Source organism: Neoarius graeffei, chromosome 26, assembly GCF_027579695.1.
Source record: "Neoarius graeffei isolate fNeoGra1 chromosome 26, fNeoGra1.pri, whole genome shotgun sequence".
Classification (NCBI taxonomy): Eukaryota; Metazoa; Chordata; class Actinopteri; order Siluriformes; family Ariidae; genus Neoarius; species Neoarius graeffei.
The window spans coordinates 37,041,831-37,330,188 of NC_083594.1; the positions used below are offsets into that span (position 1 = coordinate 37,041,831).

General features: G+C 44.8%; 1 protein-coding gene across 1 annotated transcript; it reads right to left on the bottom strand.

Moving 5' to 3' along the window:
- Window positions 1–20,967: 20,967 nt before the first annotated feature.
- On the bottom strand, window positions 20,968–215,141 carry cntn2 (contactin 2). Its single transcript, XM_060910961.1, has 22 exons — window positions 215,114–215,141; window positions 214,206–214,380; window positions 213,910–214,085; window positions 209,099–209,194; window positions 208,792–209,004; window positions 201,461–201,563; window positions 201,141–201,322; window positions 197,115–197,251; window positions 196,517–196,646; window positions 173,624–173,774; window positions 173,190–173,317; window positions 171,350–171,525; window positions 152,065–152,185; window positions 74,462–74,620; window positions 58,204–58,353; window positions 57,898–57,968; window positions 57,510–57,744; window positions 57,167–57,282; window positions 36,261–36,447; window positions 35,246–35,358; window positions 21,244–21,412; window positions 20,968–21,080 (listed from the first exon to the last, which is right to left on the bottom strand). The coding sequence occupies exons 1-22, from the start codon at window positions 215,139–215,141 to the stop codon at window positions 20,968–20,970; spliced, it is 3,129 nt and encodes a 1,042-aa protein (XP_060766944.1).
- Between the last annotated feature and the right edge of the window lie 73,217 nt (window positions 215,142–288,358).

The following is a 288,358-nucleotide window of genomic DNA, read 5'->3' on the forward strand; positions in this document are numbered from 1 at the left end:
CTCTCTTGGGGTTATAAAATATGACCCTGCATGTGAACTGTACTTACAGTATGTACTGTACACAAATTATTTACTGTAAATGGCCATCAAAGACTTTAGTGGTAGACTTCAATGAATATAGAATATTACATTACATGGTATTTAGCAGATGCTCTTATTTAGAGAGACACATGGTGAAATACCAGACACACTTGCCTTAAATACAATCAGAGAATGTTTATTGAAGAATATTTACAAGTTCTTTTGTTGAAATACTCATTCAACTCACATTGAACAGGATCAAAAAGACATTTACAATATATCATAGTTTAAAAAGCTAACCCAATCTAACCTCAAGTGGCACTAAATGGAAGTTGCCTCCTTTTATCCAGCTGTAACCAGTGTTTTATGTCATGGATGCTTTTTATGTTTTGTAGCTGCAGTGAGCTGATTTCAGCTTAACAAACAAAATCTCTGTGAAACACTACGGCAATAAGAAATAAATGAAACACATGAAGCCCACTGCACATGTAATAACATTTTTTTGGAATTTAAGAGATTCTCTCAAATACAAGATTATATTTTGTCTAGAATGATTTTAGTATTTGGTCCCTGCTTACAAATGGTGTGGCTATCAATGAATAGAATGTAGTATAAATTTGTTTATATTATAAATATATATATATATATATATATATATATATATATATATATATACACCCGAGTCCAAAAAAGTTGGGACAAAGTACAAATTGTAAATAAAAACAGAATGTAATGCTGTGGAAGTTTCAAAATTCCATATTTTATTCAGAACATAGATGACATATCAAATGTTTAAACTGAGAAAATGTATCATTTAAAGAGAAAAATTAGGTGATTTTAAATTTCATGACAACACCACATCTCAAAAAAGTTGGGACAAGGCCATGTTTACCACTGTGAGACATCCCCTTTTCTCTTTACAACAGTCTGTAAACGTCTGGGGACTGAGGAGACAAGTTGCTCAAGTTTAGGGATAGGAATGTTAACCCATTCTTGTCTAATGTAGGATTCTAGTTACTCAACTGTTTTAGGTCTTTTTTTTTTGTCATATCTTCAGTTTTATGATGCGCCAAATGTTTTCTATGGGTGAAAGATCTGGACTGCAGGCTGGCCAGTTCAGTACCCGGACCCTTCTTCTACGCAGCCATGATGCTGTATTTGATGCAGTATGTGGTTTGGCATTGTCATGTTGGAAAATGCAAGGTCTTCCCTGAAAGAGACGTCGTCTGGATGGGAGCATATGTTGCTCTAGAACCTGGATATACCTTTCAGCATTGACGGTGTCTTTCCAGATGTGTAAGCTGCCCATGCCCCACACACACTAATGCAACCCCATACCATCAGAGATGCAGGCTTCTGAACTGAGCGCTGATAACAACTTGGGTCGTCCTTCTCCTCTTTAGTCCGAATGACACGGCGTCCCTGATTTCCATAAAGAACTTCAAATTTTGATTCGTCTGACCACAGAATAGTTTTCCACTTTGCCCCAGTCCATTTTAAATGAGCCTCGGCCCAGAGAAGACGGCTGCGCTTCTGGATCATGTTTAGATACAGCTTCTTTCAACTATTGAGTTTTAGCTGGCAACGGCGGATGGCACAGTGAATTGTGTTCACAGATAATGTTCTCTGGAAATATTCCTGAGCCCATTTTGTGATTTCCAATACAGAAGCATGCCTGTATGTGATGCAGTGCCGTCTAAGGGCCCGAAGATCACGGGCACCCAGTACGGTTTTCCGGCCTTGACCCTTACGCACAGAGATTCTTCCAGATTCTCTGAATCTTTTGATGATATTATGCACTGTAGATATGTTCAAACTCTCTGCAATTTTACACCGTCGAACTCCTTTCTGATATTGCTCCACTATTTGTCTGCGCAGAATTAGGGGGATTGGTGATCCTCTTCCCATCTTTACTTCTGAGAGCCAGTCATACTTTTTATACCCAGTCATGTTAATGACCTATTGCCAATTGACCTAATGAGTTGCAATTTGGTCCTCCAGCTGTTCCTTTTTTGTACCTTTAACTTTTCCAGCCTCTTATTGCCCCGTCCCAACTTTGAGATGTGTTGCTGTCATGAAATTTCAAATGAGCCAATATTTGGCATGAAATTTCAAAAATCTCAATTTCGACATTTGATATGTTGTCTATGTTCTATTGTGAATACAATATCAGTTTGAGATTTGTAAATTATTGCATTCCATTTTTATTTACAATTTGTACTTTGTCCCAACTTTTTTGGAATCGGGATTGTATTTAAAAAAAAATAAAAAATTTAAATCATAGCAAGAATATTTTTGCAGTATTGCATAATGAGCCATTATTCAGAAGGTGAAATATCAGAATAAAACACTTTGACAAAATGTGAATAACTAAAGCTGTAAGCAGAATGAAGAATGCATATCTGTGTTTGATGAAATCCTAAAGCATTACTGATTTTCTGATAATGTTCTTCTGCAATGCATCTATTTAACTGTGGCAAATATTCTTTGAAAACATTGAGTGAAGTAAAGTTTAGAACAAGAGGAAAATTGGAAAAAGGTTTGAGTGAATATGACGATAAAGTAGTCGTGGTAAACCTGACACAGAAGATGAATTTCGTACCATTTTTAAGTTAAATTTTTCACCATGTGTGAGTCGTGACTGCCTTGATCAGCCAAGTTAATTAGTCACTTAACTAACTAATTAGGTTCACAAGTTCAACCTCCCCTGCATGTGGCATGGAATGGGCAACACAGGTACAGTTATGGTCAGAAGTTTACATACAGTAACCTGAATGTCATGGCAATATTTGGGCTTTCAGTAATTTCTTTGAACTCTATGGCAGAATGATTGTACAGCATACATCTTTTTAAAATAAATAAATAAACCCACACTAGAATTTGGTGCACAAGTTAATTTTCTCTGGGTTTTCTGAAATCAACATGTGGTCAAAATTATTCATACACATTATTAATTCAGAGGTGCTAAAACTTCCAAAATGTCTCTTATCTTGCCAAGGCCTCTTAACTTCCTGTTACTGATCATGATTGACTACAGCTGGTAGCTTCTCTGTGCCTTTATATATTTAAAAAAAAATAAAAGTTTGTTTACAGCACTCATTAGATTGACCAACACAGTAAAATGGGAAAGTCCAAGGAGCTTAGTGCAGATCTGCACTGCGCTCCTTGGACTTTTGAGGATCGCAGATATACACAACTCTGGAATATCTCTTGGAGCCATTTCTAAACAACTGCAAATTCCAAGATCAGTTCAAACACTTGTATCAAAAGTTATTGTGAGGTGTAGTCACTTTGCTTCAAGAAAACCCAAATTGTCACCCTCAGCTGAAAGGAAATTGGTTTGGATGGGCAGGAACAACCTAGGAACCACCATAGCACAGCCCTGCCATGCACTGGAAGCTGATGGATCACTGTCTACAGTTCAGATCACCATGGACAAAGAGGCTGCTATCTAAGAAATAACCCCCTGCTCCAAAATTGGCACCTTCAAGCTTAAAGTTTGAAGCTAACTGCACAAAGAAAAAAGCCTTCTGGAAGGTACTGTAGGTAGCTGTATAGTCAGATGAGACAAAGATTGACTTGTTTGGCCACAATGACCACCATGTACAGAGGGACACTACCAGCTGGTAGGGGTGGTAGAATTATCATGCTCTGGGGCTGTTTTGCTGCCAGTGGAACTGGTTCATTGCACGAAGTGGATGGAATAATGGAGGACTAGCTCAAATTATTCAGCATAAACCATCAGAAACTTGAACACGACTTGGGACTTACAACAGGACAATGAACCCAAACACATCAGAGCTGGTCATGGAGGATAAAGCAGGCTAACACCAAGTTTAAAACAAGGTCTGACTTCAACTCTATTGAAAATATATGGACCATGCTTATAAGTAGAGTCCATGCCAAGAAAAAAAAATTAATTGAACTCTACCAATTCTACCATAAAGAGTTGTGAAGTGTCCAACCAGAATTCTGCCATAAGCTTGTTCACAGTAAACAAAAAATAAAAATGTTTGGCCAAGGTGAATCTTGCAAAGAGATATTTTACCCAAATATTAGGTGGGCTGTATGTATATTTGACCCTGTATGTATAATTTTGACCATGTGTTGATTTCAGAAAACCCAAAGAAAATTAAAACTCGTGCACCAAATTCTAGAGTTTTTTTTTTTAAGTAAAAGGATGTCTGCTGTACATTCTGCCACAGAAAAAGAACAGTTCAAAGAAATTACTGAAAGCCCAAATATTGCCATGACATTCATGTCACTAAACTTCTGACCACAAAATGTATAGCAATTCAGCTATACAGGTGACTGAAAAGGCTCAGACAACCCACAAATAAAATGGCAGAACAAAAAACAGATTATCATATCACAGTCATCACACAGGTGAACAAAGGCTGTGTCCCTCAGCAGGGAACCAGGCTGAGGTTGAAAAGTCTGCATAGTAAATCCCTGATGTGGATGGAGTACAGAAGCATGGCAGGTGGGAACTGAAGTTCTTACAAGCTTTATTTTTATTATATAGGTCTAGCTTTTCAGCCAACTCACTCCCACACATGCATTCTGGTTAGGAGAGTCCCTTTTCTCTGCTCTCCCCCTCCTTTTATGATCAGTCCCTAACACACACACGATTGAATGACTTAGCCACTTACCTTCCCCAACCCCCATTCACAAGCTGCTGCTTGGCCACACCCCCACAACCTGCTACTGGAACAAACTCCAACCAACAAGCAAATGTGGAGCACCATGCCACAGATACTCCTCAGAGACCCTCAAAAATGCACCACCTGAAAACTGCCAAAGGCAAACAAAAACTAAATGAACCAGGTAGAAAAGTGATTATATAGAAGTGATGGAGGCATACTTTAAAGCCCTATATAAGCCCAATGCAATCATAAAAAAAAATCCCTACAAAAAGACTTAAAATGGATGCCAAACTTGCAAATACCAGACAGTAAGAACAAGAAAAGACTGATGGACAGGGAAATCCAAACCATCAAAGACAAAGTACCTAAAGAATCAGGTGGTGCAAAAGAGAACCATCAAGAGAATAAATATTGAAACAATGAAAAAGCAGGATGTCAGAAATGGTGAGCTAAGGTGAAGTGAGGACCCAAGAGCAGACTCAAGACAGGCAGTGTACAAAAGGAAACTTCTTTAATGAAGTACAAGGCAGAGGTACAATAGGGCTCAGGCAAAAATCAGTGGTCAAAAAACAGGCCAAAACACAGAAGAGCAGGCAGGCACAGTCAGGGACAAAAACAGGACAGAAAAATCTTCACAAAAACTGAAGAAAACAGGGACAAGGGAAACCCAGGCAGAGGAAGCAAAAAACACAATCCAAAGGAACAGGCAGGTAAAATGGGCAAAAACTGGACAGAAAATTAGACCAAACAACCCCCCCCGGACCAATACCAAAGGGCTGTAGCAAAGCAAGGAAAGTCTGTAAGAGATAGTCTGGCAACTAGAGTACCTCCAAACAGCTCTTAAGAAGGCCCTGGCTGATGGGAGAGGACTGGTAGCAGGTGTGGGAGTGCCGCTTCCGGGAAAATGGCCTACAGCAGGGCAGGACTGAATTCCTGTCCCAGATCCAGCCTGGAGCCTGCATGGAAGTCCCACAAACTCAGGCATGGATGGACTGGACCGGACTGTGACACAGGACAATACAGAAGATCAACCAAATGAGTCCAGAGAAGCAGAGGTTCACCAAAAGCCTGATACAAGAGTAGTAGAAATGATGGAAGACATCCTGAGAAAATGGGAGATTGTTATAGAGACAAATATGGATGAAAGACCAACATTACCAAAAATCAAACATGACAGACAGGCAAAAGCAGCCTTAGAAGTAGCAAATAAGGCTATCAGTAACATCAAGGCCAGAGAGGAACATAAACTTTCTATTACAGAAGTGAATGAGTTGTGTTATGCCACTGCTTCGGCAGTCAGTGACACCTTAGGTATTAAGCTAAGAAAGAAAGGACAAAAGAAGCCAAAAGCATCACAATGGAAAAAATGAATTGAGAAGGACATCCAAAACATACGTAGAGACATTTCAATCCTCTCTGAAATCAGCAAAGAAAACAACATAAAGGAGAAAAAAGAAGAGCCGTCACAAGAAAACACAACATCAAAACCAAAGAGGACATCCCAGCTGTCATAGAAAAACTGAAGCAACAGCTACAAGCTAAGTCACAAAGAATCAGGCAATAAGACAAAAGATGAAAGTTCTACCACCATAACAAGACATACAAAGAAAACACCAAAAAGTTCTACCATGAACTCAGGAAAAAGAACATCATGGTCCACGAAATTCCCAAGAAAGAAATTGTTAAAGACTTCTAGGCTAACATCTGGGAGAAAGAAAAATAGCATAATGAAAGAGCTGAATGGATAAAGCAAATAGATAATGAGAACCAACAAACATCTGAACAAGAATAGCTGGAAATATCCGTGAACGAGACATCAGCCATTCAAAAATCTAGCAACTGGAAGGCCCCCGGGAATGATGGCATCACAAACTTCTGGCTTAAACACCTGCCAGCATTGCAAGAACATCTGACTAATGCCTACAATACTGTATGTGCATCAAAAACTCAGAGCAGTGCCTGAACTGGCTAACAACTGACACCACCTACCTTCTCTCAAAAAAATGAGGAAACTACCAAACCCCAAAACTACTGGCCTATCACGTGTCTCCCTACAATGCACAAGCTTTTGACATCGATACTAATGGCTAGAACCTACAAACACCTGGTTGACAACAATTTGCTACCACCAGAACAAAAAGGCTGCATAAAACAGAGCTATGTATGCAAAGACCAACTGCTCATAAACAAAGCCATAATGGAAGAGGCCAAAGCCAAAAAGAAAAACCTCACAACTGCCTGGGTTGATTATAAGAAAGCATTGGACTCTGTTCCCCACAAATGGATAATAAAATGCCTAGAAATCTATAACATCTCATCAACCATGACAGCATTTATTAGAACAAGTATGAGAAAATCGAAAACAACCCTCAAACTCAACCATGACAAGGCGACAATATCTTCCCATGACACCAACATCAACAATGGTATCTTCCAGGGGGACTCTCTCTCACCTCTCCTCTTTTACATTGCTTTAGCACCTCTATCTTGAACAGGAGCTGGTACGGGTACAAAACAGGCAGCACGATCATCAACTACCTGTTTTACATGGATGACCTGAAAACCTATGCCAAGACTGACGAAGAACAGAAAGACCTACTCACCTTTGTTAAAGGCTTCAGTGATGATATTGGAATGGAGTTTGGACTAGACAAATGTGCCAAAGCCACATTCAAACGAGGCAAGCTAATAAATACTGAAAACATTGAACTCACCCTGGACACCATCGTTCAAGAAATAGAACAAGAAGGCACATAGAAATACCTTGGTGGGAACGAAGTAGATGGGATTCAACATGCAAAGATGAAAGAGAAAATCCAAAAATAATATTACAGAAGAATACGACTGGTGCTCAAGTCTGAACTGAATGCCACCAGTAGAATCAATGCCATCAACACTCTTGCAATCCCAGTCATCATTTATGGTTTCAACATCATAAGCTGGAAAATGGAAGAACTTAAGAAACTAGATGGAAAAACAAGAAAGCTTTTGACTGTGTAGAAAATGCACCATCTGAAAGCCGATGTGGACAGGCTTTATCTTCCAAGAACAGCAGGAGAAAGGGGCCTTACTCAATCTTAATCAAGACCACCTACAAAACAATCACAATTGGTCTCAATTCATACCTCAACAATAAAGATTATCATCTCCTCAAAATAGCCAGAGACCACAAACAAACAAAGAAAACACTGTCAATACCCCATGAAGCTGCAAAATTCATGAGAGAACTCAATACACCAAAGATCAAAACAATCGAAAATGAGCCAACTACCAGCTATGCTTGGAGAACAAAAGTGAAGGCAAAACATCAAGCCTTAGAACAACTTAATAACAAATGGGAAGAAAAGCCTCTACATGGACAGTACCTAAAAAGAACCAAAGATAAAGATGCAGATCAAGTCCAAATCCACAAATGGCTAAGAACAGCTGGCCTTAAATCAGAAACAGGATTCACTATTGCTGCCCAAGATCAATGCATTGAGATGAATTACTATCAAAATAAGATTCTGAAAGATGGCACCAACCCATTATGCAGAATTTGCAATCAACGTCAAGAGACAATAGACCACCTTGTCTCAGGCTGCCTGGAACTTGCCAAAACAGAGTACATACAAAGGCACAATAAGGCAGCAGTGTATCTCCACTGGGCAATTTGCAAGAACTATAACATCAAAGTGCAAGATAAATACTACAAACTGTCAACAGTCACCGAAAATGAAGTAGCTGCTATACTCTGGGACATGCCAATCCAAATTGACAAAGAGATCATGTTGAACAGACCAGATATTGTAATGAAAAACAAGAAGGAGAGAACTTGTCTGCTCATTGACATGTCTATTTCCACAGAAAGAAACAACTCCTTGAAAACAACAGAAAAATTCTCCAAGTATAAAGACCTAGAAATAGAAATAGAGAGAATGTGGGGCATGAGAACCACAACAATACCAGTGGTCATAGGTGCTCCTGGGCTCATCAAGAATGGGATAGAAAAGTACACCTGCAACATCCCTGGGAACATCAGAATAGAAGAACTTCAGAAGATCATCCTCCTTGGAACTGCTCACATACTCAGGAGGACTCTATTCATCAAGTAATCCATCACAACCTTATGATTGCCCCAAGTTCAAGGGATGAACTTGGCTCTATAAGAGAAAAAGAGCTGGACTTCAAGGAAAAAAAAATAATAATAATGCGGCATGGTGGTGTAGTGGTTAGCACTGTCGCCTCACAGCAAGAAGGTTCTGGGTTTGAGCCCAGTGGCTGATGGGGACCTTTCTGTGCAAAGTTTGTATGTTGTCCCCGTGTCTGCACGGGTTTCCTCCAGGTGTGCCGGTTTCCCCCACAGTCCAATTCCAAAGACATGCAGGTTAGGCTAATTAGTGGCTCTAAATTGACCATAGGTGTGAATGTGAGTGTAAATGGTTGTTTGTCTCTATGTGTCAGCCCTGCGATGATCTGGAGACTGGTCCAGGGTGTACCCCACCTCTTGCCCATAGTCAGCTGGGATAGGCTCCAGCTTGCCTGCGACCCTGCACAGGATAAGCGGTTACAGATAATGGATGGACGGATATTAATAATACAACCCCGATTCCAAAAAAGTTGGGACAAAGTACAAATTGTAAATAAAAACGGAATGCAATGATGTGGAAGTTTCAAAATTCCATATTTTATTCAGAATAGAACATAGATGACATATCAAATGTTTAAACTGAGAAAATGTATCATTTAAAGAGAAAAATTAGGTGATTTTAAATTTAATGACAACAACACATCTCCCAAAAGTTGGGACAAGGCCATGTTTACCACTGTGAGACATCCCCTTTTCTCTTTACAACAGTCTGTAATTGTCTGGGGACTGAGGAGACAAGTTGCTCAAGTTTAGGGATAGGAATGTTAACCCATTCTTGTCTAATGTAGGATTCTAGTTGCTCAACTGTCTTAGGTCTTTTTTGTCATATCTTCCGTTTTATGATGCGCCAAATGTTTTCTATGGGTGAAAGATCTGGACTGCAGGCTGGCCAGTTCAGTACCCGGACCCTTCTTCTATGCAGCCATGATGCTGTAATCGATGCAGGATGTGGTTTGGCATTGTCATGTTGGAAAATGCAAGGTCTTCCCTGAAAGAGACGTCGTCTGGATGGGAGCATATGTTGCTCTAGAACCTGGATATACCTTTCAGCATTGATGGTGTCTTTCCAGATGTGTAAGCTGCCCATGCCACACGCACTAATGCAACCCCATACCATCAGAGATGCAGGCTTCTGAACTGAGCGCTGATAACAACTTGGGTCGTCCTTCTCCTCTTTAGTCCGAATGACATGGCGTCCCTGATTTCCATAAAAAACTTCAAATTTTGATTCGTCTGACCACAGAACAGTTTTCCACTTTGCCACAGTCCATTTTAAATGAGCCTTGGCCCAGAGAAGACGTCTGCGCTTCTGGATCATGTTTAGATACAGCTTCTTCTTTGAACTATAGAGTTTTAGCTGGCAACGGCGGATGGCATGGTGAATTGTGTTCACAGATAATGTTCTCTGGAAATATTCCTGAGCCCATTTTGTGATTTCCAATACAGAAGCATGCCTGTATGTGATGCAGTGCCGTCTAAGGGCCCGAAGATCACGGGCACCCAGTATGGTTTTCCAGCCTTGACCCTTACGCACAGAGATTCTTCCAGATTATCTGAATCTTTTGATGATATTATGCACTCTAGATGATGATATGTTCAAACTCTTTGCAATTTTACACTGTCGAACTCCTTTCTGATATTGCTCCACTATTTGTCGGTGCAGAATTAGGGGGATTGGTGATCCTCTTCCCATCGTTACTTCTGAGAGCTGCTGCCACTCCAAGATGTTCTTTTTATACCCAGTCATGTTAATGACCTATTGCCAGTTGACCTAATGAGTTGCAATTTGGTCCTCCAGCTGTTCCTTTTTTGTACCTTTAAGTTTTCCAGCCTCTTATTGCCCCTGTCCCAACTTTTTTGAGATGTGTTGCTGTCATGAAATTTCAAATGAGCCAATATTTGGCATGAAATTTCAAAATGTCTCACTTTCAACATTTGATATGTTGTCTATGTCTATTGTGAATACAGTATCAGTTTTTGAGATTTGTAAATTATTGCATTCCGTTTTTATTGACAATTTGTACTTTGTCCCAACTTTTTTGGAATCGGGGTTGTAATACCAACACCATTATTTATGCAGGGATAGGAACAGTGTCTTCAGAATATTAGGCTTTGCTACTATGTTTCATTGTTAACTGACCCTGTATACGTATATCTATAGCTCATTTCCTTAGTAAATGTAATAATATAGAAAACTTAAAAAAGCAAAGGGTGTCTTGGTTATGTTTTGACTGGAATGAATTGAAAATTAAAGTACTGTATCTTTGATGTGGAAGGTGGTGTAAGTGGTTAGCACGGTCGCCTAACAGCAAGAAGGTTCTGGGTTTGAACCCAGCGGCAAGCGAGGGCCTTTCTGTGTGGAATTTGCATGTTCTCCCCGTTTCTGCATGGGTTTCCTCCGGGTGCTCCGGTTTCCCCCCACAGTTCAAAGACATGCAGGTTAGGTTAATATGGGACGGCCTTGGGCTGAGGTGCCCTTGAGCGAGGCACCTAACTCCCAACTGCTCCCTGGGTGCTGTTAGTGTGGCTGCCCACTGCTCTGGGTATGTGTGTGTGCTCATTGCTCACATGTGTTTGCATGTGTGTGTTCACTGCTTCAGATGGGTTAAATGCAGAGAGAAAATTTCACAAGTGTGTGATGAATAAAGTTGTGCTTGCTTATGCAGATAAGAATCACACACTTGAATAATAGAAATCCTACTCTGGTAACATTATACTGGATGTAGTCCTGATCCAGATATTGATAAATAACAAAAATTAAAATTTTGCCCCTTTGACTGTAAATCTTTCATTACAAGTAGACCATGCATGTACAAATCTATACTGCACATACATAAGAGGAAAAATACTGCCATAAAAATGATCACAATAAGATGATTAACCAGAGTGCACTCTAACCTATTGCATTGTTTAACATCTGCTTTTATGAAATTTTTACTGGATTTCTGGCAAAAAATTAACTTCTGGTTACTGATTATCCTTTTACATAACACTTGATAAAGAAATCATGATAATAATGGCTTTGATAAGTAAATAATACTGATATATGAAGATAACCTCATAAGCCATACCACCTTTATTATCAAGCATTATTTTGTTTAATCACTGTGTCTATGGCAACTGTCATCCTAAAACAGTCTCTCTCTCTCATACTTCTATCTTTGTGGGGACACTCATTGACATAATGCATTCCCTAGCCCCTTACCCTAACCTTCACAACTAAAGGTCTAACCCCAACCCTTACACAAACAAACCAAATTCTAACCTGAAACTTAAAACTAGGGTGGCATGGTCGTGTAGTGGTTAGTGCTGTCGCCTTACAGCAAGAAGGTCCGGGTTCGAGCCCCGTGGCCAACGAGGGCCTTTTTGTGCGGAGTTTGCATGTTCTCCACGTGGGTTTCCTGCGGGTGCTCTGTTTTCCCCCACAGTCCAAAGACATGCAGGTTAGGTTAACTGGTGACTCTAAATTGACCGTAGGTGTGAATGTGAGTGTGAATGGTTGTCTGTGTCTATGTGTCAGCCCTGTGATGACCTGGCGACTTGTCCAGGGTGTACCCTGCTGTGGCAGCGGGGGCGTGGTCAAGCGCTGGTCTGTGACAGGAGGGCGGAGTCAGGGAAGGTAAGTGGCAGAATCACTACACCTGTCATTGATTAATGTGTTTGTGTGTCTTCCCAGTGACCGCGCCCTATTTAAGGAGAGAGAGTGAGAGCAGAGGGAGCTCTCTCCACAACTGGACTACTGATGTGTGTGCGTGTGTCTGAGTGTGTGTGAGAGTATAGAGATAGGCTGAAAAGCTGAATAAAGAGAGTTTTTGAGAACTCAGTTCTGTCCTGCCGTCCTTCTGTGCTCCACCCCCTTACATGAACTGCCACAGTGGTGCCGAAACCCGGGATGAGCACAGAAGAGAACAGCCCCATGGAGTTCTCCACCTTTGCCGACCTGATCCACGCCCTCACCACGGCCCAATGGAGCCAGCACCAGGCGCTGCTCGCCCTCCGAAAGGGGCAAGAACAACGGTTCGAGGCCCTGGTGCTGGCGCAACAGGAAGATCGTCGGGCGTTCCGGCATCTCCTCGCGTCGGCGGGGTCCACCATCTCCACCGCCGCGGGCCCGTCCCCCCTCACCCTCACGAAGATGGGCCCGCAGGACAACCCCGGGGCATTCATCACGCTCTTTGAGCAGGTAGCGGAGACCTCGGGGTGGCCGGTGGAACAGCGCGCGATGCGCCTCCTCCCCCTGCTAACGGGAGAGGCGCAGCTGGCCGTGCTACAGCTCCCCGCCGACCGCTGGCTGGCCTACGTGGACCTTCACCAGGCCGTCCTCCAGCGGGTGGGACGCACCCCAGAGCAACAGCGTCAGTGTTTCCGTGCTCTGCGCTTGGAGGAAGTCGGCCGGCCGTTCGCGTTTGGCCAGCGACTCCGGGACGCCTCCTGGCAGTGGTTGAGGGCCGACAGCTGCGACGCCAAGGGACTCATCGACCAGGTGGTGCTGGAGCAGTTCGTTGCGCGTTTACCAGCAGGAACCGCAGAGTGGGTCCAGTGCCACCGCCCGGCGTCGCTGGATCAGGCAATCGAGCTGGCGGAGGACCATCTGGCGGCTGTCCCGACGGCAGGACAGCAGACGACCTCTTCTCTTCTCTCTCTCTCCCCTCCTCCTGTGTCTCCTACTCACCCTATTCCCCCACCGCGGAGGTGGGGGCCGGTGCCACCTCAGCTGGCCCGCCGCACCCGCAGTGCCCTCCCGTGTCTCCCTTCTGTGTCTGTCTCTCTCCCCCCCCCAGGTGAGTGAGCCCCAGAGCACTAGTGCAGAGAGGAAGCCCGGGCCGGTTTGCTGGCGCTGCGGGGAGCCGGGCCACCTCCAACAGCAGTGCTCGGTAATGGAAGTGGGCGCTGTGGTTCGGATCCCCGACGCGCCAGGAGCTGCCCTCGATCGGGCCTGAGCGTATCGCATACCGGTGAGTATCCAAGGGGATACATATCAGGCGTTGGTGGATTCTGGCTGTAATCAGACCTCAATTCACCAAAGCCTGGTGCAAGGCGAGGCATTGGGGGGAGCACAATTGGTGAAGGTGTTGTGTGTGCACGGGGATGTTCACAACTACCCTTTAGTGTCAGTCCACATTTTTTTCGAGGGGAAAAATTTATAGTGAAGGCGGCGGTTAATCCTCGCCTTACCCACTCTCTAATTTTGGGGACTGATTGGCCGGGATTTCGGGGTTTAATGAGACATTTAGTGAAGAGTGGATCCTGTCATTTAACAGGGGGAGTTCCTGGCGTCGCGTTGGCAGGAGCAGCTGTCACAGAGCCGTCTACGTCATCTCCGCATCAGAGTGAGGAGCCACCGGTCCCTCCTCTCTCTGTTGGGGAATCCCTTGTGGATTTCCCATTAGAGCAGTCACGAGACGAGACTCTGCGGCATGCGTTTGACCAATTGAGAGTAATCGATGGTCAAACGCTCCAGCCGAATGCCACCCCACCCTTCCCCTACTTCGCGATTATGAAGGATAGATTATACCGAGTGACGCAGGACACTCAAACTAAAGAGCGAGTCACGCAGCTTTTAATTCCGAAGAGCCGCTGGGAATTGGTATTCCAGGCGGCTCACTTTAATCCCATGGCTGGACACTTAGAGCAGGATAAAACACTAGCCCGAATAATGGCCCAGTTCTATTGGCCAGGGATTCGCGGCGATGTCCGTAGGTGGTGTACGGCATGCCACAAATGCCAGTTAGTAAATCCAGCGGCCATTCCAAAAGCGCCTTTGTGCCCTCTACCATTAATCAAGACCCCGTTCGAAAGAATTGGAATGGATCTCGTCGGGCCATTAGATCGGTCAACACGAGGGTACCACTTTATATTAGTTCTAGTGGACTACGCAATGCGATACCCGGAAGCAGTGCCTCTTCGCAATATCTCAGCATGCAGTATTGTGGAGGCACTCTTCCGCGTTATCTCCTGAGTTGGAATCCCGAAAGAGATTCTGACTGACCAAGGCACCTCGTTTATGTCATGTACACTGAACGAACTGTATGGGTTGTTGGGTATTAAGCCGATCTGCACCAGCATGTATCACCCACAAACGAATGGTTTAGTTGAATGGTTCAATCACACCCTCAAGAACGTAATTAAAAAATTCATAAGTGAGGACGCACGTAATTGGGATAGATGGCTCGAACCCTTGCTCTTTGCAGTGCGAGAGGTCCCCCAAGCCTCCACGGGGTTCTCCCCATTTGAATTGTTATAAGGGCGTAAGCCACGCGGCATCCTAGATGTGCTGCGGGAAAATTGGGAGGAGGGACCTTCACCAAGTAAAAACGAAATCCAATACGTTATTGACCAGCGCGCAAAACTCCACACACTCACGCACCTAACTCAGGAGAATTTGCGGCAGGCCCAAGAACGACAGACCCGCCTGTACGACAAGGGTACGCGCCTTAGGGAGTTCGCACCGGGAGAGAAAGTACTTGTACTGTTGCCCACATCGAGCTCCAAATTAGTCGCCAAGTGGCAAGGACCCTTTGAGGTCACACGGCGAGTCGGGGACGTTGACTATGAGGTGAGGCGAACGGATAGGGGTGGGGCGCTACAGATTTACCACCTCAACCTGCTCAAACTCTGGAACGAGGAGGTCCCTGTGGTGTTGGTGTCGGTGGTTCCGGAGAAGGTGAAGCTGGGGCCAGAGGTGCAAAAGGGAACATTGGCATCGCGTACCTCTCTGGTCCCCTGTGGAGACCACCTCTCCCCAACCCAGCTCGCGGAGTTTGCCCAGTTGCAGACCGAGTTTTCAGACATGTTCTCGCCCCTGCCCAGCCGCACCAACCTCATAGAGCACCACATTGAGACGCCCCCGGGGGTGGTAGTGCGTAGCCGCCCTTACAGGTCACCTGAGCACAAGAAAAAAGTGGTTCGGGAAGAACTCAAGGCCATGCTCGAAATGGGCATTGTCAAGGAGTCCCACAGTGACTGGAGCAGCCCGGTGGTCTTGGTACCAAAGGCCGACGGGTCGGTCCGGTTCTGTGTCGACTATAGAAAAGTCAACGCAGTGTCTAAATTTGATGCGTACCCAATGCCTCATATTGATGAGTTGCTCGATCGGCTAGGCACGGCTCGTTTTTACTCGACACTGGATTTAACAAAGGTTTATTGGCAGATCCCCTTGACTCCATTATCCCGGGAAAAAACGGCCTTTTCCACATCGTTCGGCTTACACCAATTCGTCACACTTCCTTTTGGGCTGTTTGGGGTGCCCGCTACGTTTCAGCGGCTGATGGACAGGGTCCTCCGCCCCCACGCCACCTATGCGGCCGCATACCTCGACGATATCATTATTTATAGTAATGACTGGCAGCGGCACTTACAACACCTGAGGGCCGTCCTTAAGTCACTGAGGCGAGCAGGTCTCACAGCCAACCCAAAGAAGTGTGCGATTGGGCTACTGGAAGTATGGTATCTGGGCTTCCACTTGGGCAACGGGCAGGTGCGTCCCCAAATTAACAAGACAGCAGCGATTGTGGCCTGCCCGAGGCCCAAGACCAAAAAGGGGGTGAGACAGTTCCTGGGGCTGGCTACTATCGTAGGTTTATACCTAATTATTCGGACGTCACCAGCCCACTGACTGATCTCACTAAAAAGGGGGCACCAGATCCGGTCCAGTGGACGGAGCAATGCCAGTGGGCGTTCTCTAAGGTAAAGGCTGCACTGTGCGGGGGGCCACTATTACACTCCCCTGACTTTTCTCTCCCTTTTATGTTACAGACGGACGCATCGGACAGAGGGCTGGGGGCCGTGTTGTCTCAGGAGGTGGAGGGGGAGGATCGTCCCGTGCTGTACATCAGCAGAAAGCTGTCGGTATGCAAGGGGTGCTACAGCATGATAGAAAAGGAGTGCCTCATGTTCAAGTGGGCGGTCCTCGCCCTCCGCTACTACCTGCTGGGGCGCCCTTTCACCCTCTGTTTGGACCACGCGCCCCTCCAGTGGCTCCACCGCATGAAGGATGCCAACGCGCGGATCACCCGTTGGTATCTGGCACTCCAACCCTTTAATTTCAAGGTGATCCACAGGCCAGGGGTGCAGATGGTTGTGGCGGACTTTCCCGTCAAGGGGGGGGGGGGGGGGGGGGGGGAGTCGGCCGCAGGCCAGACGGCTGCCCGGCCTGAGTCGGGCAGTGGGGGTATGTGGCAGCGGGGGCGTGGTCAAGCGCCAGTCTGTGACAGGAGGGCGGAGTCAGGGAAGGTAAGTGGCAGAATCACTACACCTGTCGTTGATTAATGTGTTTGTGTGTCTTCCCAGTGACCGCGCCCTATTTAAGGAGAGAGAGTGAGAGCAGAGGGAGCTCTCTCCACAACTGGACTACTGATGTGTGTGCGTGTGTCTGAGTGTGTGTGAGTATAGAGATAGGCTGAAAAGCTGAATAAAGAGAGTTTTTGTGAACTCAGTTCTGTCCTGCCGTCCTTCTGTGCTCCACCCCCTTACATGAACTGCCACACCCGTCTTTCGCCTGTAGTCAGCTGGGATAGGCTCCAGCTTGCCTGCGACCCTGTAGAACAGGATAAAGCGGCTAGAGATAATGAGATGAGATGAACCTAAAACTAAGTCTTAAACTTCAAACAGCCTTTTGAAGAAGTGAGGACCAACCAAAACATCCTCACTTCCCAAAATGTCCAAAAGCTGTTGGTTAAAAAAAATGTATTCAGGTCTGCAATATGTAGCAAGTACAAGTGCACACACACACACACACACACACACACACACACACACACACACACACACACACACACATATTTTGGTGCACAATGTAAGAATAAAGTGATGTTGCTGAATTTGTACTGGCTGTTTTTGTACTGTGTGTTTTTGTACTGGCTGTGCTTCATGAAGTGAACACAGACAAAATCTATATAGAATTTTTAGCAAAATACAAAGTAAATTTTCATTTGAAGCCTCATTTAGATACAATACTCTTCCTAACATACAATGGCAACAACTTAATTATTATTTTTTTAACTACATAGTGATTCACACAGTGTCAGAATATCATGATGAAAATATCCCAACACTCATGCCGCTTTTCCACTACAAACGCGGCTGAGTTGGGCTGAGCCGTGCCGTGCTGAGTCGAGCTGAGCGGGGCTGTTGGAGTTGCATTTCGACTACAACCGCGCTGAACCGTGCTGGCTGGAAGTGGGTGGACACATTGGGTGGAGTTAGCGAAAGTGGGTGGACGTCACAGGATGTCGTTAAGCAGCGCAAACAGTGACATCAGTGAGCTTTTAAGCGGTAGTCTCACGACCTGACAACGCGGACAGATACTGGCAAGAGCGTATAGATGAGGCGAGGCGCATAAGGCTTCAGAAATTCTCGTAATTCGTAATTCTTCTCCTTCCGGGTTTGCGGTGTTTACAGATCCCAGCGCGCTCGCGGGGCGTGTGTGGGCATGTGAGGACACTCCTCCTCACCAATCAGTGCACAGGGGAGTGTCTGCTCACGCCCCCAACCTCACTCGGCTCGCTTTGGCTCGCTTCAGCCCCACTCCAAAACGGTGCGAGTTTTAGGGGCTAAGCAGGGCTGAAACGAGCTGAGTCGTGCTGGTTTTTGGTAGTCGAAACGCGAGCCGTGTCGGGCTGAAGTGAGCTGAAGTGAGCTGAAAAAGGGTAGTGGAAAAGGGCCATAAGCCTCATTTAGCAAGATGGATATAAATAGATTTATTTGTAAATGATGTTTAGGAGCATTGAGAGAATGCATTTGGTATTTGAGAAAATCCCCCAATTTCCAAAAACATTTGTATCCTAATTGTACTCCTGAATGTGTGTAAATTTACACATAAGAAGACTAAACCTCAATTGATTGGCTTCAAAACATAAATTGCAATGAGTTACTGAACTTATATATACAGACTATGCTGTTGACATTAAATGGCTTTTCTATTTTAATTACACACAAATGTAATGAATTTTGTGAAATTTGTTTCTTATTAAATGCATCAACTAAAGAAATACATAATGTGAAAAAATAAAGAAAGCAAGCCAAGATAAATCCACCAACGTAGATAAATAAAACTAGTCAGTAAATTAAGAATGCAACTTTAACAAAATGCAGATAATCTGCAGTAATTCGATGTATACGTCTGTTCCATTTTCCATGGTGTCTTCTTTTAATACTATGCAATACTTTATTAGAGCCAGTAATAAGGGTCCAATAGCTGACTGATCTGGTACAGTGTCTTGCAAATGTATTCATCCCCCTTGGTGTTTGTCCTGTTTTGTCACATTACAAGCTGGAATTAAAATGGATATTTTGGGGTTAGTTCCATTTGATTTACACAACATGCCTACTACTTTAAAGGGTTTTTTTTTAATTGTGACACAAACAATAATTAAGAAAACAACACCCCCCCCCCCCCCCCCCCCGAAATCTGGAGTACTCACCCCCCCAAAAAAAAACAAACAAACAATAAATTTAAAATTTAAAAAGTCAATACTTTGTAAAGCCACCTTTTGCTGTAATTATAGCTGCAAGTTTCTTGGGGTACTATCTTAGCATATCTAGCCACTGGGATTTTTGCCCATTCCTCAAGGCAAAACTGCTCCAACTCCTTCAAGTCAGATGGGTTGTGTTGGTGTACAGTAATTTTCAAGTTATGCCCCAGATTCTCAATTGGATTGAGGTCTGGGCTTTGATTAGGCCATTGCAAGACATTTAAATGTTTCCCTTTAAACCACTCCAGTGTAGCTTTAGCAGTATATTTTGGGTCATTGTCGTGTTGGAATTTGAACCTTTGTCCTAATCTCAAACCTCTGGCCAACTCAAACAGGTTTTCCTCCAAAATTACCTTGTATTTAGTGCCATCCATATTTCCTTCAGTCCTGACCAGCTTTCCTGTCCCTGCAGATGAAAAACATCCCCACAGCATGATGCTGCCGCCACCATGCTTCACTGTAAGAATGGTGTTCTCAGGGTGATGGGAAGTGTTGGGTTTGCACCACACATGGCATTTCCCATGATGGCCAAAAAGATCAATTTTAATCTAATCTGACCAGAGAATCTTCTTCCATGTGTTTGGGGAGTCTGCCACATGCTGTTGGGCAAACTCCAAATGTGCTTTCTTATTTTTTTTCCTTTCAACAATGGCTTTTTTCTAGCCATGCTTCCAAAGCCCCGCTCTGTGGAGTGTATGGCTTAAAGCAGTCCTAAGAACAGATACTCCCATCTCCGTTGTGGATCTTTGCAGCTCCTTCAGTGTTATATTTGGTGTCTTTGTTGCATCTCTGATTAATGCCCTCCTTGCCCGGTCTGTGAGTTTTGGTGGGCAGCCTCCTCTTGTCAGGTTTGTAGTGGTGCCATATTCTTTCCATTTTGCTGTAATGGATTTAATGGTGCTCTGTAGGATATTCAAAGTTTGGGATTTTTTTATAACACAACCCTGATCTATACTTCTCCACAACTTTGTCTCTGACCTGTTTGGAGTGCTCCTTGGTTTTTGTATTGCTTGCTTTGTTGCAGGGTCAGGGTCCTTCCAGAACAGGTTGATTTACACAGACATCATGTGGCAGATCATGTGACACTTTGAATGCACACAGGTGGCTCTTAATCAAATAATTATGTGACTTATGAAGTTAATTGTTTGAACCAGCTCTTATTTAGGGGTTTCATATGAAAGGGAATTAATACCTATGCACACTCCAGATATCTGTTTTTTAATCTTAATTATTGTTTGTGTCACAATAAAGAAAAACTATTTGCACTTTTAAAGTGATAGGCATATTGTGTAAATCAAATGGTGCTAACCCCCCAATAATCCACTTTAATTCCAGCTTGTAATGCAACAAAACAGGACAAACACCAAGGATGATTAATACTTTTGCAAGACATTGTATAATGATGACTAAAATTGAAAACCCAGTACCAGATGATATGTCACTGACCAATCCCAAGTAATCAAGAAATGTACAGATGTTTCCCACAAGGCAAGGTTTACAACACAAGTTGTTCTTGTTAAAATATTTTTATACAAAAGAGTAAAACAAATGCAGTTTGTCATATTTATTACTAAAACCCCAGGCAACTTCCCCAACCTCCCTAATCAGAGACCCCACTACCTAAAGTCACACAGCACTTGGGGAGTTATCAGCCAATATCTGTTGGGTTTTACTGGTAAAGGAGCTTTGCACTGGCCGATCACAGCATCAATAATCCAGTCACAACAAGAATCATAGCATGCCAAAGCCAAAATAATGTGCTGAAGGATCTGAGGATTCCCACACTGTTTTTCTGAACCATCATCCCAGTTCCTGAAAAACAAGCAAAAACAAAATTAGGTTCTTATCTCTCTCATTAACAAATTTCTTGAGAAATCCAGAAACTATGATTAAATATTGCATCCTTTTAAAGATTTGCTGCTTAAAACTACTGAGCATTTCCATTCTGTTATTCTGTTAATGATAGTTAACATACCGGAATCTCGAGACACTATGATTTCATGAGCTGCCCCATCACCTCCCTCTCCCCAAGATCGGATTTCCAGGACCATATAGCCATTATCTTTGGGTAGTGGAAGATTGACTGATGTCTTGCCTTTGTTTAAGACCTTTAGAGCTGACTGTCCCTCATGCTTGTATAGGACCTATAAAAAAAGGAGGGGGGTATAAACAGGTTGATTAATTGATATCTTCTCATCCAAGTGTCCTGTACCTTTTAACCAGCTGGTCTAATTGCAACCATTAAACAAAATATGTTAAGATTACAACAAGAGTTTTTTGGGAAAGACAAACTAGAAGTGTTTGTGTATGCTATGTTAAATATTTAAAATCATCACCAGACCAAGGGAGTTTGGGAGCAAGTAATCATTGGTGTTAATGCAAGTTCATTGGGAAAACTACTGCAGTGGTATACCACAGTAAATTAAGTGGAGGCAGACCACTCTCTTGATATTGCAAGTCAAAAGTGATGCAATAAAAGAGAACAAAGGCCCTGTCCACACGGCAACGGATTCAGGTGAATCCGATACAATTGTTTATCGTTTCGGCCTGGCGTCCACACGGCACCGGCGTTTTGGGTGCCCCAAAACGCAATCTTTTGAGAACGGGTTCCAGAGTGGAAAGATCTGGCAACGTTGCCGTTGCGAAGTCGTCTGGATGAGTAGAACGGATTTGTTTACGATGACGTCACAACCACATGACTGTCAGTGCTTCACGCCGGGTAGAAGTGTAACGAACTCGATGCGAGTTGTCAACAAATCCTTTAACTTGGTTCATGAAATGCGCTTACAAAATATTTTCACTGTGAATATTTATTGTGTAATGGTGCAAAGTGAGACAGAGAGAGAGAGAGAGAGAGAATAGCCCTTAGGGCAGAGTCAATCCCGCCAGCAAAAATAGCGAAAAAAAGGAGCGATCTCACCTCTTCAGATGTTGGTTTAAGTCCTACAATACATTCCTCAAAAAGGGCGTAGAAGAACAAATTAATCCATCAACGTGTAGCATTCAATTTATTCCGGACCATTAAAGACGCCGCCTTCCGCGTAGAATCATACGTCATCCTCGCCGCCATATTGGATGGGTCAAAGCGGAGAATAAAGATGCCTCATTCATGTGCTGCGTTTAACTGTACCAACAGGTTTGCCGTCCAAACGAGATCACATGGGATTACCTTTCACAGGTGAGACTGGAAAAATACTTTTCATTGTATTTGGTCATTATAATGTAATTTTACGAACAGATTTTTCTGACTTTGTGGCTAATATGAAGTCTCGTGCATAATGGTTTCTGCACATGCATCCTTACTTCTTCTATTGTTCTGGTGTCTCCGAAGGGACCGTCTTACAGCGCCCCTAGAGGTGTGGCATGTGTATTGCATTGTTTTCAGCAAGCGTTGCGTTGCCATATGGACCTGATATTTTACTGATCGTTGCCCATGTGGACGCGATATTTAAAAAAAAAACATCTCGTTGCCGTTGTCGTGTGGATGTAGCTAAAGAGAAGAGAATGAAGATTGAAACACTATGGAGCATCAGGTGCCAGTAATTAGGGGTGTAAACCACATGCATCGACACATTACAATATGATTTTGATTCTTAAGGCAACGATTCAATATTTGAGGATACCACTGAAGCTACTACAATACAGTGAGATTAGACTTAGTAGCCTCTGATTAATATTTGACCAACTTTGGTCAGAAACAAGGGTAGGCCAACTGTTAATTTGTGGATGAGGATGATGATGTATAGAAGGACTATTCTAAATTAAACATTTTAAAACCATCACCAGGCCAAGAGAGTTTGGGAGCAAGTAAACATTGGTGTTAGTGCAATGTACATAATGTGCATATGAGGAAATCACACTGCTAGCCTATTAAATTACAGGTGCATCTCAAACAATTTGAAAATTGTGAAAAAGTTCATTTTTTTTGTAATTTAATTCAAAAAGACAAGCTTTCATATCTTCTATATTCATTACATGTAATCAAAATATATTTCAAGCCTTTGTTTTAATTTGGATGATTATATCTTATGATTATGCCTCATGAAAATCAGAAATCCAGTATCTCAAATTATTAGAATATTTCCTAAGATCAATCAAAAAAAAAAAAGGATATACAATACAGAAATGTCCAACTTCTGAAAAGTATGTTAATTTATAAACTCAAAACTTGGTTGAGGCTCATTTACTATAAATTACTGCATCAATGCAGCATGGCATGGAGGCAATCAGCCTGTGGTACTGCTGAGGTGTTACTGAAGCCCAGGTTGCTTTGATAGTGTCCTTCAGCTCATCTATATTTTTGGGTTGGGTGTTTTTCATCTTCCTTTTGACAATACCCCATAGGTTCTCCATAGGTTCAGGTCAGGCGAGTTGGCTGGCCAATCAAGAACACTAATATCATGGTCAGCACACCATTTGGTAATCGTTTTGGCACTGTGGGCAGGTGCTAAGTCCTGCTGGAAAAGGAAATTGGCATCTCCATAAAGCTTGTCAGCAGATGGAAGCATGAAGTGCTCTGAAATCCCTTTGTAGATGGTTGTGTTGACTTTGGACTTAATAAAACACAGCGGACCAACACCAGCAGATTACATGGCACCCCAAATCATCACAGACTGTGGAAACTTCACACTGGACTTCAAACACCTTGGATTCTGTGCCTCTCCACTCTTCCTCCAGACTCTAGGACCTTGATTTCCAAATAAAATGCAAAATTTACTTTCATCTTAAAAGAGGACTTTGGACCACTGAACAACAGTCCAGTTTTTTTCTCCTTAGCCCAGGTAAACCAGTTCTGACATTATCTCTGGTTCAGGAGTAACTTAATATTAGGCATACGACAGCTGTAGCCTCTTTGCTGAAGATGTCTGTGCATGGTGGCCCTTAATGCACTGACACCAGCTTCAGTCCACTCCTTGTGAAGCTCTCCCAGGTTACTGAATCAACTTTTCTTGAAATCCTCTCAAAGCTGTGGTCATCCCTATTGCTTGTGCACCTTTTCCAGCCAGCCTTTTCAGCAATGACCTTCTGTGGCTTACCATCCTTGTGGAGGGTGTCAATGATCATCTTCTGGACAACTGTCAAGTCACCAGTCTCCCCCATCATTGTGGTTGCATGTATTGAACTAGACCAAGAGATACATGGTATTTATACTGTTTGAATAGTAATTTACTCAAACTCAAAATTAAATATTTTAATATTTTGAGATTTTTTTTTTTGCACTGTAGGCCATGATTATCAAAATTAAAATAGAAAAATGCTTGAAATACTCTAGTTTACATGTAATGAGTGTAGAATATATTACATTTTCAATTTCTTAAATAATGATGGAAAATATTTAACTTTTTCACAATATTCAAATTTTCTGAGATGCATCTGTATAGACACATCAGTTAAAAAATATAACTGATTTTAACACACCATTTGTCTGTTCTTTTTTGATAATAATCAATTTATAGTCAATTATAATCTTTAATAATTAATGTATGGTTGTTGTCTCAATTCTTTAATCCATGGATCCAAATCACCTAATTGTTCCACCCCTCCTAGTTATAGATTAGATTAGATTAGATTAGATTAGATTAGATTAGATTAGATTCACTTTATTCATCCCAGATCAGGGAAATTCACGTGTTACAGTAGCAAGAAAATGTCAAACAGATAACAAATAAAACTGAAATAAAAATTAGACAAACGAAAGATTAAATACAAAGGGCTATTTGCATTATCTACTGTGAAAAAGTATAGAAAAATTGCCTTATTGAGAGGCTCAGAAAAATTGCACATTACAGGTAGACTCTGTATATATACACACATATATACATAAATAATATATACAGTGGTGCTTGAAAGTTTGTGAACCCTTTAGAATTTTCTATATTTCTGCATAAATATGACCTAAAACATCATCAGATTTTCACACAAGTCCTAAAAGTAGAGAAAGAGAACCCAGTTAAACAAATGAGACAAAAATATTATACTTGGTCATTTATTTATTGAAGAAAATGATCCAATATTACATATCTGTGAGTGGCAAAAGTATGTGAACCTTTGCTTTCAGTATCTGGTGTGACCCCCTTGTGCAGCGATAACTGCAACTAAACGTTTCCGGTAACTGTTGATCAGTCCTGCATACCGGCTTGGAGGAATTTTAGCCCATTCCTCCATACAGAACAGCTTCAACTCTGGGATGTTGGTGGGTTTCCTCACATGAACTACTCACTTCAGGTCCTTCCACAGCATTTCGATTGGATTAAGGTCAGGACTTTGACTTGGCCATTCCAAAACATTAACTTTATTCTTCTTTAACCATTCTTTGGTAGAACGACTTGTGTGCTTAGGGTCGTTGTCTTGCTGCATGACCCACCTTCTCTTGAGATTCAGTTCATGGACAGATGTCCTGACATTTTCCTTTAGAATTTGCTGGTATAATTCAGAATTCATTGTTCCATCAATGATGGCAAGCCGTCCTGGCCCAGATGCAGCAAAACAGGCCCAAACCATGATACTACCACCACCATATTTCACAGATGGGATAAGGTTCTTATGCTGGAATGCAGTGTTTTCCTTTCTCCAAACATAACGCTTCTCATTTAAACCAAAAAGTTTGATTTTGGTCTCATCCGTCCACAAAACATTTGTTCAATAGCCTTCTGGCTTGTCCACATGATCTTTAGCAGACTGTAGACAAGCAGCAATGTTCTTTTTGGAGAGCAGTGGCTTTCTCCTTGCAGCCCTGCCATGCACACCATTGTTGTTCAGTGTTTTCCTGATGGTGGACTCATGAACATTAACATTAGCCAATGTGAGAGAGGCCTTCAGTTGCTTTGAAGTTACCCTGGGGTCCTTTGTGACCTCGCCGACTATTACACGCCTTGCTCTTGGAGTGATCTTTGTTGGTCGCCCACTCCTGGGGAGGGTAACAATGGTCTTGAGTTTCCTCCATTTGTACACAGTCTGTCTGTCTGTGGATTGGTGGAGTCCAAACTCTTTAGAGATGGTTTTGTAACGTTTTCCAGCCTGATGAGCATCAGTAACACTTTTTCTGAGGTCCTCAGAAATCTCCTTTGTTCGTGCCATGATACACTTCCACAAACATGTGTTGTGAAGATCAGATTTTGATAGATCCTTGTTCTTTAAATAAAACAGGGTGCCCACTCACACCTGATTGTCATCCCATTGATTGAAAACACCTGACTCTAATTTCACCTTCAAATTAACTGCTCATCCTAGAGGTTCACATACTTTTGTCACTTACAGATATGTAATATTGGATCATTTTCCTCAACAAATAAATGACCAAGTATAATATTTTTGTCTCATTTGTTTAACTGGGTTCTCTTTATCTACCTTTAGGACTTGTGTGAAAATCCGATGATGTTTTAGGTCATATTTATGCAGAAATATAGAAAATTCTAAAGGGTTCACAAACTTTCAAGCACCACTGTATAGGTATGCATAAAAATAGTTTAAGGCCTATATTATTGCATATAATAATTGCATCGATGAGAGATGGCAGAGGTAGTAGTGGTGAAGTAGTGCAAATATAACGACAAACAGGTTATTGGTGCTATGATACAAGTTGTGGGTGTTATACAGTCTGACAGCAGCAGGTATGAATGACCTGTGGTATCTCTCCTTCTTACACCGTGGGTGTAGCAGTCTACTACTAAAAGAGCTGCTTAAAGCCCCCACAGCCTCATGTAGGGGGTGAGAGGGGTTATCCATGATTGAGGTCAGCTTGGCTAACATCCTCCTCTCACCCACCACCTCAATGGAGTCCAGAGGACAGTCCAAGACTGAGCCAGCCCTTCTGACCAGTTTATTAAGTTTCTTCCTGTCCCTCTCTGAACTTCCACAGCCCCAGCAGACCACAGCATAGAAAATCGCTGATGCTACCAGAGTCATAAAAAGTCCTAAGCAGTGTCCTGCACACACCAAAAGACCTCAGTCTTCTCAAGAGATGGAGACGACTTTGGCCCTTCTTGTACAGGACATCTGTGTTGTTAGTCCAGTCCAGTTTGTTGTTAAGTTGAACACCCAGGTATTTGTACTCCTCCACGATCTCAATGTCCAAACCCTGGATGTTCACTGGTGCAATTTGAGGAACTGTCCTTCTGAAATCGATCACCACCTCCTTTGTCTTGCTGGCGTTGATGCGCAGGTGGTTCAGTTCGCACCAGGCGACAAAGTTGGTGATGACCTCTCTGTACTCCAGATCATCCCCCTCTGACACATGTCCAACAATGGCTGTATCATCTGAGAACTTCTGGAGGTGGCAGCTGTCCATGTTGTAGCTGAAGTCAGATGTGTAAAGTGTAAAGAGGAAAGGAGAGAGCACTGTACCCTGTGGAGCCCCTGTGCTGCAGACTACCACATCAGACACACAGTCACGGAGCCTCACATACTGCGGTCTGTTAATGAGGTAGTCGATGATCCATGCAGCTAGGTGGCAGTCAACACCAGCTCCCTCTAGCTTCCCCTTAAGCAGTGATGGCTGGATTGTGTTGAAAGCACTGGAGAAGTCAAAGAACATGATTCTCACGGTGCTCCCAGTGCCCTCCAGGTGCAAAAGTGACCGGTGTAGCAGGTAAATGACAGCATCATCCACACCAATGCCTGGTCGATATGCGAACTGCAGGGGGTCCATCTCGCTGTTCACCAGGTGTTGGAGGTGGAAGAGAACAATCCTCTCCATGATCTTCATTAGGTGAGATGTTAAAGCTACTGGCCAAAAGTGATTGAGCTCCCTGGGGTGCGCAGTCTTGGGAACTGGAACCACACATGATGATTTCCACAGAAGTGGAACTTTCTCCAGACTGAGGCTCAGGTTGAAAATGTACAGAAGAATCCCACAGAGCTGATCTGCACAGTCCTTAAGCAGTCTGGAGTTGATACCATCAGGGCCAGCAGCTTTCCTTGTCTTGATCCTCCTCAGCTCCTTCAACACCTGATCAGCTGTTATGGAGAGGCAAGGGGTGTAGCCGAGGTGTGAGTCCTGTAGAGTGAGGTCGGGGGTGGAGTGTGTGGATTGGTCTGGCAGGGATCAGAGGGGGGTGATGTGGTGTGATAACCTACTTGCAAGCCCTCTGTTAATAGTCTATTCATTTTTTTTGCCACACAATCTGACACGTATTAATAAGGCAGATGAATGGCTTGAAATGCAGGAAGAGCATTTATTGATAAAACATGGAAGTCAACATGCAAATTGTTATTCATAATCAGAGTCAAGAAACAAGTAGTAGTCAGGCAAGCCATGAACAGGATGTCAGAGGATAAAACAAAGTAAAAAAAAAATACAAATGTGAGTCAGTATCAGGAAAGCAACATCAAGATCAGTCAGCATCTTCATTTTCTGAGGAGGTTGAGAGTGTTTGGCATTGAGAAAGATATTATGATGGCCTTCTATAGGGCTTCCATTGAATCCATCATTAGATACGGCATCATAATATGGTTTGGGAACCTGTCTGTTAAACTGAAAGCTCAATTGCATACCCTTATTAAGAGAGCTGGGAAAATAATGGGCATGCCCCCTCCCACATCATTGCAAGCTTTATTTGATGAAGCAGTAAGGAGACAGGGACTGAAAATCTCAGGGAATGAGGAACATATTTTGCATGGCGAATATGAAATGCTACCCTCAGGAAGGAGATATAGGCTCCCAAACTGTAAAACAAATAGGTTCAAACTCTCAATGGTTCCTTGGTCAATTAAACTACTTAATAGTAGGTTTTAGTGTGGTGTGAGTGATAGTGTGTGTGTGGGGGGGGGATTGATGGGGGGGTAGTATTTTTAGGTTGTGGTGTAATTTTATGCAATAATTTTGTTTTATGTGTAATATTTATTATTATAATGATATCTCTCTGAGCAATGTCTGTGCTAAGTAGCTCAGGGAAATGGTTGTGTGCAATATCTATGGACTGCAATACAAGGGGCTGTCTGTTTGGGTGTGTGTGGAGGCAGATGAAGTAGGCTCTATCTATGTTTGCATGTTACTTGTTTAGTATGCTACATTTATGTTATATGTTTCTGTAAAATCACACTCTCTTGTTTGCCCAAAACAAATTTCTCTTAAGTAGAGATAATAAAGGCTCATCATCATCATCATCATCATGGGCTTGGTAACACAAGACACAATATGTTACATGTACACTTTGCAAAGTTCTGTGTGTTGTCCGAGTCCTTATATGCATGCACTGTGATTGTGCTTTGATCATGAACAGGTGAGCTTGAAAGTGGCATGCACATGAGTAGCAGTTCAAAGCATGCCAAGCATGAATGCACATGGACATGTGCAGACATGACAGACCCCCCCCCCCCCCCCCCCCAGTAGCTAAAAATGTCCTTGGTCATCTGATGCTGGACAAAATCTCCTCAGAAATACACTCTGGCTTGGGAAGTACATGGTACCAGAACATGGTCTTAGGTGGAGGTTTGTGTTCCAGATGGGTTTAGTAAGGGAGCATGGATGCAGGTGGAGGCTTGGCTTGGCACTGGGCCACAGTGGTAGGTGGAGGCTTAGATTCCTGCTAGGGCATGGGTTTAGTCAAGAACGTGGACTCTGGCATGGATTTGGAAAAAGGATTTAGACTCTGGTTTGGACTGGGACATGGACATGGGTGTGAGCATGGTCAGGGGCTCAAGCATAGACTCAGGTTCAGGCCAAGACATGGGCTTGAGCATGGGTATGGACATGAATTCAGGCTTTGACATGGGCTTAAGCATGGACATGGACTCTGGCGTCGACATAGGCATGGACTCAAGCATTGGCATTGACTCAGGCTTAGACTCTAACCTTGGCTTGGACTCAAGCATGGGCTCAGAGATGGGCATAGGTTTTAGCATGGGCATGGGACTGGTATTAGCATAGTCAAGGCTTCATGCTTAGACCTGGGCTCAGAGACAGGCATAGGCTTTGGCATTCTGGCATGAGCACATTCGGCACAGGATGAGACATAGTTGTGAATGTCAATGAGCATGTGGAGCCACTGGTATTTGGCTCTGAGAAGCTGTTATGCACTTTCAATGTCCAAGTGGCCTGTGGATGGTGAGGTGTGAGCTCATGCAATGAGACAGTCCCTGTTGTTGGTACTAGAGCCCTGCACTCCCACAGGAGTCCCACGGGACCCGTGGGACCCGACGCAAAGCAGTGCGGCGCAGGACAAATTTTGAAAGCTCATTGCAGGCGTGGGTGGGAGGGGGAGTGCACAATGCGGGAGTGGGTGGGAGAGGTGATAAGCTGCAGTCCCGCTAACTAAAAACGTGTTTAAAATAAAATTTATAAATTATTAATTTATGTCTATCATATATAATTTGTGCTGGATATTTTATTTGGCATTAATAAAAACATTTTAAGATGCCTAAATTTGCAGATGTGGTCTAATCTCGCGTACGTTTCCGATTCCTTTCCGCTCTTCCATGTTTGAGATCTCCGATCATGGCAGAAGAGCAGAGCTCCTCTAGTGAAGCTCACAGTGCTTCAGAAGTAAGTGCTGCTTTAAAAAGAGGTACATTTACCATTAAAAAGTCAAGAGTCCTGAAATCAGACATTTGGAAGTCGTTCTCACTTGTGGAATTCATTCTCACTCGTGGTTGGTTGTTTGGGAAACATACCCCTGAATGTGAGCTGTAGATATTTATGCTCAAATCCACTCAAAGTAAGGGGCGGGGCACCATCACGTGGTGTCTTTAAATTATATTAATTTCTTATAGGCCTACTTGTATTTCCTAGAATGTAAATGTGAGGAGTGACATATAAGCTATGTGCAATGTACAATATTCTTAATATCCACTGTAGATTTTGGTAGGTGTGTTGGGTATCTCTGTAAAGCCTCAGCTGTGCATGCCGCCTGGCAACGCGCACCCTCGCTACATGCGCTAGGTGAAGGATCAGTCAGTGGAGAGCTCAGCTAAGCTCAGCATGTTTAATTCCCCAAGCCAATGACAAGAACTTTCGTGAGAAATAACACGAACGTCTGCATCATGCGGGATTTGCGGGCGGGAGCGGGACAAAATATAGCAGGCATGGGCGGGAGCGGGACTGAAAATCATAATTCTTTGCGGGAGCCGGCGGGAGCGGGACTGCACAATGCGGGAGCGGGCGGGAGTGGGACTGAAAATTCTGTCCCGCGCAGACCTCTAGTTGGTACGAGCTCTGGAGTGGGAGCTGCCCTGTGGGCCTCTGGTGCTGGCTCTGGAGCGGGGGCCACTCTGTCTGTCACTGTGTTGGCCTCTGGAGCATAGGTCTCCCTGTTCACTGCTGTGTTGGCCTCTGAAGGGAGCTCTGGAGCATAGACCTCCCTATCTGCCTCTGCATCAATTTCTGGAGGGAGCTGTGGAACATAGGCCTCCCCATCTGCCTCTGTGTCGGCCTCTAGGGTATCAGCCCCCCCCAAAAAAAAAATCTCTAGGGTCTCCTCCTTCCCTAGAGCATGGAACAGGGGCATTAGCATAGAGCTGAATGACTTGGAGTCTCCAAAGCATGAATGTTTGACAGTGAGTAAATACTTGGCCCAGTGGCTTGGTTGCTCAGTGAGCCAGTATATCATACACCTTACCCAGAAGCACTTTGCAGGCTTGGGTTCCACCAGGTCCTCATAGAATAGCCTGTATTTGGAGCAAAAATTCATCTGGCAGGTAATCTACTCCATTATAGGGTGCCAGAATGTCCAGTCCTAGCTGCTGAAGAAAACATACCAAGCTAGGTTGAGGAATGGAAACCCTGGGGTGGTGTTGCACAGCATGCCTGCTCTCTTCCACTACATGCATAGTATGAGCGAAATATTCTGTCATGTATTAATGAGGTGGATGAATGGATGTAAATACAGGAAGAGCATTTATTCATAAAAGATGTTGGCAAGCACATTCAACTCTTCATGCAAAACCAGAGTCAAAAAACAAGCAGTAGTCAGACAAGGCATGAACAGGATGTCAGAGGAGAAAACAAAGGCAAAGTCAAAAAATACAAATCTGAGTCAGAACCAGGAAAGCAATATAAAGATCAAAGGCTTGGCAAAGTATGACACAGTGTACTACACATATACTTCACAAAGTTCTGTATGTTGTCCAAGTCCATATATGCATTCGCCATGATTGTGCTTTGATCACGAACAGGTGTATGGTAATTAGTCCTTATGAGATTGAGAGCAGCATGCATGTGAGTAGCAGTTCGAAGTGTGCCAAGCATGAATGCGCATGGACGCATGCAGACTTGACACAATAGGGAAAAAAAAGAATAAGAATAAGAAGAGTAAAGGCTTTATTGGCAAGCCTTTATTGACTTAAGCATACAGTGAAATTCCTCCTCTGCATTTAACCCACTGCAAAAAATTGAAAACTGAGTTAGAGGAGAAAAATTACTTAATAGGAGTGAAATTATCTTGCTGCATGGACAGATATTTTTACTTGAGAAGACATCTTAGAATAAGTTGGTTGCAATCTAGAAATAGGCTTAATAATCTCAGAATTGGTGTATTGTATTCTTCTAATAGAAAGATCATTTCAACTATTTTCAAGATATTTTCACTTGCTAAGATATAATTTTTTTTGCAGTGCCCATCTGGAGCAGTGAACACACACATGCACACACAAATGAGCAAAGAGCACACACACATACCCAGAGCAGTGGGCAGCTATGCTACAGCACCCGGGGAGCAGTTGGGGGTTAAGACACTCAAGTGCCCTTGCTCAAGGGCACTTCAGCTCAACCTCAGGCCATGGCTTCACATGTTAACCTAACTGCATGTCTTTGAACTGTGGGGGAAACCGGAGCACCTAGAGGAAACCCACACAGACACGGGGAGAACATGCAAACTCCACACAGAATAGCCCCCATCAGCTGCTGGGCTCAAACCCAGAACCTTCTTGCTGTGAGGCAACAGTGCTAACCACTACACCACTGTGCCACCCATCAGAATAGATTATTATTAGAATACTAGATTGAACTGAAATGTAACCATTAGGCCAATGTAGCATAATCTAGATTCAAATCATCCAACTCCAAAGTCAAAAATGAACATTACTCCAGGAATAAATAATGGTTTAAATTTAACCTCAGAGGCATGGAAGAGGAAATAAAGATGAAAGTAAGCTGTTGGATGGTTCTTTGTGCTCATCATCATGAATTTATATCAAGGTTTGTCCAACTGATGTAGCTGTTTTTCTTCAGTGAAGGGGTGCTTTGATATTATTTGTTTAAAAACATTTTCCCTTATTATTATTAGAACCCCGATTCCAAAAAAGTTGGGACAAAGTACAAATTGTCAATAAAAACGGAATGCAATAATTTACAAATCTCAAAAACTGATATTGTATTCACAGTAGAACATAGACAACATATCAAATGTCGAAAGTGAGACATTTTGAAATTTCATGCCAAATATTGGCTCATTTGAAATTTCATGATAGCAACACATCTCAAAAAAGTTGGGACAGGGGCAATAAGAGGCTGGAAAAGTTAAAGGTACAAAAAAGGAACAGCTGGAGGACCAAATTGCAACTCATTAGGTCAATTGGCAATAGGTCATTAACATGACTGGGTATAAAAAGAGCATCTTGGAGTGGCAGCGGCTCTCAGAAGTAAAGATGGGAAGAGGATCACCAATCCCCCTAATTCTGCGCCGACAAATAGTGGAGCAATATCAGAAAGGAGTTTGACAGTGTAAAATTGCAAAGAGTTTGAACATATCATCATCTACAGTGCATAATATCATCAAAAGATTCAGAGAATCTGGAAGAATCTCTGTGCGTAAGGGTCAAGGCCGGAAAACCATACTGGGTGCCCGTGATCTTCGGACCCTTAGACGGCACTGCATCACATACAGGCATGCTTCTGTATTGGAAATCACAAGATGGGCTCAGGAATATTTCCAGAGAACATTATCTGTGAACACAATTCACCGTGCCATCCGCCATTGCCAGCTAAAACTCTATAGTTCAAAGAAGAAGCCGTGTCTAAACATGATCCAGAAGCGCAGACGTCTTCTCTGGGCCAAGGCTCATTTAAAATGGACTGTGGCAAAGTGGAAAACTGTTCTGGGGTCAGACGAAATAAAAATTTGAAGTTCTTTATGGAAATCAGGGATGCCGTGTCATTCGGACTAAAGAGGAGAAGGACGACCCAAGTTGTTATCAGCGCTCAGTTCAGAAGCCTGCATCTCTGACGGTGTGGGGTTGCATTAGTGCGTGTGGCATGGGCAGCTTACACATCTGGAAAGACACCATCAATGCTGAAAGGTATATCCAGGTTCTAGAGCAACATATGCTCCCATCCAGATGACCTCTCTTTCAGGGAAGACCTTGCATTTTCCAACATGACAATGCCAAACCACATACTGCATCAATTACAGCATCATGGCTGCGTAGAAGAAGGGTCCAAGTATTGAACTGGCCAGCCTGCAGTCCAGATCTTTCACCCATAGAAAACATTTGGGGAATCATAAAACGGAAGATACGGCAAAAAAGACCTAAGACAGTTGAGCAACTAGAATCCTACATTAGACAAGAATGGGTGAGCATTCCTATCCCTAAACTTGAGCAACTTGTCTCCTCAGTCCCCAGACGTTTACAGACTGTTGTAAAGAGAAAAGGGGATGTCTCACAGTGGTAAACATGGCCTTGTCCCAACTTTTTTGAGATGTGTTGTTGTCATGAAATTTAAAATCACCTAATTTTTCTCTTTAAATGATACATTTTCTCAGTTTAAATATTTGATATGTCATCTATGTTCTATTCTGAATAAAATATGGAATTTTGAAACTTCCACATCATTGCATTCCGTTTTTATTTACAATTTGTACTTTGTCCCAACTTTTTTGGAATCGGGGTTGTATTATTATTATTATTATTATTATTATTATTATTAAAAGACAATGTTAGGGCATTCATTAACTATACTGCACTATAATGGTTTACTTCGGTTTTAATTTAAAACATGTCTGGGAAACCAGTCCATAGATTGCCTACCCCTGTGTTCCACTTACTTTGTAGCCCTGCACTGTAGACTCATTGTCCATAGATTTAACATGATCCCACCTCACAGTTACCCATGAACCCTCTGTCTTCCACGAAACATTCCCTGGTGGACGGTTAGGGGCTGAAAATGAGAAGACATACAAATAAATTAATCAGTCTTATTCTAGTATTGACGTTCTTAATTTACAGAAACTCCATTTTAATTGGTCGGTTTAACAGGTTTATCATTCAATTTTCAGCACCAGAACAGCTAGATGCTTTGATCGATGCCTCACTTGTAAGTTGTTTTGTATAAAATTGTCTGTCAAATGAAAAAATGCAAATTTCTATGAAAAACATGGCTACATTAAAGGGGCATTTAATAAATGGTAGTGGAACCTCCAATTAATGCAAATTTTACCCAGCAATATTTTGGTTTTAATTCAGGTAAATCAGATGACACAGATGCTTTAGGTTCATTTTATCACTTTAAGAAACTGGTAAAAGTATTTGGTTCACTGTTGGGCTTTAGGGACTGAGGCCTATAAGCTCAGCAATGGTTTTACAATATGATGACATCAGTATTGTGATAAAATGTCACAATATACTTTTCTGAGATATCAAGTGTTGCAATATCTTTACCTAACATTTTTTAAAATAGTAATGACAAACTCTGATTTGAAATTTTATACCGAACCTTTAAAACTGCAGAATGCGTGCATTTATTTATTTATTGGTATTAGAATTTATTAAAAGTATTAGTATATTTAAATAATTTTTAAAACATATGTTAAAAACATTGCAGACATAAAATCTTTCATAGTTTTTTAACACTAATCTTTTGCCTTGAACTGCTTCACAAATATATATACTATGATACATATTGTGTATTGTAGTCTGCAAGTATTTTGATATATTTCTATCATATTGCCCACTTCAACTAAGCAATAACATCAGTATGATCAAAAATCCCTGAATCTTCTTCCATTTTCAACCCAGGCAATGTCAGTAAGTCAAAAAAACAAAACAAAAGAAAACTCTTACGGGGTTTCTTGGTGATGACAGTGGTGCGTGGAGAGGGTGGCCCTGTGCCAGCATTGTTATAAGCCAGAACAGTGACATGATAAAATGTATTCGGTCTTAATCCAGTCACCCGTGCAGTATTCTCCAGGCCAGCTGTTCGCACACGGTCTGCTGCAGCTTCCCTTTCATGTTGCCGCCAGTACCGGATCTACAAATAGATGAGACATCAGGAGTGCAGTGCTGATTCAAGAGTATTAAACACAGGAACATGTATGTAGATTTCAGCTCTTACAATACTTCACAAGTACAGTAGTTCAGAATAATTTATGCTGTTTTAGTACAATTAAAAGGAGCTTGTGTGGTCTGTTTGTTTTTATTCTGTCCATTTCTTTTCATTAATAAAGTGCGCTATATAGCATGATTCTATTTTATTTTTTGTCTGTGAAGATTCTCAGTCATCCAGGTCATAGTAAACTGTGGGTGGTAGAAAAGAGCAACTGGACTTGCTTGAAGATTCTTGAAAACGTTTCACCTCTCATCTGAAAGGCTTCTTCAGTTCTGTCTGATTAATAAGGAGTATCAGATATTTATCCTCTCATGGATCAGAATCAGAATTCTGATGACAAGCTCATCTAAGATGTCGTTGAGGCATCAAGTTGGTGTGGGTCACTGGAGGCTGCGTGTGAATGACAAGTCATTAGGGTGATCAGTGGATTGCCCGTTAGGGTGATCGATGGCAAGCTGACTCTGTCTGTCCTCCTGTGAGCCACCGAAAACAGCTGGGTCTTGGCGTGCACCCAGCCATCTGGGAAGTGTGCCCAAGACCACATTGTAGATGGTTGATAAATGGTGTCTTAGACCCCCATCTCTGTTAGTGATGGTCGTTCCAGGTTGACAAAAATGGCTTCTTTAACTCCTCGCTCATATCAACGATCCTCTCTGGCTAAAATGCATACATTACAATCCTGAAATGAGTGTCCTTTGTTGTTAAGATGAATGTAGACAGCAGAGTCCTGGCCTGAGGAGCTGGCTCTCCTGTGTTGAGCCATGTGCCTGTACAGCGGTTGTTTTGTTTCCCCAATGAGTCCGTGCATTCCTCACTGCACTGAATTGCATACACTACGTTGTCCTGTTTGTGTCTGGGTATTCTGTCCTTAGGGTGAACCAGTTTCTGCTTCAGGGTGTTACTGGGTCTGAAATGTACCGGAATGTTGTGTTTGTAGAAGATCCTCCTGAGTTTCTCAGATAGACCAGAAATGTAGGGAATGACGATGTTCTTGCATTTGTTCCTGTTGTCATCCTTGTCCATTATGTTCCTTTTCCTGCTCTTTAGGAAAGACCAGTTGGGAGGTATCGTTCCAATTTTAGTATATGTGCTGCAGTAGCAAGCACGGACCAGTTGGGATACCCGCAGTTCTGAAGTGCTTTCTTGATATGATTCTGCTCCTTCTCTTTTCACTCTATCGTTGTAGGAATGTTCTGAGCCCTGTGTTGCAAGGTACTAATGACCCCCAATTTATGTTCCAGTGCAGGTGGTGAGAGTCGAAAAGTAGGTACTGGTCTGTGTGTGTGGGTTTCCAGTAGACCTCAATACTAAGGCTTCTGTCTTGTCTAATGTGTACATCACAATCCAAGAAGGCTAGATTATTCCCACTGACATCCTCCCAAGTGAAGTTGATGTTGCTATCCGCTGCATTGATGTGTTTCGAGAAAGCTTCCACCTCATGGATTTTGATTTTAACCCAGGTATCATCCACGTATCTAAACCACTGGCTGGGAGCAACTCCTGCAAAAGTGGTCAAAGCTTTATGTTCCACTTCCTCCATGTAGAGATTAGCTACAATAGGGGACACCGGTAAGCCCATGGAGCATCCATGCTTCTGTCTGTAGAAACTTTCATTAAACTGGAAATAAGTGGCAGCCAGGCAGAGGTCTAGCAGGGTGTAAATCTGATCCGTGGTGAGGTTTATTCTATCCAGTAAGGCGCTATCCTGAAGGAGTCATTTTCTAACATTCGACTGCTTCTGTGGTGGGAATGCAGGTGAACAGAGACATGACATCTTAGGAAATCAAGAAAGAACTTCAGAATTGCAGGTATCCCAACTGGTCTTTCCTAAAGAGCAGGAAAAGGAACATAATGGACAAGGATGACAACAGGAACAAATACAAGAACATTGTCATTCCCTACATTTCTGGTCTATCTGAGAAACTCAGGAGGATCTTCTACAAACACAACATTCCGGTACATTTCAGACCCAGTAACACCCTGAAGCAGGAACTGGTTCACCCTTAGGACAGAATACCTAGACACAAACAGGACAACGTAGTGTATGCAATTCAGTGCAGTGAGGAATGCATGGACTCGTATATTGGGGAAACAAAACAACCGCTTTACAGGCGCATGGCTCAACACAGGAAAGCCAGCTCCTCAGGCCAGGACTCTGCTGTCTACATTCATCTTAACAACAAAGGACACTCATTTCGGGATTGTAACGTATGCATTTTAGCCAGAGAGGATCGTTGGTACCCCTCCTAGAACTGCCACCTTATTGTGGTGGAGGGGTTTGTGTGCTTGAATGATCCTAGGAGCTATGTTGTCGGGGGCATTATGCCCCTGTCAGGGTTTCCCAAGGCAGACAGGTCCTAGGTGACAGGCCAGACTAAGAGCAGTTCACCAAAACCCCTATGGAGAAAAATCCGAGGGCCGTGACGTCGCCCGGGATGACGCAGCCGGGGCCCCACCCTGGAGCCAGGCCCGGGGTTGGGGCTCGTATGCGAGCGCTTGGTGGCCGGGCCTTTGCCCATGGGGCCCGGCCGGGCTCAGCCCGAAGAGGTGACGTGGGCCCGACCTCCTGTGGGTTCACCACCCACAGAGGTAGCAGTAGGGGACTGGTGCAATGTGGATTGGGTGGCAGTCGAAGGCAGGGGCCTCGACGACCTGATCCCTGGACACAGCGGCTGGCTGTTGGGACATGGAATGTCATGTCACTGGGGGGGAAAGAGCCTGAGCTTGTGCGGGAGGTTGAGAGGTACTGGCTAGAGATAGTCGGGCTCGCCTCCACGCACAGCTTGGGCTCTGGAACCCAGCTCCTCGAGAGGGGCTGGACTCTCCACTTCTCTGGAGTCGCTCGTGGTGAGCGGCAGCAGGCTGGTGTGGGCTTGCTTATAGCTCCCCAGCTCAGCCGCCATGTGTTGGAGTTTACCCCAGTGAACGAGAGGGTCGCCTCTCTGCACCTTCGGATTGGGGAGAGGGCTCTGGCTGTTGTTTGTGCCTACGGCCCAAATAGCAGTATAGAGTATCCGGCTTTCTTGGAGTCCCTGGGAGAGGTACTGAGGAGTGCTCAGACTGGGGACTCCATTGTGTTACTGGGGGACTTCAATGCTCACGTGGGAGATGACAGTGACACCTGGATGGGCGTGGTTGGGAGGAATGGCCTCCCCGATCTGAACCCGAGTGGTGTTTTGTTATTGGACTTCTGTGCTAGTCATGGTTTGTCCATAACGAACACCATGTTCAAGCATAGGGGTGTCCATAAGTGCACGTGGCACCAGGACACCTTAGGTCGGAGGTCAATGATAGACTTTGTAGTCGTTTCATCTGATCTCTGGCCCTATGTCTTGGACACTCGGGTGAAGAGAGGGGCTGAGCTGTCAACTGATCACCACCTGGTGGTGAGTTGGATCCGCTGGCAGAGGAGGAAGCTGGACAGACCTGGCAGGCCCAAACGTATGGTGAGGGTCTGCTGGGAACGTCTGGCCGAGCACTCTGTTGGGGAGGTCTTTAACTCCCACCTCCAGGAGAGCTTTTCCCAGCTTCCGAGGGAGGCAGGGGACATGGAGTCTGAGTGGACCATGTTCTCTACCTCCATTGTGGACACAGCTGTTCAGAGCTGTGGCCGCAAGGTCTCCGGTGCCTGTCATGGAGGCAATCCCCGAACCCGGTGGTGGACACCGGAAGTAAGGGATGCCGTCAAGCTGAAGAAGGAGTCCTATCAGGCCATGTTAACCTCCAGGACTCCCGAGGCAGCTGACGGGTATCGGCAGCCCAGGCGTGCTGCAGCTCGGGCAGTTGCGGAGGCAAAAACTCGGAACTGGGAGGAGTTCGGGGAGGCCATGGAGAAGGACTATCAGTCGGCCTCGAAGAAATTCTGGCAAACCATCCGGCACCTCAGGAGGGGGAAGCAGTACTCTGCCAACACTGTTTACAGTGCGGGTGGGGAGCTGTTGACCTCTACTGGGGACATTGTCGGGCGGTGGAAGGAATACTTTGAGGATCTCCTCAATCCCACCATCATGTCTTCCACTGAGGAGACTGAGGCTGATGACTCAGAGGTGGACTCGTCCATTACCCAAGCCGAAGTCACTGAGGTGGTTTGCAATCTCCTTGGTGGCAAGGCACCAGGGGTGGATGAGATCTGCCCTGAGTATCTCAAGTCTCTGGATGTTGTGGGGCTGTCTTGGTTGACACGCCTCTGCAACATCGCGTGGCCATCAGGGACAGTGCCTCTGGAGTGGCAGACTGGGGTGGTGGTCCCTCTTTTTAAGAAAGGGGACCGGAGAGTGTGCTCCAATTATAGGGGAATCACACTTCTCAGCCTCCCAGGGAAGGTTTACTCCAGGGTACTGGAGAGGAGAATTCGACCAATAGTTGAACCTCGGATCCAGGAGGAACAATGCGGTTTTCGTCCTGGTCACGGAACACTGGACCAGCTCTATACCCTTCATAGGGTGCTCGAGGGTTCATGGGAGTTTGCCCAACCAGTCCACATGTGCTTTGTGGATCTGGAGAAGGCATTCGACCGTGTCCCCCATAGTATTCTGTGGGGGGTGCTTCGGGAGTATGGGGTTCAGGGCTCTTTGCTAAGGGCTGTCCGGTCCCTGTACGAACGGAGCAGGAGTCTGGTTCGCATTGCCGGCAGTAAGTGAGACCTGTTCCCAGTGCATGTTGGACTCCGGCAGGGCTGCCCTTTGTCACCGGTTCTGTTCATAATTTTTATGGACAGAATTTCTAGGCGCAGCCAGGGGCCAGAAGGAATCCTGTTTGGGAACCACAGGATTTCATCTCTGCTTTTTGCGGATGATGTTGTCCTGTTGGCTTCTTCAAACCAGGACCTTCAGCATGCACTGGGGCGGTTTGCAGTCGAGTGTGAAGCGGCTGGGATGAGAATCAGCACCTCCAAGTCTGAGGCCATGGTTCTCGACCGGAAAAGGGTGGCTTGCCCTCTCCAGGTTGGTGGAGAAGTTCTGCCTCAAGTGGAGGAGTTTAAGTATCTCGGGATCTTTTTTCACGAGTGAGGGAAGGATGGAGCGTGAGATCGACAGGTGGATCGGTGCAGCCTCCGCAGTGATGCGGTCGCTTTACCGGTCCGTCGTGGTGAAGAAGGAGCTGAGCCAAAAGGCGAAGCTCTCAATTTACCGGTCGGTCTACGTTCCGACTCTCACCTATGGTCATGAGCTTTGGGTAATGACCGAAAGGACAAGATCGCGGATACAAGTGGCCGAAATGAGTTTCCTTCGCAGGGTGGCTGGGCGCTCCCTTAGAGATAGGGTGAGAAGCACAGTCACTCGGGAGGAGCTCGGAGTAGAGCCGCTGCTCCTCCACATCGAGAGGAATCAGCTGAGGTGGCTCGGGCATCTTTTTCGGATGCCTTCTGGACGCCTCCCTGGGGAGGTGTTCCAGGCATGTCCCCCCGGGAGGAGGCCCCGGGGAAGACCCAGGACATGCTGGAGGGACTATGTCTCTCGGCTGGCCTGGGAACGCCTCGGTGTTCTTCCCGAGGAGCTGGCCAAGGTGTCTGGGGAAAGGGAAGTTTGGGCTTCCCTGCTTAGACTGCTGTCTCCGTGACCCGGTCCCGGATAAAGCGGAAGAAGACGAGACGAGATGAGACGAGGATCGTTGGTATGAGCGAGGAGTTCAAGAAGCCATTTTTGTCAACCTGGAACAACCATCACTGAACAGAGGTGGGGGTCTAAGACATCATTTATCAACCATCTACAATGCGGTTTTGGGCACACTTCCCAGACGGCTGGGTGCACGCCAAGACCCAGCTGTTTTTGGTGCTCACAGGAGGACAGACAGAGTCAGCTTGCCATTGATCACCCTAACGGGCAATCCATTGATCACGCTAATGACTCGTCGTTCACACCCAGCCTCCAGTGACCCACACCAACATGATGCCTCAACGACACCTTAGACGAGCTTGTCATCAGAATTCTGTTTCTGATCCATGAGAGGATAAATATCTGATACTCCTTATTAGTCAGACAGAACTGAAGAAGCCTTTCGGATGAGAGGTGAAACATTTTCAAGAATCTTCAAGCAAGTCCAGTTGCTCTTTACTACCACCCACAGTTTATTTTATTTTTTCCACAGCTAAAATCTTGTAGTCACTTGTTTTTCAACAGATCATCTCATCTCATCTCATTATCTCTAGCCGCTTTATCCTTCTACAGGGTCGCAGGCAAGCTGGAGCCTATCCCAGCTGACTACGGGCGAAAGGCGGGGTACACCCTGGACAAGTCGCCAGGTCATCACAGGGCTGACACATAGACACAGACAACCATTCACACTCACATTCACACCTACGGTCAATTTAGAGTCACCAGTTAACCTAACCTGCATGTCTTTGGACTGTGGGGGAAACCGGAGCACCCGGAGGAAACCCACGTGGACACGGGGAGAACATGCAAACTCCACACAGAAAGGCCCTCGCCGGCCCCGGGGCTCGAACCCAGGACCTTCTTGCTGTGAGGCGACAGCGCTAACCACTACACCACCGTGCCGCCCTCAACAGACCATAACAAACATTAAAATTTTTAGGCTTTTTTAATAACTTGACAAGAGACTAAACATTATGTGAACACAATGTCCATTAAAAAAAAAATATATATATATATATATATATATATATATATATATATATATATATATATATATATATATATATTGCCCACAACAGCTCATCAAAATCATTTACAATATTATATATTACCCTTTGATCTAGTCTCAATCCAAAACACAGGTCATGTAGGAGTTTCTACCTACAGGGATGGATTAAAGATTATGCATGTGCATTAGTCAGCAATATATGTGCACCACTTGGCATCAGTCATGGAGTGTTTGTTTACTTTACAGCTAGCCGGCTACATGGGCAAAAGCCACACTTAACCAACAGACTAATAGTTCAGGATCCGACCATTTGTGGTAAGCAGCGATGCTTACCTGACCTAATTATCTGTATTCTCGTGATGTTTTGTGTTTTTCATGTGCAAGTGACATCATGCTTGATGTCCCAACCCGGAAGTCTGCCATGTTGGATGATAAAAAACAACCAGGAAGCAGCGCTTTACATGTGAGTTGCTGCAATACTTTGTGATTTTCTTTTGATTTCTTTGCCTTTGAAGAAAGACAATGCCTACTTTGTGTGTGGGATATAATTGCGGCAATATTGCTTGTGGCAGCAGGGGCATGACCAAGCATTGGTTTGTGAATGGAGGGCAGGGTCAGGGAAGGTGAGTGGCAAAGTCAATGCACCTGTTGTCAATTAATGTTATGTGTGTGTGTGTGTTTGCTGTAGTGACAGCGGAGGATAGAAAAAGAGGGAGAGAGCAAAGAGAAGGGAGCTCTCCCAACCAGAACACATGTGTGCACGTATGTGTCTGAATAGTGAGCGAGTGAATGAATGAAGCTGAAAAGCAATAATCTTAAAAATAAAGTGTGTGTGAACATCATCTCCTGCCTGCTGTACTTCAGTACTCCACCCAATTCAGGGCTTAATACAGTGGTGCTGAAACCCGGGATACTGAAGGGAATCACCCATGGAGTCCTCCCCATTCAAGGACCTCATCCATGCCCTCGCTACCGCCCAACAAAACCAGCATCAAGCACTGATCACCCTCTGAAAGGAGCAGGAACAACACTTTGAAGCCTTGATGCTGGCCCAGCAGGAGTATAGCCAAGTGTTCTGGCACCTGCTCATATCGGCAGGGTCCTCGACCGCCATGGCAGCAGACCCTCCCCATGTGACCCTCACAAAGATGGGGCCACATAATGATCTGGAAGCTTTCATTGCTCTCTTCAAGCAAGCAGCTGAAGCGTGGGGGTGGCCGGTTGAGCAGCACATGGCGTGCCTACTTCCATTACTGACTGTCGAGGTGCAGCTTGCCATGCAGCAGGTCCCCGCCAACAGCTGGTTTATATACACAGACCTGAAATGAGTCATCCTGCAGCGTGTCAGCCACTCCCTGGAACAACATCGTCAGTGCTCCTGGATGCTGACATTGGACAAGGTCGGCCAGCCGTTTGCATCCAGCCAACAGCTCCGGGACACCTGCCGGCAGTGGCTAAGGCCAGATGACCACGACACCGAAGGGATCATTGATCTGGTGACACTGGAGCAGTTCATTACGCGTCTTCTGGAAGAAATGGTGGAGTGGGTCCAGTGTCATTGCCTGGCGTTGCTGGATCAAGCCACTGAGTTGGCAGAGGACCATCTAGCAGCGGTTCCAGTGGCAGGCGGACGTGTTGCTTCTTCTCTTTTTCTCTCTCCTTCTCCTCCCCCTCCCTCCCCTTCCTGTCCCCACCCCGTTCCCCCACCATGGAGACGGGGGCCGGCTCCCCCCCAGCCGGCCCACTGCAACCGTGGTGTCCTCCTGTCTTCTCCTTCCACGTCTTTGTCTTCTCCCCCTCAGGTGAGTGATACCCATAACACTGGTGCAGAGGTGAAGTCTGGCCTGGTATGCTGGTGCTGCTGGGAGCCCGGGCATCTCCATGGTCAGTGTTCCGCGATGGAGTTGGGAGCCATGGTCCGGATCCCTGATGTGCCAGAGACCGCCCCCAATCTGGCTGGAGCGTATCATATACTGGTGAGTGTCCAAGGGGATATGTATTACACATTGGTGGATTCCAGCTGTAATCAGACAACAATCCACCAAAGCCTGGTGCAAGGTGAGGCAATGGGGAGAGCACAAGTGGTGAAGATTTTGTGTGTGCAAGGGGATGTTCACAAATATCCACTAGTGTCCATCCACATTCTATTTCAGGGAGAAAAAAACACAGTTTAATGGCGGTGGTTAATCCACATCTTACCCACCCGCTGATTTTGGGAACTGATTGGCCAGGGTTCAGAGGATTAACGGAGCATACAGTAGGGGATGGGTCCTGCAAAAATGCATCATGGGGAGATCTCAGTGTGGTATTGACTGGGGAAGCTGTCACAGAGCCATCTACGTCAGCACCACATCAGGGCACGGCAAGGAGTGAGGAGCAGCTTGCCTCTCCTCCCTCTCTTGAAGATTCCCTAGAGGATTTCCCATTAGAGCAGTCATGAGACGAGACTCTGCATCACACCTTTGACCAAGTGAGAGTAATTGATGGTCAAACTTTCCAGCCAAATGCAGCATCGGCCTTCCCGTATTTCACTATTATTAAGGATAGACTGTATCGAGTGATACAGGACACTCAAACCGGTGAACAATTAACACAATTGTTAATTCCTAAGAGCCATAGGGAACTTGTGTTCCATGCAGCTCACTTTAATCCCATGGCTGGACACTTCAGGCAGGATAAAACACTAGCCCGAATAATGGCCCAGTTCTATTGGCCAGGGATTCGCTGGGACATTCGTTGGTGGTGTGCTGCATGCTGCAAATGCCAATTAGTAAATCCCATGGCCACTCCAAAAGCGCCTTTGCACCCACTCCCCCTAATCGAGACCCCCTTCGAGAGAATTGGTATGGATCTCATTGGGCCATTAGATCGGTCAGCACAAGGATATCACTTTATTTTAGTTCTGGTGGACTATGCAACGTGATATCCGGAAGCAGAGCCTCTCCGTAATATCTCTGCACACAGTATTGCAGAAGTGCTCTTCTGTGTTATCTCCTGGGTCGGGATTCCAAAAGAAATCCTGATGGACCAAGGCACTACATTTATGTCATTCACACTGCGTGAACTGTATGAGTTGATGGGGATCAAATCTATTCGCACCAACGTCTATCACCCACAAACGCATGGTTTAGTAGAGCACTTTAATCAGACACTGAAAAGTTTAATTTGGAAATTTGTAAGTGAAGATGCAAGTAATTGGGATAAATGGCTCAAGCCCGTTATTCGCAGTACAAGAGGTCCTGCAGGCCTCCATGGGATTTTCACAGTTCGAGTTATTATATGGGTGAAAGCCACACGGCATTTTGGACGTGCTGCAGGAAAATTGGGAGGAGGGACCTTCGACTAGTAAGAACAAAATTTAATATGTTCATGCGTGCAAAGCTCCACACCCTCACGTGCTTAACCCAGGAGAATTTATGACAGGCACAAGAATGACAGGGGCACGTGCCTTAGGGAGTTCACTCTGGGAGACAAAGTACTCATGTTACTGCCCACGTTGAGCTCCAAATTAGTTGCCAAGTGGCAAGGGCCTTTCAAGGTCACACAGCGAGTGGGGGACATCAACTATGAGGTGAGGTGAACGGACAGGGGCAGGGCTCTGCAAATATACCACCTCAACCTATTAAAACATTGGAACAAGGGGGTCCCTGCGGTGTTGGCGTCAGTACTTCCAGAGATGGTGGAGCTGGGGCTGGAGATAGAAACAATGAAAGCAACAACTCAACCTGCTCCGGTCCCTTGTGGAGACTACTTCTCACTGGCCTAACTCACAGAGGTTGCCAAGTTGCAAGAGGAGTTTTCTGATATGTTTTGAATGAATGAATGAATGAATGAATGAATGAATGAATGAACCCTTTATTATCACTAGCCACAAGTACCAGTGAAACTGACCATCAACCTGTCCTTACATACACACATACACACAATTGACAGAGGGGAAGTAGACAGGACAGGAAGACAGGGATGAAAAGAAAAAAAAACAGAGTAACATGAGGAGAGGGGAGGAGAAAAAAAGCAACCCCCACACTATGTTTCTGTGAGGAGTACAGTGTGGGAACATTAAAAAAAAACACCTCAGCACATAAGCACAAAAAAACACAAGTACACTTTACAACATGAAGACTCGGGACTTGAGGGGGAGAGGGGGTGGGGGGGGGCGATCAGGGGTGGGGGGTAAGGGGGAGGGGGTGGGAGAAGGGAGGAGGTATACGTAACCCAGCGCAAGCAAGCAGCCGTCCGCTCCTGCAGCCATGATGGCGCTGGTCACGCACCCGCTTGTCACACTGGGGGTAAAAGTGGTGACCGTGGAAAGATGGGGGAGGAATACGAGAGTGTCTCACAGCAGTGACCTTCAGGGGGAGATGTTGTCCCAGCAATGGCCTTGGCCAAGGCCAGTGCTGTCTGAGGGAGCCAAAAGCAGATAAGATTGGGATTATTTGGTCTGGCAAGTAGACGCATTCTTTTACACGACCACTCTGTCTGTCCATTCTGGTCTTTGAATCAATCCATTTCCTTTGCAAAGAAGTTTTCTCCCCTTCCTGGCTGCACCCACCTCATAGAACACCACATTGAAACACCCCCAGGAGTGGTGATGCGTAGCTGCCATTACTGCTTACCCGAACACAAAAAGGTGGTTTGGGATGAACTCAAGGCCATGCTCGACGTGGGCATAATTGAGGAGACACACAGTGACTGGAGCAGCCCAGCGGTCCGGTTCTGTGTGAACTACAGAAAATTTGATGCGTACCCAATGCCTCACATTGATGAGTTGCTCGATCAGTTAGGCATTGCTCACTTTTATTCAACACTGGATTTAACGAAGAGATATTGGCAGATCCTCTTGACTCTATCCTGAGAAAAAAAAATGGCCTTTTCTACACTATTTGGATTACACCAGTCTGTCACATTTCCTTTTGGGTTATTTGGGGCTCCCACTACATTTCATGGACAAGATCCTCCTGCCCCATGCCACCTATGCGGTAGCATACCTCGATGACATTATTGTGTATAGCAATGATTGGCTGCGGCACCTTGAACACCTTCGGGCCATCCTACAGTCACTGAGGTGTGCGGGTCTCACAGCTAACCTGAAAAAGTGTGCAATTGGGTGGAAGTACGGTATCTGGGTTTCCACTTGGGTCATGGGTAGGTGCGTCCCCAAATTGACAAGACTGCAGTGATTGCAGCCTGCCCGAGGCCCAAGACCATAAAGGGTGTGAGACAGTTCCTGGGGCTGGCTAGCTACTATCGTAGGTTCATACCTAATATTTTGGATGTCACCAGCCTGCTGACTGATCTCACTAAAAAGGGAGCACCAGATCCAGTCCAGTGGATGGAGCAGTGCCAACAGGCTTTCACCAAGGTAAAAGCTACACTGTGTGGGGGGCCACTTTTACAATCCCCTGACTTCTCTCTCCCCTTAATTTTGTAGATGGAGGCATCAGACAGAGGGCTGGGGGCTGTTTTGTCCCAGGAGGTGGAGGGCAAGGAAAGTCCCATGCTGTATATCAACCGCAAGCTCTCGATGCGTGAAAGTAAGCACAGCACCATCGAAAAGAAGTGCCTGTACATCAAGTGGACACTCCTCATCCTCCGATACTACCTTTTGGGGTGCCCTCTCAACCTCTGTTCTGACCATGAGCCCCTCCAGTGGCTCCACTGCATGAAAGTATCTCACCCTCCAGCCATTTAAATTTGAAGGGGTCCATATGCCAGGCCACAGATGGTAGTGATTTACTTCCTGTCCTGTCGGGGGGGTCCACTGCAGGCCAGATGGCTCCCCGGCCTGAATCGGGTGGTGGGGGTATGTGGCAGCGGGGTCGTGGCCAAGCGGCAGTCAGGGAAGGTGAGTGGCAAAGTCAATTCACCTATTGACAATTAATGTTGTGTGTGTGTGTGTGTGTGTGTGTTTGTTGCAGTGTCGACAGAGGGTAGAAAAAGAGAGAGAGAGTGAAGAAAAGGGAGCTCTTCCGACAAGAACACGTGTGCGTGTGTCTGAATAGTGAGCGAGTGAGCGAGTGAAAGAATGAAGCTGAAAAGCGATAATCTTAAAAATAAAGTGTGCGAACATCATCTCCCGCCTGTCTTGCTTCAGTACTCCACCCACTTCAGGGCTTACTACAATGCTACTCATGACAAAGAGGAACAGTTCTTCAGAGTTTCCAAAATAATTAAAAACAGCAACAAAACAGATGAAGAACTGTCCAGAGAATGCCATGCGCTGTGGTTCAAAAACATACATTGTAAGGACTTAACTGAGGAAAAAAGCTACAGTGGTGCTTGAAAGTTTGTGAACCCTTTAGAATTTTCTATATTTCTGCATAAATAGGACCTAAAACATCATCAGATTTTCACACAAGTCCTAAAAGTAGATAAAGAGAACCCAGTTAAACAAATGAGACAAAAATATTATACTTGGTTATTTATTTATTGAGGAAAATGATCCAATATTACATATCTGTGAGTGGCAAAAGTATGTGAACCTCTAGGATTAGCAGTTAATTTGAAGGTGAAATTTGAGTCAGGTGTTTTCAATCAATGGGGTGGAAATCAGGTGTGAGTGGGCACCCTGTTTTATTTAAAGAACAGGGCTCTATCAAAGTCTGATCTTCACAACACGTTTGTGGAAGTGTATCATGGCACGAACAAAGGAGATTTCTGAAGACCTCAGAGAAAAGCATTGTTGATGCTCATCAGGCTGGAAAGGGTTACAAAACCATCTCTAAAGAGTTTGGACTTCACCAATCCACAGACAGACAGATTGTGTACAAATGGAGGAAATTCAATACCACTGTTACCCTCCTCAGGAGTGGTTAACTAACAAAGATCACTCCAAGAGCAAGGCATATAATAGTCAGAAAGGCCACAAAGGACCCCAGGGTAACTTCTAAGCAATTGAAGGCCTTGCTCAAATTGGCTAATGTTAATGTTTATGAGTCCACCATCAGGAGAACACTGAACAACAATGGTGTGCATGGCGGGGTTGCAAGGAGAAAGTCACTGCTCTCCAAAAAGAACAGACCGACTAGTGGCCTAGTGGTAGCGTGTCCACCTCTCGATCGGGAGATCGTGAGTTCTATTCACGGTTGGGTCATACCAAAGACCATCATAAAAATGGTACCTACCGCCATCTGGCAAGGCATGCTGCAATACAGATGTTCATGGGGAGTTAAACTCTCGTGGTTACCAGAGGACTAGCCCCCCACTGTAACCCTAGCTATGTAATAGGCGAGAGGCCGAGGGCTATGGAAACAGAGATCGGCGCCGCCTGATGCGCCACATACAGGTTGGGCCTGGTTAGTACTTGAGTGGGAGACTGCCTCCAGGTATACCAGGTACTGTAAGGCGTGGGAAGGACTTTGACTCCAAAAAGAACATTGCTGTTCATCTGCAGTTTGCTAAACATCACGTGGACAATCCAGAAGGCTATTGGAAAAATGTTTTGTGCATGGATGAGACCAAAATAGAACTTTTTGTTTTAAATGGGAAGCGTTATGTTTGCAGAAAGGAAAACACTGCATTACAGCATAAGAACCTTATCCCATCTGTGAAACATGGTGGTGGTAGTATCATGGTTTGGGCCTGTTTTGCTTCATCTGGGCCAGCATGGCTTGCCATCATTAATGGAACAATGAATTCTGAATTATACCAGCGAATTCTAAAGGAAAATGTCAGGACATCTGTCCATGAACTGAATCTCAAGAGAAGGTGGGTCATGCAGCAAGACAACGACCCTAAGCACACAAGTCATTCTACCAAAGAATGGTTAAAGAAGAATAAAATTAATGTTTTGGAATGGCCAAGTCAAAGTCCTGACCTTAATTCAATCAAAATGTTATGGAAGGACCTGAAGTGAGCAGTTCATGTGAGGAAACCCATGAACATCCCAGAGTTGAGGTGTTCTGTATGGAGGAATGGGCTAAAATTCCTCCAAGCTGGTGTGCAGGACTGATCAACAGTTACCAGAAACGTTTAGTTGCAGTTATTGCTGCACAAGGGGATCACACCAGATACTGAAAGCCAAGGTTCACATATTTTTGCCACTCACAGATATGTAATATTGGATCATTTTCCTCAATAAATAAATGACCAAGTATAATATTTTTGTCTCATTTGTTTAACTGGGTCCTCTTTATCTACTTTTAAGACTTGTATGAAAATCTGATGATGTTTTAGGTCATATTTATGCAGAAATATAGAAAATTCTAAAGGGTTCACAAACTTTCAAGCACCACTGTAATTACACCTGCGTGTCTGGTGACCACTTTATATCTGGTAAGAGTTCATTGCTAATTAAAGCTGTTTTCTGCTTATTAAATTGAACTTTTGAGCTTTAGAAGCGAACACTCTGCTTCTCAATTTGCAGGAGCACCGGCAAACCTGCGTGATAAAACAAATCCAGATTGGGCACCAACACTCAAATTAGGACACGATAAGATCAAGACAAAAACTCATCTTGCAACATTGAGAAGCAACAAGATAAACAAAAGATCTGCCAAGAAATCCAGATTAAAAACAGCACAAGCCTTAGCGAGTTTGGATACACAACGAGAACAATATGGGTCAACTTTGCCAGGTGAGATATTAGCGATGCCGTTCCAGTAACCCAGTAACTACATTTTACTCATTTTTTATTTTATTTTTTATCCCCCGACATATAATGTGGGTGGATATAACTATCGCTCTGTCCATCTGTCTGTCCATCTATCTGTAAACATTTTAGTTTCTGTTCAATTCAAAATTCAAAAACTATTAGGAAATTTTTCACAAAACCTGACAGTAATGTTAAGTGACTAGAGGAGTTCTGCCTTTTGACATTTTGGGATTTCTGTAAATTTGATTTTTTTTTCCGTATTCCCATGGCAACCAATTCAACTTTGGAAAATTTGGAGTGGGGTTTCATGTGGGGATTGGGGGGATATGTCATCTCCTAATGACTCTTGTTTAATTTAGACTTTATTTAACCAGGTTAAACTCATTGAGATCAAGGATCTCTTTTCAGCACTTTTTGTTTTACAGACGTACCAGAGTCAAAGGAAATTGTATCTGAAACCCTCCCAGCAGAGACGCACATTGAAAGTGGCTGCCAGACAGAACTCACTGGGTTACAAATCAAATGGAGCAGTGCAATAGAGATTATGATTTGTGAATTGGTGGAACTTAAAAAAAAAACCATACTGGAAGCTGATTTAACTTGATAAGATTGCCAAAGTATGCTATGCCTTGTGTAATTTATCTCCATCAAGTGTTCCTTTTGATTAGAGCAATTTTACTTTGTCCATGAAAAGGAAATAGAATTAGCATAAAATAGTATGACTTGCTTCATGATATTTTTATTGCATGCTTTTAGACTGTTTGTACTCTTTGTCAAAGATCTTTATTGTTTGAAATGTAAAGGTTTGTTGGGTTAATAATATAAAAACAAGAATAATTAGAATATCAAAATATGTTAAGATATACTACTTATGTACATGTGCTTGTATTCTGGATTTGTATATCATCCAACATGGTGGTGGGTGCATATGTCACACTGTTTTTGTCACGTGGTTGCACACAAATAATAGCATAACCTGAGAATTTTTGTGTACATATGTTAATGGTGGATACTGTAGAATAATGAAATAGTTGTGCCTAGTTTTTTGTAGATGTTCTTATTTCTTTGGTAAAAACACTCGTGTTAGTCACCAGCTCTAGTCAGAAACAGAATCAGAATCAGAAACACTTTTATTGCCAGGTATTTGGACATACATGAGGAATTTGACTCTGGTTCACTTAGCTCTCATCGTACAAAACAGATAAAAAAGTGTATACACAAAACAAACAAACAAACAAACAAACAAACAAACAAGCAAACAACAACAACAAAAATAGGTGCATAGTGCAAAGTAATCCAGGTAAGTCAAGTATGGAATAGTTAAATAAATATAAAGTATACAGTGTGCACAGAATGACGGTATAAATGTTCAGATATTTTACAAGTGATATTACTGATATATGAATCTGGATTTTAGCTGTTCATCACAGAAAGGATTTCCCTTTTGGTGCAATATGGTGCATAGTGCAAAGATCTCATCTCATCTCATTATCTCTAGCCGCTTTATCCTGTTCTACAGGGTCACAGGCAAGCTGGAGCCTATCCCAGCTGACTACGGGCGAAAGGCGGGGTACACCCTGGACAAGTCGCCAGGTCATCACAGGGCTGACACATAGACACAGACAGCCATTCACACTCACATTCACACCTACGGTCAATTTAGAGTCACCAGTTAACCTAACCTGCATGTCTTTGGACTGTGGGGGAAAACGGAGCACCTAGAGGAAACCCACGCAGACACGGGGAGAACATGCAAACTCCACACAGAAAGGCCCTCGCCGGCCACGGGGCTCGAACCTGGACCTTCTTGCTGTGAGGCGACAGCGCTAACCACTACACCACCGTGCCGCCCCTAGTGCAAAGATGAAATAGTAAATATAAATAAGTATAAATATAATATAAGTAACAGTGAGCATAGAATGACAGTATGAGTGTGCAGATATTTTGCAAGTGATATTACTGATATATGAATCTGGATTTTAACTGTTCATCACAGAGACAGCCTGACGGAAGAAACTGTTCTTGTGTCTGGTTGTTTTTGCATACAGTGATCTATATCACCTCCCTGAGGGGAGAAGATTAAACAGATTGTGACCAGGGTGTGATGTGTCCGCAGAGATGTTACCTGCCCATTTCCTGACTCTGGACAAGTATAAGTCTTGGATGGAGGGCAGGTTGACACCCATAATTTTCTCTGCAAACCTTATTGTCCGTTGCAGTCTGTTCTTCTCCTGTTTGGTGACCGATCCAAACCAAACAGTGATGGAAGAGCAAATAACAGACTGAATGATGGCAGAGTAGAATTGTGTCAGCAGCTCCTTAGGCAGGTTGAGCTTCCTGAGCTGGCACAGAAAGTACAACCTCTGCTGAGCCTTTTTGATGATAGTGACTATGTTTGTCTTCCACTTCAAGTCCTGAGAGATTGTGGAACCCAGAAACCTGAAGCTTTCAACGGCAGTCACAGTGTTGTTGGTGATGGTGATGGGAAGCAGAGTGGGGGGGCTCCTCCTAAAGTCCACTGTCATCTCCACAGTTTTGAACATGTTCAGCTCCAGATTGTTCTGACTGCACCACTAGACCAGCCGTTCAACCTCCCGTCTGTATGCAGACTCGTCACTGTCCCAGATGAGGCCAATGACTGTTGTATCGTCTGCAAATTTCAGGAGTTTAACAGACGGGTCTCTTGAGGTGCAGTCATTGGTATAAAGGGAGAAGAGCAGTGGGGAGAGCACACGCCCTTGGGGGGCGCCAGTGCTGATAGTCCAAGTGCTGGATATGATGCTCCCCATTCTCACCTGCTGCTTCCTGTCAGTCAGGAAGTTTGTAATCCACTGACAGGTAGAGGAGGGCACAGTGAGCTGGGTGAGCTTGGTGTGGAGGATATCTGGAACAATGGTGTTGAATGCCGAACTGAAGTCCATGAACAGAATCCTGGCATATGTCCCTGCAGAGTCAAGGTGTTGCAGGATGTAGTGCAGTCCCATATTGATTGTATCATCCATTGACCTGTTTGCCCAGTAGGCAAACTGCAGGGGGTCCAGCAGGGGGTCTGTGATGTCCTTCAGGTGTGACAACACCAGTCTCTCGAAGGACTTCATGACTACAGATGTGAGAGCTACAGGCCTGTAGTCATTCAGTCCTGTGATGGTGGTTTTCTTGGGAACCGGGATTATTGTGGAGCATTTGAAGCATGAGGGGACTTCACACAGCTCCAGGGATCTATTGAAGATCTGGGTAAAGATGGGAGCCAGCTGATCAGCACAGACCTTCAGACAGGAGGGTGACACACCATCTGGGCCAGGTGCCTTCCTGATCTTCTGTCTGCAAAAAAGCTGACAAACATCCTCTTCACAGATCTTGAGTGCTGGTGTGGGGTCAGAGGCGAGAGGAGGCAGAATAGCAGGGGGTGTAAATGGGTCTTTAATGTCTGAGGGGGGGAGAGGTGTGAATTTGTCGAATCTGGAGTAGAACACATTCAACTCGTCAGCAATGGTTCATTGCAGTGTAGAGGGATGGTCTCCTGTAGTTAGTGATATTCTTCAGGCCTGTCCACACTGATGCCGGATTGTTGGCTGAAAGGCTGTTTTTGATCTTTTCAGCGTAGCTCCTCTTAGCTGATTTCACCTCTTTCGTCAGTGTGTTTCTGGCCTGTTTGTACAGGACTCTGTCCCCACTTCTGTAGGCCTCCTCCTTGGCCTGGCGAAGCTGTCTGAGTTGTTATTGTATGTGCGGAAGGTCTTGGTGGGCACACACATATCCTCACAAAAACTGATGTAAGATGTCACAGTATCAGTCAGTTCATGCAGGTCTGAAGCTGCAGCCTCAAAAACACTCCAATCAGTGCAGTCAAAGCAGGCTTGTAGTTCCACTTTGGCCTCATCAGACCATCTCCTCACCGTCTTAACTACAGGCTTAGCAGATTTCAGCTTCTGCCTTTAGGATGGGATAAGATGAACCATACAGTGATCAGATAGTCCCAAGGCTGCACGGGGGACAGAGTGGTATGAGTCCTTTAAAACAGTGTAACAATGGTCCAGAGTGTTAGTGTCCCTGGTGGGACACTTAATGTGCTGTTTATATTTTGGCAGTTTGTGGCTGAGGTTTGCTCTGTTAAAGTCCCCCAAAACAATGAGCAAAAAGTCCAGGTGTTTTTTCTCCACATTGTTTATCTGGTCAGCCAGGTGTTGTAACGCCTCATTAACACACGCCTGAGGGGGGGATGTAAACTCCAACCAGAATAAATAAGGAAAACTCTCGTGGAGCATAAAACGGTTTGCAGTTTATGAATAATGTCTCCAGATGAGGACTGCATGATTTATTTAGAACTGTGACATCAGTACACCAACCTTCGTTAATATAAAAGCAGACTCCGCCTCCCCTCGTTTTCCCCGTGAGCTCCGTTTCGTGGTCCGCTTGGTGAAGGTGAAATCCAGACAGGTGGAGAGAAGAGTCTGGGATGTGCTCACCGAGCCAGGTTTCGGTGAAGCACAAGGCAGCAGATCAGTTAAAATCTGTGTTGATTGTGTTGAGGAGCAGCAGTTCGTCCATCTTATTGGCCAGAGAGTGGATGTTAGCCAGGTGAATAGATGGGAGCGTAGTGCGAAAACCCCGCTGCCTCAGTCTGACGAGCGCGCCGGCTCGTTTCACCCGGTGTCTCTGGCGTCCTCAGCGTAATCCATAGAGAGCTGCTGCTCCCCCAACAAGTAGCTCTGAAAAACTTTCCGGATTGATGAAAGCTGATGAAAGAACTTTACTGGTGGTTAATCCCATGTTTATGAGTTCTTCTCTAGAGTATGTGACCAGCGAAGAAACGCAAGAAACAGTTTTTTTCTGACAAAAAAACTTTTCATATGAACTTGTTACATTGTTATAAAATGTGATTTGTGTGCAATACAAAAACATTGCTCAAAACAATATGATATTAATAAATGAAGCATTGTCGTACATAGTGTGTTGACTTGATCATGTATATTAGCATATCTTAAAAACAAAAATCCATAGCAATCTGGTAAAATTAGTGAAAATATTTCTTCAAAGGTGCATCTGTCAAATTATTGGGCTGAATCCGTCCCTGTACTTAATTTTTTGTCTTCATTTCCAAATATTTGTGATATGAGATTAATGAACTGATAATTATTAGTGTTGCTTAAATGTTCTCAACACAGAAATCATATATTTTATTATATGTTGAACCTTCGAACCATCAAGCTGCCAGTGTTGGGCCATTGAGCAAGGCCCTTGATCCTCTCTGCTACAGGGGCACTGTATCATGGCTGACCTTGTGCTTTGACCCCAGTATCTTAACAAGTTGTGATATGTAAAGCAAATAATTTCACTGTGCTGTAATGTACAAGTGACAAAGTCTTCTTCTTGGTTTCCCCTTACTTCTCCAGTTATCTGCTTGCCTTGCCTTAATGATTGAATATAATGGATAAGGAAGCAAACCTCATAGCCACGCAGTACTCCATTGCTGCTTAAATGCTGGATGGGTTCCCAAGAGACTTGGATCTCAAAGGCTGTTAATGCTGATGCATTGATCTTGCGGGGTGACAATGTTGGCTCTGAAGGAGATAAAAGTCTTCAGTTCAATGACTTTGAATTACTTTGAAAAGATACTTTTTGGTGTTAAGTATTAAGCCTTAATAAGTTAAGTGATTGTAGCATCAACTAGTCATGTAAAATATACTGTAATGATATATGGAGTAGCTTTGGACAATGAGTACTGTTATCAAAATTGGCAGATGCATTCTTGTCTTAAGTCTTCTCTTAAGTAAGACACATGTCTTACCCTCTTCAGCTGAGTGTACCATGGCTATCTGACTGAAAGGTCCTTTGCCTTTAGTGTTGTATGCTTTGATTTTAACTTCAAAGGGGCAGTAAGGTGTGAGACTCTGGTTACTATAGACATAACGTGAAGACTCCACATTAGGAACGTGCACCATCATCCATGTTGGTTCCTCAAACTTCTTAAATGCCAAGATGTATCCAAAGCCATCACCATTCTGATATTCCCTGGCCATGGGCTATGTGTCACATTGAGAGAAGAAAAAAAAAATCATGCAGTTGCTGTCTGCAAAAAGTGATGCAAATTAGTACCAAAATCAGTACTTATATATTCATGAAATGAAATGAATACAACTCATAATAGAAATTCTGTAAAAATACTGTCCACTCACTGTCCATGTGATGATGAGCTCATTGCGGTCTCCTCCTCCTCCACCCAGACCACTAGGTGCAACTGTTGGTGCTGAGACACAACCACACACAGAAAGAACCTACTTTAACAGCTAGTACTGCTCACTAGTCAACACTGGATTCCCTATTGACTTCAGGCCATCCCCTTTGATTGTATATTGCTTCACTTACTTAATTTATTAGCAAATATCCAATATATCTTACATTTGTGTAAATAACAATATAAATAATATATATGGACATCGACAGAAAAAAAAACATGTTTGGATTAAGAGGATTTCTCTGACCTGCTTGTTTGGTGCGAATGGTTTGTGAAGGCATGCTGGGTTCCCCACTACCCAGAATGTTGCTGGCAATGACCTGGAACTGGTAGTCCATCCAGGGCCGTAAGTCAATCACACGTGCAGATTCAGCATTGCCCTCAATATTAGCAGGTTCTTGATGGATAATATATGAGAAAAAGCCATACGGTTATTAGTGTGATGGAATGGCAAATTAAAAACCACTAACTGGGACCAACAGTTCAAGTTCAAAGTGTTTATTGTCATATGCACAGTAAGGACATGTCCTCTTGCACAATTAAATTCTTAGTTTGCTGTCCACCATGAATGCCAATTACAAATAAGTAAGTATACTATAAATTATAATTATAGATAAAGTAAGTATAAATAAATAAGCAGAAGAAATAATACAAAGTAAAGGCAATGTAAACTGTGGGTGGTAAAAGAGAGCAATTGGACTTGCTTGAAGATTCTTGAAGACGTTTCACCTCTCATCCGAAAGGCTTCTTCAGTTCTGTCTGACTGGGAGTATCAGGTATTTATCCTGTCATGGATGAAAAGCAATCCTAAGGTATCGTTGAGTCATCCTGTTGGTGTGGATCACTGGGGGCTGGGTGTGAACGGCCTAGAGAGTTGTTGGGGTGATCAATGGGTTGTTGGTTCTCTCTGTCCTCCCGTGAGTCACTGAAAACAGCTGGATTTTGGTGTGCATTCAGTTGTCTGGGAAGTGTGCCAAAGACTGCATTGTAGGTGGCTGATAAATGGTGTCTTAGACCACCACCTCTGTTCAGTGATGATTGTTCCAGGTTGAAAAAATGGCTTCTTTAACTCCTCACTAATATCAACGATCCTGTCTGGCTAAAATATGTACATTGCAATCCTGAAATGAGTGTCCTTTGTTGTTAAAATGAAGACAGACAGCAGAGTCCTGGCCTGAGGAACTGGCTCTCCTGTGTTGAGCCATGCGCCTGTGAAACGGTTGCTTTGTTTCCCCAATATACGAGCCCGTGCATTCCTCACTGCACTGAATTGCATACGCTACATCAGACTTACTCAACTGGCGGATCTGGGTCCACGTACGGACCCAAACACAATGTCATCCGGACCGAGACAAAAGCTGTCTTTAATAAATATTACTATTAAATTATTATTATTATTATTATTAATATTATTATTATTTTATTTTCATAGTGTTTCAGGCGTAATTAATTGCCATACTATTTCTGAATGTATTTCCACATAGCCAATCTCGCGACAAATGAAGAAAACAAAATATAAGATTGTTTATCATCACTATGACAACTCAGTGAAGCAGCGAACATGAGGTCAGCGTGCGAGTTTGTTTTCTGTCTGTCGGTCAGTGATTTACGAGTTATCAGTTAGTTTTCAAACAGAAATAAACATGGCGTGCTCCAAACTGGAAAAGAAAAGAAAGGTGGATTCAGAAAACTGAGAATTTAAGGTGGAGTGGACAGCCAAATATGCATTTGTGCTGCCTGCGGGGAGCACAAAACCAATGTGTTTAATCTGCAATGAGACGGTTGCACTCATCAAAAGTGGAAACGTGAAGCGTCATTATGAAACAAAGCATGGGCACTTCGAACAAAACTATCCACAAAACACCGCGGTAAGAACCAGAAAAATAAATCAAATGCAAGAATCATATCAAGCGTCATGAACTGTGATAGTCAGGTCAGCAACCCAGCAAGAGCGCACGACTGAAGCCTCACTGTAAGTGGTATGGGTCTTAGGCAAGCACAAAAAGCCATTCACTGACGCCGAAGTTGTGAAAGAGTGCATGAGCGAGATGGCGATAGCTCTATATGAGGGAACTCCGTTAAAAGATGACATCACCCAAAAAATAAGTCAAATATCCCTCTCTGATTCCACTGCAGCGAGACAAACCGAAATGCTTGCCGACGATTTATTGGACCAAATGAAAACTGCAGTGAAAAATGCTAATTGCATTTCACTGGCTTTGGTCGAATCCACTGACAACACAGATAATGCCCAACTGATGGTGTTTGTCAGATTTTTTGATGCAGAAAAGGGGGAATTCATCAAAGATGTGTTAGGTCTCAAAACACTTCATGGTTATACAAGAGGCAGTGACATTTATGATGCAGTGATGCAGATGTTGCAAGACCAAGGCATAGACCTGAAGCATGTTGTTTCAATTGCTACTGATGGAGCCCCAAGTATGACTGGGAGAGAGAGGGGATTAGTCTCCCTCTTAAAGGCACATCACCCTGACCTCATCGCATGCCACTGTGTCATTCATCAGATGGTTTTGTGTGCCAGCCTGGGAAAGGAGTTTTCAGAAATCATGTCAACAGTGATGAAGCTCATCAACTTTTTGAGGGCGTCCTCTGCTTTGCAGCATCGCCTGCTATGCTCATTCCTCACAGAGGTGGATGCAGAATTTGATGAGTTACTTCTCCACAATAATGTCAGGTGGCTTAGTAAGGGGAAGGTGTTGGAGCGTTTTTGGGCACTGAGGAAGGAGTTAGAAACGTTTCTACTGAATCAGACCAGTCCAAAAGCAAAACCATATGTGGAATTTCTCCAAAACAATGAAAATATGGAAATTGCTGCATTTCTGACAGACATCACTTCCCACCTCAATGATTTGAATTTGAAGCTCCAGGGCAAAAATAACACAGTGTGTAACCTCATGTCAGCTATCCGTGCTTTTCAAAGGAAGCTGGAAATCTTCAAAAGTGACCTACAGGAGGGGAACCTGCTTCACTTCCCAAATCTGAAAAGCCAAGCTTCAGATCCACATCACTACAATTATGTGGAATTCCTGGACAAGTTGATAGAAAATTTTGAAACCCGGTTTGGAGATTTCCCCGTGGGAAAACAGGTCTTGCTGTGTATTGAAAACCCATTCCTGGTGAAAAATGTGACAGAATTCTCAAATGAAGCCCTGAAGGTCTGCCCATGGGCTAGTGCTGCTTCTCTACAATCAGAGCTGATTGAGCTTCAAGAAAACCTTGCCCTGCAGGAATCTCTCTGTGACCCTGCCACCTTCTGGACAAAGATGGCCCCTGCAGGCGTCTTGCAGAAAATGGCCCTGCAGATTCTTACTATGTTTCCTTCAACTTACTCCTGCGAGTCAGCCTTTTCAACAATGACAATGATGAAGAACAAATACAGGGGCAAACTCACCAATGAACATTTGCACCAGTGCCTACGCCTGGCTCTCACACCTTTTGTGCCCAAGTTTAAAGAACTGGTGGCACAGAAGAAGTGTAACTTTTCACACTGACTTGGACAGAACCTATCCTTTGTGCATAGTTCAAATGTTCCTTGTGGATTTATTACCTTTTTTGTTGGGAGTTCGAATTTTGGATACACTGCGACTGTTACACTGCGACTGTTTCAAACCATGGAAACATTGGAAATTTGGTGAGTGGACCTTTTCAGTTTCTAGTTGAGTACCCCTGCCATAGGGCCTCTCTCTCACACACACACACACACACACACACACACACTATCATATTTGTATATAATGATTCCACCTGCTATTATCCATTTTTATCTTTGTTATAATAAATTCATTTATTATTGAAACTGTGTGTTTATTTGTGTTCCAATATTTCTGAAGTTGCCCAATCTCCAAAGAATTCTAAAAGGTGCATATAAGTTATGTAATACAGCGGTTCCCAAACTTTTTTGGCCGCGCACCCCCTTCTATACTCCAACCAGGTTGACGCACCCCCAGTTCCCCAGTTTCAAAAAACACACGCTTTCTTATAAAGGCAGCATCTTTAATCATGCTAAAATGATAACAAACATCCTTTGCCACACCTGCAGGAAACCACAAAAGTGAAAAAAAAACCACACCAAAGCTTTCTTACAAAGGCAGCACGTCATGCTTGAATGAGAACATCAAATCACATTAACATATTATGCGCTCTCGTATTTGAATTAGATAGAATTTGATTGAAATGTAACAGTTTTAAAACGTTGCAACACAGTAAATGCGCAAATTCATTACAAAGATCCATCTGATTGTGAAGTGCAGCGCTGGCGGCTCAGTCTGCAGCGAGAGAGAGAGAGACAGACAGACAGACAGACAGACAGACAGACAGACAGACGGTGGGTGGGTCAGTAGGCTATATAGGTCCTATTTTCAGTAGCAGTATATATTTTTAGCAAGATCAATGCCATTTGGCCAAATACATACCAATATTAATGCGACGGATGGGCCTGCATCTTGGTACAGAGCTCTCCGATGTTTGGGGTAATTGAAGACAGTCTCAGCCTCAAATCTTTCTCAACATCTCCCAGTCTTTGGCGATGTTTAGTTGCCGATCGGCATTTAGTTTTGCCGATTTCAACCAGTTGAGCATCGCGAATGAATGAAGCCACAAACTACTGCAGAACCGTTACGGCGTAGAAGAAGAGTTAAAAATCGCCATTACATTTTTTATCTTGCGCACCCCCTAGTGGCAGCTCGCGCACCCCCGGGGGTGCGCACACCACACTTTGGGAAACCCTGATGCAATACGGTAAGTGATCATAATAATTTGGAATATACCATAATTTAGCTGTTTGGTAATTTATTATTAAGCACAAATTAATGGTATTAATTAATGAGACTGATTCCATGAGTGATTTAATGATAATATGAGACTGATTCAATTTAATTATTAACCTTCAGATTTAATGAGACTGATTTAATGAGATTGATCACTTAATAATTACCAACTACACCGACAGCTCTTACATTGCTTCAAAGAGTCCAGAACATCACCATCTGACAAAGGGAGATGCACAGTGGTGCTAAACACAGCGGACTACCACTCAAAGATGACCAGTCTCCTCAGCAACACAACCACCTATGAAACCTTGAGGCGGGATCCCACCAGTTGTTACAAAAAGAAAGTTGTTAGCTGCCTGCAACAACTAGAAAAGGACCAAGCCATCAACTGATCTCTGTACTACAGATTGTACCCTGGGGAAGCCGTTCCTCTTATATACGGACTCCCCAAGATTCACCAGGAAGGCTTTCCACTCAGAGCTATCATCAGCAGTATAAACTCTGTCACCTATAACATTGCCAAACACCTAGCCACCATCCTGGCTCCTCTTGTTGGAAACATGCCACATCATGTCAAAAACTCTCAAGATTTTGCTACTAAAGTTGCAGACCTCAAACTAGACTCAGATGAAACCATGGTTTCCTACGATGTCACTTCTCTTTTCACTTGCATTACCATCACAGAAGCAGTCGAATCTGTTAGAAAATGACTCCTTCCAGACAGCATCTTAGTGGATAGAACCAACCTCACCACGGACCAGATTTGCACCCTGCTTGACCTCTGCTTGTCCACCACCTATTTGCAGTTTAATGGAAGTTTCTACAGACAGAAGCATTGATGCACCATGGGCTCACCGGTGTCCCCTATTGTGGCCAATCTATACATGGAGGAAGTGGAACATAAAGCTTTGATCACTATTTCAGAAATTGCTCCCAGCCACTGGTTCAGATATGTGGATGACACCTGGGTTAAAATCAAAACCCATGAGGTGGAAGCCTTCTCTAAGCACATCGATACAGTGGATATCAACATCAATTTCACTCGGGAGGACATCAGTGGGAATAATCTAGCCTTCTTGGATTGTGATGTACACATTAGACAAGACAGAAGCCTTAGCATCAAGGTCTACCGGAAACCCACACACACAGTCCAGTGCCTTCTCTTCGACTCACACCACCCACTGGAACACAAATTGGGGGTCATTAGGACCTTGCAACACAGGGCTCAGAACATTCCTACAATGGTAGAGGGAAAAGAGAAGGAGCAACATCACATCAAGAAAGCACTTCAGAACTGTGGGTATCCCAACTGGGCTTTCTTCAAGAGCAGAAAAAGGAACATCACAGACAAGGAAGATAACAGGAACAAATGCAAGAACATTGTCATTCCCTACATTTCTGGCCTATCTGAGAAACTCAGGAGGATCTTCTACAAACACAACATTCCGGTATATTTCCAACCCAGTAACACCCTGAAGCAGAAACTGGTCCACCCTAAGGACAGAATACCCAGACACAAATAGGACAACGTAGTGTATGCAATTCAGTGCAGTGAGGAATGCATGGACTCGTATATTGGGGAAAAAAGCAACCGCTTCACAGGCGCATGGCTCAACACAGGAGAGCCAGTTCCTCAGGCCAGGACTCTGCTGTCTATCGCTTAACAACAAAGGACACTCATTTCAGGATTGCAACATATGCATTTTAGCCAGAGAGGATCGTTGGTATGAGCGAGGAGTTAAAGAATCCATTTTTGTCAACCTGGAATAGCCATCACTGAACAGAGGTGGTGGTTTAAGACACCATTTATCAGCCACCTACAATGAAGTCTTTGGCACACTTCCCAGACAACTGAATCAACACCAAAACCCAGCTGTTTTCAGTGACTCACAGCAGGACAGAGAGAACCAACAACTCATTGATCACCCCAATGACACTCTAGGCCATTCACACCCAACCCCCAGTGACCCACACCAACAGGATGACTCAACGACACCTTAGGATTGCTTTTCATCCATGAGAGGATAAATACTTGATACTCCCTATTAGTCAGACAGAACTGAAGAAGCCTTTTGGATGAGAGGTGAAATGTCTTCAAGAATCTTCAAGCAAGTCCAGTTGCTCTCTTTTACCACCCACAGTTTACTATAACCTGGATGACTGAGAATCTTCACAGACATAAAGGCAATGTAGTGCAAAATAAAATAAAAGCAAAAAAAACCAATATAGTACAAAATAAAGGTAAATGTAATGTAAAATAGGCAGTATAGTACAAAAATACGGCAATGGGCACACTGTTATATAGGGCACACTGTTATTGGAGCTTAGCTCTGTTGTGTGACCCACACCATTTTTTTAAATTATGTGTTTATTTATTGTATCTGAGGTGGAAGCTTAATAAAATAAAATTTAAAAATTAAAATTAAAACAATGATTGGCCGTAGCAGCAAAAAAGGGCAGTAATGTGCAAATATGTGCAAACAAATGCAAACAGATGTAAACAGTCAAGGCCAGTTTACAGGGAGGTAGTCTATGGTTATAGACTCCTGTCAGCTGTTCAGGAGTCTGATGGTGGTCAGAAAGAAAGAGTTCTTTAGTCTGACAGTCTTACATTTCACACTTCCATACCTCCGGCCTGAGGGTAGAAGTGTGAACAGTCCATGCTGGGGGTGGGTAGGATCCTTGAGGGTGGAGGCAGCTCTCCTGTGGACTCTGCGGTGGTAGATGCTCTGCAGAGAGGGCAGTGGAGTTTTGGTGATCCTCTCAGCAGTCTTTACCACCCTCTGCAGGTGTTTGCGGTCCATAGCTGTAGTGCTGCCATACCACACAGTGATGCAGTTGGTCAGGATGCTCTCAATCACACAGCTGTAGAAGTTGCTGAGGATCTTGGGCGACATGCCAAACTTCCTCAGCCTCCTCAGAAAGTACAGTCACTGTTGAGCCTTCCTAACCAGCTGTGTAGTGGTAGGTGTCCATGTGAGGTCCTCACTGATGTGAACACCCAGGTATTTGAAGCTGCTCACCCTCTCCATCTCAAGCTCCCGGATGAACAGTGGCCGATGAAGTCTCCTCTCCTTCCTCATGTCCACTATCATCTCCTTTGTCTTGTCCGTGTTGAGGGTGAGGCTATTGTCCTCACACCATGACACCAGACTGGCCACCTCCCCCCTGTAGGCCATTTCGTCTCTGCCAGTGATGTGTCCTATCACTGCGGTGTCATCCGTGAACTTCAGGATGATGTTGTCCTTGTGGGAGGTGACACAGTCATGGGTGAACAGGGTGTAGAGGATAGGGCTGAGGATGCATCCCTGTGGGGTGCTAATGTTTGTGATGATGCTGGTTGAAGTCCTATTACCAATCCTGACAGTCTGGGGCCTGCCAGTCAGGAAGTTGAGGAGCCAGTCACAGAGGGTGGAGTGCAAACCAAGTGTGGACAGTTTATGGGTGAGTTTGTGGGGGATGACCATGTTGAAGGCAGAGCTGTAGTCAAGAAAAAGCATCCTGATGTAAGAGTCTTTGTTTTCCAGGTGGGAGAGGGAATAATGGAGGGCAGCAGCAATGGCATCTGAGGTGGACCTGTTGGGCCTGTAGGCATACTGCAGGGGGTCCGGTATACTGCTCTGAATGTGGGCCAGTACCACTCTCTCAAAGCACTTTGAGATGATTGGAGTGAGTGTTATTGGCCTGTAATCACTCAGGCAGGTGGGTGGGCTCTTCTTGGGAAGAGGGATGATGATTGTGGTTTTGAAGCAGGATGGAACGGTGCTCTGGCTGAGGAAAAGGTTGAAGACAGCAGTGAAAACATCAGCCAGCTCATTGGCACATACTCTGAGGGCCCGCCCAAGGATGTTGTCTGGTCCTGCTGCCTTCCTGGGGTTGATCTTCCTCAGAGCTTTGTGTACCTGGCCTGATGAGAATGTTGGTAGGGGGGTTGGGTGGTCCAGGTGTGTGTGTGTGTGTGTGTGTGTGTGTGTGTGTGTGTGTGTGTGTGTGTGTGTGTGTGTGCGTCCTCACTGTGCTGTAGCTGGAGGTCTCAAAGCGGGTGTAGAAAGTGTTGAGGTCAACCGGCAGGCTGTCTGTGGAGCTGATGGTGCTGGTGGTGGTCCTGTAGACTGCGATGTTCTGCAGGCCTTGCCACATCCACCCGGGGACAGCAGTAGAATAGAAGCTGTCCAGCTTCTCTCTGTACTGCCTCTTGGCTGCTGTAATGGCTTTCCTCAGTCCATACTTCGCTGCTTTGTACTCCATTTCATTGCCTGATCTAAATGCAAGAGAGCGAGCATGCAGCATGTGTCGTACCTGACTGTTTACCCAGGGCTTTTGGTTGGGGAACTTCCTGATCTATATGGTGGGTGTCAGGTTCTATGGACATTCTAGCCTGCTGTTCATTTACCTGGCCACTAGATGTCACCATTTCAGCATTGTATTTTCTTTTACCCTTGTTTTCTTGGGTTACACTTGTCTTTATGCTATTGGCTAATTGAATCATTGATGGCAAGTAGTTGATTGGTTGGCCTATATATAGGAGTCTGTTTTCTTTTCACTCTGCTGAGTTCTCCTGTGAGCCACCATGTGAGTTCTTGCCCTTGTTTTTCACTATAGCTGTTTGCTCCACTGTTCTGAACTGCCTTTTTGACCTCTGCATCTGTTTTGCTAAGAAGAGGATTGTTTTGCTTTGGACTATCTCTATTGGACTTAAACTTTGAACTCTGACTTATTTTTTGGACACTTAGAAGCCTGTGATTTTCTGTTGGATTTTGTAACCTGGGACTGGATCGTTTAGATTACCATAGACTGCTGATTATGAATGATTTTTGAACTTTGAACTTTTGTGCCAAGAACTGTTTTGCCATTTTTTTTTTGGATTCCTGATTTTTTATGCACTTTAATGACTGACCTTTTGCCTTATTGATTCTGGAGTTATACGTGCTAAAGATTTATTTGGATTTTTGTAATTTGATCAGGTGCTCTCAGTAAAGACTTCCATTTTTGAAAACGCTAATTCTCTGCATCTCTGTCCTGAATCTCTGTCTCCTTCCGAGGGTGGCCTTGTGGTTTGAGAGGTTCAATCCCCATCTCAACCAAAACCGTGACAGAAGAACTCAGCCAGCAATGGATGGGGCAGAGGATATATCACTCACCCTCCAGCACCTGGTAGCAGCCGTCACCAGCCAAGAGGACACCATGCGCTGTCATGAAGAGGTCGTAGCCCAGTGGGGGGCTGAAATGGGAAGACAAGCCGGCATGCTGACCAAGATCCACCAGGCCCTCCAACTTCATCAACCTACACAACCAGCCCCTTCAGCCTGTTCAGCTCCTCCTGCCCCTACAGCCACATCTTCCAACGAGCCAACAGCGTCTCTTCCTGTGCCCAGCCGTGAGTCCCGCCTGCCTGCCCCAGAGAGGTACAGTGGAGACCCTAAGGGTTGCAGGGGCTTTCTAACCCAGTGCTGTCTGTCCTTCGACCTCCAGCCTGCTGCCTACCCAACAGAGCATTCCTGAGTGGCCTACGTCATCACACTCTTGACTGGGAGAGCCCTGGCCTGGGCCACAGCCCTCTATGAAAGCAACAGCCCTGTTTGGGCTTCCTTCTTGTCCTTCTCCAAGGAGATGTTGAAGGTCTTCTCCCCAGAAGTCAGCGGTCGCACAGCAGCCAACAAACTTCTCCAACTTTGCCAAGGCCGTCATTCGGCAGCGGACTATGTCATTCAGTTCCGCACCCTAGCGGCGGAAAGTGGCTGGGGAGAGAAGGCCTTGCTCGCTACCTTCTACAGTGGATTGGCTGACCGCATCAAGGATGAGCTCGCTTCGTGGGAGGAGGCTGAAGACCTTGAGTCGTTGATCTCTCGAGTCATCCGGTTGGACAATCGGCTGCAGGAACGAAACAAAGCCCCGAAAATCTCCTTTTACCAAGCAGTTCCAGTCTGTAGCAGCCCAGCAGTCAACTCCTCTGATGGAGAACTGGAGCCCATGCAGCTGGGGGGAATTCGACTGTCTCAGGCAGATCATGATAGGCGAATGAGGGAGCGTTGCTGCATTTACTGCGGAAAGCCTGGACATTTTCGCAGCACCTGCCCAGAACTCCTGGGAAAAGCCAAACCCCATCCAGCCCCAGGAGATCTGTGACAGGGGTGACATCGTCTCCTGATTTCCTGTCCACCGGATTCTTCGTTCCTGTAACTCTCTCCTGGGATCACCAGCTGCACTCTCTCCAGGCCTTTATTGACTCTGGTGCTGCCGGCAATTTCATGGACCTCTCTCTAGCACAACATCTTGGGATTCCCACATCTGGCCTTGATCCCCCTCTGTCAGTGACTGCCTTAGATGGACGGCCTTTGGGTGGGGGTCTTATAGATCTAATGTCCTCTACTGTTCATGTACGGATCAACAGTCACCAGGAGGAACTGTCATTCCATTTAATCTAGTCCCCAGAGTTTCCCATAGTCCTTGGATTCCCCTGGCTGACTCGCCACAACCCTCATCTAGATTGGGGCTCACACACGATCCTCCAGTGGGGACCCACTTGCTATGCCAGCTGTCTTGTCTCAAGTACCTGTCCCGAGTTTCTCATACCTCTCGAGTTGTCCCAAGCCCCTCCCGAGTTGTCCTGAGTGCCTCCCGAGTATCATGACTTGAGAGAAGTGTTCTGCAAGGGAAAAGCAGCGGTCCTACCACCTCACAGACCCTATGATTGTGCCATTGACCTGCTACACAGCACTTATCCACCTAGAGGTCACATCTTCTCACTCTCTGCGCCAGAACGCCTAGCCATGGAACAGTATATCAAGGAGTCACTGTCCTCAGGCTTCATCCGACCCTCCTCTTCTCCAGCCAGAGCTGGCTTCTTCTTTGTGGGCAAGAAGGATGGAGGCCTGAGGCCTTGCATCGATTACAGAGGACTCAACAAGATTACTATCCGTAACCGTTACCCCCTGCCACTAATGTCATCAGTTTTCGAACTCCTGCAAAGCGCCACCATCTTTACCAAATTGGACCTTCGCAACGCCTACCATCTGGTCCGAATTCGTGAAGGAGATGAGTGGAAGACTGCGTTTAACACCCCAACTGGCCACTATGAATACCAGGTCATGCCCTTTGGACTCACAAACGCCCCGGCTGTGTTCCAGGCCCTAATTAATGACGTCCTTCGTGACATGCTGAACAGATTTGTTTTTGTTTATTTAGATGACATTTTGATTTTTTCTAAGACCCCCTCCGAGCACATCCAGCATGTCCGACAGGTTCTCAGTCGCCTCCTCAAGAACAACCTTTTTGTTAAAACTGAGAAATGTGAATTTCATGTTCCCAAGGTGTCCTTTCTCGGCTATGTCGTCTCTGAGGGAAGGTTTCTCATGGACCCTAAGAAGGTGGAAGCATTACAGGATTGGCCTGTCCCCAACACAATCAAGGAGATGCAGAGATTCTTGGGCTTTGCAAATTTCTACCGGAGGTTCATCCGTAACTTCAGCTCCATTGCTGCCCCCATCTCTGTGCTCACTCGAAAATGCCACTCCCCCTTCTCATGGACTCCTGAGGCTGGCTAGGCATTCAGGGCTCTCAAGCAGCGCTTCACCTCCGCTCCCATCCTCCATCATCCTGACCCCACTCGACCATTCATCGTGGAGGTGGAGGCCTCTAATGTAGGGGTTGGAGCAGTCTTATCTCAGAGATCCTCTGACGGCAAAGTCCACCCTTGTGCCTATTTCTCTCGCAAATTGTCTCAGTCAGAGGAGAACTATGACATTGGCAACCGGGAACTCCTGGCAATTAAGCTGGCATTGGAAGAGTGGAGACAGTGGCTAGAGGGGGCTCATCATCCCTTCCTAGTGTGGACTGACCATAAGAATCTGCAATATATCCAGCAGGCTAAGCGGCTGAACCCTCGCCAGGCAAGGTGGGCCCTCTTCTTCAACAGATTCGACTTTACGCTCTCCTACAGACCAAGCTCTAAGAATCTCAAACCTGATGCACTTTCACACCAATTCCAGCCAGGCAGTCTAGAGAGCCCCCCGGAGACAATCATCCCAAGTTCACGGCTCATTGCACCCGTCCACTGGGGCATAACATCTATAGTTCAGCAAGCACTGCGCAATGACCCTGGCCCTGATAATGTTCCTGCAGGTCTCTTGTTTGTTCCCAGGTCTGCATGTGGTCAAGTTCTCCAGTGGGGTCACTCCTCCCAACTGGCAGTCCATCCTGGGTCATCTCGAACACTGGAGTTCCTTCAGCGTCGCTTCTGGTGGCCAGATATGAAGGAGGATGTGCAGATCTTCGTGGCCAGCTGTCCCAACTGCATCCAGGGAAAGGATCCATGCCAGAGGACCCAGGGCCTGCTCCACCCCTTGCCCATTCCTCACAGACCATGGTCGCACATCTCCCTTGACTTTATCACTGGCCTGCCTACCTCTGAAGGTAACACCACCATTCTTGTTATTATTGATAGATTCTCGAAAGCCTGTCGCTTCTTGCCTTTGCCCAAATTGCCCTCTGCCTCTGAAACTGCCAGACTAATATGTGACCATGTGTTCCGAGTCTTTGGTCTCCCCCAAGATGTCGTCTCAGACTGTGGACCCCAGTTTACCTCCTGCTTCTGACAAGCCTTCTGCAAGCTAATCGGGGCGACTGCGAGCCTCTTGTCTGGCTTCCATCCCCAGTCTAATGGGCAGACAGAGAGACTGAATCAAGACCTTGAAGCCGCCTTGAGATGCATGGTCTCGACCAATCCCACCTCCTGGTGCTCCCAACTCCCATGGGCTGAATACACTCACAACACGCTGAAGTGCTCAGCTATAGGTATGTCGCCCTTTGAGTGTCAGTTTGGCTACCAACCGCCTTTGTTCCCTGAACAGGAGGTGGATGCTGGGGTCCCGTCTGCCCAGCAGTTTGTGCGGCGGTGTCGGCGTACATGGGGTAGAGCCAGATGTGCCTTGCTGAAAGCCTCCCGACAGTACCAGCAGCAGTCCAATCGCCATCGGAGGTTGGTCACCTTCCGACCTGGCCAGAGGGTCTGGCTTTCAGCTCGGGATCTTCCTCTGAGGGTGGAGAACCGGAAGCTGGTGCCGTGGTTCGTTGGTCCCTTCAAGGTGCTCTGCCGGTTAAACCCTGTGGCCTACACTCTACAGCTGCCTCGCTCCATGAGGGTCCACCCGACCTTCCATGTCTCCCATCTCTGCCCAGTGGTCACTTCACCGCTGTCTCCTGCTCCTCGGCCACCGCCTCCTCCTTGGCTCATCGATGGCCGGGCCACGTACATGGTCAACCGGCTCCTGGATTCCCGCCATGTCTGTGGGTCTCTTCAGTATCTGGTGGACTGGGAGGGGTATGGGCTGGAGGAGCGCTCCTGGGTGCCGTCCAGAGACATACTTGACCGCTCCTTGGTTAGAGACTTCCATCGCTTGCATCCTGATCGGCCTGGGATTGTCAGGAGACAATCTTAGGGGGGAGGTTCTGTCAGGTTCTATGGACATTCTAGCCTGCTGTTCATTTACCTGGCCACTAGATGTCACCATTTCAGCATTGTATTTTCTTTTATCCTTGTTTTCTTGGGTTACACTTGTCTTCATGCTATTGGCTAATTGAATCATTGATGGCAAGTAGTTGATTGGTTGGCCTATATATAGGAGTCTGTTTTCTTTTCACTCTGCTGAGTTCTCCTGTGAGCCACCATGTGAGTTCTTGCCCTTGTTTTTCACTATAGCTGTTTGCTCCACTGTTCTGAACTGCCTTTTTGACCTCTGCATCTGTTTTGCTAAGAAGAGGATTGTTTTGCTTTGGACTATCTCTATTGGACTTAAACTTTGAACTCTGACTTATTTTTTGGACACTTAGAAGCCTGTGATTTTCTGTTGGATTTTGTAACCTGGGACTGGATCGTTTAGATTACCATAGACTGCTGATTATGAATGATTTTTGAACTTTGAACTTTTGTGCCAAGAACTGTTTTGCCATTTTTTTTTGGATTCCTGATTTTTTATGCACTTTAATGACTGACCTTTTGCCTTATTGATTCTGGAGTTATACGTGCTAAAGATTTATTTGGATTTTTGTAATTTGATCAGGTGCTCTCAGTAAAGACTTCCATTTTTGAAAACGCTAGTTCTCTGCATCTCTGTCCTGAATCTCTGTCTCCTTCCGAGGGTGGCCTTGTGGTTTGAGAGGTTCAATCCCCATCTCAACCAAAACCGTGACAGTGGGCACGATGTTGCAGACACATGTGCTGATGTACCCAGTCACATACTCAGCATAGTCCTGTATACTGACAGAAGAGTCCTCCAAAGTGGCTGCAGCTTTAAACACATCCCAGTCTGTCTGAGCAAAACAGTCCTGAAGGGTGCTTTCAGTCTCTGGGCTCTGGGCTTTATTTACAATCTCTTTTTCTGGACATACAAAATTTATTTCATCCCACTTCAATAGGCTAATTTACCCAAATACTAATTACATATGATTAGATTGGGGTGGCACTATGGTGTAGTGATTTGCACTGTCACCTCACAACAAGAAGGTCCTGGGTTTGAGCCCAGCGGCTGACGAGGGCCTTTCCGTGTGGAGTTTACACTGTGTCTGTGTAGGTTTCCTCCGGGTGTTCTGGTGTCCCCCACAGTCCAAAGACATGCAGGTTAGGCTAATTGGTGGCTCTAAATTGACCGTAGGTGTGAATGTGAATGGTTGTTTGCCTCTATGTGTCAGCCCTTCAATGACCTGGCGACTTGTCCAGGGTGTACCCCACCTCTTGCCCATAGTCAGCTGGGATAGGCTCCAGCTTGCCTGTGACCCTGTTGGACAGGATAAGTGGCTACAGATAATGGATGGATGGATGATTAGATTAGGCCCTGCAATAGAATGGCGACATGCCCAGGGTTTACCCTGTCTCCTGCCTGAAGTCAGCTGGAATTGGCTCCAGCTTCCCCTATGACCCTGATGGATAAATGGTATAGATCATGGATGAATGGATGGATGAATGGCTAGATTAGAACAAACAACTCAATTGTAGAGGAATCACAATACTTGCACATTCACCATTAAACAGAGTATATCCAATAAGTAACAAAATCAATAAAAATAATTAACTACTTGATTAATTTCCATCATATGGGATCTTACAAATATAAATGCTTACACATGAATGAGCATCCAAAAAATAGTATGTTGGTCCCAAAAGTACCAAACTATGTCTACTCCCATACTTCATCATCCATAACCACTTATCCTGTGCAGGGTCACAGGAAAGCTGGAGCTTATCCCAGCTGACTATGGGTGAGAGGCGGGGTACACCCTGGACAAGTTGCCAGGTCATCGCAGGGCTGACACATAGAGACAAACAACCATTCACACTCACATTCACACCTACGGTCAATTTAGAGCCACCAATTAGCCTAACTTGTATGTCTTTGGACTGTGGGGGAAACCGGAGCACCCAGAGGAAACACACACAGACACGGGGAGCACATGCAAACATGCAAAACAGAAAGGCCCCCGTCGGCCACTGGGCTCAAACTCAGAACCTTCTTGTGGTGAGGCAACAGTGCTAACCGCTACACCACCGTGCTGCTTTTACTCCCACACTGTATATCCAAATATCAGAGAGTTAATGTCTAATTTTTACCTTATGATGACAAAAGTCGGGCCTTATGTATTTTATTAATGTTCACTAGAATTAAACTGAGAACCAAATTAACTTATCTAAAACCCAAATTAATTACAGGTGGTTTGTTTTACCTGTCCTCATTCTCCTCCAGTCATGTGAGTGCACAGAGCGGCCCATGATGACATATTTCCCAATGGGGCTGTGGTTGTCATAGCCCCGACTCCACCTTAGCTCTAATGATGTTTCGTTCACATTCTTAACCACCAAACCTCCAGGGGGTCCTGGAGGACCTAGAGTGAGAGAGAGAGCTGTTAGAATTACTGGCACACATTTTTCAGGTTGTATTCTTGTGCTCTTTTTTGCTTTGGATGGTTCCTAATTGAGTGAAATGTCCCAGAAGTATCTACAGTAAATGGTAGCCACGATAAAGGCTGTTTGAATTCATTAAATGCTGATGAAAGGTGCTCCAGTGCTTCCTTTCCTGTCTCCTTTAGCAAGGGGTACATGTAAGCATCCTTTATGAAAGGAAAGGAGATAATTCCATAATTCCTTGCAGCAGCAACATTTAAAGCGACAACATCAGTACATAATTCACACAAACAAATAATTAAGTACTAAATAATTAATCATGTAGTTATTGGGATTCATGTCAATAAATATTAATGGACAAGAAGGTAAGTGTGAGCAACCTTTCTCAATGTAACAATCATTTCGTTTCAGTTTTGTGATTGGTGGCCCATATTCTTTTTTTAAATTTCAATTCCAACCTTGGTAATGGTTTACATACAGACATGGACAAACTTGTTGGTATCCTTACAGCTCATTGAAACAATGCTTTACTCCTCCTGAAAAGTAATGAAATTAAAAGCAATTTTTTCATATACTGTATACTTGCATGTTTTTGGTATGTCATGGAGTAAGGCAAAAAAAAGTGTGAAATTTAATTATTTATAGTTTATTTTACAAAGGTATTCTAAAATAGCATGAACAGATTTGTTGGTAACCTTAGAAAATATTATAAATAATTGGATTATAGTGATATTTCAAGCCCTGCAATGACCTGGCAACTTGTCCAGGGTGTACCCCACCCCTCGCTCATAGACAGTTGGGATAGGCTCCAGCTTGCCTATGACCCTGTACAGGATCAGCGGCTAAAGATAATGGATGGATGGATGATATTTCAAACTAATTGTTTAACTTTACTTAGTATCACAGGTGTCTTCAATCTTGTAATCAGTCATTCAGTCTATTTAAATGGAGAAAAGTCATAACTCTGGTTTCATCATTAGAGATGATGATTTTCAATTTCAGAAAATTGCCAATTCCATTTTTTTCTGTTTTCTGTAATAAGAGATAGGAAAAAAGTTTCCATGTACCAATGATACAGTTTTGGAATCCATAAATACAAATCTTGAACAATAATTTTTTAATTCAATTTCTAATAATTATAGACTTTCAGTTTCAAGTTGGGGGCGGCACGGTGGTGTAGTGGTTAGCGCTGTCGCCTCACAGCAAGAAGGTCCAGGTTCGAGCCCCGTGGCCGGCGAGGGTCTTTCTGTGCGGAGTTTGCATGTTCTCCCCGTGTCCGTGTGGGTTTCCTCCGGGTGCTCCGGTTTCCCCTACAGTCCAAAGACATGCAGGTTAGGTTAACTGGTGACTTTAAATTGACTGTAGGTGTGAATGGTTGTCTGTGTCTATGTGTCAGCCCTGTGATGACCTGGCGACTTGTCCAGGGTGTACCCCACCTTTCGCCCGTAGTCAGCTGGGATAGGCTCCAGCTTGCCTGCGACCCTGTAGAACAGGATAAAGCGGCTAGAGATAATGAGATGAGAATGAGATGAGGTTCAAGTTGGGAGAGTGAGAGAAAGAATTTGAAGAAATGTATGTTAACACCTCTGCTTAAAGACATTAAAATTAAATAAAATACATCATGTCAGGGCTCAACATTAACTTTTTAATCCACTTGTCCAGTCAAAGAAGCAGCAAGATGTTTCATTTGTCCTGACCATAACCTTTTTTATTCCTATGTATTTACTAGTTCAATGAAAGGAAAAGAGTTAACAAAGTTTATCAAAAAGCAGATATAGTGATGATAATCATTATGCTTTCATGATTTTTAATTTTTCAATAAAACTCAAACTTTAACTGTAACAGTAAACAAAAACTATCCAATGCCCCATTATTCTGCATGTGTTGTTATAACCCATTACCTGATAAGCAATTTTAAGAGTTAGACTCATCCCAATTCAAAGCTTCTGGAGGAAATAAAGTTAAATCTTGATTAATCCAGTAAAACTTGAATTAGAAATTAATTTAAGGAAATTAAACTGAAAGAAAACAAGTTGGACATGATAAGGGTGATGTCAGGGTGCAGGCACTTTTGGATGCAGGTGCAGGGGAGAGCGGGTGAAGCAAACAGTAGACTGAGCCAAATTGGGAACCAGGAAGCGTAGTCAAAACAAACATGCAGGAGTCGGTAGATCGGTGAACAGGATATCATAGTAGAGACAAGAAATGGGGTCAGAACGAAACAAAAACACGAGTCGAAGCACAGGGAATCAGGCGGAAAGTAAATAGCCCAGTATAGTTAGGGGAAAATGCTAAACGATACTTCACAACTGGAGAGTGTGAATGCTGGGCTTTAGATAGTAGTTCTGAGCAGCCATGTTTGAAAGCTGTTACTGACCAAGCTCCCCTGAGGGGCTCCCTCTGGGAGCAACTATCTTTCTAGGTGACCCTCTCCCTCTAGGTGCCAGCTTGTTAGGGTGTAGGCTGTGGAATTCTTGTGTTAGGAGAGGGTCCAGGATGTCCTTAGAGTTCACCCAACTTTGCTCCTCTCACCCATAGTCTTCCCAGTCTACCAGGTACTCCAGCTGACCCTGTCTATGCCAAGAGTTCAGGATCTTGTTTACCTGGTAGATGGGTTCGCCTTCAATGTCTGGGGAGGGGGGCTCTTGGGTGGGTATGCTCATGGCTAAAGGGCCCTGGATAGCAGGTTTCAGACAGGAAATGTGGAACATGGGTGCTATTCTGCTGTGTGGTGGGAGCTCCAGTTTGTAGGATACTTTGTTAATATGGCATAGAACCTTGTATGGACCAATGTACCGAGCTTGTTGTTTCTTGCATATGCTGGCTTCTTTGAGGTCCCTTGTGGAGACCCACACCTGATCACCTGGAGAGTACTCTGGCTTCTTTCTTCTGCATTTATTTGCATATTGTTTGTATTTAGAGTTTACAAGTTCCAATCTCTGGTGTACCTCCTCCCATGCCTGCTGACTCCTCTTGAACCATGAGTCCACTGCTTTTATCTGGGTGGGTGAGTCGTCCCATGGAAATGGGGGGGGGGGGGGGGGGGGGGGTTTGGTAGCTGAGTATGCACTGAAATGGTGTCAATTGCATGGCAGAGTGCTTGAGTGAGTTCTGTGCATACTCAGCTCATGGGAGGAATTGTGCCCAATCCCCCTGATTCTGCATACAAAATATGCATAGAAAGCAGTCTATCTCCTGATTTGCATGCTCTACCTGGCCGTTGGACTGTGGGTGATAACCAGACGTGAGACTCACTGAGACAACTAATTGTTTCATGAAGCAGGACCACAGTCTTGAGAGAAATTGAAGGTCCCAGTCACTCACAATGTCTTCTGGGATGCCAAAATAACAAAAAACATGGTTGAAAATGAATTTGGCAGTTTGAAAAGCTGCGGGTAGTCCAGGTAGCGGGACGAGTCTGATTGCCTTTGAGAATCTGTCTATAATGACCATGATGGCTGTGTTACATTGGGATGGTGGTAGGTTGGTGATGAAGTCCATGGTGACGTGTGACCAGGGTCTTTGAGGCACCAGGAGTGGGCATGATTTCCCAGCAGGTGAAGCTCGAGGTACCTTGGCTTGGGCACAGGCTGAACAAGATGAGACAAAGTGATTGATCTCGGAGATCATATTTTCCCACCAGTACTTGTTCCTTATTAACTGGTATTTTCTGTGACTGGTGGGATGACCAGTGGTTGGGGATGCATGTGCCCAGGTGATAAGCTTCCCTCTGAGGTCAGGTGAGATGTACAAATGCCTGGGGGGATAGTTCTTGGGAGGGGTCAGGGGTTGAGAGTGTTTGATCTCTTCATCTAAGTCCCAGGTGATGGCTTGAGCAAAATAGTTGGGTGCTAGGATGGAATTCAGTTCTGAATTAAGGGGTGAGGAGATGTGTATTCTGGAGGGTGTGTCGGCCTTTGTGTTCTTGGTGCCAGGGAGGTAAGAGATCATGAACTGAAAATGTGTAAAGAATACAGTGGTGCTTGAAAGTTTGTGAACCCTTTAGAATTTTCTATATTTCTGCATAAATATGACTTAAAACATCATCAGATTTTCACACAAGTCCTAAAAGTAGATAAAGAGAACCCAGTTAAACAAATAAGACAAAAATATGATACTTGGTCATTTATTTATTGAGGAAAATGATCCAATATTACATATCTGTGAGTGCCAAAGGTATGTGAACCTTTGCTTTCAGTATCTGGTGTGACCTCCTTGTGCAGCAATAACTGCAACTAAACGTTTCCGGTAACTGTTGATCAGTCCTGCACACTGGCTTGGAGGAATTTTAGCCCATTCCTCTGTACAGAACAGCTTCAACTCTGAGATGTTCGTGGGTTTCCTCACTAGTGATGGGTGGTAGCGCCACTACATGTAGCAAAGCTATTAGTTTAACTACATTTTCCTGTAGCTTGTCAGTAGTGTTGCTGATTTCTGAATCAAGTAACTTCCCAGTAGTTATGTTATTTTTTTGATCAAGTAGCGACGTAGCATCCACAAAAGCTACAATTTCCAGGACATGTATGAGAAAAGCAGAGGTTTGCTCTACAGTTTGATTTTGAAATGCAATAATCAGACAGAAATAAAGCATGTTCATGCGCAAACTTCTACTCTGCTTGTCTGGCTTTCGAAACACATGCGTATGGCAGTGGAACAAGCAGAGCGACTGAGAGCGGCACGCACGCACGCACACACACACACACACACACACACACACACACACACACACACACACACACACACACACACAGCACAAGAGGATGGAAGAAGAGACAGATAGAGAGCGAGAAGAGCTGTCCACTGACGTCACGCCATGGTCTTATCTGCAAAAATATATGACACTTGTCGAATTGTCAGAGAAAAAATACGTGTTTAAACGTGTGCTTTGCAATCCCAAAACCAAACTGTTGTCGACGTCTAAGACATCCAACACCAACCTCAGAACCCACATTCAGGTGAATTAATTTTCCTACTGCAGTAGGCTATAATGAAATGTGTGTGTGTAAAATAATACCCTACAGTTTGACTCAGAATTGAGCGAAAATGATGGAATAATGTCATGTTAATGCATGCTGACTAGTAGGGGGAAACTAGCCTACAAAAGTGGCAGTACTAGCCTGTCTAAGATAGTTTATCCACCATCTCTGGTCAAAGTGTTTTTTAAAGCTTAGGCTACATGTAGTTTTTATCATTGTGAAATTAGATTATACATCGGTATTTTTATCAATAGGCTCCAGTTATTCAGATATTCAGAGTAATGTTCAAGGTCCTAGGCCAGGAGTCTCCAACCTTTTTTTTCTCCGAGAGCTACTTTGACAAAATCAATGTGGCCAAGTGCTACTCTACAACTATTTTACAGCATTTATCTATTGGCCTATTGATAGTCTTAGAGATACTGAAGATGTTACATCCTTTATCATACTCACTTGCAGTACTCATCTAAAGTGTCATCTAAACTTGTGGAGAGAAAAATATTTTAACTATAACTTTTTTGGTCCCTTTTTCCATAGTAGTCAAATCTGATGAGCATTACTAACATCAACTCTCATCAGAGAGCAGTAGAACTGGGATATTATCATTTTATAGCTACCAGACAGAAAGTTTACACAAATCTGTTATTATTTACATTTCATTTGACCCTTTGGAGAGCTACTTTTAAGCAGCTGGTGACCCAGCTACCTGTTGGAGACCCTTGACCTAGGCCTACTCAGTTTAGTTTTTGGGGTAGGCCTGATTAACTCAGCCTACCAAGGGAAATATAACCCTAGTTCTTACCACAACCACACACAAAAAAATAATCATGAATCAATCATTTCTTTTCTAGAGGGTCCACCCAAATAAAATGGCATGCATGGACAAGGAGCGCAAACGGGCCAAGAGGAGATGTCTATCTCTGGATGATGAAGACCATGCTTTACAAACCAGTGTGTCACAGTTTTTCAGGGGGGGCACACACATCATATCTCAGGAATGTTTCGATAAACTCATTCTTAACTTCATAGTGCAAGGAATGCACCCACTCCACACTGTGGACAGACCTGAATATCGACAATTATTTAGTGAAATTCTGCCCTCAAGGCATCTGATGTCAAGGCGGACATTGGGGCGGCTGCTTGACAAGGAATACTCTTCCATGAAGAGTGCTTTGGCTGATGTATTGTCCAAACAGAATCACATATGTACCACTACAGATGCCTGGTCATCAAATAATAGGAGCTTCCTTGGTGTCAGTATCCACTGAATAGATGAAGACTCCTTGAACATCCGCTCTGGGTCAATAGCCTGTCGTAGAATTGTAGGGAGGCACACTTTTGATGTTTTAGCCGAGATGCTTGAAGATATTCACAGAGAATTCAACATAAAAGACAAGGTGACTCTGACAACTACAGATAATGGTTCTAACTTCATAAAGGCATTTAGTATGTTCGCAGAAGTTCAGAGAAGTATCCAGGACTACAGAGAGGAGGAAGATGATGATGATGATGATGATGAGGAGGAGGAGGAGGAGGAGGAGGAGGAGGAGGAAGATCATCCTGTCTTCATCAATCTCACAGACATCCTAGATGAAACACAGGAAGATTACAGCCTCCCTCCTCATCAGCGGTGTGCCAGCCACACCCTCAATCTTGTTGCCACCTGAGATATTGAGCATGCATTGACCCAGTCAGAGCCATTTAAGAGAGTATCGAGATCAACACTTCCCAAATGTCAGGCTCTTTAGTACAAGCAACACAGGAGCACTCAAGCCTCTGATACTATTCAAGAAAAGCTAGGCTGTCAGCTGACAGTGCCCATTTTAACCAGATGGAACTCCACTTACCATGCCATGGAGCACTTGAATACTTGTATCCTAACAAAAGAACAAGAATTCTATGAAGTCTGTGAGAAGCTGCAGGTGGCACGGTTCAAGTCAACAGAATTTATGTTCATACAGGAGTATGTGAAGGTAAATAAGTGTGCAAATAGTACAGTTTATGTCAACATGACAACCACTATAATAATAACAATAATAATAATAATAGCCTGAATTTCATATGGGATAAAGTATGTAATAATAATAATAATAATAATAATAATAATAATAACTCAATTGTATGAGTTAAATAATTGAACAATATGTGATGTGACATTAATATTTTTATTTGTCTGTACTCCAAGGTTATGATGCCTTTGACCAAGGCTGTTGACGTGTTACAGTCTGACCGATTGGGTTTCTCAGGAGTGTTGGTACCAACCATCTCAATTCTACTTGAGAAGATGGAACAGATGAAGCAGGAGAGCCAACTTCATCATTGTAACCCCCTGGTAGATGCCATCATCAGTGGGATTAAGAAAAGGTTTGACTACATTTTTCAAGATGCCAGGTTGCTCACAGCCACTGCAGCTCACCCAATGTTCAGACCGACCTACATCCCCAGTGACAAGAAGGCTCAAGTTGTGTCAGACCTGAAAGCAGAAGTACACCTGCTTCAAACCCAGTCTTCAGGTCACATGCAAATAGATGAGGACAACGCAACTGATGATGGTGATGAGGTAACAGGGTACTTCCCATCCCTGAGATCAGCCACAGAGCTGAATGAAGTGGACTCCTACTTGCAGTCATCTGAAACCAAACTTGTAAATGCATTCCAAAACCTGCCACTGATGAAAAAGGTCTTTCTTAAATACAACACAGGGGTCCCAGCAAGTGCAGCATGTGAAAGACTGTTTAGCGCAGGAAAAGATGATATTTTCAGACCAAAGAGAAACCGCCTTTCTGATGCCACTTTTGAAAAGCTTCTCTTGTGCCGTGTAAACAAACACCTCTTGTTAGAACAATAAGGGCCCAGCCATGCGACATAACTCCCCTCCCCTCCCATACCCCAGCACTAAAACATGTATTTGAGGACTTTGATTCTCATTTCAGCTTGGACCAGTTCATTTGCTATTGTCCCAGTGATCACTCTCTGAGCCATGCTTTATAATCATGGTGTTAGATATTATGGTTTCCTTAAACACAGTTTAACAGGATTCTTAAATACGAAGTTCATTTGTAACTTGAATAGACTTAATTGGGGTCTGAAGAAGTTTTCTCGTTAAGAGAGGCCCTGAGGAAATAAGATGCCTGTTAATATGGTTTTGATTTCCCTAGAAATTTTAAATTGGTCAATTTAAACTTATAGCCATGTCTTGCCTATAGAACACTACACAGTAGCTTTAATTTGGTACTAAATAGTTTGTTTCCTAGAGTACTGGTTTACCTAATAGTAGGCCATAACTTTTTTGTTTTATTCCCAGCAGTAAGCACTGTAGCTTTTATTTATATCTCAATGCTTCACATAATGCAATGTCTACACTGTGTTAGATCATGGACTTTTCTTCAATAAATGTTTTAACCAGTGTATCTATCTGACTGTCATTTTGCACTGATCTGGCATTAGGTTTGGTACAACGTGAAGTAGCTTCTGATGTAGTTAAGCTACTTTTGCAATATTTGTGTAACTTAGCTTGCTATATTTCTATGGGTGGTAGCTTTTGTATAGTGAAGCTTAATTTATTGTTGAGTAACTGATAGCTTAGCTCACTACATTTTACAAGTAGCTTGCCCAACACTGTTCCTCATATGAACTGCTTGCTTCAGGTCCTTCCACAACATTTCCATTGGATTAAGGTCAGGACTTTGATTGGCCATTCCAAAACATTAACTTTATTCTTCTTTAACTATTCTTTGGTAGAACGACTAGTGTGCTTAGGGTCATTGTCTTGCTGCATGACCCACCTTCTCTTGAGATTCAGTTCATGGACAGAAGTCCTGACATTTTACTTTAGAATTCGCTGGTATAATTCAGAATTCATTGTTCCATCAATGATGGCAAGCCGTCCTGGCCCAGATGCAGCAAAACAGGCCCAAACCATGATACTACCACCACCATGTTTCACAGATGGGATAAGGTTCTTATGCTGGAATGCAGTGTTTTCCTTTCTCCAAGCATAACACTTTTAATTTAGACCCAAAAGTTCTATTTTGGTCTCATACATCCACAAAACATTTTTCCAATAGCCTTCTGGCTTGTCCACAGGATCTTTAGCAAACTGCAGACAAGCAGCAATGTCCTTTTTGGACAGCAGTGGCTTTCTCTTTGCAACCTTGCCAGACACACCATTGTTGTTCAGTGTTCTCCTGATGGTGGACTCATGAACATTAACATTAGCCAATGTGAGAGAGGCCTTCAGGTGCTTAAAAGTTACCCTGGGGTCCTTTGTGACCTCACCCACTACTCCACGCCTTGCTCTTGGAGTGATCTTTGTTGGTTGACCACTCCTGGGGAGGGTAACAATGGTCTTGAATTTCCTCCAACTGTACACAGTCTGTCTGACTGTAGATTGGTGGAGTCCAAACTCTTTAGAGATGGTTTTGTAACCTTTTCCAGCCTGATGAGCATCAACAATGCTTTTTCTGAGGTCCTCAGAAATGTCCTTTGTTCCTGCTATGATACACTTCCACAAATGTGGCAGATCACAGAATCCAGGGACACATCTCGGCCCGGGGGCATTTTGAGTTATTGACAGATTCAGAAAGTACAGTTTCTAAGCTTTCCAATGATGCCTTCCATGTGGAGATCTGACAATATTTGAAGAATGTGTGGCCTTTTGAAAGTGTATACTTCTTAAAACAGAAAAGGGAGAAAATCGCCCTCAAAGCTTTCCATCTCAGCTACTCTGGGTGTAGGGCGGGCACATAATGGTGCTCATTTGCATGACATTAAGGAAACCCCTACCCCCTACAAGCTAGCACAATACTACTTACATGTAAACAAAGATCACCACATCAATTTTCCTTCCATGCAAAGTATGCCCAACACAATTATGAAGTACAAAAATAAGTCCTAAAGTATACTTTAACGTTTTGTGGTTGAAAAATTACTCACACCATAAGAAAGAAAGATAGCACGATGATGACACAACTAACACAACACTAGTTTCATGTAAAGCCTCGGTCACAACCGGCCGTACAGTACCGTGCTCCTACGGCCGGTCTACATGCAAAAAACGCAAGAAACACACGGAGAGCACGCATGAAACGCACGAGAGCGCACATGTGAAAAGCACGAGAGCGCGCGTGTGATGTGCTGATTTTCGAGCCGCAGACCGGCCGCAGAGGTTCTTTGTCATGTCAAACAAACTCTACGGGCGCTTACGTTTTTTTCAGGTTGCAAGACAAACTTACGGCCAACGCGAGTCTTTCTCCGTGAACAAAAAAAAAGCACAGCGATTTGGGAAACGCCAAAAATCGCACAGCCAAAAAATCGTATGTCCGGTTGTGACCTAGGCTTAACCAAACCACAACACTCTCCGTTACATGCAAAAATAACCACACAGCCTTAGATTAATAAACTTACCCCATCAGAAAGAGAAACGGCGCCTTGCACACACCAATGCCTCCGATGGAATGTAATCCTAGAACGGTCCGTGTATCATCCAATCATTCAAGTATTCCATTCAATCTGGAAAACGAGGTTGTGGTTTTTTTGCTAGAAATGGTGATCTCCGATGTAAATACCGTGTGTCTGTTTGCTTCGCGGTGTGTCAGGTCCTCTGCGCTCTGTTTAGTAACTCATTCCATAGTGAAATCACATGCCTGTATGCAGTTAAGTAGCCATGCGCTCAACTCAGATCATACAGCTGATTCGCGGAAAAAAAAAATTACTTAAATCATCATGTGAATGGCCCATATGGTAATTTACCCACACCCCCCAGCAGGCTACAGTCCTGACAAAAATGAGACAATTTGCAACAAAAAATGTATGCTTTTCCAACAAAACAATCTATTATCTGAAATACTGATTGCATTCTTCAAGATCTCAACTTGCACATGATGGAAAAAAACAAAAATCACAAATTTCGAAAAAAAAATGCTTCTTTTGCGATTATCTCGGATTCGTTTTGGCCGACATGTGTCCCTGGATTCGGTGAGGGGTCACAAATATGCGTTGTGAAGATCAGACTTTGATAGATCCCTGTTCTTTAAATAAAACAGGGTGCCCACTCACACCTGATTGTCATCCCATTGATTTAAAACACCTGACTCTAATTTCACCTTCAAATTAACTGCTAATCCTAGAGGTTCACATACTTTTGTCATTCACAGATATGTAATATTGGATCATTTTCCTCAATAAATAAATGACCAAGTATAATATTTTTGTTCATTTGTTTAACTGGGTTCTCTTGATCTACTTTTAGGACTTCTGTGAAAATCTGACGATGTTTTAGGTCATATTTATACAGAAATATAGACAATTCTAAAGGGTTCACAAACTTTCAAGCACCACTATAAGGTCCACCTGGCTTGTCGAGAATTGAAGCATTTGGCAGTCTTCACGTACTCTAGGTTCTTGTGATCCATTAGAATTATAAATGGATGTGCGGCACCCTCCAGCTAGTGCCTCCACTCCTCCAGGGCCAGCTTGGTTACAAAGAGTTTTCAATTGCCAATGTCAGAATTCCTTTCAGTAGGTGTAAGCTTCTTCAAGAAGAATGCTACTGGGTGAAACTGGGGTTTCTCAACGAATCATTGTGAAAGCACACCTCCTACTCCTGTCTTAGATGTGTCCAATTCCACTACAAAAGGTTTGGTAGGTGTGGCAGCGGGGGCATGGTCAAGTGCCGGTCTGTGACAGGAGGGCGGAGTCAGGGAAGGTAAGTGGCAGAATCACTACACCTGAGGGCAATTAACCTGTGTTTGTGTGTCTTACCAGTGACCGCGCCCTACTTAAGGAGGGAGAGCGAGAGCAGAGGGGGCTCTTCCCCAATGAGACGCCGATTGTGTGTGTGTCTGTGGATTTAAAATAAGTTGTTCACTGAAAAGTGTGGCAATAAAAACACTGTACCAACCTGATCTCTGTCCTGCCGTCCTCTGTGCTCCACCCACCAACACTGAACTGCTAAAGTAGGGTCTGGATGTTGTAATATGGGAGCAGAGGTCAAAGCAGCTTTAAGCTGTTTGAAAGCTTCCTCAGCTGTTGGGGTCCACTGGAGGCACCGTGGTCCATTCTTTAATAACAAGGTAAGAGGGGCGGCTGTGGTACTGAAACTTCTGATGAAACGCCGATAGAAGTTCGCAAAACCTATGAAATGTTGCAATTTTTTCACTGTCGTGGGAGTAGGCCATGAAATGACTGTGGAGATCTTAGACTGACCCATGCTGACCCCTTCAGTACTAATGATATATCCAAGAAATGAGATCTGATGAATGTGAAATTCACATTTCTCTGCCTTCACATAAAGATGATTTTCAAGGAGGTGGGAGAGTATGGACCTGATGTGCTTGTAGCGACTTTCTTCATCAGAAGAACAGATCAATATGTCATCGATGTAAGCAATCACAAATCTCCCCAACATACTGGATCCCTTAAGATGTCGTTAATTAAGCACTGGAAGACACTGTGTGCCAAAGAAAGGCCATATGGCATTAAGAAATACTCAAAGTGGCCAGCGGTAGTGCTAATGGCCATTTTCCACTCATCCCTCTCTCAGATCCGTACCAGGTTATACATGCTGCATATCTGGGCTCAGCATAGTTGTTCTAATGCAGATAGTGCCAGCGGGAGTGGGTAGGGGTATTTCACTGTAATCTCATTGAGACCCCTATAACTGATACATGGCCGAAGACCTCCTCCCTTCTTTTTGATGAAAAACAAGCTGGCGGATGCTGGCGAGGTGGATGGTCTGATATACCCCTGCTTCAGGGCCTCTTGTATATACTCCATAGCTGACTGGTCCGGTAACAATAGTGGATAGATACAGTTGCATGGAGGGGTTGTGCCAGGGAGGTCAATGGTGCAATCATATGGACGGTGAGGAGGTAGGCCACATGCCTTACCCTTACTAAACACCTCCTTCAGGTCCAGGTAGCATGCAGGGACATTGTTGAGGGTAGTGGGCTGTGGACTTTCTATGGAGGTAGATGAGACAGTTAACTGAGGATGGAGCAGACATTTCTGAAAGCATATGGGTGACCATTGTACAATATCTTTACTTTGCCAAGAGATCAAGGAGTCATGGAGCTGAAGCCAGGGATAACCAAGAATGATGTCATGCTGCACTGTTTGAGTGATGAATAGTGAGATGAGTTCCAAATGGAGAGCTCCCACCTGAATCTGTAGAGGAGAGGTACAGGTGGTGATGAGTCCATTCCCTATGGGGCCTCCATCAATGGTTTTAATGCTGAGTGGCTTTTGCAATGTGTCTGTGGATAAGTTGAATCTCTGGACAATTGCGACATCAATTAAGTTCCCTTCTGCCCCTGAATCTATAAATGCAGAGAGCACATGGGTCGAGTCTGGCAGTTTCAAAAGCACAAGTAGTTTAAAGGCGTTTGCTTTATGATGAAATAGGGAACTCACCAGGCTGGGTGATGGATTAACTGAATGAGCAGGAACATCCCAAGACAGGCGAACAGGACATTTGGAGATGAGATGATTGGACTCACCACAGTAGAAGCACAAACCCTCTTGCCTTCTTCTCTCTTGCTCGGATTGCCTTAGCTGAGCCCGAGACACCTCCATGGGTGTGAAAGCATAGGTGGCTGGAGCCAGAGTTGCTGCAGGTTGTAAAGAAGATCTATTTGTGATGAGGTGATCTAGGCGAATGGCCAGATCAGTGATCATGTTGAGGGATAGATGTTCGTCCCGACAGGCCAATTCACTCAATACCTCCGGACATAACCCTTGGCAAAACATGGCTTTTAGAGCAGGTTCATTCCAGCCACTATCAGCAGCTAAGGTTCAAAGGTCCAGAGCATATTCAGTGACTCTGATAAGATAAGATAAGATAAGATAAGATAAGATAAGATAAGATAAGATAAGATAAGATAAGATAACCTTTTATTACTCCACAAGGGGAAATTTACATTGTTACAGCAGGAAAATATATAAAGAGAAAAAGATAGGCAGTGAAGGAGTAGTGCAAAAGTACTAAGTATACAGAAAAGAATATATATAAAAGAAATAAACTACAAATTTAGGGATAAAAAAATTAACAAATTTGCATAAATTAACAGGTTTGCAGATATATAATTAACATAAGTGTATTAGAAAGGTGGTATTACACGTGTAAGCATTGCACAGGTATTATTACCAGTATTACCCAGGTAGTATTGCACAAGTAAGTAGGTATATTGCACAAGATTCTATTGCCCTATTTAATTGATAGGGGACTTTCTCTGACCTCGACTCCTTCTGGTTCGTGGTCAAACACTTGCTTGAACAAATCCAGGAAATGATCATAGGAAGTGGTATATTCTCTGCCACATTTCCATATAGTGCCAGCCCATTGTAAAGCCTTGTCAGTGAGTAGTGTGAGAAACTTGGCGATCTTCTGCTCATCAGAAACTCCAGTGAGTGAAGAGAAGTATAGGGAGCATTGTAGAAGAAATCCCTTACAGTTAGATGTCACTCCTGAGAACTTTTCTGGTAGCGGAACAAGCTGTGTGGTACTGGTGAAGGGTGCGGAGCACATTAGGAGGGCCTGCAACATAACAGCAGCGAGCTGCGCCACCCGAGTGTTAAGGTCGCTGAGCAATTGCTGATGTTCACCTAATAAATACCTGTGCATTGAGTGTGGTCTGCTTTGCCTCCTCTGCTGCATCCATCGGTGGCGAAGTATCCTGTCAGGGTGCAGGCACTTATGGATGCAGGCGCAGAGGAGAGCGGGTGAAGCAAACAGTACACTGAGCCAAATCGGGAACCAGGAAGCATAGTGAAAACAAACATGCAGGGGTCAGTAGCTCGGCAAACAGGATATTGTAGTAGAGACAAGAAACGGGGTCGGAATGAAATGAAGACACAGGTTGAAGCACAGGGAATCAGGTGGAAAGTAAATGGCTCTGTATACTTAGGTGTAGAACACTAAACAATACTTCACAACTGGAGAGTGTGAATGCTGGGCTTTAAACAGGGGAACTGATCATGAAAAACAGGTGCAATTAATAGTCAGGTGATGGGGTGCTGAGACTCCTGGTTGTTGTAGTTCTGAGCAGCCATGTTTGAAGGCAGTTTCAAGCTAGAGCTCTCAACACCATTACTGACAGGTGACAGAATCACATTGTGAATGACAACAAACTGTGAGTTCGGCACTGTCATAAAATTCCCGCAAAATATTTTACATTTTGACAGTTAATGTGTACCATAGAAAAGAAAAATACAATAAATGTTTAAATAAATCAATATTCACTGTAGATATTTATTTTTTTGAGGTATTTGATCACAATTTCTCCAATTTCAATGAATTCAAAGTCTAATAATCTATAATTAGATATTATGAAATGGTTATTTTTACACACGCACCTGCTGAACTCTACTTCATAAACAAAAACATGGCCAGATCGAGGTGATTGAACTAGTTTCATTGGAACTTTATTGATATAACTCTTAAATAATTACTATCAAAATTGTGACTTTCAACAAATATTCAGCTTGTCCCCTCAGACAGGCAGATACGGATTTAAGACCATTTTGCATCAGCACTGTGAGCTGCTTTGTTTGTTTGTTTGTTTTTCTTTTCAGGGTGAGGCATTCCTGCTTATAATCCCCAGATGTCTTTTTTTTATCCTATCAGTGTGCACACTGATCAGAAGTCATTGTGTCAGAGTGCGCAGGCACTTATGGACCCAACTGCAGGGGAGAGTGGGTGCATTGCAAACTGGTGAACAAATCCAAGTCATGATGCAAGAATCAGAGTCAGGTTCATGCCAAAATTTGTTCGATGTGTGAGCAGGATGTCAAAGGTAAACAAGTCTGAGAGTCCAATAAATAATGTAACAAGGGTCAGGATAACTAAAGTCAAGCCAAAACAATAAACAGCTCAGTATGATCAGGTATGGGGACACAGAACGATAATTCGCAATGTGCATGTGCATTTGCAGTCCTTAAATAGGAAGAGCTGATTACAGGAAATGTGGAACAGGTGTGTCCTCAATCAATATTCAGGAGACGGAGGGTACTGTGGCACTTGGGAGTTATAGTCCGTGGCAGCCATTTTTGAAGCCTGCCACAAACTTGCGCAGTCACTGACAAGACACCCCCCCAAGCCACTCACTCTGGGAGTGCTATACTTCCTGGGCCGTCCATGCTTTCTGGGTGCTGGCTTCTCTGGATGCTGAGTATGAAACTCTTGCGTCAACATTTGATCTAGAATGTCCCTCTCGGGTACCCAGCTGTGCTCCTTCAGACTGTACCCCTCCCAAGCCACTGGATATTCCAGGTTCCCTTGCGTGTGATGAGAGTTGAGTATCTTGTGTACTTGGTACACCGGTCCTCCTTCCAGTTCCACAGGTGGTGGGTGTTCATTGGCTGGTGTGTTATTGGCTAACAATCCAGGAATGGCAGGTTTGAGACATGATACATGGAATGTGAGTGATAGACGGCAGTATTGTAGTAGTTCCAGTCCGTATGAAACTTCGTTGACCTGGTGAAGGACCTCAAAAGGACTAATGTACCTGGCACTGAGCTTCCTGCATGTGTAGATCCCCTGTGCACACCCAGACTCTGTCCCCAGGTGCATATATGGGTGTTTCTCCTCTGTGCTTATCCATGTATCGCTTATATCTACTAGCCACTTGTTCAAGTCATTGGTGAACACTCTCCCATACCTGTTCACTTTTCTTGAACCAGGCACTGACTGCAAGGATGTGTGTGGGTGAGTCATCCCATGGGAACAATGTGGGTTGGTGTCCCAGGATGCACTGAAAGGGTGTGAGTTGTGTGGCTGAGTGTTTGGGGGAGTTCTGTGCATACTCTGCCCATGGAAGAAACTGGGACCAGTCCTTGGTGTTCTCTTGACAGAACACTCTCAGGAAGCATCCAATTTCCTGGTTGGCACATTCTACTTGACCATTAGGCTGTGGACGGTGTCTAGAAGTTAAACTTACAGATACTCCGAGTTTGTTCATGAAACTAGCCCACAACCTGTACAAGAATTGGGGTCCCCAATCATTCACTATATCCTCAGGGATCCCATAGTACCTGAAGACATGGTTGAATATGAGCGCCACCGTTTCGAGGGCTGTTGATAGACTGGGCAAGGGGATGAGTCTTAGTGCCTTGGAAAATTTATCTATAACTACCATGATGACTGTATTACCTTGTGATTTAGGTAGGTCTGTGATAAAGTCGAAAGCCAGGTGTGACCATGGTCTCTGGGGTGGGGATAATGGCATGAGTTTACCAATGGGCAGAGCTCAGGGTACCTTGGCTTGTGCACAGGCAGAACAGGAAGATATGAACTGGTTGATATTGGTTCTCATGTTCTCCCACCTATACTTAGTCTTGATAAGTTGATATGTGCGTTGGCTATTTGGGTGCTCCATGGCTGGAGATGAAAGTGCCCACATGATCAGGTAACCTCTGTACTGTGGTGGGACAAATATGAGACCCAGAAGACAGGTTCCAGGCAGATTGTGGGGCTGGTTCTGGGCCAGTTCCTTGTCTATATCCAAAGAGAGAGTGTTCACAAAGCAATTAGGTTGCAGGATGGGTGTGGACTCAGGGTTGGTTGTCCTGGAGGCATGAATTTGGGATAGAGTGTCAGCTTTTGTATTCTGGGAACCAGGATGGTATGTGATGGTGAATCAGAATCTTGTGAAAAAAAGTGCTCAGCATGCCTGTCATGGGTTCAAATGCTTAGATGACTTGAGATATTCAAGGCTCTTATGGTCAGTTAGAATGACAAATGGATGTGCAGCCCCCTCAAGCCAATGTCTCCATTCCTCCAAAGCTAACTTAATTGCCAACAGTTCTCTGTTCCCAATGTTGTAATTCTGTTCAGTTGGTGTAAGTTTTCTAGAGAAGAACACCACTGGATGCAGCTTTAGTTTCTCCCCGAAGCACTGGGACAGGACTCCTCCGACTCTGGTTTTGGAAGCATCTACTTCAACAGTGAAAGGTTTCATGGGGTCTGGGTGCTTCAGGATAGGTGCTGTGGTGAAAGCTGACTTAAGCTGGGTGAAAGCTTCTTCTGCCCCTTGTAGACGATTGTAGGCATTTTGGACTTCTTTTGAATAGTGCGGTGAGTGGAGCAGCAATGGTGCTAAATCCAGTGTTGTAGTCGAGTCACTAAACCTTGAGTCCGAGTCCAGTCTCGAGTCCCTAGTGTTCAAGTCCAAGTCAAGTCCAAGTAATTAAAAACAATTTAGAGTCGAGTATGAGTTGAGTCCAAGAGGAATGAGATTTTGGAGACGTGGAACTCACACTTTTCAGCCTTAACATACAATTGATTTTCTAGGTGTCGACTGAGTACTGACTTGACATGTTCATGGTGACTGGTTTCATCCAGGGAGTAAATCAGAATGTCATCAATGTAGGTGATAACTTAGTATCCTAGCATGTCCCTGAGCACATCATTAATCAGACTGGGCATGCAAGATAGTCCATATCTCACAACCAGATACTCATAGTGTCTAAAGGTGGTGCTAAATGCTGTATTTCACTCATTCTTATCTCAAATACACACCAGGTTGTAGGCACTCCTGAGGTTGAGTTTTGTGACCTTGTAGCTTTGGAACAGCAGACTGTAGCTGTTCCAAAGCAGATGGTACAAGGGGTAATGAATATGGGTACTTTACAGTTACTTGGTTAAGACCTCTATAATCAATGCAGGGTTGAAGACCTCCTCCTTTCTTTTCCACAAAGAAGAACCCCACAGATGCTGGAAAGGTGGATGGGTGGATGTAACCCTGTTGTAGTGCCTCTTGCACATACTCCTCCATCACAGATTGCTTTGTCATTGAGAGAGCATAAATACAGCAGTGTGGGGGGTAGTGCCCAGAAGGAGGTCAATAGCACAGTCATATGGTCTATGAGGGGGTAGTCCATTGGCCTTTCCTATAATGAAGACTTCACTGAGATCATGGTAGCATGCTGGGACCTGTCTGATGCCCACACAAGAGGGGCCCTCCACAGATGTAGAAGCCAGAGTGAATTGGGGCAATTGCAGGCAGTTCTAGTGGCAGGATGGGGACCATTTCAGAATTTCTTTCTGTTGCCAGGAAATGAGGGGATCGTGAAGCTGGAACCATGGGAATCCTAGAATGATTGCATGACTGGAGGTTCGAGTGACATGAATGAAATAAGTTCCTTGCGTAGAGCCCCAACCTGAATCTCCAGTGATCTAGTTCATCTGATGATCAATCCCTCTATAGCTTGGAAACATACTGGTCACTGGAGTTCTTCAGTTGGCAGCTCGAGCTTTTGAACGACCTTGATGTCAATGAAGTTACCCTCTGCCCTGGAGTTTAGTAAAACAGAAAGCACATGGGAGGACTCTGATATGGATAGCAAGACGTTGAGCTTAAGGAATGGGTGAGTAGGAAGAGGCTTGTGACTCATTGGGGTATTGGAGCAGCCTTCCTACCTGAGATGGTCACGCTTCCTGGTGGTCACTGGCCTGACGGGCCACTGGGCCAGCAGGTGACCAGGTTCACCACAGTAAAAACACAACCCTTCCTGGCATCTCTTTCAGAGTGAGGTGTGTGGGTGTTGGAGATTTCCACATGTGTGGGAGACTGTGCTAACAGGATAGGAACATGGACTTGATGTACTGTAAGGGGGGACAGTTATGGAGGATATGGTCAAGTTTAATAGCCAGGTCAATAAGAGTCCAAGGTGTGCTGCTCATCTCTGCATGCCAGTTCATTGAGGATGTTAGCATCTAGACCTTGATGAACAACAGCTTTCAATGCCGAGTCATTCCATCCACTAACAGCTGCCGATGTGCAGAATTCTAAGGCATACTCAGCTACAGTGATTTCCCCTTGCCATAGTGTGAGCAGCTTCTCACCAACTTTGACTCCCTCTAGCTCGTGATCGAATACTCTCCTGAAGAGCTCTACATATGAACTGATCATAGGACGTTGTCAGTTCACCACCACGATTCCATACAGCAGTAGCCCATTTCAAGGCATGGGCCAGTAAGCAGTTTCACAAACTGGGCAATTTTTTTTTTTTTACTGTTCAGAGGTCCTCTTTAGTGTTGTGAAGTATAATGAACATTGAAGCAGGAAACCCTTGCATTCAGAACTATCCCCAGAGAACTTATATGGTCAATGAATAGTGGGAGAGGGATTCTTGGCTGGTGCTGGATGCATCAGGATGGCCTGTGATACAGCAGCAGTGAGCTAAGATAGATGGATGTCAGTGTCACTGAGCATCTGCTGATGTTCTCCCAAAAAGTGTCCTTGAACCGAAAGCAGTTTGCTTCACCTCTTCTTCTGCATCCATGGTGGAGAAGTATCCTGTCAGAGTGTGCAGGCACTTATGGACGCAATTGCAGGGTAGAGCAAGTGTGTCACAAACTGGTGAACAAATCCAAGTTGTGATGCAAGAATCAGAGTCAGGTTCATGCCAAAGGTTGGTTGATGTGCAAACAGGATGTCAAAGGTAAACAACAGTCTCAGAGTTCATTAAATAATGGAACAAGGGTCAAGATAACTAAAGTCAGGCCAAAACAACGAATGACTTGGTATGATCAGATACAGGGACACAGAACAATACTTCATAATGTGCATGTGCATTTGCAGTCCTTAAATAAGGAGAGCTTATTACAGGGAATGTGGAACAGGTGTATCCTTAACCCTCTGGGGTCGAGAGCTTCGCCGGCAAAGCTCAGCAGGCTTAGAATAAGTAGGTCATGTATTTAGATGAATATCTTTGTGAGTTTTTATCATACAAACATGATAAACATATTGGCAGAAACTTTATACATTACACTTTCCTATGTGCTCACTACCAAATAATATTATATTTTTAAAATTACCTAAATTAGATGAAACATAAAACTTGTCACCTTACTCAGTCACATTGGAGTCGGAGCACTGAGCGCCCACTTATGCATTCATAAAAGAGTATTCACATGGTAAAATGAGGACAATCACTTTCACTCTTTCGGTTTTGATTGGTTTTGCTTTCATGGAGGGAACACCCAACATAAACAGGATAAAATCTGTCAGACAAAGTTTATGCTATTTGGAGGTAAAACTTGTTGTGAGATGGCACACGGATTTTATGCGCTTCAGATGATTCAGGACAGCAATTCAATTTCAGGACAGTGATTCAATTCATGACTCAATTCATGATTCAGGACAGTGATTCAATTCAATCTTGAGAACTGCGACATTAATGAGGAACAATGCCTTTTTTTTTTTTACTTCAACCCGATCCAGCCGAATATCAACTCAAGTAAATGTAAATATTTATTCTATTTATTATGAGCAGATCAGTTTATATGCATGTGGTCTAGTGCATACACAGGAAAAAATGACTGAGCATTTTTTCCAGAGTTAAAAGTATTTTCCTCAAAAACAGTTAATTTTGCTATACTCTGAGTTTAGAGAGTAAAATTTAGAGTTGCGGTGGGAGCAAAATTACAGAGTAATTGTGTAACAGAGTAACAGAGTTGGTTGTGGCTCTGAAGTGAGTAAAACAGTACAAAAATTAATTTCAAGACACACTGAATAGAGTCAAATACCAAAATAAAGTCAAATACCAGATAAACGAAGCTGTTCTAAAAAGCAGTTTTAGTTCATGTTGGAATGTGTGAAAAAACATTACCTTACCCATTGTGGCTTGGCCTGATGGGATTAATAGTTAATCTGATGGGATTAAGAGATGGCAGTGGGACAGATTTTCACTTTTCCCATTGAATGGAATGGAATTTTTTACTCTTCTCATTGAATACCCCTCCCACTGCCAACCCTTTATCCCAAAACAATAGAACATTTTTTGATGTCCAGTTAATTGTCCAAATCAGTGGATCAGATTTAAGTTTTTGTGCATGATACATTCATAAGACTGAACAGAATCACCTCAAGTGACCAAAATGGTTCATCACAATGGTTAAGGTAATGTTTTTTAAGGTAATCAATACTTGGGAGAGGGGGGGGGGGGTGCTGTGGTGATTGGGAGTTGTAGTCAGTGGCAGCCATTTTTGAAGGCTGTCACAAACCTGCACAGTCACTGACACATTGACAACATGGCAGGACTTTGCTAGTTTGTTGACAACCCGGTTTACACTGAGATTAGATTTCTTTTTGCAAAAAAAAAAAAAAAACCAGAAAAAAACATGCTTTATAACTGCATGGATTGAATTTCTTGAGTTTTGAAACCAGATGCTGACAAAATCCCGTTTCCCATTTCAGGATGGCAGTTCCATTTCAGATAAGCGATTCCATGTTTTCCAAATTTTTTCCATGATCATGGAAAATCATCATCCCTACATCATGTGCACCGCATTGAACATGGACCAGAGACAGCAAAGGAGAGAGTTGTTTGAGGAGATCAAAAAGAAAATTATAGACAAGCATGTTAAAGGCAAAGACTCTAAAGCAGCTTGATGTTCCTGTGACTACAGTTGCAAATATTATTAAGAAGTTTAAGTTCCATGGGACTGTTTCCAAACTTCCTGGACATGGCCACAAGAGGAAAATCGACCACAGATTGAAGGATAGTGCCTTGGTAGAAAAAGAGCCAAGGACAACTTCCAAAAGGATAAAAGTTGAACTTCAAGGTCAAAGTACATCAATGTCTGATTGCACCATCCGTCACTTTTTGAGTGACAGCAGGCTCAATATAAGGACTCCATTGTTAAAAGAATTTAAAAAAAAAAAGCTAGACTTGAATTTACTAAAATGCATACTGACAAGCCACAATGTTTCTGGGAACAGGCCTTTGGACAGATGAGACAAAACTTAAGTTTATTCGCAAGTCACATCAGCTCTATGTCCACAGAAGAATAAATTAAGCTTTCAAAGAAAAGAACACCATACCTACTGTGAGATACAGAGGAGGCTTGGTTATGATTTGGGGCTGCTTTGCTGTGTCTGACATGGAATGCCTTGAATCTGTGCAGGGTACAATGCAATCTCAAGACTATCAAGGCATTCTGGAGTGAAATGTACCTGTACTACCCAATGTCAGAAAGCTTTGTCTCAGTCACAGGCCATGGGTCTTTCAACATGATAAAGACCCAAAACACACAGCTAAAATCACCCAAGAATGGCAAATAACAAAACGTTGGTCTATTCTGAACTGGCCTTCTATGAGCCCTGATCTAAATCCTATCGAATATCTCTGGAAAGAGTTGAAACATGCAGTGTGGCAAAGGCACTCATCAAACCTGAAACAGCTAAAGCAGTTTGCTCAGGAAAAGTGGGCCAAATTACATGTTGGCAGATGCAGAACTCTCACTGAGCACTACAAAGATCACTTTTTAGCAGTGATGCTCCTTCCTCAACCTCATGAGATTTTTCATTATACTCAAGGAAACGTGGTTAGGAAAGGACATAGAATTGACTATTTGAACACAGCTTTTAACTTGCGCACCACAAAGGCAGTTATGTGCTTTGGGTGGAGCAAACCCAAAATCTGGGTGTTTCTCAAGTAATGTTGCTATCTTATTTCTTATGATGACGTTACCATCATTACTTTAATTTTCTGTTCACAAAAGTGAGTCATTTATAATTGAACTTGAGCCTTATGTCGACCATGTCAGGGATGGGGTTGGAGATGGATGTAAGTGCAGAAGATGATTTATTTATAAAAGAGACAACAGGCAAGTAATCTAAATCGGCAGGCAAAATCATAAACATAGAACAAGCAAAGGGTTGGGTGGGGCACAAACAGAGTATCTAAGGCACAGACAGAAACATAGAACAGGAACGAGAATCAGGAAACCAGGAAATCGACACAGCAAAATAAGGCTCAGTAATGTGTACAAAATGTAATGCAATACTTCACACTAAGTGTGCATTGACACAGTCTTTATAGAGGCACGCTGATGCATCTTGATCCTGTGCAGGTGTGTCTCGTTAACGGCATGCATGCGAGAATCCACTCAGCAAGCGTGCAGTCCAGAGCACACCTGAGAGTCCGTCTGGTGCACACACCAAAGCAGGCAGGTCTGAAGAGAACCCCCCAAAGATCTCACTCTGGGAGCATAAATCCATCTTTCCTGGCCCTGGGGATGAGGGCCTGATGGTGGCTGCCATGTCATTGGCACGGCACTCTGAGCCAATATGGTACCGGATACTTGGTTCAGGTGGGAGCATGGGCTCAGGCTCAGGACAGGACTTGGACTCTGGGCTGGATTTTGGTTTAAGCTCTAAACATGACTTGGGCTTCAGACTGTACACAGGCATGGGTTCGAGCTCTGGACAGGACTTGGCTTAGGATTGGACATAGGCTTGCATTGTGGACTAGTCATGGGTTCCTGGTCTGATCTCTGGCTCAAGTTCGGATGTAGGTGGTGGAGCAATGACATCTTCATGGCTGGGCAGGAGCAGGATGACAATGTCTTCATGGCTGGGCGGCAGCAGGATGACAATGTCTTTATGGCTGGGTGGAGCTGCACTGGAGCTGGAACTGGTTCTTGCGCTAGAGCTGGCATTGGCTCTGGCACTGGCTCTGGCTCTGTAACTGGCACTGACTTAGGCCTTGGCTCTGACTCTGATGCTGGTTCTGGCAAAGTCTCTTGTACTGGCACTGACTCTTGCACTGGTCCTAGCTCTGGCTCTGGTTTGGTCACTTGCTCTGGCTCTAGCTCTGGTTCCGACTCAGGCTCTTGCTCTAGCAGTGGCTCTGGTTCAGGCACTGGCTCTTGCTCTGGTTCTGGCTCTAGTGGTAGCTCTGGCTTGTGCTCTGGTTCAGGTTCTGGCTCTGGCTCTGACACAGGCTCTGGCTCTTGCACTGGTTCTAGCCCTGGCTCTGATTCAGGCATTGGCTCTGGCTCTAACGCAGGCTTCAGCCCTTATACTGGCTCTGGGATTCACTCTGAGATGGGCTTTGGGACTGGCCCTGGAGTGACAGCCCCTAGGAGGAGCTCAGGAGCAACTGTCTCCTCTGCTGTTGCTGTGTTGGCCACTGGGAGGAGCCCTGGAGCAATGGCCTCCTCTGCTGCCACTGCATCGGCCTCAGACATGAAAAAAATATATCATGGGGGTCCTCCTTCTCTAGTGCCTCATAAATGCACCAAAGCATGACTTGGAAATCCTGTGCGCTCCAGAGGCATGGGTGCTCTACTCTTATGAGGTACTCAGCCCATCGGTGTGCTTGTCCAGTGAGCCAAGAGATTAGGCAGCTTACCTAGATGGGTTCTAGAGGCTTAGGCTTTTCTAGGTCAGCGTAGAAGGCAGCACACTGCAGGTTGAATCCACGGGGATGATATAATCCATCATATGGTGCTGGGGTGTCTATTCCAGTACGCTACCAGAAAACCAAGGCTGGGGCTGAGTTATGGAAACCCAGAAGTTGCGTGGAATAGCATATTGGAAAACTCCTGTTACATCCATTGTTTGGTGAAGTATTCTGACAAGGATGGGGTTGGAGACAGATACAAGTGTAGAAGATGATTTATTTATAAAAGAGACAACAGGCAAGTAATCCAAATCAGCAGGCAAAATCATAAATGTGGAACAGGCAAAGGGTTGGGTGAGGCACAGAGAATCAAAGGGACAGACAAAAACAGAAAAACAGAACAGAAACAAGAATCAGGAAACCAGGAAATCGACACAGGAAAATAAGGCTCGGTAATGTGTACAAACAAAACGTAATGCAATACTTCGCACTAAGTGTGCATTGACACAGGCACGCTGATGCATCTTGATCCTGTGGAGGTGTGCCTCGTTAATGGCACGGGTGCGAGAGTCCACTCGGCGCGCAGTCCGGAGCATGCCCGAGAGTCTGTCTGGTGCATGCGCCAAAGCGCGTAGGTCTGACAGATCAATAGCAGAGCATTATTAATCAGTTTAGCTAAGAGAGAGGACTTTAGAACAGTCATGATAAGTGATTATTAATGCATTTTTAATAATAGCTACCGAGCATAAGTTCAAGTGTGGACACTGGAAAATGCACTTTATTGCATCTTTTCCTCAATAGCCTGTATTTATTAATGAATCTCCAGATGACAAACATGTATTTATACATGGGCCCAGCACACGTCATTTGGCATATTCATTTTATTTTTGGTTTTATGTAGAAACTAATGCCTTCCTTTGAGGCGATTTGTAATATGGCTGAGCTCCCCCTTTGCATTTATTTTCAAACTCAGAGTCTGGTTTATGGTTGGATTTCAACAACATTCACATGGTAAATGTGGAAGTCCACATTCCACATTTTCCCAACAGCCAAATATGTGAGGTCCCCACTACAATGTTCTCTGCAAGACATTCCTGGGACATTAATGATGTTCATAACACGTTCATAAGACATAAATAAAACCTTCAGGGGACGTTTCCAATTGTTCCCTGGGATAACATTCTGATTTGGTCCTTCAAAAGCATTTTAAGAACAATCTGTTTGGCCTCCCCATAATGTGTGGAGGAAGACAAGGCAGGCAGAATTTTATGTGAACTTAGGGCTCACGTTTATTCAACTCAACAAAAACAGGACAAAATTAACAACATAAATTATTTACAAAATTTTCATTGAGTGTATACTGTGGAGATAGAAAACATAATGATGTTTCAATCTTGGTGAGTCCCTTTTTAGTGACACTCTTGTTAGATTATCACTGATGCATGCACGGAATGATTACAGATTCTACAGATTCTTCAAGAAGCCTTGCAGAATCAAATTGCAATTAAAGCCGCTAGCAGCCTTGATGGGCCCTCGCACAGGTGGTTCCACAACCCAGGACATTCCGCCACCCAACAAAACAGTCACATGTCATATATTCATCAAATGTTCAAAGGTGATGTGCATGTTGCAAATGCCATGACTGCTTGATGGATGAGAGATAGACAAAGACTGTGTGTGTGTGTGTGTGTGTGTGTGTGTGTGTGTGTGTGTGTGATTCTGTGGTGTGAAAATGTACATTTATATATGTACAAAACTATACATGTCTCCTCCTTATCTCTATCTCACGCTGTAATCTTAAGTCATCTTAGCTTTCCTGCGTCTGCAGTGTGTGTGTGTGTGTGTGTGTGTGTGTGTACATGCAGAGTTTTCATATGTCTGCAACAAAATGCACAATGATGGCAGGTCACTAATATATAGATTTAGGCACTGCCTAAAAGCGGAGCTCCCATCTGTTTCTGGGTTGTAGAATTTTCTTATATCCTAGCCAGTCTCTTTTGTTTTATTTCTTTACTGGCTAGCACTGGCCACTAGGCAGTGTGTATGACTGGTAATTACTAACACTGGCCACTAGGCGGTGTGTATGACTGGTAATTACTAACACTGACCACTAGGCGGTGTGTATGACTGGTGGTACAAGGACAAAACACAAAAAATCGACTCGATGGGTTTACCATTTTTTCTGAGGTATGGTGCTCTGCTGAAGCTCCGCTATTATTGTGTGTGTGTGTGTGTGTGTGTGTGTGTGTGTGTGTGTGTGTGTGTGTGTGTGTGTGTGTCTGTTTGTCAGAGGGAGAGAGAGAGAGAGAGAGAGAAAGTGTGCGTGTGTGAAAGCAAGAGAGTGTGCTCATAGATGTTGCGTGTGCATGTGAGTGCATACTTGTGAGAGAGTGTATGTGTGTATGCATAAATATGCATATGACTGTGTGTGTGTATGAGTGTGCACAGAATTATATATGTTATATCATCAGACTCACGATATCCAATATTTTGTAAAGTTTCAGATCAATCCATCAATGAATTGAAAATTTTTCCCCATTTCCTGCTTGGCCAGATGGTGGCGCTGTGCTAGGCATCTGAATTACACATGTGAATATCATCACAATCATAATACACAATATTTTGTAAAGTGTCAGATCAATCAGTTAAGGCATTGCCAATTTCTGGCACATTTCCTGCTTGGCCAGGTGGTGGCGCTATAACAGGCAGGCCCATTGGGCATCAGGTTATCATAATAATCATAATATCTATTGAAGTAAGAAGTGTCCGACCATACAGTCAATGCACTGTGGCTTTCTGACACATTTCCTGTTTATGTGGCAAGATATTAAAATCATAATGCCATTTCAACATATTACAAGATATCAAAAATCCCTTCGCAATTTAATATCAGCAACATCTTGGCATCACGTATAACAAATTTCACATGAATCTCATGAACCGTCTAGGAGGAGCATGTTAAAATTCATCATGTGTCAAAACACACACATTCAAAACCCTATTCCTTCCTTGGCCAGTTGGTAGCGCTATAGAGGATGTGCAGTCACGTGACCCGTCCGTGTTTACTCTGCCTACTCCGCCATATTGGACGGCTTCAGGATTGTTTACTTTGCGCGAGTGTAATGGATCCAGGGAGTAATCCCCAAGAAAATTCGGAAAATACCCCATCTACATCGCGCGATTACTTGTCTAAGTTTGTTCAGCATCTTGAAGGTGACGTGAGGCAGCGTTACGTGGAAAATTGTTCCAGGTTGGGGATTGCAGATCCGTACAACTTGCCGCAATCCTTGTTCAGGGAAATTCGGAGCTGCGGTGCCGGCAATTTGCCCGATCTGGCCTGCCACGACATTTACAATTTTCTCGTTAATCGTGAATCGTGTTACACTGGCAAAGCCCTCATCGGTCAAGATTTTTTTAATTTTCGCCATCCCTACTATGGATTGGCCTTTCAAAGGCATATATGAGCCAAAAAGATAAAACATTGTCATAGACTAGGCCAGGGTAGTAGGGCTAGGCATAGCCATTTTAAACGTTAGAGACTGTCTAGTTTCTAAGTATGCAGTTATCATTCAATCCGAAAATCAACTTAACGGATGTACTAGGAGTATTGAATTAGAAGATTACACCTACCTGATATGAAGTGTTCACTACAAATACGGCTGGTAGAACTGGGGTTCCAGTTTTCTCTTCGCACAGCGGACACCCATTTTGCGCGTCTCTCCGCATCTGCGGGGAATCTATAAAATGACAGGCCCTCCTTTTGGCCCTGTCTATTGGTACAACCAAATGCTGAACAAGATATAACCATTCTCGAAAGATCTACTCCCACACACTTGATAATTAGAACGGGTTAGTCTAAGTTCTATGCGCGACTTTGCCGTCCAAAATGGCGGATAAACAAATATCACATGACCTCGTGAAGTCACGTGCACGCTCTCTATACCAGACAGGCCCATAACGGCTAAAGAGTATCAGAATCAGATTATAAGATATCAAGTTCAACATTCAGCAATATCTTGGCATATTATATGTTATAATATTTCAACATATTACAACATATCAAAAATCCCTTAGCAATTCAACTTCAGCAACATCTTGGCATCATGTTTACCAAGATTGACATGAATTTGATGAACCGTCTAGGAGGAGTACGTTAGAAATGACCATGTAATTTCACTCCAAATGGCCTTATGGCATCATCATTCCAAAGTTCTACCCATTCATTTCAATGGGAAATGGAAAAAGGGGCGCTATGAAGTCCCTGGGCCATGCCTGGGGCCAAAAGTCTGTGGCTGAGTAGCAATGACAATGACTGATGTGTGTATCGAATTTCATGAGTTTCATACATGGGAAATGCCTCAAATAAGGCCAAATGTGGCAGAATAATAATAATAATAATAATAATAATAATAATAATAATCCTTCGAAAAACAATAGGGTCTTCACACCATTCGGTGCTCGGGCCCTAAATATGCTCCAGTTAAAAAAAAATGATCAGAAGCAGTTTCCAAGAGATGGAAAGGTAAGTTGACATTTATTTTCATGGTCCTCTAAATAACAAAAATAAATGATGATTTGGGCTAACTTGGAATCAGAATCAAAATCAGACTACTTTATTGTCCATTAAACTTATATAAAATGGAAAATTGTGTTTGGCACTGACATGGAAGACAAAGACAAATACATCATACAAAACAATAGACCTTAAGAACAATATATTACAATAAAATACTGTAAAATAAGCAAATAGTCAGTTCCAGTTTGGTCTAAAAAGCAATTAAAATAAATAAACCAATAAATAAATAATAATAATAATAATACATGAATGAATGGGGAAAAATAGAAATAAAAGAGATAAAATTAAAGACGAGTGTGTGTTGAGTGGGGAGATCCTGTGGGACTTATTTGAGTAGTCCCTTATTGAGAATGGCCATAGATGATGGGATAAAATCATTTTTATATCCGTTCTTCTTGGCCATTGGGACTACAAATCTGCAGCCTGATAGCAGCAGCTGAAATGCATGGTGGAGAGGATGCGTGTGATCCTGATAGATCTGGATTGCCTTTTTAGTTAACACCTGAGAATGTAAGTCCTGGAGTTGAAGTTGTTTATGTCCAATGATCTTGCTGGCCTGGCTGACAATTTGTGCCAGTTTATTCTTTTGTTTCACTGACAGATTTTTGTACCATGACATAATGTGATATATGTTACATAATATTAACTTAGCTATGAAACTTGTTAAACTTCTTTCTACCTTATTTACCGAAGCCTGTTTTAACATTCAAGATACTTTTGCTATCATAGCTATATGATACTATGCTGTGACGTAAGCTACCTAATGTTAGTTGTTTGAGGTGTGGTGAGATTAGGATCCAGAAACAGAACACACAGACAGTAATCCAATAAATAATGTGATTTAATCCAGGGAAAGGGTGTGGCAAAAAAGGTAAACAAACAGTATAGAAAAAACAAATAGCAAAAATAGACCAGGAAAAATGAGACAAAAAAATTGACCAAAAAACGAGGTGGGCAAGGACAAAAAATGCTAGTGCAAAAAACCATGAACCAGAAAAAACGCTAAAGAGAAAAAACTATGAAACGCAATGGAGAACAAAGAACTAGAGACCAGAGGTTTAAGCTGTGACATGTGGAAAATGGGGTGAATGCGTCGCATGGTGAGTGGTAATGCCAGTCTGACAGAACATGGATTGATTACCTTGCTGATGAGGAAGGGTCCTAGGTATCTGGGTGTCAGCTTGTGGGAGACAGTTCTGAGTGGCAGATGGTGCATGGAGAGCATGACTAGCTGCCCCACCCAGTAGGTGGGTGCCTTAGAGCGGCGTTTGTCGGCCTGCCTCTTGGATGCTAGGGTGGAGCAAATGAGTCTTCTCCAGGCCAATGCCCACGTCCTCCTGCAGCGGCGTATGAAGGTCTGGGCTGAGGGTACAGAGACCTCCTCCTCTTGGTTGGGGAAGAGTGGTGGGTGGTAACCTAGGGAGCACTGGAAGGGTGAGAGACCTGTGGCAGATGAAGGGAGAGTGTTGTGAGCATACTCGACCCAAGGTAAGTACTTACTCCAAGAACCGGCATCCCTGGACGCCATGCACCTGAGTGCCGCCTCCAAATGTTGATTCGCCTGTTCCGTCTGGCCGTTGCTTTGAGGATGGAACCCTGAGGAGAGACTACAGGAGGCCCCAATGAGTTTGCAGAAAGCCCTCCAGAACTGTGCAGTGAACTGAGGACCCCAGTCGGAAACAATGTCAGTGGAGAGTCCGTGTAGGCAGAAAATGTGAAGGATGAGTAATTCGGCGGTTTCTTTAGCTGTGGGAAGCTTGGGCAGAGGGATGAAATGGACTGTCTTAGAGAAACGGTTAATAACTGTGAGGATGCATGTGTTGCCACCTGAGTTGGGGAGTCCTGTGATGAAGATCAGGGCGATGTGAAATCAGGGTCGATGAGGAATCGGGAGGGGTCTTAGCAGGCCGGCAGGGGGTTGATTGGCTGTCTTGTTCTGGGCACATGTGTCGCAGGCTGCCACAAACTCCTGGACGTCTTCCTTGATGGATGGCCACCAGAAGCGCTGTTGGATGAGTGCCAGGGTTCGAGCAGCTCCCGGGTGACAAGCCAACTTGGATTCATGACCCCAGTGCAGCACCTGGGTTCGCACAGAGCAGGGAACAAACAGATGGTTAGGTGGTATGTTGCTTGAGTTACCTTCTCCGGGGTCCTGCTCCAGGGCCTTCTGCACCAATGTCTCTACCTCAAGTAGGGCGGCCCCCACCATACAGCATGGAGGGAGGATGGTTTCAGGTGTACTAGACTCCTCCTGGCGAGCAGAGAATATCCTGGACAGGGCATCGGGTTTGCCGTTCTTGGAACCTGGGTGGTAGGAGAGCGTGAATCTGAACCGGGAGAAGAAGAGAGACCATCGGGCTTGCCATGAGTCAAGGCGTTTGGTGGATTTGAGATATTCTAGGTTTTTGTGGTCGGTCCAGACAAGGAAGGGGAGATCTGGCCCCTCGAGTCAGTGCCTCCACTCCTACAAGGCTAGATTGACGGCCAACAGCTCTCTGTCGCTGATGTCATAATTTTGTTCAGCAGGGGACAACCGGCGAGAGAAGGAGCAGGGGTGGACCTTGTTATTGTTGGCCTTCTGGGAGAGAATGGCTCCAACCCCGGACTCAGAAGCGTCAACCTCCATGATAAACTGTTTGGTTGGATCGAGTATGGTGAGAATGGGTGCTGTGGTGAACTTGCACTTGAGCATGGAGAAGGCTTTCTCTGCTTCCTCCCCCCACTTGAATGGGTCTTAATCGAGGTCAATGCAGTGAGAGGTCTGGCCACCATGCTGAAGTCATGGATGAAGTGCCTGTAGAAATTGGCGAATCCCAGGAAATGCTGGAGCTCTCGTCGTGAGGATGGGGTGGGCCAGTCAGCAACTGCCTCAAGCTTGAGGGGGTCTATCTGGATCCTAGCCGGGGAGATGATGAACCCCAGAAATGAGACAGAGCTCTGGTGGAATTCGCTCTTTTCCACCTTGACATACAGTTTTTTTTCTCTAGCAGGCGCTGGAGGACCTGCCGGACGTGGCCCCGATGTTCCTCCAGGGAGCAAGAGATGATCAGGATGTCATCCAGGTACACAAAAATGAAGATGTTAAGAAAGTCCCTTGGGACGTCGTTGACGAGTGCCTGGAAGACTGTGGGCACGTTGGTCAGGCCGAAAGGGACCACGAGGTACTCGTAGTGGCCAGTGGTGGTGTTAAAGGCCGTCTTCTACTCATCCCCCTCCTTGATCCTGACGAGATGGTAGGCATTGCGTAAGTCCAACTTGATGAATATCTTTGCTCCCTTGGGTAGTTCAAAGGCTGCAGTCATGAGCAGTAGTGAGTAGCGGTTCTTGACCGTGATGGCATTGAGACCTCGATAGTCAATGCAGGGGTGGAGCAACTTGTCCTTCTTTTCCACAAAGAAGAATCCTGCCCCTGCTGGGGAGGAGGAAGGGCGGATGATCCCAACTGCCAGAGACTCAGAGATATACTTCTCCATGGCTTGCCTTTCGACGGGAGAAAGAGGGTAGAGTCATCCTTTGGGTGGTGCCGTCCCAGGCAGGAGGTCGATTCCACAGTCATAGGGTCTGTGAGGAGGGAGGGACACTGCTTGGGTCTTGCTGAAAATGAGTCTTAAGTCCAGGTATTCTGGAGGCATGTGAGAGAGGTCGGGAAACTCACTGGCTGAAGGCTGCGGTGGTTTAGCAGGAGGCAGAGTGGAGTTCAGGCAGGAAGCTAGACAGGAATGGCTCCAGCCTAGGATGGTGTTATCGGCCCAGTTTAGGTGGGGGTCGTGCTGTGTTAACCAGGGTAATCCTCAGATGATGGGCATGTGGGGGTTGTTCATGACGTGGAGTTGGATGGTTTCTGAGTGGTTACTGGAAATCCTCAGGATGAGCGGGGCAGTAAGGTGGGTGATGGTGGTCAAACTGGTGCCATTGAGTGTCAGGACAGTGAGAGGGACGTCGAGGGCGAGTAGCAGGATTCCCAGACGCTTGGCGGTGGTGGAGCAGATCAGGTTCCTGTCTGCCCCTGAGTCGACGAGAACCTGGAGATGGTGATGCTGGTTGTCATGGATGATGATGACAGGGAGTAATGGTCGATCAGCGGGGGGCTGGTTCCGAGTGTTGCCCACCAGGGCCCCTTGATTCACTGGTGGGCTCATCCTTTTAGCGGGCAGGCTCGGCAGATGAGTCCTCACTGACTGCAGTAAAAGCAGGCCCCTGTGCTCCACTGGTGTTGTCGTTCCTCTGCTGACATCCATACCCGGTCTACCTGCATGGGTTCAACGGACGAGGTGGGAGGTGGAGAGGAGGTGAAGCTGGGGTGGGTCTTCTCTCTCTTCCATTGCTGGATCCGGGCATCGATGCAGTTGGCGAGGTCCATGAGAATGGAGAGGTCCAACAGCAGTTCCCATTATACCAGTTCATCCTTAATGACGTCGGACAAGCCATGCAGGAATGCGTTGACCTGGGCAGTCTCGTTCCAACCGCATGATGCCGCCAATGTCCGGAACTTGATGGTGTAGTCCGAGGTAGACCAGGACCCCTGGAGAGGAGGTGAAGCTGGGGTGGGTCTACTCTCTCCTCCGTTGCTGGATCCAGGCATTGATGCAGTTGGCGAGGTCCACGATACTGGAGAGGTCTGGGGAGGCACAGTGGTGTAGTGGTTAGCACGGTCGCCTCACAGCAAGAAAGTTCCGGGTTCAAACCCAGCGGCTGGCGAGGGCCTTTCTGTGTGGAGTTTGCATGTTCTCCCCGTGTCTGCGTGGGTTTCCTCCGGGTGCTCCGGTTTCCCCCATAATCCAAAGACATGCAGTTAGGTTAACATGGGGCAGCTTTGGGCTGAGGTGCCCTTGAGCAAGGTACCTAACCCCTGACTGCTCCCCGGGCGCTCTGGTGTGGCTGCCCACTGCTCTGAGAGTGTGCGTGTGTTCACTGCTTCAGATGGGTTAAATGCAGAGGATGAATTTCACTGTGCTTGAAGTGTGCATGTGGCGAATAAAGGTTTTTTCTTCTTTCTTCTGCCGTAGCTCCATGAGTTCCCTAGCCGCCTCCCGGCCAGACAGACAGCAATTGAAAGTTTGCCTCATCTCTTCTGAGAAATCTTTGAAACAGAAGCAAAAGGGAGCATTGATGTCCCAGACCACTGTTCCCCACTCCCTGGCCTTGCTGGTGAGGAGTGTAATGATATATGCCACCTGGGAGCATTCTGTGGGGAAGGTCAGAGGTTGCAGCTCCATGATCAATGAGCATTGAGATAAGAACGATCTGCAAGTACCTGGCTCTCCATCATAAGGCTGAGGCGCTGGGAGTCTCGGCTCACAGAGAAAAGCAGTGGCCTGAGCTGAAGTTGGAGACAGCTGGGCAGGGGTGGCACGGCTTGATAGCGCTACATCTGTGTGGTGAGGAGGTTGAGTGAGTTGGACAGGGTGGTGAGGTTCTGTGTAATCTGTTGGAGGTCTTGCTGGTGGGTCCAGAGGAGAGTCCCTTGTTGCTGGATGGCCATTCTTAGATGGGTGAGTTCCGCTGGATCCATGTTGGCCAGAACGTACTGTTCGGGGTGGTGGTGTGGTGGTGAGATTAGGATCCAGAAGCAGAACACACAGACAGTAATTCAATAAATAATGTGATTTAATCCAGGGAAAGGGCATGGCAAAAAAAAGGTAAACAAACAGTATAGAAAAAACAAATAGCAAAAATAGTCCAGGAAAAAAGGACAAAAAAACTTGACAAAAAAACAAGGGGGGCAAGGACAAAAAATATGCTAGTGCAAAAAAACATGAACAAGAAAAAATGCTTCATGCAAAAAAACATGAACCAGAAAAAACGCTGAAGAGAAAAAAACATGAAACACAATGGAGGCACAGAAATGGCTAGAGCAGCAAAACGAGACATTCTGGCAAAGACAGAGTCTGAGAACGGCCTTTAAATAGGCAGTGGTGAAAACCAGGAAGTGAGTTCAGGTGAGCACTTGCTGAACGGGGAAGCAGGCAGGATGGAATTCCCGTCCTGGATCCGGATCGGCTCTGATGTACCGTAGGAGAATCGTAATCTCCAGAGTGGATGTCCAGGGCGGCGCATGACAGACGAACTTTCTAGCTACTATTTAGCTAAATAGCTTGTGTTATTTGAGAATGCTAGCTAAAGCTAATGTAGGTGCAATAGGCTTATCAACTCAGTCTCATGTAAAAAGGGATCAGTCTCATAAATTCATTAATCATTAATTCAAGTGTCTAATAGTTTATAGCTAAACTATTAAAATCACTGGAATAACTTGGTGGTGATGTTGCTATAGTTTATTGAGTATTGTAGCTCTAATGTAATACATTTACTCTAGATCTAAAACATCCATATAACAACCAAATGGGTGAAGGCAATTAGAATAGTTGTTTGGCAGAGGTTGGCACTCAGTGGATGTTGTAGCAATAAACAGGACACAGTTTATTCCAAAGATACCATTTATTGAAATAGCTGACATGAATTAGCAAACTAATACTGATCAGATATAGCAACAATAGCAGCCAAGGAATAATTCAATATAAATGGTGATACAATGTATACAAATAAGAATCAGTAGTGTATATGATGATAACTAAGGCACTAATGGTGATCAGAAGTAATAAGCTACCGTATAACCTTTAATGAACGTTCCCTCCCTAATTAATGCTCCCCCCTATATTTCGGGAAAAAAATAATTCAAAATTAAAAAAACTAACAGTCTGAACAGTTTTACATACCCCAGGTTTTCTATCCAAGTCCAGTATCCAAATCGAATACGAATTCAATGTCCTGGGCTATCACAATCCATCGATTGTGTCCTGGACTATCACAATCCGAAAACTTTTAGCTTAAAACTCACAGTGTAGGATTTGTGTTTTTCAACACGTGTGTCCATCTCTACGATTAGAAACAGAATGATCAGATCAAATTATCTGGGAGGCTTCTGCAAAAAGGGAGCTTTATGCAAAGTGAGTGATGTAACAGTGGTCAGCGAAAAGATCAAAGGTGTCAAGCCAGCTGACACGCGAGCTATATCTGGGCTGTTTCCTCGCCGAATGAACACCTGCATTACCATATACACTCCAGTAAGCACCCCAAATAATAAAAAAATAAATTTTTAAAAACACTTAATTCGACGACTTTTCACCTAGAAAACGTATGAAAGTTAAGGAAAATTAGTAGGGCAGTTATGTTAGGGTTTGAAAAATTCAATCAACTGTGATTTTTTACCCCAATAAACGCCCCCCCCTTTTGAAAAATGTAAAGCCCCCGGGGGCGTTCATTAGAGGTTATACGTTATATATCAGTGTTACAGTGTAGGGGCGAGTGGATGTTAAAATGTGATAGGGAAATCACGTGTTTATGTGTGTCTGTGTGAGGGTGTGTGTATGAGTAGGTGTGTGTGTGTGTGTGTGTGTGTGTGTGTGAGTGAATGTGTGTATGGAATGTGAATGGAATGCACGAGCCTTGTGCTAGGCCTCACCTAGAGGGGGATGGTCAACGGAGGGAGTTAAAGAGAGAGAGAGAGAGAGAGAGAGAGAGAGAATGCATGCACAATCTAACTAAATACAGATAGTAAACAAAGTAAATCAAACAACAAGCGGTCTAAGACTGACTTTCATGTGAATCAAAATGCATACATTTAAACCATAAATCAGTTCAAATAAACAACACTCTTCACAATAACTAGCCACAACTAAGACTAACAATTGCCCAGATGCCAGCCTTACTTGAGATCACTCTTGCTTGGCGACTGAAAGTGCGCCGTCTGTTATCCAAAGACAGCGTGGAGTGCAAGTCCAGGGAGAAAACTGTTCTGTTCCTTTTGCTTTTACAGCTCATCAGCTGAAGCTCTTCGGTGTCCTGTCGGTCATCCGATGATCTGGAAGGATTCTTGTTTGTAGTTCATCTACGTTGTGAAAGGGAAAAGGGATCCGATCGCCTTTTCTCTTTAAAATACTGCATGGGCTGCAGTAACTAACCGGTACAGTTATTATTACAACTATGTGAAGATCAAATACATTGAACTTTGGCTAAAGGTCCGATATCAATAGCTCATTCTTTGTCTTTTGTTCTCCTGTAGCAGAGATGCAACGACGTCTCTCTTTCACATGTGGAAACCTACCGCCAGAGAGAAAGAATTTCGATTCTGCCATGGGTTTAAAGCACAGTCGTGATGTCACTGTATTTGGTATCCGGTATCATCTCTGTATCCAATACCATTACAGGGAGTCAGAAGAATGGGTGGAGGTAGAACATGGCATCGAGTACAGGAATTGGCGTGTTCAATGCTGTACCGTGAAAGGGAATTGGTTACTATGGCTATGGCATGGCAGTCCATCCCTACACTAATTAATATGTTGACTGACAACTAAATGTGAATGAATTTACAGTGGTGCTTGAAAGTTTGTGAACCCTTTAGAATTGTCTATATTTCTGCATAAATATGACTTAAAACATCATCAGATTTTCACACAAGTCCTAAAAGTAGATAAAGAGAACCCAGTTAAACAAATGAGACAAAAATATTATACTTGGTCATTTATTTATTGGGGCGGCACGGTGGTGTAGTGGTTAGCGCTGTTGCCTCACAGCAAGAAGGTCCTGGGTTCGAGCCCCGGGGCCGGCGAGGGCCTTTCTGTGTGGAGTTTGCATGTTGTCCGCGTGGGTTTCCTCCGGGTGCTCCGGTTTCCCCCACAGTCCAAAGACATGCAGGTTAGGTTAACTGGTGACTCTAAATTGACCGTAGGTGTGAATGGTTGTCTGTGTCTATGTGTCAGCCCTGTGATGACCTGGCGACTTGTCCAGGGTGTACCCTGCCTTTCGCCCATAGTCAGCTGGGATAGGCTCCAGCTTGCCTGCGACCCTGTAGAAGGATAAAGCGGCTAGAAATAATGAGATGAGATTTATTTATTGAGGAAAATGATCCAATATTACATATCTCTGAGTGCCAAAAGTATGTGAACCTTTGCTTTCAGTGTCTGGTGTGACCCCTTGTGCAGCAATAACTGCAACTAAACATTTCCGGTAACTGTTGATCAGTCCTGCACACTGGCTTGGAGCAATTTTAGCCCATTCCTCCGTACAGAACAGCTTCAACTCTGGGATGTTGGTGGGTTTCCTAATATGAACTGCTCGCTTCAGGTCCTTCCACAACATTTCGATTGGATCAAGGTCAGGACTTTGACTTGGCCATTCCAAAACATTAATTTTATTCTTCTTTAACCTTTAACCGGTTATTCTTCTTTAACCGTTCTTTGGTAGAATGACTTGTGTGCTTAGGGTCATTATCTTGCTGCATGACCCACCTTCTCTTGAGATTCAGTTCATGGACAGATGTCCTGACATTTTCCTTTAGAATTCGCTGGTATAATTCAGAATTCATTGTTCCATCAATGATGGCAAGTTGTCCTGGCCCAGATGCAGCAAAACAGGCCCAAACCATAATACTACCACCACTATGTTTCACAGATGGGATAAGGTTCTTATGCTGGAATGCAGTGTTTTCCTTTCTCCAAACATGACACTTCTCATTTAAACCAAAAAGTTCTATTTTGGTCTCATCCGTCCACAAAACATTTTTCCAATAGCCTTCTGGCTTGTCCACGTTATCTTTAGCAAGCTGGAGATGAGCAGCTATGTTCTTTTTGGAGAGCAGTGGCTTTCTCTTTGCAACCCTGCCATGCACACCATTGTTGTTCAGTGTTCTCCTGATGGTGGACTCATGAACATTAACATTAGCCAATGTGAGAGAGGCCTTCAGTTGCTTAGAAGTTACCCTGGGGTCCTTGGTGACCTCGCTGACTATTACACGCCTTGCTTTTGGAGTGATCTTTGTTGGTCGACCACTCCTGGGGAAGGTAACAATGCTCTTGAATTTCCTCCATTTGTACACAATCTGTCTGACTGTGGATTGGTGGAGTCCAAACTCTTTACAGATGGTTTTGTAACTTTTTCCAGCCTGATGAGCATCAACAACGCTTTTTCTGAGGTCCTCACGAATCTCCTTTGTTTGTGCCATGATACACTTCCACAAACATGTGTTGTGAAGATCAGACTCTGATAGATCCCTGTTCTTTAAATAAAACAGGGTGCCCACTCACACCTGATTATCATCCCATTGATTGAAAACACCTGACTCAAATTTCACCTTCAAATTAACTGCTAATCCTAGAGGTTCACATACTTTTGCCACTCACAGATATGTACGGTAATATTGGATCATTTTCCTCAATAAATAAATGACCAATTATAATATTTTCGTCTCATTTGTTTAACTGGGTTCTCTTTATCTAATTTTAAGACTCGTGTGAAAATCTGATGATGTTTTAGGTCATATTTATGCAGAAATATAGAAAATTCTAAAGGGTTCACAAACTTTCAAGCACCACTGTATGTAACCTACACAACAAAATGCATAAAACTAAGATAACTCTGGCCCAACAGGTTTTCTTTTCTTTTTTTCTGCCTACTTGTGAGATCACTGTGCTACAAAATATATGATGGTTTGTCAGTGTATTCAACTCCAGTGGTGGAAGAGATATTCAGATCCTTTATTCAAGTAAAAGTAGGCCTAGCAATACTAAGCTGTGGAAATACTTTTATTTGTAATACTACAAATAAAAGTCCTGCATTCAAAACCTTGTAAAAGAATGTATGATTAGCAGAATGTACTTAAACATAAGTTCCAAGTTTCCAACTTCCAAATGCTGCACCATTTCTGAATTTCCCTCCCACTGCCAACTCTTTATCCCAAAAGAATAGGACAAATTTTTTGATGGCCAGTCAATTGTCCAAATCAATGGAGCAAATTTTAAGTTTTTGTGCTTGATACATTCCGAAGACTGAAGAGAATCACCTCAAGTGATCAAAACAGTTCTTCATGATGGGTAAGGTAATGTTTTTTTCAGACATTCTAACACAGCTCTAAAACTGCTTTTTACAACATCTTCATTTATCTGTTTTTTTTTAAGTACAATCATGACATACATATAACCTAGATATTATTGTAGCTGAACTTGTGCTGAATGCAAAAAAGTCATATGACTTTGAAAATACTGCTTAGATTTGTTGAAATTGACAGCAAAATCATAACATGCCAAAATCATTAGAGAGCCAGAAAATAGTCTCAGACCCTGAAGGTATTTTCTGGCACTAACGATTTTGGCATGCCTTGATGTTGTCAATTTCAACAAATCTAACAGCATTTTCAAAGTCAAATGACTTCTTGTGTTCAGCTACAATTTAAGCAGTATTTTCAAAGTCATATGACTTTTTTTGTATTCAGCACAAGTTCAGCTACAGTAATATCTGTGTAGTATGTATGCCATTAATGTATTTTTAAAAAAATAACAGATAAAGGAAGATGTTGTAAAAATCAGTTTTAGAACTGTGTTGGAATGTGTGAAAAAAACATAACCTTACCCATTGTGTCGAACCGTTTTGATCACTTGAGGTGATTCTGTTCAGTCGGAATGTATCAAGCTCAAAAACTTAAATCTGATCCACTGATTTGGACAATTGACTGGACATCAAAATATTTTATGTCCTATTGTTTTGGGATAAAGGGTTGGCAGTGGGAGGGGTATTCGATGAGAAGAGTAAAAAAAAATCCATTCCATTCAATGAGAAGAGTGAGAACCTGTCCCACTGCCATATCTTATATATATATCCCATCAGATTAATTATTAATCCCATCAGGTCAAGCCACAATGGGTAAGATAGTGTTTTTTTCACACATTCCAACATAGTTCTAAAACTGCTTTTTACAACAGCTTCATTTATTTGGTATTTGACTTTATTTTGGTATTTGATTCTATTCAGTGCGTCTTGAAATTAATTCTTGTACTGTTTTATTCAGTTCAGAGCCACAACCAACTCTGTTACTCTGTTACACAATTACTCTGTAATTTTGCTCCCACTCCAAATTTTACTCTCTAAACTCAAAATCGAGAAAAAATAACTATTTTTGAGGAAAATATTTTTAACTCTGGAAAAATTGCTCAGTCATTTTCCTGTGTATGCACTTTCGTGCACGCATATCAGTTGATCTGCTCATAATAAATAGAATAAATATTTACATTTACTTGGGTTGATCTTTGGCTGGATTGAGTCAAAGTAAAAAAAAAAAGGGATTGTTCATCATCAGTGTCGCAGTTCTCAAGATTGAATTGAATCACTGCCTTGAATCATGAAATGTATCATGAATTGAATCACTGTCCTGAATCATCCAAAGCGCATAAAACCCACATGCCATCTCGCAACAAGTTTTACCTCCAAATAGCCTAAACTATGTCTGACAGATTTTATCCTGTTTTACAGTGGGCATTCCCACCACAAAAGAGAAACCAATCAAAACTGAAAGAGTGAAAGTGATTATCATGCCATTGAATAGTCTTTTATTAATGATTAAGTGGGTACTCAGTGCTCCGACTCCGGTGTGACTGAATAAAGTGACAAGTGTTATGTTTCATCTAATTTAGGTAATTTAAAAAAATATATTATTTGGCAGTGGGCACATAGGAATGTGTAAAGTATAAATTTTCTGTCTATAACTTTATCCTGCTTGTATGACGAAAAACTCGTGAAGATATTTATCTAAATACATGACCTACTTATTCTAAACCTGTCGAGCTTTGCTGGTGAAGCTCTCAACCCCAGATGGTTAATTACAGAAAAGTACAGGTGGGAGTGTGCAATGTTCGGCTGGAGGTTCTGACCATCGATTACTCTCACTTGGTTGAACACGTGCCACTGAGATTCATTTTGTGCCTGCTCCAGAGGGAAATCCATTAGGGAATCCCCGAGAGAACAGGGATGGCCAATGCGCTCCCAAATCTCTGTGGTCACTATGAGGCAGAGCTGACATAGATGGCTCTGGGACAACTTCCCCCAACAAGGTCACACCAGGATCCCCCCATGATGCACTATGGCAAGACACACCCACCACCTCTCACTCTATTAGGATCTTAAATCTTGGCTAATCTGTCCCCAGAATTCATGTGTGGGTGAGGTGCAGGCTAACTGCTCCCTCAACATTTTAATTTGGTCCCCAAAATTGGACTTTTACTGGTACCTGTGGGTATTCATGAATGTCCCCAAGCACACAGTGAACCTTTACCAGATGTGCTGTACTCCATGCCTTGACTTGAACCAAGCTTTGGTAAGAATCTACATTTGGTTGCAGCCTGAATTCACCAAAGCGTGACATGTACCTCCTTGGATACTCACCGGTGTGCCATACATTCCAGTTCAGTCGGAGGTGGTTTCTGGTGCATCGGCAATTTGGACCACTGCCCCCACCTCCACTGCATGACACTGGTCCTGAAAATGCCCAGGCTCCCTACAATGCCAGCACACTGGGCCAGGCCTAACCTCTGCACCACTGAGGCAAGAATCGCTCACCTGAGGGGAAGACACAAAAGCATAAGGGGAAGAGGGGGAACTGGAACCACAGGCTTGGGCAGATGGCTGCAGGCGATTGGCCCCCGCTTCCACGGTACTGGGAGGGGATGGGAGGGAAGAACGGAATGGGACGAGCAGGCAGGATGAGAGAGAGAGACAGAAGAGGCAGGATGTTCACCTGTCAATGGAACCACCACCAGATGGTCCTCTGCCAGCTCAATTCCTTGATCCAGTGATGCGGATTGATGGCACTGGACCCACTCTGTGGTCCTCCTCAGCAGCTGAGTTATAAACTGCTCCAGTGCCACCGCATTAATGACTCCCTCAATGTTGTGGTCTTCTGCCCCCAACCACCACTGGCAGGCATCCCACAGCTGCTGGCCATAGGTGAACAGCCAGCTGACTTCTTCCAGTGTCACAGCATGGAAGTGCTGACGATGTTGCTTGGGGGTGTAGCCCACTCGCTGCAGCCTGTCATCAGTAAGCAGTTGCTGGGCCACGAGCTGTGCTTCTCCAGTGAAGAACGGCAGTAGGTGAGCCGCTCACTGCTCATCCGGCCATCCCCATGCCTCTGCAGCTCACTTGAAGTGCACTATGAAGGCCTCAGGGTCATCGTGTGGCCCCATTTTAGCAAGGGTGACATGGGGGAAGCCTGCTGATTCTGTGGCTGGTGCACCAGCCACAGGAGTGCCTGTAGTCCTCTTGCCAGGTGTTCAGCAGTGCCTTGAAGCACTGCTCCTTCTCGTTGCACATCACAACCAGCACCTGGTGCTAGTTCTGCTGGATGGCGACAAGGGCATGGATGGGCTCCTTGAATGAGGAGGACTCATGATGGCGGTTCACTTCAGTGCTCCCGGGTTTTGAGACCAGTGTAGTATTCTTGTTGGGAGTGATGGGACACTGAGGCACTGGGACAGGCAAGTTCGGTACTTTGACACCTTTTATTTAAGCTTTTCAGCTTTCAAAGATTCAAATATTTTTTCCCTCTGACACACACACACACACACACACACACACACACACACACACACACAGCATGCAGGGAAGCTTTCTCTCCTTCTCTCCTCTCCACCCCTCTCCACCCCATTATCTGCTCCCTGTCACTGTGAAAACACACAGAGCACATTAATGACACACCGGTGCAATCATTTTGCCACTCATTTTCTCTGGCTTTGCTCTCCATTCACAAACCAGTGTTTGACAACACCCCCGCTGCCACATTTTGATACTGGCTTCTTCCTTAGTGCTTTTCAGCTCACAGAGCGTCGACATTGTTGATTGGTTGGGGTAATTTTGGCAAAGGATTGCGATGCTGTGAACTATGTGGCATGAACAAAATGCCAATGAAAAAGATGTGGATTCTTCCATCAAAAATAAATTACCAGATGAAAAGTGTGGGAAAGTCATATGTTCCAAAATGGAAGAGTTCATGAAAAAGATCAATCCGCTGGGCAAAGCTATCTGTGAACTTTGCACAGATATCATCAACTATGGAGTGTGAAGTCAGAAATTGGTTAAATATAAATATTTGAATTAGCTTATGTGGAAATATACTAGATCTAGGCCTATTCCTGTCTTAATGCAAATTAAGACAAATGAGTATAAAACTACAGTACTGCCAGCTTCTCAGATAAACTTGCATGTGTCATACATGGAATGCACATTAGTTGGTTGCCCTGCTTCTAGATCGAGGTAGAAATCAAATCAACTTTGAGACGTAAAAGTGTCTGTGTTGTCTACAGTCTGGCAAAGGGTGCAGGCTGTCGTATGATATACAGAGATGCTGATGTGTGTAATTTCAGTGAAACAACTGATTGATATATATCATTAGTACTGTGCAAAAGTCTTAGGCACCCTATTGTTTTTAGTACAAACTTTGTTGTAGATTTTTATTTGATGACTTCTACAATATGGTGGTGTAGTGGTTAGCGCTGTCGCCTGACAGCAAGAAGGTCCTGGGTTCGAGCCCAGTGGTCGATGAGGGCCTTTCTGTATGAAGTTTGCATGCTCTCCCCATGTCCGCATGGGTTTCCTCTGGGTGCTCCAGTTTCCCCAACAGTCCAAAGGCATGCATATTAGGCTAATTGGTGGCTCTAAATTGACCATGAGTGTGAATGGTTGTCTGTGTCTATGTGTTAGCCTTGTGATGGCCTGGTGACTTGTCCAGGGTGTACCCCACCTCTCGCCCATAGTCAGCTGGGATAGGCTCCAGCTTGCCTGCAACCCTGTTGGACACGATAAGTGGCTCCAGATAATGGATGAACTTCTACAATATGGAACCAGTACAAAAACACTTTTGTTTTCCAAACATTAGTTTTCCAGTACAAAATTAAATGTTACAGAAAAATGTTTGCATGTCAGTAAAAAAAAGCAGCATATTACATAACAGACCACTTTTCAGACAAAAACATAATGAAGGCTGCTGGGTTTTGCTGCAAAAATAAGAAGGAAGTGTGACAAAGTCTCCAGAAGAACTGTGGCTGATTCTGTAAAATGCTAAGTAAAACTTACAGCTCAGTTCCTTATAAACCTGCACTAACTGTACCTGAAACTGTTTTTTTAAGCAAAGTTTCATCACACCAAACATTGACTTTTTTCATGTATTACTGCTTACTGATCTTTATGGTACTTTTTAAATGTAGAAACATTTAATTTCATTATTTTTGAAGATATATACTTGCATATTTTTTGCAGATGCGTCTATATAATATAAAGAACATTACATGTTGATACGAAGATATGAAGATTTATCTTTGAGTAGTGAAAAATATTTCATTCGTTTGCTCTACTCACTCAAGAACTTTTCAACACAAGAAGATAAACTTCATATCTTTGCGCCACTGTGTAATTTATATTATATAGGTACATCCACAAAAATACACAAGTTAATCAAAATAATTTTAATTTTGAAGCTATTTGCCATTTTGACAATGTGCATCAAGTCAGTGAAAATCATTGGGAGTTACGTCATCAGAGTGAAATATTGGGGAGTATGTTACTCAGATCCGTGATGTATTTTGTATGAAAAATGCTAGTTTTTCAACAAGAGAAGATGAACTTCATAACTTCAAGCCAACATGTGATTTTTCTTATTATTAGGGAGATGCGTTCTGTGGCAGTGTGGGCGTGGCCTAGCGTCGGTTTGTGAATGGAGGGCGGGACCTGGGAAGGTGAGTGGCAAAGTCAATGCACCTGTTTCTAATTAATGTGTTTGTGTTGCAGTGACAGAGGATAGAAAAGGAGGGAGAGAGTAGAGAAAAGGGAGCTCTCTGGACCAGAACATGTGTGTGTGTGTGTGTGAGAGAGAGACTGGGAGAGTGTGTGTGTGACACTGAAAAGTGGAAAATAAAGAAAATAAAGAGTGTATGTGAACATCAATTCCCGCCTGCTGTGCTTCTGTATTCCACCCTCATCGAGCAACTGTTACACATTTACAAACAAAAAGGACACAAATTTATCAAACCAATTCATAGATATCCTCACTCCTTCTAACAGGGTAATTCAAATAATCAAGGTCACAAAATAGCACAGGTCAAACACAGAGATAGCAGGGATGAATAAAACAGATTGATAATGCACAGATTAAACAGAAAAATACTTAGCATTGAATGTGACTGTTCAGAGTACTTATGTAGTGTGGCTGTGATTGAGAATGGGTGTACATAATTAATACTCAGGTGATGGGGAGTGGTGCGGAGCATGATGGGAGTTGTAGGGTGAGGTGTGTGATTGGCCTCCTTCAGTCTCAAAGACTATGGACTACACACTTTTGAGTGGCTTATTAAGCCGATTTTGGCATGACAGTCTCTGCCACAGTTAAGGCATAGAAACTGTGTTGAAGGCAAAGGTAGTTGGGTGCGCTTCTTTCTCAGCTGTCTTTTCTCATCAACTCTTTGTCTAGAGGAAGACTCAAAATAGTCAATACCAGTCTTCACTGCTTGCTTCCATGAGGCTCTGTCAGCGGCTTGCTTTTCCCAAGTGTTGGTGTTGATGTTGATGGCCTTCAGATCACGTTTACAAACATCCTTAAACCGTAGCTTTGGCCTGCCAGTTGGGCGCTTTCCTTCAGCAAGCTCGCCATAGAGAAGATCTTTTGGTATTCTACCATCGTTCATGCGGACAACGTGCCCCAGCCAGCGCAAGCGTCTTTGTTTGATGGTGGCATACATGCTGATGGTCCTAGCTCTCTCAAGTACGATGTTGTTTGGTACTTTGTCTTTCCAGGTGATACCCAAGATGCTACGAAGACATCTCATATGGAAGCTATTCAATCATCTTTCTTGGTATGCATGTATGACTCGCAACCGTATAGTAAGGTACTCACAACACAAGCTCTGTAGACTTGTATGTTGGTGTAATCGGACAGGTATTTGTTTTCCCACACTCTCTTTGTAAGCCTTGACATTGTTGTAGATGCTTTGCCAATACGCTTGCTTATCTCTGCATCTAGTGATAAAGTATCAGATATTGAAGAGCCTAGATACACAAAGTCATGAACAACTTCTAGTTCATAGCCAGCAATTTTGATTGAGGGTGGGCAATCTACATCTTGGCCCATAACTTGGGTTTTTCTCAGGCTGATGACGAGACCAAAATCTTGGCACGCGGAACTGAAGGAATCAATTAGTTTTTGCAGTTCTTCTTCTGAATGAGTGGTGATAGCAACATCATCAGCAAAGAGAAATTCTCTGAGACATCTCACTTGAACTTTGGTTAGAGCTTTCAGATGGGAGAGATTAAAAAGCTTTCCATCTGATCTAGTGTATAGATAAATGCCTTCAGTAAACGATCCAAATGCCTGTTTCAGCAGTACGGAAAAGAAAATCCCAAATAATGTGGGGGCAAGTACACATCCCTGTTTGACTCCATTTTGAATGACAAAGGGGTCAGACATTGAACCATCAAAGACAATTGTGCCACGGGTATTGTCGTGGAAAGACTTGATGATATTGAGAAGTAAGGGAGGGCAACCAATCTTATCCAAGATCTCAAACAAGCCAGCACGACTGACAAGATCAAATGCTTTAGTTAGATCAATGAATGCAATAAAGAGTGGTCTACGCTGTTCTCTACATTTCTCTTGAAGTTGTCTAAGAGAGAACACCATGTCGATAGTCGATCTGTTTCCTCTAAAACCACATTGAGATTCTGGATACACTCTTTCAGCAAGAACCTGTAGTCTTTTCAGCACTACTCTGGCAAACACTTTGCCAACAATGCTTAAAAGGGATATCCCACGGTAGTTGTTGCAGTCACTCCTGTCACCTTTGTTCTTGTAAAGTGTGATAATGTTGGCATCACGCATGTCCTAAGGAATGACTCCTTCGCCCCAGCATAAACAAAGGATATCATGTAACTCGGCTAGTAGAATGTTGTTGGTGCAGCATTTCAGAATTTCAGGGGGTATGCCATCTTTACTGGGGGCTTTTCCAGAGGCAAGTAACTTTATTGCCTTGTTTACCTCATCCAGATCTGGCTCTCTGTCAAGGTCTACTAGCACTGGTAGTCTTTCTATAGCATTCAACGCACCTTCATTTACCACAGTCTCTTTTCCATAAAGATCGGAATAGTGTTCCACCCAGCGTTCCATCTGTTTCTCTCTGTCCTGTATGACTTCTCCTGCCAAAGTTTTTAGAGGGGCAGTTGACTTCTTTGTGGGGCCAAACGCCTTCTTGATACCATTATACATTTCTTTGACATTTCCAGTGTCTGCAGCTTTTTGTATTTTGGAACAGAGTTGAACCCAGTACTTGTTTGCACAATGCTATGCTGTTTGTTTTACTCTGCTGCGTGCTGACCATAAAACCTTGAAGATTTTCCTTGCTAGGGGTGTTTTTGTAAGATAATATTGCTTGTCTCTTCTCTTCTATGAGTGGTAGTATCTCCTCTGAGTAAGCTTCGAACCAATCAGGATATTTATTTTGTTTTTTACCAAAGGCTTCTAAGGCAGAGTTGTAGAGAACGCTCCTAAAATGCTCCCAACACTTGCAGGCAGAGTTGGTAGCTGTGCTGGGTAGAGCACGTTCCAATAACGATGTGAATTTCTGGACCTTTTCTGGATCACGTGTGTTAGTTGTGTTAATGTGAGACAGACACTTCTTTTTTGCATGATGAAGCTTTTTAGAGATTAGCTTCACTTTGCTGCAAACTAAAGAGTGGTCAGTATCACAATCAGCGCTGTGGTATGAGCGAGTGAGCTTGACGCATTGTAAGTCCTTCCTCCGAGTCAGAATCAAATCGAGTTGATGCCAATGTTTAGGACGGGGATGCCTCCATGAGACCCTGTGATGTGGTTTAGTGTTGAAATAGGTGTTGGTAACACAGGCAGCATAGTTCAAGCAGCCTTTGACCATTTTCATTTAGCCTTCCTACGCCAAAGTGACCCAGACAGTTTGGCCACGAGTGTTGATCTTTACCAACTCTAGCGTTAAAGTCACCTAGAATGAAGATTTTAATAGTGCTGGAGATCTTTTTGATGGCTACACTGAGTTCATCAAAAAACTGGTCTTTAGCATCATCAGTAGAAGACATTGTTGGAGCATAAGAGTTGATGATTGTCACTAACCCAACAGATGTCTGTAGCTGCAGGGACAAGATACGTTTGCTACCTTCTTGTGGAGGAATAATGGACTCTAACAAGTTGTTTCTGACTGCAAAACCAACACCATATTCTCTCATGCACCCTGATGGACAACCTTGCCAGAAAAAAGTATACTCTTTTTCCCTGATAGAGCCTGAGTTAAGTAGTCTAGTTTCCTGAAGAGCAACAATATCCAATATCCAATGTTCAGTATTATCCTAGACCTTGTCCACCTTACGAGGCAGGCAGATCATGACGAGACAGCACCTAATTGACTGGGGGCTGCCCAGCTTGAGGTGGGCGGTAGCTGTCTAATGAGGCTCAACAGCCTCTCCTACCGTCGGAAGAAGCCCCTGGCACCTAGCTCTACATCAATCGAGCTGTGACTTATAACCGGTAGACTGCTGCTTCCTGTGTTGTGCCTACGCTGTTATAGCGAAGATGGAGTGTCCTCTCCAGTGTGCAGGGCCTGGGTAGGAAATTCGGGAGACTGACTGTTACCCAGGCAGAAAGATTCCCCTCTCCACGTTGATGGGTGGTCCAAATGAAAGGAGTACACCAGTACGTTATGGGTCCAGCAATGTCGCAGGAGTTGTCAGAGGGATCCTGTGCACAGAAACCTACTGCCAATGGGACTCCAGCTCCAGATTTATTCTCGGGGTTTACTCCCGAAGTCTTTCCTGCAAAAGGGTATGCCCGCAAGGCAGCGGAGGTTTGAGATTGGAGTTTTCCCTCTCCTAGATGAGCTGCCCGCCAAGGCTATCGAACCCCATCTGTCCGTGAGATGTCATATCCCTGACAGGGGAGGCATTAGGGTGTGCTAACGCTTGCCCAAGGCGTACACCCAGGCTAGTGGAGGGAAGGAGGTGCCTTACTTCTCCATTCTAGACTGGCTCCAAGCTGGGTCTAGCCACTGCCCCAAAAGGGCAATGAGGTGTGTAGTGCAATGAATAAACATGCAGGCGATGGAGAACAGGCAACAGATGTGACAGAGCCCCCGCCCCCAAAAGAGCTCCCTCCAGGAGCTGAACATGTACAAGGCAACCTCTGGGACAGGGACCAGGTTTATCAGAGTGTGTGGCAGGGAATTCTTAGGTGTGCATGGGGTCAAGGATATCCTTGCTCCTCGGGGCCATACCCCTCCCTGTCCATGAGATATTCAAGGCCCCCATGCCTTCTGCATGCCCCATTCCTTCTGTGTGAATCTAGGAGAGCATGAACAGTGTAAGCAGGCTGATCCACAATGTTGAGGGGCTCAGGGGGACAGCTGGTGGAGGTGTGAGATGCAAGGGGCTCCAGAATGACAGGTTTTAGTGGGGAAACATGGAAGGAAGGCGCAAGACATTTACATCCCATTACAGGCATTTTGCAGACACTCATCCAGCGCAACGTACAATGTACCCAGCATAGTTGGGGCCCTTGTTCAAGGACACGTCAGCCATTCCAGCTATCCAGCAAATTGAACCAGCAATGTTTTGGTCCCAAAGCTGCTTCTCTAACCATTAGGCCATGGCTTCCACATTCCTTCCACAGCTGTGACGGGGTAGCTCCAGGCAGTAAGTGACTTAATTTATCCTCTTGAGAATCTTATACAGTCTAGTGTAGTGAGGCTTGAGTTTACGATAGCCAGCCAAGTTCTGAAGATCCTTAGTAACCAGCCAGACTCTATCCCTGGGCTGGTACTCGGGGTTTCTCTGCAATTGAAGGAGTTCTGGGCATATTCAGCCCATGGGAGGAAATGTGACCAATCTTTGTGGTTGTCAGCATATAATATTTGATTTGATTTTGATTGATCTTTATTGTCTCTATGCAGAGAAATTTGTCTTGGGCTTACAGGGCATTGGCATCACACATAGCACATATAACACAACAACATATAACATCATCACAGATAACAAATACCCCCCCCCACACACACACACTGACCACTCCCTACACACACCATAAAAAACCTCAGTCCAACAGTTATTGCACAATTCTCCTCCAAATGTTTAGTCAAATACCTTCACATAGGCAACAAGCAGCACTCATAAATACACAGCATATTGCACACTTTCCCTGCATCGCACAATCCCCTTCTAAAGATAATAAACTTATTGCACGTTTCTCTAAATATTGCACACCCCTCTAAATAATAGATAAATACCCCCACCATCCCCTTACACAGTTGCCCAATTGACATGTGCACCTTTCTACCAATATTGCACATCCTGTTAAAATAAATAAATAAGTATCCCCTACAAGACCATTGCTCTATTATCTTGTCACCTGCAAACACCCTCTCTCTATCTATTCAACTTGTTGTTAATTAATTTGATGGACATGGGTACCAGGGAGAATTTGTATCTGTTAAACTTATATACTGGCATCCTATACCTTCTGCCAGAAGCTCATACTCATAGTGTAACACGTGTTGGATCAGCAGAAATTTTTAACCCCTGCCTCCTGACTGTCTCTTCAAATATTTCTTGCAAAGAGCATGGGGGCTGTGTGCCCATTATTTTCCCTGCCCTCTTCACAAAAGTCTGCAGTTGTGTTCTGCCTTTTACACTTAAGTTCCCAAACCATGTTGTAATGCCATAACGGATGACAGATTCAATAGTGGCCCTATAAAACAAGAGCATGATGCTTTCATCAACACCATGCACCCTAAGTCTTCTTAGGAAGTGCAGCCGTTGACAGATCTTTGAGCAGACAGATGCAACATGTGTGGTCCACTGTAACTGACAATCAAAGTGTATGCCCAAATACTTAAATTGTGATACTTGTTGAACCATCTCCCCCTTAATATACACAGGACTATGATCCCCCACCCCTCTTGGGTCAAAAATCATTTCTTTTGTCTTGTCCACATTTAAAATAAGATTGTGGTCCTCACACCACAGCACTATGTCCTGCACCTCTGTGCGGTACTCTCCAGTGTTGGACTGAGCTAACAGAAGACTCAGTAAAGCTGTGTCATCTGAGAACTTGATGATATAATTATTACTGTGTCGACTATTGCAATTGTTTGTGTATAATGTAAAGAGAATGGGAGAACTCACGCACCCTTGAGGAGCGCCTGTATTTATTTCCTGTATGTGAGACAGGGTGGAATTAACTTTCACTTGTTGCTGCCTACCAGTGAAAAAAGCAAAGTACCACTTGATTAAGAATGGGTTAACATCCATCTGATCCAGCATCTTTAAAAGGATCTGTGGGAGGATCGTATTGAACGCAGAACTAAAATCCATAAACAACAGTCTAGCATAGGCCTTTGTGTTTTCAAGATGCTTTAAAATTAAATGTGTTGTAATGTTTAGAGCATCATCAGTGCCTCGGTTATTCTGATAGGCAAACTGATAAGGATCTAATAAATGTTGTACTTCTTGCTTCAGATTTCCAACCATTATACGTTCAAAAGACTTCATTACTATAGATGTTAAGGCTACAGGTCTAAAATCATTGTTATATTTCGGACAGGGTTTTTTGGGGACGGGAATAATGATAGCTCTTTTCCAAACTTTAGGTATGCTGTGTGAATCAATAGAGAGTTGAAATAGGGGGCTCCAAGCTGGGGCTAACTCCCTAGCAAATGTTTTGAGAAGCAAGGCAGAAATACCATCTGGCCCTGTGGCCTTTTTTGTGTGTAGCCCTCCAAAAACCCTGGCTATGGTTTCTGAATTAATTACAATTCTTTTAGATTGATCACATGAAATTGAACTCAATAAACTATTGCATTCCTCCAACACCCCATTTGCAGCACAGTCAAATCGTCTGTAAAAGTCATTTAGCTCATTTGCTTTTTCTAACTCATTCATAACATGCAATTCTCCTCCTTTTACAGATCTAAGGTTGGTCATGTCTTTAACAGCATCCCACAACTGTTTAGAGTTCTTGTTGGAGAGAGCATCCCTCACATGCAGGCTATGCTGCTCTCGTGCCTCCCTTATTTTCCCCCTCAATTCTTTCTGAATGGCTTTGAGTTCCATGATGTTGTAAGTCCTAAACGCCTGTTTCTTCCTTAGAATGCACTGTTTGATTTCAGGTGTAATGTAGTCCTTATTATTAAGGTATATTTTTACAGTCTTTTTTGCCACCACAGTGTCAACGCAAAACTGAATATACCCTATAATGGCCTCTGCTATATTATCAATGTTGCAGTCCTCATAAAAAATGCTCCAGTCTGTGGCCAGAAAACAGCCACTTAACTCCTCTGTGTTACCCTCCTGCCACACACTGACAGACTTTATGAGTGGCTTGCTCCTTTTTAAAGCGGGTTTAAAAGTTGGAATGAGTCGTATCGTGTTGTGGTCTGAATTTGAAAGGGGAGGGCCAATTTTTGAAGCATAGGCATCTTTGATGTTACCATAGCATTTGTCCAAGATATTACTTTTCCGTGTAGCAGCAGTGACATATTGCTGAAATCCGGGAAGGGTACATTCCATTTTGCAATGATTAAAATCGCCTAAAACAAACATCGATGCATCTGGCTTGCTCTGAAGCTGTTTATGGCAATGAAGCTATGTAATAGGCAAAGAAATGTGCTGATCTCCTGATCTCCTCATGCCACTTGGCCATTGGCTTGGTGATGGTATCCTGAGCTGAGGCTCATGGTGGTGCCCAGTTTGTCCATGAACACTTTCCAGACTTGAGACGTGAACTGGACACCCTGATCACTGACCTTGTGCTCAGAGATACCAAAGCTTCTTAACACATGGTTGAATAACAGTTCAGCTGTTTCAAAGGCTGTAGGTAGACTGGGTAGAGGCACTAGGTATAGGAAATGGGAGAAGTGGTTACAAATGACAGAACTGGTGAACTTTGGCTTTAGCACACTCAGAGCAAGAAGAGACAAATTTATTAATGTCAGAGATCATCCAGGGCCACCAATACTTGACTTTGAGGAGATGGTAGGTATGGTGGACACCTGGGTGGCCTGTGGCTGGAGAGGTGTGAGCCCAGGTAATGAGATGAGACCTGAAGTGTGGGGGAACATAGCTAAGGTTAATTGGACACCCAGTGAGAATGTGAATGGGTAACCTGTGGGCTAGTTCCTGGTCAAACTTGCAGGTTATGGCATTTATGAAGCATGAGGGAGGCAGAATGGGTTCAGGTGAGAGTTCAGGCTCATGGGAGCCATGTTGGCAAGATAGTGGCTTTGCTATTGTGGGAGCCAGGATGGTAAGAGAGAGTGAAATTAAATCAGGTGAAGAGGAGGGCCCACCGGGCTTGTCTTGGGTTCAGCCTCTTGGCAGTACGAAGGTACTTTAAATTTTTATGGTCTGTAAAGACCATGAATGGATACTTAGCATCCTCAAGCCAGTGCCTCCATTCTTCAAGAGCCAGTTTGACAGCTAAAAGTTCTCTATTGCTGACATAGGTTTATTCAGCTGGGGATAGTTTTCTTGAAAAAAAGGCCAATGGGTGCAGTATAGGTTTTTTACCAAAGTGTTGAGACAGTACAGCACCCACTCCTGTGTCTGAGGCATCCACCTTCACCGTGAATGGTTGTTCTAGGTCTGGGTGCTTGAGAATGGATGCTGATGTGAATGCCTTCTTGAGAGCACTGAAGGTGCCTTCAGCCATGGGGTTCCAGGCCAGTTTCTTGAGCAGGGAGGTTATGGGTGTAGTGATGCCACTGAACCCTCATATGAAATGCAGATAAAAAAGCTGGCAAACTCCAAGAAATGTTGCAGGTCTTTGACAGTTTGGGGAGTGAGACAAGACATGACAGTGGTGACTTTGACTTTATTTGGATCCACAATTAGCTTGATATTTCTGTTAGCTATTCTCCCTGTGGTCCTATGTATGAAGTACGATACAATATCACGACAGACAAGGAAACTACAGAAACAATCACACAAAAATACATAAAATACATAATCATACTGCAAAAATAAAGGAAAAATACAAGTTCATTCATTAACTGTCCTGTCATGTGTTGTATTCCATTGATGAGACATACAGTAGAGGAAGTGTTTCCTTTCAGCATTGGTTTTAGGTTTTGGCAGTTTGATGGAGTTTGTTGTTGTTGATCGAGTTTGGTACCGACTGTTGTTTGACTGGAAGATGAGTTGGTTGTACAATGTTTTCAGCACTCCAGTGTGTATGACTGTGCCGACTTTGGAGGGGTCCATGGTGACCCCCTTGGGACTAATGATGTACTTCAGGAAGGAAATGATGAAGACATGGAATTTGCATTTTTCTCCCTTGACATAGAGCTGGTTCTTAAGCAGGCATGAAAGGACTCATTTGACATGCAAGGCATGCTCCTCCAGTGACGGGGAGTAAATTAGAATGTCACTGATGTCAACAATCATGAATTTCCACAACATGTCCCTGAGAACATCATTTATTAGACACTGGAAGACAGACGGGGCACCTGAGAGCCCATACAGCATGCCTATGTATTTGCAGTGTCTGCTGGTGGGACTGAAGGTGGTTTTCCACACTTCTTCCAAATTGATGCACACGAGGTAGGCACTCCTGAGGTCTAGCTTGGTAAACACCTTGGCTGAGCATAACTGTTCTAGGACTGATGGCACAGCACAGCACAGGGTATTTCACAGAGATCTGGTTCAACCTGTTATAATGAATTCATGGATGTAACCCCCCACCTTCCTTCTCAATGAAGAAGAAGCCTACCAAGGCAGATGAGGTGGAGGGTCAAATGTATCCTTGGGCAATCACTTCCTGTATATACTCCTCCATTGCCTGCTGTTCTGAGAGATAGAGGGTAGATTTGACTCCAAGGTGGAGAAGTATCAGGTAGCAGGTTGATGCCACAGTCATATGGTCAGTGCGGGGGAAGACCACTGGCTTTCTTGTTGCTGAATACCTCCATGAATGTCTGGTACTCCTTGGGGATTTCCACTTGGTCTGTGATAAAAATTGCCAATCATCTAAATACTTATTTTCATAACAAAGTGGCTAAATTAAGGAAAGAACAATTATCAAAGGGGAGTAATGACTCCAACCCTATGATAATGCAACTAATTAAGGAGCAATCTTGCAGCTTTCAGTTTGCCAAAGTGGAGGAAGACATGGTAAGCAAGTTAATTAATGCATCTTGCAAGGACCAACAAGCAGGTATTGACAATATAGATGGAAAGTTTCTGAAAATGGCAGTGAGTTACATCTCCCACCCCATATGCCACATATTCAATGTCAGCTTAAAGAGTGGCATTTTTCCCCAAGTTTGGAAGGAAGCAAAAATTATACCACTACCTAAAGATAAAAAGAAAACTTTTACACCATCAAATAGCAGACCAATAAGTTTGCTCCCTGCACTTAGTAAAATATTTGAGAAAATTGTTTTTAATCAAATACAATTTTATTTTTCTGAGAATAATCTGTTAACAGAATTTCAACATGCCTACAGAAAAGGGTTTTCAACATGTACAGCTTTAACCCAAATGACTGATGACTGGCTGCGAGAAATTGATAACAAAAAAATATGTGGTGCTGTCTTGTTAGATTTCACTGCAGCATTTGATGTCATTGATCATGGATTGTTACTTCAAAAGTTGGAGAGGTATGGTTTCAAAACGTCAGCTTTAAATTGGTTTAACAGCTATCTAACAAATAGATCCCAGAAAGTTTATTTTAATGGCAGTTTCTCAAGTAGTGTGAATGTAGACTGTGGTGTGCCACAAGGCAGCTGTTTAGGACCTTTGTTGTACTCCATTTTTACAAATGATTTACCTTTAGCTGTACAAAACGCAAAAATTGTAATGTATGCAGATGATACTTCCATTTATACATCTGCAAAAACATCAGCCGAACTGACACATGTTTTAAATAAGGTGCTAGGAGCAATAGAAAGATGGATAAAACAAAATAGACTTGTTCTCAATATATCAAAAACTAAAAGTATTGTTTTTGGCTCTAGTCATTCAATGAGTCATGACTCAGCACTTAATCTCGGTATTAATAAAGAACAAATTGAACAGGTAAAGGAAGTAAAGCTACTTGGAGTCATCATAGATTCCAGACTGTCCTGGTCTAAACAGATTGACCACATGGTTAAGAAAATGAATAGTGGCTTGGCATTACTCAGACGTAGTGGCCAGTTCCTTACCCAGGAACTTAGAAAGAGGATTGTATGCTCTTTGGTTTTAGCGCAGATGGATTACTGTAATATTGTGTGGTCAAATGCCACCAAAGATCACCTAGCTAAACTTCAGCGAGTCCAAAACAAGGCAGCACGTCTTGTTCTTCAATGTTCCTACACAACAAACATCAATTACATGCACTCAGTTTTACAATGGTTAAGAGTGGAGGATAGGTTTTATGTCTCCTTATTAACATCAACCTGGGCAGTTTTATATAACAAGACTCCATTAAATCACTATAATCTGCTCTATAAAAGTTGTGACATTCATACATATAACACAAGGCTTGCAGCAGCAGGGCGACTGAGCGTCCCAAAGATTAATACTAATGCATTTATACGCACTGTTGAATACAGATCAATTAAAGCATGGAATAAGCTGCCAATCAAGTTAACTACATTGAATAGTAAAGTGGTTTTCAAAAAACACGTAAAAAAATATCTGAGCCTATCATATATAAAATAGGTTAATATAGAATCGAGGTAGAGATTTTTCAGGTTTAAAATCATTATTAAAGTAATTAAATTATATGTTTTTTTTTGTCTTCAATTGATGGTTGATTGAATGAATGTATTGAATTGTATAGAATTTTAACTGTATATGATTTTATTGTTGGACCCCAGGAAGAATAGCTGGGTCTGTGCCCAGCTAATGGGGATCCTAATAAACTAAGAACTAATTTATAGACTCTCCACTGTGGTGGAAGTGAGGCAGAAGTGTAGGCATTGAAGGGAATGCTTAAGGCAGTGTGGTGACTATTGAAGGATCTCCTGCCTGGCCCATGGATGACTGGGTTGTGAAGCTCCATCTATGGCATGCCCAATACTATGGGGTCAACAGGTGTGGACATGACCAGGAATCTCATGATCTCCTTGTGTAGGACACTGACGTGGAGTACCAGCATCGGAGTGCAATGTGTGACAGTACCAGTGCCAATGGGTCCACCATCAATGGCATGAATGTGTAGGAGCTTGGACAAAGGAAGTAACAGGATTTGGAGTCATTCAGCTGTGTGATGGTCTATGAAGTTTCCTGCAGCTCCTGAGGCCATCAGTGCTGTAAGGACAGGGAGGGAACCTGCGTATTCTATTTGTACTGGAAGTGACAAGGATTTGTGAGACAGAAACAGGAACTGACTCACCAGAGCTGGGTGAGAGGCCACAGGGGGTCTCTCTCTGCTCTTCTTCTGGACTGGGGTTCTGCACAGTAGCAGGCAGTCCAAGATTAGGTGCTCTGCATTGTCACAGTAGAAACACTGACCTTCTAGTCACTGCTTTTTTCTTTCTGTGGCACTGAGCCAGATGCAGCCAATCTTCTTGGGCTCTCAGCTGGCAGGCAGGGCTGGTGAACATGCTAGACCTGACACCTTGGACCAATGTTGAATAAGTTGATCCAGGCAGATGGCAAGATCAATGAGGGCATTGAGGGTGACTTGGTTGTTATGGCAAGTGAGCTCCATAAGAATGTCTGGATTCAGTCCATGGCAGAAGATGGTCTTTAGCATGGGCTCATTTCATCCACTTCCTGCAGATAATGTCTGGAACTCGAGTGTGTAGTCAGCAGCACACTGGGATTACTGCCTAATGTCCAGCCAGCAGTCTCTTGCTGATCTTGTTGCCATCAGGGGTGTGATCAAACATACAGTGGAACATAGAAACAAACTGTTTGTAGGTCACTGTGGTCCTGTGGTTCTATTCCAAGACAGCAGTAGCCTATTGGATAGCTTTGCCAGTTAGCAAATTGAACTATGCCACCTTTCCTTGATCGCCCCCCCCACCCCCCAACAGCAAAATATATGGAGTACTATAACAGGAAGTCACGGCATTGAGTGGCTTTGCTGGTGAACTTATCCGGCTACACTATCAAAGAGCTGGTGGTGACTGAGCGAACTTGCGTGAAGTGAGGCATAGTGGCTTATGACAGCGCATCAGTCAGCTGCATGATCTTCTCCTCAGTAGCTTGGAGATGTTGCTGTTGTTTGTGAATCAGCTGTCCCTAATTGAAGAGTGTGCTGCAAAAGTTATCTCACTCTTCTGCATCCATGCTGCAGGGAAGTATTTTGTCATGAAAACCAAGCTCAGAATGAGAGGATGCAAGTGCAGTTACGATAATCAAACTTCATACAGGCAGACAAATCCAAAACAACAGGCAAAAACATAGTCAGTAAGTGGGCACAGGCTGATCGATTTGCAAACAGGCATAAACAGGGTAATCTAAAATATTGAGGTCACAAAATAGCACAGGTTAAACAAACAGATAGCAGGAATGAACAAAACGGCTTGGTAATGCACAGATGAACAAGAACAATACTTCACATTGAATGTGAGTGTACAGAGTTCTGATGCAGTGTGGCTGTGATTGAGAACAGGGGTCTGTAATTAATACTCAGGTGACAGGGAGTGGTACAGAGCATAATTAGAGTTGTAGTTGTTAGGACTAGGGCTGTTTTGGCCTCTAGAGGCCGCTGTTATTTCCTTTTCGTGTCATGTTTATTTTGGCCTCTAGAGGCCACCACTGTTCCTGTGTTTTGTGTTAATTGCCTGTTTAGTCCTGATTATCTTCACCTGTGTTCAATTTAGTTTGTGTATTTATACCCCCTGAGTTCAGTCCTCTTGTCACGGAGTCTTTGTGCTGTTATGTCTATCTCCAGTTTCCTCTGTACTGTGTTCTTTGTTTTGCACTTTGCTTTTTTTTTTGGATTTAGTAGTGACTGTTTTTGGATCTTCTGAGCTTTTGCATTTTTGCCTTTTCCTTTTTGGACTTTGAACTTTTGGATATTTTATTTTTCCCTTTGTCTTCCCAGTGTTGGATTATACTCTTTGTTTTGTTTTTTTTGTTTTTTTTTTTGTTTGTTTTGCCCTGGATTGTATATAGTGTATATAGTATAAATAAACTTTTTGATACTTTTTCTACTTCCGCCTCACGCCTCTGCATTTGAGTCATCCCCCTGGTGGCCTAGTGGGGGTTTGCTGGATTATCACACCAACGAACCAGGTTCGAATCCCAGCAAAACCCTAACAGTAGTGCAGGGTGTGTAGTACAGTGAATGAGAGTGCAGGTGACAGAGAATGGGCAGTGGATGTGATAACCTGCTTCAACAGCACATCAAATACAGTTGTTAAAAACATTACATTACATACAAACCAGGAACTAGATGGTAATGTTAGATTACTAGCTCCTGTCAGTATTGTGTTTATGGTATTTGGCAGATGCTTGAATATACTATACAACTGTCAGACTAATTCAAGTTTAATAGTAACGTACTACAATGCATTATATTACAGTGTGGATAAAGCATTTATTAATTTTTTATTTATTTTAATCAGTGTTATGTTTTCAATCTCTGGGTGGTCATAAAGTTTTGGGTCTTGCTATGTCAGAAATCCAGCTTAATCAGCACTAAACTTGAACTTTGTGTTCCAGAGTGCACCATGTGTCTGGCAGGCATGGCTGGAACACAAAACAGCACACCAGGTACCTGTTTGATTAGTCTGTGTCAAACCTGTGTTTGTCGGTTTCCCCTGTTGCTCTGCCAAGTCCAGTTTGTTATTCCTTGTGTTTTGCTTCTTGTATTTAGTGCCCTTATTTTGTTTGTGTGTGTGTGTGTGTGGGGGGGGGGGGTTCCTGGTGTCTCCTGCCTAGCATTTAGGTTTGATTTATTTGTATTAAAAAGGATTTCCACATTTGCATCTGCCTCCTGCATTTTACTTCATCAAGATATGTAAATCCAGGTTTTTGGAGCCCCGGAGTCAAAATATGATTTGGAAATGTGCATATGTAATAATGTTCCCTTTAGTGTTTGTAAAGATGTGTTTTGAGTTTATATATATATATATATATATATATATATATATATATATATATATATATATATATATATATATAATTTGCCTTACTGTTATTATATGGTCATATTTACAGTGGGGCAAAAAAGTATTTAGTCAGTCACCAATTGTGCAAGTTCTCTCACTTAAAAAGATGAGACAGGCCTGTAATTTTCATCATAGGTACACTTCAACTATGAGAGACAAAATGAGAAAAAAAAAATCCAGAAAATCACATTGTCTGATTTTTAAAGAATTTATTTGCAAATTATGGTGGAAAATAAGTATTTGGTCAATAACAAAAGTTCATCTCAATACTTTGTTATATACCCTTTGTTGGCAATGACAGAGGTCAAACGTTTTCTGCAAGTCTTCACAAGGTTTTCACACACTGTTGCTGGTATTTTGGCCCATTCCTCCATGCAGATCTCCTCCAGAGCAGTGATGTTTTGGGGCTGTCGCTGGGCAACATGGACTTTCAACTCCCTCCAAAGATTTTCTATGGGGTTGAGATCTGGAGACTGGCTAGGCCACTCCAGGACCTTGAAATGCTTCTTACGAAGCCACTCCTTCGTTGCCCGGGCGGTGTGTTTGGGATCATTGTCATGCTGAAAGACCCAGCCACGTTTCATCTTCAATGCCCTTGCTGATGGAAGGAGGTTTTCACTCAAAATCTCACGATACATGGCCCCATTCATTCTTTCCTTTACATGGATCAGTCGTCCTGGTCCCTTTGCAGAAAAACAGCCCCAAAGCATGATGTTTCCACCCCCATGTTTCACAGTAGGTATGGTGTTCTTTGGATGCAACTCAGCATTCTTTCTCCTCCAAACACGACAAGTTGAGTTTTTACCAAAAAGTTCTATTTTGCTTTCATCTGACATTCTCCCAATCCTCTTCTGGATCATCCAAATGCTTTCTAGCAAACTTCAGATGGGCCTGGACATGTACTGGCTTAAGCAGGGGGACACGTCTGGCACTGCAGGATTTGAGTCCCTGGCGGCGTAGTGTGTTACTGATGGTAGCCTTTGTTACTTTGGTCCCAGCTCTCTGCAGGTCATTCACTAGGTCCCCCCGTGTGGTTCTGGGATTTTTGCTCACTGTTCTTGTGATCATTTTGACCCCACGGGGTGAGATTTTGCATGGAGCCCCAGATCGAGGGAGATTATCAGTGGTCTTGTATGTCTTCCATTTTCTAATAATTGCTCCCACAGTTGATTTCTTCACACCAAGCCACTTACCTATTGCAGATTCAGTCTTCCCAGCCTGGTGCAGGTCTACAATTTTGTTTCTGGTGTCCTTTGACAGCTCTTTGGTCTTGGCCATAGTGGAGTTTGGAGTGTGACTGTTTGAGGTTGTGGACAGGTGTCTTTTATACTGATAACAAGTTCAAACAGGTGCCATTAATACAGGTAACGAGTGGAGGACAGAGGAGCCTCTTAAAGAAGTTGTTACAGGTCGGTGAGAGCCAGAAATCTTGCTTGTTTGTAGGTGACCAAATACTTATTTCACTGAGGAATTTACCAATTAATTCGTTAAAAATCCTACAATGTGATTTCCTGGATTCTTTCCCCCCATTCTGTCTCTCATAGTTGAAGTGTACCTATGATGAAAATTACAGGCCTCTCTCATCTTTTTAAGTGGGAGAACTTGCACAGTTGGTGGCTGACTAAATACTTTTTTGCCCCACTGTATGTCATTGTAGCTGCTGTCATAAGAAATAGATGAACTGCCACTGCAACAGAACAGGAAGTCAAAAACTTGCTGCAGATAGGGATGGAGGCTGTTGGGCAAGAGGTATGGTTTCAACATCTGTCCACCATCTCTTCTTGCCTTTTTTTGACACAATGTATATTTTCATAATTTTTTTTTAAATAAAGCAACTCCATCCATCCATTATCTGTAGCCGCTTATCCTGTCCTACAGGGTCACAGGCAAGCTGGAGCCTGTCCCAGCTGACTATGGGCGAGAGGCGGGGTACACCCTGGACAAGTCGCCAGGTCATTGCAGGGCTAACACATAAACACAGACAACCATTCACACTCACACCTACTGTCAATTTAGAGCCACCAATTAGCCCAACCCAGAGGAAACCCACGCGGACAGCATGCAAACTCCAAACAGAAGGCCCTCGCTGGCTGCTGGGATCAAAACCAGGACCTTCTTGCTGTGAGGCGACAGGGCTAACCACTACACCACCGTGCTGCCCCAATAAAGCAACTCAATCTACATGGATATTTTCTTTATTAGATATGATTATGCAAATTGCACCTAGAAATAATAATACATTTTATTATTGTGAGAATGCAGGCACTTACGGATGTAAGCACGGAGGAAGAGAGCTTACAGAAGGTTGTCAAAGCCAAATCGGAAAGTGGAAATAAGAGTCAGTGAACTAGTGAGGGTTGGGCGATCGGCAAACAGTGTAGTGTAGAGAAAGACAAAGAGCGAGAAACAAGAGGAAAGTAGCGAGGGTCAAAGACGGAATAAACAACCAGAAGGAAACAAGGCTTGGTATGTACTGAGGGCAGAATGATACTTCGCAAAGGTGTGTGTGTGTGTGTGAGGTGAGCTTATATGGAAGGACAAGTGATTAAGGAGATGACAGTCAGCTGTGAATCAGTAGGCGGGAGACAGAGGGCACTGTGTGTTATGGGAAATGTAGTTTGAGGAGTCCATGTTTGTAATTGGTTGAGCTTCAGCAGGTTTACTGACAGAGGCCCCCCCCCCCAAGGAGCTACAGCCAGGAGCTACAACCTTTCTGGGGTAACCCCTACATCTGGGTGCTGGTTTGCTGGGAAACTGGGCATGGAACTCTTGCTTTAGAAAGGGGTCAAGGATGTCTTTGGCCTTGACCCAGCTTTGTTCCTCAGGTCCATACCCCTCCCAGTCTACCAGGTACTCGACTTGACCTCCTCTGCATCTTGAGTCTAGGATCTTGTGTACCTGGTAGATGGGGTCTTCTTCGCTGTTGAGCGAGAGGTGTTCTTGGGTTGTTGGGATGCTGGTAAGGGGTCCCGTGATGGTGGGTTTGAGGTGAGAGACATGGAAAGTGGGTGATATATGGCTGTGTGGGGAGTGGAAGTTCGGGACAGTAAACTATTTCATTGATTCAGCGTAGGATCTTGAATGGGTCAATGTATCGGGGTTGGAGCTTCTTACAATTGTTGGTCTCCCTTAGGTTTCTGGTGGCCACCCAAACTCTGTCACCTGGTTGGAAGTTGGGGGTCTCTCCTCTATGCTTGTCTGCATATGACTTGTTCTTGGCACACACTGCCTCTAGACATTGATGAACCTCCTCCCAGACAGTCTGGCTACATTTGAACCAGTCATTGACTGCTTGTACCTGGTTTTGGGCATTGTCCCAGGGGAACAATGGCAGTTGGTAGCTGAGTATGCACTGAAATAGGGTTAGTTGGGTAGCAGAGTGCTTCAGCAAGTTTTGTGCATACTCGGCCCAGGGCAGGAAGTGAGCCCAGTCCCCCAGTTACGCAGGCAATAGATTCTGAGAAAGCAGCCAATTTCCTGGTTCGCTCTCTCTACTTGACCACTAGATTGCAGGTGATAGCTGGAGGTGAGGCTCACGGATACCCCCAACCTCTCCATGAAGCTTGTCCAAAACTTGGAAATGAATTGAGGTCCCTGGTCACTCACTATGTCTTCTGGTATACAATAGTACTGGAAGACCCGCTGGAACAAGAGTTCCACAGTTTGGGAGGCTGTGGGGATGCCAGGCAGTGGGATGAGTTTCAGTGCTTTCGAAAATCTGTCTATGGTTACCATTACAGTGGTATTTTCTTGAGGTGGAGGTAGGTCTGTGATGAAGTTGATCACCAGGTGAGACCATGGTCTTTGGGGAATGGGGAATGGGCATAGTTTGCCCGTGGGGGGGGGGGGGGGGGGCTCTCAGGACCTTTGCTTGAGCACAGTCGGAGCAGAAGGCAATGAACTGGTTGACTTCAGATAACATGTTCTCCCACCAGTACCTGTTCCTTAGTATCTGGAGGGTTTGTTGGCTGTTTGGATGTCCTGTGGCAGGAGATGCATGTGCCCAGGTGATGAGTTTACTGCGGAGATGTTTTGGCACATAGAGAAGACCAGGTGGGAGGTTGACTGGCAGGGTTTGGGATTGAGACGCATTGATTTCTTTGTCCAGTTCCCAGGTGATCAACTGCACAAAACATTGTGGTGGTACCATGGGGTGAGAACCTGTTTCATGGTGGAATGGCCCAAATGCCCTGGATAGGGCGTCTGCCTTGACATTCTTGGACCATGGATGGAATGAGATGGTGAAATCAAATCGTGTGAAGAATAGAGCCCACCTGGCCTGATGAGGGTTCAGTCTCTTGGCTTTCCTGAGGTACTCAAGATTCTTATGATCGGTGAGAATGGTGAAAAGGTGTGTCAATCCCTCAAGCCAGTGCCGCCACTCCTCCAGAGCCAATTTGATCGCAAGCAGCTCTCTGTTCCCTATGCCATAATTTATTTCTGCTGGGGTTAACTTCTTGGAAAAGAAGGTGTGGCAGGGGGAGCGTGGTCAAGTGTCGGTCTGTGAATGGAGGGCAGAGTCAGGGAAGGTAAGTGGCAGAATCACTGCACCTGACGTGAATTAACCTGTGTTTGTGTGTCTCCCCCAGTGACTGCGTCCTTTAAAAGGAGAGAGAGAGAGCAGAGAAAGGGAGCTCTCCCCAACCTGGACACTTGCGTGCATGCGTATCTGACTGGGAGTGTGAAAGGGAAAGCTGAAAAGCTAAAATAAAAAGTTTTTTGTAACACTCAGTTCTGGCCTGCCGTGCTTCTGTGCTCCACCCACCTTCAACAATCCTTACAGTGGTGCTGAAACCCGGGAGGGAGTACAGCAGAGAACAGCCCCATGGAGTCCTCCCCCTTCAAGGACCTGGTCCATGCCCTCGCCACGGCCCAACAGAGCTAGCACCAGGCGCTGGTCGCACTCCGGAAGGAGCAGGAACAATGGTTCGAAGCCCTGGTGCTGGCACAGCAGGAAGATTGCCAGGTATTCCGGCACCTCCTCACATCAGCGGGGTCCACCACCACCACTGCCGTGGACCCTCCCCACCTCACCCTAATGAAGATGGGTCCGCAGGATGACCCCGAAGCCTTCCTCGCTCTTTTTGAGCAGGCAGCAGAGGCATGGGGTTGGCCGGTGGAGCGGCGCGCGTCCTCCCCCTGCTAATGGGCGAGACACAGTTGGCCATGCTACAACTCCCCGCCAACAGCCGGCTGGTCTATGCCGACCTCCACAGAGCCATCCTCCAATGCGTGGGGCGCACCCCGGAGCAGCAACGGCAGCGCTTCCGTGCGCTGCTCCTGGAGGAGGTCGGCCGGCCGTTCACATTTGGCCAGCAACTCCGGGACACCTGCCGGCGGTGGCTGAGGGCCGACAACCGCAACACCGAGGGAATCGTCAACCTGGTGGCGCTGGAGCAATTCATCGCCCGGCTTCCGGAAGGAACAGCGGAGTGGGTCCAGTGCCATCGCCCGGTGTCGCTGGATCAGGCCATCGTGCTGGCGGAGGACCATATGGTGGCTGTTCTGATGGCAGGACAGTGTGTCTCCTCTTCTCCCCTCTTTTCTCTCTCCCCTTCTGTTCCTCATCCTCGCCCCATTCCCCCACCACGGAGGTGGGGGCCGGCTCCACCCCAGCCAGCCTGCTGCACCCGCGGTGCCCTACCGTTTCCTACTTCTGTTTCTGTGTCTTCCCCCCCCTCAGGTGAGTGAGCTCCGGAACACCGGTGCAGAGAGAGAGCTTTGGCCGGTTTGCTGGCGCTGCGGGGAGCCAGGGCACCTCCAGCATCAGTGCTTGGTGATGGAGGTGGGCGCGGTGGTCCGGATCCCTGACACGCCAGGGACCGCCCTTGATCAGGCCAGAGTGTATCGCATACTGGTGAGTATCCAAGGGGATACGTATCAGGCTTTGGTGGACTCCGGCTGTAATCAGACCTCAATCCACCAAAGCCTGGTGCAAGATGAGGCATTGGGGAGAGCACAATTGGTGAAGGTGTTGTGTGTGCATGGGGATGTTCAAAACTACCCTTTAGTGTCGGTCCACATTCTATTTCGAGGGGAGAAATTTAGAGTAAAGGCGGCGGTTAATCCTCGCCTTACCCACTCAATAATTTTGGGGACTGATTGGCCGGGATTTAGGGAATTAATGTCACATTTAGTGAAGTGTGGGACCTGCCATAATTTAGCGGGGGGAGGTCGTGGTGTGGCATTGGCAGGAGCAGCTGTCACAGAACCGTCTACGTCATCACCGCATCAGAGCGAAGAGCAGCATGCTCCTCCTCCCTCTCTCAGGGAATCCCTCATGGATTTCCCATTAGAGAGGTCGTGAGATGAGACTCTGCAGCATGGGTTTGACCAAGTGAGAGTAATTGATGGCCAAACGCCACCCCGTCCTTCCCCTATTTTTCCATTATTAAGGATAGATTATACCGAGTGATGCAGGACACTCAGACTAAGAAACCGATAACACAGTTTTTAATCCCAAAGAGCCGCTGGGAATTTATATTCCAGGCAGCTCACTTTAATCCCATGGCCAGACACTTGGGGCAGGATAAGACACTAGCCTGAATAATGGCCCGGTTCTATTGGCCAGGGATTCGTGGTGATGTCCGTAGGTGGTGTATGGCGTGCCGCGAATGCCAGTTAATAAATCCCACGGCCATTCCAAAAGCGCCTTTGCGCCCTCTGCCATTAATCAAGACCCCGTTCGAAAGAATTGGGATGGATCTTTTCGGGCCATTAGATTGGTCAACACGAGGGTACCGCTTTATATTAGTTCTAGTGGACTATGCAACGCGATACCCGGAAGCAGTGCCTCTTCGCAATATCTCAGCACGCAGTATTGCGAAAGCGCTCTTCCGCGTTATCTCCCGAGTTGGAATGCCGAAAGAGATTCTGACTGATCAAGGCACTACATTTATGTCATGCACACTGCGCGAACTGTAAGGGTTACTGGGAATTAAGCCTATCTGCACCAGCGTTTATCACCTACAAATGGATGGCTTAGTCGAACGGTTCAACCGCACTCTCAAGAACATAATTCGGAAATTTGTAAGTGAGGATGCATGCAACTGGGATAAATGGCTTGAGCCCCTGTTATTCGCAGTGTGAGAGGTCCCACAAGCCTCCATGGGGTTCTCCGCATTTGAATTATTATATGGGCGTAAGCCGCGTGGCATTCTAGATGTGTTGCGTGAAAATTGGGAGGAGGAACCTTCAACAAGTAAAAGTGAAATTCAATATGTTATTGACCTGCGTGCCAAACTCCACACACTCACGCACCTAACCCAGGAGAATTTGCGGCAGGCCCAAGAACATCAAGTCCGTCTGTACGACAGGGGCACACGTCTTAGGGAATTCACACCGGGAGATAAAGTACTCGTGTTGTTGCCCACGTCAAGCTCCAAATTGATCGCCAGGTGGCAAGGACCCTTTGAGGTCACACGGCGAGTCAGGGACATCGACTATGAGGTGAGGCAAATGGACAGGGGCAGGGCATTACAGATTTACCACCTAAATCTGTTAAAACTTTGGAACAAGGAGGTCCCCATGGTGTTGGTGTCAGTGGTTCCAGAGAAGGCGGAGCTGGGGCCAGAGGTTCAAAAGGGAAAATTGACATCGCCCACCACTCTGGTCCCCTGTGGAGACCACCTCTCTCCGACCCAATTCATGGAGGTCGCCAAGTTGAATTTTCGGATGTGTTCTCGCCCCTGCCCGGCCACACCCACCTCATAGAACACCACATTGAGACGCCCCCGGGGGTAGTAATGCACAGCCGCCCTTACAAACTGCCTGAACACAAAAAAAAGTGGTTCAGGAAGAACTCGAGGCCATGCTCAAAATGGGCATCATCGAGGAGTCCCACAGTGACTGGAGCAGCCCGGTGGTCTTGGTTCCCAAGGCCAACGGGTCGGTCCAGTTCTGTGTGGACTATAGAAAAGTCAATGCAGTGTCTAAATTCAATGCGTACCCAATGCCTCGTATTGACAAGTTGCTCGATCAACTAGGCACGGCTCGTTTTTATTCGACACTAGATTTGACAAAGGGATATTGACAGATTCCCTTGACTCTGCTATCCTGAGAGAAAACGGCCTTTTCCACACCGTTTGGCTTACACCAGTTCGTCACACTTCCTTTTGGGCTGTTTGGGGCGCTCGCTACATTCCAGCAGCTTATGGATAGGGTCCTCCACCCCCACGCCACCTACGTGGCCACATACTTGGATGATATAATTATTTATAGTAATGACTGGCCGCGGCATTAAGACCACCTAAGGGCCGTCCTTAGGTTGCTGAGGCGAGCGGGTCTCACAGCCAACCCGAAGAAGTGTGCGATTGGGCAGGTGGAAGTACGGTATCTGGGCTTCCACTTGGGCAATGGGCAGGTGTGTCCCCAAATCAATAAGACAGCAGCAATTGCGGCCTGCCCGAGGCCCAAGACTAAAAAGGGGCTGAGACGGTTCCTGGGGCTGGCTGGCTACTATCGTAGGTTTATACCTAATTATTCGGACATCACCAGCCCGCTGACTGATCTCACTAAAAAGGGGGCACCAGATCCAGTCCAGTGGACGGAGCAATGCCAGTGGGCTTTCTCTGAGGTAAAGGCTGCACTGTGTGGGAGGCCACTGTTACACTCCCCTGACTTTTCTCTCCCCTTTGTTTTGCAGATGGACGCATCAGACAAAGGGCTGGGGGCCGTTCTGTCCCAGGAGGTGGAGGGGGAGGACCGTCCAGTGCTGTACATCAGCCAGAAGCTGTTGGTGCGCAAGGGCAGGTATAGCACAATAGAAAAGGAATGCCTCGCCATCAAGTGGCCGGTCCTTGCCCTACGCTACTACCTGCTGGGGTACCCTTTCACCCTCTGTTCGGACCATGCACCCCTGCAGTGGCTCCACCGCATGAAGGATGCCAACATGCAGATCACCCATTGGTGTCTGGCACTCCAGCCGTTTAAGTTCAAGGTGGACCACAGGCCAGGGGCGCAGATGGTTGTGATGGATTTCCTCTCCCGTCAAGGGGGGGGGAGTCAGCTGAAGGCAGGATGGCTCCCCAGCCTGAGTCGGGCGGTGGAGGATGTGGCAGCGGGGGCATGGTCAAGCGTCGGTCTGTGAATGGAGGGCGGAGTCAGGGAAGGTAAGTGGCAGAATCACTGCACCTGACATGAATTAACCTGTGTTTGTGTGTCTCCCCCAGTGACTGTGCCCTTTAAAAGGAGAGAGAGAGCAGAGAAAGGGAGCTCTCCCCAACCTGGACACTTGTGTGCATGCGTATCTGACTGGGAGAGTGTGAAAGGGAAAGCTGAAAAGCTAAAATAAAAAGTTTTTGTAACACTCAGTTCTGGCCTGCCATGCTTCTGTGCTCCACCCACCTTCAATAATCCTTACAGAAGGCTATGCAGTGTAGCTTTTGTTTCTCCTCAAAACGTTGGGACAGGATAGTCACTACTCCGGTGTCAGAAGTGTCTACTTCTACAGTGAATGGTTTAGCAGGATCCGGATGCTGGAGTATGGGGGCTGTCATGAACGCTTGCTTGAGATGGTTGAAGGCCTCCTCAGCTGCTGGGTTCCAATGAAGGTTCTTTGGACCTTTCTTTAGCAGTGAGGTTAGCAGGCTTGCCAGATTACTGAAGTTTTGGATGAAGTGGTGATAAAAATTTGCAAAGCCTAGGAAACGTTGGAGGTCTTTGATGAAGCAAGGTGTAGGCCAGGATGTTATGGCTGAGACCTTGGACTAGTCCATGCCGACTCCGCTGGTGCTGATGACATAGCCCAGGCAGAAGATCCTGCTTTGGTGGAAATCACACTTCTTAGCCTTCACATAGAGGTTGTTCTCCAGAAGTTTTCTGAGAACTGCTCTGATGTGTTCCTGGTGGTGCGGAAAATCTGGTGAGTAGATGAGGATGTTGTCTATGTATGCAGTGACATATTTGCTCAGCATGTCCTGGAGCACATCATTAATGAAACACTGGAACACACTGGGAGCTGAAGAAAAGCCATAAGGCATGACCCGGTACTTGAAATGTCCAGCGGTGGTGCTAAATGCCGTTTTCCACTCATCACCCTTCTTGATCTGGATCAAGTTGTTAGCACTGCGTAGGTTGAGTTTGGTGAAAATCTTGGCGGTTCATAGTTGTTCTAGGGCTGCTGGAACTAAGGGCAGAGGATACAGATCCTTGACAGTGACCTGATTGAGGCCTCTATAATCTATGCAAGGCCTTAGCCCACCCCATGTTTCTCTACGAAAAAGAAACGAGCTGATGTGGGAAATTTGGACGGGCAAATATACCCCTGTTTGAGAGTCTCCTGTATGTAATCCTTCATGGCAGCATGTTCCTTCTGAGACAGGGGATAGATGCAACCATGAGGAGGAGACGTACTGGGTAGCAAGTCTATGGCACAGTCGTAAGGTCTGTGCGGCGGCAGCCCACCGGCCTTCCCCTTGCTGAAAACCTCAGCGAGGTCCCTATAGCAGTCAGGCACATTGTCGATGGAGTCGGGTTGAGGACTCTCAACAGAGGTGGAAGTGACCTGGACTTGAGGATGAGAGAAGCAACTCTGGAAGCAGGTGGGTGACCATTGGAGAATTTATTTTTGTTGCCAGGAGATGAGAGGGTCATGGAGTTGCAACCAGGGGTACCTGAGAACAATGTCATGCTTGACAGTAGAAGTGACATAGAGGGATATGAGCTCCTTATGTAATGCTCCCACCTGGACCAGCACAGGTTGGGTACGTGAAGTGACCAACCTGTCACCTATGGGCCCACCATAGATGGTCCGGATGCTGAGTAGGCTGTGCAGCGTGGTGACGGGAAGGTTGAGCTCGTGCACGATGGCTTGGTTGATAAAGTTCCCTTCTGCTCCTGAATCTGTGAAAGCAGATAGGGTGTGAGTAGCGGATGCAACTTTCAGTATCACTGGTAACTGAAGAGACTTGGAGGAGAGCTTTCTCACCAGACTTATGGAGGACCTGGGTGGTTCGGCTGGGTTATCACAGGCTAGCTGAATTGGGCAGTTCCTAATGTGATGTCCGGCGCTCCCGCAGTAGATACATAATCCCTCTTTGGGCCGTCTAGCTTGTTCAGCGTGGGTTAGTCTAGTGTGGTACACTTCCATGGGAGCATTGTCCTCCATCAGCAGGGTAGCCCTGGCACCATGCTGAATGGAGGGACAATGCTTAAGCAACTGGTCGAGACGGATGGCTAGGTCGATGAAGGAGTCGAGAGAAAGGGTCTCATCTCTACCGGCCAGTTCACTGAGGATCTCAGGATGGAGACCTTGGCGAAAGACTGCCTTCAGGGTGGGGTCGTTCCATCCACTGGCGTCAGTTGGTGTCCTGAAATCCAGGGCGTATTTGGCTATGCTATGGTTACCCTGGGAACTGGCGAGTAGGCTCTCTCCAACCTCTATCCCCTCAGGTTCATGGTCAAAAACCCTCTTGAATTGTGAGAGGAACTGTTCATATGACTTGGTGGGTTCACCACCGTTGTGGCAGATTGCAGTTGCCCAGCGGAGTGCTTTGCTGGTGAGAAAAGATAGGAATTTAGCGATCTTATGTTCATCAGACAGGCTGGGCATAGTGGTGAAATATAAAGAACATTGTAACAAAAAACCTTTACAGGCGCTGACATCTCCGGAGGAGGGAGTTGTAACGCCAGATTGGGAGGCGACTCAGAGTCCTGCACCGGGTCGGGTACCCACGGGTACCCGCGGACACGGGTGAAAAGTTGCCGAAATGGGCAGGTTTTTAACGTTCCGAAATTTTACGGGTGGGTATGCGGGCAGGCAGGTTAAAATACGGGTGGGTAGCATGGGCAGCATGTGAATCAAAATGGTAATAATTTCAGTAGGCTTTTTTATTTTTTTAATCTATCGTAGGCCTATTTTCTTATCGCAGCAGTCCAGGCGACGCAGCTATTTCGTCACTTTGCCGCGACTGCGTCTGTAGCAACAGCATGTCTGAGCAGATCAAAGCAAAGTTGTCTAGCGGTGCGTATACAATAGTTAACAACGACTCTTCCAGGGCAAAGTCTGATATCTGGATTAAATTTGGTTTAATAGCAGACGAAGATAACAATACAGTAACTGGATATGCAGCGTGCAAAGGATGTAGAAAAATACTGGCATACGACAGTCAGAAACTGGGAACGTCTTCCCTCAGGAAACATGCAGAGACATGCAGCAGGACGACAGCAACAGATGCCAGTGCAGCATCATCCAGCTCAACAATTGAACGTTTTTTCTCCCAAAGTTACAAACAACCAAGGCGCGAGGACAAGGAGAAAATAGCGCAGCTGGCAGTGAATTTTGTCAGTAGAGACATCAGGTCTTTTGAAACAGTTAGTGGCGTTGGATTTTTGGAGTTGGCCCAGGGATTGATAAACATCAGTGCGCGAGCAGGTGTAGTTGATGCACAACAACTTTTGCCAGATCCAACTACTGTCTCTCGCAGGCTTATGAAGTTCGCCGAGGAAACAAGGGAACGCATTGCTCCTGAGATAAAGTCTCAAATGACTGACTGCAACGGTGCTGTCACGCTTGATTTTTGGACTGATGATTTCCGAAAGGTAGGCTATCTATGTGTGACCATGCATTACATTAACAGAGAGTGGGAGCTGAAGGAACGCGTGCTTTGCACTGCAGAATGGGACAGCACGTTGTGGAAAACAGCTGACAATATAAGGCCAGCTTTAATCCAAGCACTCCGTAAATTTGGTCTTGAAGACTTTTTTTCCAAGCTGGTGTATGTTACGGACCAGGGCTCAAACATTGTCGCTGCTCTCCGTACTGTGACACGGTTGAATTGCGCTGCTCATGTCCTGAACACGGTGCTGCATACCACTCTGGGGAAACACACAGAAGAAGAAGTATTTGGTGAAGAGATCTCTGGGCTCATTGACTCTGCCAAATCGCTCGTGACTTATTTTAAGCAATCACACCACCAGAGTCGTCTGGAGAAAACACTGAAAGCGTCAGTGGAGACGCAGTGGAACTCACTTCACACAATGCTGGACTCAATCAGCAGCCAGTATGAGGCCATCCGTGTTCTCCTGGAGGAGAGAGGAGAGGAAGACCGTTTGACCCCAGTTACCAGGGAGACTTTGTCGGATATTGTGGCTTTTTTAGCTCGATTCAAAGACGCAACCAAGGCCTTGGAAGCTTCAAAAACACCTACCATTCACTTGACAGCTGTGTGGCTGGAGCGCTTAAAACGCCACCTTCAGCCGTGTTCGACTGACAGCATGACATTGTCATCCCTGAAGGACAAATGTCTCAAGGTCCTTGACGAAAAATTCCAACTACACCTCCTGCACAAGCTGGCAATGTTTTTGCACCCAAAATTGAAAAGCTTGAGGCTGCTGTCCGACGATGACACAACCGGAGTTCACAACGAAGCTCGGCGTCTTGTGGAAGGCAAGTTGTGATTTTAATCTGTTACTTTTTAGTCAATTGACCCTTGGCCAAAGGCTTTATTATTATTATTATTATGATTGTTATTGTTATTATTATTATTGTGTAGCTAAAGCCTAGGCTATTCCTTGGCCCACCCCATCTCCACCTGCTCATCTCTGAATATTAGTCAGTTATTCACACACGGATGTTTCTTTTACCATAACCATGAACAAGTTGATTTGCATCTATTTATTTCTTTTATTCTTTTTTTTCTATTCTTAACAGAAGTCCGTGAGAGACGCGACACTTCACCAGGATCCAGCACGGTGCCCTTGAACCAAGCATCGAAGAGACCCCGTCTCTCATCTGACCATTTATCCGACGTTGAGGATTCCAGCGATGTCGCCGAGGACGAAAACGAAGTTTCAGCATACATCCAACTCAAGACACCTAAGGGTGATTCGTTCGATGTTCTTTTGTGGTGGAAAGAACACGCAGAGGATTTCCCCAACCTGGCAAACATTGCGCGAGGTGTTCTCTCAATCCCCGCATCCAGCGCTGCGAGTGAGAGAGATTTTTCCTCCGTTGGATTTGTGATCCAAGAACGCAGAACGCAGCTCAAACCTGGGACTGTGGATGATATACTGTTCCTGCACAGTAATCTCGGATAGATAGATAGATAGATAGATAGATAGATAGATAGATAGATAGATAGATAGATAGATAGATAGATAGATAGCAATTAAGACAGCCTTCCATAGGCCTACACAGGTTGACTCTTTTTTTTTTGTTATAGCCTGCTGCTGCTGTCGTTTTCAGCTGTGTTAATTTTCCGGTACAGCACATGTTCTGCGCGTTTTCCAGTTACTATTACTATTACTTGCCTACACAAAATTTTGAAACAAAAAAAAAACATGAACGTGTAGCTATTGCCAGTTATGGCTTGACTATTTCCTAGGTCTATTGTTTGAAATCCCGTTGGCATCGCGCTTTTTTCAGTGGCGCATTTAAAAATAAAGTTCTCAGTGGGAATACTTTCGATTTGTCTGATTTTTCACGGGCACGGGTGGGTAACGGGTAGAATGTTAACGGGTCCGGGCGGGTACGGATTTAACTTTGAAATAACCACGGGTTAGTGGGTGGGTGGGTAATGCACTGTACGGATATGGGTGGGTGCGGGTCTCAAAAAATGGACCCGTGCAGGACTCTGAGGTGACTCAGGGTGTGCTAGGAGGGCCAGATCATCACTGTTGCAAGCTGAGCCATCCGGGTGTTGAGATTGGCGAGCATTTGCTGATGTACTCCTAGTAAACGCCCCTGTGCATTTAAAGCAGTCTGTTTCGTGTCCTCCGCTACATCCATGATGGTAAAGTGTCCTGTGAGAATGCAGGCACTTACAGATGTAAGCGCAGAAGAAGACAGTTTACAGAAGGTCGTCAAAGCCAAATCAGAAGGCAGAAATCAGAGTCATTGAACTAGCGAAGGTTGGGCGATCAGCAAACAGTACAGCGTAGAGAAAGACAAAGAGTGAGAAATGAGAGGAAAGTAGTGAGGGTCAGAAACAGAATAAACAATCAGAAGGAAACACGGCTTGGTATGTACTGAGGGCAGAACAATACTTCGCAAAGGTGTGTGTGTGTGAGGCGAGCTTATATGGAGGGACAGGTGATTAAGGAGATGACAGTCAGCTGTGAATCAGCAGGTGGGAGACAGAGGGCACTGTGTGTTATGGGAAATGTGGTTCGAGGAGTCCATGTTTGTAGTCGGTTGAGCTTCAGCGGGTTCACTGACAATTATTATTATTATTATTAGTAGTAGTAGTAGTAGTATAAAGGACATCTAGATGACTTTTCACAAATGTTCCTGTAATGTTTTTTGAACATCCTACAATAACGTCATGGTAACATCCTGAGGAAATTCTTTGAATGTCAAACAATAACGTCCTCGGGATGTAATGGGAACCATACCCAATGGTATTTAGAGGATGTCAGGGGAGGACGTTTAAGGGGCATTCTGGGGACGTTTTTGTGTTTGCTGGGTACATGCGAATGGGAGAATCGCATCCAGGGTGAATAAAAAATATAACATTTCTGAGAGCTTCAAATTCCATGAGCTTTATGGTATTTTCTTAAACAGAGGCATATGCTTTTATTCATTTTTTTTATTCTATGCAACACTGATGGTACTTATAAGACTCTACTACAGTAAACAAAATATCTTAAGAAATGTATTTAAGTGTAGAACAGCCCGACTTGTCCAGGGTGTACCCTGCCTCTCGCCCATAGTCAGCTGGGACAGACTCCAGCTTGCCTGCAACCCTGTAGGACAGGATAAGCAACTACAGATAATGGTAGAACAGCCATTGCCATAGGCTTGCTAAACTCTCTCTCTCTCTCTCTCTCTCTCTCTCAAGCTCTCTCACACACACACACACACACACATACACACTCACCCCTAACGACCAGCCTGGCAGATGCCAATGCACTGTCTACAACCGTCTGCGCTGAACATGTGTACATGCCTGCTTGGCTCAACTGGGTGTTCATGATGACCAGGTCACCGATGGTTTCTTTCTGCAGAACATGATAAGCCAGGAAAAACAGAGTTTGACTTTTCCCAAGGATTATTATTGCATTGCATTATTGTGTTAATTTAAGGATGTTTCACAGTAAGAATACTAAGTACAGCAACATTAAATTGGCAGAGCAGAAAAGGGTTATGTTATTTGAAAACCAATTTCACTTTGAAGCCTGTCACATTAAAAGACATTTTTAAGGCTGCAGAGATGTGTGAATATGAAAGTTAATCCTGCTCAACTGATAATAAACATCACAACCTGACTACAGCATAGTTTTACTTAAGTACACAATACACTGCAACCCCACTATAACAAACTCCTTGGGGGATGTCCAAATAGTTTGTTATACCAAAAAGTTCAGAGTACTGAAATGGACCCATTTGTCACACCAAACACTCACTCTCCCATAAAACAAGACCAAATGCGTTCAATTTACATTTACACATATTGTCTTACATATTTAGGAAATAAAGGAAATAAGTTACTATTTTCAATGTCACATAAAGGAGGCATGTACAGTGTCTTGCAAAAGTATTATCCCTTTTGTGTTTGCTCTGTTTTGTCACATTACAAGCTGGAATTAAAATGGATTTTTTTTTGGGGGGGGGGGCACCATTTGATTTACACAACATGCTTACCACTTTAAAGGTGCAATTTTTTTTTGTGACACAAACAATGATTCAGATTAAAAAAACAGAAATCTGGAGTGTGCATAGGTATTCCCACTCTGCCAAGTCAATGCTTTGTAGAGTCACTTTTTACATTTTGCAATTACAGCTGCAAGTCTCTTGGGGTATGTATCTATTAGCTTAGCACATCTAGACACTGGGATTTTTGCTCATTCCTCAAGGCAAAACTGCTCCAACTCCTTCAAGTTAGACAAGTTGAGTTGGTATACAGCAATCTTCAAGTTATGCCACAGATTCTCAATTGGATTGAGGTCTGGGCTTTGACTAGGCCATTCGAAGACATTTAAATGTTTCCCTTTAAACCACTCCAGTGTACTTTAGCAGTATGTTTCGGGTCATTGTCCTGTTGGAATGTGAACCTTTGTCCTAATCTCAAACCTCTGGCCAACTCAAACAGGTTTTCTTCCGGAATTACCCTGTATTTAGTGCCATACATCTTTCCTTCAATCCTGACCAGCTTTCCTCTCCCTGCAGATGAAAAACATTTTCACAGCATGATGCTGCCACCACCATGCTTCACTGTAGAAATGGTGTTCTCAGGGTGATGGGAAGTGTTGGGTTTGTGCCACACATGGCATTTCACATAATGGCAAGAAAGTTAATTTTAGTCTCATTTGACCAGAGAATCTTCTATGTATTTGGGGAGTCTGCTACATTCTGTTGGCCAAACTCCAAACATGTTTTCTTGTCTGTGAAGGTTCTCAGTCATCCAGGTCATCATAAACTGTAGGCGCTAAAGAAGGCAACTGGACTTGCTTGAAATCCTTGAAGGCATTTCACCTCTCATCCAAAAGTCTTCTTCAGTTCTATCTGACTAGTGGGGAGTTCCAGGTATTTATCCTCTAATGGACCAAAAGCAACCCTAAGGAGAGTCATTGCGGTCACATGTCATTGACCCTCTCAGTCATCCTGTAGGTTGTTAGGGTCTAAGGCTGCTAACACCATTCATACCCAGCCTCCGGTGACCCGAACAACCTACAGGATGACTGAGAGGGTCAATGACCCATGTGACCTCAATGACTCTGCTGCATCTCTGTGTGGTGTGGAGGCTGCAGTGCCTCTGACTGGAAGAATGTGAGGAGAGTGGTGAGGACAGCAGAGAAAATCATTGGGACTTCTCTTCCCTCCATTCAGGACATCGCACCTAGGCACTGCATGTCCCAAGCCAGAAACATCATCAGTGAACCCTCACACCTTCACTACAGACTGTTCTCCCTCCTGGCCTCTGGAAAGAGGTTCCACAGCATTTGGTGCAGGACCACCAGGTTCTGTAACAGCTTTTCACTCGAGGTCACTAGACTCCTGGACTCCAAACTCAAAACTTCTATTTATACTTGAACAATTCCTAATTCCACAGGTGACTTTATACTGGGCGGCACGGTGGTGTAGTGATTAGCGCTGTCGCCTCACAGCAAGAAGGTCTGGGTTCGAGCCCCGTGGCCAGCGAGGGCCTTTCTGTGTGGAGTTTGCATGTTCTCCCCGTGTCCGCGTGGGTTTCCTCCGGGTGCTCCGGTTTCCCCCACAGTCCAAAGACATGCAGGTTAGGTTAACTGGTGACTCTAAATTGACCGTAGGTGTGAATGTGAGTGTGAATGGTTGTCTGTGTCTATGTGTCAGCCCTGTGATGACCTGGCGACTTGTCCAGGGTGTACGCCGCCTCTCGCCCGTAGTCAGCTGAGATAGGCTCCAGCTTGCCTGCGACCCTGTAGAACAGGATAAAGTGGCTAGAGATAATGAGATGAGATGAGACTTTATACTGTTGCACTTTATAATATTTTTGCTGCTGCATAATTTAATATACTTTCATATTTAATTCTGTGCTGAGCCAAATTGCAACAAAATTTCGTTCTGTGTACACTTGTTGCATACTGAATGACAATAAAGGTTGTCTAAGTTCAGTTGCCTTCTTTAGCACCTACAGTTAATGTGTTTTCTTATTTTTTTCTTTCAGCAATGGCTTTTTTCTGGCTACTCTTCCAAAGCCCCGTTCTGTGGAGCGTAAGGCTTAAAGTGGTCCTATGGACAGATACTCCCATCTCTGCTGTGGATCTTTGCAGCTCCTTCAGTGTTATCTTCGGTATCTTTGTTGCATCTCTGATTAATGCCCTCCTTGCCCAGTCTGTGAGTTTTGGTGGGTGGCCTTCTCTTGTCAGGTTTGTAGTGGTGACATACAATGGGGCAAAAAAGTATTTAGTCAGTCACCACTTGTGCAAGTTCTCCCACTTAAAAAGATGAGAGAGGCCTGTAATTTTCATCATAGGTATACCTCAACTATGAAAGACAAAATGAGAAAAAAAATCCAGAAAATCACATTGTCTGATTTTTAAAGAATTTATTTGCAAATTATGGTGGAAAATAAGTATTTGGTCAATAACAAAAGTTCATCTCAATACTTTGTTATATACCCTTTGTTGGCAATGACAGAGGTCAAACGTTTTCTGTAAGTCTTCACAAGGTTTTCACACACTGTTGCTGGTATTTTGGCCCATTCCTCCATGCAGATCTCCTCTAGAGCAGTGATGTTTTGGGGCTGTCGCTGGGCAACACGGACTTTCAACTCCCTCCAAAGATTTTCTATGGGGTTGAGATCTGGAGACTGGCTAGGCCACTCCAGGACCTTGAAATGCTTCTTACGAAGCCACTCCTTCATTGCCTGGGCGGTGAGTTTGGGATCATTGTCATACTCAAAGACCCAGCCACATTTCATCTTCAATGCCCTTGCTGATGGAAGGAGGTTTTCACTCAAAATCTCACAATACATGGCCCCATTCATTCTTTCCTTTACACGGATCAGTCGTCCTGGTCCCTTTGCAGAAAAACAGCCCCAAAGCATGATGTTTCCACCCCCATGCTTCACAGTAGGTATGGTGTTCTTTGGATGCAACTCAGCATTCTTTCTCCTCCAAACATGACAAGTTGAGTTTTTACCAAAAAGTTCTATTTTGGTTTCATCTGACCATATGACATTCTCCCAATCCTCTTCTGGATCATCCAAATGCTCTCTAGCAAACTTCAGATGGGCCTGGACATGTACTGGCTTAAGCAGGGGGACACATCTGGCACTGCAGGATTTGAGTCCCTGGTGGCGTAGTGTGTTACTGATGGTAGCCTTTGTTACTTTGGTCCCAGCTCTCTGCAGGTCATTCACTAGGTCCCCCCCATGTGGTTCTGGGATTTTTGCTCACTGTTCTTGTGATCATTTTGACCCCATGGGGTGAGATCTTGCGTGAAGCCCCAGATCGAGGGAGATTATCAGTGGTCTTGTATGTCTTCCATTTTCTAATAATTGCTCCTACAGTTGATTTCTTCACACCAAGCTGCTTACCTATTGCAGATTCAGTCTTCCCAGCCTGGTGAAGGTCTACAATTTTGTTTCTGGTGTCCTTTGACAGCTCTTTGGTCTTGGCCATAGTGGACTGTTTGTGGTTGTGGACAGGTATCTTTTATACTGATAACGAGTTCAAACAGGTGCCATTAATACAGGTAACGAGCAGAGGACAGAGGAGCCTCTTAAAGAAGAAGTTACAGGTCTGTGAGAGCCAGAAATCTTGCTTGTTTGTAGGTGACCAAATACTTATTTTACAGAGGAATTTACCAATTAATTCATTAAAAATCCTACAATGCGATTTCCTGGATTCTTTCCCCCCATTCTGTCTCTCATAGTTGAAGTGTACCTATGATGAAAATTACAGGCCTCTCTCATCTTTTTAAGTGGGAGAACTTGCACAATTGGTGGCTGACTAAATACTTTTTTGCCCCACTGTATTCTTTCCATTTTGCTATACTGGATTTAATGGTGCTCCATGGGACATTCAAAGTTTGGGATTTTTTTTTATAACCCAACCCTGATCTATACGTCTCCACAACTTTGTCTCTGACCTGTTTGGAGTGCTCCTTGGTTTTCATGTTGCTTGCTTAGTAGTGTTGCAGAGTCAGGGTCCTTCCAGAACAGGTTGATTTATACAGACATCATGTGACAGATCATGTGACACTTTGATTGCACACAGGTGGATCTTAATCAACTAATTATGTGACTAATGAAGTGAATTGGTTGGACTAGCTCTTATTTAGGGGTTTCATAAAAAAGGGGTGAATATCTATGCACACTTCGGGATTTTTTTTTTACATTTATTATTATTATTTTTTAATCTTAATTATTGTGTCGCAATAAAAAAAATGTAAATTGAACCTTTAAAGTGGTAGGCATGTTGTGTGAATCAAATGGTGCTAACCCCCCCCCCCCCCCCCCCAAATCTATTTTAATTCCAACTTATGTGAAAAAAAAGGACTAACACCAAGGGGGATGAATACTTTTGCAAGACACTGTATACAGAGACACAAGATACAGCACATATACTTTGCAAAGTGTGTTGTTCTTCTTCTTCTTTGAGGTTTTACGGCAGCTGGCATCCACAATGTTGCATTACTGCCATCTACCTCTGGAACTCTCTGCCTCCTCACATCCGCAACTCTGACTCTCTCCCCATCTTCAAGTCTAAACTCAAAACTCACCTGTTTAAGATTGCTAACTCACTTTAACTTCTATTACACTCTCATTGTTTCTTTTATGCATGTTGAATTTATTTATCGTTGTTTTTATTTATTGTATAGTGTCCTTGAGTGTCTTAAAAGGCGCTTATTATTATTACAGGGTTTTTTTTCTACATTCTTGTCACTTCATTTCAATGCTGTCTTTCCAATCTAGTTGTTCTTAAAAATGTAAATAACCATTTCGTCCCCTTAGCAGTGTCTCCATATTTTAATATACTTTTTTAAATATTGTCCTCTACCCATCCTATTTTCCATAGCTCTGTCATAATTTCTTGCCTTTCATACCTTAATTTCCTGCATGATGTTAGGATATGCTCAACTGTCTCAGCTTCATGGCACTGGTCATAGAAACCCATTGGATGTTTTCCCATGATGTTCAGTGTACTGTTAAGATTGCTGTATTCAATTGGTAAACAAAATTTCATAAAGCAGCTCTTGATGACTTCTGGTTGAACCTGTCTTAATGCTTGTACGTGCTGACACAGAATCACTACATATTAATATATTACTGCAGTCTACCTGATCAGTCCATTTTAATGCCAACAATATGGTAAATGATTCCACTGTACATACACTCAAACAATCTGAAGTTCTGTTATTAATTTCCACTTGGTAACTGGGCACAGCAACTGCAGAACCTGTTGCATCTGTTTGTAAATCCTTTAATCCATCTGTAAAAATCTGAATACTGTCTTTATATATACAGTCCCTATAACTATAATATTCACTGGTTAAATCGGCATTCTTATTAGTGAGTTTAATCCTAAATAACTCCATATCCACACATGGGTTTTCTAACACCCAGACAGGTCTAACAGGCCACACCACAGTTGAGCAAAACTGTCAAATAGTCCCAAATTAGTCATTTGATCTCCTGTGCAGCCTCAGCTCTCTTTGTGTCCTCTCCTTCTCCCAACATGATTGCAGAACCTTTTTTGTGGGATGGCTTATCTTTATGTTCCCTTAGATTGATCCAGTTGTTGACCACTAGCAGTTTCTGACATAACAATAAAAGCATTTCATCTGCTTCAACTTGGAGTGCACACAATGGGGAGGTTCTAACTACTCCTAGACACATCCTGAGAATCTGAGTTTATATCATATCTAACTCTGCTATCACAAATTTTGCTGCTGATCCATATGCAATACTTTCATAGTCTAACCTTGATCTAATCAAGGCTACATAAATATATTTCAGAGATGCAAAATTGGCTCCCCATTCCAATCCTGCAAGACACCTCATAACATTTATGACTTTCTTGCAGTTTTTAACAACATATCTAATATGTTCCCTCCATGTTAGGCTCTGATCAAAATAAACTTCCAAAAAATGAAAACTCTCAACTTTCTCCAAATCATTTCCATATAGTTTTAACTTATATTCCATGAGTTTATTTCTTTTAAAGAAGATAGTTTTTGTTTTTTCCACAGATAATTTAAATCCCCATGCTGTCGCCCATTTCTCAACTAGATTAATTCCATCTTGCATTTTTCTTAAAAATGTGTTCAATATTTCTCCCTCTTTACCACAGCGCTCCATAAACCACAAACAGTGATTTCCCAATATCTACTAGAATATTCACAAATAAAAAGTTGGACTAATTATACTCCCCTGAGGCATCCCATTTTCTACAACATATTGGCTTGATAACTTTGATTCTGTCCTCACCTGAATGCTTCTTAGAAAGTTCATAATCCAATTAAACATTTTCCCACCTATTCCCATAAGTGCACTTTAATTACAACCCCAATTCCAAAAAAAAAAAGTTGGGACACTGTAAAACAGAATGTGATGATTTGCAAATCATGGAAAACTTGTATTTCATAGAAGATAGTACACAGATAACATATCAAATGTTGAAACTGAGTTTTTTTTTTAATATATGCTCATTTTGAATTTGATGTCAGCAACACATTTCAGAAAAGTTGAGACACGGGCAACAAAGACTGAAAAAGTTGTATAATGCTAAAAAACAAACAAACAAAATGAATTTGGTTAATTGGCAACAGGTCAGCATCATGAGTGGGTACAAAAAGAACATCCCAGAGAGGCTACATCTCTCAGAAGTAAAGATGGGGAGGCGTTTACTGCTCTGTGAAAGACTGCGTGGGCAAACAAAGCAACAATTTAAGATGAACATTCCTCAATGTAAAATTCCAAAGAACTTGGGGATCACATCATATATGGTACATAATATCATTAAAAGACTCAGAGAATCTGGAGAAATCTCTATATGCAAGAGACAAGGCTGAAAACTGACATTGGATGCCTATGATCTACAGGCCCTCAGGTGACACTGCATTAAAAGCAGACATGTGTCTGTAGTGGAAATCACTGTATGGGCTCAGGAACACTTTAGAAAACCATCATCAGTGAAAACAGTTCATTACTGCATCCAGAAAGGCAAGTTAAAACCATATATAAGCAATATCCAGAAACACTGCCACCTTCTGTGGACCCAAGCTCTTTTACAATGGACTGAGGCGAAGTGGAAAATTTTCCTGAGGTGTGATGAATCAAAATTAGGAATTATTTTCAGAAATCATGGACAACACATCCTCTAGGCGAAAGAGGAGAGGGACCATCCGGCTTGTTAGCAGTGCACGGTTCTGTGATGGTATGAGAGTACATTATTACACATGACATGGGTAGCTTGTACATCTGGGAAGGCATCATTAATGCTAAATGATATGTACATGTTTCAGAGCAATGTGCTGCCATCCAGACAAAATCTTTTTCAGGGAAGGCCTTCCTTCTTTCAGCAAGGCAATGCCAAACTGCTTTCTGCACATATTAAAACTGCATGGCTCAGTAGTAAGAGAGTCCGGGTGCTAAACTGGCCTGCCTGCAGTCTAAACCTTTCTCCCATTTAAAACATTTGGCGCATTATGAAGTGCAAAATATGACAAACGAGACCCCGAAATATTGAGCAACTGAAATTGTATATATTCCCAAAGGTTTACAGAGTGTTGTTAAAAGGAGAAGTGATGCAACAGTGGTAAACATGCCCCTGTCCCAACTTTTTGAAATGTGTTGCTGACATCAAATTCAAAATGAGCATATATTTTTCAAAAAAAAAATTTTTTCTCAGTTTCCACGTGATATTTTGTCTTTGTACTATTTTCAATGAAATATAGGGTTTCCATTATTTGCAAATTATTATATTCTGTTTTTATTTACAGTTTATATAGTGTCCCAACTTTTTCAGAACTGGGGTTGTAGAAGCCCCTCTTTCCATAATATATCATAGGCTTTCTCAACATCAAAAAATAGCAAAATCACTGTCTCTTTATTTACTTGAGCTTTCTTTATTTTATCCTATAGGCACAGTACTGGATCCATACTATTCCTACCTTCCCTAAATCTGCTTTGGTACGTCACCACCATACCTGTATATTCCAAGCCATACATTAACCTCTCATTTATCATGCATTAGTTTATAAATCTGTGAGGTCAAAGCTATTGGTCTGTAATTTCCAGGCTTGCTGGCATCTTTCCCAGGTTTCTTTATTGGAATAATTATAGCCTCTTTCAAGTTCCTTGGCATTCTTCCCTCTTCCCACACTTTTTTCTAGAGCATCAGTAGCTTCTCCAAACTTTCTACACTTAGATGTTTTAATATGCTGTAACATATTTCATCTTTACCTGGTGTAGACTGTCCTGTTTTATCTAGTGCCTTCTTTAATTCTCCCATGCTAAAAGGTGCATTTGCCCACCATCATCATTATCTTTCTTATATAAAGCCTCTATGTTTTCTGATTTTGTTCTCTCTCTGCCTCTCCTTCCTTCTTCAGACAGAGGTTATTAGAGCTATGAACCTTGACAAAAGTGTTCGCCAACAACTCCGCCTTTTCCTGCAGTCTCATTTCAGTCTCATTTCCATCTGCCAGAACTGGGTAGTTCCACTCCCTCCCATCTTTCTTATCATCCCCCACAATTTTCCTATCTGAGTAGTGTTTCCAAGTGTATCACAGTACTTTCTCCAGCATGTCCTTTTTGCCTGTCTTATTACCACCTGAGCTTGTTTGTACTGAATCATATGTTGATAATTATGACTTCTTGTTGTTTTTTTTAAAGTTGCCTAAATGCCTTATTTCTATTCCTCACTACTTCTTGACACTGGTCATTCCACCATGGCACTACTTTCTTCCTTATTCCACCTTTACTTTTAGGAATGGATTTTAATGCAGCCAATATTATACCTTGCTTTATTTTGCAGTCAAGTGTATCTATGTTCATTCCTTTGTCAACTTCTCATCTCATCTCATCTCATCTCATTATCTCTAGCTGCTTTATCCTTCTACAGGGTCACAGGCAAGCTGGAGCCTATCCCAGCTGACTCCGGGCGAAAGGCGGGGTACACCCTGGACAAGTCGCCAGGTCATCACAGGGCTGACACATAGACACAGACAACCATTCACACTCACATTCACACCTACGGTCAATTTAGAGTCACCAGTTAACCTAACCTGCATGTCTTTGGACTGTGGGGGAAACCGGAGCACCCGGAGGAAACCCACGCGGACACGGGGAGAACATGCAAACTCCGCACAGAAAGGCCCTCGCCGGCCACGGGGCTCGAACCCGGACCTTCTTGCTGTGAGGCGACAGCGCTAACCACTACACCACCGTGCCGCCCCCTTTGTCAACTTGTTTTAGATATACATTTTTTCCAGAAACTTCTCCCAATTAGCTTTCTCAAGGATCCATTTTCCACCTGCTCTCTCTGTAGTCAGTGAGGTATTAATATTTATCTTGCACCACACTGGGTAATGGTCACTCCCTATAGTTCCTTTGTGATATACTTTCCAGTCACATATTGTAGCAATGGAGCTTGATGCCAATGTAAGCTCAAGAATTTACTCTTTCCCTGTATTAACATCTATTCCAGTGTTACTGCCATCATTTAAGCACACTAAATTCTTCTCATGTAACAACTATTCTGCTACTTGACCATTAGTGTCTGTCCTATCACTCCCTCATAATGTGTTGTGTCCATTAAAATCACCACACCAAACAATATTATTATCATTTTGTCCTGCCATTTCCTCAAGTATACTTAATTCTAGTTTTTGCATGGATTATAATAGTTCACAATCACCAATTCTTTCCAATCACCCCAGACTTTCACTATGACCAGAATTCCATAAGGAATGTCTTGCTTTACAAAGGTCCTCCTCCTCCTCGCTTTACAAAGGTCATACTCCTCCTCCTCCTCCTTCTCTCCTTTCTCACCTCACTGCTAGATAACCATATAAAACAAAATCCAATTGTGGTTTTAACCAGGTCTTTTGAATGCACACAGTGTCTGTTTTTTATTAACTATGAACTGCTTGAATTCTTTTTCATTAGCAATCAGGCTTCTTGCAATCCATTGAAGAATTAACATTATTAGTATAATTAACCTATACATGCTGTCTCTTGACTTGATTGTACCCTGAGCTCATCCCTTACTTCTTCCCACTTTAAACCTGTCATATCAAGGTTGTGTTCTGTAGCTTTCACAATAATCTGAATATTCTCAGTTATACATTTGATCTCAGACATTGGATTTATTACTCCTGCTATCAAGATCACCAATTTCTTTTTTTCTTTCTATACATGCATTCATCTTGTCTTGCTGTTATTTTGTTGCCACTTGTTCTTTATTGCATTCCCCCTTCTTTTCCTGTTTTTCCTGTCTAGCCAACTTAACTACCTCACCATATAAATCTTTTTCCTTCACTTTATCTGTTGCACCACCACTTCTTTTTTCAACACTTCACATCCCCAATAAGCTACACTGTGATTTCCTCCACAGCTGTAGCACTTTGGTTTTACTCCTTCTCCACATTTTCTATATTTATGTTCCCCACCATACTGAGCACATCTCTTTCCCTTGCATACTTTGGCCACATGTCCAAACTCCTGGCAATAAAGGCACCTCATAGAGTTTGGAACATATTCTCTTATTTTACACCTTAGAAATCCAAAACATACCTCCTTTGGAATCACGTTTACCTCAAGTTTTATCAGGATAGTTTTAATCTCCTTTCTTTCTGCTCTTCTTGTTATTCTTCAGTTACACATCCTATTAGCAAGTTTCCATCTCCTAAAACTCTCGCATGCTTCACTTCTCCAAAGTGCTCTTGAATGATTTTCATTAACTTAAGCAGATTTAATTTTTTACCTCCCCCATTTCACTCAGATCTTACAATTGTATTATACAGTCCTCCCTTTGGGCCCTTCTCAACTTCTTTATTCTTGCTTTGTGAATCAACTCGACTATATCTGTCATTTTTCTTCTTTTTATGACTAATTGCCTTCTTCCCTCTCACCACCTCTTCCCATTCACCCCCCCAGTCTTCCTCATTAAATTACATTGTGTTATTGTCATCATCTGTCTTCCTCCCTGCCATTCTGTCAGAGTTGGCAAGGAACACCGTAAGAACACCGTTCCGGACCTATGTATACAGGCCATCGGTTGATATTCCCACCCAATGTTACTCACAATACCCAGTCCTACAGCTAACAAGTACAGATGAAAATTAACTCTTAAGTGTTATCACGTTAAAATCACAAACCGATATTCAGCAGCTAGCCACCAACTCCCGTGCCTCTGAGTGTCTCAACTCAGGCCACTGGGTCCATTCCCCTCCCTCGCTGATTCATCCTGTGATGCTGTGGCAGTGGGGGCGTGGCCAAGCGGCGGTTTGTGAATGGAGGGTGGGGTCAGGGAAGGTGAGTGGCAAAGTCAATGCACCTGTTGTTAATTAATGTTGTGTGTGTGTGTGTGTGTGTGTGTGTGTGTGTGTGTGTGTGAGTGAGTGTTGCAGTGACGGCAGAGAGTAGAAAATGAGGGATAGAGTGAAGAGAAGGGAGCTTTCCCAACCAGAACACATGTATGTCTCTGTCTGAGTAAAGAGTGAAACATATGCAGCTGAAAAGCTGTAAAAATAAGTGTGTGTAAACAGCAGGGCTTACTACAGTGGTTCCAAAACCCAAAAGATACTGAAGGGAACCACTCATGGAGTCCTGCCCATTCAAGGACCTCATCCATGCCCTCGCGACTGCCCAACAAAACCAGCATCAAGCGCTGATCGCCCACCGAAAGGAGCAGGAGCAATGCTTTGAAGCCTTGATGCTAGCTCAGCAGGAAGATCGCCAACACCTGCTTGCATCAGTGGGGTCCTCAACCACCACTGCAGCGGACCCTCCCCACATCACCCTCACAAAGATGGGTCTGCAAGATGATCTGGAAACTTTCCTGGCGCTCTTTGAGCAAGCGGCTGAAGTATGGGGGTGGCCGGTTGAGCAGCACGCCTACTCCTGCTATTGACTGGTGAGGTGCAGCTCACTACCCAACAGCTCCCCACTGACAGCCGGCTCGTATACGCCAACTTGAAGCGAGCCATCCTGCAGCGTGTCAGCCACTCCCCAAAACAACATCGTCAGTGCTTCCGGATGCTGACACTGGAAGAGGTCGGGCGGCCGTTCGCATTTGGCCAGCAGCTCCAGGATGCCTGCCGGTGGTGTCTGAGGGTGGACGACCGTGATGCCGAGGGAATCATCGACCTGGTGACATTGGAACAGTTCATCACACAACTTCCAGAAGGAACAGCGGCATGGATCCAGTGTCATTGTCCGGCATTGTTGGAACAAGCCATCGAGTTGGCGGAGGACGATCTGGCGGTGGTTCTGACAGCAGGTGGACATGTTGTCTCTTCTCTTCCCCTTTCTTCTTCCCTTCCTCTTTCTTTTTCCCTTCCCCGCCCTGTTCCCCCACCACAGAGGTATGGGCCGCCCCCCCCCATACCTCAGCTCCCCCCCAGCTGGCCCATCTTTCCCTTCTGTGTATGTGTCTTCTCCCCCTCAGGTGAGTGACACCCATAACACCAGTGCAGAGGGGAAGCTTGGGCCAGTGTGCTGGCGCTGCGGGGAGCTGGGACATCTCCAAAGTAAATGGTCTGCGATTGAGGTGGGAGCGGTGGTCCAGATCCCCAATGCACCAGAGACGGCCCCCGATCGGTTGGAGCATATTGTATACTGGTAAGTGTTCAAGGGTATACGTATCACGCATTGCTGGACTCTGGCTGTAATCAGACATCAATCCACCAAAGCCTGGTACAAGGTGAGGCATTGGGGAGAGCACAAATGGTGAAGGTTTTGTGTGTGCAAGGGGATGTTCACAACTACCCATTAATGTCTGTCCACATTCTATTTCAGGGGGAAAACACAGAATAAAGGCAGTGGTTAATCCTTGTCTCACCCACTCTCTGATTTTGGGGACTGACTGGCCAGGGTTTAAAGGATTGATGGAACACATAGCAAATGGTGGGTCCTGCATTAGTATGTCCTGGGGAGATCCCGGTGTGGCATTGACTGGGGAAGCTGTCACAGAGCCGTCTACATCAGCACCGCGTCAGGGCGATATGAGGAGTGAGGAGCAGCTCACCCTTCCTCCCTCTCTCGGGGATTCCCTAGAGGATTTCCATTAGAGCAGTCATGAGATGAGATTCTGCATCATGTGTTTGACCAAGTGAGAGTAATCAATGGTTAAACTCTCCAGCCAAATGCAATGCCTGCCTTCCTGTATTTCACTATAGTTAAAGATAGGTTGTATCGAGTGATGCAGGGCACTCAAACTGGTGAACAGCTAACATAGTTGTTAATCCCTAAGAGCCATAGGGAACTTGTGTTACATGCACCTCACTTTAATCCCACGGCCGGACACTTGGGGCAGTATAAGTCAAGTCAAGTCAAGTCAAGTCTGTGAAGATACTCAGTCATCCAGGTACATAGTAATCTGTGGTTGGTAGAAGAGAGCAACTGGACTTGCTTCAAAAGTCTTGAAGACGTTTCGCTTCTCGTCCGAAAGGCATCCTCAGTTCTGTCTGTCTTTGTTCAGTGATGGTCATTCCAGGTTGACAAAAATGAACGATCCTTTTTGTCAACCTGGAATGACCATCACTGAACAGAGACAGACAGAACTGAGGATGCCTTTCGGACGAGAGGCGAAACATCTTCAAGACTTTTCAAGCAAGTCCAGTTGCTCTCTTCTACCAACCACAGATTACTATGTACCTGGATGACTGAGTATCTTCACAGATATGTTTCTACACACTTTAGGGTGAGTTCCCTTCGACTGGTGCGGGAGTATGAGAGGACTTCCAGAAAACTGGCAGACATCTTAGCCAGAGAGGATCGTTCATTTTTGTCAACATGGAACGACCATCACTGAACAGAGACAGACAGAACTGAGGATGCCTTTCAGACGAGAGGTGAAACGTCTTCAAGACTTTTCAAGCAAGTCCAGTTGCTCTCTTCTACCAACCACAAGTCAAGTCAAGTCATTTGTATAGTGCTTTTAATAATAAACATTGTCGCAAAGCAGCTTTACAGAATTTGAACCACTTAACCAGCTAATTTTATCCCTAATCTATCCACAATGAGCACGCCTGTGGAGATGGTGGCAAGGAAAACTCCCTCAGATGACATGAGGAAGAAACCTCCAGAAGAACCAGACACAAAAGGGAACCCATCCCCATCCGGCCAACAACAGACAACATGACTATAACATTAACAGTCCTAACATAAAGTCAGCTTCGTTGATGCTATAAACTGGCCTGAATAATGGCCCGGTTCTATTGGCCAGGGATTTGCGGGGACGTTTGTTGGTGGTGTGCAGTGTGCCGCGAATGCCAATTAGTAAATCCCACAGCCACTCCAAAAGCCCCTTTGTGCCCACTCCCTCTAATCGAGACCCCCTTCAAGAGGACTGGCATGGATCTCGTTGGGCCATTAGATCGGTCAGCATGAGGATATCACTTTATTTTAGTTCTGGTGGACTATGCAATGCGATATCCAGAAGCAGTGCCTCTCCGCAATATCTCTGCACGCAATACTGCAGAAGCGCTTTTCCATATTATCTCCCGGGTCGGGATTCTGAAAGAAATCCTGAAAGATCAAGGCACTGCGTTTATGTCACACACACTGCGCAAGTTGTATGAGTTGTTGGGGATTAAATCTATCCACATCAGCGTTTATCACCCACAAATGGGTGGTTTAGGAGAGCAGCTTAATCAGACACTTAAAAATTTTATTCAGAAATTTGTAAGTGAAGATGCACATAATTGGGATAAATGGCTCGAGCCCCTGTTATGAGAGGTCCTGCAAACCTCCACGGGATTTTCTCATCTCATCTCATTATCTCTAGCCACTTTATCCTGTTCTACAGGGTCGCAGGCAAGCTGGAGCCTATCCCAGCTGACTCCGGGCGAAAGGCGGGGTACACCCTGGACAAGTCGCCAGGTCATTACAGGGCTGACACATAGACACAGACAACCATTCACACTCACACCTACTGTCAATTTAGAGTCACCAGTTAACCTAACCTGCATATCTTTGGACTGTGGAGGAAACCGGAGCACCCAGAGGAAACCCACGCAGACACGGGGAGAACATGCAAACTCTGCACAGAAAGGCCCTCGCCGGCCATGGGGCTTGAACCCGGACCTTCTTACTGTGAGGCGACAGCGCTAACCACTACACCACTGTGCCGCCCTCCACAGGATTTTCCCCATTTTAATTATTATATGGGCAAAAGCCTCACGGCATTTTAGACGTTCTGCTGGAGAATTGGGAGGAGGGACCTTCACCTAGTAAGAATGAAATTCAATACATTCTGGACATGCTCGACACACTCACACACTTACCTAGGAGAATTTATGGCAGGCACAAGAATGTCAAGCCTGGCTGTGTGACAGGGGCACGCACCTTAGGGAGTTCACACCAGGAGACAAAGTACTCATATTACTGCCCACACTGAGCTCCAAATTAGTCATCAAATGGCAAGGGCCCTTCAAGGTCACACAGCGAATTGGGGATGTCGACTATGAGGTGAGACAAACAGATAAGGGTGGGGTACTACAAATATACCACCTCAACCTGTTAAAATGTTGGAACAAGAGGGTCTCTGTGGCGTCGGCGTCAGTAGTTCCAGAGAGGGCGAAGCTGGGGCTGGAGGTAAAAACCACAAAAGCACCCATTCAAGCCACTCCAGTTCCTTGTGGAGACCACCTCTCACTGGCCCAACTCACAGAGGTTGCCAAATTGCAAGAGGAGTTTTCTGACGTGTTCTTTCCCCTTCCCGGCCACACCCACCTCATAGAACACCACATTGAAATGCCACTGGGAGTACTGGTATGTAGCCACCCTTACCGCTTACCCGAACACAAAAAAGGGTAGTTCGGGATGAACTCAAGGCTATGCTCAAAATGTGCATAATTAAGGAGTCACACAGTGACTGGAGCAGCCCTGTGGTCTTGGTCCCCAAGGCTGACAGGTCGGTCTGGTTCTGTGTGGACTACAGAAAAGTCAACGCAGTGTCTAAATTTGACGCATACTCAATGCCTCATATTAATGAGCTGCTCAATCAGTTAGGTGCTGCTTGCTTTTACTCAACACTGGATTTAATGAAGAGATATTGGCAGATCCTCTTGACTCCTCTATCCCAAGAGAAAACAGCCTTTTCCACACCGTTTGGGTTACACCAGTTTGTCACGCTTACTTTTTGGTTATTTGGGGCACCAGCTACATTCCAGCAGCTCATGGATAAGATTCTCTGTCTCCATGCCACCTATGCAGCAGCGTACCTTGACGACATTATTGTGTATAGCAATGATTGGCCACAGCAGCTTGAGCACCTTAGGGCTGTCCTAGAGTTGCTGAGGCATGCGGGTCTCACAGTTAACCCAAAGAAGTGTGTGATTGGGCGGGTAGAAGTATGGTATCTGGGTTTCCACTTGGGTCATAGGCAGGTGTGTCTCCAAATTGACAAGACTGCAGTGATTGCGGCCTGCCCGAGGCCCAAGACTAAAAAGGGGGTGAAACAGTTCCTGGGGCTGGCTGGCTACCATCATAGGTTCATACCTAATTATTCAGACATCACCATCCCGCTGACTGATCTCACTATAAAGGGAGCACCAGATCCGGTCCAGTGGATGGAGCAGTGCCAACAGGCTTTCAGCTGGGTAAAAGCTGCACTGTGTGGGGGCAATTCTTACACCCCCCTGACTTCTCTCTCCCCTTTATTTTGCAAACGGACGCATCGGACAGAGGGCTGGGGGCTGTATTGTCCCAGGAGGTGGAGGGCGAGGAACGTCCTGTGCTGTACATCAGCCTCAAGCTCTCAATGAATGATAGTAAGTACAGCACCATTGAAAAAGAGTGCCTGGCTATCAAGTGGGCGGTCCTCACCCTCCGATACTACTTGCTGGGGTGCCCCTTCACCCTCTGTTCGGACTACGTGCCCCTCCAGTGGCTCCACCACATGAAAGATGCCAATGCGTGGATCACCCGTTGGTAGCTCACCCTCCACCCATTTAAATTCAAGGTGGTCCACAGGCTGGGGCCACGGATGGTGGTGATGGACTTCCTGTCCCGTCATGGGGGGGGTCTGCTGCAGGCTGGAAGGCTCCCCGGTCTGAGTCGGGCAGTGGGGGTATGTGGCAGTGGGGACGTGGCCAAGCGTCGGTTTGTGAATGGACGGCGGGGTCAGGGAAAGTGAGTGGCAAAGTCAATGCACCTGTTGGTAATTAATGTTGTGTGTGTGTTGCAGTGAAGGCAAAGAGTAGAAAAGGAGGGAGAGATCAAAGAGAAGGGGGCTCTCCCAACCAGAACACGTGTGTCTCTGAGTAAAGAGTGAAACATTTGAAGCTGAAAAGCTGTAAAAATAAAAAAAAAAGAGTGTGTGAACATCATCTCTCGCCTGCCGTGCTTCAATCTTCCACCCACATCAGGGCTTATTACAGACAGCATTTTGGTTTGTGGAACTGCAGATCGGTCCAACTGCTCACTGGGAAACAGTGGACTGAAAACTTAGGTTCCGATTTAGGTAGAAAAACCTTCCAGAGTCAACTGAAATCAATGGCTTGCAAAGTCTGTGTGTTTTCAGAGTCCTTGTAAGTGTGTGCTGTGATTGCTCTTTGATCAGCAACAGGTGCATGGCATTTAGTCCTAAGGAGCTTGAGCACAGCGTGCACAAGTAGCAGTTTGAGGCAAGCCACTGCACGTGTGAGTAGCAGTTCAAGGTGAGCCACTGCTCACATGTACATGACACAATGTCAGAAAAATAATGTGAATATTGTAAGCTTTCAGTTAGTAAAAGTACGATACTATTTTCCCATCAGTTTTACTTGCCCAAGAAACTTGTAATCCTGGATTGCTTTAATTTTAGGCACAGTCTCCTTATCACTAATTTCTCCTCCCGAGTCACTATCACAGTTCATTGAGTTAAATGATCATGAATGGAGGCAATAATTTCTTTGTCTGTTCTGGAAATGGCAAAGGTTACCAGTGTATCATTGTCAGTGTCTACCTACTGGCTCACTATGTTTTCTAAATCTTCACCATTCAGTTCATTCATGTGTTGCAAGTCACTGATGATGTCAGCAGTCATTTCATCCTTTTTATCAGTCCTTGATCACCATCTTCGATAATTGTTAGTGATCAGAATATAAGCTTAGCTAGTTAAGCCTTTATTTTATGGTATTAACACGTAATGTTAACTTGACTGCGGACTTGATTACTTATTGTTTGTTTCTGGTTGGAAGAGGAATGGCTCAGGGATTTTTTTTTGAAGACTCCGACTCATTGTCACTAAAGTCGGGGGACATGAACTTTGTTTGTTATATGCGAAAGTTCATAGTAAAAAAGTTTGTTATAGTAGGGTTGCAGTGTAATTTGTCTGCAAAAGCCAGAATTACATCATTACTGAGAAAATCACAGCAGATTTGCTGACTGCACTGTCATTAAACCAAGAGAATTAGATGTAAATTAGAGAAAAAGCCATTCAGTTCATTCATGATTATTTTTGTAGTCCATCATGATTTGGTTTTGATGATCATGGTACGAGTGAGCACATTAATAAAGCAGTTACCCCATCCATACGATGGTAGTGTCCATTTGGTTGCTCCAGGTCTAGCAGAGCCCCGTTTAGGGACCATGTGAACGTGAGGTCCATGGTTGGATCATGTGATGCATGACACTGTAGGGTGACATTATCCCCCTGGTTGATGTCAGCATTTGAAGGTGCCAGTGTAATTTTGGTTGCATCTGTTTATAAAGGGATAAAATGTCAAGAGTTAATAGTGAAGTAAGTCCAGAATCATCATAGCAGAATGTAAACTTGAGACATGTGAATAAAATAAACCTATATACAGTTGTGTTCAGAAGTTTACATGCACCATCATGAATGTCATCATGGACATGAATGTCACGGCAATATTGGGCTTTCAACGATTTCTTTGAACTGTCCTTTTTCTGTGGCAGAATGATTATACAACATGCATCTTTGTATAATAGAAAAAAAACAATTTGGTGCAATGGTTTTAATTTACTTTGGGTTGTCTCAAATCAACAAAGGGTCAAAATTTTACATACATGTTTGAAAATATACATACAGCACATGTAATATTTGGTTAAATGTCCCTTTTCAAGGGACATTTCACCTTGATCAGATGCTTTGGTAGCCTTTATTTTATGGTGTGAACATGTATTGTTAACTTGACTGCAGACTTGATCACTTATTGTTTGTCTCAGGTGGGAAGAGGAAGGCATGGCTCAGTGTTTCATGTAAGCAGGCAAATGATGGATGTAATTGAAGAAAGTATTTTTTCTTTACAAACAGGCAGGCAAACAGTTCAAAAACATAAGACAAAGGCAGAGTTGTGAAATGGGCAGTGGTCAAGCAAGGCACAAATAGAATGGTGGAGGCAAAGACGAAAGGCAGAGTCCAAATGTCTACACAAAAATATTATCGAGAATGGTGATCAAAGGATCGATAAAAGGATGAAATGACTGCTGATACCACTAAACTTTACACCTAGTTAAAGTGTATCAGTGGTGTTTTTATACCCCCCCCCTCCACCCAGCCCTGTGGCACGACATAAATGACATCACTGGTGATTTGCAACACATGAATGGTGAAGATTTAGAAAACATAGCGAGTCAGTGGGTGGACATTGACAATGATACACCGGTAACATCCGTAATTTCCATAACAGACGAAGAAATCATCGCCTCCATTGGTGATCCTTTAAGTCAGTCAATGGGGGGGCGTCGTGGCTCAGGTGGTTAAGGCGCCATACCATGAATGCGGGCGACCCGGGTTCGATTCCGGCCCGAGGTCATTTCCCGATCCCTTCCCGTCTCTCTCTCTCCCGCTCATTTCCTGTCTCTACACTGTCCTATCCAATAAAGGTGCAAAAAGCCCAAAAAAAAATCTTTAAAAAAAAAAAGTCAGTCAATGAACTGTGATAGTGGCTTGGAAGGAGAAATTAGTGATAAAGAAAATGTGCCTAAAATTTTGCATATAACGTGTGTTTGGTGTGACAAGTGGGTCCATTGCATTATTAGAAACTTTTCGGTATAGTGAACTATTTGGATGTTCCCCAAGGAGTCTGTTATCATGGAGCTGCAGTGTAATTAGAAACAAGTCCCTTGATTTGTGTGTATGTGTGTGTGTGAACTGATGTAAATGAAGAACTAAAAATATTATTTTTTATACTTATACCAGTATCACTTTAATTTTAACTTTTTATTCTGATAAATAAATGACCTGTACATAATTTTGGTTCGATGATGCATTCTGACTTAAATTATAAGTAGCCATATCCTTCAGGGAAACTGACTCAAGCCTACACTTTTAGTAAAAAAAAAAAGTTTTAATTGGTCATGTTGAACAGATCAGGACATAAAGATGAATGAAGGTGTTGTACCTCTGACTGACAGATGGCCAGTGCTGTTGGCTTTGCCCAAGTAATTTTCAGCAAAACAAGTGTACTTTCCTTCATCTGCACGGCTGATATTATAGATCCACAGAACCCCATCTGGCGTGACTGTAACCCTGCATAAAGTTTCATGATGTTACTCCTCTGTTCTTTCATCTACACAGCTTAGAGCTGAGGCTTCATAACCTGAGCTACTGTAAACATTATTTCAAACAGTTCTTTTAATTTACTGAACTGGGAAAATGTAAAGCCCATTTGAGCCTTTCGTGAACAACAAAATTGCTGTCAAATATGGTGCAATCAAATGTAATCTAAAATGGGATTATTTTTGAAGTTATTTCTTGAAATGGTGTCACAAATATAGTCACACATTTTTCCTTGAAAGACAGAATGAGAATGAGGGAGATTATGACACATATTACCTGCTGCTGTTGGTGAGGAGCTCGGTGCCACGACTCCAGAAGAGTGTGGGTTTAGGAGCTGCACGTGGTTTACACTCCATCTTAACCTGGCCACCACGAGCAGCAGGGACCAGCTTTCTCACTGGGTTCAACCTAAAGTCTGGAGCCTGGACTGAGAACGAGGACAGATGAACAGGACAGAACAAAACACGGAGGGAGGAAGGAGAAGAAAGGAGATGAGAGGAGAGGGAAAGGAATCATACAATCTGAGAAATGGAAGGAGAAATATCCTCAGAAAATTTACCCACAAATACACCTATGACTGGGGTAGTTGTATGATTGGATGGGTAAAACAGAATTTGTAATAGATACAGCAAGGGATCAGAAAATACAAGTAAATTAATGTTTATCACATTCATTAATATTGTGAGATGACACTAAACTGTGTAAGTTCAGAGTTAAGATATGCAGACAAGGTTTGCTAAGTCCATGGTTTTCCCATTTGGGGGTTGGATATTTTACATATCCAAATAAATGAAATAATTGTCCTGAAAACCTAATAGTAAACTTGTTTTTTTTTTTAAATACAAACATGAAATTTAAAACAAATTCAGTGTAACAAAGTATAATACATATGGATGTGGGCTATACTTACAATGAAAAATATAGAGAATCAGATGGAATGAGACAATGTCTTGCAAAAGTATTCATCCCCCTTGGTGTTTGTCCTGTTTTGTTGCATTACATGATGGAATTAAAACAGATTTTTGGAGGGTTAGCACCACTTGATTTACACAACATTCCTACCACTTTAAAGGTGCAAATTGTTGTTTTATTGTGACAAACAATAATTAAGATGAAAAAACAAATCTGGAGTGTGCATAGGTATTCACGCCCCCAAAGTCAATTCTGTCTAACCGGTTTTAACCATATCTAAAGTGAATTGCTGTGTGCCTTACTGTGTCTCCACAAGAAAGAGAACACCTAATTTGAGCCTTTATCAGCTGCCAATCAAGAAGAAGAGAAGAAAGAAATGGATAAGTTTGATCTGCAATGAAAACCTTCAAACTGAATTAAAATAGACAAGTGTTTGTAGCTTACATTTCTATGGTGGGAAAAAGATTTACTTAAACCGTGACCCAGCAATATTTCCATGGTCTGCAGAACGGCCTTCGGTTATAGAAGATTATAACAATCAACACTGTTCATCATCTGAAACTAGCGATACTCCAAAGCCTGTAAAACAAAGAAGCCTTTGCCTCCCAATGTACCAAAGCACTCGGCAGCCGAACGAGCCTGTCAGACCGATAAAACTCCCAAACCATGAAGGGTTCTCTTTTAGGTATGTATAATGTTCAGTATACCTCACTAGTGGCATTTATTGAAGAAAACGCATTTACACTGAACATGACATGGCAGATCAGCAGGTTTCCAAAGTTGTTGGGGCTTTTTTTGTTGTTTTTTTGTAATGCTTCCTAATATCAAGCTTTATTTAACTAATCACTCATTTATAAATGTTTTGATGCTGTTCATCTGGACCTGGGATCATGAAGCAATCCTAGACTTAGTCAACAGTTTATTTTTCATAATAGTTTCCCTTACTGCATCTGTAACCTTCATTGTGCTTGTAAGTGACCATAGTTTAAGAGACTTTTATTTTGAAATCACACAGGACACGTGTAAGCTGCAGACAAAACAAAATTCAGCACGTGGCAATTTTTGTTAGACAAAGAGCCACACATTTTTTCTCTCTTGCTTAGAACATACACCACATGTACTACACAGTATGTAAACTCAACATTTTCTCACTGTTTTACTTGAAACTTATGTGCATATCTTCGTTTCGGATAATATTTGAACATATATGTTTAAGTCTGCTGTGAACTACCTGCAAGGGGCTAATTGGACTGCTAAGTGAACTGCTAGTTTTTGCACCCTTGGAAATTGGAGCGAGGTATGAAACCTTTGACATTTTCAGTTATCCAAGTGAACTTTGTAATGTAAAGTGTTAAATGATATTTGCATATGAGCATATTCTTCGTTTATCATTTGAGCATCCAGTTAATATTTTGCATAAACCCATGCACCTTATTTGTATTTTTATTTACCTGCTTTATTTGTATCATATATTTAGTTTTACTTGTATTTTTATTTACTGCTTTATTTGTATCATACTTTTAGTTTTACAGTGCTGGGCGGCACGGTGGTGTAGTGGTTAGCACTGTCGCCTCACAGCAAGAAGGTTCTGGGTTCGAACCCAGTGGCCAACGAGGGCCTTTCTGTGTGGAATTTGCATGTTCTCCCCATGTCTGCGTGGGTTTCCTCCGGGTGCGCCGGTTCCCCCTACAGTCCAAAGACATGCGGTTAGGTTAATATGGGACGGCCTTGGGCTGAGGTGCCCTTGAGCGAGGCACCTAACTCCCGACTGCTCTCCGGGCGCTGTTAGCATGGCTGCCCACTGCTCTGGGTATATGTGTGCTCATTGCTCACGTGTGTTCACTACTTCAGATGGGTTAAATGCAGAGAGGAAATTTCACAAGTGTGTGATGAATGAAGTTGTGCTTTCTTAGGCCCAATCCCAATTCTAATTTCTACCCCTTCCCCTCCCCCTTCCCCTTGGCCCTTCCCCTTGAAACTGAGCTACAAGGGATAGGGCTTGAAATTCAACCCTTACGTATTGGGATAGCCCTTCAACGATCGCATACGTCATCGCGTACCTCCGTCAGCATTTACGTTAGCAAAACGCGACCAAATGCGTCATTGGCTGCGACCAGCCGCTACAGTCAGAGCCAGAACCAGAAATCTCTGCTGGCAGGGTGTGATTTGTTAACTAACACCACTGAATGGGATATCTTTGGCGCTTCGTGCACCACATCCGACAGAATGAGGTGTCAGAACACTCATGTAAACAATAAAAGCGAGAATAACAGAACAAAACGTACGCAGTCAAGCAACCAAAAACAATACTCACTCCCAAAGCTTTTTAGCAGCAGCTTGGATTTCAGAAATCGCTGCTCATTCTCAGCTCGAAAGCGAATCAAGCAGCGTGTTTCCTCTGGATAACAACTTAAAACACGTAAATAATGGAGAAAATACATTTATGACAATCTTTCGCCGCGGGAACCGCCATCTTTCTGAAATCCGCATGAAATCTCGCTGAAATCCGCATGGCATTGTGGGAAATCACTCAAACCCCTTCGTTCGGAGTCAGCTCCAGGAAAATCTCCGTTTGGAGGGGTACAGAAGCCCTACCCCTTCCCCTACCCCTCCGCGTTAACTGGGATTGGGATACCCCTATCCCTTCACGTGAACGCGCAAAATGGAGGGGAAGGGCCAAGGGGTTGGTCCAAGGGGTGAAATGGGATTCGGCCTTTCTTTCTTTCTTTGGAAGAGCAGCAATAAATGTCATTGCACCCATTTTCGAGACTCCTCTTCATTTCGGTTCCGAGGGGTGCTACAGTAAAACTTGTCACTAGGCCTGAGTCATCTACCACACTCTGCCAGGATCAGCTTGCAAGATGTCCTAATGTCCATGGTCTACAGATAAGTCAACAATCAGAGACTTTGACAGAATACAGGTTAAATTCAATGACTGTCAACATTGGACATTTGAAGAGTTGATGCATTGAAAATGGTTTATGGTATTGTGTGTTTACACGATGATTGAGTAATTTCATGTAAATCTTGTGACCTTAAAGGTGAGAATAGATACTTTCAAATAAGCAAGAAAAAATGAAGGTGAATGCATTTCACATTGTTTCATTGTGTTTAATCTGATAGAATTTAAAAGGAGTGTATTGTCTGATTGTAGATCATCAGTGATATTGTCTGATATCATGATTGTTGTTCTGTACTTAGCGTATTTTTGAGGGTAAATATCTAAAGTGAGTGGTTATATAGGTCAAAATTTGGTTAAAGTCATCACTTAACAGATTGAGTACAGATATAGGCCTACTACACTTAAAGCTTGTAACATAAACAGACACACAGATAAGCAGGCAAGATGTTAGAACCCACTGAAGAAGCAGACAAGACACCGCAGGTCAGGTCTAGCTCTCGTAAGCGAAATCTAACAGAAAAGGGCCAAGAGTTACATGAACAAGAAGCAAAGAAAAATGAGAGAGCATTCAACAAGGCTTATGAAGTGTGGCGACATACAGCAAGGGAAATACAGTAAGAACACAGCTAAAGTCTTGCTGCTCAGATGAAGAGCTTGAATCATGCCAAGTCAACATTGAATCTAAACTCAACACAGCTGTGCAACATTATCAAGCTATGCAGCGAAACCATAGTACTACTCAAGCCATTGTAAGGCAAATGGATGCATGTGGCTCTATAACAGCAGAGATCTGTGAACTTGCTACTAGACGATTAAAGAACACACATGAGTTTTTTAATGATCAACTTGAAAAGGAAAGAGTGAGGATGACATTAAATAAACATGAGTATGGGTCAGTCTTCGGGGAAACAAATACTGAAACTGTGTTCTCTGAGCCACCTGAAGAATCAGATAAGATCTCTAATGCCAACTCCGGGGCGTCTAGCAAACGTGCCGATGCTGAGGCTGAACTTGCTGCCAGATTAGAACAGGCAAAGGCCATGCAAGAACTACATGCTCAACAGTCAAGACTTGATGAACTGGAGAGTGAATGGAAAGCCAGGGAGGCTGAAATGAAATTAAGAATAGGGAGAGGAAAAATAAGGTTACTACAGCTACAAGCAGACAGTGATGTAAAGGTAGCAGCAGCGCGCGTGAAGGCTTACAATGACTGATAACCTTATTCACGGTGGTGAAGAAACACGCATCCAAATCCCACCAGGCCACCAAAACACTGTCAAAACTCAATTAAACATACAAGCCACACCGTTCCAGTCTCATCGTGCACCACAGGAAGCATTGTCAAATCAGTTAGAAGTCAATTTAGCTCGAGAAATTGCTAGTTCATTTACTCTAAGTCGTCTACCTGTCCCAGAACCCACAATGTTCACTGGTGACCCCCTAAAGTTTATCGATTGGCAATTATCCTTCAAAGCCCTAATTGATCAGAGGCCCCTTCCAGTTGCTGAAAAAATGCTCTATTTAAAGAGTTATCTCGCAGGAGAAGCATGCAAGGCTGTGGAGGGATTTTTCTATCAGAACGCAGACGATGCATATCAGGGTGCTTGGGCGGTCCTTCAAGACAGGTACAGGAATCCATTCATAGTTCAGAAGGCCTTTAGAGACAAGCTTGTAAAGTGGCCGAAGATTTCTGCAAATGACCCAATTGCACTTAGAGAGTTCGCTGATTTTCTTAAGGGATGTGCTGAGGCCATTCCCCATATTAAGGGACTGAGCATTCTCGATGACTGTGAGGAGAATCACAAACTTCTTAAAAAGCTCCCTGATTGGTTGGTTCGTAGGTGGAGTCGTATTGCTGTGAAAGAATTAGACCAAAGTGGAAATTACCCCAGCTTTGCACACTTTACAGAGTTCATGGCAAGGGAAGCCAGAATAGCATGCAACCCTATTGCTTCATCACTTCTGCTGAACATTAAAACCACAGAAGAGAGGCTCCCACAGCAAGCCAAAGCCCTAACCACAGTCACTCAAGCGAAAGACACCTCTACAGAGACTGTAGAACGGTCAAAGGCATGGCCGCATTGCTTATGTTGTCAGGACAAAGCTCATGGTATTGCTAAATGTCCAATCTTTGCTGCAAAAACCATAGACGATAAAAGGGCATTCATTTATGAGCATCACCTTTGCTTTGGTTGCCTAAGAAAGGGGCACATTACCAAAGAGTGTAAAAGGTGGCACACCTGCAGCACATGTGGTCGACATCATCCTACATGCCTGCATATAGAAGGAAAGATAAACTCAAATGAAATAGCCGCTAAGGACTCTGGAGCTGTAGGAGAACATACGAATGAGGGAACACACAAGGTTACATCATTTACCTTGACACAACATGCCTCAGCCACCTCCAGCATTGTCCCAGTTCTTGTGTCTTCAACGACAGCACCAGAGAAGGAAATTCTCATTTATGCACTGCTTGACACACAGAGTGACTCTCCTTTCATATTGAAGGATCTAGCTGCTGATCTCAGTGTGACCACACTTTCAGTACAACTCAAGCACCATGACTGCTGCTAATACAGTAATAGCAAGTAAGACCGTTAGTGGTCTACAGGTTAGAGGACTGAACTCTGAGACATACATCAAGGTAAAACAGGCCTATACTCGAGACTTCATTCCAGTCGATAAGTCACACATTCCCACTAAAAGCACAGCACTCCGGTGGCCTCATTTGAACCACTTAAGAAACAAGATGCCACCATTACAAGACTGTGAGGTGGGACTACTGAATGGTTATGACTGCCCGTCAGCACTGGCCCCCCTAGACATCATCGCAGGTAGTGAAAATGAACCCTTTGCACAAAGGACTGCATTAGGCTGGAGCATCATAGGGTCAGCCAATCCCCACTTAGACAGGCAGGGAAACCAAAGTTTCGTTCATCGAATCTCAGTGAAGGAAATTCCAGTGCCATCTGCCCCAGATGTGTTAAAGATTTTAGAATCAGACTTCAACGATAAGATCTATGAGAAGAAATATGTGTCTCAGGATGATGTTCGAGTCATTCTGTTTCTGAGTGACAACATTAAGCAGAAGGACAATGGACATTACGAAATGCCACTCCCCTTTAAGGGCACTGGTTTACCAGTTCTTCCAAATAACAAGAAGCTGGCCACTGTTAGGCTGCAACACCTGAAGAAAAAGTTGAAGTCAAACAAACAGTATTATGACCACTACACAGTCTTCATGAAAGACATAATGGACAGAGGTGATGCAGAACTAGCCCCCACAGCTCCTGAGAGAGAGACCGCATGGTACATCCCACATCATGGGGTATACCACCCCAGAAAGCCAGATAAACTTAGAGTTGTTTTCGATTGCTCTGCCAAGTTTAATGGGATCTCTTTGAGTGACACACTTCTAACTGGTCCTGATTTGATCAACTCTTTGGTGGGAGTTCTTCTATGGTTTAGAAGAGAAGCTGTTGCTGTGATCTGCGACATTGAGAATGTTTCATCAGTTCTCTGTCTTACCTGAATGCTGTAATTACCTGAAGTTCCTTTGGTGGGAGGGAGGTCAGTTGGAACCAGAACCTCAAGAATATAGAATGACGGTCCACCTCTTCAGTGCTGTCTCCTCCCCTGGGTGTGCCAATTTTGGACTCAGGTACCTGGCACAGCAACATAAGACCGACCATCCCCTAGCATCAGCCTTTGTAGAGAATAATTTCTATGTGGATGATGAGTTGATCAGTGTTCCAATGGAGGAAGAGGCTAAAGAGCTAATCATCGGGGCGCAGCAACTTTGCAAAAGGGCAGGCTTGTGCTTGCATAAGTTCAACTCAAACCGAAGAGAGGTCCTTACCTGTGTAGTTCCATCAGAAAGAGCAGCAACTACTGACCCTCTCAATCTCAATCCAGGCATTTTACCAAAAGGACACATACTTGGCATTCAGTGGTCCATGGAAACTGACACCTTTACTTTCAATATTAATGTCAAAGACCACTCTCCAACTCGCCGTGGTATCCTGTCAGTTGTTGCCTCTCTCTATGACCCACTTGGGTTTGTGGCTCCATTCACCCTGAGAGGGAAATGTATCCTGCAGGAGCTGTGTCACCGAGGTGTTGGTTGGGATGATCCCATTCCTGTAAGCCTTCAGTCACGGTGGGAGGAGTGGAAGGATGGTCTCAGAAGGTTAAGGGAGATCACTATACCCCGATGTAATGTCCTTCACAACCTCGGTAACATTGTCAGGATTGAACTACACCACTTTGCAGATGCCAGCAGTACAGGATATGGCACGTGTTCCTACCTTAGGTACACAAACAACAAAGGTGAGATCCATTGCAGTCTCGTAATGGCAAAGTCCAGAGTAGCTCCATCAAAGATCTTAAGTATCCTGAGATTGGAACTCTCAGCTGCTGTCACCGCAGCCAGAATGAGCATCATGTTAAAGATGGAACTTCAGATGAAAATTGATGAAGAATTTTTTTGGACTGTCTCTCAGGTGATGCTAGCATACATCTGCAATGAAGCACCAAGATTCCACATGTTTGTGACCAACCGTGTTCAACTGATAAGGGGGAGTACAGATCCCAACCAATGGCACTATGTTGACACAACACAAAACCCGGCCGACCACGCTTCAAGAGGTATTAACGCAGAAGAAATCTCTTCATCTAACTGGTTATCCGGGCCCAAATTCCTGTGGAAACAAGAAGTGCTCTTACCACCTAAGCCCTCGACTGAATTGCTTGTCGGAGATCCAGAAGTCAAGGCAGCTCAGATATTTGCAACCCAAGTCAGTGAAACAAATGATATCCTAAGCTGCCTGAATCAGTTTTCCTCCTGGACAAGGCTCATCAAGGTGGTTGCAAGAATCAAGAGACTTGGACCTAAGGAAACTCCACAACATGCTGACTGTGTGTCCATTGAAGAATGTAAGAGAGCTGCTGAGGTCGTGATTAAGCTGGTCCAACAACAAGCCTTCTCTCAAGAGATAAAGGTACTCCAAATGAGTCAGAAGGGCAAGTGTCAACCAAGTTCAAGTCCTCTTCTCTGCCTGGACACCATACTAGATGAAGGACTGCTTTGTGTTGGTGGGAGACTGAAAGAGTCAGCCCTCAGTGAAGAACTAAAGCACCCCATTATCCTCCCAAGGGACAGCCACATCACTGAATTGATTATAGCTCATTACCATGCCCAGATCTGTCATCCGGGGTGAAATCAAACATTGATGGAGCTACGAGCCAATGGCTTTTGGATCCTTGGTGGGAGTAAGACTATTGCCAAGTTTGTTCACAGATGTATAAAATGCCAAAAGCTTAGATGACCTACAGAGGAGCAAAAATGTTCGACCTCCCAAAAGAACGCTGCCAAGCTTCAGCCCCCTTTACATTCTGTGGGATGGACTGCTTCAGCCCATTTGTCATTAAGAAGGGCCACAAAGAGTACAAGCGATATGGACTTATCTTCACATGTTTGTATTCACGAGCAGTCCACATTGAAATGCTTGAAGATATGTCTACAGCCTGTCTTATCAATGCCATAAGATGTTTTGTCAGTCTGAGAGGAGCAGTCAGTCAGCTCCGCTGTGACCAGGGCACAAATTTCGTCGGAGCTAGAAATGAGCTCAAAGAAGCCCTTAACTCTTTACCCCTTAATGACGACATATGACGACCCCGTGTATATCGCTTAATGACGACATATGATGGCCCCGTGTATATCCCATAATGATGACATATGATGCTGTGGCAGCGGGGGCGTGGTCAAGCGTCGGTCTGTGACCGCAGGGCGGAGTCAGGGAAGGTAAGTGGCAGAATCATTGCACCTGATGTTGATTAACATGTGTCTTCCCCAGTGACCACGCCCTATTTAAGGAGAGAGCAGAGGAGGAGCTCTCTCCCCAACCAGACACCTGATGTGTGTGCGCGTGTCTGTGTGTGTACGAGAGTGTGCAAGAGACAACTGAAAAGTGTCAAAATAAAAAGAGTTACAAAACTCAGTTCTGGCCTGCCATGTTCTGTGTTCCTCCCACTCCTAAAAACTGCCACAGTGGTGCTGAAACCCGGGACTGGAGCGCAGAAGAAGAACAGCCCCATGAAGTCCTCCCCTTTCGCTGACCTGGTCCACGCCCTCGCCACAGCCCAGCAGAGCCAGCACCAGGCGCTAGTCGCCCTCCGGAAGGAGCAAGAGCAACGGTTTGAGGCCCTGGTGTTGGCACAGCAGGAAGATCAACAGGCGTTCCGGCACCTCCTCGCGTCGGCGGGGTCCACCACCTCCACCGCCGTGGGCTCTTTCCCCCTCACCCTAACGAAGATGGGCCCGCAGGACGACCCCGAGGCCTTCCTCACGCTCTTCAAGCAGGTAGCAGAGGCCTCGGGCTGGCCGGTGGAACAGCGCGTGGCGCGCCTCCTCCCCCTGCTAATGGGCGAGGCGCAGCTGGCCGCGCTACAGCTCCCCGCCGGCTGGTCTATGCGGACCTCCGCCGGGCCGTCCTCCAGTGTGTGGGGCGCACCCCTGAACAGCAGCGAAAGCAGCGACAGCACTTCTGCACTTGGAGGAAGTCAGCCGGCCATCTGCGTTTGGCCAGCAACTCCGGGACACTTGCTGGCAGTGGTTGAGGGGCCGACAACCGGGACGCCGAGGGAATCATCGATCAGGTGATACTGGAGCAGTTCATCGCTCGCCTACCAGCAGGAACCGCAGAGTGGGTCCAGTGCCACCGCCCAGCATCGCTGGATCAGGCCATTGAGCTGGCGGAGGACCATTTGGTGGCTGTCCCAATGGCAGGACAGCAGACAACCTCTTTTTCCCTCTCTCTCTCTCTCTCTCTCTCCCCTTCTGTGTCTTGTCCTCATCCCGTTCCCCCACTGTGGAGGCGGGGGCCGGCGCCACTCCAGCCGGCCCGCCGCACCCGCGGTGCCTTCCCATTTCACCCTTCTGTGTCTGTCTCCCCCCCCATCAGGTGAGTGAGCCCCACAGTGCCAGTGCAGAGAGAAATCCCGGGCCGGTTTGCTGGCGCTGCGGGAAGCCGGGCCACCTCCAACAGCAGTGCTCGGCAATGGAGGTGGGTGCGGTGGTTCGGATCCCCGACGCGCCAGGAGCCGCCCTCGATCGGCCTGGAGCGTATCGCATACCAGTGAGTGTCCAAGGGGATACATATCAGGCGTTGGTGGACTCTGGCTGTAATCAGACCTCAATCCACCAAAGCCTGGTGCAAAATGAGGTATTGGGGGAGCACAGTTGGTGAAGGTGTTGTGTGTGTGTGCACAGGGATGTTCACAACTACCCTTTAGTGTCGGTCCATATTCTTTTTCGAGGGGAAAAATTTAGAGTAAAGGTGGTGGTTAATCCTTGCCTTACCCACTCGATAATTTTGGGGACTGATTGGCCGGGATTTGGGGAATTAATGAGTCATTTACTGAAGAGTGGGTCCTGCCATAGTTCCGCAGGGGGAGGTCCCGGTGTCGCATTGGTGGGAGCAGCTGTCACAGAGCCATCTACGTCATCTCTGCGTCAGAGTGAGGAGCCGCCGGCTCCTCCTCCTTCTATTGGGGAATCCCTTGCGGATTTTCCATTAGAGCAGTCGCGAGATGAGACTCTGCGGCATGCGTTTGACCAAGTGAGAGTAATCGATGGTCAAACGCTCCAACCAAACGCCACCCCGTCCTTCCCCAACTTCTCAATTATGAAGGATAGATTATACCGAGTGACGCAGGACACTCAGACTAAAGAACAAATCATGCAGCTTTTGATTCCAAAAAGCTGCCGGGAATTGGTATTCCAGGCGGCTCACTTTAATCCCATGGCTGGACACTTAGGACAGGATAAAACAGTAGCCCGAATAATGGCTCGGTTCTATTATCCAGGAATTCGCGGCGATGTCCGTAAGTGGTGTACGGCATGCCACGAATGCCAGTTAGTAAATCCAGCGGCCATTCCAAAAGTGCCTTTGCACCCTCTTCCATTAATCGAGACCCCGTTCAAAAGGATTGGGATGGATCTTGTCGGGCCATTAGATCGGTCAACACGAGGGTATCGCTTTATATTAGTTCTAGTGGACTATCCAATGCGATACCCGGAAGCAGTGCCTCTTCGCAATATCTCAGCAAGCAGTATTACGCAAGCGCTCTTCCGCGTCATCTCCCGAGTTGGAATCCCCAAAGAGATTCTGACTGATCAAGGCACCTCGTTTATGTCACGAACACTGAACGAACTGTATGGGTTATTAAGAATTAAGCCGATCCGCACCAGCGTTTATCACCCACAAATGGACTGTTTAGTCGAATGATTCAATCGCACCCTCAAAAATATAATTAAGAAATTCGTAAGCAAGGATGCACGTAATTGGGATAAATGGCTTGAACCCTTGTTATTTGCAGTGCGAGAGGTCCCACAAGCCTCCACGGGGTTCTCCCCATCCGAATTGTTATATGGGCGTAAGCTGCGTGGCATTTTAGACGTGCTGCGTGAAAATTGGGAGGAGAGACCTTCTCCAAGTAAAAATGAGATTCAATACATTATTGACCTGCGCGCAAAACTCCACACACTCACCCACCTAACCCAGGAGAATTTGCGGCAGGCTTAAGAACGGCAAACCCGCCTGTACGACAAGGGTACGCGCCTTAGGGAGTTCGCACCGGGAGATAAAGTACTCGTACTGTTGCCCACATCAAGCTCCAAATTAATCGCCAAGTGGCAAGGACCCTTTGAGGTCACACGGAGAGTCGGGGACGTTGACTATGAGGTGAGGCAAACGGACAGGAGTGGGGCGCTACAGATTTTCCACCTCAATCTACTCAAACTCTAGAACGAGGAGGTCCCCGTGGCATTGGTGTCGGTGGTTCTGGAGAAGGCGGAGCTGGGGACAGAGGTTCAAAAGGGAGCATTGGCATCCCGTACCTCTCCGGTCCCCTGTGGAGACCACCTCTCCCCGACCCAACTCACGGAGGTTGCCCAGTTGCAGACCGAATTTTCGGACGTGTTCTCGCCCCTGCCCGGCCACACCGACCTCATAGAGCACCACATTGAGATGCCCCCGGAGGTGGTAGTGCACAGCCGCCCTTACTGGCTACCCGAACACAAGAAAAAAGTGGTTTGGGAAGAACTCGAGGCCATGCTCGAAATGGGCATCATCAAGGAGTCCCACAGTGACTGAAGCAGCCCGGTGGTCTTGGTACCCAAGGCCGACGGGTCAGTCCGGTTTTGTGTAGACTATAGAAAAGTCAATGCGGTGTCTAAATTCAACGTGTACCCAATGCCTCATATTGATGAGTTGCTCGATCGACTAGGCACGGCTTGCTTTTACTCGACACTGGATTTGACAAAGGGTTATCGGCAGATCCCCTTGACTCCGTTATCCTGAGAAAAAATGGACCTTTCCACACCGTTTGGCTTACACCGGTTTGTCACACTTCCTTTTGGGCTGCTTGGGGCGCCTGCTACGTTCCAGCGGCTGATGGATAGGGTCCTCTGCCCCCATGCCACCTACGCGGCTGCATACTTAGATGACCTCATTATCTATAGTAATGACTGGCCGTGGCACCTACAACATCTGAGGGCCATCCTTAGGTCGCTGAGGCGAGTGGGTCTCACAGCCAACCCAAAGAAGTGTGCGATTGGGCAGGTGGAAGTACGGTATCTGGGCTTCCACTTGGGCAACGGGCAGGTGCGTCCCCAAATTAACAAGACAGCAGCAATTGTGGCCTGCCCGAGGCCCAAGACCAAAAAGGGGGTGAGACAGTTCCTGGGGCTGGCTGGCTACTATCGTAGGTTTATACCTAATTATTCGGACGTCACCAGCCTGCTGACTGATCTCACTAAAAAGGGGGCACCAGATCTGGTCCAGTGGATGGAGCAATGCCAGCGGGCTTTCTCTGAGGTGAAGGCTGCACTGTGTGGGGGGCCACTGTTACACTCCCCTGACTTTTCTCTCCCCTTTATGTTACAGACGGATGCGTTGGACAGAGGGCTGGGGGCTGTTTTATCCCAGGAGGTGGAGGGGGAGGACCGCCAAGTGCTGTACATCAGTAGGAAGCTGTCGGTGCGTGAGGGGTGCTACAGCACCATTGAAAAAGAGTGCCTGGCGATCAAGTGGGCGGTCCTTGCCCTCCGTTACTACCTGCTGGGACGCGCTTTCACCCTCTGTTCGGACCACGCACCCCTCCAGTGGCTCCACCGCATGAAGGATGCCAACGAGTGGATCACCCATTGGTATCTGGCACTCCAACCCTTTAACTTCAAGGTGATCCACAGGCCCAGGGCGCAGATGGTCGTGGCGGACTTCCTCTCCCGTCAAGGGGGGGGTCAGCTGCAGGCCGGATGGCCGACTGGCCTGAGTCGGGCGGTGGGGGTATGTGGCAGCAGGGGCGTGGTCAAGCGTCGGTCTGTGACCGGAGGGCGGAGTCAGGGAAGGTAAGTGGCAGAATCACTGCACCTGATGTTGATTAACGTGTGTTTGTGTGTCTTCCCCAGTGACCGCGCCCTATTTAAGGAGAGAGCGAGAGCAGAGGAGGAGCTCTCTCCCCAACCAGACACCTGATGTGTGTGCGCGTGTCTGGGTGTGTACGAGAGTGTGCAAGAGACAACTGAAAAGTGTCAAAATAAAAAGAGTTACGAAACTCAGTTCTGGCCTGCCGTCTTCTGTGTTCCTCCCACTCCTACAAACTGCCACAGATGCCTTGTTTAAAACTTTGTCAAAACCTTGTCTTTAGACTTTTTCTTGTAAATATGTTCTAAGGGTGAACAGTATATACATATACAAGGGTAGCTGAAGCAACTGCTTTAAGGGGTAAAGAGTTAAGCAATGTGATACAAAGGCACTGGAAGCCTTCCTGGCAGATAAACAATGTGAGTTCATCTTCAATGCTCCTTCCGCCAGTCATGCAGGAGGTGTCTGGGAACGACAAATCCAAACCATTCGTAATGTGTTGAATGCTACTGTTGCTCAGTGCCCAGGTAGACTAGATGACTCTTCTCTCAGAACGCTATTCTACAAAGCAATGGCCATTGCGAATAGTCATCCATTAAATGTGGAAGGAATCAATGACCCTCGCTCATTAGAGCCCTTGACTCCAAATCACCTCATCTTGATGAAATCCAAAGTTGCCTTACCACCACCTGGGAAGTTTGTCAGAGAGGATTTGTATGCTGCAAAAAGGTGGCGTGGGGTACAATACCTTGTTGAGCAGTTCTGGAAAAGAGGTGGAAAAGAGAATACCTCCTAAACGTTTCCTTGAGAGAAAAGTGGCACTTAGCTCAGCGGAATCTAAAGGTAAATGACCTGGTTATCATCAAGGATGACATGCTCCCAAGGAATGAGTGGCATCTTGGATGAGTGATTGACGTCACAGAAGGAAGTGATGGTTTAGTTCGTCATGTCAAGATACTAGTAGGAGATCGGAATCTGACAGGAAAAGGATACTACACTTTCAAAACCTCAATTATAGAATGACCTATTCAAAAACTAGTCTTACTATTTGAAGCTCAGTAAATAATTTCCAATACAAACCAGTTGCATCAGGCATGTTTGGGTTTATGTTTGTTTCCTTGCATGTTGGACTTTTCTGTTTTTTGTGTACTAAGGTGGTCTAGAAATCATGACTGATTCATTGTTCATCTTCATGTTTACTCCATTCATCATAACATGATTTGGTGGGAGTGTAAGTGACCATAGTTTAAGAGACTTTTATTTTGAAATCACACAGGACACATGTAAGCTGCAGATGACAAAAAATTCAGCGTGCGGCAATTTTTGTTCGACAAAGAGCCACACATTTTTTTCTCTCTTGCTTAGAACATACACCACATGTACTACACAGTATGTAAACTCAACATTTTCTCACTGTTTTACTTGAAGCTTATGTGCATATCTTCGTTTCGGATAATATTTGAATGTATGTGTGTTTAAGTCTGTTGTGAACTACCTGCAAGGGGCTAATTGGACTGCTAAGTGAACTGCTAGTTTTTGCACCCTTGGAAAGTGGAGCGAGGTATGAAACCTTTAAGAGACATTTTCAGTTATCCCAGCGAACTTTGTAATGTAAAGTGTTAAATGATATTTGCATACGAGTATATTCTTCATTTATCATTTGAGCATCCAGTTAATATTTTGCATAAACCCATGCACCTTATTTGTATTTTTATTTACCTGCTTTATTTGTATCATATATTTAGTTTTACTTGTATTTTTATTTACTGCTTTATTTGTATCATACTTTTAGTTTTACGGTGCTGGAAGAGCGGCAATAAACGTCATTGCACCCATTTTCGAGACTCCTCTTCATTTCGGTTCCGAGGGCTACTACAGTGCTGGATCAAGATTAAGTACAAGGCTAAGATTTCATTAGAACAAAGCTTCTAAGAAAATGCTAAGTAATAACTGAAGATTAAAAGAAACAAATTTAGACTTAAGTCTAAGATTGCTTCGTGATCCAATATATGTCCTCAGAAATAAGACATTCTGAGATTTGATGCTGTTGTTGTACAGTGTGGTAGACTCAGTCTAGACTTTTACCTTCCCACCAAGCTTGATTTGGATTCCGATTTTCTTGCTGTAAACCCTTGACATATTATCCACCTCTTTAAATCACCAATTTCATTGTCTTCCATGACGGAGCATGGCAAAATCGCTCCTCTCACATTGCTCTCTCGTAAAATTAATCTGACGTCTGTCATGTCGCTCAACTACCGACCCCAGCTATCCCTCACAATGCACTGCGGTAAACAAGTGATGATGTAGTTATGCTTGGGTGCTATTACAGCTGCAAGTCTCTTGGGGTATGTCTCTATTAGCTTAGCACATCTAGCCAGTAGGATTTTTGCCCATTCCTCAAAGCAAAACTGCTCCAACTCCTTCAAGTTAGATGGGTTGCGTTGGTATACAGCAATCATCAAACTATGCCACAGATTCTCAATTGGATTGAGGTCTGGGCTTTGATTAGGCCAATCCAAGGCATTTAAATGTTTCCCATTAAACGACTCCAATGTAGCTTTTGCAGTATGTTTAGGGTCATTGTCCTGCTGGAACGTGAACCTTCGTCCCAGTCTCAAACCTCTGGCTGACTCAAATAGGTTTTCATAGATAGATAGATAGATAGATAGATAGATAGATAGATACTTTATTGATCCAAAAGGAAATTTAGACATCCTGTAGCTCTTAAGACACATACTATACATTCAACATACACAAGGACAAAGAAAAACACAATACCAATGGAATGGACATTCATGGTAAATGCATATTCCACATTCAGTCACTGTGAGTGCACCAATAGGGGGATAGTGCAAAGGGTGGGTCAAAGTGTTCATAAGTCTATAGGGATGAAGCATAAAAATCACAAAGTCAGTCAGAACAGGAAAGTACTGATTACTGCACTGGCTTGACATAAGGAATATTTACTTAAATTCAAGCATAAAAACAGGTGAATTCCCAGAAAACGGAACTCAAACCCAGTAGTCCATTTATCCCTACCCCTTCAGGGAAGAGTTAAAAAATTGAATGGCCCGGGGAACAAAAGATTTTCTCAGCCTGTCTGTTGAGCATGACAGAGAGAGCAGTCTGCCACTGAACAGGCTTTTCTGCCTGTTCAATGTGCTGTATAGGGGATGGTGCTCATTGTCCATAATTAGCAGGAGTTTACTGAGGGTCCTTTTCTCAATTATCGATGCTATGGGCTCTAGCTCAGCACCAACCACAGAGCCAGCTTTTCTCACCAGTCTGTCTATACATCCAGTGTCCCTTCTCTTGGCACTGCCGCCCCAGCATACTACCGCATAGAAGAGAATGCTGGCAATGACAGACTGGTAAAACATCAGCAGGAGTTTACTGCAGATGTTAAAAGACCCCAGCCTTCTCAGAAAATAGAGTTGACTCTGCCCCTTCTTGTAAAGTGCATCTGTGTTAGCTGTCCAGTCCAGTTTATTATCCAGGTGCAGCCCCAGGTACTTGTAGGACTTAACTACTTCCACATTGACCCCCTCAGTGGAGACTGGGAGTGGAGGGGAGCTGGACCTCCTATAATCCACCACCATCTCCTTGGTCTTGGAGGTATTCAGCAGCAGATGGGTTTGCCCTGCACCATTCCACAAAGTCCTTCACCAGGTTCCTGTATTTCCTTTCTTGTCCATCCCTGGTACATGCCACAATAGCTGTGTCATCAGAGAACTTCTGCATATGGCATAGCTCAGAGTTGTAACTAAAATCTGACGTGTAGAGGGTGAACAAAAGAGGAGAGAGGACAGTACCTTGTGGGGCACCCGTACTACTGATCACAGTCCCAGAGACACAGTCCTTCAGCCTCACAAACTGTGGTCTCATGGTAAGATAGTCTATTATCCAGGAGACTAGGTGTGGGTCTACCCTCATCTGCAGTAGCTTATCTCTCAACGGGGGGGCTGAATGGTGTTAAAGGCTCTGGAGAAGTCGAAGAACATGATTCTCTCAGCACCATTTCCTCTGTCTAGGTGAGAGTAAGCTCTGTGCAGCAGGTAGATGATGGCATCATCCACTCCTACTTTATCCTTGTATGCGAACTGTAGCTGATCAAGTGCATGACTGACTTGGGGTCTGAGGAGTTGCAGTAGTAGCCGCTCCATTGTCTTCATTATGTGGGAGGTTAAGGCAACAGGCCTAAAATCATTCAGTTCACTAGGATGTGGCTTCTTAGGAACTGGGATGAGGCATGATGTCTTCCACAATGTTGACACCCTCCCAAGATGTAGGCTAAGGTTGAAGACATGTTGTGAAGGCTCAACTAGTTCAGCCGCACATACTTTCAGGAGTCTGGGACACACTCTATCCGGTCCAGCGGCCTTCCTAGGCTGCAGTTTCCTGAGCTCACGCGTCACCATCTCTGATGTTATGGAGACAGAAGGGGGAGGAAGCTTCCAGTGAACAGGCTGGAGGTTGTTGATTGGTGTGCATGGAACACTGAGTGAGGTAGCTGCCGGGGGGGGGGGGGGGGCATCAATGGTAGAGGAAAGCAGTGAGGGGTGAGTGTGGGGTGATGTACGGGTAGCCCCAGCCGATGGAGGAGGTTGGGGGGTGGTGCTGGGGCAAACAGCTGCATCAAAACGATTATAAAAATAATTGAGCCGATTTGCCCTCTCCACATTACCCTCCACTACACTGCTGGTCTTTTTGCAGCCTGTGATGGTTCTCAACCCATTCCAAACCTCCCTCATGCTGTTATTCTGCAACTTTTCCTCCACCTTTCTGCTATACTTCTCTTTTGCCTCTCTCAGCCTGACCTTGAGCTCCCTTTGTATGCGCCTCAGCTCTATCTGGTCACCATCCTTGAATACCCTCTTCTTATTTAAGGAGGTCCTTGACGTCACTGGTTATCCAAGGCTTATTGTTGGGAAAGCAGCGTACAGTTCTGATGGGAACAACAATGTCCATACAGAAGTTCAGATAATCAGTTATACAGTGAGTAGCCCCCTCAATATCCTCCCCATGTAATTCCTGCAGCACCCTCCAGTCAGTGCACTCAAAACAGTCCTTCAGAGCATCCTCTACCTCAGGAGACCATACCCTGAATGAACGTGTGGTGATTGGCTGTCTGCGCACACATGGAATGTGCAACCCCGATTCCAAAAAAGTTGGGACAAAGTACAAATTGTAAATAAAAACAGAATGCAATAATTTACAAATCTCAAAAAAATGATATTGTATTCACAATAGAACATAGACAACATATCCAATGTTGAAAGTGAGACATTTGGAAATTTCATGCCAAATATTGGCTCATTTGAAATTTCATGACAGCAACACATCTCAAAAAAGTTGGGACAGGGGCAATAAGAGGCTGGAAAAGTTAAAGGTACAAAAAAGGAACAGCTGGAGGACCAAATTGCAACTCATTAGGTCAATTAGCAATAGGTCATTAACATGACTGGGTATAAAAAGAGCATCTTGGAGTGGCAGCGGCTCTCAGAAGTAAAGATGGGAAGAGGATCACCAATCCCCCTAATTCTGTGCCGACAAATAGTGGAGCAATATCAGAAAGGAGTTCGACAGTGTAAAATTGCAAAGAGTTTGAACATATCATCTACAGTGCATAATATCATCAAAAGATTCAGAGAATCTGGAAGAATCTCTGTGCATAAGGGTCAAAGCCGGAAAACCATACTGGGTGCCCATGATCTTTGGGCCCTTAGATGGCACTGCATCACATACAGGCATGCTTCTGTATTGGAAATCACAAAATGGGCTCAGGAATATTTCCAGAGAACATTATCTGTGAACACAATTCACCATGCCATCCGCCGTTGCCAGCTAAAACTCTATAGTTCAAAGAAGAAGCCGTATCTAAACATGATCCAGAAGCGCAGATGTCTTCTCTGGGCCAAGGCTCATTTAAAATGGACTGTGGCAAAGTGGAAAACTGTTCTGTGGTCAGACGAATCAAAATTTGAAGTTCTTTATGGAAATCAGGGACGCCGTGTCATTCGGACTAAAGAGGAGAAGGACGACCCAAGTTGTTATCAGCGCTCAGTTCAGAAGCCTGCATCTCTGATGGTATGGGGTTGCATTAGTGCGTGTGGCATGGGCAGCTTACGCATCTGGAAAGACACCATCAATGCTGAAAGGTATATCCAGGTTCTAGAGCAACATATGCTCCCATCCAGACGACGTCTCTTTCAGGGAAGACCTTGCATTTTCCAACATGACAATGCCAAACCACATACTGCATCAATTGCAGCATCATGGCTGCGTAGAAGAAGGGTCCGGGTACTGAACTGGCCAGCCTGCAGTCCAGATCTTTCACCCATAGAAAACATTTGGCGCATCATAAAACGGAAGATACGACAAAAAAGACCTAAGACAGTTGAACAACTAGAATCCTACATTAGACAAGAATGGGTTAACATTCCTATCCCTAAACTTGAGCAACTTGTCTCCTCAGTCCCCAGACGTTTACAGACTGTTGTAAAGAGAAAAGGGGATGTCTCACAGTGGTAAACATGGCCTTGTCCCAACTTTTTTGAGATGTGTTGTTGTCATGAAATTTAAAATCACCTAATTTTTCTCTTTAAATGATATATTTTCTCAGTTTAAACATTTGATATGTCATCTATGTTCTATTCTGAATAAAATATGGAATTTTGAAACTTCCACATCATTGCATTCTGTTTTTATTTACAATTTGTACTTTGTCCCAACTTTTTTGGAATCGGGGTTGTACTGTGGCTGCAGAAAAACCAAGTTATGGTCTGATTTACCCAGCGGAGGCAGTGGAATGTCCTTGTAAGCTTCCCTCATATTGACATACATGAGGTCAATTGTTTGATTTTTCCTTGTGGGGCAGTTAACAAACTGATGGAATGCAGGCAGAGTTGACTCCAATGTAACATGATTAAAGTCCCCAGAAATAAAAATGAAGGCATTAGGATGTTGAGTCTGGAGCTTAGCAACAGTGGAGTGGATGATGTCACATGCCTTATCCGGAAGTGCACACGGCGAGATGTATACACAGACAGCGATCGTATGGCTGAACTCTCTAGGCAAGTAATATGGTCTAAGGCTGACAGCTAAAAGCTCAATGTCTGGACAGCAAACCGTTTCTTTCACAGTGACATGTCCTGGATTACACCACTTGATGTTGATAAAAAGTGCAAGCCCCCCACCTTTACGTTTTCCGCTTAACTCCGGACTTCTATCCAATCTCACTGTGGAAAAGCTGGGTAGCTCCACGTTAGCATCAGGGATGTTGCTGTTTAGCCACATCTCTGTGAAGCACAGTAAGCTGCACTCCCGGTATAGCTTGGCATTCCTCACCAGAGCCGCCAGCTCATCAGTCTTATTGGCAAGCGAGTTGACATTCCCCATCACAACCGTAGGAACAGAGGGTTTGTACCACCATCGTTGCTCCAGTCGTCTGGCCTTCAGCTTCTTGCCTGCTCTGCAACCACGGTAAGTTTTCCTTAACTCCCTGGGTATGATGTAGATATCTGTAACATTACATCCAATTGATTGTAGTGCCAGCAGCCGCTCCCGTGTGTAAACAAATTTGTTGCAGCCCTTACGAGCTGTGTGAAGACTGGTATCCATAGGATAGAATAAATATCCACTGAAGTTCGACGTTCAACAGTACAAACTTTAGACGAAAAAGCGATAAAAACACTAAAAACAAACTAGACAGACAGAGCTCGAGAAAGGCAGCCACACTTGTTGGCGCCGAATTACCCTGCATTTAGTGCCTTCCAGCTTTCCTTTTGTCCTGAACAGCTTTCCAGTCCCTGCAGATGAAAAATATCCCCACAGCATGATGTTGCCACCACCATGCTTCACTGTAGGAATGGTGTTCTCAGAGTGTTGGGTTTGCGCCACACATGGCATTTCCCATGATGGCCAAAAAGATCAATTTTAGTCTCATTTGACCAGAGAATCTTCTTCCATGTGTTTGGGGAGTCTGCCACATGCTGTTGGGCAAACTCCAAACATGTTTTCTTCAGCAATGACTTTTTTTTCTGGCCACTCTTACATAAAGCCCCACTCTGTGGCCTGTACTGCTTAAAGTGGTCCTATGGATAGATACTCCCATCTCCGCTGTTGATCTTTGCAGCTCCTTCAGTGTTATCTTTGGTGTCTTTGTTGCATCTCTGATTAATGCCCTCCTTGCCTGGTCTGTGAGTTTTGGTAGGTGGCCTTCTCTTGTCAGGTTTGTAGGGTTGACATAGTCTTTCCATTTTGCTATAATGGATTTAATGGTGCTCCATGAGATGTTCAAAGTTTGGGATATCTGTTTTTAACCCAACCCTGATCCATTGTTCTTCACAACTTTGTCTCTGACATGTTTGGAGTGCTCCTTGGTTTTCATTTTGCTTGCTTAGTAGTGTTTCAGAGTCAGGGTCCTTCCAGAACAGGTTGATTTATACAGACATCATGTGACAGATCATGTGACACTTTGATTGCACACAGGTGGAGCTTAATCAACTAATTATGTGACTTATGAATTGAATTGTTTGGACCAGCTCTTATTTAGGGGTTTCATACAAAAGGGGGTGAATACCTATGCACACTCCAGATTTCTGGGGTTTTTTTTCATCTTAATTATTGTTTGTGTAACCATAAATAAAAACAATTTGCACCTTTAAAGTGGTAGGCATGTTGTGTAAATCAAATCGTGCTCACTCCCCAAAAATCCATTTTAATTCCAGCTTGTAATGCAACAAAACAGGACAAGCACCAAGGGGGATGAATACTTTTACAAGACACTGTATATCAGTATAAATAAGGTGACTATATTAACTATATTAATTGTGGAACTGGATTGGTTTTATTGACCACTGTGATAATTTTTAGATAGCTTTTAGCAGACAGACCTGGCAACCCTGACACAGATCTTCTGCTCACCTTGAACTCGGAGTTCTGCATTAAAGTAGATGGTGCCATGTTTGTTCTCAGCTACACATTGGTACATTCCAGAATCCTCCAGTGCCAAGTTGCTAATTTTTAGGTGACCACTGTTCACCTCCACACGATCCTGCACACAGGCAGGAAATCAGAATAATAATCTTAATTTTGACAAGATACTCAATAATTCACAGTAAGAGATTCAAACAAATATATATATACCATTATCATTGTAGGGAAATGTGTAATTGATTACTCTGCTAGAACTGTCAGTGTGGACCACACAGTATCAGCAATAAACTGGCTCTTTAATGTCCATCTTCAGTGGTTCCTAGACATGGTAATTCCTCTAAATATATCATTTTGATTACATCAGTGTCAGTGTAAGCTTTGATAGCCACAGGGGCCAGAGAGTTTTGAGATGAGATTAGTTTTAAATCTCAACCTAAGCTTTATGCAGCTGGTTTAAGTACATCACCACTCCATGTGTATGAGTAAAATAATTTTTTACTCATTTTCTAATTTCTACTTAAATGGATCTAGGTGTTAAAAGCAATGGTGAATTTGATGTGCAAATATATTTTGCATTGTATCTAACCTGGGTGCTAAGAGGTAGTCCGTTGCGAAGCCAGCGTATTAGTGGTCTTGGTTTTCCTGCAGCCACACAACTCCAGTTTAGCTCTGAGCTGATTTCCACCTCAGAATCGCTCATCACCTGGAGCCACTCTGGTTGGGCTACATACACAAACCCATGCGATTACTCACCTCTACTGTATGAACTCCACTGTCTATATAAAATCTTACTCTCGTAATAACACATGAATGGTACTCATGTTAATTAACCAGCTAAACTCCTAGTTTGTTATCAGTCTTGCTAACATACTAGTCAGTACCCAGATAGCAAAAGGGCATTGATTCGACGGGGAATCATCGGCATGTTCTTTGACCATACGCTGTCGAATCATCGTGGATCACCGGCGTTGATTCAACACCGCTTTGCTCATACGAGTTTGCGTTGAAACGACGTTGAAAAGTGGATGGTGGCCGACAGAGAATAGACCCCCTTTCACCCTTTATTCAACTACGGATTTCGGTCGATTTATAGTTTAATTTTCGGTGATGATTCATCCAACTTTACTTCCTGTTTTATGTATAACAGGAAGGCTACAAATTAAGCAAAACAGGCTAAATTAAACTAGCTAACAATAAAGCATCGGGGCTCTTGCCTAGGATGAACACACACATGCATACTTCAACCATGAAAGTGAAACTTAATTTATATCAATGTGCGTAGGCTACGTCCTGTTTTATGTACAACAGGATATAAAAATGCATGCAACAATGCACCTCTTCTAATGTTTGTCAAGCTATCTAATGAGGCATAACTTTTAACATTTATAAGGAACAGAATACACTTGAACAAGTTCTTAGAAACATTTTATGATTTATTTATAATTTATAATTGTGGCCTATTCCTCCTGCGGCGCAGACACCTGTACATGGAAACAGAAAAACATAACCAAAATTAATTTAATGCAGCATTGATAAAGAAAGTCAGCAGTAGGCTATGGGTTTTTAAATGCCACCCTACCTCACGTCTCCTCATCCCTCCCTCTCTCTCTGGCACATACTTAAGCCACTTCTTGATTGCGTCACTAAAAGTAGCGTGTGTGCTCCCTGGCAGCTGCTTTTGTAGAGCATCTGAAAGAAAAAGAACAAAACAACATTGAGACTTTGCATGGTGATAATTGTTAAAGTTTGAGTTGTTAAGACTATGCACGTCACACTCTAGTGGTAGGTGGCAAGTAATGGTACTAGTACAGAAAATATATGTAAAAATCAGAAACCATAGATATGAATCTTGTGACAATTTAAACGGGATTAAAAAAAAAAACATTTTAATTTCCCCATTGACACAAAGCGGAAATAGAAATGCCACTACCGGACCGTTCGTCACTCAGTCAGCCTCCCTGGACTTGCCTGCACACCTGCTTTTTCTGAGTAAGGCGCCTGGTGAGTTTCTTAATCCTTTTTAATCCTTTGCATCTTTCACAATATGTTTGTCATTGTCGTTATAATCGTAATGTTACAGTTAGTGAAGGAGTTACCAAAGAACGTTTAGAAGTAGTGTGCAAGTACTTGCGACAGCTTACTATTTTACCCTCTTTTACAGCTTTGTGCACATGCATAACCTACCAAACAGGACATCATGGATCTTGGTGTCCTTAAACGCAGTTTTTTCCCCCTTTCCAGCCCAGTTAAATTGGCTGGCCAAGCTGTTGACCAGGAGGCTACGCAGCATCCGCCTCACTGTGACCCCTACGTTGGTTCCTCCACAAAGGGCTAAGGTAGACACCTGATAGAATAAAATGTAGCATGAAGACAATAATGAGGCTACACAAAAGAACAGGTCAGCTCAAAACGACATGCGACCTAGGCCTACATGCTCAATTTAAACGCTAAGTTTTCACACCAACGCTAAGTTTTCACTCCAACAAGACAACTACTTCGACTCGTTTTTCGATTGAATAATGCATCTGCATTGTTGTTGTTTCAAATGGATACTAGTTGAGGGAAATTTCTCCAACGCGTGATATGACTGAAGTTCATCATAACTTCTTAAACTGCTTGAAATTGTATTCGAAATTCCCTTTATTAATAGTGACTGAATAATGGTACATACCAGATGTCCAGGGATGAATGAAAATGTAGCGTGGTCCAGTGTTTTTCTCAATGTTGTTTCAATGGTCCAAGCGTAACAGCAGGCTGATCCACAAGAGAGTCGCGATCCAACCGAGTGGTGTGGGAGTTTCATGTGCACCCAGGTATATAACGAAAATGACATCATCCAGTAAACAGCAGTGGTAATCGCACTGCATTATGGGACAGTGTGGGACATCCAATGACATATCGCTACGTATACATACTGGCCCTTTTTTATATCATGCCTTGAAATGAAAGTCAATACAACAGAGATGAGAGACACCGGGTATGAAAGTAACACCAGGATAAGTTGTAACACCACCATTCCCACCAGTTAGGTATAAGATGCAGGTTTTGTAACACTTTCAATCTTCTTAGAATTAATTTATGATCATCTTGGAAATGTTAAGTTATTTGCAAAAAAACTTTCAAAGATAGAAGGTCAAATCCATTGCTGAGTTAAGAAAGTAAACTGGTTTTTGTTCTTTTTTTTTATCATTTACTTATCATTATCACTTATACTTATATCATTTACTCGTATCTATGTGTAAGCAGGATAAGACAAACAGTGGCAATTTCAGGCCCGTAGCCAGCATTGTGGAGGGGGGGGGATCTTTTTTCCCCAAAGGTGGACTTCATCTGGCCCCCTACTCCCGTACCCCCCAAATACACGAGCACACTTCAAATCTTCTAATTTAGACATTTAAAAAAATGTTCTACAACACTCTAGCCTAGTGACTTACCAGTAACAAAATAGACTTGAAGTATTCAGATCCGCTCTGCATAAAGCAGCTAAATCCTCTCTCTGTCTCCTGGCAGAAAGCTCCTTGGTTTGCTTGTGTCTCAATCACAGCTGGTATTCTGTAGAAAGACTTCTTTTCACCTTTCCCATCAGCTTTGTTAGAACACCCTAACACAGCACAAAAGTTTACCATTGTAGGTTTTTGATGAACCAAGTGCCTCGTGGGTTCACATACCGCACGCTGCCGTTATTTCCCCCTAATCACGAGTTTGTTGGTCTTCCAATATGGCGCAGGGTTTGTTTACTTCCGGTTTCGGGTGACGTCAGTGAAAGGGGTCTAATGGGGGCATTACCGCCACCCACTGGATTGGGGTGTAAAGCAGTCTGAACAAAACGTGTAAACATAAACATAGGAGAAATGAACCCGTTTTTCTAACTCGTCCTCACTTAGTCTACTTTTCTTTTTTGATTAGTCTGGATTTGATATTGTAAATTTAAATGTGAATCAATGTATATTCATCGGACATGAACAAATGAATAAATCTTGAGTAATCTTGAGGGGCGTGTGTGTCCGGGGGGGATCGAACGAACCCTCCGATCCCCCCTGGCTACGGGCCAGAATTTATATTCTGAACAATTAGTTGCTCATCCTACCAATGTTGAAAACTGGCCGGCAAAAGTGACAATGGTTCAACATCGTATATTCGACCTTCTCTGACAGTCGACAGATCAACCTTTACCCACGGTGATTCAACAGTGATAAATCGACCTTCTCCGACGGTGGAGAAATCGACGTTTCACGGCGCCGTTTCAGCGTTGATTTTCTGACTTACGACGGAAACCGACCATTCTGACCAAGAATCGGCTCCGTTTCAACGTCCCTCTGCTATCTGGGTAACTACTGTGAATTGTATGACAACTATAGTGAAACCAACAGGAAAAGGTTCATAGTAATGAAAGTGAGGAAAGTTTAAGGGGTTAAAGAGAATAAGTGATTTGTCCTGCAACTCTTTAAAACTACTACCAGCTTCTTAATAAAAATTGTTAGTCTTATTAATAAAGATAATTTTCAACATTTTCTTCAATTATTTAGTTGGGTTTAAAACTACTCCTACATAAAGGTTTTATTATTTATTTATTGTTAGCAGCAACATTAGATTTGAAGTATTCAAAGTCTACCTTGGACTGAAATGCGACCCTGGTGCGTATCCCGTCCCTCTGGACTGTAAGCCTCACATTCATACATGCCCTCATCATCAAAGCTTAAGTCAGGAATGTTCAGGATGGGGCTATCTGCACTCACTCCAACCTTGGAGGGTAAAACTCCATCCGTTTTCTTCCAGCGCAACTTAGGTGTAGGACTTAGAAAGAGGTAGAGAAATAAATAGACAAAATGGCAGAAAAAGATGATGATATTTATAATGTGGTATATAATTTGGCTTATAAGCATAATGTTTATAGCATATACACTGTACTGCATGTGGGCCAAAGCTACTTACTTGCCGTAGGCAAAGCACTCTAGTTGTGTGGTGTGACCAGCCAAAGTATACGTCTCAGAGGGAAAACGCACACGGATATTGGGGGCTGACTTCTTGGGGTTAGCTAAAAATTTGAATGAATGAATGAATGAATGAATGAATGAGAGGTAACCAGTTCATATCATTGTAAAACACTTTCAAAAGCATCTCTCCTCCAAATGTTGGAGCCTGGAGAAAAGAAAACAACAACAAAAAATACTAAACAAGCTAATTACACAGATCTCTAGTGGAATAATCATTAGTGAACTAAAATAAGGCTGGTCATAGCCAAGCAAGGATCTACAGTCAGCACCAGAATTACTGGCAACCTAGAGGAAAATAATAAAAAAGCTATTGCAATTATTATAATTTTCACTTTCAATTTTTACTAGGCTTTCACTCAACTAATAGAAAAAAATTACTTTTATTTGAACAATAAAATATTTTGAAAGGAGTATTGTATTTTTTTAGTCAGAAATGAATCTGTGAAAAATTACCGACAACCCTAAAGAATAATTAAAATACAATAAGTGTCAGGTATGAGGTACGTGGATGTATGTGCAGAAGTGATTTATTTACACAGGTGAAAACTCACACAGGCAAATGGTCCTACGGCAGGCTAAATCCATAACGCAAAATAAGCAAAGGCTTGAGCGAGGCGCAAACAGGATATCAGAGGCAAAGTGAGAACAAGAACAACGAACAGGTACAGGAATCAGGAAACCAGGAAATCAGAAACACGGGAAGAAAGGCTTGGTAATGCGTACTGGCATAGTTAAATTTTGCAGTGATACTGCATCTGAACAGTCCTTAAATAGGTGCACATATAGCTCCTTAATTAAGTTCAGGTGTGCATCATTAATGGTGCTCATGCTAGAGTCTGCTCAACGCATGCGTAGTCCGGAATGCGCCAGAGATTTATTCAGGTGCATGCGCCACAGCGCACAGGACTGACAATAAATATAAATTGTCATTCTTATTATTTTCCCCAGAAATTCCATTCTTATCTAAACTTCAATGTGGCAGTGGGGGCGTGGCCGAGCGTCAGTCTGTGAATGGAGGACGGAGTCAAGGAAGGTAAGCGGTCGTATCGCTACACCTGTTGTCAATTAACGTGTGTTTGTGTGTCTCCTCCAGTGACTGCGCCCTATAAAAGGAGAGTGAGAAGGGGAGGTCAGCACCAAGGGCTTGATAGTAGCCTGTGTGTGTGTGCGCGTGCAAGAGAGAGTTTGAGTTGTGTGCTGAAAAGCAACAATAAAGAAAATAATTAAGATGCAAACAACTGCCTGCCGTGCTTCTGTGCTCCACCCACATCAGGGTCTCGCTACAGTGGTGCCGAAACTCAGGACGAGTGCAGAAGGGAACAGCCTCATGGAGTCCTCTCCATTCAAGGACCTGATCCATGCCCTCGCCACAGCCCAGCAGAACCAGCACCAAGCGCTGGTCGCCCTCCAAAAGGAGCAAGGACAACGGTTCGAAGCCTTGGTGCTGGCCCAACAGGAAGACCACCAGACGTTCTGGCACCTGCTCATGTCAGCGGGGTCCACGACCGCCACCGGAGCAGACCCTCCCCACCTCACCCTAACAAAGATGGGTCTGCGTGATGATCCGGAAGCCTTCCTCGCGCTCTTCAAGCAAGCAGCGGAGGCATGGGGTTGGCCGGTCAACAAGCGCACAGTGTGCCTCCTGCCCGTGCTGATGGGCGAGGCGCAGCTGGCTGCGCTGCAGCTCCCCGCCGACAGCCGGCTCGTGTACACGGACCTCCGACGAGCCATCCTCCAGCGTGTCGGCCACTCCCCAGAGCAACAACAACAGCGCTTCCGCTCGCTGTGCTTGGAGGAGGTCGGCCGACCATTCTTGCTCGGGCAACAACTCCGGGATGCTTGCTGGCCGGCAGTGGCTGAGGGCAGATGACCACGATGCCGAGGGAGTGATCGACCTGGTGACACTGGAGCAATTTGTCGCGCGACTTCTGGAAGGAACGGTGGAGTGGGTCCAGTGTCATCACCTGGCGTCACTGAACCAAGCTATCGAGCTGGCAGAGAACCACATGGCGGCAGTTCCGACAGCAGGAAGGCATGTCTCCTCTTCTCTTCTCGCTCTCTGCTTCCCGTCCTCGCCCCATTAACCCATTGCAGAGGCAGGGGCCGGCTCCCCCCCCCAGCCAGCCCGGCGCACCCACGGTGTCCTCCCGTTTTCCTTTTCCTTGTCTGTGTCTCCTCCCCCCAGGTGAGTGATGTCCGTAACACTGGTGCAGAGGGAGAGCCTTGGCGGGTGTGCTGGTGCTGCGGGGAGCCGGGACATCTCCAACATCAGTGCTCTGCGATGGAGGTGGGCGCAGTGGTCCGGGTCCCCAACATGCCAGAAACCGCCCTCAATCGGGCCGGAGCGTATCATATACTGGTAAGTGTCCAAGGGGATATGTACCAGGCCTTGGTGGATTCCGGCTGTAACCAGACCTCAATCTACCAAAGCCTGGTGCAAGGTGAGGCATTAGAGAGAGCACGAGTGGTGAAGGTGTTGTGTGTGCATGGGGATGTTCACAACTACCTTTTAGTGTCCGTCCACATTCTATTTCTAGGGGAAAAGCATAGTGTAAAGGTGGCGGTTAACCCTCGTCTCACCCACTCGCTGATTTTGGGGACTGATTGGCTGGGTTTTAAGGAGTTAATGATGCACCTAGTAAGGAGTGGATCCTGCAGTAATCCGTTTGGGGAAAGCCCTGGAGTAGCATTGGTGGGAGAAGCTGTCACAGAGCCGTCTATGTCAGCACCGTGTCAGGGCGATACACGGAGTGAGGAACACCCTGCCCCTCCTCCCTCTCTTGGGGATTCCCTTGGGGATTTCCCGTTAGAGCAGTCATGAGACAGAACTCTGCGGCATGCATTTGACCAAGTGAGAGTAATCAATGGCCAAATTCTCCAGCCAAATGCGACACTGGCCTTCCCCTACTTTGCTAGTGTTAAGGATAGGTTATACCGAGTGACGCAGGACACTCAAACTGGTGAAAAGATAGCACAGTTATTAATTCCAAAGAGCTGCCGGGAAATCATTTTCCAGGCAGCTCACTTTAATCCCATGGCCGGACACTTAGGGCAGGATAAAACACTAGCCCGAATAATGGCTCAGTTCTATTGGCCAGGGATTCACGAGGATGTCCGTTGGTGGTGTGCGGCGTGCCGCAAATCCCAATTAGTAAATCCCGCGGGCACTCCAAAAGCGCCTTTGCGCCCTCTCCCCTTAATCGAGACCCTTTTCGAAAGAATTGGGATGGATCTCGTCAGGCCATTAGATCGGTCAGCATGGGGATATCGCTTTATTTTAGTTCTGGTGAACTATGCAACATGATACCCAGAAGCAGTGCCTCTCTGCAATATCTCAGCACGCAGTATTGCAGAAGCGCTCTTCCCCTTTATCTCCTGGGTCAGGATTCCAAAGGAAATCCTGACCGACCAAGGCACTACATTCATGTCACGCACACTGCGTGAGCTGTATGGGTTACTGGGGATTAAGCCTATCCGCACCAGCGTCTGTCACCCACAAACAGATGGCTTAGTGAAACGTTTTAATCGAATTCTCAAAAATATAATTCAGAAGTTCGTAAGCGAAGATGCACATAATTGGGATAAGTGGCTCGAGCCTCTGTTATTTGCAGTACGAGAGGTCCCGCAAGCCTCCACAGGTTTTTCACCATTTGAATCATTATATGGGCATAAGCCGCATGGCATTTTGGACGTGCTACGTGAAAATTAGGAGGAGGGACCTTCACCTAGTAAGAACAAAATTCAATACGTTCTTGACCTGCACACCAAACTCCACACACTCACGCACTTAACCCAGGAGAATTTGCGGCAGGCGCAAGAACGTCAAGTCCAACTGTACAACAGGGGACGCACCTTAGGGAGTTCAGACCAGGAGACAAAGTGCTCGTATTACTGCCCATGTCGAGCTCCAAATTGATCGCCAAGTGGCAAGGCCCCTTCGAGGTAACACGGCAAGTCAGGGACGTCAACTATGAGGTGAGGTGAACAGACAGGGGTGGGGCATTGCAAATTTACCACCTCAATCTATTAAAACATTGGAATGATGAGGTTCCCGTGGGGTTGGTGTCAGTAATCCCGGAGAAGGCGGAACTGGGGCCAGAGGTTCAAAAAAGAAAATTGACATCGCCCCACCACTCCAGTCCCCTGTGGAGACCACCTCTCCCCGGCCCAACTCACGGAGGTAGCCCAGTTGCAGAAAGAATTTTCCGACATGTTTTCGCACCTGCCCGGCCACACCCACTCATAGAACACCACATTGAGATGCCCCCGGGGGTGGTAGTGCACAGCCGCCCTTACCGCCTGCCCGAACACAAAAAAAAGGTGGTCCGGGATGAACTCGAGGCCATGCTCGAAATGGGCATAATCAAGGAGTCCCACAGTGACTGGAGCAGCCCAGTGGTCCTGGTCCCCAAGACTGATCGGTCGGTCCAGTTCTGTGTGGACTATAGGAAAATCAATGCAGTGTCTAAATTTGACGTGTACCCAATGCCTCGCATTGACAAGCTGCTTGATCGATTAGGCACTGCTCGTTTTTATTCGTCACTGGATTTAACGAAGGGATATTGGCAGATCCCCTTGACTCCTCTGTCCTGAGAGAAAACGGCCTTTTCCACACCATTTGGCTTACACCAATTCATCATACTTCCTTCTGGGTTGTTTGGGGCGCCCGCTACGTTCCAGTGGCTTATGGACAGGGTCCTCTGCCCCCACACCACCTATGCAGCCGTGTATCTTGATGATATTATCATCTACAGCAGTGACTGGCCATGGCACCTCAGACACCTTAAGGCCGTCCTAAAGTCGCTAAGGTGGGTGAGTCTCAGCTGCCAAAGAAGTGTGCAATTGGGTGGGTGGAAGTACGGTATCTGGGTTTCCACTTAGGCCATGGGCAGGTGTGTCCCCAAATTAATAAGACGGGAGTGATTGCGACCTGCCCGAGGCTCAAGACCAAAAAGGGGGGTGAGACAGTTCCTGGGGCTGGCTGGCTACTATCGTAGGTTCATACCAAATTATTCTTTTGCCACCAGCCCGCTGACTGATCTCACTGAAAAGGGAGCACCAGATCCGGTCCAGTGGACGAAGCAATGCCAACAGGCTTTCTCTAGGGTAAAGGCTGCATTGTGTGAGGGGGCCACTGTTATACTCCCCTGACTTTTCTCTCCCCTTTATTTTACAGACAGATGCATCGGACAGAGGACTGGGGGCCGTTCTGTCTCAGAAGGTGGAGGGGGAGGAGCGTCCTGTGCTGTACCTTAGCCAGAAGCTGACAATGCGGGAAGGCAGGTACAGCACGACAGAGAAAGAATGCCTTGCCATCAAGTGGGCGGTCCTCGCCCTCCGGTACTACCTACTAGGATGCCCTTTCACCCTCTGTTTGGACCACGAGCCCCTCCAGTGGCTCCACCACATGAAGGATGCCAATGCGCAGATCACCTGTTGGTATCTTGCCCTCCAGCCATTTAAATTCGAGGTGGTCCACAGGCCGGGGGCGCAGATGGTGGTGGCGGACTTTCTGTCCCCTTGGGGGGGGAGTCCACTGCAGGCCGGACGGCTCCCCGGCCTGAGTCGGGTGGTGAGGGTATGTGGCAGTGAGGGCGTGGCCGAGCGGCAGTCTGTGAATGGAGGGCGGAGTCAAGGAAGGTGAGTGGTCGTATCACTACACGTGTTGTCAATTAACGTGTTTGTGTGTCTCCTCCAGTGACCGCACCCTATAAAAAAAAGAGTGAGAAGGGAGGTCGGCGCTGAGGGCTTGATAGTAGCCTGTGTGTGTGCGCGCGCGTGCGAGAGAGTTTGAGTTGTGTGCTGAAAAGCAACAATAAAGAAAATAATTAAGACGCAAACAACTGCTTACCATGCTTCTGTGCTCCACTCACATCAGAGTCTCGCTACATTCAACCTTCAACTTCAAAGTTAAACTTTTTTTGCCATGCGTAACACCAGTATGTTTGGTGAAAAAATATGACCGCACAGAAGGGAAAGCAACTGAAGTGGGTCTAGGGGTCATGCAATACTGTTTGTGAGAAATCTGATAATAAAAAAAAAAAAACTCAAGAAAAATGATGCTATTTCTATGTTTGAAGAAATATTGTGTTAAACATTAAACACAAATAGATCATGGAACAACTAGCATATAAACAACATGAACATACGGGTTTTGTTTTTGTTTTGTGTTTTTTAAGAAATTGGGTTTCAAACTTAACAGTCACTACGTTTACATGCACATAGAGAGAATCGAATTTCTGCCGTTGCTCGACTGAAATCGAAGTTCAAAATGCCATTTATACACCTTAATTCGGCTGAAATTGAACCAAACTTGATTTCTCGGAATCGAGCTACACGACCTAGTTTATGCGATTTCTGCCGAGCTACTTTGTGCATGTATACCCTATCGAGCTAGTTGTCGAGCTACTTCCGGAAGTGACGAGTGACGAGACCACAAGCGGGAAACACAACAGCCTCGGTCGGCATGACAACGAATCATGACAACGGCATGAATCTTTTCTTTTTGTGGCATTGTTTGCACTGTTAAAATTTAGCTCACTTACTGTATCACCAAATACATCTGTTGCATAGCTGTGAATTGTGTACATAAACAAGTCATTGTATTTGTGTGTGTGTATATATATATATATATATATATATATATATATATATATATATATGTCCAACATCTGAAGAATGTCAATAAAAACAAAACATTTGAACTTTTTTTGTGTTTATTAAGACATAAGTTAAATTGTAAGCAAAAAATATATATATTTTTGTAAGCAAAAAATGGACTTTAGAAAAATATTATTGTGCAAAATAAGTTGTCTTACAAAACAGTGGTCTGCGCCGGACAGTTTGTAGCCATAGTCTGTTAGAGCAAGCCTAACAGCTTGAACACGGAACTGCTAGTGTTGCCAGATTGGGGGTTTTAAGTGCATTTTAGCAGATTTGAACATGTTTTGGGCTGGAAAACGTCAGCAGTATCTGGCAACACTATAGCTCTTCTTCATGACGACAACCGGAAGTGTACCAACACGATGGGGCGTGTAGCGCCACGTGTGGCTCAGGTGCACAATGCACCTTGCACAATAGCCCGATTTCACTTGTGCATGTAGGATTGGATTTCTCTGGCACCCCTGCTGGGACCCTTTGCTCGATTACCAACAGCAGCTCGATTTGGACGTGCATGTAAACGTAGCCAGTGAGGGAATAGTTTGGTTAGAGTATAATCTAATATCACAACAGTCACTTGTACTGTTAAAGAAGAGAAGTAGTGCTGACCATCAGGCTGCACTGTGAGCTGAATGGCTTTGCTGAATGTGCTCTTAGTGGTGATGTCCATGTTAATGGTGGTGAGGCAGAAGTAGTTGCCTGTGTCATTGGCTTTGGCATTAGCCAGATACAAGTTGCCTGTCACCTGGGACACAAACCACCTTCCCCCATCTGGCTGGACGAAGCTAGGGAAGTCATTCAGGATCCAACGGTAGGAGAGAGCTAGGGAGAAAGAAAAAGAGACAAAATACAATTTTCACTTAATTATCTTCACCTTTGAGAATGGCCAAATTCTTGTTTTATTTCTGCAGCTTACCTGGGTAGTGAGCTGGAGGCTGGCAAGCCAAATAAGTCCCAACTCCCTCATAAACAGTTTGAGGACTCCTTCTTTCTGAGGGGAAATCATGGAGATCTAAAAAAGACAGCAAACAAGTCTGAGCCAGCATTAGACTGCCAACTTGACTTAATGTTGCAGCAAGTAAAGTTTAATTAATGTTCTTGTATAATCCAGCAGCTCAAAATAATTCTATTTACATTTTTATTAAAACTGTAATAATAATAATAATAATAATAATAATAATAATAATATGTTTTCAGAAGTGTTTGGTTTCTATAATGAGGATAATTTTGCCGATTATCATTTTACTTATTTCTTTGCCAGTATCAGGGTGATCCATGTGTTCAAAATGACCACTCCTTTGACTCTTTTTAAAACAAGGGGTGATTTTATTCATGTTATTTTAAATCAAGTTCTTATTGACATATCATACAGAGATCTCCAAGGAGGTGAGTTATGTCTATTTCCTTGATTATTTTTATGTGGTTCATAAATTACTCATCTGTACCTATATTTAACAATTATTCACCAAAGGCAAAGAGAGGATCAGTGAATAATAACTGAGACAAAGTCAAGGTTATTATTCACCAATATTCACTGAGCCTCAGGTGGATAGTTCTTTTAGTATAAATACACAGGTGATTACTGAAAAAATTTTTAAAAATCATGTTTAAAAAATTATTTATTTCAAACTCCGAAGTGGCATGCAAATGTAACGCATGCAGGTTTGCAGCATGGGCGCATGCTTGCGGCTTGCGTGCAGGCTTGCTGCATGCATGCAGGCTTGTGTCATTTATTTATGCCGACTCAAATAAAATAATTTGTTTTGAAACAGACAAAATAAATCACAATTCCACCTACCTTTGATTAGTTTTAGAGCAAACTATGTACCGTAGCATCTTTAGTGCTTTTAGGAACAGGATTTTATTTCATAATTTGTAATTCTTCCTCACTTACGGTGACAAAGCGATTGGCCGCCATTTTGCTGAATCACTCGAGGTGATTATCAAAAAGTAATCTGAATTTCTCGAACAATCAGCGCACGCAATTTTCTATAATCACCTGCATTTTTATACTAATATTCAATAGTAATTATTTAATAATTGCAATAAAACAAATAGGAAAATTATGTAGTTATGAGATGGAGAAATTATTGTCTGGACACACAGATGGATCTGTGTAGTTTGTTGGTTTAAAATAATATATCTGGTTTGGGTGATTTAAATGGTGGTTTAAGTAATATTAAGTGAGTGTTTAAGTGGGTGTTGGTCACTTAAATGGCCACCGGATGGTATCATTCAGCAAGTCATTTGTCACTGTGGGGCAACTTCCATACCTGTCAAGTCTGTGGCACTTTTGTGCACTACTTCGCAGCAGGTCTGGAGGTCCAGAGAGACAATGTGATGGGGGCATGACATCGTTTGTCTCACCTTACTGTGCAAGACACTTCATTAGGAGAGGAGAATAGGAAAGCCCTGTGGCAATGGACTAAATGTGACAATAGCTGGCAAACTGCCATCACTACCAGTGGGAATATCTGAGCGAAACCTAAGTTTACATGTACCCACAGGGAATGATCGCTACCTAAATTTGATCAGTGAGCATGCACCTACCATGGCCTATCCTAATAAAGAAAAAGAAGCCTTCTATCATGAACTAGCTGATGTGGTAGACAGGGTACTTCAAGTAGAGAAGCTTCTGCTCCTGGGAGATTTCAGTGAAAGAGTAGGTAATGATCAGGTAACATATGAATGTACTATTGGGAAATTTGGCAAGGGAAATAGGAATGTCAATGGTGAAATTATGCTCAACTTTTGTACTCAGCATGAACTATGCATCACTAATACCGACTTCCACCAACCAGACAAGAATTACTTCACCTGGTGCCACCCAAGATCTAAACACTTACATCTTCTTGATTATGTTGTGATTCACAGATCCAACATGAAAGAGATTCTGTCAACAAACGTAATGCAAGGAGCTGAATATTCAACAGACCACTATATGGTCCGATCAAAGCTGAGACTCAGACTTATAGAGCAGCTTCCACAACAAATAAGAAATTAGACATAGGCAAGTTGAAGAATGATGAGACATAGCACAAACTCAAAATAGCTATTACAACTGCTCTACAGGAAAATATCCTTGATCAAGAAGACACAGGAAACATTGAGGACATGTGGCAATGGCTGAAAGATATTGTGTACACAACTGCAAGTGATATACTTGGACAGCAAAAGAAAAGTACACCAGACTGGTTTCAAGAACAGTCTGACTCTATCCAAGCATTGTTAGAAGAAAAACACAAAATTTATAAATCACATCTAAAAGAAACCTCAGAAGCATGAAAGCTTTCAATTATATTAAAGCAAAAGTGCAACAAGAAGTCAGAGCCATGAAAGACAGATGGTGGTGCAGGAAAGCTGACGAATTACAGGAGCTGGCAGACAGGAAGGACTACCATGGATTATTCACCGTACTGAAGACTCTCTATGGACCAAGAAACAATGTAGTGACACCAGTGGAAAGTGCTGATGGAAGTATACTCCACACAACTCTGGAAGACATAAAAAGAAGATGAAAGGAGCATTTCTTCAATCTCCTAAACCAGCAAGGGTCAGCTGATCCTGAGGCATGTTGGTGGCTTGAGAGGAGATCAACAAGAGAAGACCTGTGTGTACCCATCACATCAGATGAGCTTGAGAAAGCACTCAATGATACTAGATGTGGCAAAGCACCTGGACAAGATGGCATCCCAGCTGCCGTGTTGAAGCGAGGTGGCCCCAGCCTAACAGCTGCACTTTTAAAACTGTACAATGCATGCTGGGAGAACGTGTCTTCCCCAAGACTTTAAAGATGACCTAATTGTGACCATCTACAAAAAGAAAGGAGAAAGGAATGAATGTGGAAATCACTGTGGCATATCTCTGCTTTCCATTGCAGGCGAGATTCTGGCCAAGATAGTTCTAAACTGAATCAAAAACATCTCTGAAATTGTACTTCCAGAAAGTCAGTGCAGTTTCAGCATAGCAGATCTACTTCAGATATTATCTTTACCTGAGACAACTCCAAGAGAAAGCCCTCGAGCAATGTTAACCTCTGTATGTGGTCTCTATAGACTTCTCAATGGCCTTTGATACTGCTGACCGAGAGATGCTTTGGAAGGTATGAGAAGTGTATGGATGCCAGGAAAGACTGATACAGCTCATTAAGCTCTTCCATGAGAACATGTCTGGGAAGGTTTCGATCAGAGGAGACGTTAGTGAAGCTTTTCCTGTCATTTATGGTGTCAAACAGGGATGCGTTCTTTCCCCGACATTGTTTATACTCTACCTTACAGCAGTCCTATGCTATGGACACTAAGGAGTCTACATCAGGACTCTATCAGAAGGCAAACTCTTCAATCTTACCAGACTCAAGTCCTCAACCAAAACTCAGGAAATTTGCATGTGAGAACTGCTGCTACAAATGCAGACAACTCTGCATTTGGTGCAATAGATCTGGATGACATGCAGGAAATCGTTGATCACTTTGCCACAGCGGCAACCCTCTTTGGATTGAAAACCAATACCATAAAAACAGAACTCCTGAACCAACCCTCACCTGAGCTGCAAGCAATGTCAAACAATGTTGTTTTGGTCAGTGGAAGGCCTCTTAGGAGTTCTGAGAGTTTCGTCTACTTAGGCAGTGCAGTTACCAATACAAACTTGTCAGACTTGGAGGTAGACTGCTGGATTCAAGCTGCCACCAAAGTCTTCAGTGCATTACAAAAGCAACTATGGTCTCACCATGACATCAAGAAAACCACCAAGTTGAAAGTATACAATATGTCAGTCTTACCATCTCTGCTTTATGCCACCGAACGCATGATGCTCTACTGTAAACACTTCAAGAAACTGACCAGATTATAACTCCGACACCTGCATCAAATCCTCAAAATAAAATGGCAGGACAAGGTCCCAGATGTCGAAGTCCTCAGGTGAGCCAAAACAGTAAGTGTGGAAGCCCTTATCACAGCCTCCCAACTTCGTTGGGCTGGACACGTCTGGCGCATGCCTGACACACGACTACCCAAAGCTGTTTTCGATGGAGAATTGAGCTTAGGAAAGAGGAGACAAGGAGGAGAGAAACTGAGGTACAAAGACGTTTTGAAGTGGAACATGAAGAATGGCAGAGATATTGATCAGACATGGGAAAGGAATGCCTCAGATACAGCAACATGGTGAAGCATAGTTAAAAGCTCAGTGTCTGCAATTGAAGACAAGCGTCAAAGGGGGTATACAAGAGATCATGAAACCAGACATTCCATAGCAGCTCAACCAGGCCATTCATGCCACCGTTGAGGACGACTCTGTCACTCTGGTGCAGACCTCAGGGCCCATCTGCGTCTCTTCATATCCTAATGAAACAGTCATCATCGCTAGCGATGGACAGCCGATGATGATTGGGTTTGAGCTTTTTGTTTTAAAGAATTGTATTGGGATTGTATACAATTATATTGTATTAGAAAATCAATATATCAAATCCATTTCTAACTAATGGACAGAACTGTAGGATTAAGATTTCATAAGGGCTTTCATAATTTCATATGAGGCTAATACACTCTTAGAAAAGGGGGTTTTAAGGGTTCATTGGATAATTAAGGTGTTTTAGCTTCCAAAATCAGTCTACTTAAAGGTCTCTCAGATAGGGAAACAGTCTGTTTGTAGGGGTCTACATATACACTTTAAGGTTCCCTCAGAGAGACAACCACAGAACCCTTAAGGATAACAGGTCTGATCCAAACTCACAGCCAAATTTGAGGTTAGCTGCTCGGCTAATGATAGTGCCACAGCGGTTGATGGCAAGGCATTGGTATGAACCAGCATCATGGCTATGTTGGGGGTTATTGATCACCAGATTCCCTGCCACCAAAGTGTAGTGAGAGTCTTCTCCTATTACCACATCTGTCCCATTAACACGCCACCTGTGCAGAATCACAAACGAGAACATAAAGAAGGTTTAAGAAAAGACATTATTTCAATGGCAAATTAATCTGTTATTATGTGTTTAAGAAGGTGCTAGTAGTGAAAGAAAGCTGTGTTACATGTAGGATGCTGTAGGACTGGCTCTCGCCTGGCAATTCAGTGTCACTTTGCCCTCAGGCAGCCCTTCTGGAAAAATCAGACTGGATGGCTGCTCTTCAAACACTGGCCCACTGTCATGACCCGAAACACACACATCCCCACCTAATAATGAGACAAACATAAAGCAAAAGAAAACTGTTTCATCCATTTCTGACTTAATGACTGCTTACAGATTCACTGTGAGTGTTAAAAAAGTAAACTGCGTCCTGTTACAAGCCAGCCAGGAAAAGTCTAGGTCCTGATCCGGTCTTTTACTCCACTCCCTGGTTTTCTCTGAGCCTCCCCCGCACTGTGGCCAGCACACCTGTCTTTCATCAGCTCATCTATGGCTCTATATTATACCACTCAGAGATTCTGTCGACGTGGGATTGTCTTCGCCTCATGCTACATTATTTTGCCTGTCCCCCCCAGTTTTGTTCCAGACTCTGTTACTCTGCTACTTTGCTGTGCACTTTGGGATTACTTCACTCCCCCTTTTTGGATTACTTTTCCCGTTCACCTTTTGGGACTGCGAGTGCTTTTTTGCTGCCGCGAGAGCGCTCTGGACTCTTTACTTTTGTTTTGTGCTGTGAGCTCTTTTTTCCAGCTGCAGGGTTGCATTCAGGACTCAGTGAATTATTTCCCTGCTTCCGTGCTCATCTGGGACTTCTACTCTTCCTGTTTTGCGCTAGCTCCCATTTCCCTAATGTTCCATTCCAGATTTTTCCCTGGCTGCTGCTCTCCTCTTCCAGTGCCTCACGCTTCAAGGATTAAAGACATTTTCTACTCCATTTCTGTGTATGTGAGTCTGCTTTTGGGTCTAGTCAGCACCTATGGTCATTTGGCCCATGACAGAACAATCCCACCAAGAGGAATGGACCCAGCAGACTTAGAAACAGTCCGAGCAGAGTTTGCATGGGGAGAACATGCAAACTCCACACAGAAAGGCCCTTGCTGGCTGCTGGGTTCGAACCCAGAACCTTCTTGCTGTGAGGCGACCGTGCTAACCAAATTTATGCAGAAATATAGAAAATTCTAAAGGGTTCACAAACTTTCAAGCACCACTGTGCGTCTTCGCTACACTAAATCTACACTATACACTGTAAGTATAAATGTTTGTGTGCATTAAGCCTTGAGATGGACTGGCATCCCATCCAAGATGTATTCCTGCCTCGGATCCAGTATTCCTTGCACTAATGCAATAATGACAAGAATAAAGTGGTTAGTCAAGATGATTGCATGAGTGAAGAGAAAAATGACTAAGGTGTTATAGTGCCTGGAACAAGAGCAACTGTAAGCTATTAGCTAAAAAAAGGTTAGTTTATAAATAAAGGCATGGTTACAGAGACACAAAAGGTGCCTTTGTAAAACTCAGAGAACTGTGCTGGCATGAACCTAGCAACCTGGCATGAACTGCATGGAGGTGACTTTACTAATGCAAACTTTTGATCTGGCACTAAGTAATCTCCACAGTTCTGTGCCACTATCTTGTCTGATGAAATCTGATTACTGCATTACATCAAGTGAATGCCAAAGCTGAAACAGAGGGGTTCCCCTCACCCACTGGTTCAACACACAGTTGGGACAGTTTTGCTCCTGGGCATATTCAGTTGGGGATATATGTCATTATATCTGACTAAATTTTTTGCATATGATTGTTACTATATAGCTTGGGGAGTCTTGGGAATCTAATTTTATGACAGTGTGAGACTGGTGTGTGTGTGTGTGTGTGTGTGTGTGTGTGTGTGTGTGTGTGTACATTTGAGTGAGTGTTCATGTGTGTTTCAGCATGTGTGCAAAGATGTACACAGCAAGTTGAAGTTTTGGACTTACCCAGAAAATTTCACATTTTCCACGAAACTCATACTTTAATTCATCAAATGAGCTCTAAAATGAACAGAAAATGCAGTCAAGACATAGACAAGGTGAGAAAAAATTATTTTTGCTTGAAATAAGTCCTTCAAAAAATTGTCCTTCGAGTTTTGCTTTTGTCAAAGCATCCTCCTTTGCAGCAATTACAGCCTTGATGATTTTTGGCATTCTAGCAGGGAGGTAGAATGTTGAGGTAATCTGAGGGAATTTCACACTTGCAGCACCTCCCATAAATTGGATTGACTTGATGGGCACTTTTTACAAACCATATGTTCAAGCTGCTCCTACAACACCTCAAGGTTGAGATCTGGTGAGATTTTTGTTGCATCTTAATCTTTCTTTTATTGGCGAGTCTCAGATGTGGCTTTTTCTTTGCAACTCTGCCTAGAAGGCCAGCATCCTGGAGTCACTTCATGACTGTTGACACTGAGAGAGCTGTTTTGCAGGTACCATTCAATGAAGTTTTCAGTTGAGAAACTAGAAAAAGTCTGTTTCTCAAACTAGGGACACTGATGTATTTGTGCTCTTGCTCAGTTGTGCACTGGAGCCTCCCATTTCTCTTTCTATCCTGGTTAAAGCCAGTTTGTGCTGTTCTTTGAAGACAGTAATACAATACATACCAATGTATAAAATCTTCAGTTTTCTGGCATTTTTTTTAGTCACATAGAACAGCCATCTGTGGCAGCAGGGATGTGGTCAAGCGTTGGCTGTGAATGACAAGGAGGCAGGTTGAACCAGCAAGTAACATGATGAGGTGCACCTGTGTCAAATTACTGGCTGTCTATTAACCTGTGTCTCTGTGTGTCTTTCAGACAGCCAGGAACAAGACAGAGAGCAGCGTCACCCCATTGTGTGTGTATAGTGTGTTTGTATTCCGTCACTGAAAAGTGTAAAAAATAAAAAGAACACACCTGTTCTGAAGCCTGCTGCCAGTTCCTCTGTTCCCCCAAAAGTCTGAGAATTGTTACACTCGTGCTGAAACCCAGGACTGAAGAACAAATGCTGCCATGGGATCCAAACCAGTCAGAGAGCTTGTCCAAATGCTTACTGATGATGTCCAGTGTCAGCAGCACGCCCTCATTGTACTGACAGTAGATCAGGGCCAGTGCTTCCAGGCTCTGTTCAAAACCCAGGCAGAGGACTGGCAGGTGACATGGAGCTGGGTCCAGTCTGTAGGTGCTCCAGCTGTCATTTCTGTGGCCAGCATGCCCATCCAGCTGGTGAAGATGGGGCCGCAGAATGACCCCGGCACTTTCCTCAAGCTGTTCAAGCATGTCGCGGAGGCGAGCTCATGGCCAACCTCACGGTGGGCGGCTTGCCTACTGCCGGTCCTGTCAGGGGAAGCTCAGCTCATGGCTCAACAGCTCCTGGTCATCATCATGCTGGAGTACCCCCACCTAAAGTGAGCCATCTTACAGTGAATCAGCTGCAGCCCCAAAGAGCAGTGCCAGCGCTTCTGCTTGCTGGCTTATGGCGAAGTGGGCCAGCTGTTCTCGTTCACCCAACAGCTCAGGGATGCCTGCCGGCAGTGGCTGTTGGCCAGTGAGTGCAATGTCGACTCCATCATCGAGTGAGTAACACTGGAGCAGTTCGTTGCCCAGCTGCCAAGTGGGACTTCAGCGTGGATCCAGTGTCACCGAACAATGTCGCTTGAGGAGGCGGTCCGACTGGCCGAGGATCATCTGATGGCATATCTGGAAGCAGGCTGTATTACAACTTCCTCTCTCTCACTCACTTTTGCTTTCTCCTTCTCCCCCTCCCTCTCTTTGCCCCTCCCCTACCCCAGCCCCATGGAAATGGGGGCCAATTTCCCCAAAACCTGCTCCCCACACCCGTGTCTATCCCTGTGTTTCTACTCTCCCTTCTCTTTCTGTCTCTGTGCCACCATCAACACCCTCTCTCTCTCCACTGATTAACTCATCCATGCACACCAGAACTGTGAGCAAGCCCGGGCAAGTCTGGAGGTGCAGATGGAAGGTGGGGAATCAATGCTTCTGCAAGGAGGTGGGGCTACTGATTTGCATCCCCAATGCACCTCTGGCTTCCCCTGATCGAGCAGGGGCACACAGGATATTTGTGAATATGCAAGGGGTACACATCAGGCGTTGGTGGATTCAGGTTGCAATCAGACCTCCATAAATCAAAACCTGACTCAATGCATGGCATTGGGAAATACATGTTTGGTGAAGGTTAAGTGTGTGCATGGTGATATACACAAATATCCATGAACGCCTATCATGATTCACTTCCGGGGAGAAAACCATAGTGTAGAGGCTGGGGTTAGTCCGAGCTTCACTCACCCACTGATTCTGGGTACTAACTGGCAAGGGCTTAAAACACTAATGAAACAGATGGTAGTAGGGGAGTCCTGCAGTAGCATGTCACGGGGGATCATACCACAACATTGGCTGGGGAGGCGGTCCCAGGACCGTCTGCATAAGCATCGTGCAGAAAGTGGAGACAGCCCTCTTCCCTCTCTGTCGAATCCCTTAGGGAACGTCCCATTGGAGCAGGCACATGACAAGACTCTGAAACATGCCTTGACCAAGTGAAATTACAGTGTCTTGCAAAAGTATTCTTCCCCCTTCATATTTTTCCTGTTTTGTTGCATTACAAGCTGGAATTAAAATGGATTTTGGGGGGGTTAGAAGCATTTGATTTACACATTGTACCTACCACTTTAAAGGTGAAAACTGTTGTTTTATTGTAACACAAACAATACAAACAATAACAAGAAGACAGAGTCATCTATATCGCCTGCCCTGTATACCAACTACAACCCCGATTCCAAAAAAGTTGGGACAAAGTACAAATTGTAAATAAAAACGGAATGCAATGATGTGGAAGTTTCAAAATTCCATATTTTATTCAGAATAGAACATAGATGACATATCAAATGTTTAAACTGAGAAAATGTATCATTTAATGAGAAAAATTAGGTGATTTTAAATTTCATGACAACAACATATCTCAAAAAAGTTGGGACAAGGCCATGTTTACCACTGTGAGACATTCCCTTTTCTCTTTACAACAGGCTGTAAACATCTGGGGACTGAGGAGACAAGTTGCTCAAGTTTAGGGATAGGAATCTTAACCCATTCTTGTCTAACGTAGGATTCTAGTTGCTCAACTGTCTTAGGTCTTTTTTGTCGTATCTTCCGTTTTATGATGCGCCAAATGTTTTCTATGGGTGAAAGATCTGGACTGCAGGCTGGCCAGTTCAGTACCCAGACCCTTCTATGCAGCCATGATGCTGTAATTGATGCAGTATGTGGTTTGGCATTGTCATGTTGGAAAATGCAAGCTCTTCCCTGAAAGAGACGTCGTCTGGATGGGAGCACATGTTGCTCTAGAACCTGGATATACCTTTCAGCATTGATGGTGTCTTTCCAGATGTGTAAGCTGCCCATGCCACATGCACTAATGCAACCCCATACCATCAGAGATGCAGGCTTCTGAACTGAGCGCTGATAACAACTTGGGTCACCCTTCTCCTCTTTAGTCTGAATTACACGGCGTCCCTGATTTCCATAAAGAACTTCAAATTTTGATTCATCTGACCACAGAACAGTTTTCCACTTTGCCACAGTCCATTTTAAATGAGCCTTGACCCAGAGAAGATGTCTGCACTTCTGGATCATGTTTAGATACGGCTTCTTCTTTGAGCTATAGAGTTTTAGCGGGCAACGGCAGATGGCACGGTGAATTGTGTTCACAGATAATGTTCTCTGGAAATATTCCCAAGCCCATTTTGTGATTTCCAATACAGAAGCATGCCTGTATGTGATGCAGTGCCGTCTAAGGGCCCGAAGATCACAGGCACCCAGTATGGTTTTCCGGCCTTGACCCTTACGCACAGAGATTCTTCCAGATTCTCTGAATCTTTTGATGATATTATGCACTGTAGATGATATGTTCAAACTCTTTGCAATTTTACACTATCAAACTCCTTTCTGATATTGCTCCACTATTTGTCGGCACAGAATTAGGGGGATTGGTGATCCTCTTCCCATCTTTACTTCTGAGAGCCGCTGCCACTCCAAGATGCTCTTTTTATACCCAGTCATGTTAATGACCTATTGCCAATTGACCTAATGAGTTGCAATTTGGTCCTCCAGCTGTTCCTTTTTTGTACCTTTAACTTTTCCAGCCTCTTATTGCCCCTGTCCCAACTTTTTTGAGATGTGTTGCTGTCATGAAATTTCAAATGAGCCAATATTTGGCATGAAATTTCAAAATGTCTCACTTTCGACATTTGATATGTTGTCTATGTTCTACTGTGAATACAATATCAGTTTTTGAGATTTGTAAATTATTGCATTCCCTTTTTATTTACAATTTGTACTTTGTCCCAACTTTTTTGGAATCGGGGTTGTATATACCAAGTTTCAAGATATTATTTGTCACATTTTTCAAGTTCTGCTGCAGGAAACCAACCCTAGCTCTTTACACTGACCTCAGCAGCCCATGGCATAAGCCCACCAAACCATTGGTCCAGGTGAGCGAAAAATTAAAATTTATCACATTTCTTAGTATCAAAAGGCACATATACATTACTTAATCAACACATCCACCAACTTTCAAGACCATAACACTCAGTTTTCAAGTTCTGCTCCAGAAACAAAACCTACCCCTAAGAATAACCTGAGAGACTAAGTCTGAAGTTGTTTCTATGGAAACATGAAAAATTACAATTTCTCAAATTTCTTAGTATGAAAAGGTACATCTACATCACCTTGTTAACATGTATACCAAGTTTCAAATCTGTATCATGAACAATTTTGGATATATGCTCCAGAAATGAGCATTGCTCTTAGAAACTAAGACAAAATCTATTTTTTATGTAAAAATTTAAAAAATACTTTTTTCAAAAATACAAAATAGCAAAAGGCACCAGTTCACATGTTGCTTGATATGTGTACCAAGTTTCATGAAGATATCATCAGTAGTTTTAACTCTTTAGCCCTTAATGACGACATATGACGACTCCGTGTTTATTCCATAATGACGACATATGACGCCGGTGTGTATGCACCATAATGACGACATTTGACGACTCTGAATTTGCCTCTACATACATATTTTACCCTTTACAGGTATCCTAGGTGAATATTTATGATAAAATTTATGAATTTTGAAAAGATAATTGAACAACATTATATAAAGCATCTTTGTAAAGTTGCAGTAATCATTTATTGTACACCATTTGACATGAATTTTTCATGTAAAATATGAAGATTGGTTTTCACACAGGTATTACTCACCTTTCAGACACTACCTGTGAGTTGGTGAATATTGAAACATAACTTTGAGTGATTTTTGTATTCTTGTCATGCCCTCTTTTCAAAAATGTATGATATGTCATGATTGTTTCAACGTAATGGAGAAAACTGATATGAACAAAACCTTGTCTTTAGACTTTTTTTCTTGTAAATATGTTCTAAGGGGGGGCGGCACAGTGGTGTAGTGGTTAGCGCTGTTGCCTCACAGCAAGAAGGTCCGGGTTCGAGCCCCGTGGCCGGCGAGGGCCTTTCTGTGTGGAGTTTGCATGTTCTCCCCGTGTCCGCGTGGGTTTCCTCCGGGTGCTCCGGTTTCCCCCACAGTCCAAAGACATGCAGGTTAGGTTAACTGGTGACTCTAAATTGACCGTAGGTGTGAATGTGAGTGTGAATGGTTGTCTGTGTCTATGTGTCAGCCCTGTGATGACCTGGCGACTTGTCCAGGGTGTACCCCGCCTTTCGCCCGTAGTCAGTTGGGATAGGCTCCAGCTTGCCTGCGACCCTGTAGAACAGGATAAAGCGGCTAGAGATAATGAGATGAGATGTTCTAAGGGTGAACAGTATATACATACCGTATACAAGGGTGGCTGTAGGAACTGCTTTAAGGGGTAAAGAGTTAAAGATATGGCCCGGAAACAAAAACGTGACCGGATGGACAGCCGGACGGACAGGCAGCCGGATGGAACCCGTTTCTAAAAGGCACATCTACATCACCTTGTTAACTTGTATACAAAGTTTCATATCCATATCATGAATAGTTTTGGATATATGCTCCTGAAACAAACATTGCTCTTAGAAACTAAGTCAAAATCTATTTTCTATGTAAAAATTTGAAAAAAAAAATTTAAATTCAAAATAGCAAAATGCACCAGTTCACATGTTGCTTGATATTTATACAAAGTTTCATGAAGATATATTTAGTAGTTTTAAAGATATGGCCCGGAAACAAAAACATGACCAGACGGACAGCTGGACAGACGGACAGACAGCCAGACGGACGGACGGGACCCGTTTCTATATCTCCCGCCCAAACCAAGTTTAAGATTAAGATTTTAAAAAAAAATACAGAAATCTGGTGTGCATAGGTATTCTCTCACACACACACCCCTCAAAATCAATACTTTGTAGAGCCACCTTTTGCTGCAATTACAGCTGCAAGTCTCTTGGGGTATGTCTCTATAAGCTAAGCACATCTAACCATTGGGATTTTTGTCCATTCCTCAAGGCAAAACTGCTCCAACTCCTTCAAGTTAGATGGGTTGCATTGGTGTACAGCAATCTTCAAGTTATGCCACAGATTCTCAATTGGATTGAGGTCTGGGCTTTGATTGGGCCATTCCAAGACATTTAAATGTTTCCCTTTAAACCAGTCCAGTGTAGCTTTAGCAGTATGTTTCGGGTCATTGTCCTGCTGGAACGTGAACCTTCATCCCAGTCTTAAACCTCTGGCTGACTCAAACAGATTTTCCTCCAGAATTGCCCTGTATTTAGTGCCATCCATCTTTCCTTCAGTCCTGAACAGCTTTCCAGTCCCTGCAGATAAAAATATCCCCACAGCATGATGCTGCCACCACCATGCTTCATTGTAGGAATGGTGTTTTTAGGGTGTTGGGTTTGCACCACACATTCTCATGATGGCCAAAAAGATCAATTTATGTCTCATTTGACCAGAGAATCTTCTTCCATGGGTTTGAGAAGTCTGCCACATGCTGTTGGGCAAACTCCAAATATGTTTTCTTAAGCAATAGCTTTTTTCTGGCCACTCTTCCATAAAGCCCCACTCTGTGAAGTGTATGGTTTAAAGTGGTCCCATGGACAGATATTCCCATCTCTGCTGTGGATCTTTCCTCCGGGTGCTCCGGTTTCCCCCACAGTCCAAAGACATGCAGGTTAGGTTAACTGGTGACTCTAAATTGACCGTAGGTGTGAATGTGAGTGTGAATGGTTGTCTGTGTCTATGTGTCAGCCCTGTGATGACCTGGCGACTTGTCCAGGGTGTACGCCGCCTCTCGCCCGTAGTCAGCTGAGATAGGCTCCAGCTTGCCTGCGACCCTGTAGAACAGGATAAAGTGGCTAGAGATAATGAGATGAGATGAGACTTTATACTGTTGCACTTTATAATATTTTTGCTGCTGCATAATTTAATATACTTTCATATTTAATTCTGTGCTGAGCCAAATTGCAACAAAATTTCGTTCTGTGTACACTTGTTGCATACTGAATGACAATAAAGGTTGTCTAAGTTCAGTTGCCTTCTTTAGCACCTACAGTTAATGTGTTTTCTTATTTTTTTCTTTCAGCAATGGCTTTTTTCTGGCTACTCTTCCAAAGCCCCGTCCTGTGATGACCTGGCAACTTGTCCAGGGTGTACCCCGCCTTTCGCCCATAGTCAGCTGGGATAGGCTCCAGCTTGCCTGTGACCCTATCCCAGGATAGAACAGGATAAAGTGGCTAGAGATAATGAGATGAGATGAAGTGAATTGGTTGGACCAGATCTTATTTAGGGGTTTCATATGAAAGGGAGTGAATACCAATGCACACTTCAGATTTCTGTTTTTTCATCTTAATTATTGTTTGTGTCACAATAAAAAAACAAACAAACAATTTGCGCCTTTAAAGTGGTAGGCATGTTGTGTAAATCAAATGGCGCTAAACCTCCAAAAATCCATTTTAATTCCATCTTGTAATGCAACAAAACAGGACAAACAAACACCAAGGGGGATGAATATTTTGCAAGACACTGTAATTGATGGTCAAACCCTCCAGCCTAATGTTGCACTTTCATTCCTGTATTTTTGTATTATTAAGGATAGGCTGTATCCATTGACAAGAAACACTCAAATGAAAGAAAAGATGACCGTTATTGGTCCCAAAAAGCCGCAGGGAACTTTTATTCCATGTGGCTCATCATAATCCTATGGCTGGGCATTTGGGGCAGGATAAAACACTAAATCATCTCATGGCCCATTTTTATTGGTCAGGGATTCGTACCAATGTCTGCAGGTGGTGTGTGGCATGTTGCAAATGTCAGTTGGTGAATCCAGTAGCCACACCAAAAGCACCATTGCGCCCATTCCAACTGATGGAGATCCCCTTCAAAAGAATTGGCATGGAACTCATCGGACCATTAGATCGATCTGCATGCAGGTATTGCTTTGTATTAGTCATAGTGGATTATGCAACGCGATATCCGGAAGCAGTGCTGCTCCCCAATATCTTAGCACGCAGTGTTGCAGAGGCAGTCTTCCACATTATCTCCTGATTCAGGATTCCAAAAGAAATCCTGACTGATCAAGGCATTGCTTTTATGTCACACACACTGTGCAAATTATACAAATTATTGGGGATTAAATTGATTCGTACTAGTATTTATCATCCGCAAATGGACAGGCTGGTCAAACGATTTAACCAAACCCTTAAAAACATTATTCATAAGTTCGTTCACAGGGATGCTAAAAATTGGGACAGGTGGCTTGACCCTCTGTTGTTTGCAGTGCACAAGGTCCCACAAGCCTCCACTGGGTTTTCCCGTTTTGAATTGCTGTATGGGCGCAAGTCCCATGGTATGTTAGACACCACATCATTAGAGAACATTGGGAGGAGGGGCCTGCTCAAAGTAAAAATGAAATTCAATACCTTCTTGACCTGAGAGCAAAACACCACGCACTGAGTTACATAACCCAGGAGAATTTGCTACAGGCCCAAGAATGTCAAGCTTGCCTGTAGAACAGAGGGGCACGGCTAAGGGAATTTGCACCAGGAGATAAAGTCCTCATTTTATTGCCCACCTCAATTTTGAAATTGCTTGCCAAGTGGCAAGAGCCTTTTGAGGTCATATGGCGAACTGGGAAGGTCAACTATGAGGTCAAGCGTCTGGATAGGGGTGACGCATGTCAAATTTACCAGCTCAATCTCCTGAAACCATGGAGAGAGGAGGTTCCTGTGGTTCTGGCGATGGTAGTTCCAGAGAGGGTGGAGCTGAGACCAGAGGTCAGTCTAAAAAGTGTTGCCCAATTCACCCCAGTCCCTTGTGGAGACCACCTCTCACTGTCCCAGAGAGCACAGGTAATTAGGTTGCAGGAGGAATTCTCTGATGTGTTCTTGCCCCTCCCTGGTCACACTAACCTCATAGAACACCACATTGAGACTCCCCTCCCCCCCCGGGGTGGTGATGCACAGCCACCCATATCGGCTCCCCAAGCACAAAAAAAATGTGGTTCGGGATGAACTTCAGGCTATGCTTAAGATGGGAGTAACTAAGGAGTCACACAGCGATTGCAGCAGCCCAGTGGTCTTGGTACCCAAGGCCAACAGGTCAGTCTGGTTCTGTGTAGACTATAGAAAAGTCAACGCGGTGTCTAAATTTGATGCATATCCAATGCCCCACACTGATGAACTGCTTGATCAGTTAGGCGCAGATTGCTTTTACTTGACACTGGATTTGACAAAGGGATATTGGCAGATCCCCTTGACTCCATTATCCCATGAGAAAATGGCCTTTTCCACTCGGTTTGGCTTACACCAATTTGTCACCCTTCCTTTCAGGTTGTTTGGGGCTACAGCGATGTTTCAGCATCTCATGAACCAAATTCTCTGTCCCCACAATGTGTATGCGGTGGCCTACATAAATGATATAATCATTTATAGTCATGATTGGGAGCGGCACCTACAACATCTCAGGGAGGTTCTGAGGCTGCTGAGGCATGCTGGGCTCACAACAAACCCAAAGAAGTGTGCAATTGGATGGGTGGAAGTACAGTATCTGGGCTTCCACTTGGGTCATGGGCAGGTGCGTCCCCAAATTGATAAGACTGCAGCAATTGTGGCCTGCCCACAACCTAAGACAAAAAAGGGGGTGAGGCAGTTCCTGGGGCTGGATGGCTATTATAGGCAGTTCGTGTATAACTTTTCAGATGTCACCAGCCCGCTGACTGACCTCACTAAAAAGGGGGCACCAGATCCAATCCAGTGGACGGAGCCATGCAAATGGGCTTTTGCTCAGGTAAAGGTGGTTTTGTGTGGGGGCCTGCTGTTGCATTCTCCTGACTTTTCTCTCCCTTTTGTTTTACAGACTAACGTGTCAGACAGAGGGCTGGGGGCTGTTTTGTCCCAAGTGGTGGAGGGGGAGGAGCATCCAGTGCTCTATATCAACTGCAAGCTCTCCATGCGAGAGTCAAAGTACAGCATGATAGGAAAGGAGTATCTGGCGATCAAGTGGGCAGTCCTCACTCTCTGCTACTACCTGCTAGGACACCCATTCACCCTCTGTTCTGACCATGCCCCGCTCCAGTGGCTCCACCGCATGAAGTATGCCAACATGCAGATCACTCGTTGGCATCTGGCCCTTCAGCCCTTTAAATTCAAGGTGATCCACAGGCCAGGGGCAAAGATGGTGGTGGCAGATTACCTCTCCTGGGAGAGGGGAGTCAGCTGCAGGCCAGAAGACTTCCTGGTTTGAGTCGGGCAGTGGGGGGGTGTGGCAGCAGGGGTGTGGTTGAGCGTTGGCTGTGAACGGCGAGGAGACAGGTTAAACTAGCAGGTAACGTGATGAGGTGCACCTGTGTCAAATTACTGGCTGTCTATTAACCTGTGTCTCTGTGTGTCTTTCAGGCAGCCAGGAACAAGAGAGAGAGCAGCAGCACCCCGGCATGTGTGTGTAGTGTGTTTGTGTTCCATCACTGAAAAGTGTACAAATAAAAAGAACACACCTGTTCTGAAGCCTGCTTCCAGTTCCTCTGTTCCCCCAAAAGTCTGAGAATTGTTACACCTTCCTTTCTTAGAATAAGGATAGGCTGATGACTTTCAGAAAAGAGTCTTTTTTTCTGTGCATTTTAGTCTATCATCAAACCCACAAATGCTGATGCTTTAGATACTCAACTTGCCTAAATAAGGCCTTGTTTCTTAATTGTTTAACCAGCACCATGGTTTTCAGCTGTTCTAACATAATTGAAAAAGGGCTTTTTAATGAGCAATTGGTCTTTTAACATGAAAAACCTGAATTAGTTATCACAATTTGCTACTGGAACCCAGACGTGACGGTTACTGTAAATAAGCCTCTTTGCACCTCTCTAACAAAAAATCTTCAGTTTCCAGATATAATCTCCATTTACAACTGTAACACTCATGATTCTTGGGAAATGAGGAAATGGGAGACAGGCTTGACAACTCAAGGTGTGTTTTATTTTCAATATAATCTTCACTTTTCATTAGGTTTATTTTGCTCTCTGCCCTTTAAGCACATGCACACACATTCACACAGCTCTGGGTTGCTCAGCTCTCTCTCTAATTACTGACATACAAGAGACACACACAAATAAATTGCCAGTAATCAAAGGGGAGTCCCATATACGATTCGTACATTGGGGGAGTGCCTGTTGGAGAGCGCACTTGTCCTGGGCCATCGGCATAGTGAGGTAGGGTGGCCAGTTCCTTTCCTTGCCGCCTTTAACTTCCCCAGTGTTTCCACCAGGTCCCCATTCACTGCTGGGTGGACAGGGAGCGAGCCCCAGATCCCCATCGAGCCGAGGCTCGAACCAGGGACCGTTCGCTTAGCGGTCAAGTGCTCTAACCACTTGGCCACCTGCGCTCCTGCCAGTAATCAAACACAGGTGAAACTCATCATGTGTTACCTGCCTCCTCTCTGTCCACATCCAACACTCAATCATGCCCCACTGCCACATACAGTGGTGCTTGAAAGATTATGAACCCTTTAGAATTTTCTATATGTCAAGTCAAGTTTATTTGTATAGCACTTTTAACAATAAGCATTGTTGCAAAGCAGCTTTACAGAATTTGAATGACTTAAAATATGAGCTAATTTTATCCCTAATCTATCCCCAACGAGCACGCCTGTGGCAACGGTGGCAAGGAGAAACTCCCTCAGACAACTTGAGGAAGAAACCTTGAGAGGAACCAGACTCAAAAGGGAACCCATCCCCATCCAGGCAACAACAGACAACATGACTATAACATTAACACTCCTAACAAAGTCAGCTTCGTTGATGCTATAAACCCCCCACCAATGAAAACCTGAGCACAAAACCGTTCACTACAACCACGGTCCCAAAGTCAGCAAGTCAACTGCAGTCCTAAAGTCAAGCAAGTCAACTGCAGTCCCCAGCCACAAAAGCACCACTGCAAGAGTCCAGAGTGTCCTCCAGGTGCGACCCCCAACTGTCCACATGGGGCCACCCTCCACAGGAGCGATGCGATGAGACTCCAACCAGACACATATTTCTGCATAAATATGACCTAAAACATCATCAGATTTTCACACAAGTCCTAAAAGTAGATAAAGAGAAGTCAGTTAAACAAATGAGACAAAAATATTATACTTGGTCATTTATTTATTGAGGAAAATGATCCAATATTACATATCTGTGAGTGGCAAAAGAATGTGAACCTCTTGGATTAGCAGTTAATCTGAAGGTGAAATTAGAGTCAGGTGTTTTCAATCAATGGGAAGACAATCAGGTGTGAGTGGGCACCCTGTTTTATTTAAAGAACAGGACTCTATCAAAGTCTGATCTTCACAACACGTTTGTGGAAATGGATCATGGCATGAACAAAGAAGATTTCTGAGGACCTCAGAAAAGGCGTTGTTGATGCTCATCAGGCTGTAAAGGGTTACAAAACCATCTCTAAAGAGTTTGGCCTCCACCAATCCACAATCAGACAGACTGTGTACAATTGGAGGAAATTCAAGACCATTGTTACCCTCCCCAGGAGTGGTTGACCAACAAAGACCACTCCAAGAGCAAGGCGTGTAATAGTCAGCGAGGTCACAAAGGACCCCAGGGTAACTTCTAAGCAACTGAAGGCCTCTCTCACATTGGCTAATGTTAATGTTCATGAGTCCACCATCAGGAGAACACTGAACAACAATGGTGTGCATGGCAGGGTTGCGAGGAGAAAGCCACTGCTCTCCAAAAAGAACATTGCTGCTCGTCTGCAGTTTGCTAAAGATCACGTGGACAAGCCAGAAGGCTATTGGAAAAATGTTTTGTGGACAGATGAGACCAAAATAGAACTTTTTGGTTTAAATGAGAAGCGTTATGTTTGGAGAAAGGAAAACATTGCATTCCAGCATAAGAACCGTATCCCATCTGTGAAACATGGTGGTGGTAGTATCATGGTTTGGGCCTGTTTTGCTGCATCTGGGCCAGGACGGCTTGCCATCATTGATGGAATAATGAATTCTGAATTATACGAGCGAATTCTAAAGGAAAACGTGAGGACATCTGTCCATGAACTGAATCTCAAGAGAAGGTGGGTCATGCAGCAAGATAATGACCCTAAGCACACAAGTCATTCTACCAAAGAATGGTTAAAGAAGAATAAAGTTAATGTTTTGGAATGGCCAAGTCAAAGTCCTGACTAATCCAATCGAAATGTTGTGGAAGGACCTGAAGCGAGCAGTTCATATGAGGAAACCCACCAACATCCCAGAGTTGAAGCTATTCTGTACGGAGGAATGGGCTAAAATTCCTCCAAGCCGGTGTGCAGGACTGATCAACAGTTACTGCAAATGTTTAGTTGCAGTTATTGCTGCACAAGGGGGTCACACCAGATACTGAAAGCAAAGGTTCACATAGTTTTGCCACTCACAGATATATAATATTGGATCATTTTCCTCAATAAATAAATGACTAAGGATAATTTTTTTGTCTCATTTGTTTAACTGGGTTCTCTTTATCTACTTTTAGGACTTGTGTGAAAATCTGATGATGTTTTAGGTCATATTTATGCAGAAATATAGAAAATTCTAAAGGGTTCACAAACTTTCAAGCACCACTGTACCCTCACTGCCCAACTCAGGTCGGGGAGCCATCCGGCCTATAGCTGACTCCATCCCCTGGCAGGAGAGGTAAACCACCACCACCATCTGTGCCCTTTGCCTGTGGACCACCTCAACCTTAAATGGCTGAAGTGCTATATACCACTGAATGAACCACGCGTTGGCATCCTTCATGGAATTGAGCTATTGGAGCAAGGTGTAATCAGAACAGAGAGTGAAAGGGAGTCCCAGCAGGTACTACCGGAGAGTGAGGAGCACCCACTTGATGGCCAGACTCACCTTTTCTATTGTGCTGTACTTTGCTTCTCGCACTGAGAGCTTGCATCTAATTTTCTGCAAGAAAAAAGGGACAGAAAAGTGAAGTAAATGCAACAGTGGGCCCCCACACAAAACCCCTTTAACCTGTGTGAAAGCCTGTTCACACAACTCCATCTACTGGACTGGATCTGGTGCCCCCTTTTTAGTGAGGTCAGTCAGAGTACTGGTGACATCTGCAATATTAGGTACATACCTTATGTAATAGCCAACCAGCCCCCGAAACTGCCTCAACTCCTTTTTGGTCTTGGGTCTTAGGTAGGCTGCAATCATTGCAGTCTTATCAATTTGGTGACACACCTGACCATGACCCAAGGGGAAGCCCAGATACTGTACTTCCACCCACCCAATTGCACACTTCCTTGGGTTTGTTGCGAGTCCCTCATGACTCACCAATCTCAGGACAGCCCTCAGATGTTGTAGATGCTGCTCCCAATCGTTACTGTAAATAATTGTTATCTAAATGGGCAGCAGCATATGCACTATGTGGGCAGAGGATTCTGTCCTTGACTTACTGAAATGTTACTGGGGCTCCAAATAGCCTCAGTGAAAGGGAGACAAACTAGTATAACCTAAATGGAGTGGAAAAGGCCTTTTTTTTTTTCCTCAGGATATTGGAGTCAAGGGAATCTGCCAATATCCCTTGGTTAAGTCTAGGGTTGAAAAAATTGAGCTGTGCCTCACCAGTCGAGCAGTTCATCAATGTGAGGCATCGGATATGCATCAAATTCAGACATCATGTTGACATTTTTAAAGTCTACACAAAACTGGGCTGAGCCATCAGTTTTGGGATCTAAAACCACCAGGCTGCTCCAATCGTTGTGTGACTCCCTGATCACCCCCATATCGAGCATAGCCACGTTTTTGGTATTCAAGGAGCCAATACAGGCAGCTGCATACCACCACCCCTGGAGGAGTCTCAATGTGGTGCTCAATCAGGTTAATGTAACTGGGTAGAGGCAAAAACACATTGGAGAATTCCTCCTGTAACCTGGCAACCTGTGCTCTCTAGGACAGTGAGAGGTAGTCTCCACAGGAGACTGGGGTGAATTGGGCCACACTTTTTAGACTTACCTCTGGTCCCAATTCTTCCCTCTTGGGAACCACCACTGCCTGCCTGAAATACCCCACCATGGGGTTTTGATGAGCCACATGGAATAAAAGTTCCCTACAGCTCTTTGGGACCAACAACTGGGCCATTACCCATCCTGTTTGAGTGTCCTGAATCACTTAATGTAACCTATCTTTAATAACTGAAAAATATGGGTAAGAGAGTGCAGTGGTAAGCTGAAGGTTTTGAACATTCATTACTCGAATTTGGTCAAAAGTGTACCTTAGTATTTTGTCTTGCGACTGCTCCAATGGAAAATCCCAAGGAGAAATCTCTGCAGAAAGTGGAGGTGACACAGAGAAGACGCAGACAGCCCTGGGAGCACCTCCCCTGATAATGCGGCACTGTAATCCCCCGAGTTTCACTGCAGCAGGACCCATCCACAAACAAATGCTTTACTAATGCTTGTAACCCTGGCCAATTGGTTCCCAAAATTAGTGGATGGGTGAGGTGAGGACGAAACTGCCGCCTATGTTTTTCTCCCCTAAATTGAAGAGTGATGGACACCAGTACATACTTGTGAACATCCCCATGTACATACCTCACCTTCAACAATTGTGCATTTCCTAATGCTCTGCATTGAATCAGGTTTGATGAACTGTGGTCTGATTTCAATTCGAGTCCACCAAGGCCTGATGTGTACCCCCTTGAATACTCGGTGCCACTCAGTACACTCCTGCTCAATCAGGAAAGGCCCAAGGTGCATAACGAATGCCGATCAGAATCCCCGACTCCTTAAGGGGATACTGATCCCGTAAATATCTGGCTTTCCTGCTGTGCCTGCAAACCTACCCAGGCTTTGTCTTGGTGAGCATAGATGGGTCCACCTGTGGAGAGAGTGAGGGAGTTAGTGGCAGCATTGGCATGGAGGCATAAGAGAGTGAGGAAAGAAGGGGAGGGACACAGGTTTGGGGAGTGGACTTTGGGGGAATTGGCCCCCATTTCCATGGTGCGGGGACAAAGGAGGGATGAGGAGACAGGGTAGGATAGTGAGAGAAATAGAGAGAAGAGGCAGAAGCACCTGCTTCTGGAAATGCTGACAGATAGTCTTCCACTAGCTGGACTACCTCCTCCAGCGACACCACATGGTGGCACCAGACACAGGCCACTGATCCTTTCATCAACCAAATGATGAACTGTTCCAGTACCATTTGATTGATGATGTCATCGGCATCACAATCTTCCATCAGTAGCCACCGTCAGCAGGTGTTTCGGAGCTGTTGGGCAAAATCAAATGGGTGGCCAACCTCCCTGAAGGCCAATGCACAGAAGCACTGGCAAAGTTGTCCCAGGTTTCAGCACCAGTGTAACCCTCTTGTGGCTCTTGGGAAATGAGAACATGGGAGACAGGCTTGACAACTCAAAGTGCATCTTATTTTCAATTTAAACTTTATTTTTCAGCGACTTTAATTTGCTCTCTGCACTTTAGACACACATGAGCACATACACATGGCACTGGGTTGCTCAGCTCTCTCTCTCTCTCTCTCTCTAATTACTGGCTTCTCTCTGCAAGAACACAAGAAGCACACATAAATAAACTGCCAGTAATCATACACAGGTGAAATTCATCACGTGTTACCTGCTGGTTCTACCTGCCTCCTCTCCATCCACAGCCGACACTTGATCATGCCCCTGTTGCCACAACAACATCAATAATGTCTAAACTGTATTTTTGATTAATGTTATTTTAATTGAGAAAAGTGTATTTTTCTTTCAAAACCAAAGGAATTTCTAAGTGAACCCAACATTTTGACCTGTAGTGTACCTTTATAAGGCACACTCGGCATCTGGGACAGTAGGAGATGTAGAGGCTCTGTAAGGGAGGTGGATGAGAGGATGGAGACAAAGAGAGAGGAAGGGAATGTTTTGATTCAGTTTGTTCCCTGTGCAGGTCTCAGCTAGGGAATAACACTTCAGCTCAATGCTGTGTTTACAGTGACAGCTAATGGAATTCCAGCAAACCTGCCCTCAAATCCACACAAAGCATTGACAGACTGCTGCAGCCCCACTTAACTCGGTGGTTAAGTGATTAATGGGCATTATAGAGACAATAGATTAAATAAATAGGAAACAGTGACTCATCACTAGTATGTATTTACAGAAACAATTTATGCTAAATATAGCCTCAAGCTCATACATTTGTAATTAGTGAGGCATTGCTTGCATGATCCCTCCTGTTGGGATGGCAAGTTTATTTGTCATAAAGACAACACCCCATTGTCATTAACATTTCATGTGTAGACTATTTCAACCCTGAGATTAAAAAAAATCTGTCAGGCAAATCGAAAAATTTCTGCTTACTTATTTAAAATAACAAATCAATAATTAATCTAAAGTCTGGCCTTACATGGTGTAAGTCCACTTCTAAAATCACATATGCAATCAAATCACATTCCCTGTCATCAACCTGACAGTGTACATTTGAGAGGGGGCTTGAAAGCTCTGTGACAGGAAAAATCCAAAAGTTTAAAGTGGATGTTGCAAGAAAGACGGAGATGATGGTTTTAGAAAAAAAAATGAGGGGGATGGGGGTGTAGAGAAGGGAGGCAAAGAGGACAGTGGGAGGTTTACTTACCAACAATGTAGCTCAAAGTCAGTGAGCAGAGTGCAAGCAGAAACAGCAGAATCCTCATTCTTCCTATGTGATTACACCCAGGTGTGAGACAGCTCCTGAACAACATCAACATAAAAAAGTGTTGCCAATCAAAAAAAGTGACTGCTAATTAAGAGATGTCCTGGGTCAGTGGCACATCCATTGCTCAATAGTGAACAAAACATGAGAAGATCACATGGTTGAATGCACTTGGTTCACGAGAAGGGCCAAGTTGCTCTGAGATAGAATTACTATGTCAAACTCATAACCCAATCTACTTTGCAGGTTCATTGTTCTTTCTCCCACATCTGGTGCCTCTGAATATTTGTCTGACAGCAGGAACTCAAAGAAGCCTCGATGAAATAATGTGTAATTGGTCAGGCAGCTATCTAGTGGTATAGTGCTACACTGCATTCCAGTCAATCTCATATCTCTACAGAGTCTGTGAAGCTCTGTTTGTAGCTTGATAGTAATGGGAGAGTCTTAAAAGATGAAGATAGAAAATTATGATAAACATGCCAGTTGGTTCTACTGTCAATATCTCTAACTGGTACATCCCATGTGCATGCTTGTTCAGGCCTTGGTAGCTCTGGGCTGTCTGATACTTGTGATTCTTTGGTGTGAATCAATTTTTTCTGACACAGAACCGAATTCAAAACCAAAAGCTTTTTTTGTCTTTTGCTGAAAACAAGAATTTGTTTAGCATTTTTAGAGTTGTCAAGGCCAAGTTGCTTCTTTTCACTGCAAAAAAATGATATCTTAGCAGTGAAAATATCTTGAAAATAGTTTAAACGATCTAGCATTTCCTATTAGAAGAATACAGGACACCAATTCTGAGATTATTAAACCTAGTTCTAGATTGCGACCAACTTATTCTAAGATGTCTTATCAAGGAAAAATATCTGTCCATGGAGCAAGATAATTTCACTAGTATTAAGTAATTTTCTCCTCAAGTTCAGTTTTCAAATTTTTGCAGTGTTTATTTCAGCTATCTCTTTCACTGTGTTTTGCATCGCAGTTCTTTGATTCCCTGTCACTGTTGTCATGAGTAGTTTGAAATTCTGACATACTGACAGGAGTAAAAAGTATTGTGAAATTGAGCTCAATTGAATTCTGGCACACAAGTAAAGAGAATTCATCAGCCAAAGGCATTTTTAAATTTGTGAATGTTAAACCAGAAACAAAAGCTAACCAGAAACGAACCAGAGACCATTCTTTAAGTTCGTTTCTTAAGACACGTATTTTTTAGTATGTTACCTCGTTTGTTGACAGTTTCGGCGAACACTTCCGCCTTCTTCAAAACAGTCACCAGATGTCGAGTGGTGACGTGCCTTATCAGCTGATGTTACTCTATGGAGGCGTGAACATCCCGCCCAATTTGACAGGTAGTCCACGCCTCCTGCTGTCAGGTCGCTGCCCCAGGACTGCGCTCCAGGTGTGTGACAGCGCGTACGCTCCCTCATCCCGGTTCATCGTTCTCTGCGCCCGCTTTCGTATCTCCACTGCCTCCAAAATCCAACGCTGATATCTATTCTCTTCAGCGCGAATGACTCTGGCCTCTTCCCAATTCATAATATGATTTTGTCGTTTGCAGTGGTCTGAAATGGCTGATTTTAAGTTTTCTTGGTTTGCTTTTTCTTTTTCGGACCTTGTGAGTCTTTTTGTTGTTTCTTTTTCACATTCTAATTTGTGTTCTTTCCTGCGAGTGTGGAAGCATCTGCCCGTTTCACCAATATAGACTTTATTGCATGAACGGCAAGGGATTTCATATATGACATTACATTTATTGTCCAGTTGTATTTTGTCTTTGGGGTGAACTAGCAGCTGTCGGAGGTTCTTGTATGGTTTGACCGGGGTGTTGATGTGGTATTTCCTCATGGATCGTTGGATGCGTTCTGTAACTCCTTTTATGTATGGTAGTGTGACAAAGCCCCGGTTTGTTTTTTCTGTGTTTTTTCTTGTTTGTTTGTTTTTTTCCTTTTTTTGTGTCTGTAATTTTCCTTTTCGAATTGCCCACGGTGGATATTGGCAGTTTTTTAATGCCTGTTGGATGTGTTGTTCCTCCTCCTGTCTGTCTTTCTCCTCCGTGATGTTCTGTGTTCGGTCGTATAGTGTTCTGATTACTGACATTTTATGTGCTATGGGATGTTCAGATGTCCAGAGAAGATATTGGTCGGTATGTGTAGGTTTTCTGTATGTTGTAATTCTGATATTACCTTCTTCTGTGTGGTGTATTTTTAGGTCCAGAAATGCTATTGTCTTGTCCGTTTCCTCTTCGTGTGTGAATTTGATGTTGCCTGTCTTGTCTATGGAGTTTAAATGATCCGTGAGTTGTTGTGTGTGGCCTGTTTTGGTTATTTCAAGAATGTCATCAACATATCTTTTCCAGAAGATAGGTTTGCAGTCATCCGGTGCTGTTTTTATGGCTCGGGTTTCCAGATCCTCCATAAAAAAGTTGCATAGAGTGGCAGATAGCGGGTCCCCCATTGCAAATCCCTCTTTTTGTCTGTAGATTGTACCTCTGAATTGGAAATATGTGGACGTGGAAATGAAATGTAATAGTTTTGTTATGTCCTGTGCTGTAAGTTTTGTACGTTTTTTCAGGGTTCTGTCTGCTTTTAACCGGTTTTCTACTATGTTGAGAATGTTTGTGACCGGTGTTTTTGTAAAGAGGGATATGATGTCATGTGATACAAAGATTTCATCCTTTTTTATCTTGATTTCCTTTAGTTCTTTCACCAGTTGTTTTGAGTTTTTGCAGTGGTATTCCATGAGTCCGAGGAGTGGTTTAATTATGTCTGCCAGTGTCTTGGAAAGGTTGTAAGTAACTGATCCTATCCTGTCTACTATGGGTCTTAGTGGTGCTCCGGGTTTATGAATTTTCGGTGTGCCGTATATCCGGGGGGTGATGTCTGCTGTGGGGATGAGGTGGTTGTATGTTTGTTTATCAATTTTGTTGTCGTCCATTAACAGTTTGAGTAATAAATATATTACGTTCATTATGTCTTCTTCTTAAATCAAAATAATTAGTTTTTTCTTTTGTTTCAGACATGTAAAAGCTTTTTTACCTTTACCTGACATGTTTCGACGGTGTGTCATACCTGGAGCGCAGTCCTGGGGCAGCGACCTGACAGCAGGAGGCGTGGACTACCTGTCAAATTGGGCGGGATGTTCACGCCTCCATAGAGTAACATCAGCTGATAAGGCACGTCACCACTCGACATCTGGTGACTGTTTTGAAGAAGGCGGAAGTGTTCGCCGAAACTGTCAACAAACGAGGTAACATACTAAAAAATACGTGTCTTAAGAAACAAACTTAAAGAATAGTTATAATAATCAGACATAATGAATTTTCACTACATACAGAACCAGAGACCAGATAACCAGAAACAAAAACTTGTATTTCCCTGTTTTGTTATCTTTCTCTTACATACCCAGCTGTCAAAGTATATGCGAATGTAAATCATTAAATGTTACTATTATAATAATAGTTCACAATTAAAAAGGCACTTAGAATAGGCATTTACACTTACAGAATTTAGCACACACTCTTCTGCAGAGCAACAACCAGAAGTCTGTAATCTATACTTCTGGTTGAGCAGACTGGCAAGAATCGAAAGATACCAAGAAGCTAATGCACTGTCAGAAACAGTCAGTACTAATATACAAGGGGGTTTTATCACCTTGTGGCAGCGGGGGCGTGGTCAAGTGCCGGTCTGTGACAGGAGGGCGGAGTCAGGGAAGGTAAGTGGCAGAATCACTACACCTGACGGCAATTAACCTGTGTTTGTGTGTCTTCCCAGTGACCGCGCCCTATTTAAGGAGGGAGAGCGAGAGCAGAGAGAGCTTCCCTGGGCGAGACGCTAGTGTGTGTGTCTCTGTATGTTCCAAAATATTGTTAGAATAGAATAATCTTTATTGTCATTGTACCGGGAGATACAACGAAATTGAGGGTGCTCCCACAGAGCCACCATACACCAGAAAATAAAATGTACATAAGAGACACAGAATATACAATAAAAAACGTCAGGGAATAAAAAAGTCAGGGAGTTAATTATAGTCTCTCAAAATTGAGACATAAAATGTGCAATTTGCAGATAAAAAACAATAAATATAAAGTGCTTAAACAAGAAGCGGAGGTAGATTTGTTGGTTGTTGGGGTGGAGGTGTTTATGTGAGTCCGTTTGTGAGAGAGTGTGTATGTATGTGTCCGTTGTTGTTGGCAGTCCTGATGGCCCATGGGAAGAAGCTGTTTGTCAGTCTGCTGGTGTGGGACTTTATTGACCTGAAGCGTCTCCCCGAGGGCAACAGATCAAACAGGGGGTGGGCAGGGTGTGAGGGGTCTCCTGTGATGGCCTTGGTTCTTCTGAGGCAGCAGGATGTGGAGATGTGTTCCAGGGTGAGCAGAGGGCAGCCGATGATTTTTTGGGCGGTGTTTATGACCCTCTGCACCGCCTTCCTATCCACAGCTGTGGACCCTGTGTACCAGACACCCAGACAGTACGTCAGCACGCTCTCCACAGAGGAGTGATAGAAGGCCAGCAGCAGCTTAGTGTCCAGGTTGTTCTTCCTGAGAACACGCAGAAAGTGCAGCCGCTGCTGAGCCTTCTTTACTAGGGCCCTGATGTTAAAAGTCCAGGTGTGGTCAGCGGAGATGTGGGTGCCGAGAAACTTGAAGGTGGTGACAGTTTCCACCCGTTCTCCATTTATGAGGAGGGGGGCGTGGTCCTGTCTTTTCTTCTTGAAGTCCATGATGAGTTCTTTTGTCTTTTGGACGTTCAGGGTCAGGTTGTTCTCTGAGCACCAGAGCGACAGTTTCGGGATGATAGTATTAAATGCAGAGCTGTAGTCCACGAAGAGCATCCTCACATAGCTCTTCTTGTTCTCCAGGTGGCTCAGCGCTGTATGGAGTGTCAGGGCGATGGCATCCTCCGTAGACCGATTTGCCCTGTATGCAAACTGGTGAGGGTCGAAGGAGGGAGGGAGGCAGTCTCTGATGTGCTGGGAGACCGATCGCTCTAAACACTTCATGATTACAGACGTCAGGGCTATTGGTCTGTAATCGTTGAGGCTGTCTATGGCAGGTTTTTTGGGGATGGAGATGATGGTGGAGGCCTTCAGACATGTGGGGACGGTGGCATGTGTCAGGGAGAGGTTAAAGATCTTGGTGAGGATCCCTGCCAGTTGGTCTGCACATGCTTTAATCACCGCCCCTGGGATACCATCCGGACCAGCAGCTTTCCTGGGGTTCACTGCTCTCAGGTTTTTCCTCACCTCGTGCTCCAAGAGAGAAAGAGGTGGGGTGCTGGAATCAGGGGGAGGCAGTGATTGGAGGTTTGTGGTGGTGGTCTCAAACCGGGCAAAGAAGTTGTTCAGCTCCTCTGCCAGTGTGCTGCTGCTAGGGGAGGCGGGAGGGGTTTGGCCTTTGTAATTGGTTAGGGCCTGGATGCCCCTCCACATCTGTCGTGGGTTGTTGTCCTCCAGGTATCCCTCTATTTTCCTCTTGTAGGAGTCCTTGGCCTGTTTGATGCCCCTCCTCAGATCAGCTCTGGCGGTGCTGTAAAGAGCTCTGTCCCCCATCCTGAAGGCCGAGTTTCGGGCTCTGATCAGGGTCTGGACTTCATTTGTCATCCAGGGCTTCCTGTTTGGGAAGACCTGGATGCGTCTTTCCTCTGTGACATTTTCTACGCAGCATTTGATGTAGAAGAGGACAGACTCGGTTTATGTGTCCAGGTCCTGATCCTCAAGGATGATCCACTCTGTGCAGGCACAGCAGTCCTGCAGTTGGAGGAGAGCATTTCCAGGCCAGGCTTTGATGGTCTGAGTGGCTGGTTTAGTTTGCCTTCTGAGGGGGGCGTAGGCTGGGAAGAGGAGCAGAGAGAGGTGGTCTGATTGTCCAATGTGGAGGAGGGGGGTCGCTCTGTAGGCATGTTTGATATTTGAATAAACATGATCAAGTGTATTTTCTCCCCTAGTTGCACACTTGACGTGCTGGTGGAATTTGGGGAGGACAGACTTGAGACATGCTTTATTAAAGTCCCCAGCGATGATGTGAACGCCATCCGGATGAGCCCTCTGATGTTTGTTTACGATGTGTAGCAAAAGGCCGAGTGCCGTGCTAATGTTAGCATCGGGAGGGATGTAAACAGCGGTCACGATGGCTACCGTTAGCTCCCGTGGCAGGTAGAAAGGTCGGCACTGGACAGACATGGCCTCTAGATCCGGTGAGCAGTGGGTGTTGATTACCTTGCTGTCTGAGCACCAGTCCTCGAGCACGTAAACACACAGTCCCCCTCCTCTGCTCTTACCGGAGGCTTTGTTCCAGTCATAGCGGTGGATGGTGCGGCCTGCTAGTTCCACTGTAGTGTCGGGGATTAGCGGGTGTAGCCAGGATTCACTGACAATCAGCAGGCAACACTCACGGATGAAGCGGTTGTATGTGATCTGTGCCTGTAGATCATCCATCTTGTTTGCTAGGGATCTAGCGTTTGTGAGGAAGATCGATGGTAGCGGAGGTCTGTGTGGTTGTTTCCTTAGCTGAGCTAGCAGACCTGCCCGGCATCCACGTTTCTGCTTCCTCTCCCTACGCCACCTCCGGCGCCTGCCATTCCCGACAACAATCCATGGTGCTCCCGTCGGTCTCGCTATCTCCGGTGGGATGTTGTGAGTCCGTGAAAAGGCGATCGGAATTTCAGTTTTTGCCTGAAATCCAATGTTTATCAAATCTTGGCGGCTGTAGATGGTATTGCTGTGGCAAGAGTGTGTCCAGAAAAGATTCGAAAGACATAAAAAACACAAAAGGGTGCAAAGTAGCGGGGAGCCTCGAGCCGCAGCACCCGTGTGCGCCGCCATGTAAACCATGTAAAACAAAAATGACTGAAAAGTGTGGCAATAAAGCCTTTTGTGACACCTGATCTCTGTCCTGCCATCCTCTATGCTCCACCCACACGTTCGAACCAGTTACAGTGGTGCTGAAACCCGGGACCAGAGTGGAGCACCAACCGATCAGCCCCATGGAGTCCTCCCCGTTCGCCGACCTGGTCCACGCCCTCGCCATGGCCCAGCAAAGCCAGCACCAGGCGCTCGTCACACTCCGGAAGGAACAAGAGCGCCGCTTCGAAGCCCTGGTGCTGGCCCAGCAGGAAGACCGCGAGGCGTTCCGGCACCTCCTCACGTTGGCGGGGTCCACCAGCGCTCCGGCCGCGGGCCCGTCTCCCCTCATCGTCACCAAGATGGGCCCGCAGGACAACCCCGAGGCATTCATCATGCTATTTGAACAGGTCGCAGAAGCCTCGGGGTGGCCGATGGAGCAGCGCACGGCACGCCTCCTCCCCCTGCTAACGGGAGAGGCACAGCTGGCTGCGCTACAGCTCCCTGCCGACCGCCGGCTGGCCTATGCGGACCTCCGCCGGGCCGTCCTCCAGCGCGTGGGGCGCACGCCAGAGCAGCAGCGCCAGCACTTCTGCGCACTGCGCTTGGAGGAGGTCGGCCGGCCATTCGCGTTCGGCCAGCAGCTCCGGGACGCCTGCTGGCGGTGGCTGAGGGCCGACGATCGCGACACTGAGGGGATCATCGACCAGGTGGTGCTGGAACAGTTCATTGCCCGCTTACCAGCAGGAACCGCAGAGTGGGTCCAGTGCCACCGCCCGGCGTCGCTGGATCAGGCAGTCGAGCTGGCGGAGGATCATCTGGCGGCTGTTCCGGTGGCAGGACAGCAGACGACATCTCTCCTCTTTCTCTCTCTCTCTCCCTCCTTCTGTGTCCCGTCCTCGCCCCATTCCCCCACCACAGAGACGGGGGCCGGCACCACCCCAGCCGGCCCGCCGCACCCGCGGTGCCCTCCCATTTCTCCCTTCTGTGTCTGTCTCTTCCCCCCCCCCCCCCCCAGGTGAGTGAGCCCCAGAACACCAGTGCAGAGGGAATCCCAGGCCGGTTTGCTGGCGCTGCAGGGAGCCGGGCCACCTTCAACAACAGTGCATGGCAATGGAAGTGGGCGCGGTGGTTCGGATCCCCGATGCGCCAGAGGCCGCCCTCGATTGGGCCGGAGCGTATCGCATACCGGTGAGTATCCAAGGGGCTACATATCAGGCGTTGGTGGATTCGGGTTGTAATCAGACCTCAATTCGCCAAAGCCTGGTGCAAAATGAGGCACTGGGGGGAGCACAGGGGGTGAAGGTGTTGTGTGTGCACGGGGATGTTCACAGCTACCCTTTGGTGTCGGTCCACATTTTTTTCAGAGGGGAAAAATCTATAGTGAAGGCGGCGGTTAATCCTTGCCTTACCCACTCTTTAATTTTGGGGACTGATTGGCCGGGATTTCGGGGGTGAATGACATGCCTAGTAAAGAGTGGGTCCTACCATTTGACAGGGGGAGGTCCCGGTGTCGCTTTGGCGGGGGAGCAGCTGTCACAGAGCCGTCTACGTCATCACCGCGTCAGAGTGAGGAGCCGCTGGCTCCTCCTCTCTCTATTGGGGAATCCCTTGTGGATTTCCCATTAGAACAATCGCGAGACGAGACTCTGCGACATGTGTTTGACCAAGTGAGAGTAATCGATGGTCAAACGCTCCAGCCGAACGCCACCCCGTCCTTCCCCTACTTCGCAATTATGAAGGATAGGTTATACTGAGTGATGCAGGACACTCAAACTAAAGAGCGAGTCACGCAACTTTTAATTCCAAAGAGCCGCCGGGAATTGGTATTCCAGGCGGCTCACTTTAATCCCATGGCTGGACACTTAGGGCAGGATAAAACACTAGCCCAAATAATGGCCCGATTCTATTGGCCGGGGATTCGCGGCGATGTTCGTAGGTGGTGTACGGCATGCCGTGAATGCCAATTAGTAAATCCAGCGGCCATTCCAAAAGCGCCTTTGCGCCCTCTTCCATTGATCGAGACCTCGTTTGAGAGAATTGGGATGAATCTCGTCGGGCCATTAGATCGGTCAGCACGAGGGTACCGCTTTATATTAGTTCTGGTGGACTATGCAACGTGATACCCGGAAGCAGTGCCTCTGCGCAGTATCTCAGCACTTGGTATTGCAGAGGCACTCTTCCGCGTCATCTCCCGAGTCAGAATCCCGAAAGAGATTCTGACTGATCAAGGCACTACATTTATGTCAGGGACACTGCGCGAACTGTATGGGTTATTGGGGATTAAGCCAATCCGCACCAGTGTGTATCACCCACAAACGGACGGTTTAGTAGAACGGTTCAATCGCACCCTCAAAAATATCATTAAAAAATTCGTAAGTGAGGACGCACATAATTGGGATAAGTGGCTCGAGCCCTTGTTGTTCTCAGTGCAAGAGGTTCCCCAAGCCTCCACGGGGTTCTCCCCGTTTGAATTATTATATGAGCGTAAGCCGCACGGCATCCTAGACGTGCTGCGGGAAAATTGGGAGGAGGGACCTTCACAAAGCAAGAACAAAATTCAATACGTTATGGACCTGCGTGCAAAACTCCACACGCTCACCCACCTAACCCAGGAGAATTTGCGGCAGGCCCAGGAACGGCAAGCCCACCTGTACAACAAGGGAACGTGCCTTAGAGAGTTCACCCAGGGAGATAAAGTACTCGTACTGTTGCCCACTTCGAGCTCCAAATTGATTGCCAAGTGGCAAGGACCCTTTGAGGTCACACGGCGAGTCGGGGATGTTGACTATGACGTGAGGCGAACGGACAGGGGTGGGGCACTACAAATTTACCACCTCAACCTGCTTAAACTCTGGAACGAGGAGGTCCCCGTGGCATTGGTGTCGGTGGTTCCGGAGAAGGCGGAGCTGGGACCGGAGGTTCAAAAGAGGGCATTGGCATCACGCACCTCTCCGGTCCCCTGTGGAGACCACCTCTCCCCAACCCAACTCATGGAGGTCGCCCAGTTGCAGACCGAGTTTTCGGATGTGTTCTCGCCCCTGCCCGGTCGCACCAACCTCATAGAGCACCACATAGAGACGCCCCCGGGGGTAGTAGTGTGTAGCCGCCCTTACAGATTACCCGAACACAAAAAAAAAGGTGGTTCGGGAAGAACTCGAGACCATGCTCGAAATGGGCATCGTCGAGGAGTCCCACAGTGACTGGAGCAGCTCGGTGGTCTTGGTACCCAAGGCCGACGGGTCGGTCCGGTTCTGTGTGGACTACAGAAAAGTCAACACGGTGTCTAAATTCGATGCGTACCCGATGCCTCGTATTGATGAGTTGCTCGATCGACTTGGCACTGCTCGCTTTTATTCGACGCTGGATTTGATGAAGGGATATTGGCAGATCCCCTTGACTCCACTATCCCAAGAGAAAACGGCCTTTTCCACACTGTTTGGTTTACACCAATTCGTCACCCTTCCGTTTGGGCTGTTTGGGGCACCTGCTACGTTTCAGCGGCTGATGGACAGAGTCCTCCACCCTCACACCACGTATGCGGCCGCCTATCTGGATGATATTATCATCTATAGTAATGACTGGCAGAGACACTTCGAACATCTGAGGGCCGTCCTTAGGTCGCTGAGACGAGCGGGGTTCACAGCCAACCCAAAGAAGTGTGTGATTGGGCGGGTGGAAGTACGGTATCTGGGCTTCCACTTGGGCAACAGGCAGGTGCGTCCCCAAATTAATAAGACGGCAGCGATTGCAGCCTGCCCGAGGCCCAAGACCAAAAAGGGGGTGAGGCAGTTCCTGGGGCTGGCTGGCTATTACCGTAGGTTTATACCTAATTATTCGGATGTCACCAGCCCGCTGACTGACCTCACTAAAAAGGGGGCACCAGATCCGGTCCAGTGGACGGAGCAATGCCAGCGGGCTTTTTCTGAAGTGAAGGCTGCACTGTGTGGGGGGCCACTTTTACACTCCCCTGACTTTTCTCTCCCCTTTGTGTTGCAGACCGATGCGTCGGACAGAGGGCTGGGGGCGGTTTTGTCCCAGGAGGTGGAGGGGGAGGACCGCCCCATCCTGTACATTAGCAGGAAGCTGTCAGTGCGTGAGGGGCACTACAGCACGATCAAGAAAGAGTGTCTGGCGATCAAGTGGGCGGTCCTCGCCCTCCGTTACTACCTGCTGGGGCGCCCTTTCACCCTCTGTTCGGACCACGCACCCCTCCAGTGGCTCCACTGCATGAAAGATGCCAACGCACGAATCACCCATTGGTATCTGGCACTCCAACCCTTCAATTTCAAGGTGGTCCACAGGCCGGGGGTGCAGATGGTTGTGGCGGACTTCCTCTCCCATCAGTGGGGGGGGGGAGTCGGCTGCAGGCCGGACAGCCGCCCGGCCTGAGTCAGGCGGTGGGGGTATGTGGCAGCGGGGGCGTGGTCAAGCGCCGGTCTGTGACGGGAGGGTGGAGTCAGGGAAGGTAAGTGGCAGAATCACTACACCTGACAGCAATTAACCTGTGTTTGTGTGTCTTCCCAGTGACCGCGCCCTATTTAAGGAGGGACAGCGAGAGCAGAGAGAGCTTTCCTGGACAAGATGCTAGTGTGTGTGTCTCTGTATGTTCCAAAATATTGTTAGACTGAAAAGTGTGGCAATAAAGCCTTTTGTGACACCTGATCTCTGTCCTGCCGTCCTCTGTGCTCCATCCACACGTTCGAACCGGTTACACACCTACATCATTATTAAATAAATGGGTTCTCTGTCTGCATTTGAAGAGAACAGTAGGCACTAGTACACAAAAGAGACTTGATGGCTGGATAAAGGATAAGGATTGTAGCCAATTCTTTCATGTTTCACTCAAAAAATTTCTTTAGGATCATAATACTAAAAGTAAAAATATAAAATGAAGTTGCTACTTTTTAAAGTTTTTAATTTTGTGTTGTGTGATCCATGTGGCCTGTTGTGATTTTTTTTCATTCATTTATTTAATCAATGACTGCTACCCCTCTTGGGGCATAGGCCGCAAACAAGTGCTCTCCAGCTATCTCTGTCCTGAGCCAGTGTCTCCAGCTGACCCAAGTCCCAAGTACGGCCTATCTTCTTGGCATCTGTCTCTAGATCACGGCACCATGTGTTCCTTAACCGGTCTCTCCTCCTTTTCCCTTGGGGGTTCCATGTGAGTGCTTGTCTTGTTATGCTGGTAGCTGGTTTGTGGAGGGTATGGCCTATCTATCTTCAGCATCTCCAGAAGAAGACGTTGGTGTTGTTTGTTCGCTGCTTCTTTGTCCGAGCTCATCAATTTACGATAATATATAATGTCAAATATACTATTGTTATCAACCTTTTGGATGTCTACTTGTTTTATATGGATTCTACTGACTCTGGTGGATGTTTTATCTACCTGTTGCTGTAGTGTACTACTGCTCTTGGAATCCCATGTTGTTTGGCTCTGCCACCATGAGGTGTTCACCCGGGCAGCCTCTCGGGTTTTGCTTTTCCTGGTGCGGTCTGCCTCAATGCCTGGCCCTGGGATCCTCAGTTTCTACAGTTGAGTCATTGCTGATCACCGATGTCTGACCCTCTGTATTGGATGGTTCTCCTCTGCACATCATGTCCATAAGCTAACAGCTAACACCAGGCTAAACTCTCCATGACTGGCATGATGTTGAGTTATTCTGTCAACCAGCTGTTAAAACTTAACAACTATGCCATTCCATTGTGCATATCAATTATTAAACAACTTGGACTCCTTCACTGGCCCCATTACATTCACAGAAGCTCCCATAGAAAGTTTGTTTACTCCCAGTTTGGTCACGCCATCCCATCCTTCTGGTCAGCTGCACGCACTGTCACACCTCAGACATGTCACCAGAGCAATGTTGCTCTTCAGACTAGTAGCACTGGAGTTTCCATGACAACACCACTCTCAGAGTGGGATGGAAAATGTGGAGTGGATTTCAGTCTACTGCAGTCAATACAGAGACTCACTGCCTCATCTAATATCAAAACTGAACTGTTTAATGCACAATCTCTCACAAACAAATCTTGCCTCATATATGACCCTATTCTGGGCAAGTGTTTGAACTTGATGTGCCTTACAGAAACCTGGCATCAACCAGATGTTTTTTCTGTTCTAAATGAGACCTGTCCTCCCAGCTATTGCTCCCTCCAGAAACCCCGCCGTCTGTCAGTCAGATTTTCACACAAGTCCTAAAAGTAGATAAAGAGAACCCAGTTAAACAAATGAGATGAAAATATTATACTTGGTCATTTATTTATTGAGGAAAATGATCCAATATTACATATTTGTGAGTGGCAAAACTATGTGAACCTTTGTTTTCAGTATCTGGTGTGACCCCCTTGTGCAGCAATAACTGCAACTAAACATTTGCGGTAACTGTTGATCAGTCCTGCACACCGGCTTGGAGGAATTTTAGCCCATTCCTCCATACAGAACAGCTTCAGCTCTGGGATGTTGGTGGGTTTCCTCACATGAACTGCTCACTTCAGGTCCTTCCACAACATTTCGATTGGATTAAGGTCAGGACTTTGACTTGGACATTCCAAAACATTAACTTTATTCTTCTTTAACCATTCTATGGGAGAATGACTTGTGTGCTTAGGGTTGTTGTCTTGCTGCATGACCCGCCTTCTCTTGAGATTCAGTTCATGGACAGATGTCCTGACATTTTCCTTTAGAATTCTCTGGTATAATTCAGAATTCATTGTTCCATCAATGATGGCAAGCTGTCCTGGCCCAGATGCAGCAAAACAGGCTCAAACCATGATACTACCACCACCATGTTTCACAGATGGGATAAGGTTCTTATGCTGGAATGGAATGTTTTTCTTTCTCCAAACATAATGCATCTCATTTAAACCATAAAGTTTTGGTCTCATCTGTCCACAAAACATTTTTCCAATAGCCTTCTGGCTTGTTCACGTGGTCTTTAGCAAACTGCAGACAAGCAGCAATGTTCTTTTTGGAGAGCAGTGGCTTTCTCCTTGCAACCCTGCCATGCACACCATTGTTGTTCAGTGTTCTCCTGATGGTGGACTCATGAACATTAACATTAGTCAATGTGAGAGAGGCCTTCAGTTGCTTAGAAGTTACCCTGGGGTCCTTTGTGACCTCACCAACTATTACATGCCTTGCTCTTGGAGTGATCTTTGTTGGTCGACCACTCCTGGGGAGGGTAACAATGGTCTTGAATTTCCTCCATTTGTACACAATCTGTCTGACTGTGGATTGGTGGAGTCCAAACTCTTTAGAGATGGTTTTGTAACCTTTTCCAGCCTGATGAGCATCAATAACGCTTTTTCTGAGGTCCTCAGAAATCTCCTTTGTTCGTGCCATGATACACTTCCACAAACATGTGTTGTGAAGATCAGACTTTGCTCAATCCCTGTTCTTTAAATAAAACAGGGTGCCCACTCACACCTGATTGTCATCCCATTGATTGAAAACACCTGACTCTAATTTCACCTTCAAATAAACTGCTAAAGCTCGAGGTTCACATACTTTTGCAACTCACAGATACGTAATATTGGATCATTTTCCTCAATAAATAAATGACCAAGTATAATATTTTTGTCTCATTTGTCTAACTGGGTTCTCTTTATCTACTTTTAGGACTTGTGTGAAAATCTGATGATGTTTTAGGTCATATTTATGCAGAAATATAGAAAATTCTAAAGGGTTCACAAACTTTCAAGCACCACTGTACACACTCCTTCACATCTTGACCATCATCATCCTCTTTATCTACACTTACTTCCTGTCTGGAGGAGATAAACGTGTGGATGAATCACAACTTTTTCCAGCTGAACAGCTCCAAAACTGAAGTAATCTTGGTTGGTACCCCACACCAGATCCAAGTCATCCTCCATAGCCAAAATTACATTCTCAATTCATGACATTCCCATCTCCTCATCAGTCACCAAGGTTGGTGTAAAATTTGACCCTCGACTCACCTTTGAAGCCCAAATCAAACATCTTTGCAAAATTTGCTTTCACCATCTCGGAAATATTGCCAAACTCCGTCTCACTCTCACCTTATCAGATGCTAAAAAGCTAGTCCACGCATTTGTCTCCTCCAGGCTGGATTACTGCAATGCACTTCTCATTAGGATCCCTAACAAGAGGCTTCAAAGACGATAATACATTCAGAACAGCACTGCAAGGATCCTGATGGGAGTGTGAAAATATGAACGCATCACACCCATTCTCCATTCACTTCACTGGCTCCCTGTCTCTGCCAGGATTGAATACAAGGTCTCCCTTCTTACTCACCAATGCATCTATGGAAATGCCCCATACGGTGTCTTACAAAAGTATTCATCCCCTTTGGTGTTTGTCTTGTATGTTGCATTACAGGATGGAATTAAAATGGATTTTTGGAGGGTTAGCACCATTTGATTGACACAACATGCCTACCACTGTAAAGGTGCTAATTGTTTTATTGTGACACAAGCAATAATTAAGATGAAAAAACAGAAACCTGAAGTGTGCATTGGTATTCACCCCCTTTCGTATGAAACTCCTAAATAAGAGCTGGTCCAACCAATTCACTTCATAAGTCACATACTGTAATTAGTTGATTAAGATCCACTTGTGTGCAATCAAAGTGTCACATGATCTGTCACATGATGTCTGTATAAATTAACCTGTTCTGGAAGGACCCTGACTCTGCAACACTACTCAGCAAGCAACATGAGAACCAAGGAACACTCCAAACAGGTCAGAGACAAAGTTGTGAAGAAGTATGGATCGGGGATGGGTTATTAAAAAATATCTCAAACTTTGAATATCTCACGGAGCACCATTAAATCCATTACAGCAAAATGGCAAGAATATGGCACCACTACAAACCTGACAAGAGAAGGCCGCCCACCAAAACTCACAAACCAAGCAAGGAGGGCATCAATCAGAGATGCAACAAAGACACCAAAGATAACACTGAAGGAGCTGCAAAGATCCACAGTGGAGATGGGAGTATCTGTCCATGGGACCACTTTAAGCCATACACTCCACAGAGCCGGGCTTTATGTAAGAGTGGCCAGAAAAAAAATTCTTTGCTTAAGAAAACACATTTAGAGTTTGCCCAACAGCATGTGGCAGACTCCCCAAACACATGGAAGAAGATTCTCTGGTCAAATGAGACTAAAATTGAACTATTTGGCCATCATTGGAAATGCCATGTGTGGTGCAAACCCAACACCCTAAAAACACCATTCCTACAATGAAGCATGGTGGTGGCAGCATCATGCTGTGGGGATGGTTTTCATCTGCAGGGACAGGAAAGCTGGTCAGGATTGAAGGAAAGATGGATGGCACTAAATACAGGGCAATTCTTTAGGAAAATCTGTTTGAGTCAGCCAGAGGTTTGAGACTGGGATGAAGGTTCACATTCCAGCATGACAATAATCCTAAACATACTGCTATAGCAACACTGGAGTGGTTTAAAGGGAAACATTTAAATGTCTTGGAATGGCCTAATCAAAGCCTAGACCTCAATCCAATTGAGAATCTGTGGCATAACTTGAAGACTGCTGTAACCAATGCAACCATCTAACTTGAAGAAGTTGGAGCAGTTTTGCTTTGAGGAATGGGCAAAAATCCCAATGGCTAGATGTGCTAAACTAATAGAGACATACCCCAAGAGACTTGTACTGTAGCTGTAATTGCAGCAAAAGGTGGCCCTACAAAGTATTGACTTGGGGGGTGGCTGTATATCTATGCATATTCCAGATTTCTGCTTTTTCATCTTAATTATTGTTTGTGTTGCAATGGAAAAAAATCATCTTCAAAGTGGTAGGCATGTTCTGTAAATCAAGCAGGGGCGATTTCTCAGAGACAACAAGGGAAGCCGAGCTTCCCCTAAAATTCTCTCCCCAAACTGCAGCATCTACGACGTTGAATTCTCATTAAAACAATAACTTGCATAACATAATATATGCCCAAGATTGCATTTACGTTCATAACTATCCTGTAACTTATTTGAGTGATGTCTGACGAACTTGCAGTTCGCTACGAGAATCACCTTTGCTGCCAGGCTGTAACCAGCGTTGCCAGATACTGCTGACGTTTTCCAGCCAAAATATGTTCAAAACCCGCCAAAATGCACTTAAAACTGCCCAATCTGGCAACACTGGCTGTAACCTTTCTTATTTCAATGGGCTCTATGGCTGGCAGCTGGATATCCGTTGCAGTCCATGAGAGGGCTCTGAACAGCCAATTTCGGCTAGTTGTTATTGGTTAAAATCGACAAAATCGTCACTTCCAGGGAAGCCGGGCTTCTCTGGGACTAAACGAGACAGTGGGAGGGACAAGAAGCCGGGCTGATGAAGGCTTATTGGAGGTAGTGTTTGAAAGACATGAGGAGGGTGGGCTCTGTACTTCGGCGTCGGCGAGGAACACGGAAGTATGATCAGTCAGTCCCCAGCGGATGTCGAGAAAGTGTAGTCATGTGCCAAAGTGCTGTCCGACTTTCTTTTCATATAAACGTTTCTTCTCATTGATGTCTCTGTACATTACTCTGTAAATAAATGTAAATATTACTCGTTGTGCTCCGTTAACTTTCATCCATTCTATCAGTTTGATCATTCGCGAATTCACTCGTTTATTTCATTTGTAGTTCAATCTGGTTGTAGGCTAGCTTGAGCCTTATTGGGATCTGCAGTGCTAGCTGCTAACAGAAATTGGTGAAGTCTCTGGAAAGCACAACCAGCTAGTATGACAGGGTCACAGACCATTTTCTGGAAAAGGAGCGGAGGGCAGAATTTGTGTATAAATAGTGTGCATCATATAATGTTCATGAATCTGAAGTGTGTATATTGTTCAGTAATGTTAAGAGAATGGTGGGCTCTGTGTTATAGGTTTTCCCTGGGTATAATATTCAAGGATCTGTGTGTTGCATAGCCTACCTGGTTATGAATTTCCAGACTGTGTTGCAGAAGATGTTCAAGGATGTGTTGCACAGCTGGGTGTTGTGTTAAAGACTCTGTGTTGCATATCAGGGTATGATGTTCAAGGTTCTTCATTGAATAGCCAGTGATTTTTGGATGTTTGATATTTTTGATTAAGGATATGAGGCACTAGCCTGGCAAGCTAGACTATAACATGAAATGTACAAGCAAAAATACTTTCTGCCACTAGGTAGGGTTGTCTAGTTCACTATGCTAATGGGGCACACCTTTCTATGCTTTGATATCCGGCCTACAGGTTTTACGATGAATGCGTAAAATGGGCTTCCCCTGTTTTAAAAATCAGCAGCCGCCACTGAAATCAAGTAGTGCTAACCCCCCAAAATCCATTTTAATTCCATCTTGCAATGCGACTAAACAGGACAAACACCAAGGGGGATGAATTATTTTACAAGACACTGAAAGAATTATTCACCCCACTAACCTCAAAGCGATCCCTCTGCTGTACCCACTCAAATCGCCTGCGCCACCCCAGAGCTAAGCTCAGCACCATGAGTGATCAAGCCTTCTGTTCTGCTGCCCCTCAACTATGGAATGCCCTCCCTGACCATCTGAGGGCACCAAAAACTACAGAGAGTTTTAAAAAATGACTTAAAACATTTTTAGTGGAACGTATGACTCTTAATTATGCTTTATTTCTGTCCATTTTTAAAGTTGTTTTATATTGTTTCTAACTGCCTTTTTAATGATGTTTCTACCATGTAGCACTTTGAGAATTGCTCTAAATGTAAAGTGCATTACAAATAAAATGTATTATTATTATTATTATTATTATTATTATTATTATTGTTTTATCTCTTTCTATGCAGGCTGCTGCCTTGCTTGCTGCCACAATTCTTCATTACTGATGGTGTCAGGCCAGCAGATGTGGAGGATTCTTCTCAGACATTTGATGATGAAAGTCTAGAGCTTCTTGGTAATGGTGATGGTTGTCCTCCAGGTCTCAGCTCTATATAGCAGGACAGATTTGATGTTGGTATTGAAGAGCCTGATTTTGGTGTGGACTGACAAGTATCTGGGTCCCAAGACATTCTTGAGCTGGAGGAAAGCAGCCCTGGCCTTGCCAATTCTGTTTTTCACATCAGCATCTGTCCCTCCTTGCTTGTCAACGATGCTACCAAGGTAGATGAAGCTCTCCAGCTCTTCTCATGCTTCATCTTCCAGCATGATAAGGGATGTGTTGGTAGCATTGACCTTAAGGACCTTACTCGTCCTTCTGTGGATGTTCAGGCCCAAACTGTCTTAATTGTCTGCAGTGGTACTGGTCTTTTCCTGCATCTGCTGTTGCGAGTGGGAGAGAAGGGCCAGGTCAACAGCAAAGTCAATATTGTAAGGCTGTGTCCAGAGCGACCACTGGATGCCATTTCACTTCTGTGCTATGGAAGATTTCATCACCCAGTCTGCTACCAGCAGGAACAAGAACACTGACAGAAAGCATCCCTGCCTCACTCCTGTTCAGACTTGAAAGGCATCAGTGAGTTGATGTCCATGAACCACCCTTCAGGTCAACCCTTTGTACAGTGTTCTGCAAAAGTATTCTTCCCCCTTGGTGTTTGTCCTGTTTTGTTGCATTACAAGACGGAATTAAAATGGATTTTTGGAGGGTTAGCACCATTTGATTTACACAACATGTCTACAACTTTAAAGGTGCAAATTGTTTTTTATTGTGACACAAACAATAATTAAGATGAAAAAACAGAAATCTGGAATGTGCATAGGTATCCACCCCTTTTCGTATGAAACTCCTAAATAAGAGCTGGTCCAACCAATTCACTTCATAAGTCACATAATTAGTTGATCAAGATCTACCTGTGTGCAATCAAAGTATCACATGATCTGTCACATGATGTCTGTATAAATCAACCTGTTCTGGAAGGACCCTGCCTCTGCAACACGACTCAGCAAGCAACATGAGAACCAAAGAGCACTCCAAACACATCAGAGACAAAGTTGTCAAGAAGTATAGATCAGGGTTGGGTTATAAAAAAATATGCCAAACTTTGAACATCCCATAGAGCACCATTAAATCCATTATAGCAAAATGGAAAGAATATGGCACCACTACAAACCTGACAAGAGAAGGCCACCCACCAAAACTCACAGACCAGGCAAAGAGAGCATTAATCAGAGATGCAACAAAGACACCAAAGATAACACTGAAGGAGCTGCAAAGGTCCACAGTGGAGATGGGAGTATCTGTCCATAAGGCTACTTTAAGCCGTACACTCCATAAAGCAGGGCTTTATGGAGGAGTGACCAGAAAAATGCCATTGCTAAAGAAAACACATTTGGAATTTGCCCAACAGCATGTGGCAAACTCCCTAAACACATGGAAGAAGATTCTCTGGTCAAATGAGACTAAAATTGATCTTTTTGGCCATCTTGGGAAATGCCATGTGTGGCGCAAACCCAATACCCTGAGAACACCATTCCTACAATGAAGCATGGTGGTGGTAGCATCATGCTGTGGGGATATTTTTCATCTGCAAGGACAGGAAAGCTAGTCAGGAATGAAGGAAAGATGGATGGCACTAAATACAGGGCAATTCTGTAGGAAAACCTGTTTGAGTCAGCCAGAGGTTTGAGACTGGGTTGAAGGTTCACGTTCCAGCAGGACAATGACCCTAAACATACTGCGAAAGCTACACTGGAGTGGTTTAAAGGGGAAACATTTAAATGTCTTGGAATGGCCTCATCAAAGCCCAGACCTCAATTCAATTGAAAATACAGTATGTGGCATAAATTGAAAACTGCTGTACACCAACGCAACTCATTTAACTTGAAGGAGTTGGAGCAGTTTTGCCTTGAGGAATGGATAAAAATCCCAGTGGCTAGATGTGCTAAGCCAATAGAGACATACTCCAAGAGACTTGCAGCTGTAATTGCAGCAAAAGGTGGCTCTACAAAATATTGACGGGGGGGGTAACACCTATGCACACTCCAGATTTTTTTTTTCATCTTAATTATTGTTTGTGTCACAATAAAACAACAATTTTCATCTTTAAGTGGTAGGTATGTTGTATAAATCAAATGGTGATAACCCCCAAAAAATCCATTTTAATTCCAGCTTGTAATGCGACAAAACAGAACAAACACTAAGGTGGACGAATATTTTTGCAAGACACTGCATGAGTTCTTGATGATGCTGGTGATCTTCTTTGGGACCCTATTGTGTCTCAACAGCTTTTATAGTGTCTCTCTTTCCATGCTATTAAATGCTTTCTCATAGTCAATAAAGTTGACATAGAGAGGTGCATTCCACCATTCTAAGATGATTTTCAGCATTGCAATCTGATCACTGCAAGATCTGTCCTTGTGGAAGCCAAACTGCTGATCTTGGAGTTGGGGGTCCACGATGTCCATCCTATTCAGGATGATCCTGCTGAACACTTTCCCTGGGACAGACAGTCGGGTAATCCCTCTGTAGTTTGCACAGTTGCTGAGGTCACTTTCTTTGGGAGCTTGAAGTGGTACCCCTTTTTCTAGTCTGATGGCACCAGTTGTTCTTCCTAGATCTTCTTGAAGAGGAGATGGAGCATCTCAACTTTAGTCTCCGTGTCAGCCTTAAGCGCCTCAGCCAGAATACTGTTGGGTCCAGCTGCCTTGCTGTTCTTCAGCTTCTTGATTGCTTTCCAGCTCTCCTCTTTCATGGTCTTGCTGCAGTCAATTGGCAACTTGCTGTCAGGTAGCTGGATGTCAAGTCAAGTCAACTTTATTGTCAAATATGCTATACATGCTCAACATACAGCACAGATGAAATTTCAGTCCTCTCTGACCCACGGTGCAAACAGGCAATGCAATAAATAAAAACAGAATAACTAAAATAAACAATATAAACACTCTAGATAAGAAATAGACATAGACTAAACACTCATAGGTATATACATATATACACACACACATACATATACAACCCCAATTCCAAAAAAGTTGGGACAAAGAGCAAATTGTAAATAAAAACGGAATGCAATAATTTACAAATCTCAAAAACTGATATTGTATTCACAATAGAACATAGACAACATATCAAATGTCGAAAGTGAGACATTTTGAAATTTCATGCCAAATATTGGCTCATTTGAAATTACATGACAGCAACACATCTCAAAAAAGGGGACAGGGGCAATAAGAGGCTGGAAAATAGCAGGTATGCTATTTTTATAGCTTTACCATTTTTTTTTTTACCACCCTTGCAGCTTTGTACAGCTCTTATTCTATGGGAATGCTATAGATAAACTGGGATTGTTGACTGATTGGACAGATGTCAGCCATCAACAATGTCTTTTCATGTATTGGGATAAATGTGGCGTCTTGGGTATACAGTGGGGCAAAAAAGTATTTAGTCAGCCACCAATTGTGCAAGTTCTCCCACTTAAAAAGATGAGAGAGGCCTGTAATTTTCATCATAGGTACACTTCAACTATGAGAGACAGAATGGGGGAAAGAATCCAGGAAATCACATTGTAGGATTTTTAATGAATTAATTGGTAAATTCCTCTGTAAAATAAGTATTTGGTCACCTACAAACAAGCAAGATTTCTGGCTCTCACAGACCTGTAACTTCTTCTTTAAGAGGCTCCTCTGTCCTCCACTCGTTCCCTGTATTAATGGCACCTGTTTGAACTCATTATCAGTATAAAAGACACCTGTCCACAACCTCAAACAGTCACACTCCAAACTCCACTATGGCCAAGACCAAAGAGCTGTCAAAGGACACCAGAAACAAAATTGTAGACCTGCACCAGGCTGGGAAGACTGAATCTGCAATAGGTAAGCAGCTTGGTGTGAAGAAATCAACTGTGGGAGCAATTATTAGAAAATGGAAGACATACAAGACCACTGATAATCTCCTTCGATCTGGGGCTCCACGCAAGATCTCACCCCGTGGGGTCAAAATGATCACAAGAACGGTGAGCAAAAATCCCAGAACCACATGGGGGGACCTAGTGAATGACCTGCAGAGAGCTGGGACCAAAGTAACAAAGGCTACCATCAGTAACACACTATGCTGCCAGGGACTCAAATCCTGCAGTGCCAGACGTGTCCCCCTGCTTAAGCCAGTATATGTCCAGGCCCGTCTGAAGTTTGCTAGAGAGCATTTGGATGATCCAGAAGAGGATTGGGAGAATGTCATATGGCCAGATGAAACCAAAATAGAACTTTTTGGTAAAAACTCAACTTGTCATGTTTGGAGGAGAAAGAATGCTGAGTTGCATCCAAAGAATACCATACCTACTGTGAAGCATGGGGGTGGAAACATCATGCTTTGGGGCTGTTTTTCTGCAAAGGGACCAGGATGACTGATCCATGTAAAGGCAAGAATGAATGGGGCCATGTATCTTGAGATCTGGAGTGAAAACCTCCTTCCATCAGCAAGGGCATTGAAGATGAAATGTGGCTGGGTCTTTCAGCATGACAATGATCCCAAACACCCCGCCCGGGCAATGAAGGAATGACTTCCTAAGAAGCATTCCAAGGTCCTGGAGTGGCCTAGCCAGTCTCCAGATCTCAACCCCATAGAAAATCTTTGGAGGGAGTTGAAAGTCTGTGTTGCCCAGCGACAGCCCCAAAACATCACTGCTCTAGAGGAGATCTGCATGGAGGAATGGGCCAAAATACCAGCAACAGTGTGTGAAAACCTTGTGAAGACTTACAGAAAATGTTTGACCTCTGTCATTGCCAACAAAGGGTAAATAACAAAGTATTGAGATGAACTTTTGTTATTGACCAAACACTTATTTTCCACCATAATTTGCAAATAAATTCTTTAAAAATCAGAAAATGTGATTTTCTGGATTTTTTTTCTCATTTTGTATCTCATAGTTGAGGTATACCTATGATGAAAATTACAGGCTTCTCTCATCTTTTTAAGTGGGAGAACTTGCACAATTGGTGACTGACTAAATACTTTTTTGCCCCACTGTATGTGTAGCAACATAATGGGTTTGTGAGTGTTTGCTTGTTTTGATTGGTTTTTCATGTCTAACATTTCATTTTCTGAAGAAAATTTCCCCCATGGGGGACAATAAAGTTTTACTACTACTCCTACTACTAAAAGTTAAAGGTACAAAAAAGGAACAGCTGGAGGACCAAATTGCAACTCATTAGGTCAATTGGTAATAGGTCATTAACATGGCTGGGTATAAAAAGAGTATCTTGGAGTGGCAGCGGCTCTCAGAAGTAAAGATGGGAAGAGGATCACCAATCCCCCTAATTCTGCGCCGACAAATAGTGGGGCAATATCAGAAAGGAGTTTGACAGTGTAAAATTGTAAAGAGTTTGAAGATATTATCATCTACAGTGCATAATATCATCAAAAGATTCAGAGAATCTGGAAGAATCTCTGTGCGTAAGGGTCAAGGCTGGAAAACCATACTGGGTGCCTGTGATCTTCGGGCCCTTAGACGGCACTGCATCACATACAGGCATGCTTCTGTATTGGAAATCACAAAATGGGCTCAGGAATATTTCCAGAGAACATTATCTGTGAACACAATTCACCATGCCATCCGCTGTTGCCAGCTAAAACTCTATAGCTCAAAGAAGAAGCCGGATCTAAACATGATCCAGAAGCGCAGACATCTTCTCTGGGCCAAGACTCATTTAAAATGGACTGTGGCAAAGTGGAAAACTGTTCTGTGGTCAGACGAATCAAAATTTGAAGTTCTTTATGGAAATCAGGGATGCCGTGTCATTCGGACTAAAGAGGAGAAGGACGACCCAAGTTGTTATCAGCGCTCAGTTCAGAAGCCTGCATCTCTGATGGTATAGGGTTGCATTAGTGCGTGTGGCATGGGCAGCTTACACATCTGGAAAGACACCATCAATGCTGAAAGGTATATCCAGGTTCTACAGCAACATATGCTCCCATCCAGACGACGTCTCTTTCAGGGAAGAGCTTGCATTTTCCAACATGACAATGCCAAACCACATACTGCATCAATTACAGCATCATGGCGGCGTAGAAGAAGGGTCTGGGTACTGAACTGGCCAGCCTGCAGTCCAGATCTTTCACCCATAGAAAACATTTGGCGCATCATAAAATGGAAGATACGACAAAAAAGACCTAAGACAGTTGAGCAACTAGAATCCTACATTAGACAAGAATGGGTTAACAGTCCTATCCCTAAACTTGAGCAACTTGTCTCCTCAGTCCCCAGACGTTTACAGACTGTTGTAAAGAGAAAAGGGGATGTCTCACAGTGGTAAACATGGCCTTGTCCCAACTTTTTTGAGATGTGTTGTTGTCATGAAATTTAAAATCACCTAATTTTTCTCTTTAAATGATACATTTTCTCACTTTAAGCAGTTGATATGTCATCTACAGTATGTTCTATTCTGAATAAAATATGGAATTTTGAAACTTCCACATCATTGCATTCCGTTTTTATTTACAATTTGTACTTTGTCCCAACTTTTTTGTAATCGGGGTTGTATATATACACACACACATACATACATATACAGTATATATTGTGACATCCCGAGAGGCTGCGTCTTGGAGGGGCGCTATATTCCACGCAGATGGCTCCAACCACTGGCAGCTATAACTCCATCTGGTGGTGGAGTTAGGAACTTCACCCCTCAGCACACAACACGGCAACACACCTGTGCATACATGTCAACCTATACGGAATGTCCGTATTTTATACGGATTTGATTCAATAAATGTAGTATACAGGCGTACAAATAAAGTTATACGGATTCTTTAAAAAAACTTCAATATTTATTTCGAGCTATATGTAACAGAGTTAAAAATGGCCTTTGGTATGTGAGGTGAATTCGTACAAAATTGTAGCTCACATACAGTATCATTATAATGTTATACATTTTGATTGGTTTCCTTGTAAAGGTTTCGGGTGTTGTCCTGCATTCACCAATGTTGAATATGGGGCTGCGCGACTGCTCGTTCATGTTCATATTTATGCTTTTTTAGATTTCCCTGCACTGGAAGGTAAGCATGCTTTGGAAGCGCTCTGAGTACAACTTGGATATTTTAGTAAATTGACGTGTGCAATCCACAAAATGTTTAATGCATATTGATATATATAAGGTGTACTAACGAGTTTTTCTGAAACTGTAACGAATGAAATGCTATGTAAATTGTAAACAAGTTTAAGTGTATTCTGGTGCCAATCGCGCCACGCTATAACTTAAGCATGGTCTTGACTAATTTTGGTTTTATGCTATTTTTAGACATGCATGCAGTCGTGACATAGAGCCCAACATTGTTTATGTGAATGTATGAATGCAGGTACGTGTTTTATATGCATTGCATATGGTTAAGAATGTGTATGTATTGCCAATGTTATGTTCATGTTACTATACAAACTATACGATCACTCAGTGTGCCAGATATTGCCTGTCATTTTATCCTGTCTACTTCACACTATTGCTTGCATAAATATTAGTGAGCTGTTATTTCACATAATGCTTTATGAAGCTTTTTAAGTAATCCAGCAATAGTAATGCAGCAATAGTTGCTAGCTCCTGTATGCCAGCTAGATTTCCCTGCACTGGAAGACATGCATGCAGTCGCGACATAGAGCCCAACATTGTTTATGTGAATGTGTGAATGCAGGCAAGCAATAAAAGCCACTGAGAAATCCCCTGGGTCCAGTCCGTCATTCACCTACACCTGGAGCAGACCAAGAGAGGGTCGTTACATATAATCAATTCCCACGATGATAAAAGAGTGCATAACATTTACAAACGTACTGTACACCACAGAAAGCACAGACAGCCAGTAAAGAGTCTTGTGAAATCGTGCGTTATCTTGTGGTAGTGAGACTTTGTTCCACTTTTGATCATGCGCACATCGCATTGCAAGAATCCCGCCAACCGTGAAGTAACATTTTGTTTGAAAAGCGTATTTCCACCTGAGCGACTTTCAATAGCGACTGAAAAGATTCTGAATGGGCACTCCGGCAAAGGATTTCAAAACACAATACAGCGGTAGGTTTCTCCCTGAATGGAAGGACCTTTTCAATGGCATAATCCAACCGGCAGCCTCCAAAAACGAAGAATACGCACACTCTACACTGTGTGTGCGTGACATCAAAGTTGCAGCATCGGGAGTGTATGATGTGAAAGAACATTTCAAATCGAAACTACATCAGCGGAATGCAAGCCAAAGGCAAAATCAGCCACTGATGACAGTATTTGCGCGCTCAAAAACTGATATGCCAACAACTGGAAAAGACAGAAAACACAAGGTAGTGGGCGTTTTAGTTCAAGTTAGGCAGTGCTCTGTTTACCCCACAGTAATGCTGACTGTGAGAGAGTTTTCTCTCAAGTCAGGAAGATACACACAGAGAGCAGAAAGAACCTGAATGCAGACACACTGACCTGGCCTACTGCAGTGTAAGATCAACACAGCTAGACACTTGCTGTGACATGCAGCCTAGTGAGGTATTGGTGCAGAGTGCTAAAAAAGCTGTCATGGAGTACAATTCAGAACATTAGCGTGACACTTTGTGTTTTTGTCAAACATTGGAGCTTTGTATTCATTCTGAAGATTTCTTGTTATTAATATTGAATAAAAAGTAACTGGGATATATCATTTGTTAATTATCATTCAAATTTTAGGTAAATTATTTTAATTTGCATCTTATAAGGATTTTATAAGGGAAATAAGGATTTTGGAGGTTGGTTATACAGGTTTGATTGACCAAAGGTTGACATGTATGCCTGTGGCCAATGAGGGCCTAAAGAGCAAGAGGGCACTGTGAGAGCTCAAAACTCTCAGTGTGAATGTGGAAGGGAGAGGAGAGAGGTTCATGGACTCTCTTTGCTGAGTGGATCCTGCTGGGCGGAGTATTCATGGAAATGCTTATCTGAAATACTCAGCTGTGTTATGAATGCCTGCTACTGGACTGCCACCGGGTTGAAGACTACAGGGATTGTTGACTGGACTCAAAGTAAGGCAGAAGATTTTGTTTGTTCTGTGGAAAGGATATTGGATGGAAAGAAACCTGCCTATAATTTTGTTATTCTAAAGCCAGAGACATTTTTGAGTTTGACTTTTGGGAATCAATCCTCATTTGAACATTGGACTTTGAGATGCCTTTTTCTGTTTAATCTCCTGGCATAACATTAAAAAATCTTGAGTTATTCTAACCTTTGTGTCCTTGCACTGATTGAAAGATCCCGCTGAGAGCCAGTCAACCTCTCGTGATATCACATATGGTGGAGAATGTGGGCACTTCAATCATCAATAATAGTGCATGTACGAGGAGGACACTGAACATTTGATTGCTCAATTTTCCCAGGTAGCCATCGGCCCACCGCATAACAAGATGGAAGAAATTTTGAAGGCCCTTATTGCAGGCCAGCAAGCCCAAATGCAGATGAGCGCGGCCCTCCTGGAGGAACAAAGCAAAGCCAACCAACTGAAGGCAGAGGAGTTGCAGCTACAGAAGAAGATGGCTGTTCAGAGTGTTGGCCCAATAAAGGCAAGTAACTTTATCTCCAAAATGGGGGCTACAGATGATGTTGAGGCATACTTGCACACCTTTGAAGCCATGGCCACTAGGGAAGGATGGCCCAAGGCACAGTGGGTTGGACTGTTAGCCCCATGTTTAACGGGAGAATCATTGAACACTGTCCGAGACCTACCCCCTGACAAGACTACGAACTATGATGCTCTGAAGACTGAGATCCTCAGTAGACATGGGCTCACCAAGTTTGGTATGGCTCAACGCTTCCACAGCTGGACCTTACAAAAGGCTACTGGCAGGTGCCCCTGACCCCAGCGTCAAAGGAGAAGACGGCCTTTGCCACATCAGAAGGTCTCTACCAATACACACGGCTCCCATTTGGGCTGCATGGAGTGCCGGCCACGTTCCAGCGCTTAATGGATTGGGTCCTTGCTCCCCACAAGAGGTATGCGGCCGCATTTTTAGATGATGTTGTCATTCAAAGTTTGGATTGGGACAGTCATTTACCCCATGTACAAGCTGTGCTTGATTCCCTCAGAGATGCAGGTCTGACGGCAAACCCGAAAAAATGCAGGCTGGCCTTCAGTGAAACCAATTACCTGGGGTACACTGTTGGCCGGGGACTGGTCAAGCCACAGGAAGCAAAGCTGCGGGCCATACAGGACTGGCCACAACCCCTCACAAAGAAGCAGGTGAGGTCATTTTTGGGCCTAGCCGGCTACTACTGGCGTTTTATTGCCAATTTTGCCTCCATTGCTGCACCCCTGACAGATCTGACAACCAAACGGCACTCAAGAATGGTAAAGTGGAATCCCACGGCGGAGGCAGCCTTCATCAACCTGAAGGAGGCCCTCTGTTCCAGTCCGGTTCTGGTGGCACCAGACTTCAAGAGGGAGTTCGTTGTTCAGACCGACGCTTCAGAGGTGGGGCTGGGGGCTGTACTCGCTCAAGTACATGAAGGTGAGGAACATCCCATCCTATACCTAAGCAGAAAACTACTCCCAAGAGAGAAGAACTATTCAACGGTTGAAAAGGAGTGTCTCGCCATTACCTGGGCCCTGGAATCCCTATGATATTACCTCCTGGGCCGGCGTTTCATGGTGATCTCTGACCACGCCCCTCTGCAGTGGATGGCCAAGAACAAGGAGACAAACAGTAGGGTTACCAGATGGTTTTTAAGCTTGCAAGCGTTTAACCTCTCTGTTGTCCACAGGGCTGGCAGGCGCCATGGCAATGCAGACGCCCTGTCCCGGAGATATGCCCTCTTCGTGACCTTCAGCCCGACGAGGACGTCGGTCCCGAGGGGGGGATGTGTGACATCTTGAGAGGCTGCGTCTTGGAGGGGTGCTATATTCCACACAGATGGCTCCAACCACTGGCAGCTATAACTCCATCTGGTGGTGGAGTTAGGAACTTCACCCCTCAGCACACAACACGGCAACACACCTGCGGCCAATGAGGGCCTAAAGAGCAAGAGGGCTTTGTGAGAGCTCAAAACTCTGTGTGAATGTGGAGGGGAGAGGAGAGAGGTTCATGGGCTCTCTTTGCTGAGTGGATCCTGCTGGGCGGAGTATTCATGGAAATGCTTATCTGAAATACTCACCTGTGTTATGAATGCCTGCTACTGGACTGCCACCGGGCTGAAGACTACAAGGATTGTTGACTGGACTCAAAGTAAGGCAGAAGATTTTGTTTGTTCTGTGGAAAGGATATTGGATGGAAAGAAACCTGCCTATAATTTTGTTATTCTAAAGCCAGAGACATTTTTGAGTTTGACTTTTGGGAATCAATCCTCATTTGAACATTGGACTTTGAGATGCCTTTTTCTGTTTAATCTCCTGGCATAACATTAAAAAATCTTGAGTTATTCTAACCTTTGTGTCCTTGCACTGATTGAAAGATCCCCCTGAGAGCCAGTCAACCTCTCGTGATATCACTATATATATATATATATATATATATATATATATATATATATATATAATTGGAGCAAAGGGACATAAAATAAACAGTCAAGGGCACTTGAGGTATAGCAGGTAAACATGAAATAAGCAGTATAAACAATAAACTAATAGCTGTTAAGGTGAGGTAGTGCGGAATAGTGCAAATGAGCGAGGTAAAGTGAAATGTGCAGTCCCTGAGTTCAGTGTGCGAATGAATGTTGGGAGTGTGTGTGTGTGTGTGTGTGTGTGTGTGTGTGTGTGTGTGTGTGTGTGTGTGTTGGGGGGGAGACTGTGAGGGTGACATAATGTCAGATGCTGAAGGGGGGGCAGGGGTGTGTGTGGGCAGAATCTGTGGCAGGGGGCAGAAGGGGGAGGAGGGGCAGAACAGGGAGGGAGTTGAGCCTCCTGACCACCTGGTGAAAGAAACTGTCCTTGAGCCTGCTGGTTTTGGCCCGGAGACTCCGCAGTCTCCTCCCCGACGGCAGCAGGCTGAAGAGGCTGTGAGATGGGTCACCTGCAATCCTGATGGCTTTTTGGGTGAGGCTGGAGTTATAGATATCCATAAGAGAAGGGAGAGAGGCACCAATGATCCTCTCAGCTGCTCTCACAATGCGCTGCAGAGTCTTGCAGCAGGACATGGTGCAGGCACCGTACCACACAGTGATGCAGCTGATCAGGATGTTCTCGATGGTGCCTCTGTAGAATGTGTGCATGATGGGGGCCGGGGCTCTTGCTCTCCTCAGTTTGTGGAGGAAGTACAGATGCTGTTGGGCTTTTTTGGCCAGTGATGCGGTGTTGTTGCTCCAGGACAGGTCTTCAGAGATGTGCACACCCAGAAACTTGGTGCTGCTCACCCTCTCCACTGCAGCACCATCAATAGTTAGTGGAGCATGCTGGGTGTGCACTCTCCTGAAGTCCACAACAATCTCCTTCGTCTTCTCCACATTCAGGCAGAGATTGTTGTCCTTGAACCACATGGCCACGCGGCTCACCTCACTCCTGTAGATTGACTCATCGCCATTGTTGATGAGACCCACCACAGTCATGTCATCCGCAAACTTAATGAATAGGTTGGAGCTGGATGTTGGTGTGCAGTCTTGGGTCATCAGAGTGAAGAGGAGGGGGCTTAGCACACATCCTTGGGGGGCCCCCGTGTTCAATGTGATGGTGCTGGAGGAGTTGCTGCCGACCCATACAGCCTGTGGTCTCCCCATCAGGAAGTCCAGCAGCCAGTTGCACAGGGAGGTGTTGAGTCCCAGCTGGTCCAGTTTATGAATGAGCTGCTGAGGAATGATTGTGTTGAATGCTGAGCTGAAGTCTATGAACAGTATTCTGACATACGAGTCTTTTGTCTCCAGATGGGTGAGGGCTAAGTGGAGGGCAGTGGAGATGGCATCGTCGGTCAAATGGTTGGACTGATATGCAAACTGGAAAGGGTCCAGGGCGGGGGGAGGGCAGACTTGATATGCCGCATAACTAGCCGCTCGAAGCACTTCATGAGGATGGGAATGAGTGCGACCAGGCGGTAGTCATTGAAGCAGAAGGGAGACGGCTTCTTCAGGACTGGGATGATGGTGGTGGCTTTGAGGCACGTGAGGACAACAGCCTGACTCAACGAGATGTTGAAGATGTCTGTAAAGACATCTGTGAGCTCCTCAGCACAGTCTCTCAGGACACGACCAGGAATGTTATCAAGACCCAGGGCTTTCCGTGCATCTGGCGTCCTGAGAGCTCTCCTCATGCTGTCTGGGGACAGCGTCAACACCTGGTCACCGGGAGGTGGTGGGGTCTTCTGTGCTGTGGAGCTGTTGTCTGCCTCAAACGAGCGAAGAAGTCGTTCAACTGATTCACCAGAGCGGTGGAGTTGTCACAGGTCTGCGGCGAGGGCTTCTAGTCTGTGATGGTCTGAATCCCCCGCCACAGGTTCCTGGTGTCTCTGCTGTCATTGAAGTAGTCAGCAATGTTCCTAGAATACTGTCTCTTGGCCACCCTGATGCCTCGTGACAGGTTGGCCCTAGCTGTCCTCAGGCCCACCTCATCCCCAGCTCTGAAGGCAGCGTTCCGAGCCTTCAGGAGCCTGTGGACTTCCCCTGGCAGCCATGGCTTCTGACTGGCCCGAATGGAGATGGTTCTGGTGACTGTAATGTCGTCCATGCACTTCCTCATGTAGGCAGTGATGGTCTCCGTGTACTCCTGGAGCTCTGTGGTGTTGTTGTAGGTGGCCGCCTGTCTGAACATGCTCCAGTCAGTGGTGGAAAAACAGTCCTGGAGTGCCTCTGAGGACCCCTCTGGCCACACACGTACCTGCTTTGTAGCTGGTTTGGTGACTTTAACCAGCGGCCTGTATGCTGGCATTAGCATAACAATGGAGTGATCTGAGGCCCCAAGGTGAGGGAGGGGGAGGGCTTTGTAGGCGCCTCTATGCATGGTGTAAACATTGTCCGGAGTATTGTTTCCACATGTGGGAAAGTTGATATGTCCATAGAGTTTTGGAAACACGCTCTTGGGGTTTGCATGGTTGAAATCCCCAGCCAGGATGAGGAAAGCATCTGGGTGGGCTGTCTGCTGCTCACTGATGTGCTGATAGAGTTCATTCAGTGCTTCACTCCTATTGTTATTGGAGCCGGGAGGGATGTATATCGCTACCAGCAATATGGCTTTAAATTCCCTCGGCAGGTAGAATGGCTGGCACTTAATAATTATAAATTCCACCAGTGGTGAGCAGTGTTTGCACACCACAACACCATCGCGGCACCAGGCATCACTGATGTAAACACAGATTCCTCTGCTGCGAGTCTTCCCCCCACCCCCCCAACTAGCGCACTGTCTGACCGGTAGCATGTTAGCTGGGCTAGCTGAATGGCATAGTCCGGGATGCTGTCGTTAAGCCATGTTTCCACAAACACAAGGACACAACGCTCACTCACAGACTTAGAAGATGAGCGGAGTAGGCGGACATAATCCAGCTTGTTGCCCAGCAAGCGTACGTTGGCCAGAGTGATGGTAGGGATAGCCGGCTGGTGAGGGCTAGCTGCTAGCCTAGCCCAGATACCTCCACGCTTGCCCCTCTTCTGCTTCCGCATGTTCCGCCTGTGGCGCCTCCACTGTGGGCTGGATGCAGGAGTGGGGGTCAATGGTTGAGCAGGTCTCCGGAGCAAACCGTAGTCGCATAGCACTTCCGCGTCCGCTGGATTTATATCCGTGAATATGGTTCTGCGGATGTCGAGCAGAAACTCACGGGAGTATGTGCGCGACAAAGACAAACAGATACACGCTGTTTTAAAACACAAAAAACATGAAAACACCGTTCTGTCGGGATGGAGAGGAACTGCTGCGTGTGTACGCGCTGCCATTTTTTTTTCATGTCTGGTGGGTCTTGGGGGCTGATCTATTTAGCAGCTCCTGGAAGTGTTCCATCCATCTGTTCTTCTGTCCTTCCTATCCAGGGATAATGCTTCAATCCTTGTCTTTTACAGGCCTCTCTGGTTTGCTGAATTTTCTGGACAGCTTCTTGGTGGTGGCGTACAGGTCCCTCATATTTCCATATAAAGCTGCCTCTTCTGCCTCTGCTGTGAGTGTTTCCATATTGTTCCTCTTGTTAGCCTTGATGGTCTTTTTCACACTTCTATTAACATTCGCATATGCCTCCTGGGCATTGGCTTTCTCTGTCCTTGTGCGGCAGCTGTTGAATGTTGCCTTCTTCTCCTTCCTCACCACTATCTTCTTCAGAGTCTCTGTTGGTATCCACTCCTTATGGTTGTGCTTCTTGTGTCCCAGTACTTCCTGGGAAGGTGTTGTCACTGCCTCTTTCACCTCCTTTCACTGATCATTAATGTTCTCTTCTTCTAGTAACTCTTGTAGAATTTGAAACTTGTTTGTGAGAGTCAGCTTATACTCTTCCAGCTTGGTTACATTTTTTAGGAATGCAGTGTTGAACCTCTGGTGTTGGCTTGTCTCCCCTGTCCAGTTCCTTTTCAACTTAAGGTTCAGCCAAGCCACCAGGAAATGATGGTCCAAAGCAACATTGGCTCCTCTTCTGAATTTCTTTGAGATACACACATGGACTATCTGGTTCTCACTGGCTAGGTCTGGTGATTCCCAGGTCACCTTGTGAATTTGTCTGAGCAGAAATAGTTCTACCAATGACAAGGTTGCTTGTAGCGCATAGGTCTTCAAATCTCTCCCCTACACCCTGCTGCCCCATGACCTCTTCAAATCTCCTGTTGTTACTGCCAGTCTTGGTGTTGAGGTCTCCTATGACGATGGTGAGGTCTCTTACTGGGCAAATATCTATGATGGTTTGCAGTCTGCTATAAAACTGTCCTTTGCTTTCTTCATCACTGTCATTTGTAGGAGCATAACACTGTTTGATGTTCATGTTGATCCTCCTCTTCTTGGTTTTAAAATAAGCTGTGATGATGTGTGGACCATGGGCCTCCCATCCGATGAGAGCTCTCTGGGCTGTCTTGGATAACATCAAAGCCACTCCCTGTGTGGGGGGTATGTTGTCCTCTTCATGGCCTGAAAGCAGCAGCAACTCTCCTGTGGTGAGTCTCTTCTGGCTGGAGCCAATCCACCTTGACTCCCTTATTCCCAGGATGGCAAGGTCATGTAGGGGGGGCTGCCATGCCGTAGCCATAGTAACCAATTCCCTGCTTCACTTTATGAACCATCTTCTCCCTTCCACTGTACAGCATTGAACACAAAAATCCCTGTACTCAATGCCATGTTCTATCTCTGCCCATTCTTCTGACTCCCTGTAATGGTATTGGATACAGAGATGATACCAGATGCCAAATACAGTGACATCATGACTCTGCTTTAAACCCACAGTGGAATCAAAATTCCTTCTCTCTGGCAGTGGGTTTCCACGCGTGAAAGAGATGTCGCTGCATCTGTGCTACAGGAGAACAAAGGACAAAGAACAAGCCATTGATACCAAACCTTTAGCCAAAGTTCAATGTATTTGATCTTTGCATAGTTGCAATAATAACTGAACCGGTTAGTTACTGCAGCCCACGCAGTATTTTAAAGACAAAAGGCGACTGGATCCCTTTTCCCTTTCGCAACGTTGACAAACTACAAACAAGATTCCTTCCAGATCATTGGACGACCGATGGGACACCGAAGATCTTCAGCTGATGAGCTGTAAAAGGAACAAAACTGTTTTCTCCCTGGACCTGCGCTCCACGCTGTCTTTGGATAACAGACGGTGCGCTTTCAGTCGCCAAGCAAGAGCGATCTCAAGTAAGGCTGGCATCTGGGCAATTGTTAGTCTTAGTTTTGGCTAGTTAATGTGAAGTGTTGTTTATTTGAATTCATTCACGGTTTAAATGTACGCATTTTGATTCACATGAAAGCCGGTCTTAGACCGCGCGTTGTTTGATTTGCTTTGTTTACTATCTGTATTTAGTTAGATCGTGCATGCGTTCTCTCTCTCTTTTTAACTCCCTCCGTCGCACTACACCCCTCAACACTGGGATTTCAAGAGTAGCTAGGGGTTGAGTAGAAGTTTGGAGTTTAAGGCCTAGCTGGACCAGTTTTAAGCTGCAGATCCCTTGTCTCTCCCTTGTGCGCTCTCCTTGTTGCCCATCCCCTTTTAGGCGAGGCCTAGCACAAAGGCTTGCGCATTACATTCACATACCACACCTATCTCGCCTGCGTGCGCACACAGCCTCACTCCCCTCCTCATCTCGTTAGTGCGCAGCTGCGTACACGCACGCACATGCCTACATTTACACACACACACACACACACACACACACACACACACACTCTTACACACACACACACACACACATTCTTACACACACACATTCTTACACACACACACACACACACACACACACACACAGACACACATAAACACGTGATTTCCCTCTCACATTTTAACATCCACTCACCCCTACACTGTAAACTTGCATTGTGGGAGGTAAAATAGAGCAACTGGACTTTCTTGAAGATTCTTGAAGACATTTCACCTCTCATCTGAAAGGCTTCTTCAGTTCTGTCTGACTAATAGGGAGTATCAGGTATTTATCCTCTCATGGTTGAAAAGGTGTCATTGAGTTATCCTGTTGGTGTGGGTCACCAGAACTGAAGAAGCCTTTCGGATGAGGGATGAAACGTCTTCAAGAATCTTCAAGCAAGTCCAGTTGCTCTTTTTTACCACCCACAGTTTACTATGACCTGGATGACTGAGAATCTTCACAGACATGTTTCCACGCACTTTGGGATGAGAACCTTTCGACTGGTGCGGGAGTATGAGAGGACTTCCAGAAAACTGGCAGACTACAGAAACCACCTGCGTTTCAACCTAAGATGCAGACAATCCAACATTATCCCCACTAGCCTACGCCTGTATTCAACTGTCAAAGGACACAGAGCTGAAATAATCCTCCAGAAAGCCCAGAAGCAGCTTCTCAACGAGAGTGAGACAAGTATCTTTTACTATCGATGCTCTCCAGAACAAGACTGAACTGATGTTTGAAGAGTTGACAGTACTTCTTCCCAGTGAAGTTTTGGAATGAGTCTCTGAGTTCGCTGAGAAGGCACAGATTTCACAGCATACCAAAGGCAAGGAACGACAGATGCGCAAATTTCAAACATTGCTGTCTAAAACCATCTCCTCCAGCAAGACAGAAGTGCTGACTTGGAGGAAGAAATCTGACCAGGCTACACAACCGGACATAGAAGAGAAATAGGTGAAGAACTTATCCGACAGGGTACTCACCCAACCAGAAAAAGATGTTTTATCCAAGGGACTTAACTTTGCAGTTTCACCAGAGCGGATACCAATGGTAGACCTCATCACAGCCATAGAGTCAGCCATCAGAAATAACAATCTGACCAACACAGAGGCAGAACAACTTAGACTGAAGATATCAGCTGCTCTGTCCAGTGTGAAAGCACCCCCCTCCAACCTCACCAGCCAAGAAAGGAGGGCTCTTACATTGCTTCAAAGAGACCGGAACATCACCATCCTTCCTGCTGACAAAAGGAGATGCACAGTGGTGCTAAACACAGTGGACTACCACTCAAATAAGACCAGTCTCCTCAGCGACACAACCACCTATGAAACCTTGAGGCGGGACCCCACCAGTTGTTACAAAAAGAAAGTTGTTAGCTGCCTGCAACAACTAGAAAAGGACCAAGTCATCAACCGATCTCTATACTACAGATTGTACCCTGGGGAAGCCGTTCCTCTTATATATGGACTCCCCAAGATTCACAAAGAAGGAGCTCCACACAGACCTATCATCAGCAGTATAAACTCTGTCACATTGCCAAACACCTAGCCACCATCCTGGCTCCTCTTATTGGAAACATGCCACATCATGTCAAAAACTCTCAAGATTTTGCTACTAAAGTTGCAGACCTCAAACTAGACTCAGATGAAACCATGGTTTCCTACGATGTCACTTCTCTTTTCACTTGCATTCCCACCACAGAAGCAGTCGAATCTGTTAGAAAACAACTCCTTCAAGACAGCCCCTTACTGGATAGAACCAACCTCACCATGGACCAGATTTGCACCCTGCTTGACCTCTGCCTGACCACCACCTATTTGCAGTTTAATGAAAGTTTCTACAGACAGAAGCATGAATGCCCCATGGGCTCACCAGTGTCCCCTATTGTGGCCAGTCTATACATGGAGGAAGTAGAACATAAAGCTTTGACTGCTTTTTCAGGAGTTGCTCCCAGCCACTGGTTCAGATATGTGGATGACACCTGGGTTAAAATCAAAACCCATGAGGTGGAATCCTTCTCTAAGCACATCAATGCAGTGGATATCAACATCATTTTCACCCGGGAGGATGTCAGTGGGAATAATCTAGCCTTCTTGGATTGTGATGTACACATTAGACAAGATAGAAGCCTTAGCATTGAGGTCTACCGGAAACCCCCACACACAGACCAGTACCTACTTTTTGACTCACACCACCCACTGGAACACAAATTGGGGATCATTAGGACCTTGCAACACAGGGCTCAGAATATTCCTACAACGGTAGAGGGAAAAGAGAAGGAGCAAAATCACATCAAGAAAGCACTTCAGAACTACGGGTATCCCAACTGGGCTTTCTTCAAGAGCAGAAAAAGGAACATAATGGACAAGGAGGATAACAGGAACAGATGCAAGAACATTGTCATTCTCTACATTTCTGGTCTATCTGAGAAACTCAGGAGGATCTTCTACAAACACAACATTCTGGTACATTTCAGACCCAGTAACACCCTGAAGCAGAAACTGGTCCACCCTAAGGACCAGAATACCCAGACACAAAGAGGACAACATAGTGTATGCAATTCAGTGCAGTGAGGAATGCATGGACTCGTATATTGGGGAAACAAAACAACCGCTTCACAGGTGCATGGCTCAACACAGGAGAGCCAGTTCCTCAGGCCAGGACTCTGCTGTCTATCTTCATCTTAACAACAAAGGACACTCATTTCAGGATTGCAACATATGCATTTTAGCCAGAGAGGATCGTTGGTATGAGCGAGGAGTTAAAGAAGCCATTTTTGTCAACCTGGAACAGCCATCACTGAAGAGAGGTGGTGGTCTAAGGCATCATTTATCAGCCACCTACAATGCAGTCCTTGGCACACTTCCCAGAGAACTGAATGCACACCAAAACCCAGTTGTTTTTAGTGACTCACAGGAGGACAGAGAGAACCGACAATCCATTGATCACCCCAATGACTCTCTAGGCCGTTCACACCCAGCCCCCAGTGACCCACACCAAGAGGATGGCTCAACGACACCTTAGGATTGCTTTTCATCCATGAGAGGATAAATACCTGATACTCCCTATTAGTCAGACAGAACTGAAGAAGCCTTTCAGATGAGAGGTGAAATGTCTTCAAGAATCTTCAAGCAAGTCCAGTTGCCCTCTTTTACCACCCACAGTTTACTATGACCTGGATGACTGAGAATCTTCACAGACATGTAAACTTGCATATAGCCTATTACTTCTGATCACCATTAGTGCCTTAGTTATCATCATATTCACTGATGATTTCTTACTCTGTTTACTACTGGTTATTATTCCACTTACTACTGACTATTGCTCTATACACTACTGATTATTACCTGTATACATTGTATCACCATTTATATTGAATTATTCCTTGGCTGCTATTGTTGCTATATCTGATCAGTATTAGTTTGCTAATTCGTGTCAGCTATTTCAATAAATGGTGTCTTTGGAATAAACTGTGTCCTGTCTATTGCTACAACATTCACTAAGTGCCAACCTCTGCCAAACAAGTATTCTAATTGCCTTCACCCACTGGGTTGTTATATGAATGGTATAGATCTAGAGTAAATGTATTACATTAGAGCTACAATACTCACTAAAACTATAGCATCATTACCACTAAGTTATTCTATTGATTTTAGTAGTTTAGCTTTAAACTATTAGACACTTGAATTAATGATTAATGAATTTATGAGACTGATCCCTTTTCACATGAGACCGATTCGATAAGCCTATTGCACCTACAGTCATAAGTCCTTATCTCTACAGCCACCTGTGCTGTTTTCCCAGCTTTGTACATTGTCCTAACATGTCATGTCGTATCCCGATGGTGGTTCTGGTGAAAAGGATGGTGGTTGGCTGAGTGGCTTCCAGATGTTTCCGGCTTTCACCACCCATTGTCATAGTGTCCTCCAGCTGAAGGTTCATCTTCTCTCAGGGCTGAGATGTCCATTGAGTCTTTTGTTCGTGCTTCTGTAGCAATGGGTTGTTTTTTTTTACAGGGAGGGGTTGCTGGCCCCTCGCCCAACCCTCTTCCTTTCGCATTCGGGCTTGGGACCAGCTAAGGCGCAGTTGACCTGTTGTGAACTGAATTGTAAATGTGGTCTGTGAGACTTAAATGAAAGTTCTTCCTTAGCCATTGAATTGTCATATAAACAAAGTAATAGTAAGAGTGTAATAATAAAACCATGAAAGTTAGTTGCTATAGAGATTCGTCATCTTCATGTTGTCTGCTCAGTGTTTCTGGGTGTGGCAGCAGGGGCATGATTGAGCATCAGCTGTGGACAGCAAGGAGGCCAGTAGAATTGGCAAGTAACATGTGATAAGGCTCACCTGTGTCTAATCACCGACAGTCCACTAATGTATGTTTTTCTGTGTGCTTGCAAAGCTGGTGAGCACAGAAAGAGAAAATACTATCACAGTGTCATGTGTGTGCATGTGTACAGCATTAAAGATTGTTGAAAAGTTCAATATTATAATAATAAACAAACCCCAAGTTGTTGCGATAGTGCCATGAAGACCTACACTTGATGGACCACACAGAGGGCGGTCCGCCTGTTGCCATTGCTGACAGGGCAGGCACAGCATGCAGCCCAACAGGTCTCAGCCACCACTGGGGTATAGGGACCTGAAGTGGGCCAACTTGCAACAGGTCAACTGCACCCCAGAATAGCATTGTGAGCAGCACTTCCACCCATTTGCCTCTGCCCAAAAGCTCTGTGACACCTGTTGAAGGTGGCTGCTGGCCAAAGTGAGTGACACCAATGGCGTCATCAACTGCATGGTACTGAAGCAGTTTGTAACTCCACATTTAAAGTGGGATGACAGAATGGGTCCAGTGCTGCACTCCAGTGCCGCTAGAGAAGGCAATTCAGCTGGCCGAGAACCATGTGAATGCATTTCCTGAGACAGGAGAGCAACCTACCCTCAATATTCTCTCTCTCGCTCTCTCTCTTGTCCTTCCCCTTATTCTCCCTTCCCTGCAGAATTCTCCCAAAACCAGCTCCCTGAACCCATATTCATTCCCACTGTCCCTCACCCTCTTCCCTTCTTTTCCAAGGTCTCCACTAATGCTGTCTGTCACTGCATAGGTGAAATCATCCATGCCCATCAGGATTGGGGCAAAGCCTGAGCAGGTATGCAGGCACAGTGGGAAAGCCAGGTCTTACCAGGATCAGTGTTCCCTTCTGGCAGTGTGAATCCTGATCTGGATTCCTGACATGCCTTAGGCTTCCTTGAGCAGGAACATACAGTGTGTCAGTGAGTATTCGAGGGAGTACGCACCAGGTCTTGGTGGACTCAGGGAGTAATCAAACCACAGTTCATCAAGGCCTGATTCAATGCAGATCATTGAGAAATGCACAACTGGTGAAGGTGAGGTTTGTACACGGGGATGTTCACAAGTGTCTGCTGGTACCCAGCACTATACAATTCAGGGCGGGGGGAAAGCATAGTGTAGAGGTGGTGGTTAGTCTTAATTCTGTTAGTTAGTCTTAATTCAGCCACTAATTCTGTGAACATATTGACTGGAGTTTTAGGTATTGGTAAAACATGCTTTTGTGGATAGGTTCTGTAGCAGTGAAACCTGGGAGGATTCCAGTGGAGCATTGTCTGGGGAGATGGTCCTAGGTCCATCTGTGTCAGCTGAACATCAGGGGGACATGGAGGGTGGGGAGGGCTCTGCCCCTCCACACTCTGTAGGGATTTCCAATCAGAATTTCCCATTGGAGCAATCACAAGATGAAACCTGAGGCATGCTTTTGATCAAGCTAGAGTAATTGATGTTCAAAACCTCCAGTCTAATGTTGCACTCTCCTACCCATATTTTTGTATTATTAAAGATAGGTTATATTGAGGGGCGGCACAGTGGTGTAGTGGTTAGCGCTGTCACCTCACAGCAAGAAGGTCCGGATTCGAGCCCCATGGCCGACGAGGGCCTTTCTGTGTGGAGTTTGCATGTTCTCCCCGTGTCCGCATGGGTTTCCTCTGGGTGCTCCGGTTTCCCCCACAGTCCAAAGATATGCAGGTTAGGTTCACTGGTGACTCTAAATTGACCGTAGGTGTGAATGTGAGTGTGAATGGTTGTCTGTGTCAGCCCTGTGATGACCTGGCGACTTGTCCAGGGTGTACCCTGCCTTTCGCCCGTAGTCAGCTGGGATAGGCTTCAGCTTGCCTGCAACCCTGTAGAACAGGTTAAAGCAGCTAGAAATAATGAGATGAGATGAGGTTATATTGAATGATGGCAGGACACTCAAACAAAAGAGGAAAGAATCCAGTTGTTGGTCCCAAAGAGCCATAGGGAACTTTTGTTCCCTGCGGCTCATCATAATTCCATGGCAGGGTATTTAGGACAGGATAAAACATTAAACTGTCTCATAGCCCATTTCTATTGGACAGGCATTCGCAGCAATGTTTGCAGGTGGTGCACGGCATGTCACAAAAATCAGCTGTTGAATCCATTAGCCACCGCAAAAGTGCCATTGCACCCTTTACCACTGATCAAAATCCCCTTTCAAAGAATTGGTTTGGATCTTGTCAGGCCATTAGATTGGACTATACAAAGGCATCACTTTGTTTTAGTCTTTGTGGATTATGCAACATGATACCTGGAAGCCGAATCAACCCTAGCGATCAATGGAGTGACAGATCAATGGGGTAGCACTGTCACCTCACAGCAAGAAGGTCCTGAGTTTGAGCCCAGCAGCCAGCGAGGGCCTTTCTGTGTGGAGTTTGCATGTTCTCCCCGTGTCTGTGTGGGTTTCCTCCGGGTGCTCCAGTTTCCCCCCCAGTCCAAAGACATGCAGGTTAGGTTAACTGGTGGCTCTAAATTGATCATAGGTGTGAATGTGAGTGTGAATGGTTGTCTCTGTGTCAGCCCTGCGATAACCTGGTGACTTGTCCAGGGTGTACCCCGCCTTGCCCATAGTCAGCTGGGATAGGCTCCAACTTGCCTGCAACCCTGTAGCACCAGATAAGCGGCTACAGATAATGGGTGGATACCTGGAAGCAGTGCCTCTACACAACATTTCTGCACGCAGTGTTGCCGAGGCATTCTTCCGAGCTAATAAACTCTCTCCAAGTTGTCAGAAGCCTGTCTCCTGGTTTCTCATTTTCACAAGAACCATGAGAGTGCTACACTGGGCAAATCTAAATTAAATCAAAGTTCAAATCACTTTCAAAAATTTGAAAGAACATCATCAAAATGAGGATCCTGCCTCCATAACCTTCTCCAAGACTGGAAATTGTTGTCTGTCCTGGTTTGAAACCCCCCCCACTAATTTTCAAGAAAGACTGTTACACTGTAGACCCTGAGAGGTCAGATCAGACAGTGTAAACACGTAACTCCATAATTCTGTAGCAGGTGTGTGATCTGAGTTGTGCTCTTCACAGAAATGGTGCTACAAAGACTCCTAGCAGTCATTTAATGAGGATGATGTGAAAAACGGTAAGGGTATTATCACAGACATTCCTGAACTACAACTAGATAAGACTGTTTGCTCCCTCAGTGTGTCAAGTGTCAAGAGCTTGTTATGGTAGTGTCTAGTCACAGACACTGCAATTGTTAAGGTTTTGCTGGGATTCGAACCTGGTTCGTTGGTGTGATAATCCAGCAAACCCCCACTAGGCCACCAGGGGGATGACTCAAATGCAGAGGTGTGAGGCGGAAGTAGAAAAAGTATCAAAAGGTTTATTTATACTATATACAATCCAGGGCAAAACAAAAAACAAAGAGTATAATCCAACACTGGGAAGACAAAGGGAAAAATAAAATATCCAAAAGTTCAAAGTCCAAAAAGGAAAAGGCAAAAATGCAAAAGCTCAGAAGATCCAAAAACACGGTCACTACTAAATCCAAAAGAAAAGCAAAGTGCAAAACAAAGAACACAGTACAGAGGAAACTGGAGATAAACATAACAGCACAAAGACTCCGTGACAAGAGGACTGAACTCAGGGGGTATAAATACACAAACTAAATTGAACACAGGTGAAGATAATCAGGACTAAACAGGCAATTAACACAAACACAAAACACAGGAACAGTGGCAGCCTCTAGAGGCCAAAATAAACATGACATGAAAAGGAAATAACAGCGGCCTCTAGAGGCCAAAACAGTCCTAGTCCTAACAGCAATGTTTTTAGCCACCCTTTTGGCAACACAACAGATTTGAATCCATGAATGGATTGATGTGTACTGACTGATGTATATTAGTCTTGAATGCATGGACGAGCTTATGGTGGGTTATATTAAAGTAATTTATGACAGTAGTAGATGCTTTCAGAGGTTTAGGTTTGTAAGAAGAAACACATTCATTACTGCAATTAAAACTATAGAACAATAGTACAGAGTTATTTCTAACTTTCTATTTTATTTTTTTCATGACTGCCTGCACCCTCTGAATAGATAAATAGAAATTCATGCTTCATGACTGTGCTGACTCTCAGTTACTGGGTGGGGTTAGGTTTCCCCTAGTGGTAGTTTTAGGTACTGCAGCTTTAATTTGTAGTCACTTCCTGTTATATGCACGAGGCACTTCCTGTTTCAACCATGCCTGTTACAAGCCATATACCGTACAAATGTGCTCCTCCAGAGATTCAGCTGTTTTAAACTTGGAGTGGAACCAACAGTGAGTTATTGCTGCAAATCGTTGTTGTAGTCGTTTAAGATCATTGTGGTGTTGAAAGTGATGACCGTCTCGTCTCGTCTTCTTCCGCTTATCCGGGACCGGGTCGCGGAGGCAGCAGTCTAAGCATGGAAGCCCAAACTTCCCTTTCCCCAGACACCTCGGCCAGCTCCTCGGGAAGAACACCGAGGCATTCCCAGGCCAGCCGAGAGACATAGTCCCTCCAGCGTGTCCTGGGTTTTCCCCGGGGCCTCCTCCCGGGGGGACATGCCTGGAACACCTCCCCAGGGAGGCGTCCAGGAGGCATCCAAAAAAGATGCCCAAGCCACCTCAGCTGATTCCTCTCGATGTGGAGGACCAGCGGCTCTACTCCGAGCTCCTCCCGAGTGACTGTGCTTCTCACCCTATCTCTAAGGGAGCTCCCAACCACCCTGCGAAGGAAACTCATTTCGGCCGCTTGTATCCGCGATCTTGTTCTTTCGGTCATTACCCAAAGCTCATGACCATAGGTGAGAGTCGGAACGTAGATCGACTGGTAAATTGAGAGCTTCGCCTTTTGGCTCAGCTCCTTCTTCACCACGACGGACCGGTAAAGCGACCGCATCACTGCGGAGGCTGCACCGATCCGCCTGTCAATCTCACGCTCCATCCTTCCCTCACTCGTGAACAAGATCCTGAGATACTTAAACTCCTCCACTTGAGGCAGGACTTCTCCACCAACCTGGAGAGGGCAAGCCACCCTTTTCCGGTCAAGAACCATGGCCTCAGACTTGGAGGTGCTGATTCTCATCCCAGCCGCTTCACACTCGACTGCAAACCACCCCAGTGCATGCTGAAGGTCCTGGTTTGAAGAAGCCAACAAGACATCATCCGCAAAAAGCAGAGATGAAATCCTGTGGTTCCCAAACAGGATTCCTTCCGGCCCCTGGCTGCACCTAGAAATTCTGTCCATAAAAATTATGAACAGAACCGGTGACAAAGGGCAACCCTGCTGGAGTCCAACATGCACTGGGAACAGGTCTAACTTACTGCCGGCAATGCGAACCAGACTCCTGCTCCGTTCGTACAGGGACCGGACAGCCCTTAGCAAAGAGCCCCGAACCCCATACTCCCGAAGCACCCCCCACAGAATACCATGGGGGACATGGTCTAATGCCTTCTCCAGATCCACAAAGCACATGTGGACTGGTTGGGCAAACTCCCATGAACCCTCGAGCACCCTATGAAGGGTATAGAGCTGGTCCAGTGTTCCACGACCAGGACGAAAACCGCATTGTTCCTCCTGGATCCGAGGTTCGACTATTGGTCGAATTCTCCTCTCCAGTACCCTGGAGTAAACCTTCCCTGGGAGGCTGAGAAGTGTGATTCCCCTATAATTGGAGCACACTCTCCGGTCCCCTTTCTTAAAAAGAGGGACCACCACCCCAGTCTGCCACTCCAGAGGCACTGTCCCCGACCGCCACACGATGTTCCAGAGGCATGTCAACCAAGACAGCCCCACAACATCCAGAGACTTGAGATACTCAGGGCGGATCTCATCCACCCCCGGTGCCTTGCCACCGAGGAGCTTGCAAACCACCTCAGTGACTTCGGCTTGGGTAATGGACGAGTCCACCTCTGAGTCATCAGCCTCAGTCTCCTCAGTGGAAGACATGACGGTGGGATTGAGGAGATCCTCAAAGTATTCCTTCCACCGCCCGACAATGTCCCCAGTCGAGGTCAACAGCTCCCCACCCGCACTGTAAACAGTGTTGGCAGAGTACTGCTTCCCCCTCCTGAGGCGCCGGACGGTTTGCCAGAATTTCTTCGAGGCCGACCGATAGTCCTTCTCCATGGCCTCCCCGAACTCCTCCCAGTTCCGAGTTTTTGCCTCCGCAACTGCCTGAGCTGCAGCACGCCTGGCCTGCCGATACCCGTCAGCTGCCTCAGGAGTCCCAGAGGTCAACATGGCCCGATAGGACTCCTTCAGCTTGACGGCATCCCTTACTTCCGGTGTCCACCACCGGGTTCGGGGATTGCCGCCACGACAGGCACCGGAGACCTTGCGGCCACAGCTCCGAACAGCTGCATCCACAATGGAGGTAGAGAACATGGTCCACTCAGACTCAATGTCCCCTGCCTCCCTCGGAAGCTGGGAAAAGCTCTCCCGGAAGTGGGAGTTAAAGACCTCCCCAACAGAGTGCTCGGCCAGACGTTCCCAGCAGACCCTCACCATACGTTTGGGCCTGCCAGGTCTGTCCAGCTTCCTCCTCCGCCAGCAGATCCAACTCACCACCAGGTGGTGATCAGTTGACAGCTCAGCCTCTCTCTTCACCCGAGTGTCCAAGACATAGGGCCGGAGATCAGATGAAACGACTACAAAGTCGATCATCGACCTCCGACCTAAGGTGTCCTGGTGCCACGTGCACTTATGGACACCCCTATGCTCGAACATGGTGTTCGTTATGGACAAACCGTGACTAGCACAGAAGTCCAATAACAAAACACCACTCGGGTTCAGATCGGGGAGGCCGTTCCTCCCAACCACACCCCTCCAGGTGTCACTGTCGTCGCCCATGTGAGCATTGAAGTCCCCCAGTAGCACAATGGAGTCCCCAGTCTGAGCACCCCTCAGTACCTCTCCCAGGGACTCCAAGAAGGCCGGATACTCTATACTGCTATTTGGCCCGTAGGCACAAACAACAACAAGAGCCCTCTCCCCAATCCGAAGGCGCAAAGAGGCGACCCTCTTGTTCACTGGGGTAAACTCCAACACATGGCGGCTGAGCTGGGGAGCTATAAGCAAGCCCATACCAGCCCGCCGCCACTCACCAAGGGCGACTCCAGAGAAGTGGAAAGTCCAGCCCTTCTCGAGGAGCTGGGTTCCAGAGCCCAAGCTGTGCGTGGAGGTGAGCCCGACTATCTCTAGCCGGTACCTCTCAACCTCCCGCACAAGCTCAGGCTCTTCCCCCCCAGTGAAGTGACATTCCATGTCCCAACAGCCAGCCGCTGTGTCCGGGGATCAGGTCGTCGAGGCCCCTGCCTTTGACTGCCACCCAATCCACACTGCACCAATCCCCTACTGCTACCTCTGTGGGTGGTGAACCCACAGGAGGTCGGGCCCACGTCACCTCTTCGGGCTGAGCCTGGCCGGGCCCCATGGGCAAAGGCCTGGCCACCAAGCGCTCGCATACGAGCCCCAACCCTGGGCCTGGCTCCAGGGTGGGGCCCCGGCTGCGTCATACCAGGCAACGTCACGGTCCTTGAGTTTTTCTCCATAGGGGTTTTTGGTGAACTGCTCTTGGTCTGGCCTGTCACCTAGGACCTGTCTGCCTTGGGAAACCCTGACAGGGGCATAATGCCCCCGACAACATAGCTCCTAGGATCATTCAAGCACACAAACCCCTCCACCACAATAAGGTGGCAGTTCTAGGAGGGGAAAGTGATGACCAAAACGCTTAATTTAAGTTAAAATGAGATCGTCGTTAGCAATGCTAATCGCTAATCATCATTAGCAATGCTAGTTTGCCACACTGCTGAGTCATTTAGCTTATTGTTAAGCCTCATTTACAACGTGCTATATATTTTGTGTGAAATGTTGCTAGTTAGTATATTTTCATTTTACCTGTTTACTTACCTGTGTAAATAGGCTCCTGTAAGAAAAAGATGTTAGATGTTAAATTTCGTCATACTTACCTCATTTATTTACCTAATCTACAACCTGCCTAGACAATACTTGCCTGATTCAGCACCTGCAAAGGAAAAAGTAGATTGTAACCAGTGTGTTGCATGTATTTTATTCCTTTTGTAACATTTTGTATCCTGTATATTTCATTTGTGTTTCAGTTTTACAAATAATCAAAGCACGAGAAGATTTCAGTAAATCATTCAGTCAACCTGGAATCAAGCCTACTGGTCTTTATTGTTGTTCGCTATCTGTCTACAATACCCCAGAAGTATTATCCAGGACAGAATAATGACTAAAGCAGTGCCTTGGGTGTAGCTTTACAGCTACATATGCTCATGGCATGCAGTATCCCAAATAAGGCTTAGTAGGTGGCATTTTTTGGACAAGAGTGTAATCAAGGCAAGACCAGTCATGGAAACATATTTAAAAAAAAAAAAAAGTAAGGCATTTCAGATCAAGCAGCAAGGCTATAGTTTCAGCTGGTCCATTGATTCTTCACCACATCCTGGGGATTCAGTCTGCAGTGTAGTATTTTCTACTTGGACCTCGAAGAACCCAAGCCACCAGAACCGATCTGGGTGAGCTTCATGATCATGTTTGCTGGACGAGCACACAGATGGGTAGATTACCTAATCTGAGTAGAGTACCCATGCTTGCGGAGCTCACAGACTTTCTTAGCCATGCTCCAGTTCATCTATGAATCTTTAGAAAAGGAGGACCCCATTAAATTATTTGGGGGGGCTATCACACCTATGCCCGATGCAGCGGAGGAGGCTGTTACTCCAGTGTTCCCTCCAGTGGCTGATGCAGCGGCAGTAGAGGAGGCCATTGTTCCAGAGCTCCCTCCAATGGCCTTTGCAGAGACAGCAGAGGAGGCTGTTGCTCCAGAGCCCCTCCTAGAGGCGGTTGTTCCAGGGCTGGTTTCTCAGCCAGAGCCAGCACCTGAACCAATGCCTGAACCAGAGCCTGCATCAGAATCTGTGCCTGAACCAGAACAAGCACTGGAACCAGAACCAGTGCCAGAGTCGGAGTCAGTTCCAGCATCAGCGCCAGAGCCAGCTCCAGTGCCAGTGTCCGAGCCGGTGCCAGCTCCAGCATCAGAGCCAGAGTCTGAGTCAGCGCCTGAGTCAGCTCCAGAGCCAACACCAGTGTCAGAGCCAGTGTCTGCTCCAGAACCAGTGCTAGTGCCAGAGTCGGAGTCAGCACCAGTGTCTGCTCCAGAACCAGTGCCAGAGTTGGAGTCAGTGCCAGTGTCTGCTCCAGAGCCAGAGTCAGCACCAGTGTCTGCTCCAGAACCAGTGCCAGTGCCAGAGTCAATGCCAGAACCTGAGCCTGTTCCAGAACCAGTGTCCAAGGATGATGGAGCTGCTACAGCTGGTACTGAGGACGTTGTTGTCCTGCCGCTGCCTGGCAATTAAGGTGTCATCGCTGCTGCCCAGCCATGAAGGCATCGGCGTCGTCTTGCCACCAGGTCCTGACCAGGACCATAGCAATGCTCTGACAGAGTTCGAGCCCATGCCTGAGTCCAGTTCAGAGTTCAAGCCCGAGTCCAGCCCAGAGCCTGAGTCCAGTCCAGAACTCAAATCCAGTCCAGAGCTCGAGCACACTACCAGCCCAGAGTCCGAGCCAGATCCAGAGCTCAAGCCTGAGTCATCTCCTGAGCTGGAGCCCAGGTCCAGCCCAGAGCTCAAGTCATCCCCAGAGCCCAAATCCAGTCCAGAGCTCGAGCCCACTTTCAGTCCTGAATCCGAGCCAAGTCCAGGGTCCAAGTCAAGTCCAGAGTCTAAGCATGCTTCCTGCCCAGAGCCCAAGTCCAGTCCAGAGCCAGGATCATCTCCAGAGCTCAAGCCCAAGCCATCTCCAGAACCTGAGACCAGTGCAAGTCAGGAGTCCAAGTTTTGTCCTGAGCTTGAACCTGAGTCCCCGCCAACACCAAGAAGGATGGATTTTTGCTCCCGGAGGGAGCTCTTGGGGGGGGTTCTGTCAGTCCTGTGCACTGTGGCGCATGCACCTGAAGAACTCTCAGGCACACCCTGGGCTGCGCACACATCGAGCTGACTCTTGCATGCACGCTGTTAACAATGCACACCTAAACATAATTAAGGAGCTATATGTGCACTTATATAAGGACTGTTTAGACGTACTATCAGTGCGAAGTATTACGCTATGTCAGTACGCATTACCAAGCCTTGTTACCCATGTTTGATTTCCTGGTTTCCTGATTCCTGTACCGGTTCCTCGTTCCCATTTTCTCATTGCCTGTGATATCCTGTTTGCGCCTCGCCCTACTCTTTGCTTGTTTTATGTTTTGGATTTTGCCTGCTGATTTGGACTGTTTTTCACCTTTGTAAATAAACATCACTTCTGCACATACGTCCACCTCCTACCTCGTACCTGACATACAGGAATAGATGCGAGCAGAATTATAATGATTTAGCCAGGCAATGACATCCCTACTTTTCTTTCTTTCTTTTTTACAAGATTAATATCAAACAGCTTGAATTTTGGGAAAATCATCTCATCTCATTATCTCTAGCTGCTTTATCCTTCTACAGGGTCGCAAGCAAGCTGGAGCCTATCCCAGCTGACTACGGGTGAAAGGCGGGGTACACCCTGGACAAGTCACCAGGTCATCACAGGGCTGACACACAGACACAGACAACCATTCACACTCACACCTATGGTCAATTTAGAGTCACCAGTTAACCTAACCTGCATGTCTTTGGACTGTGGGGGAAACCGGAGCACCCGGAGGAAACCCACGCGGACACGGGGAGAACATGCAAACTCCACACAGAAAGGCCCTCGCCGGCCCCGGGGCTCGAACCCAGGACCTTCTTGCTGTGAGGCGACAGCGCTAACCACTACACCACCGTGCCGCCCTGGGAAAATCATGTAAGATTAAAATTATTTTTGAATGATATTGCAAAAGATTAGGATATTTAAATCTCACATCATGCAGCCTGCATATTCTTTGTATATTTTTTCAGTCAAAATTTATTTATAATAAGAGGCACCTCCCAGAAGCTACTACTGAAAACACCACTTATACCTCCAGATTTTATAAACCCACATAGTCATCTGTTTTTGATTAAGTTATGACAGTGTAGCAGGGGCTTCAAAGTTTGGGAGAATAGCAGGGTACAAATAATTTACAGCAGGATGCAAATATATATATAAAACACACACACACACACACACACACACAGAGAGATGCAAGTATGAATTTTTCATGGGGCGGGATGGTTTGGAACAGGTTATCTAAAATTGGGATAACATTTACCCAGGACGGGTATTTGAGGCAGGTTGTCTAGCTTAAGCTTGATTAGCATTATTACGCACGCAGTTTGTTTTTTCGAGCAGCTGTCAAACGCAGAGTCAACTTTACGATCTGCGATTATAATGTCTTAAGCAAGGCTGAGAAACGGTGGACTAAGACGTATTTATTTTTCTATATCAACACAATGACAATAAATTTGCATTCAAAACGTACTTACCTTTCCCTCTAGACCAGGGGTCGGCAACCTTTGAGACATCGAGTGCCAATTTCAAATTTTCTAGTCAAGGAGTGTGCCACTATCAACAATAATGGTAAAATGACACAAACTACAGGAAAATTTCCAACAAATTTGGAATTTTATTATATATTGAGGTATTTCACCTGACGTCACAGGGTCACGTGACGCCCCGGTGTCCACCATTTTGGACGGCAAGCTAGCTTATGTCAACAACAGTAGCTAGTATGTTACTGTAGCAATATTTACGTTCAGTCATTTGGATGACTGTTAAAACCTTTCAGTCTCAAGTTTTTCCTTTACTGGATTTACTAGTTTACTGAGCGAGCGTGCGATGGCTCCCGGCTCGGCCGCCGAGCGCGCGATGGCTCCCGGCTCGGCCGCCGAGCGCGCGATGGCTCCCGGCTCGGCCGGAGAGCGCGCGATGGCTCCCGGCTCGGCCGGAGAGCGCGCGATGGCTCCCGGCTCGGCCGGAGAGCGCGCGATGGCTCCCGGCTCGGCCGGAGAGCGCGCGATGGCTCCCGGCTCGGCCGCCGAGCGCGCGATGGCTCCCGGCTCGGCCGCCGAGCGCGCGATGGCTCCCGGCTCGGCCGCCGAGCGCGCGATGGCTCCCGGCTCGGCCGGAGAGCGCGCGATGGCTCCCGGCTCGGCCGCCGAGCGCGCGATGGCTCCCGGCTCGGCCGAGCGCGCTAGCTCAGTAAACTAGTAAATCCAGTAAAGGAAAAACTTGAGACTGAAAGGTTTTAACAGTCATCCAAATGACTGAACGTAAACATTGCTACAGTAACATACCAGCTACGATGTTGTTGACATTAGCTAGTGCTAACAGCTAGTTGCTAATACACTGCTACAACTACACCGACCCTAATAATACAGTTCTTGGTCATTGCCTGGTAACAGCAAATTTATAACGGGCCATGTCTCAACAGACTAAGAAGTTATTTCAATGACATTTAATAACATTTTGTTTATCCTGAGGACCGAAAGTAAATGAAAATGTGAACAAATCTTAGCTGTAATCAGATGGCGACCACCGGCTCCAGGGACGACCCACTGATGTAGGCATGTTACCCAGCCTGACACAAAATATTTGTAGGCATCCAAACTCGTATACGCTTTCAGATCAATACTTGTGTATGGCGATGGGTTTTTAACGACATAGGTATACAGATCATGTGGGCCGAAGTCAGGTAAAGACGAGGGCTTCGTGTACTTCCGTACGTCAGTGAACAATCCTGGTAGAAGCAGGTAAACGTCGTTCTCTAAGCCTGCTAACCTCAATTTTTGCAAATACCTCTCCCTCTGCTCGCCCTGTAAATGCCCTACGTCGCTGGATAGTGAAGGTGTTTTCTGCATCTCGCTCCTTTTTCTTTTATGTTTTTCGTTTGTTGCCTTCCTCGCATTCAAACTGATTCGAGCCGTGCCGTCCAAAATGGCAGCATCACATGACTTGGTCACGTGAGTGAAATACCTCAATAGGCATGCATATGAGTATTCCTTACAGATAAATAGATTGTTGTGCTCAGACACAATTTCACATTTTGCTTGTAGGCCTATAATCTGCTCCAAAATCAAGGTAAAAAAAAAAAAAGTTAACAGCAAAAAATACATCTACCAAAGACTATGATAACCAGATGATTGTATAACCCAAAATAGAACTGATAGTTGGATTTGTATTTTTTTTTCTCTGAATGTTTCAACTTCTCTGTCTCTGTTTTCGCCTCTGTGATGCTGAGGAGGACCCTCATGCACCCGTGTGTGTGTGTGTGTCATTATACATAGAATCTTACTGTATTAATCTTCTTATAAAATTCTTCTTCTTATAAACACCTTACAAACATCTTATGAATCAACAATTAAAGAAACCTCTCATAAATCATTTTAACAAAGGCCAGTGACGCATAAAAATGCATCACAAACGAAACGGCCACAACATTTTATATAAGCAAACAGCAACATATTTAACTAATCAGTGTGGGCTGAGGCTAAAATGAATCATAGGCTATGCCTCAATTAATATATCTTGCCTACCAGTCAGTTTGATCCCTGTCCTTGCTTTTCTTGGCTGAGCTTTTTTATCTGGGGTTCGTAGTTTGTCACTTTTAATTGTAAACATGCCTCAGAATGGTCCGTCATCAAACGGCTGCGGGTGGGGCTGAGCACGCTTTTCATGTGCGAAAATACCTGCTCACACAGGTATGTTGAGCCGAACACTGACAAGAGGGCCAATGCAATGTTCTTGAGACAGCTGAACTTCTCTGGTGCACGTTTGATTGATTCGGCTCTATCGGCAGGGTCTTTATATGTCTTCTCATGTTTTGTCTCGAAATTCCGCTTAACGCTAGCCTAGTAAACTAGACCCACCCGCCTAGC

Coding starts and splice junctions, on each gene's coding strand:
- cntn2 (XM_060910961.1), bottom strand. CDS start 215,141: ATGCAAACTCTGCTCGGACTGTTTCTAA. Junction 74,621..152,064: donor TGCCAGGCTGGTCGTTAGGG/GTGAGTGTGTAT, acceptor CTCTCACTCTAG/GTCCTCCAGGACCCCCTGGA. Junction 57,745..57,897: donor AGCTCATCATCACATGGACA/GTGAGTGGACAG, acceptor TGTGACACATAG/CCCATGGCCAGGGAATATCA.